Source organism: Patagioenas fasciata, chromosome 3 (assembly GCF_037038585.1).
Source record: "Patagioenas fasciata isolate bPatFas1 chromosome 3, bPatFas1.hap1, whole genome shotgun sequence".
NCBI classification, from domain to species: Eukaryota; Metazoa; Chordata; class Aves; order Columbiformes; family Columbidae; genus Patagioenas; species Patagioenas fasciata.
Genome location: NC_092522.1, coordinates 48,194,537 through 48,482,894, shown reverse-complemented (window position 1 = coordinate 48,482,894; position 288,358 = coordinate 48,194,537). Strand labels below are relative to the sequence as shown.

The 288,358-nt window shown below is 39.7% G+C and overlaps 1 protein-coding gene and 1 long non-coding RNA gene across 7 annotated transcripts; one reads left to right on the top strand and one right to left on the bottom strand.

The window, feature by feature from the left end:
- Nucleotides 1–108,935: 108,935 nt before the first annotated feature.
- On the bottom strand, nt 108,936–249,460 carry SIPA1L2 (signal induced proliferation associated 1 like 2). 6 transcript variants are annotated; one of them, XM_071806301.1, is made up of 24 exons: nt 249,184–249,460; nt 219,678–219,749; nt 191,355–193,061; nt 184,978–185,111; nt 183,417–183,605; nt 177,508–177,682; nt 172,020–172,123; nt 169,171–169,248; nt 165,302–165,459; nt 163,213–163,789; nt 159,481–159,755; nt 144,971–145,228; nt 140,678–140,761; nt 139,281–139,384; nt 138,790–138,893; nt 135,666–136,054; nt 131,926–132,150; nt 129,226–129,379; nt 126,283–126,502; nt 119,303–119,434; nt 113,883–113,936; nt 112,816–112,939; nt 111,040–111,121; nt 108,936–110,175 (listed from the first exon to the last, which is right to left on the bottom strand). In XM_071806301.1, the coding sequence occupies exons 3-24, from the start codon at nt 192,817–192,819 to the stop codon at nt 110,026–110,028; spliced, it is 5,235 nt and encodes a 1,744-aa protein (XP_071662402.1). In that variant the 5' UTR covers nt 192,820–193,061; nt 219,678–219,749; nt 249,184–249,460; the 3' UTR covers nt 108,936–110,025. The 6 variants fall into 6 exon arrangements, with proteins under 6 accessions (XP_071662402.1, XP_071662403.1, XP_071662404.1 ...); XM_071806302.1 differs by lacking the exon at nt 219,678–219,749; XM_071806303.1 differs by lacking the exon at nt 113,883–113,936 and having other exon boundaries at nt 249,184–249,459.
- Nucleotides 249,461–249,671: 211 nt separating this feature from the next.
- On the top strand, nt 249,672–250,684 carry LOC139827720 (uncharacterized). Its single transcript, XR_011738638.1, has 2 exons — nt 249,672–249,758; nt 250,526–250,684. It is a non-coding gene; the product is annotated as an uncharacterized lncRNA (long non-coding RNA).
- Nucleotides 250,685–288,358: the final 37,674 nt, after the last annotated feature.

Below are 288,358 nucleotides of genomic sequence, written 5' to 3'. Positions count from 1 at the left end.
ATGCCCAGTTTCTCTTAATACAAATTCTGACCTACTGATGCAGGTGTTTACAAAATAGGTTTTGGCCTTTCCCTGGCATCAGAAATACATGTTCATTTTTTTCTAAGTTTCTTACAATTCAAGTTCCTAATCAATACACATAATTGTATTTTCCCCCTTACTGATACTGGACTAACACATGACGTCTTTGAATATTCCTTCCAGTTTTCCAAGGAAAGCTCAGCATCTTAGCATTTTTCCTTAGCTGATATTTGGATGAACATACATTTCCTTTGCATTGCTTTTTTGTCTGTCTAATGAAACTTTTTGACCATGCAGAGGTGTTCAAGCAATAGAGGCAGTGAGATTATTCACTGCAAATGAATTATCAGATAAGGTCAGTCTTCTATACTTCAGTACAGAACTCACATCTGAAAAAAAGTTTCATTATTTCCAAATATTCTTTGTAGTTTTGATGTGTTTATTTCAGTTAGCAGTATTTTTGGAATTCATTTGTTAGACCATAAATTACTTATTATTTTCAGAGTATGGTGCTTACCTAGCATTATTTCTTTCCCCTAATTAGATGCATGTATTATTTTGAATCAGGGATTAAAAGAAGGCAGACAGAGATCCATAAAAATTAACATACAACTGTAAAACTTTCTTGATAAAGTTCAGCTTTAGCATGAAAACATTCTTAATAACCACTTTCATATTGAATCATCATTTTTGTTTTCGGTGCAGAATATTTGAAGCATTAGAAGTCTGACGTGTTTCTTTGCACACCAACCTGTTGGCACATGGTCAGGCTGCTTTGTGCAGTTCACCTGTTTTGCATAGCTGATGGGGATGACTGACTGCGGCTGCCAAGGGAGCTGGGGTGACCGACCCAGGTGACTGAAGTGATGGGGATACAGCAGATGCCTCTGCTGACATGGGGGACCATGGGGCAGAACCCACTGGTCAGCAGCATGACAGTGCTAAGCAGTGTGATTGCAGGGCTGAAGGTGACCCAACCGCCTTCCATCTGATGTTACAAAACCTGTTCTGTTTTCTCTCTGCGTGATACTGACATGGAAAGTCACCTGGACACATATGTCCACTCTTAAAATACAGATGTGCCATTGAAAGCTCCTGCTTTCTCTGACTGGTTTATTGGTTGCTGACTGGCGCTTTGCGTTCGGCCAAAGGTAGCTATGGCCCCTCTTTAAAAATGGGCTATTTCCCTTGTATAACCCCCCACCTGTGAGCAAGGTGCCCCCTTTGGCTTTGCTACAGGTAACTGACTTCCTTCAGATACAATAATTTTTATGCTGTTGGGATTTTTCCATATTTTTAATGACATGAGTTTGGACAACAGATTTTTTTAGTGTTAATTAAAGAATAAATCAAAATCATTAAGCAAGCAGGAGGTAAAAAGTGAGGTAAAGTTTCTGGGACATCAAAATTACTTCAGCTAGTCTAAACTCTCTGGAGTTTTGAGTCACCCACCTACTGTGGGCAAAAATAAATGGTTTCAAGTTCAGCAATTGCAATCAATTACATTTATCACCAATCAACATAAAACTCAAATCACTGATTCCAGTATTGAGAAAAAAAAAATGAAACAAATAAACAAACACTTATAGAAAACACTTCAGGTCCTCTCCAATACCTCTCTCCACCTTGATGGCCTTGAATCCCCGTGCTGCATATTGCACAGTCTTCTCGGTTAGATGACTGTAGTGTAGGAGATGGGGTTTCCTACTCAACTGCACACCTGTGGGTAAGACCCAGTTTCATTTGGAGACACCTGCATCTCAGTGGCTACTTGCCTCCAGATATCCTAGATCCTATGGAGTCAGTGGAGTCCTGTGGCAGAGGTTCAGAGAGCTGAACATAGGCATCTGAGTCACTGAAAGGCATTGCAGACCTCCATGTATGGAACATGACCTATAGACTTCTTTCCACAGGTGAGTAAAACTGGAATATCTAAAATGGCACAAGATGCAAAAGTGTGGGCAGCTGAGCCCTGGACCTTACCAGGCAGCGATGCCAGCAGGTGACTCAGCTGATCAGCCACTAAGGATCCAATTCAGCTAATTAAATGTAGGGATCCAGTCCAGTGGCATGTAAGACATTGAGGCACGCAAGTCACAGGACCCATGGGGGACATGCATCCGTCTGGGGTAGCCACTACATGCTACATTGGGTACAACAGAGGATCTCAAATGATGCTAGATGTCTGTGCAGAATCAACTGAATAAATATTTAGATGTCTATTTTAGGATGAACTGAATAATTCCCTATGTCTGCTGCTTGTTTTGACTTGATTTCCAACAGCTATAACAGAAGCTTACAACAATGAACCATATGCAAGTATCTGCTTGTGAATGTGGTTGTGAAATCTCACCCTTATTGCCTGTACATGCCTATGTGCATGTTGAATGGGCAAACTCTGACTACTCACACACCTAGTTAAACTGAAAACTAATTGGATATCAGTGTGACCTGCGGGCAGAAATCAGGAGGAGTGGAGGAGAGAGAATCTGAGAAATGCAGCAGCAAGGAGAAGCAGATATATGTGACTGAGGAATCTTCGTCAAAAGAAATAAGAGATTTGAAGCCTAAATTAATCTAGGAAACAGCACTGGTGGTCAGAACACTGAGGAATCACAAAATCACAGAATGTTAGGGATTGGAAGGAACCTCAAAAGATCATCTAGTCCAATCCTCCCACTGGAGCAGGAACACCTAGATGAAGTTACACAGAAAGGCATCCAGGCAGGTTTTGAATGTGTCCAGAGTAGGAGACTCCACAACCCCCCTGGGCAGCCTGTTTCAGTGTTCTATCACCCTCACTGAGAAGAAGTTTCTTCTCATATTTAAGTGGAACCTCCTGTGTTCCAGTTTGTACCCATTGCCCCTTGCCCTATCATTGATTGTCACCGAGAAGAGCCTGGCTCCACCCTCGTGACACTTGTTATATTTCATTAAATTTTTCCCTGCCCAACTCTCCAGCCTGTCTAGGTCTCGCTGGATGGCAGCACAGCCTTCTGGCGTGTCAGCCACTCCTCCCAGCTTGGTGTCATCAGCAAACTTGCTGACAGTGCACTCTATTCCCTCATCCAAGTCATTGATGAATATATTGAATAGTACTGGTCCCAGTACCAACCCTTGGGGCTCCACTAGATACAGGCCTCCAACTGAACTCCACCCCATTGACCACAACTCTCTGGCCAGTTCAGCCAGTTCCCAGTCCACCTCACTATCCGATTGTCCATACCACACTTCCTCAGTTTAGCAGCAAGGATGCTGGGGGAGACTGTGTCAAATGCTTTACTAAAATTAAGGTGGACCACATCCACTGCTCTGCCATCATCCATCCACCTTGTTATGTCATCATGAAAGGCTATAAGGTTGGTTAAGCATGAGTTCCCCTTGGTGAAGCCATGCTGACTGCCCCTAATAACCCTCTTATCCTTGATATGCCTTGAGATGGCACCAAGGATAAGTTGTTCCATCATCTTTCCAGTGATAGAGGTGAGGCTTACCAATCTATAGTTACGTGGGTCCTCCTTCTTGCCCCTTTTGAAGACTGAAGTGAGACTCCAGAAACTAAGAGAAAGTCTCAAAAGTGTAGGATATGAAGCTAGGTACTGTTAAGATAAGAGAAAGATGTCCCACTTGTCATCCAAATTGTAGCACAGATATTGAAAAGTATGCATTGGTGAGTAACAGCAGAAATGAAGAAAAATGTCATGGAGGAGTACTGTAATAATGCAAGAAATATGACTGAAAGAGATATGAAGAGAAAATATGGGGGAAAAAGAATCTGTTTAAATCAAACTCAATTCAAAGAAAGACAGCTGAAATTATTTTAGCAGAATGGCGCTACAGGTGCTCCGGGGAATTCTTACACTTAGAAATGTACAGAGATTGCAGTATTAGAGAGAAATACTGTCGGATGCTGTGGTGGTATAGTATAGCATAGCATAGCATAGCATAGCATAGCATAGCATAGCATAGCATAGCATAGCATAGCATAGCATAGCATAGAATAGCATAGCATAGTCTAGTCTAGTCTAGTCTAGTCTAACATGATAACTGCATTCTTTCAGTTTGGCCTTAGAATGCATGTAACTCATAATTCTATGTTGTTCCCAGATAATTCTAATATTATTGTTACATTAGCCTGCAATGTTGCTTGTAATTTGATTATATTTAGTCAATCTGTGTAAGCGGATAGGTTAAATAAGGCCTCCAACTACATTTCTAAACACATTACTATTATTATTTCAAAATGGCAAACTTTGATAAATTAAGGGAAGTAAATGGTGAAGTGGATTTGATTTGCATTGGATCAGTGGTGAGCCCAAGGTCCCAAGTGTCAGAGAAGCATAGCATTTCCTCAGTTGAAAGAACAAAATCTCTTTGGACCTTTAGCCACTAGCAATGGAAAGAAACCTGTATGGAAGGGCTTTTTAGGAATAGCTGCTGGGTATGAGGAAAAGGCAAGAAATGACAAATCAGAGACCCTTGAAAAAATCAGAACTAAGAAGCACTTTTTTAAAATGCTTTAATAAAATATTTTTCTTATACTACATTCTTCTCAATTTTTAATTTCTTTGTTACCACTCTGCATGGCTTAAGTTAATTAAAAAAAAAAAAAAGAAAGAAGAATGCAGGGAGGCCATTTCTGAGAAGTGTTCTTTAGACAGCTCTTAAGCTGTACTTTCCTTTTGTCATGCTGCATACTAGGAAGTAAATGTGAATAAATGGCACCAGCAAGCATCTGAGGAGCCCTGCAAAGTGGAAATGACATTTTCCTGATGCACTACATAGCTACCAGTATAAGCCTTTTCGCATCTCTCCCTGGACCCATCATGTGGTATGAAAGGTTCAGGCAGATGGGGACTGGAAGTGAGGAGTATCAACTCCTTGGAACTCATTCCCATAGCAGAAGGGTGACGAGAGCTGATGGTGAAAACAGTTGACTTTTTAAGGTGTTTTCTCTATGGTTCATGAAGATCTTCACAGAAACAGGTTTGCAAGGAGAACCCCAGACACATGAGATGAGCTTGGAGAACACCAAAATGTCCAAGCCCAGAATATATCTGCCCAAGGATCCACTGGCTTGAAGTCACTGTACCCCACTGTGCCAGGCCAGGCATTATAGCCCATGCTGCACAGATTGTCACTGGTCACCAGCTCTGTCTCAATGTTTGCCAGGGTTTTTTAATGAGGGGAAGGGAGGAAAGGTAAAGCCTTCAGAGATGGAAGCTGAAAAATTCTTATTAGCTCTTGCAGCCTTCTCCGTGTTTTGAGCTATCAGATTGTCTAGGAATCCCAGAGGGGCAGATGCTCTCTCCTGCTTTGTATTTGCACAACAATTAGCAGTGAGGATGAGCAGCTCCTATCTGGGACATTTGGGAATAAGACAATACAAATGAGACTATTAACTTTTCCTCAGACAAATGTATCATCCCTTTAGTGGCTATTGGAGTCTGAAGTGTACTTCAAATGAAAAAAATTAAAAACACACCCCAAAAGCAACAAACTGATTTTGCTTTAACAAAGCTCAAGGGTGTTTTGTTTCCTTCGCCTAATGGAAATCTCTCAGTTATATTGTCATTCCTTATCTTATTATGTGCTTTCCTCACTAATTATTACTATTCCTTCTCAGTTTGGACTTTAATTATAAAATATCAATTACAATTTCTGCATGTTTATTGGCTGGAATGGCTACCCGATCCAAAGATTATCTGGAGTACTACACTGAATTCAAACTCAAAGCTCTATCTTTTGAAAAGGAAAAACATAATATGAAAACCTACCAATTCCCCTGACTGACCACAGGAGATAATTCCTTCATATCAGTTTTGATAATAAACTATGAAAATTGACTTCTGAATATCAATTAAGGTGTTTTACAAAGCAATTCTCCTGTTTTGCTAATTTTTTAAATGGTTATTTTTATTGAAAGTACGAGGAACTATTAAAAAAGATAATTGCATAGCTTTCAGCATGGGACAAAGACAAGTTGGAACATTTTTATTACTCAGATTTGAATATGTTCAATTCAGCTGTTTTACTGCTTCATCAAATGCAGCTTCCAGGCCCCAGCTACTGCCGCTGGGCTACACTGTCCAGGAAATGTCCAGATTCATATTCTAGGGAAGAATGGCTAAAAGAGCTCCAGGGCAAGTTTATATTTTAAACAGCACTCTGGCTTCATTATATAAAACCACAGGGGTACAGCACCATTCACTTCAGAAGAAGTTTTTTTGCATTTGCTTTAGCAAAGAATATCATCCTTGCTGGCCAGATTTTGCAGTGCTTGGAAAAAGTGTTTGCACCTCACAACTGCTGATTACAATGGGACTGCTCTTGCAGTAAAACGTGATTCAGCATGAATAAGGGTGGCAGGAGCTACTCCTAAATGGAATGCATGGAGGGTTGGAGTCCTCCATACAAACTTCAGAGCATTGCCTCTCCTCACTGACTCTATCTGTTTTCTACCACGACACTAATAAGTGTGTTCAATTTCAATTAATTTACCAGCGCTGTTTTTGGTACAGTATGACTGATACAATCAGAAATCTCTCAAGAGCAGGAAAAAAATGCAGGCACTGTCAAAACTGTGCTGGCCTGTGGATGGGTGGGGAAGTCTCTCACCCTTAGTGGATTTTCCTGTGGCAATGGCTGGATGTGCCTTCCTCTTCTATCCTCTTAACCTCACACAAAACATATTCATATATGCTTTGCATCCAGGCTTTCTTTCCCAGAGTGCTTGTGCCCTGTGCCTCCAGTGAGAACTTGCCCTTATGTTATTCCTGCAGTTCCTGCCTTCCCACTCTGAAGGGCACCTCCCTGCCCAGCCCATCTTTCCTCTCTTGCTGAGCTTTTGCTGTCTCACCAGTGAAGCTCTAGGTCTGTAACCAGTTGTGCTGGGAAACCTGTGATGAAGTGAGCTAGGCTCTGCATCTGTGACGCTCTACCCTAACGAAGCCTTTGATGTCATGCCATGATCCTTTCCACCCTTCCTCTTCCGTCTCTAAGTACTTACTGTCTCATGACTTCTAACAGATGCCCTGGGGTGCCCTTTCACAGGCTCCCTGTGTACCTCTGCAGGCAGGAACACAGCTGTGGCTCCTGGCCCCTCCTGTTGAGGCTGGCTCCTCCACTGAGATCTTGAAACACCACCTGTGCTCCTGTGTCCTGACTTTGGATATGCCTTTGGAACTTCTTATCAAAGTCCCTAAATTCTGCTGGTCTGTGAGCACAGAGGTGCCAAAGAGAAAAAAGAGGAAATATGGACCTTCTGGATGATAAGGAAGAATAAAGAATCATGTTTACATTTTGGGTAAGGAAATGAGTAATTGGACTGAGAGTTGCAGAACAGGCAGGTTGGGAAGCTTGTAGCATGGTTACAAGTTTGACACCTCAAACTCTTGCTCAACACTTCCAACATACACCAACACTTCCAACATACACCAACACTTCCACTTGTTCTTGGGGTTTTGAATAAGACAAGTTTGTTAGTCGGTTTTTAGCAGCAGAACACAGAGAAACCACTTGGTTGGTTTCTTTTTCAAAATATTTGCAGCTGCTGCTTCAGCCAAGCATCAGTTTTAATAAATGATGTCCCATGAAAACATTAGTATACAAGAAACTCGGTAATTTGGAGCCACACGTGGTTGACAATGTGCAGTGCTGATGCAAGAGAGGTTGGAGGAATATTCTCTTTAACAGTACAAATGCTTGGGTGTTGCAAGGCTGATGGTCGTGTTGTCTAGCAGATTGTAGAGATGACAGACAGGTTGCTCAGCAAATAGCTATGCATGGTGACATTTCATCAAGAAGTGAGGTGACAAGTACAGGAGCCAACTTTTTCATTCTGTGTTTGTACATCTTCTAGTACAGTGAAATCTTGAGGTTTTTTGTGGGTGGCAAAGTGCTGCTGTGCTACAGTTGAAAAACAAAAGCACAGTAGGAGGACCTGATTGTAGGCTTTCCTATTAACTGTATGAGCACATAGAGGTGACAACATACATCACAGACTGTACCACTACTTCTTGGGTGTCTCTAGCACAGGTGCCACTTAATCCTTTTCAGTGCTTGTGTTCATCATTAGGTGCCGTGCTGTGAAGGAGACCACAAGACTCTGTTTGCCCTCAGTCACTCTGACACCATGCCAGTGTGAGCTGTCCAAGGGCTTGGCATACTGCTGCTGCTGTATTAGCTGCACCCAGATGAATGGGAGCACAACAAATACCTCCACTCACAAATACTGAGCTGTATGTAGCACACAGCTGGAATCTGGTACTGTTACTACTGTGCCTGGCTCAAGTGACAGATGTGAGAAATCTCTGTGCCTTGGCAAGTAACCGCCATTCTTATGACTGTTTGCAACATGCTGTTGATGATGAATAAATGAGCGTGGGTGCAAACATGTTTCTGAGTTCGTGACTGGACTGCACCCTTCGCAGACATGTTTCTGCCTGAACTGAGACACAGTCGTGACTGCAGCATCTCCCGGTTGTTCTTGTCCGTCACACTCACTGTCTCAGTGTTTGCAGGTCATGGGAATAGCTGGATGAGTTACTGTGCTTTCTAAATGCAGCATGTTCCAATCTGCATATTGTATTTTGTGATAACTAGTGACCTCACAGCTTTGTCCAGAGACAACTGTGATTTCTAATAGCTTCTACCAGCACTTCTATCCTTGACATTTCTTTCCCTTTTCACCCTTTGTGCTGCTTATCTTTGTTCCAGTCACACCAGATTCAATCTGTTTGCCCTCATCTGCACAGACACCTCAGCAGCCACAGACTTAAGTGTCTGAGTGTGATTATGCTTTGCCTTCTATTCTTGGGAACAGTATGAATGGCATCCAAATCCTCTGCTCCCCTGCAGCCTGACTTGTCTGACATCACCTACCCTTTCAAACCACAGTCACAAAAATAATTCAGTCATACAAGATAGAGCTGGAAGGGTCTCCAGACATCCCTGTACTATTCCTTGCTCCTTGAATAACCCTGTCAAAAAAAAGTTTGCATCTGTTTGCCTGTGCATTATCCCCCAAAATCCTCATTATCTTCAAACATCTTTCTTCCTTTGCACATAACTGTGCCCCCCTGCGATTTAGTTCATGTTCCCCTTGTCTTGCTTCTTCATCACTACAGTTTTGAGACTTGTCACCCTAATTCTGATGATATTTCCTAATCTGTGTTCTGCTGAAATGTGGCAAGTAGTTCAAAAAAGCTGCAGGGTACAATGTGCCTAACCCAGAAAATCTGACATAAGACTTCTTGATACTGCTCCACAAACATGATTGCAAAACTAATTCTGAGGATTCACTTTTGTGGGTAAGAAAGTAATTAAGAGCATAAAGGAAAGTAAGAAATGTTGCACATGGTCAGAGCAACAGATCCTTTTGCCCAGCACGCAGGTTATGACAGGGGCACTGGGCGATGCTAGTTTGGAAGATCATGTCAAACTGACCACTTTCTGTGGTCTGTTCCTCTCATGCTCCACCAGTATTCAGTTTCCATGATCAGAGTGGAAAAAAAGTACTGGCTGTGAGGAGATCCATTTCCTCTAGACAAAACACTGGGATCTGGCATTTATCTGCTTTATAGCAGATGAGAAGTGCTCATCCATGACTACTTCCAAATTAAGGATGAGAGTGGCTTCCAACTAATCATACCTGCTCCACTGGGAATGCAGCATGCACTAGAGACAGACACATCACAGACTCTCTTTCAGAAATAGACCTAACATTACTTTAAAACTACTTAAGATTTTTCATTCCTATAAGGCTGCTCCACTGCTGTAGTTGCCATCAACTACTCTCTTATTTCTTTCCCAAATTTATGACCAGCAGCAGGTGCTGACTTATTCATTTGTCACATGGTCTTACCTTGCTGGTGTTTCCCAGCCCAGCATAGAAAAGTTGTCCCCTTCCAGCTTGCACTTTGCAAACCAAGGCAGGCTCTTGAAGCCTTTGTCTTTTTCTCTGGATAATATGAATTATTCTGCCCTTTCGTCCAGTAAAGACTTTTCTCTGGGGTAAGTCATACTATATTCCTGCCTGGAATGTTTTCCAAATTAGACTGAATTCCATTATGCCAGAGTTTGAGGGCTAGATGAAGATGACAAACTCATTTTACACAGGCTGTATCAAGAAGTCTCCAGACAAATGACTTTCTGTTACTAATGACTTTGTTTAGATGTGAATTATCAAGCTGTTTGTCTCTACTAAACAACAGTAATTAGATTTTTAGGCCACATCAAAATGGGTGATTAAAGAGTGAGGAATTTAGGGTTAAAAAAAATGTACTGAACAGCAGAAAACTCAGTCTCATGAGGATACCCTTACCTTGGGTGGAAGTCTTGTGCAAACCATGGGAGCTTTTCTCATTTGTTTTTCTTACGCTGCAGCTGCATTCAGCTCTATGCAAAAAACAATGTGACCTGCTCCCCAAGGCCCATCCCTTTGCAAGCTTCACCCTCTCCACCACTTCTCAATCCAACAGAGGACCAAAGCCGTGGGGGCGGGTTCAGCTTTACATGGTCATAACCAACCTATGGAACTTTTTTTAAAAAGTTTTCAGTTTCAAGGATCAGATTTTGGCTAACGTTCATTAATATTGTCAACCTAGAAATCTAATCTCACATTTTGGGGTAAGCATGTTCTCAGTGCAAGGGGTTGGCTGAAGAGAACAGAAGAAGAAGTGCATGTCTTGGGGATTTTTTGATCATTTTTCTGTGGAACATCCTAGTGCTGCAGTGTCTGGAGTTTAGCACTGTGGGAACCCCACTTCAGCAAGGCTGTGAGGGGATGACTATGGAGGGAGAAGAAAAAAGCAAAAACCAGGAGTGGTATTTTCTGAGGGAGAAAGAATTTTCTGCACAAATCTCAGAAAGCATTGTCCTCATAAATTAAAGCTCCTTTGTTTCCGACAAGTGGATGTTTACATAAAGGTTCATAGCTACACAAAAGCATACCACAGCTGGCTTTATCTGTGTGTGATAATATAACATGACAGAAAAAAAGAAAGTTGAATTTTCTTTAAACACAAGGTATGTACTCCAGGAAGGTATCTGTCAGCACTTTTCTAAACCTGTATTTCCAAACAAGCAAGAAAGCTCATTGGTCAAAAAAGACTTAACACTGCTCTCAAAGTTGCGATGCCTGAAGTCTGTTTTTTTGTTGTTGGTTTTTTTTGTTGTTGTTGTTTTGTTTCATTTTTGTTTGGTTTTGGGTTGTTTGTTTGGTTTGGGTTAGGTTTTTTGGGGTTTGTTTTGTTTTTTATTTCACATGGACATGTGAGTATGGTGTGGACAACAAGGTTTTTCTAAGAAAATATTTTTGTCAACACTTAGTACACAATCTCTCTTTTCTGCATCCATTCTCCGCTATGATACGCCTCACGCAACAGATCCATGAGATAATCTTTGACTCTTTTCTTGAACAGCGGTTGTTAGTTTCATTTTGTGGGAACGCACTCACTTGAGAGTTTTCCAAGACCAATATAATCAGTTATCTGGGTATAACGTTTCAAAATTAAGGCACACCTGCATTTGTTGATTTCATCTAAAGAAAGCTAACTACCTATTAGCACTCCACCCACCTCCATTTTAGGCATATTTATTCCCATCCTCATTTTCTTGTGCAGTTTATCCAAGCTTTAGGATACTGCATTTGTCTTTGGTCTGTATGTGTAAGAAAACTTGGTCACTTTTCAAGAGTTATGATACAAATTAAGAATCTTTCAAAAGTTATAGGTTAAGAGTGTTTTAATGCCTGACCTGGAGGAATCAGCTGGGAGGCGAAAGTGTGAACTCTGCAAACTGACCATTTACTGTCCATTACCGGGGAGCAGCCAAGAGTGAGCAGGGAACACAACACAAGTTCTCTGAACCTAGGAGCCTAGCAGCTTCCCGGGAAGCCCTGATTTCACATACATGCATGCACACATGCATATGTATACGTATGTGTATGTATGTCTCTGTTAGAAAGAGAGGACGGGATTGGGGGGTGGGAGCAGGGCAGAACTTCATGGGGAAAGGGAACTTTGGGGAGAGGAAGGAAAACTTCGCCCTTCCTAAACAGTCACGCCCTTCAAATGCCTCACAAAACTGGGGGTTTTATCCCCACTTCTGGACAGTTCATGCACTGGGGAGATTAAAAAACCCAACTCTAACACACTGATATTCAATCTCTGTTAAAGGAGGTAATTATCAGATTAATGTCTACATAAGGAATACGTTATTGCTTTTTAATAGTAATGGTGTGGCAATTCTAATTACTTATGTAGATCTTACAGCACTTACTATTTTTGAGCAGAACAATTAGTTTAATTACGTATTTTTTCCAAAGCGGCTGAGCACTCATCTGGGTCTAAATGCACACAAAGGTTAAAGTATCTCAGCTGTTCTCTCTGAACAGAAACACCATACCCCATGGGGGCCAGTGCAGACCCAATGAGCTCATCAGCTGCTCCACCCAAAAACTGGCTGCAAAGCCCAAAAGCAGGGAGCTGCTTCCGAGCTCTCTGTGTAAAACACAGACAGGGAGTGAGGGTGATGGAAAGAAAATGCTGTGTGGGAGCAGATGAGCTCAGTCCAGAGGCACAGCATCTAATCGTGGTGGTGATGATGGATTTGACTGCTCTTGGAAACGCACTAGAAGAGCAATGTGTCATAGAGGTGGCAGGAAAGCCCTTGTGTGCAAGCATGGAAAGAAGTCAAAATGACTCTGGGGCTTTTTATGGCTAACAGATTTGTAATGGAAATGGGCAGGGATTTGCTGTGCTTTTGTAAGGCAGTGGTAGCCCTCCTGAACCTGAGGAATGATAAGAGGTAAGGTAGGGGTAGATGTCGTTCTGAGGTTTCTTTTCCTAAAGGCAGAGATGACCAAAAGGGAGCTCCATGAGGGGAGAAGATAGGCCTTTTGGGCTATGCTTCTGCAGCAAACATAAAGAATGGAATACGGAAATGGAATAATTAAGTCACTCAGAATGACAGTTCCTCATCTGATTCAGTTTAAAAGCCAAGGAGGAAGGATGTGAAGGTCTGAGGTAGTAGAAAGCCCTGGGAGCGAGGTATGGGCTGTGCAGCTGGATGATGGCCTCAGGAGCAAAGCTGGGCTGCCATGTAAGCACAACACAAACTTTCCAACAAGATGTCCCACAAGTTTCAGAGACCAAGGAAGAGTATTTTTTGAGAGTCCATAGTTTATTTTGCCAGTTCTGTGGTGAATGTTGAACATGTGGCAGGGTAATGGAATTGTGTAATTAATTCTGAATACTGCAGTCACTTCATGATGGGGGAGAAAGGAGCTTGTGCACTGACCTTCCATGTCTGCAGTTGCTTAGCCTCATTGATCTCTCTGGAGGCTGCAAGAAACTTGCTGGAAAAATACAACAACTGTAGACACAGGCAAAGAAGCTGGAGAGCAGGTACAAAGACCTGCATATCTTGCATTCATTGTGAATAAGTGTCATTCATAGATGCCTGCAGACTTTCCCACAAGCCTTAAGCTTGCATGAATGTATCTTATCAGAAGATCTGAGAAAGAAACAGGGTGTGTCTATTCATTCATATCAGTGGCAACCACAGTGATGTGCAGTGTGCAACAGTGCCTGTTTGCAGGTGCACTGTCAGATGTGAATATACAGGGTGTGCTGCAGCCACCCAGGACTCTGCTGTGCAAAGCTCTCACTTCACAGCTCATAGTTCCAAGAAAAGCCGTCTGAGGAAATAACCCAGCCTTTCCACACTGGTGTGCTCAGAGGTCCTGAGGGTGGCTTCCCACATGAAGGCCCTGTTGCTGTTTCCATTACCAACACTTTGCTTTGTAACAGCAGCATGAAATGAGTCTTCCTATACCGTGCACATCCCTTCCCCTGTTCTGCGCTGAGGTTACCCACTTCTCTATCTGTACCCCTGCTCTGAGCTAGGACTCCTACTGACTTTCTGCATGCCCTTTCTGAACCAACTTTGTTTGGTTTATTTTTCTACCAAAACAGCTGCTTATTTCTGAATAATAATGAGTGAATGTCAGTGTAAGGAGGGTAGCCTTTCTGGGGTTTTGCTTGGCTGGGGAGTCCCCACATGTGGTCACTTTGCTCAGCCAGGCAGGCATCAGTTGCTTCCAAATCAGCATGGCAAAGGGGTTCCCACAATTCAAGTGGAAAGGCACAAACGAGGAAGAAAACAGGAAGACCTCAACACTTCAAGAGCCTGAGCAGGCTTTTGAAGAGATGAGGACACAGGAGTGAGGGCAGCTCTTCACAGCTTTGGCGTGGATCTGTCATTTCCCAGTCACTGTCAGTGACTTTCAGCATATCTGGTATTCAGCAACCAAGAAGTCATTCTGCAGAGGTGCCATCATCCTGTCATGCTCTGCAACATATCACCAAAACCACCAGCTTTCCACCATGTTGGGACCCTGTCAGACCTCAACATCTCCTCTAGCATGCCTTGGACTCCCAGCTGCAGAAAGGATCTGTGAACACCATCTCCTGCCTCACCCTCTCACTCTCATTGTCTCAGTCCCACCCTCCAGGGCTGAACTGGGTGAGAGGGAGAGTACCTGGATGGTAGTTCCCTGAAAAGGGTAGTCTGCAAGCTTTCAGAGAGGGCACAAATCTTTTGTGCTGGATCACTGTATTCAGAGATGAAAGACGCCTGAACATGACCCCAGAAGAGACCAAAGGGCAAACGATGATCCTGTTACCCATGTTCATGGTAGAGCAAGTCTCGTGGGGCTGGTGGTCTTCTGCTGCCCTTCCTGTACCCTCTGCAATGAAGGAGTCACACTCCAATTCAGAAGTTTCTTCAGCTAAAGTATTTCTCTTAGTTATTAAGCCACTTGCTTGTTTTGTGGGTTGCAGCAGCAGAGCAGTGACAAGATCTCATTCTGGACGCTGAGGAGAGAGGCTGAATGAAGCCAAAGGCTCACAGACCTCCAGGCACTCGTCTGAACGTGGATGGAGCACATGATTCCCTTGCAAGCAATCAGCAACAAAAATTGCTGCTATGCACGAGCTTTGTTGCCTTCCTGGGGCACCACAGCTGAGAACAGAGCTTTGCACTTGCTTTGCAGTCAGTTGCTTCTGTTAGTAAACCTGCTGCAAGAGAAACCCTTCACGAGGCTTTTTGTGGAACAAAACTGCATTCCTACCTTCTGTGTTATTAATATATCAGTAAAGATTACTTATAATATTTTTCATGTCTGTAACATGTTCTGAGGAATCTCAGAACATTTTGCAAACATTAATTAATTAGACTTACAGCACCGCTGTTTACTAGCTAATTGTTTGCCTTGTTTTTAAAGATAAGTTTGCACCTGCTCTAGATGCTCCATCTCCCACATCCAGATGAACCCATGTCAGTACATGTGCAGCAGATGGACATGGTATTAAAATGCCCAGGCTGCCCAAATCACTTGTCTGCACTGTGGCATCAGATTACACACTTCAGAAAAACAATCTTGTCCTAGAACTGGGATGCTTGGATGATCAGAGTACTACATGTGTTGTAACAGCTGGCTTAAGGAACAAGTGAATGAGTTTGTGGCTAAATTCAGATGGGGGTTGTGCTGGATGGAAAGGGGTTTCACTTTTTGGAACTTATAAACCTTTTTTCCATGGACTTGTGTTGCCTAAATTTAAACGATTTTTTTTCTTCCATTGACCTGCTAGTATTGGGAATTTTTAACTCTTTTTCCAAGGAATACTAATTTGACAAGGTTGTATTCATCCCTATCTGTTAACTGTGTTTCTTTATAAGCATGTTGTTTTTTTCAGACGTCTCTGTTCCTCTTGTTTGTGTTTGCAGACCCTCTGTTTATGTACTTCTTATATAGACATTGTGATTTCTCTGACACAATTACAAAGAACAGTCTAGTCTCTTTTATTTTCAGTATGTTCCTTTGTTAGTGTTCACCCTCCAAATTCAACACCAAAATGTTTTTTTCAAGAAAGATGTGAAGACTGTCAGTATTATCATATTTGGTTCTTGACTGCTCAAACCTTATAGTGATACATTAAAGGCAATTCCTCTTGCGGTCCTGGATTTTATTTTCTTCCCAGTTCCTTTTGTGCATTTCTGTGCTGAATCAATATAATGCCAGACAATCTGAAAACAAACAAACAAACAAACAATAAAAACAACCAAACAAAACAACCAAAAAAAAAAAAACCCAAAACAAAACAGAAAACAATCTATGGAATGATAAATAAATCTGCCACATATAATCTGAGACTAGCCTTTGAAAAAAAGCATTACCAGCATCTGATCCAGAGGGAAAAAAGAATATTGCTGCTGTTGCTATTGCTGTTGAAACTATTTCTTGCTGTCTCTACCTACCTAGAGCTTATCTAGGTTTTGCTGATACCCCACTCCGGACAATTTCTCTAAGTGAAAAAAGCCAACTAGTTTTTACATCCCCCACTGTTTCCCAGGAAAATATCAAGTCTCTTCCCCTCTTCCATCCAACTTGAGACCCACTGTTTCTGAACAGCAAGTATTGCTAAAATTGATTTGCTTTAAATGAGAAAGTCCTAGCATAGGAGGAACCGACATGCCACAGGAGGGCCACAAAGTTCAACTGTATTGAAATTCTGATTACTTTACCTTTTTTGCATCCTTAGAAACAGTTGGAGCAGTAGGGAGAGGGTTGGTCCTCTTACCCAAGTTCAGCGATACAATATCCCACAACAGCAGTAGGGTAATAGAAGTGCTGTGATGAATTGATGGGTTCATTAGTCTACAATCAAATAAGACTTCATAAAGAATAGACCTCACAGCAGCCAAATGCCACTGCTTTAATTGCAGCAGGTGCTCAGTGCCAGGGCCTGTATTAAAAGAAAAATTAAATGTTTCACTGGAACAAAAAGTCCCTAGAATCAAGTAGACTACAAGAACAAAGAACAAGTTGCCAAGAGAGAAAAGAAAGAAAAGGGATCGCTTTACCATGCTTATTTTCAGCTTTGCAAACTGGAGCTGTATACCTGAAAGCTGAGTATGTTGTCTGTTCTCTCGTCTCCGTTGCAATAATATCCAAGTATATGCAATCTGAGATGTGCTTGTCCTCACAGCACCTCTGTGAGGCCAGGGAAGCTCCCTTACCAACTTTTCTGGGCAGAGAAATAATGTCTCGGAGGTGCAAGTGTGTTCAGGCTCTTCATCTCTGCTGGGCTGAGCAGGGACCTACCATGCAAGGGATTGGGTGGGAAGGTGTGGGAAGGGACAGGATGGAGCCCAGTCCCACTGGGTCCCTTCTGCACCTTGACACAACACATCACCAATTTGCAGGCACTGTCGTTTTGGGAGCAGAACATGAAAATGAAAATGTGCTGTCATGCTTCCTCCACTTCAGAGATTTCAATTCTCTCTGCTGTTGTTCTCCTTCACCAGCTGTTCAAGGCAGGCTGAGAATTAGGCTGGGGTTTTAGTGAGCTGAACCCTTTTCCTGCCTCTACATCTAGGCCTCTGTCCTCACCTCCAGAAGCCAGTTTACAGCACAGCTCCCTTTGCATCAGGAGCATGCACAGCGAGACCCTCACCTCAGCAAGCTGCGGCTGTAACACAAACTCGAGACAGCTCTAACAGCAAAATATACACCTTTTGCTCACTTGGTGTAGGTGAGGGATGTGTCTCCTGGAGGTGTTCAGCCCCAGATCCCTGCCAGTGTGTTGGAATTATATAAACCAAGTGGGAGAAGAGGGCATCATGTAGGTGGTGCAAGCACCAAGCTACAGGTAAAGGAGAAAATAGTAGTATCAGGTACTTGGGTTTGTGGTCTACAATACATATAAATTATGATTAGAGATTTTTCTAGCATTTGGGACATTCTAGCATTCTGTTCTCAGTTACTCAGTTTTGCCTCTGCTGAGGTTCTAGGGTGCCTGAATGCTGGTGTGGCTGGACTCAAATGGACAAACCTAGCCCTGATTTTAATTAGTCCCCATGCCACTTATTTCAACACAGCTTATGTAGTTTATACAAGAGTTGATTATTTCCTATTACACAGTCAAGTTCCCAAAGAAATATACTGTAAAACCATACTTAGAAAAGTTAAAGGGGACAGGCCAACAACAAGTGTCCTTGGAGATGTCCCTTGCCATCTAAAATGAGGCTGAATACAGTGCCTTAAATATAAATGCATGAGAGGATATTAATATAAATAAGAGCAAACCTGTTTAAAAAGACCATGATAAATATGCATATCTGTTAAGGTAACTACATACATATGGTTTTGTGCTTGCCTTTACATACGTGTGGCAACACTAACATGTTTATATAGAAAGAGATATATAAGTATATATTTAAATATGAACAACATTACAGTGTTTAAGTGTGAGTTTCTTTACATGTATTTGTATATATTCATATATAAACACTCATACACAGTGTGTGAGACTGTGATACTTATGAAGATGCCTGTTCCTTTGGTTGTGATACATAGTGGACCTGCACACTGAGAATATTTTTGTAAGATTTAAGTTTTTCATAATTCAGAGATCAGCATCTGTTCAATTCACCATAAGCTGGCAATTTGTCATAATAAAAGTGGAAATGAGCCGCTTACAACTGACCTCTGTCTCCTCATGCAGTACATCTACGTGTCAAACTCTTGTACCTCTTAGATCTGCCAACTGTCCATGCCATCTACTTATCTGTGGGCACCCATGCTCTCCTCAGGGATCTGCAGTTTGGCTGTCTTAGCAAGGAGGCTTTGCTGGATGCACATCTGCTGTCACAAGTGAAAAAGGCATTCTGGGCATTACAAAGCGTCCCAATGAAACATCGGAAGAGCCTGACTCACCTGGTTTTGTAGCCTTTACTAGTGTTAGTATTATAGATCTATTTTCATCTTTGGCTTCATGTGACTTGAAGAACGGGAGAGCTGGACTATTTTACTGCTGTGCAAAGATAAAAGGAGAACAAAGGTGATGATAATTCAGGAAGAGAGGACTTACTCTTTTCTCTGCTACAGGCTCTCTTTTTCATCTTCGTCTTACACCAGCATTTTTGAAATGTGGCTACTGGTCCCTGGTACTGAATATAGGACAACACATTTCAGTACTCAGGTTTGAACAACGATCTTTGGCAGCCTGGTCTGAAAAGTTTATCCCTAATACTCAGTTCTGCTTCTAATGTTAAGAAGGCTTTATATACACCATAAAAGACAAGGAACAGTTCAATAAGAGATGCTCTTCACACACAGAACAACTGCTATCAGCAACTACCGTATTACTTTCTATGCACTGTGCATACACCAAGTATTATCCACTGCAAATTCCATTTTAGTGAGACTACTGTGGGCAATTGTTCCTTTGTGTAAAGTGTCCTGGGAGAGCCCAGCTATAGCTCACTATTGTCTCTTTCTTCCATTGTCACTGGAGTTCATTTTTGTACTTTCTTGAGCTGCCAGCTCTGTACCACTCTTGGTCCAATACTGATAGGCCAGAGAGGAAAAAAGACTTGGGATGAGCTTGACTTTTTGTAGCAACCTACTGCATTTTATCAGTTCATTGTTAACAACAGCTGAAGGCAAAGCCTAATGATACGCTGTTGTTAGGAAGCACAAGTCTGAATGTGTGAGGGAGAATATAATAAAACAGAAATAAAAATAGGGACAATAATATGAATGTTTTATCTGCTATGAATCTGTTAAAAGATAATGGGCTGTTATTGAGCAGCCTAATGAGAATGAATAAAATATGTATGTCATATAAATAGAGGGAATAACTGCAAGATGTACTAACAGGGGCTGGTGGTCTGGATCAGGAAGTAGCTTCTGTTTGACTTTATAAGAAATACTGTTACATGCTTTGCTTTTTGCATGGCTGACAGGAATTCTTTTCAGGAGCCCTGTGTTAACCACAAAGCCTCTGCCAGCAGCTGGACGTGGGTCAAAGGTAACAAGGATTTGCAGGACTGTAGCTGGGGAGCTCACAGGCTATTTAGCATTCAGCAGTAGAAATGAAGAGAAGGAGAGCCCTGGATACTGACAGCTAGAATGAGAAAGTGGGAAAATCTTGATCTTTATTTTTTTGAGGACAGAAGTGGTGAAATTTTCATTAAAACACTACAAAACAAATTATATTTTACCAGCAGGACAGTGCCTTAGTACTCTCAAGGTAGATGATAATAGGAGAATGAGCCCCTGAGACAAAAGAAAAGCTTGCTACAGGAAATTAAATCCAAGCTTTGCAAATAAGAACAATAGCCTACAAACTAGGTAAAACTACAGACACAAATGAATGAATACAAAATGAAAATGAGGAGAGCCTGAAGCAGTGACACCTCAAAATACGGAAGAGAGTGGCTTCACAGCACCTACTGAAACGAATTTATAACAATACGCATACTAATGAACCTGAAACGCCACTTAGTTTTTGCATCCATTATTCATTGTTTAGCTTTATAGGAAACGCAGCCGTACAATGGAACAATTACAGGGAGCATCACTGGGAGCGGGAAGATAACAGGGAGGAAACAGGACCAGCATCTGTTCCTTCACCCCAGTCCCCTTGCATGAAAATTACCATAGCATTGGAAAAGGGAAAGGTTGCAAGAAGAGAAACCAGATGAGAGGCTCAAGATGTCTTAGAGCTTTTTTTCTTTTCCCCTTGAAATCTATGGGATTGCTGTCCCTGAAGGAGCAGGAGATGCCTGGAGATGAAAAGAAACACCCTACAAAGGCCTATGCTCTCCCTTAGCTCTCTGGGCATGTTTTCAGGGGCTTATATATTCTTCTGAGAGCAGGAATAGTCTGACTGTCTGTTGATGATTAGAGGGCCTTAAATAAGAGAAACAATATAGATAGTGAGCAGAGCTAGTTTGGGCAACCAAATCTGTGCAAGCTCCAGGGCACAGGGACGCTGAAGGCAGGTGTTGAGAGAGAAACAGACGGAAGCAGCAGCAATAGATTGGGTATCGCAAGTTCTTCCGTGGTTCCTGTCCCTTTATGTCCGTGCAGGCAAAGGCTTTTCTGAACCAGATTTCTCAGCCACTTGCTGAACTGAAGGATGGGTTGAATCTGACCTGCTGGAGAATTTACTCCACCAGCCAAGACAGAGAGATAACACATCCTTTCTGATGAACTGTCTCTTTTTTAGCCCTAAGCAAATTTGATGAATGATTACTCAGTTTCCAATGTTTCTGCTAAATTATGTGCCCTTCATATTTTATTTTTTGAATATTCAGGGCCACAATAAAAGCACAGAGGCTGACATAGACCTGCTGGGATAACAGAGGTACCTTTTCTGCACTCCAATGGCTTTACCTGAGACTGCAGAAGGTTTGTTTTATTGCAAGCTGAAGCATCATCAAGAGAACTAAGTCTATTATACTAAGAGCTTCTTTTGCATAGATAAACTGGAAACAGAATGGCTGAGGTTGGAAGTGGCCTTCAGTTATCATCTAGTCCACACTTCCACAAAAGACATGGCACAGCCTTCCTCAGCTGCAAGGACCACAAGGTTTCAGACACTATGTTTGTGTTTCCAAATAAATATACAGAACACTCTGCATTTACATGCATTTACAACTTTTTAATGTAGGCTAAATTACAAAATTTTGCAGGCAATATGTTTTTTACCTATCACATTACTGCATTTGGGGGATAAGGCAAACATTCATTGAAATCATAGGAGCTTTTTCTCTTTTTGCATTTAGTGTATCTTACAACCTGAGAAAGCATACTTTTGAGAGCTACACCTTCTGCAGGCACACTCAGAGGGTTTGTGGAAATTATAGTATCCACTGGTATAGGCATCAGAGTTAATAACCTAGCAGAGCTTTTTAGCTGAAAGTGTTGGGCAATCAGATGTTATATTCACAGGGGTTCAAAGATGTGCTGAAATATCTGGAAAAGTTTTAAATTTTCATGAGATGGAAAAAGGTTTTCACACACCTGGGTTATAGTAGAGTGGCTTGTGTATATTTCTCCAGGAGAACTGCTTCTACATCTGGATTTGATATTGTAAATTCTTACTGAAAATAAATTAAGGTAAGTGGTTTTTACAGTTTTACGTTTTACAAAGCAAATAGATTGGAGAGAGAGATTTTTCAGCTGTGTTGTTTGTTTTTTATTTTTCCCCAAACCCAACAGGCTTTCCAGTTTCTGATTGTTGGAACACCCATAGTATTTTATGTGCACTACAAAAGGATTAAACCCGATTACAACTAAAACTTGATGTGAAAATTATCATGCCCAACAGCTATATGTCACCACTACTTTCTGTGAGAAGGTTTTGAACAGTTGTACTGCTGAATTTTATTCCACTATGCTAAGCCATTTGCAAAACTATGGCTACAGTCATTTTTAATGAGTAAATTCCTGTTTTGTCTGATTTTCTCAGTAACAGGAAAAACCAAAAGAGGTGTATAATTCGCACCAAAAAAAAAAGTGTTTTCTTAACTTGAAGATATAGCCTGTCTGTCTGTCTCTCTGTGTGATAGTATGTTTGATCTCATGATGTCTGTGTATTTATTTTAAATAAAAGATTAGCTGAAAAAAACCCTCCTGACATCCCAAATATAGTACACTAGGAAGAGAGCAGAAGGTTCATCCTCAGGGGCTTTGTCTCTAGTTTGTCAACAGAAACCTCAATGAAACCTGGATTCATAGCATGCAGATGTGTTGTTCATTATCTCTTTATGTATATAATGAATAAATCATAAAGTCCAAATAAAAGTATAAATATTTATATTCATATACACATGCAGATGGGGTTGCAGTAAATCAGTATTATCTGCCCTGCCTTGTACTATCTTCTTATTAGATGTGTAGGAGGTGAGAAACTGTGTATTTTCCTTCACAGCCCATTGCTACGTCATGTTCAGATTTCCTGACACCTGCAAGTTTGCATTTGTGCTGGGGGGAGGAAAAAAAAAAAAGAAAAGAAAACTCAGCTACTTCATTGATGGAATCAAATCAGACCTAGATAGATGGGGTGGTAAAACATTTTTCAGAAATCCCATCAGTCTGAATTATAGTTACACTCAGAAAATGCCTGGGGATGCACCACACCAGTGAGCTCTGTCATCTCCCGGTGGACTGCGGCTGCTCTCCCGGCAGACAAGCAGCCTGACCAGCCTGACACCTGCGTTCAGGCACCGCGACCTGAGCCTCAGCTCTGCTGCAGGCTGACCTGGGGCCACTTCAACTCTTTCACCGCCACTGCAGTGCTGGTATTAGCTTGCATATGTTGAATTTCAAGCATGTTTACATGTTCAGTTCTTAAAACTCGGGGTTTTGGTTTTAACTGGGTCGCCTAGATTCTGTGGTGGTAACAAAGAGTAACACCAACTGGGTGCAAACTTAGCAGCAGGTGTAGTCTTTTGCCAGTCCTGATCAGCAGGGCATATACCACTGCATCAGGTGAGGCAGTCAGAGATGGCTGAGGTTAAGTCTCTGATATCAACTCACTTTTTTCAGAAATCTTGGGGAAATTCGGGTTCTACTGAAGTCAGTGACAAAACTGCCTAAGGATGAGTGGTTTACAGGTCCCTATTTTCATTTGCAGGACTACCAACACTGAATAAAACTGGTTTTGGGTTTGCCATTGAGTTTCATCTGAAAGTCGGGAAGAGAGAGTGCAGCAGTGTGGAGCACTATAGTATCATTTTTCTAGCAGACAATTTTTATCTCTGTCTGTCTTTTGATGTAATTAATGTGATACACAGCAAGTCATTTTATCACCCCAATAGTGTCATCTCAAGACCTGGCCTGACTAGTTTGTAGCCTCTCTGTATATTGTCTTTGTGGGACATTGTCACTTGTCTAGCCATGCATGAAGATGGAAACAAAAACTCTTAAGTGCTGCACCCTCGCATTGCTGTTCATGCTTGTAAATCTTCTTGATTAGGAATAAAAGTGGGATGCTACCAATAACAGATACTTCTTACAGGAGACAGCTGATGATTATTGTGTGTGATGCTTATAAAATGACCGAGATCCCTTTTAGGAGGTAACTCCATCATGCCCAGTGATGTATGGCAAAACATACTGACACTAAAATGAAATTCACATTATGCAGCAGGCCATGGTGTGACTGAGAACAAACATTAAGAAGGTCATTCTGAACTGATTTGTCAAGCTCATGCTGTTATTCTTGCTTTCTTGTCATGCTGTTATTCTGGCTTTCTTGAAGCAGAAATCCAAGTATTCTGATGGATAGTGGCTTAGCAACCTCTTTGAACACTTGTAAGAATATATTCTGGACAAATTGTAGTTTTGGGTTAAAATATCACACACTGTCCATTATTTAATTCCTCCTCCATATTCATGTGCAGAACTTGAAAGATGGTGATGTCTGTTCATCTGCTTCAATAACTACATCTTCATCTCTTGCTTGTTTGTGGCACTGTGAATATGCAGATGAAAAAAATCATGCTGTTTCATTTATAACCAGCAATTCCTTTACTTTCATCCTAAATAACTTGTGGGAAATGTTTTCTCCAGTTTCATGGCTGAGCCTGGAGCAAGAGTAAAGGTGGAGGATGTACTGGTGGAAAATTACAAGCTTTTCTGAGGTTCTGGTGGTCTCCTCTCAGTGCGGTCACACAGGCTGCTGCTTACCTCTAACAGAGACCCCATCTCAGGCAACTCTGCTATAAGATTATGGACTACTGATGTAAAGGAGGTGGTTATTAACATTGTTCCAACATAATTTCCACAGTACGCATAAAAATTTCTTTCCTCTACCTTACCTCCTTTACACATATTTTTGATTGAATTATGCATCTCTAATCACGTCCTCAAAATATTCCACCTTCACATTATCTCTTTTGAATACTGCATCCCACTTCCCTACTACCCTCTTTTCCTATTCAACCTACCACCCTCCTTAAGCTCTCCCAAACGGCTCTCCCGCTGCTGTGACACACCATTTTGCACAGCTGTTTTCCTTCTCCAACCAACAGCCTGTCTCCCTCAGCTGCCTTTCTCCCCAGGCTCCCTTTCTGTCCTTCCTTAACGCCCACTCTTACCTGTTCGATTCCAGTTTATTCCATGCTGCTTACACCACACTAAGGAGCGTAATGCTTCATGGGAGTTCATTAAGCAATACAACCAACATCTGTCATGTGCTTGCTCTCTCATCCTCTCCCCATAGGAAGATGTGTGCACAGTGCAGTGTTCACTTTTGAGATATTTTAATTCTACCTATGTGTATATGTATATACATATATATGTATGTGTGCGCATACTTCAATATGTAAATATGTATACATACATATATAAACATACACACACATTTTGCCTTGTATTTTTATGAAAGAAGGCAACAGCAGAGAAATGTGCCTTGCATGTAAGCACAGCAGGGAATGAGGGCTGGGAATGTCTTTATTTTCCAGGGAAGCTTCTTACGACTTTTTTGTGCTAACCCTTGAGAAAGCTGTGTCTCCCACAAGACTGGCTTTTACCTTGGTTGCCACAAGTTCCACTGGGGGAGAGGAGCATAGTGTAGATTACAGCCTTTGTCCCAGAGCTTTAGGCAGTCTTTCAGAGACTCACATTCTTTCCTGAAGGCTGAAAAATGAACGGCATCTGAGAACTTGGGTCCATATTAGTTGAGGTGCAGAATTACTCGGCATATGGAACAGGACTCACTCTACAATAGCTAGATATACTGTTCTGTGCATTTGCCATTGTGTTTTTGAATAAGCAATATTTCCACCTAGATATTTTCAGAACCATGTATGGGATTAAAAAACACAAGACCACCGATTTTGAAGGCTTTGGAGAGCAGCTGCTTGGCACAAGCAAGTTCAGGTGTTTGTTGTTTTGTTTTGTTTTGTTTTCTATGCTGTCTACCAGTGCCACACTTATTAGAGTGGAATAATTGAAGACATCCCAGCTTTTCCTCTCCTCTCTGCTATTTCTACCATTTTATTACGTGCCATCCAAAGCCATCTTCTCAATTTCTTGCAATATGGATCTGTGCAAGTCTGACACCTCAGATGGTGCCCTGTGTACTCTAGGGCACTGAGAACCACAAAATCAGGCTGTGTGCGTGCATTTGCAGATAGCTGCATGCAGAGAGGAGCGTGTTGCTATGCATTGGTACCCTGCTTTCTCTGATCTACAGATTGGTATTTGTAATCAACCCCCATGCCTCTTTGAAAAGGTCAAAACCTCGGAGCAGGGAGTAAGCCCACCCACTTTCTCTCTAAGGACTCTCTGCCTGCCCTGATCGCAGAGAGAAATTCTGCAGGACCACAGTCTTTGCTTTGCTTCTAATACATGGGGAGGTTGCCTGGGCTCCTTGGCACCCCTGTGCCCCTGACACCTGCTGCCCAGCGTGGTGTTTGTCCACAGAATAGTAAAAGTGGTGGGAGTCTGGGATACGCTGCAGGGTGAAGTTTGGGACAAATTTTCAGTGTATGAATTGAGGAGTTGGGTGAGAGAAAGACTGTTTTACACAGTTACAGCCCTGGGTATAAGCTTCTGTTTCACATTAACTGTGCTTCTGATGGTCCTATACAAAATGCTTCACTGTATAAGGATATTAAACACATTGTTACCATCAAGAATAAAATGAATCTATTTTAGTGAGACTGTATTAAACATATTGACTGTTTTCCCTTCCATACCTTTTACTGCATACTGGATGATGACATGATTATCTCCAAAAAAATACCATAACCTTGGACAGGACATACATAAGAAATTTTCCAAAGGAGAAATAGGATAAGAAGGAAAAAAGGATTATCTCAAAAGTACGTTTTTAAACACAGGTCTGCTGTTAGACGGTATCAAATGAAGCTAATCTTTAATTTCATGGCTTCATTTCTTAGGGTTATATTCCTCTATCAGATATACAGGGTGTGTCTTAGATCTAAGTTAGAGAAATGAAGGATGTTCTCAGGCTACAAAGTTCATCTTCTGCGTGCTCCTAGACTCCAAGTAATACTTTCCTCTGAGTGCTTTGCCACTGCTGCTGTGGGGTAAACGAATCTCAGGGAGGGGCTACAGCTTCATGGAAACAGAGTATTTTTAGTTCAACACCAGCTGAAGTTTTGGCTGTTTAAAGTGCAAAATGCCTGAGGTGAAATAATTGCCGTGCAGCAGTCTCCTCAGATGTGGTGCCAAGAGCCACATCAATGGCTACGCTGGACTGAGCTGCATTGCTGCAGCCTCCTTGAAGTCACAGCCACAGCCGTGCCACCCACCATCGCTGGCCCCTCATGAAGGGCATCCTTCCAGACACGGCAGCCCTGACCCCTGGCAGCTGCTGCCCTGGGCACCCCAGGAACACACTGCCTGGGTCAGCTACATTTTCTCACGCTCCCTCCAGCAACGCCTCCTTGAAGCCACCATCCAATGCTGCTCAATGATATCTGGATGTGAAGGAGGTGTGTTTTGGATCCTGATAACACTAACAAAAGCCCACGTGCTCTCTCTGACCCTTTCCACTTTTCAGACAAACATGGTTTAATCAAATGACCTATTTTAGGAAGGACCTTTTCCCTGTATATTCAGTTCAGTTTAGAGACTCTAAACCAAACCAGCCTAGGCTGCCCTTGAGCCCTGCCTGTCTGGGGTGTAGGCAGAAGCACTCTTCTTCATACAGGTTCAAACTGCAGATTGTGGGCGCTTGAACTGGCAATGGCTGTGGCCAGACATTTCAGGCTCAATGAGATTTTGTTTTGTTTATGGATTTCACAGAGAGCAAAAGCTAGTTTTGAAGAGAGTGGAGTTCAGCATTTTTCAAGCTGCAGTCATCTAAACCAATCATTAGATAGAAACACATCTGAGCATCTCTGTGCCTTTGTAAATAAACTTTAAAAGATACATTTTTAAGACAAGATCTGTAGGTGAACACATTCTTTTCCATTGGTAAAATCCTGAGGCTCCACATCTTGAATAACTTTGAATCAAGACATATGCATGCCTTTTATGATGACTCGGTATAAAAGGCATGCAAAGTTAGTAAAACATGACATACCTTAAGAATTGCTGCTCCAACTGGGAGCATTTACTGTGGAAAATTGCAAGTTTTGCTCCAGAGAAGCAGCAGACTGTGGCTGCCTCCAGGGATGTGGTGGAGATGAGCCCTCCTAATTGCAGGATGTGTGGGCTAGGAACCTTCTTCCCTTCCGAAACTCATGACAGACTGTGCCTTGGCTCCTGACTGGAGGCAGCATGCAGGTGGTGTCCCTACCTTCCCAAGCCCCTTCCCCATGCTTCCAAGTGATAGGGTGAATTTTGACACAGGGGTCACAAACAGCATTACAGACATGAGTTTAGTTAGCAGCAGATAAACATCCCTGTCCTCCCTATACAGCCGTTTGATGGGAGTCCCAGCCTGGCACTGGCAGCATCAGGGCTACAAAGATCAACCACATTCACTTCATCTGCAAGGAGCAGGCTCCCCTTGGAATCAAAGCATGGCGTCTGGCTAAGTAAAAGCTCACCCAGAGCCAGATTACAAGAAAAGAAATGATAGCTAGTGCTGCTTCAGACAGGCCACAGCAGTGCCTCCACACTCCCATCTTAGATCTGGTCTCCCAGACACTCACCCTTGCTGTGCTTGGGTTCATATGGCAACCGAGTATCTGAGTGCAAGGGCTGGGGTCCCTTGGGATGAAACAAAACCAGAAGGTCCATCCCAGTTGCTAAGGGGATATCAGCCTGCTCCAGAGTCACCTGCCACTGCAGAGGGGACACCAACTCTACCTTTCTGGGATCTGTCCCTGCTGCCTCATGCTAGCCAGAGGAACTAGAGCACTGGAGGCTGTGGAGCTGACCTTGTGGTCAGGACTCCTCTTTAAATGAACCCTTCTTTATTCATTTATTCTGAGGAAAATAATGCATAGAGAAATGTGTGCCACAAGTACAGCAGGGCAGAACTGCTCCACCTAGCAAAGGCCAAGATGGAGGAGGGTGGTTACTGGGTAACTTTCTTACAGGGGAAACAAAAGGGAAGAGAAAGTTCAAGAAAAAAAGTAGTAATCTGACCTCTATCATGAATGCTTCAGTCTGTTGTCCTAAAGACAAGTTTTGGACAGATCAGTAAAGGCTTACAAGTATTGGTAGAAGGCTGGTCTTTGTCTCCTTGCTCTTACAAAAGAAGTTTGTGGGAAAAAATCAATACATTTCTTGTTTCCAGAGGTACTACCTTTTGCTATAGCTATGTGGCAGGTTTGCAGATTTCAACAGTGGGACAGCTAGTCTGCAGTTAATTAGCTTTGTTCTTACTTATAGGCATAAAAGTCAAACAAAAGTAACAAAAAGCAAGCCTTTACACAATTTTCAAGAACTATCCGTGGCTCTAAAACTTGAATTTGTTGACAGCAGACCTTTAAGAGTGTGCACATATGTAAGTGTGGTTTCTAGCCATGCAGCAATTATTGCTGCCTCTGTCTCTGTAAGAAGTGCAAGACACAAAAAATATTGTATGAAATATCTATTTTTGAACCATTCACAATAAACACCAGATTTAATGTGCTTCTTTTCTTCACAAGGTCACTACTCTAGCAAATGCCCTCTGCTTCGATTTTTGGGTAGTACAACAATACAGATTAACAATTACAAATAGACTACCTGCTCAGAATGAACAAACAGTACACTGATAACCAGCTTTAGATGATATCTGTGTTTGATGTTGCTCAGAGACAGAGGATATAAGGGACACAGAATATGCACTTCAGCTTCTTCTTGACTACCTCTTCCACCGTGAACATTCGAAGAAGATTCTCCAGTCTGACATTTTTGAGATTCTTGATAGAGGTCCATGGCAAGAAAGGAGCCATTGTAGTGACAGCTGTCTACTCAGCATCATACATCATTGTCTCGAGCTATTCTTAGTGATGCTTGGAAAGCATAAGAGCAATCTGTGAAACTAGCCAGTGATGCTGACAGCATCTTACCGCAATTACGATGATGTAGTCAGTGCTAGCTAATAAGGCTGGTGAAAAAAATGCCGAAACAAAATAACATACTCTGTTTTCCATTTTTTTCAGAGACATCAGCATGAAGGATTTCAGATAAGGGAGGGAAGGAGTTAGGACTGAGGGAGGGCACTGAAAAGGACACCAAAAAAAATCTGAAATAGAAAACCTCTCTTCAAGTTCTCTTCTTGTTCATGATAGATTAATTTGATTGTCAACAATTCTGACTAAAAGAGATGGGAATTACTGAGCTGGATTTATGAAAGTTTAAAATTTGATTTGGTTTCAGAAACAAGAAGAGAGAAACATTTAACCTTGTTATATAGGGGACTGAAGTTCTCAGGGAAGTATCCTTTGCTGATGTACATAAGTGCAAGCTTCATGTTTGGCAATGAAACTATGCTGATTTATGCCAATTGAGGCTTTGGCCTATGTAGAGGAATCTGCTATTGCATTCCTTCCACTGAAAGGTTTTCAGAACTCCACATCTCTTGTGATGCCCATTATAAACAGTAATTGTCAAACAATCATATTAAAACCTAGGCACAGAAAAACAGGTAAGCTACTGGCATGAAAAGAATGCAGGGGAGATATCAGTAAAAATATAACAATGGCGAGATTGATTAAATTGTTGAATGCTTGCTCAGGGAGCTGCAAAAGCAACACTACCTGAATCTTTTGTCTTTGAGGGGCCAAATGTGTATATTACAGGGAGGAATAATCCTGCCTCTGTGTGATGAAGAGGAGGACATCCAATTTTTTGCACTGCTGACTTCTGCTGTGTGTGGAACAAGGCAGCTGGGACCAGGATCAGTCAGCGTAAGTGCTTAATAAGCCTGTTGCCCATGTGCTGTCAGAGGTGGTAACAAGATGAGCAAGGCACAAAACTATTTTCTATCCATGTCAGTAAGATCTGAGTTCTGATTAAAATGTAAGATTTTTCAAGTGGTTTGTAGCTACCTTGGGGGCAAAGGAGCTGCCCAGGAGAAGTCTGCTCTCCTCCAGGAGACCCCATCAGCAGTGCTGCTGAGAGGCTGAGAGCACAATCCTCCCACTAAACCTACCTGTGCATCAGCCTCGCCACAAAAGCCCCCTATCCTACTGCTGCTCCATGGATGTGGTGAGCATATTCTACATCCTGTGTATAGACTACAGTGAGAGGTAAGCATCTCCACAGGAGCTGATCAGATACTAATAGCAAGCATTTCCCCCATTCAGACAGTTGTTGTTTGCTGAAAAACAACAAACAGGAGCTAAACAGAGAGCTTCTATTTGTGGGAATACAGTAGAGTCCTGACTGGAGCCACTGGCTCAGCTCAGGCCCTGCACACAGACTCTGCAGTATCTAACTGGCACAGCGTGCATTGAGTAAGCATTGCTAGAAACTGTGGTGGATGCACTCGACCGCCCCCCCAGGCAAACCAGCATCAGTTTGGTCCAGGCTTCAGAGGAGGTAAGGGCCTGAGCCATAGCCAGACCAAGAACTCCTTCCAGGAGACCCACAGGGAAGCAGAACAGCACACTGAAGGCTGGTGGCTTGTGGGCACAGGGAGTCTAGTGAATGCTTTTCCTACTGTATGTGATTTGACTACAACTCAACCATTTCATTCTATAAATACAACAGTCTGGATGAGCCCACTTTGAGCTCTTCCTGCTAAATAAGTGAGCTGTATGGCAATGGTTTTATTACTCAAAGATCAGTGGATGAGCCCAATTCAAGTTCAATATTAATCATTTAGCCTAAGTAGATGCACACCAAATGTAACGGATTATTTAGAGATTTATGGTTGTATAATTTTTAATATACTCTTTGATTCATGTTACTTGATAGACTAGATTTGCTAAGATTTTAAGCTCGTCTTTACCAAAAGCAACTGCAGACTACACTAAGTGCCTGCAAGATAAAGTCTAGCTTGCATTTTGCTGGGAAAAAATGGAACAAACTGAGAAAACAAAGATCCAAGGCTAACACAGAGACATCACAGACATCTACAAAGCAGGACCTATTTTGCGCTTCACTGAGAAGAACGGAATTATCCAAACAAAATGGCACCTTCTCAATATGGAGCAAAAACTGCGTCTACAACTGAATGAAACAAAGGCCCATGTGGAGTCAGAGAAAAAGGGTCCAATGGGGAACAAAGGACCTGGTGGTGAAATATTGCCATTGGACTAAATCGTGGTGTGAATGGTTTGTAAAGATATAGAAGTTTGTAGTTTTCTATGCTTGGGTAGACCTCTGCGCATGTATCCAGCTTTAGCCAGCCTTCCTGCTCTTCTAATCCATTAAATTTTTATTTTTCCAAGAATTTTGTCTCCTGAAAGTCTGCTTTGCATGCAGTTGCAGGCCTCCCCTGAAAGTTTGCCTTTAGAGCTCTAAATACAGGCTCCAGAGCTAGCGGTCATCAGGGAGAGAAGAATCCTGTCAGTTTGCACCACGATGGGTACGTCCTCACTTGAAAGTTTGTCTCCAGAGCTCTAAGATACAGCTCCCAGAGCGAACGGTTATCAGGAAGGGAAGGCACCTGAAAGTTTGCTTTGTGAACGGGTACAGGCATCTGGAGAGAAGGTTAGCAGAGGCTGGGCATATTTCCCCTATGCAGTAAATAATAGCGCGAACCCGCCACTGAACTCAAAATTTTAAGTTGCACTTCTCTTTAAGAAAACTAAACATTGTTCTGCAGCAAGCAGAACCCTAAATTACTCCTCTGTGACAGAAACCCAGATGCACAGCTTCTTTTCCAGCCATCCTTGGAAGAGGCCATCAGCAAAAGTATACTGATCCAACAGCTCCACTAGAGGCACTGGGAGCAGGACTGATGGACACAAAGAAGAACTTCAGTGATCTAAAAGTGAGATGTTCAATATGATCACATCAGTCAGATTCCCTCCACAGTGCACAGAGAGAGAGAAGCACACCCAAAGGAGGTGTTCATGAGCTGGGGATGCTCTTCAGAGGTGGCTGTCCACTGGCAACTGCAGGGCTTGAATGACTGATTCAGAAGAGATGACTTGTCTTACTTTTATACAGCTAGCATCAGATGAAATTCATTCACTTCTCCTCTCATGTTCCAGTTCCCCAGAAAGGAACGAAAAGTCCATTGAAATCGGGCTAATTCCCATGGTTTCTGAATCAAGCCCAGCACAAGGGGAGACAGCAAATGTTAGAAGAAGATAAACTTCAGCGAATGGCACAAATGCCTCCAAGTGATATTCATCTTCCTACTCATAGATTTCTTCAAGTCTTAGAGGCAACAGCAATGAAAGGCATACAAACATTGGCATTGCAGCAAAGTACAGAGCCATTTGAAATGATGAGTTCATTTATTGTTACTCATACCAAACTCCATAGGTCCACAGCACAGCTAGGACCCCTTCTACTAGACAAGGCCAAGAAACACACTTTTCTTGACTCACCTGGAAATTACATTTAACTTGGTTTTAAAAATTCTAGCTCCCAAGGGACCACAAAATGGGTAAAAAGTTAAAGAGAAAGGATAGCCAAATGCTTCTAATGCTCCTGTTGACAACATTTAAGTTTTGAGCTTAGTGGCCTGGCCGTCACTCATTGAAGTGGTTCACCCATCTTGATTAAGTCTGGTGTGACATACCCACTTCCCTGGGCATGAGTAAGAGAAGCAGAAGAATAGTACAACCTGTCAAATCAGAGTGAGTTCTTCTGCCCTGGGCAAAGGTGGTGCAACTTTCCCAAAGATGTGACAGTTGCACAGGAGTGCCTGGTTGCTTAGCAAATAACACATGTCTCAACACAAAAAATGTGAACATTCATTCCATTTTACTGCAGAGGCAGCTCCAAACCAGCTGTTCTGTTAAAAGGCAAATGGGGATGTGTCTTTGCATTTGCATGATGCCATTATTTAAAAATGTTGCGCCTGGGTCCTATTGTTCCAGCTACTGCACAAACAGAAAAAAAAGGCAGCCCAAACAGGCAAACTGCCAGACAAGAAGCAACAGATACACCAGTTCCATGAGGAAAAGCTGCAACGCTGCAAATCAGCCTGCTGGGTGGGCTGCCAGGCTCGCCTTGAGCCCTGTTGCTCTTATGCCCAAGGAGGGACATGAGGGTAGGTTGGAAAGAGGACAAATGAGGTGACTTCGCAGGAGTTTACAGGGAGCTCCTCTAGTGGGAGGCAAAGCATGGGAGAAAACACCAACCCTTCAGCCGCTCACCAAACAGGACTTGAAGATCCTGTTACCAGTGCCAGTTCATTCCCACAGGCATGCTGTGGTTTTCCAGTGTATGGCACAGTGCCGCCTCAAGGCAGGATGATGTGTGTTAAGCACAGGGTGCTATGCCTTAACATGTAGTTTCGCAGCCTTTGTGGTGGGTTTAGGCCTTTGCTGCTAGCTTTTATGTTGAGTAAGTTGGGTTTTTTTTTAGTCTAATGAGTTTTCAGCATGTCTTTGTACCTTGCCAGCTCCACACACAGACAGACACACACACACGTATATTGCAGCTCATCCTCCTACCAGCAAATCTGTTCGGACATTTCTCAGAAGAGCTGGGAATATAAACAGCAGATAAAGCACTTAAAGCAGAAAGCAGATGGGTCACTACATCCCACTGCTGTGGCAGTGTGGAGAGCTAAGCCTTGAGTGATTAATCCAGCACGTGCTATTGAATTAATCCCCAGTCCTGCTAGGCCACCCTCTCCATGCTCTGCACTCTCCTTCTCTTGGTGGCCACTAGTACAGGTGCAACCAACAAAAAGTCATTCCCAGAAATATGCAGGGTCTGTTGGGACCACTGGGCAACACTGGGAAAAGGAGGGTTTGATTTCTAGACAAATTCTTGCAAATCACTACTGGTAGGGGGCATGAAAGCAAAGGAAGTGTCAGGTACCACTCTATGGAGATAAGCCAGTGATGTCCCTCATTAATGCTCTGTCTTGTTTTGAAGTTCAAGAGATATCGCAGCTTAACTTGTTTCTCTTGACTGCAATTCATCACTGCTAATAGAGCAGAGCCACAGGGTGAGCTGTTAGACATGCACTGGCAAGAGCAAACTGTTACTGCATGAAAATCAGCCCACATTAATGTCCTTAAAGAACCAAAGGCTGGGTGGAGGATGCATTTCCCTGCTCTGCCCAGAGGGATTTCTACTTACTAACTGGCTTGAGGGTCAACAGTTCTGTTTTTCTTGACTTTCCAGTATTAGAGTTTGCCTTTACTGCCTGCCATTCAACTGCAGCCACAGAATAATAATGGAAAGGAGAAATCACAACACTGAAGCTTCCAAAACCCCAAGCAGGGCATTTTGTATGTGTTTGCGTGTGCATCCTTAGCAGGACTGTAATACATTCAGAGGAAGAATTTCTTCCCTTCAAACAACAGAACAGTTGTGAAATGATTTTTGCAAGCTTTACTTTTTTGACACATCTAATTAGATGCAGCGTTATTCCTGCAATCAGACATTTACCAGGTGAGAAGCCTTTCCTGTGATGCAGAGATGAGTCGTAGCTTCAAACTGATGCCTTTTGTTTCCTGTGTACTTGCATTGCTCCACTGCTAAGGTCGCCACCACAGCACACAACAGAATGCCCTTTTTGTCCTTGAAGCTGCTGAAGCCTTTGTACAGAGACGCGCTCTGCTCTCTCATCAAGACTTAACTTCTGTTCTTTCCACTTATTTTCTTTCTTCCAAGTCATAAATCAGTAAATAAGGCTGCTTGCTTGTTTATAGGAACTTTCCCTTCATAAATCACTGTGTCCCACAGAAGTCAGCCATCAGTGCTAGAAGCAGCAAGGCTGAGCATTACAGTGACTTTGGAGCCCAGGAACTGAGTGCTCATCCTTGTTTACGTGCAATAACTTCTCTTCCTTCCCTGCGTGAGGTCCTCTGTGACTTTCAGAGCAAGATCAAGTCTTCTGCCAGGATTCTCTCTCTCCAGGAACCAAAACACTCTCAGAGTATCTGATTATGTCTTATTTTATCCCAATTCCACGTCCTCTTTATACATTAAAAAAATCCATGAAAAATGTGAACACAAACACTAAGCATGCAAGCACTCCTTGAAAACGTACCTCAATTTGTAAACTCATTTCCCACAGTTTGATGTTGCAATAGGGACTTTTTGTATGCAGATACCTTCAAAGTGAAGAAAAGTAAACTGTGAAACATAAGATACATTAATAGAAACCTGATTTACACATTTGTGATAGACTATAAACTGTTTTAATGTCTTGAAAGCATAATAACATGTTCACCTTCAAAAAGCACCTAAACTGTGTATCTAAAACAATTTATATGCCGTGATTGATTATAAGGCTTTTCTTCTTGCAAATACAGCATATTATATGCAAACTTTTTTTTTAAATTTCATTTTAAAGAAATTAAGTAATATTTTATCTTAACATGATTTATTATTTTCAGGCCTAGCTTTTAAACTACAGGCTGAAACTGGAGCGGTCGACCCTGTGGCTGATGATGTGTTTGTCGAGCATACAGCTTAAAGTAAGAAAAAGCAGCACACAACTACAGTAAGAAAAATCGTTAATTCCCCCAGAATCTGCCATAGATGTGACATCACAGGAGATAATTAAGCCAAAGGCTCAAAGGTCTTAATACTTACTTTCTCAAATTGTGAGATATCTGTGGACACATTTTCAACTCTTCCTACTAAGACCAGGAGTTGAAGTACAGTGTTTCAAAGCTATACCACATGAGTTGTCCAGTGCTCGTAGGACTTCGCATGACTGATCAAGAGTTTTCTGAGTTCCCTAGGGAAGGAAAAAAGCACAAATCTGTGACATTTCCGTGAGCCAATGTGTCTCAGTCTCTCAAACATTATTGCAAATAACAGTCCTTCTTTCCATCTGTATTAAATTCAACCTTCAGCTCAGAGGCGGATGAGACTGAAGGAGAAACAAAAGATTCTAAGTAACACAAGAGACAGTTTTTGCCTGGCTGGGTGGAAAACATCAAAAAAAAAAGAGAAAAGACCTGAAGACAGAAAGCAAAAGCAGGGAAGGATTTGCATCACTATGGAATTCAACCTCCAGCCATTCCTTCCTTCCTTCCACCAAGGAAAATGAGATTGTTTTCTTTTTGTCAAGCAAAAATACACAAATCAATCTAAGTAGCTGCAAAACTTGCTCCTATTGGATGCAAAATATTTCCTTTTATAAATTTTAAAAGTAATATTTAGAGAAAGGCTCACAAAGACAGCAGATTGTTTTTCCATCTCATTTAAGTTGTGATCTGCCATTCATTTACAGCTACAAATGATGGCTCTTTTGTGCAATATTTTGGTAAGAAATAATTACTAATATGCTCTGAAAAAAGAAAATATGTTAAAATGCACATTATTTTTCAATACCCGGGAGACTTACAGCATTTTTTTCAATAGAAAGCCTAACTATTTTTTGTCATGATTTATTTGTGTGCTAATCTCTTCCAAGTGCTGCTGCATTTGTAACAACTATTCACCACTGATTTTAAGTGGAGTTTTATTACTTTGTTCAAGCCATTTTACAATCTTCTTATAAAAAGAAACTCTCACTGTTTTGTTGTCCAGGAAGGGATACAACATCTTTTTCCAGCTGGCCATGTGGTAATTGGTGAAACAATCCCCAGGGAGACAACACAGATTTTCTGCAGTGTCACATATACAGAGATTTCTGGAGTGATACAGTGACGATCTAGAGATGCTGTTCATGTTTGCACCAAATTGAGAAAGCAGGGTTGTGACCTAATGCTACTTTTCAGTCACATAAATCATCAACAGGGTTCTCAAATTTCTACTGAAATTAGTAGATTGCATTCAAACTAAGGATGGAAAACTGAGATCAGAGTTTATGCTTGTAATTAGCTTGACAAACAAATGTTAAGGATGCCTAGTGCAAAGCGCCCAGTTCTATCCTCTTCACTGTGCACATATCACCTGTTCAGATGATCCACATGTACTTTGAGATTTACATTCTGTGTCTACATAGTCACATCAGTTACAGTACACACTACTCTTCAGTGAGATTTATTATCTTCTTGTATCACTGACGCTCGGATATAAAGAATTGTAATCTTAAAAGCTATTATGAAATTATTTCCACTACCTGGGGCAAGTTGTTTTCAGGAAGACCAATTACTTCTTGTGGGTTTTCAGTGGCATTCAAACCTTAGCCAGTGGTTGGCCTCATGCTTATGTGGGTACAGATCAGACCTAGAATCAGAGGGAGGTATGCAGGATGGGTGCTCAAATGCAGCGTTAAGATCATTTCACCTGTGCTGGGAACTGTTTTAGAACAGCTATTTCCATCTGAGCCTTTCTCTACACTGTCCGAAGAACAGCAGAATAAAAGGGCTCAACTATTCAAAGAGGTTGTGAAGCTTTCGAGTCTTTAGAGGCAAATTTGCAAGCTTAGTGGTTTGCAGATATCTTTTTGGACAAGTGTGTATTGCATATTGTCAGAATAGAGCTGCTCAGAAAACAGGAAAAAAGAAATGACTAAGCATTTTTGTTGTTGGAAATGCCAGCTGACAAAGTCAAAATGTTCCATAAATGGCTGGTTTTAGGAACAGCTCTTGCAGAGTGCAGGCCTGGTTGAACCCTGTCCTGTTTTCTACCAGCTCCTCTGCCCATGGGGACTCTGCTCCCTGCCAGGACAAATGGCAGCCTTGGGGATTTCACTCCAAATCCAGACAAAACCTGCTTTGGAAATACTGAAATCTCCTGACAATGGGATTAACCTGTCAGCTCAGCTTCCACTGTTTGATCTATGCTAGCAAAGAGTTCTTAGGTAAAAGCTTTAAATTACAATTCACATCCAGTCCCTATTTAGCTCAGTCACTGCGCTTAGGGAAGTGCTTTGTGCTCGCCTTGAGTCAGGTATCCAGGGTGGGCATTGCAGAGGTGCCCAAGGACATCCGTGTGTCTTGTGTCTTTGCTGGATGGCTCCAGGCAGGGCCCTGCCAGGGCACAGAGCTTTTGCATTGTCCTACTGGGACTTCTCATTCTCCCAGCCAGCTACCCTGGGAGCCCTCCAACAGGGATAGGTGCCAACAACTGGGGTATTCCTGTGACTAAGATGGGTGCTCCTAAACAGGCACTCTGCACCTCACCTAGGTCCCAGGACACCTTTGATGAAAGAGGGTAGAGCATCTACATGGGCTTCACTCCCTTCTGTTGCCCATTGTAACAGGGAGTAGTAATGCACTGATAGCTCTTATGACACCTTTTCATACATAATATTAATGTAGGACTTTGGCACCATTGACCCCATTTTACAGTTGAAGGAAAACAATGTTTGAGAACTGAAGTGAGTTTTTCCCCAAGGTCACCCATGAGTCAGTGGCAGAGGCAGAAGAGCTCCTGGTTTGCTGAATCACAAGGTAGTGCTCTGTGCAGGAGAGCACATGTGCCCCCCAGACCTATTTGGTCCAGACATCCAAGCCCTGCTCAATGTGTCTGGGTTGCAAAGGGAAGAAGACAAACAGGGGATCTGCAAATTCCTGCTTTCCATCATATCTCTCTGAGGTGTGACTTCTGCCTGTATCAGCTTTCTTAAAGGGATCATAATCTAATAGAAAAGAGCAAAAAAGCTGATCTTGCTGCTGCTGAAATATGATAATCCAGAAGCAATTAGGTATCTATCCACTCTTCTTTGTTAAAAGCATGAATAGCACATGTGGGGACCATACTCTCAAATGGCTGGAAAAATGAATTGTCTATTTTTACAGATTTTTTTTTTTAATCTTGCAAGTATTAAGAAAGCAATTTTAATAAAAATGCTATGCATAGAAGAATTGCTGCTTTTCATCTGAGAAGTGGCGATGTGAAGAGTTTTCTTTATTTTTACTAATTTTCAATTTGATGCAGATGTGATTCCAATGCTAATTATGCCCCCCACTGTCTCTATGCACTAGTGAAATGTGACTCCCTGATGTTTCTCATTGTCTTTTGTTTACAATTATAAGAAGTTGATGGAAATCATCTGGTTTTTGCTTCTGTACTGCTGTGGGATTTGTACAGCAGGAACCTGTCAAACTCATGACCTCTAGCACTGTGGCCAATTCAGGCTGCAGTCACAGCAGAAATCTTAGTATCAGACTGTTTCTCTCTCATCCCCTGCATATCTGTGATGAAACAGTTCCTGAATCATGGAAGGATGATCTCAGAGTTAGGGGTAAACAGTATGATCTTCACAAGTGAATTTTGCCTCTCAATTTTGCTGAGCGTTGTCTTGCTCAAGGCTCCTTTTTCTTATGCCTCAGTTTTCTCCTGGGGATGGGGACACGGGGGAGGGGGGAAGAGAGAGAGATAATAATGCGGATGTGCTATGAGCATGATTTCATTAATGTTTCCAATGCTTTGGGACAGTCTGGAGACTGGAGTGATCTCTCAGCACCTATACACTATCTCCAGAACCAAGATCCATTAAATTAAAATGCCTGTTATATAATTTGCTGGTAACCTGCTCATGACATTGCCCAGACTGGACTGTCTGTGAATCTATTTGCATTTGCTGGAACCATATGGATATATCAGGCAACTGTGCACCAACCATGGATCTTATGGACAAGCAAAGTTTACATTTTAGGAAGATAAATAGTTGAGTTCCTCTTTAATTATATATAATGTACCTGGGCATCTTGTACATACATGTGCAACTGAAGTCTTTATACTGGCAATGAAAGCATTACCAGGAAAAGCCATCTGGATTTCAGTACTATATAGAAACCATTAGACAAATACAGCTCATTATCTAATGGACTAATGCAACTCGTTCTATTTCTCTGAATGAAATATGTGGTAAAATTAACAACTGTCAGATTGCCTTCTGCACAGAGGAACAAGAGAAAGCTTTTTCCCTGGTTCCTAGAGATTTTTGTGCTAATTTTCCTTCAATCCCACCCCTTTCCTATAGTCCCCAGTTGCTCCACTATTCCCAGTGTTCCCTCTTTCCAGCTGTTGGCTGGGCGATGGCCAGCGCACAGTGGTGGCGATGGTGCTGTTGATGCCATCGCTGCGGGGCCAACCCATGTGCTGCTGGGCCAGGTGATGACAAGCCCCAGTTACAGCTGTGTGATGCCATTGGGCCTTTACTCAACTTGCTCTTGCACTCTCACACTGATTTTCACAATACAGATGGGAATTTAATGTCTCAGATCTTCATCAAATGTAGCTGAAAAAAATCTGAGGGGGTCCAAAGATTTTTGGGATAATAATAGGCAACTGTACAGATAGGTGGATGAATGCTGCAAACTCATTTATCTGTTCTCTTAGGAAACCAAGCTAACATTGAGATAAACCTGTTTGTAAACACTAGTCAAATATGTACATGTCAGTAAATGGGTACTTCTGAGTGGAAGCTTCAAAAACCTTCACTGTGAAGCTGAACTCTGCACAGGCTGGCAGAGACCTGAGATGGATGTGGTGGCAATGAACTTGTGACTTGCTGCAGGAGGCGGAGGGCAGAGGTGCATGGAGATACGGCGTTGTATCTGCACTTGAGATAGCAGGTAATCCATTAATTCTTGTGGTTTTCCCTGATGTAGCTCCCATGGATTCTCCATTAGCATGTCAGCAGTTGCCAGAGATAATTGTCACCGATACATGCCCATGTTACCAGCTCAGCCTGTGAATGCAGACGGGACAGAAGAAAGCCTCTTCCTGCACCCAGAGCACCTGCCACTGTGCCACACAAGGTGTATCTTGACATTTAGTCTGCTAGTTGTACATCTTGTGCTACAAACCTATTAATATGAAGTCCAGCAATGGGAAAAACTGGAGGATCGGGCATTGGGATTCCCCATTTGTCTCAGCTCAGCATCTTTGGCCACCCCAGACTGTTCACATGTATTTTACGCAAAATATGAATATTGTTAACATCTAATAATAACAACAATGATGTTACTAGCTGCATTTCGTAGGTTCAGTTGGGAGCACAGATAGCCAGCTGGGGTATCAAAGTCAGAACAGGATAAAGCTTGCTTGGGCTCCAACTTTAAAAGTATACAGACTTTCACATGACCCTCTGTTTTGGCATGTTCTTCCTTCAGAAGAAAACAGGGACTGAACCAACATGATGAATGAATCACTTCAAGTCACTAGAGGGTAAATCTGAAAAGATTGCAACTTCATGTTGCAACTTGTAATCATCCACAATTTCCACTGCTAACCCCCCTGAGACTGGAGGCACAAATCTTAAATTCACCGTAGTTTCACACCAGTGGTATGGGTTAACTTTAATGTATATTTGAGATTTAAACTCCCGTAAATAAGAGGAGAAAGTCAGACACATGCCATCTTAAATAAACTAATGTGCAAACAGTTTATGTTGATTTTTCCATGAACCATTTCACATGTGACAGGCATTTTTTCATAACCTGAAGTTTGTGGCTGCGCATTTCTGACACCTCTACATTTCCCTGCTGCTCTCCTGCCATTAGGACCCATTAGTAGTAATGACTGGCCAGTTTGCTGCAACCGCTAACCAGGTAGTATCATTCTTGCAAGCACCAAGGATGTCAATGATCCTTATGCCCCGCTTGGTTCTTCTTCTCGCTTTAAAGCTGCCAAAAAATGTCAGTATGTGCAGTTGTCTTTGTACATGTTGCACCACAGTCAGTGGTTTCAACTCTGGAAGCCCTGTCCCACTTGCCTTTGTAGCCTGCTTCACCAGGAACCATGCTCAGTGGAGCTAAATGTTTTGTGCCCCACAAATGAATATTTGAAGTGTTTTCCATCTCAGCTCTACCTTTTGGGAGGTGAAATAAAGAGGCAACTGGAAAAATCGGTTCAGCTAAAACAGGTTCCCTGCTGCTGGTAACAATAGCAAATATCAAATATGTGACATTTAAGGGAAAAGTGAGTTCCAGTAGCTCAAACATTATCAAACCCTCGCTGTTGTATCCACTTGCTGCTGCCCTTCTTCAGGCCTTCTCTCCTGCTAGTGGCTTGGTGCTTTCCCTTGTGGTCCCCAGATCCTGCTGGCAGCCTGATGTGACATTGTCCTGCCCTGTTTGCCTTTCCTCTTAAAAGACATGTTTCTTTTCTGTTGGGAAGCAAGCACTTAGGAGCTGCTCACATCAGTGACATGGCTTCAATTCCTGTTCTGAAGTCCCAACAACATCTTCAACCTCTCCATTTTTTGCAGTCTCTGATGTTGCCTGGCACAAGCATACAGCCAGTCAGGCAAAGCCCTCTGTTGCAGTCTAGGCAAAACTCACAAATTCAATTAAATTACAAGAAGAGGCAAAGCTCAGCCTGATCCCTTTTACAAATGACTGTGAAGCAGTGTGGGAGAGGCACCCTCTTCTGCTGGTGAGTGGGCATGTGAACCCAGGTTGTGCCTCCACATGGGCAGTCAAGCAGGGCTTCTCTGTGTCTCTGTTAGTTCATTTGCAAAGACACAGTGCTCAAACAAGACACGCATAATCCATGTAATATGGAGTGTTTTACAAAGGACATTAAACACCATGGTTCTCACTTGCCAGCGGGCAAAAAGAGGTCCAGACACTTTAAGCAAATTGCCCAAGGTTGAACAGCAGTGCGGTGGCACATCTGGAATGCCAGATCTCTGAAGTCATGTAATAAACCTTTATTCACTAGATAGTATTGCCTCCCTAAAGCAAATAAAATGATATTCACTAATGAGGTTGTTAGGTTTAATTAAAGCTGGTAGAGTATATTATGTAGCAGGAATGAAATTATTTTTTCATTATTATATGTTATAATAATTACAGAATAGCTAGACTTCTTCATTAACCACACAAAAAGACTACCCAAATTCTCTATCCTATCCATTTTTAGACACATCACATAGGAACTGCAAAGGAGAAAAAAACTGATGTTCTCAACGTCATGCTTAAGTACTTGCTTGAAGTCTTCTGACTTATTAATCACTGTATTTTTTAATAATGGTTTAAAATAAGTTTAGTCAAGAAAGAAATACTATTCACTGAAAAGACTGATTCCTTAAATCTCCAATTTGTTACTGAGGGTCTGTTGCACTATGTCTACAGATACATGATAAAATATTTGGGGGTGGGAAGACTTCAAATTACTAAAATATGACATATGGCATTGTTTCATTTTTGAATAAAAGACCCTTCTTTGTTTCCAATTCAAGCTGACTCCTAGCTGGGAAATTTAAACAGAATTTAAAGGAAAGTTGAAGATAAAATAGCTAAAATTGGAATAGAAGTTTTCTAAATTACTCTATTTGTGTCTGTTTAGACCTCCATTATAACCTTACAATTGCATTACTGCAGAGTGACATGTGTTCTTTTACCAGATGGATTTCCCTGAGGACCAGATTTTAATCCTGTATGTGTACCCTCCAAGAAAATAAATGTAATTTGAATATGAAGATCTGCAGTCTTGGCTCATACTAAGAAGCACCTCATTCCACAGAAATCCTCCTTGAGACTTTCTGTGATGCTTTGTGCAGGAAAGGGTTTCATAATCAAATTAATAACTTAGTAACTTAATAATTACTCATATTTTGTCCCTGTAAGTCTAGCCATCAGAGAACAACAGTATGTAATACATATGTTCACATATTTTCTCCCTCTCCAAAACAATCAGGTTTACAAGCATGACCTGGGGAATCAGCAACCATCCCAGGGGTCTTGCTTGGGTGCAACCACAGTGGTGAAACAGGGTAATGAACCATCTTCAAATTCAGCAGAAATGACACAAAAGGAAACAGCCAAACTAGTTTATAGTCAGTAGCCTAAAGAACACATAAATAGCACAATTTTTTGTTGTTGTTTCCTATCCCTTGCATATACTAGAAAACAAGAAACAAGCACAACAGTCATAAGGAGCATGTGGAATAGTATTGCACAAGTCTCCTTTTTCTTAGAGTAGCTAACAGCACAGGCAATTAGAAATTGCAAAGACTCCTGCCCTGTGCAGAATCAATGTTCTCGAACTTCAAACTTCGGCATGATAAGGCAATGTCCTTGAATCCTAAAAATACTTCCCATATTCACTACCCTTTTTGTTCATCTCCTTTCCTCCTATCTATATTGCAAAGGGGGCAAGACTTCCTATTTCAGTATGACTGCTCAGACTGTTCTTAGTTCACAGCTGAGCCCCAGACATTTGTGGTTTGTCCAGGACCCTCTCTTTTTAGTAGATCCCTTTATTCTCCGAACACATTGGATCATTTCAGCCTTACACTGACTATGGCCAAATACCATGCAGACAGAAGCAGTCACAGGCATGTGAATAAAGAAGCTTATATTCCTGGGCACAGAGAATAACTGCCTGCTCATGACAGATAAGGATGTGTGCACATGTGTGTCTAACCGCTGGGTTTGCTCCTCCAGGCACATCATTAGGTGTGCAATTTCCTACCAGCTCTCTTGAAAGGTCAGATTGAAAACCCAAGAACCACAGCAGCAAACTCTCTACTCATTCTCTATAGCTTTGAATCTGGCGTGGAATTTACAAAGGTAACTCTTTCATTAAGCCTTTTCAGAAGCACGTAACTTTTCGGCTTAAGTATATGCTGTAGTCTCCACTTTTTACAGAGAGGTGTAAGTTCAGTGTAGATCAACACGTGAGACAAATACTGCACAAATACTGAACATCTCAAAGCATTTCACATAAATCCAGGTAATGTCCTTCCAGCCCCTGAAAGGAGGTGGAAAGCAAGGCAGGGACTCTGTCTCTAGCAAAAGTATTACGTGCTAGCACAACATTCAGCTGTGCTCTTGCAATGTTTAAACCCAGGTTCCCAAACAGGACTCAGATGTCTCACTGATGTTTCGAGTACTTGCATTCCAAAGCCAGAGTTTCAAATCTTGCCCAATGTCTCAGCTCTGGCTGGTTTTGCAAGCTGATATCCCCTCCCAATTTATTTTTGACACAGACAAGACTAGCAAACACACCCTCAGGAGGCTGAAGTCCTTGTGGAGTGATGACAAATCCCTTTTACATTATCACCTTCTTTGGCCACACGAGATCAGTGCTTTGGACAAGTGAATCCTCACTTCCAGAGCAGTGCATGGCCACAACTCTTCATGGCTCCCTGAGTTGAAGGTGCTGAAGACCCCACTGTAGTACTGCCATTTTCACCTATGCACCTGATCAGGGGATCTACCAGGGACATTGGAGGGTCAGTGTTTGGTCCCATGGGCGTCTGAAAGCCAGGGTAGACTAGTAGAGCTTCAAGGAGAGATGCTGAAAATATTCCACCCTTGTGAGCAGCGAGGTCAGACAAGGATTAGCTGGGAAAACTGAGAACCACAGCGCTGGGGTCTTTGGAAGCACACCTTTGTTCCTGGAGAGAGTGCTTCACAGGGAGACAAACACCACCAATTTCTGCAAGAAGAGGCTGATCTTGCTCAAGGGCTGAGTTCATAAGTTTAATGCCAGATCCATCCCCCTTCTGTAGTGTTTTGTTTCCTACCACCTTTTTTAGGCAGTGCCTGATCAGTGTGCTGGCTTTCACAAATCCCATTTGCAAGTGCTCGCCTCACCCCACAAGCTCAAACCTTTCACCAAGCTTCTTTTCCAGTGCAAGAGGCTGTGCTGTGGGCACAGGGCAGGAGACAGGTCACAGCACAGTGCTGCAGATTGGGCGAGATGTAACCCCAGATAGAGCTGTGAGGGTGGATGAGGCGTGAGCTGCTGAGCGGGGCTCGTGCTCAACGCCCAAACCTTGCCAGCTCTGCGCATCCCAGCAGTGAATTCCAGCAGGGCACCTGAGGTTACCGCACCCAGCGCAACCGACCCGCTCCAGCTAAACCTTTCTTTCTGCCGAGATTGCTATCAGTCAACACTCAGCCCATCTGATGGAGCAGTGTGTCTAATCCTATTACCTGAATGCAAAGAGTTGAGTGGTCTGTCACACTGAGCCAGGAAACTAGGAGCTTTAGCAATTTGTGTTCATGCAGGAAATGTTTTGGTGCCAGTGGCAAAGCCACATCAACCCACAACCAAATACAAGCTTCCAAGAACGAGGAAGATAACATCTTGTCAGCAGCAAACAGAAAGACTTAATTTAATTAATTACGATATAGAAGCTTTTCAAAATGTCTGAGAAACCTTACTGGAAATGAAATACAATACAAAGGATAGGAAAAGCAAATCTGTAGGTAGAAAGCATGGGAAATTTCACGTATCCACTCTTTTCTTATTCTAACTCTGTTCAGGATTCCGTTTACTTGCTCTCCTCTTATTTTCGTCTCCTGAAACTGATTGCATCATTACCGAGATGAAAGGGAGAGAGAGAGGGAAAAATGTTGAAGAAGAGATAGATCACACGTAGCTGTACACTATCAGGGCAAGCTCTGTTTAGCTTTATATTAAGGTTGGTCTTGGTGAAAGTGGTGATCTATGACCTGAGTGAAAGCCTGGAAGGAAAACAGGCTAAAGCAGGCAAAGAACCAGTGAAACAGTTTAATTGAGAGTGTGTGAGGAGTGGATGGATCTCAAATTGCTCAAACACTTATCTCAGTTTTTAATGTTTTATCTAGTCAGGTTATGGATGGAGAGCTGATGTAAACAGATGCTTCTGTGTGTTTTTCAAGGCTTCCTGGCTTCAGTCAGATAGGGGATTTGCAGAAAATAATCTTCTTACAGTATTCCCACATCATTTTCATAGCTGGAGCCACAAGCAAGCAGTCATATGTAAAGACCCATTACATATGTTGCCATTTTCTAAGCTCAGAAATAGCTTGAGCTTCATTCCAGATCGAAGTAAACATCCATACCGTTATTATGCAATCCAATGGGTTCACCCTTCTGCATTTGTTTCTGATTCCATCCTAAGACTGAGAAGAAAACTCTTCTGTCAGATTTACACCTCAAATATTCAATATCTTGTTCTTCAGCATTTGATACCTATAAAAGGAGCAAAATGTTGCAGTGAAGATACACTGTGTGGTAAGGATCCAAGAGGGATTTTAAATTCATGACAGCTGTGATACAAGAAATGTATTTTTCTCTTATAGCTAGATTTCTCTTTCTCCTGAAAGAAAAACAGGCAGAATAAAATGCAGACAAAAATGTTTTGCTAGAACTGGGCCGCCAGTAGTTATTTCTTCCAAGATGAGCCTTCACCTACAGAGACCACTCAACAGAAGCACAGAAAAAACATTTTTTCACGTTGCACGATGTCTCCAATAGACCAATTTCTTGCAAGTGGATAACTTTGCACATAAGACGAAGTTCTTAAGTCCACAGGGCAAATTCTGATTTGAATATTCTGCTCTTGTTTTCTATGCTGTGGAGTTAAATGATGGCAATAATGAAGCAGAACACATCCAAGTGTCCTTGGATGACACTTGTTTTTGCAATGTTAACCACATGCACTGTTTTCAGACCAACTTTGGGTAGATGGCTACATACATATGAAATGTCACCAGACTAATGCTGTCGGTACTAATTGGCCAAATAATGAATGATTGCAGACTCTCAGCATACCTGGAGGGTGATTGTTCTACAGCAGAGTTAAGACACATTGCCAGGGCACCGGTTTCATAGGAAAAAGCCTTCTAGGTTGTGCCGCCTCAGTGTCTAAAAGGGAAGAGTACAAACACCCAGGGCGATTCAGCGCAGCCTCTCTCGGAAGATCTACATTTGTCTAAATAAATTTCTTAGAGGGGTTTCTCGCTGAGTTGTCACCTCTAGGTGTAATTCAGCGATGTTTAGAATCAGATCCAAGTTTCTCCCCATCCTTATTATTTCACATTTTCACACAAGGCTTCGTGATTATTGGTTTGGAACATTAAAATGCAAATGATAGAGGAAGCAATACATATTTAAATGTACAGTGTCAGCTTGGTATAAAAGCTCTTCTGGAACAGAATGACACTATTTTCTTCAGTAACTTCTCAAAGTGGCAAAATAAAAATGAAAAGGGAAAAAACTTCAGGCCTATTTGCATTCATGCTTTATTGGTCATGCTGAAAGAAAAAGCTTAGTAAGCTTGGAGAGGGGGTAGCAGGGGGAGAAAAACAGGCATTAGCACAAATGCAACTTGCAGTTAACTCTGTGACTTCCCAGGCAGCATGGGGAGAGTGCACCAGGAGCCTTAGATTTGAAAAGAGGGTAACCTCCCCCCTACAAAAAAACAAAGAGGAGTTTTGACTTATATGGTCTTTGTCTCATTTGGAATCAATATCCTCTTCATGTAAACACAAAGGAGAAAGGGTGAAGAAAGGAAGAAACAGGGGAGAAAGTAGAAAGCCTCTCTGTCTCCTATCCCATCCTTGTGGGATGCTGTTATTTTCCAAATTTAACTGCTGGCTAAGGAGTGACAGAAGGTCACTTATTCTCATGATGTTTTTTTCAAAGCCTGCATAGTTACCAGGGCAATACAGAATGTTTCCCATTTTACTTTTTTAATACCACTTTCCCACTGTCATATTCAGTGTTTCCTGAAGAGATAAACCAAGATTTTTTAAGTGTGGAACACATTTTTCATAGGCCAAAGCTGTAGCTCACTGCTGTGGGCCTGTGCACTCTCCATTTTCACTCCAGACTTAACATTAGGATCTCAGCATTTAATGTTATATGTTAATGTGTAAAGGAGGCACATGGCTGAGCTGTCACCACAAGCCATTTCTGCCCCCTTTACTCACGCTGCCATAAAATATCCATGGTAGCTCCACTTGCCTCCTCAGACAGAGCTCTGCTTCTCATGGAGGGACTACAAAATTGGGTTCTGTTTTACCAATACCAGATGTGAATATGGATTACAGACAGTCCCAAAATATAGGTCCGTATTTAGCCTCTAAACTCCACAAAGCTGAAGAGCATTTGGATGCAGGCCTGGACCAGCTTGCTGTTACGGAACAGCACATCTAGAACTAAGTCAGCAGAAAATCTAATCCAGGCCCCTCTCCTGTGTGCACCCACACACACAGACATACACACACAGAGGTACAAACAGTCCTTTTCAGGTAGAGCTTAAATCAGTTCCCAGAATTCAGTCTTAACATGTTGTCAAAAATGTTTTTGCTGGAGGAGTTGTGGAGCTTTTGGCAGGACAGTGAGGAGAGATGGGAGGGTAACACCCTTGGTTGAGGGAGCTAATGAGTAGGCAAAACTGTGGTCATGTACACCAGCCACTCCGGTGAGAGCAGAATTAGGAGCCTTGAAACTTGTAGACTTTGTAAGTATTTACATTTCAGTTTTCACGGGATTGAAATCCAGAAAATTACAGTAAACAAAATTGAAAAAAATATAGGAAAAAGCCTCTCTTTTTAGAAAGCCTGAAATTGTTACAGGTTAAGTTAAAATTTTGGCAAATTCCTGAAGGGAACATACACTACTCACACCAGTCAGATCATCTTGAAATGGGACTGCATTACTTTCCTAATTCTTAAGTTGCACTTGTTTCTAAGATGCAGATAATCAATCCACAAAGTGATGTAGCTTGTTAGAGCCCACTGCTTGTAGTCACCTTTATTAGCTCTCAGGCCATCCTGTGCTCACTCCAAGGATGCAGTCACCACACCAGGGCTGCCGCCAGCAGCTGTGGGTGGGTGCCTGGGAGGGGAGCTCTGCTCTTTGCTGTTCTTTCCCTTCATTGCACAGAAATCTTCTGAGCCTTAAATACACTTTATGTCTCTTACCCTTCAAAAAGTCATCTTCCATAATGCCGATTAATTTTTTCAAATAGAAAATCATTCTAGATGGTGTCACCCACCCCTCTGCCCCATCCCCACACTGTCATCACACAAGTGAAAAGCTGCCTGCTCACTGCTGTCTGAGCTCCAGTCTCTTCACCAGGGTTGCCCCTGACTCAAGACAGGCAGAACTTGCTGCTCTGGGATTCCAGCTTCCTGTGCCAGTACATGAATCACACTGGAAATTATTATGAGCATGAATTAAAATAGCCCATGAAAACATATTAAAAGCTCTTCTTCTTTAGCCAAATGTCAGCAGCTGGGTAATGGTCACCAAAGGGAATTAGATGTTACACCCCAAAGGATCCAATCAGTTAGCTAATGCCTTTCTGGAGGAGATGCTGTACCAAAAGCTAGTCAGTTACTTATTTGTGTTCCATTCAGTAAGGGTCAAACTGGATAGACACCATAAGTGTTTCCTTGTAAACTAATAACCCCCATCTAAAGCACGCTTTGGTTTAGCCTGTTCTGGATGTCTTTACAGTTTTCTTATTAATTGCTGGTAATAAATTTCCTTCTGAGACCAAATTACAAACAGCAAAACCTAGACTGAGTATGGACAAAAACAGAGGTGGTTCTTCCTGTTTTCTTCATGCTAAAGCATTCTCACAGACCAAGAGGCATGGTGGTATTACCTTCATTTCTGCTGCTACTCTTTTTCTTCATAAGCTGAGTTCCTTTTATATCTGAATATAAAGTCCAAATGTAAATTCAGCTTTTCCCTGGATATTCCTTACTTTGCAGGGTTTTCATGCATCCGCTCATCTGGGTGTCTTCTGCAGCATCTCACTTCCAGTAACCTAATCCCACTCCTTGGATTCATGTGTCTTGAGCTCTGCAACCACCTTGTTTGACTTGTCCATTATTTCCTCTACATCCTTTGAAGATCTATTTTATTTTCTGTTTCCTACCTGCTGGTGTTTCCTACCTTCTCTTCACTCCGTAACTTGTTTCCAATTCAAAGAGGGATGGAAATGGAAAAAAGAGTCTACCTCATATTTGTCTAAGAAGTCTCCAGAGGTGCAGTTAGCAGCTGCATTAGTAAAATGGAGCAAACTATTGTTAACTCGAATCACTCCGTAATCTGATGTTACCCCACTTTAACAAGCTCGGCAAAGACAATGAGGTTCATCAACAGCCAGAATGTACAACTGGGGAACAGATTCCTACACAAAGGAGCACAGGAAGTTTGGTACCAATTCTGTTATACATCCTTGCTAAGGAAGAGTACCTGTTTTCATTAATATCTCATTGCAGTTTCTCAGAGTGGTAAAACGTGTAAACTATGATAAGTCTTATCCTCAGGGTAGAGATTCGGTAGACATACGATTTAGGTAATAATTAAGGATAGCCAGAAGGCAAACCAGGTGTTTCTCTTTTGCTTTCCAGGATACAAGATGAATAGGACATCTGAAGCTGCTGAACAAAGCATTAGTTTTGCAGTTTCCATAATAAGCTGATAGAGATCTAGTCACACAATATTACTGAGACCTCGATTTTTAGAGTAAATAAAATGAGTCTAGGTGTGTATATAGACAATAAGACCGCTTATGGTTACATTAGATAAGTTTGGAGTTTTTTAAGCAGGGATACACAGCTTCATGTTTCTGTGGCTAAGGCAATGATCAGCACAGGTAGGTTGAAATACTTCTATTGTAAGTAGCTACAGTTCAATCACAGAACACAAGTACTGACTCCATTGTGCTTGAAACCAAGAGTGCAAGTATGATGGTATCCTTTACCATCAAGGATCCTGAGGCTTTGACAGTTTGGGGACTACTTGCCTGTATTAACCTGGTCTTCTCTGCCTGCAACCAGATGTGGCTTCTGCTCCCATGCAGATTATGCTTCCTCTGGGAAATGCTCTTGAGCCTATTTTGCTTTTCATTTGAGGATCCATCTCTGTTTCCTAGACATGTAGGAAACTGGCCCAATGTGTCACAGGGAGACATGTCAGCCTACACATTAGGTGGCCCAATGATCTGGCTCAGCTTCCTCTGCTTCTTCAGTCAGAGGAAATGCCCAGGCTCAGCAACCCCAGGGAGGTTCCTGTGAGCTGGGGGGTAAATCTGGCCCCTCAGCCAGAGCACAAAGGGCTTCACCTCACCCAAATGTACCTGGCCAGAAATGAAGTGTCTCATCAGAACTAGTCTCTGCACTGCCTCTGTAGCCAGCGGCAATGGAGAGAGGCAGCTCTGGCTGATTCACCCCCTTTTAAGCCAGGTACACAGGTAGGTGGGATGAATCACTGTCTGGCACTGCCTCCATTGACCACAGAAAGAGTTAGACAACTAACTTAGGTCAGATACTTCATTTCAAAGTGAGTAAAATTAGGTTAAATTAATCCCTCCCTGTGTTGCACTGTAATGGGGATTGCACATTATTTGAAGAGAGAGACTGTTCTTCACCTCAGTAAAATAAAATCACTTTGTTATTTGTTTTTCAGCTGTGCTATTTGTTCTGATGGGTGGATCACTGCTCTCTAATACAATGGGTAAAATGAGAGAAGATATCTAAATCACTGGTGCAATATTGCCAATTGTTTGTATCTTATTGCTGTTCTCTCACAATGCTCTGTTTCTTGAAGCCTTGGGCATTGAAAACAAAACAGAATACCATCTTTCTTTTTTAATATAAACCAGAAGTTTGTGCTTCTAGTCATCTGGAAAACAAGCATGAAAAAGTGTGATCCGAGCGTGCTAAACAAGAGAAAAAAAAAAAAAAAGCGAAAGCGAAATGCAAGTAAGAAGTACCCAGGATCCCTGGATATACTAAAAAAGAACAACTCTCTGTCATTTAAACCTGGTTTTCAAGTCTGATCCAAGATTTTCCTCCTTTTACTTTCAGCAGTTTTGCTCTATAAAGGGCAGAATGAACCCTAAGATTTCTTGCAAACTTACAGTTAAAAATAACAGTCTCAAGCTGTAATATCCATTACAGTATGGTGAATGAATGGCACTGAAAACATTAGCTTTGCCACCTGTTCCTTCATGAACTGGACTCTCCAGAATTTTCCTTCTATTTTCTTCCATGCACAGGGGCCACATCCAAAGCTCAGAGACCTCTGGCTGTTCCTTGTTAATTGGGCTACTGTGTGAAAATAGAGGAGAGGTCAAAAAGGTTCCTTAGCCTGTTGTGTTTCCCTGTGCTGCAAAAGATGCAACCAAGGTTACATGGGTCCCCAGTCACATGAAAGAGTCATAGAACAGCGAGCCAGACAAAATAGTCCTATTTTGGGTTGTTACATTATTAGTTATCCATTCCTTCAGGTCAAAAGCCTCCTATAATCAACCGCAGGTCAAAGCCTTTCCCCCCGCCAGACCATGAAAATCTTCTATTGTATTTTAGCATGTGACTTAGGGCTCTGTCCAAATCTTGAGGAAGCCAGTACAAGTAAGGCTTTAATAACAAGAATTAATGAAACAATGTACTTTAGATATTGAAAGATGATTCAGGAAAACCCAACCATATCCACAACAAGCAGCTTTCTACACTTGGGGATTTGGCAGAGGGAAAGCACGTAGGAGTGCAATTCTCAGTTTGGAAGCAAAACTTCATAAGCATGGAGATGATGGAGTAGGAGTCAAAAAGGCTTCTTTTACTATTTTGCTGACTTCTGAGTAGGGTTGCTTGTACATGTCATATCGTCAAATGAGATTAGGAGGATACTCAATGCAGAAGGAGTGTACATGTCACCCAGCAGTTGGAGATATAGGACTCCTGCCTTGACAGTTGACTCCTGTCTTACTTGGGCAAGTCGCTGCTCTCTCAGCCTTCATTAAGTACCTACACTTGAAATGGATCTATTACACTCAGTCTTGCACAGATAGTGGATATTTTAAATCATCTTTGAAACACTCTGAAATTCTGCAAGGCAAGGAATTATACGCAGTGCAAAGTATGACTAATGTTTGTGTGAGTCATCAACCATGTTACCAAAGATAGCTCTAGAGAAAAGAATATGCATAGAATAAGGCTGATCCTGCAAACCCAAAGATCTCCTGTTGTGTGTGCGGTGGATGTGAGCACACCAAACGGTGTGCTGGGATTTTCCCAAGCGCCTCTTGACAGCCTGTTTCAGCTTGCTTCTGCTGCCCCGGGAGGGAAAACTCCCATTGCTGGGCCAAGACTGAGTGCTTTGGATGTCCCGCCATGCCGCCTCGTGATCCGTGGCAAAACAAGAAAGCTTGGAAGTAAGAGGAAATAGGCAACCCATCCACAAGCAGAGGAGATTTTGGCACTAGCAACCTAAGATGACTTGTCTGGCCACGCTGCACACAGAAGGACACTGATGGAGAGCTGCCCCGACGAGCCAGCCATGTGGTACACAGAGCATGCTACAGCGGGAAGAAAGGGGTGCTGTTCCCAGCAGCACTGCGGCCAAACAAACAGCAGCAGTGGCAGCCAGGGAAATGGCCTTATTCTTTCAGCAAAACCCTCTCCATGTATACATACGTCTGTTCCCTCACCCACCCCCTGTCTGAATGGGAAATCAGGGCCTTCTTGACATGAGGCAGCACACACCAGATGCTGAGCAGTCAACAAGACAGATGCTGCCAGGGGTACAAAAGAGGTAATCATATAAATACTTAAAAGCTCCTTTTAATCAAAATGCTCATTGTCATTGTAAAAGGAAGGTACTTTTTAATAACTATTTAATTCCTTTTGAAGGCGAGGAAGGGGCGGAGGAAATATTTCTTTACAAGGATGAGGCTTTTTTTTTTCCCCACAAATAGAATCACTTAATTGAAACTTTCCCCGTTTTCTTTTCACAGTGCTTTTCTCCCATGGGAGTTTATAAGGGAAGCAAACTTGGGGCTGCTTCTTTGCTCGTGCATATATTGGTTTTAAGAACAGTATCTGATCCCACACAGCACCCCCAGCCTTTTGCAACACAGAAATCTGCCAATTGTATTAGCCCGACGAAAATGTGTGTGATGGTCTCCACTGTCCACTTTTGCTATTTATTTTCATATTTCTTTCTAATACCTCAGTTCACTCCCAGTCCTGCTTGTAAGGACATATATTAAAAAAAGATAAGCCTTTCCCCCATATAAAGTGAACGCGAAGGGGAGACAGACACCTGCCTGGCCAAGCAGTGTCCACACCATCAGCCGGCAGCACCACCACCACTGCCCCAGTTCCTGTAGCGCAGTGCTAACTGGTGCGGGGCTCCTCGCCCTCCTGCAGCCAGGTACCAATACAGCTGCTGCCTGGGCTACTGGAGAGGACCAAGGCTTTAGCAAATGAGAAGTGGATGCAACACCCAGGCTTGCTGCTCAGTCCCTGGAGCACCTTCTTGCTCTGAGGAAGGCACAGCAGCAGCTGTCTAGAAGTTCACAATGACTTTAAAGTCCAGCTGCCCTCACAGTCTTTGGGAATGGGGAATGGTGGCATTGGCTTTGCCCTTTCCAGCTGTGTGGAGGAAAGGCAAAGAGGAATGGCAGCAGCAGGTCACATCTCAAGTCAGAAGCATTTACATGCTTTTCCCAGGCTCCTGCTTCCCCTCTCCTCTCCTCTCCTCTCCTCTCCTCTCCTCTCCTCTCCTCTCCTCTCCTCTCCTCTCCTCTCCTCTCCTCTCCTCTCCTCTCCTCTCCTCTCCTCTCCTCTCCTCTCCTCTCCTCTCCTCTCCTCTCCTCTCCTCTCCTCTCCTCTCCTCTCCTCTCCTCTCCTCTCCTCTCCTCTCCTCTCCTCTCCTCTCCTCTCCTCTCCTCATGACGATGCTGGCGCCAATAGCAAGTCCGCTGCAGTCCCAAGGGATGACACCATCTGCAGTGAGGCTGATGAATTAGATTCTGCACGCCAACAGCAAGCAACACAGACAGCACCATGCCTACTCAGCTGATGCAGAGGTAATGATGGGGGAAGAAACCTTGTTTTGTCATTGTGTCTCTTCCTGAACACATTCCAGCCAAATGTTTCCCTACCTCTTCTCATTTGTGAAGGCAGCCCCCATGACAACTCCCACAGCAAATTCACCACCAGCATTGCCAGCTTCCATGCAGTGGTTCTTCTATGAATCCTGCAAGGCCTAATTGGGCTCTGCTAAAGTAACTTACTTGGAGTACATAAGTAACGTAAGACCAGAGCCATGCCTTTTTTCTCCTATTCTGTCTCACTTATGAATTAAGAACCTCTTTAGTGTAGCACAAGCAGTTTAAAAAGTTGTAGTTTGGTTAGAAGCCACAGTCATGTCAAATGCAGTTGCTCTTTCTCAGGTTTTACTCTGCCTTTCACTCGGGAAGTGATGCCAGACTTTTATCTGCTGACGGATTTTGTCAAACCTGAGGAAAGCTTCTCAATGTGACCCCAGATGATTATTAATAGCATGTCCCAGATGTGTTGCATCTCCATGACTGATGGCTGCCAGATGGAGGCTTTGGGGAGGGCAGAAACAGGTACTATTTTAACATCTTTTTGTCTAATGTAACCCCTTGATCCTCAGGAGAAGGCAGACACATAGTATGCAAGAGGCAGTGCCTCTGGAGGTGCCAGATTAAATACAGAACCTCAGCAATGTCTCATTTTGACTTGCATCATTGGTACTTGCTAAGCTCTGTCCCAGGATCATGAGGACTAGTCATCTGCATACCCAAAATTAGAAAAGAAGGGGAAAGTGGGAAGCCAGACTGTTCCTATCCTGATGGGAGCTGAGTCTTTGCAGCTTACAAAGCCTGACAAAATGCTTTACGGGAATCAGGGTGAGAACCACTGCTGGGACAGACACAGCCCTCAGGGTCTCAATCACTCCTCAGAGGTCAAGGGATGTTCAGACTGCATGGCAAGGGCACTGCTAGCTTGTGGGCATCCCATCATGTAAGAAGGGCATGACCCAGCAACACGTTCAGGCTGGCCTGAGGGGCTTCAGCCATCGCAGTTCAAGTTTCTTCATAGCATCCCTCTGTGTGTAGGAAATGTCATTCACAGCACATTCACAGAGCAGGAAAATATTAGGAAAGCACCAGCTGATGTGAATAATTAACATATTTAACAATTGCTGCTTGATTTCACACGGCACTCTCTCTTCTGAGGTCTTGCCTCTCCTAAATTGCTTAAAACCCTCATGGAAAAAAACTGCAGAAAATTTGCAAATATATTCTTTAATTTCTATTCAGACCAAGGAATACGTGGTGATACTGTCAGCTAACATTGCCAATAATGAGCAGCAGTTTATCTTTCTGCATAAATCTCACTACCAGCAGCTTGTGTGAAGAGACCAGCTCCTTTCATTAGGGACACCATGAAATAATGAGGGGCAAACCTCCCTGTGGTAGAACCTTCCTGTAGCAGGTAACTTCTCTGCCTGCTAGGTAAGTACAGAAGGAAATCTCTTACCTTCAATGAACAGCCTAGTTTGATATGGATACAAGGAGTTGAATGGTGCCTGTTAACAGCAGAGAATCCTATTGTATGTAAGCAGACTTCCACAAAACCTTTCAGGGTGGTCCTTCTTCCCACCCTAGCCCAGCAGCCCCACTTTTTGCCTTCAGACCCAGGCTGTGGGTTAAGGTCCCTTGGCAGCTTCCTGCAGGGTCAGATTTCATTCCCTCTAGCATGAACGCTCAGGAATAGAGTGCCTTGAATTATTTACTGTTACTAATTTATACAATTAATGCAACTTTTTGTTCCCATTCATTAAACCTCCGCAAAGAGGAAGTGCCTTTTACAAGCATGTTCTTTCTTTACAAGAGTTTGCATTAGTTCATCGCTTGTAATAGAGCTGATAGCTCTGAGCATCAGCAGTCATTTGCTGTAAACCTGTGACCAAAGCTGCGATCCAATTTCTTCTTTGATTGTCCCAATTGCAACCAGGACTTGCATTCTCTCCATTTGCAATTGCTGAGTAAATCTAACATAATTTTTTTTGAGGTTTTTTGAAAATAGACCAAGGAGTGTTATGTGGGCACAACTTTTTGACTGCTGGTATTTATGATGTTTTGGTTTCTACAAGTAATTCTGCAAGTCAGAACTCATTCATTCTTGTAAAAGGCAATAAGAAGGACTAGAGGCACTAGCGATATGAGTCAGCAGCTTTTATTTTTACAGCTATTTTTGAATACTTGTTGTATTAACCAAAGAGTTTCTCTTGCCAACTAAATAAAAGGTAGCAAGTTGTAAGGTAGAGGAAATGTCATCACAGAGGCTGTATGAAAAGCTTGACCAAGCAGATGGTCAAGTTCGCAGCACAGTCAAAATCTTATGTGGTAGCTTTAGATAGCATTGCAAAGTGAGCATCCCTCCGGCCTTTCTGCCCACTCACTACCTGAGGGTCAGCAGGGGGGATCCAAACTTCATTGCTTCACCTCCTCGTGCTCTTAATGATTGGGCATGCACACAAAGGTGAAGGAGACAGTTGCATACTGTATCATCAGTTCACCTGGTAAAGTTGAATTCAGCATGGATGAGCCACATTTCTTACTTCTCCAAACAGCACCAGTGAAATATCACTGACTCTTTTAGTGGCCAGACATGAACATCGCAAACTGTCCATCGAAGTCCTGTTGAATTCAATGGGAGCTGGATGAAATCAGATTTTTCTCCGTTATCGGCAGCCTTTAGGGTTTCCGAAGTGCATCTCTTACAGCTTGTTTTCAGGTCCTGATGTTCAAGAGAGTGCAAAAACAAATACTGCAGAATCTGTGTATCTGCAGTAGCACATAAGATATTCAGCTGTTCCTTGCAGTAGGAGCCAGCTGATTCATGCTTCATTAACCTGCACAAAATTTGTAGTCTCCCTAGTATCCCTAAGCAATAATTAACAGCTGAGTTCTGTAATGACTTCATGTTTTACTAAGACTTCATTTTTTACCAAATATAAAATAGCACATTTACTAGCACATTAAGGAGTATTACCATCAATAATTGAAAAATGAACTACAACTGCCCAAATAAATGAAAAGAGTATGTTTTATAATGCATGATTCTTGCTCTTATATTGCATTTAGTCACTTCCTAATTTGCAACATCTAGTGATTTACTGCAAATTAATGCTATTTGAATGCACATATGTTTTATGAGTGAATCTTTAAACATCTGTTCTTCTCTCTCTGCACAAGGTACCTGTGAGCGCAACTGGGACAGAATGAGATCAGCTAAGAGAAAAGAATGAAGGGTAAAGAGACACACAAGAACCCTACAAAATATGCAGGAAAAGTCCTGCTTAACCTTGTTTTTTAACCATCAGGATTTGCCAGAAGTTATTTTGCTTTGCAGGATTTCTGGGATACTTCAGGAGCACTCGAAAGACCGGCTAAGCTTCATCAACGCTCAGCTAGTAAACCAGAGTGTTGTTGAGTGATCCCTCATAAAGTTCAGGGCAGTGGCGTAAAGCAACATCTGCAAAGGATGTGTGCATTTGCAAGGCTTGTTTGTCATCCAGAGTCCTGACATTGCCACGCACCCCACAAAACACAGTACAAGGCCGTGGGGCTGCACACTCACTCAGATGGACACCGGCTGCAGGGTCTTGGAGCCACAGCTCAGAAATGGAGGGTTAGAGGGAAATGGGGCCTGCCCTGACTTTCATCTTTATGCCCTGCTTCCTGCAGCATGGTGGAGATGCCCCACAGAATGGGTAAAACATTTAAAGGAGCACCCATCCCCTGTTCCAAAGTGAGTTGGGGCTGCCAGATGCTTAGCCTCTTGGAAAATCACAGCAGCTTCCTTAATATAGTGTCTGAATTAGCCCAATTATTTAGAGAGCAACATAGAGTTTAACATATGGACTCAAGAGAGAGAGAATGAGACAGAAAAGAAGATTGATAATCATAATTAAAAGTCTATGAGACACTCATATATGATGCTTTGTTACCAGGGTAGGTTGTATTGTCTCTGTGCCAGTGGAACTTAATAGCAAGTCATTAGCCATCAAATCACTAATACTGATTTTGAAACAAATAATGTCTCTTTGAGATTTATCTGTAAGAGCTTGGGTGTCTGAAAAATAATGTGCTACTTAATCGTTATACCAATTAGGGGCTGCAGGTTAAATATGCTACATAAAGGAGAGCCACTGTTTTCTGCAAGGCACTAGGTCTGGTTCTGATATCATTTACCAAGAGAGCCCCCACTAAGTCAAATATGTGAAGTGAGATCCATGAGATCAGAACTAGGCTAGCCTTTCAGATTTTTATCTTTTTCTCACACAGTGATTAAAGACAAGACCTCATTACATGTAATCAGCTGCTGTGGCATACCATTTTAAATGTAAGTCTTTCAAGGTGTAAGAAAGTGAGAAAAACAAAGTGGATTAAATAAAAACATGTGCCTTTCTCTTCTGCTTTTATATATAGTCATCTTCCTGTTTATTTTGTAAAAATAGTAAAAATAATGAAAACAAGGTAGCACTTTGAAAGGAAGCTTGAGCCTGGAGGAAATTTCACAGCTGAGCTGTAGGCTCCTGGGGAAAAGGAGGCTTTATAATGCCAGTGCTGCTGACACAACCTTCAGCACAGTGGTGCTGGCAGTTCTTATAATGTGTGCAAGGTCTTTTAGTCTGAGAAGTGCTAAAAAAACTGAAGGCAGTTTGTTTTCAAAGGCATCACTTTCCATCTTATCATGTGCAGATTTCAGTTAGGGGGATGTGTATTTTCAATCCATGATCTCTATGACCAAGGCCTCTTTAGCTCTTTTTTTTTTCCAGAGAAAATTTCTTTTGAAGTAAATAAGAAGATCTGAACAGGGTACAGTTCTATATAGTTATACAGCAAAGTCCAAATTAGTGAATATAATGAGGAGGCCCATAAAAGCTGTAGATTCCTGGATTGAGGAGGAGAGAGGAGCCATAGATGAAACAGCTCCTCTGTTTCCAGCATGATACATATTTTCCTATATTCTACATCACTACAGAGGACTCAGCACATTACGGTAATGCAGCCAGATGGTATCTTGTTCATTTGGGCTGTACAGTCCCTATACATCATGTAGTATGACTGGTTATTATAGCAAACACTGGAGGAAGTCCTGGCTCTTCTTTGGTCAGTGGAACAATTCCAACTAAGGATTTCATCCCAAAGGTCAACCCTAGGGAGGAACAGAAGAGTTGGTGAGGATATGGATTTAGACAGTTTCATACTGTGGCCTCAGTATTAGGACAGAATAGTTGAGGTTAGCACAAACAAGGCACCCTTTAGAGCCTTCAAAGGCACTGAAATACCGACAGTTGGCATTTCTCATGCTCTTTTCTTGAGGGCACCTTGAAGTGGTTTAATATCACCTCTCTGATAATCTGGAGCAGTCCCCCAAGGTGCATTGGGCTAAGCACCTTTCTACAGCCCTTGAAGCAGGGAGAGAGGCAGGAAAGAGAGACAGATGCCACCGGACGCAAAAGCAATCTTACATGATTTTGAAGGGAGATCTTAGGAGAGTCCAGTTTGGTCTCAATGACAAAGGGTTACACTGCTATAATGTGTGGCAGAGCATCACTAATGACCATTCCCACACCACTGCTTTGCAGCTCTGCTGACAGCCAGCAACACCAGCTACACAGGGATCCTTATTGCCCACTGGACTTATTGGTTTAGTACTTCAGCATGAATCATCATGATCACTTTCCACCAGTACCAGTTTGCTTGTGGAGCACCCTCATGAAAAGCATAACAAAGAAAACGCATCCGACCCACAGCACTGCATGGCACATGGTATTAAATGTGTTCACTTCAATGCCACAAAAGGGGCTTTCCATACATCAGTCAGAGGCATTGTTGCAGGCCTTATTCTTACGTAGGAAATCTTTGGGTCTGAATAGAGAGCTGAGCTTTCTTAAATTATGACTATTCATTGCCAAACCCACATTATTTTTCATTATGTGGGCTTTGGGCCTCTTATTTTGTGTTTGTAATCTAGAAAGTAGAAAATAAACATCCTCCTTATCATTTAGTCTCCAGTTTCAAAAACTCTAACTTTTGTTTTCTTCTCTGTTAACTGTTTCCTCACTATTTATCCATTACAGTATTTTTTGCTGTGAGGAAACCTTCATCTTTTGCACCAGCATTTCACAGAAATGGAAGTGGAGCCTTGAGGGTATGTCTGGGATGTAGGTGATGTCTGCAGTGTCAGCTGGTTTCGTATCTGTGGAAAGTCACGAAGCAGTGAAAGCCTGAATGGAAGTGCCCTTCCCTATGCCTAGAGGTTATAACCCCGTCTGCTGCGTAAGCTGCTGACCTCCAACTCCACGCCAGGAATCTCCAGCATTGGGGGAGGACAGCCAGGCAGCTCTGCTGGAGCTGCTGCCCTGAGGACTTGACTGCAGATGGTCCTGCATCTTTCCTATCTTGGTTCCATCCCTTCTGGGAGGAATCACAGACCTTGAACTGCAAGAAGAGTCAAGGGCATGGTTCATCCTTACTGTAACTGGGAAATGCTGGAAGGACCCAGCCAGCCATCTGGCTTCTCCATCAGGTTGCTAGGGCTGTTTCACAGAGGAGTCTTTAAAGTCAGGAAGTGATCCTGGATCATTGGTATGGAAAGGAAGGGGCTACTTGACAAATTTCTGATTTCAGCTTCTTGTGACCCCAAGAATACCACAAATCTTTGCTGAGGCTTAAAAATCAGCCCATCCAAAAGATAACTTTTATTCAGAGACCTAGGGTGCTTTAAAGATATGGATTTTGGAAAAGCATGAAACAAAAGTGAAAAATTCATACTGCAGATTCCTGTTCAACATTTTAATCTGTCCACAAGAAGCCCAGGAGTTAGTAAATCTGTCAGAGATGTTGTAACAACTCTCAGCTAAAACCTAATTCACTAATCTGTCAATACAGAAAAGCTTTATTGCTTTGGAAAAGTAGATCCACTCAGTGCAAGCACGTATTTTTCTAAATGTGGGAGGATTATGGATAGTGATAATCCACTTTGCTGCTGGTTTATATTGTTTATTAACTATCCCATATTCTAAAAGCTCAGCTCTTGCCCCTTGCCAGCTTTTAGGTGGAATTTGTAGCCTATGTGTGATTGCAGAGAGAAACCTACAGACACAGAGCTTTGCATATATATATACACCTATATGTACATTTTTCTATTATACATTGCAGAAAGTGCTGCCTAGGTATTTCCATTTGAAAAAAAGAATCATATTAATTGCTGAAAACTTTCTCAGTTATTAAATTTTTTGGCTGAATTGTGGCAGATCTGAGCAAGTTACTTCATCTCTCTGTTTCAGTGCTGTGGCTGAAAAATGTGGAAAACAGACCCACATATGCAGCTCTTCAAGGTGTCTCAGGTCCTAGAAGAATGGAAACCTCCAAGATAAAAATAGAGGACACAACTTGGGGTATGTTCAAGGTTGCATAGGAAGTTCCTGATGACTGATATGGGCATTTCATCAAGCTCTGCATGAGGCATCTGGTTATGCATTTTCTGATAAGGTTAGAAAGAAAACCAGAACAGGTACGCTGTTCAGTGCACAGCTGCTGTGTCCATCTTTTCAAAGGAAGCAACAAAAGTCCTGACAAAACAATTATGTGAGGGTGTAGAGAAAAACTGTGTTGTAATGGGGGGCTACATATACACACACACCCATGGTTACCGGTGTGAAAACTCCAAGGACAACTTTATCACAGTTATTTCCCTGCAGGTGGTTTCACAGCCTTGAAAACCTAAATGTTCTTCTAATATTGGACTTTCGGTATCATGTTTTATGACTTCATTTGTCATATAGCTCTATCTTAGGTACTGCCTTTATTTGTGCTTTAAACCGGAGGATATGTGGAGAAAGGGCAATAACTTCCCTATAATAGGGGGCAGAAAGAGCAATTTCCTTGCCTTTTTTTGCACAAAACAGAGGCAAAATATTCAGTGTAAGAGAGTTTTGATGATACCTTATCTTTCAAGTCTTTCTCATATTTTCCAGTAATGGTGCTATTATGTATCTTTGATTCTTTTTATGATTACAGTCTGTGACATCCTACTGCAGTGCATGAATTTATCTGTTTGCAATGATATGGAAGCTTCCATTTCCACTTCACTGCTTTCCTTATCTACCAGCTGTCCATCATTCTCTGTCTCTTTGGCATCTTCTCTGCTTCCTCACTCCTCCCTCTCCTTCCCCCCAAAAAAGGAAGAAATCAGCTTTCAGTTGAAAAATAATCTTAGTATGATAACTTTCTGACCCTGAGTGGAAATATTTGTTCCAAATGAGACCTGCTTGCCCCATGTCAATGAAGAGGGAGGTACATTAAAGACAGCACCTGTAACGGAGAGTGTATAGATGTCCAACAGATGTACACCAGGACTACTCTGTGCAGGACTGGCAAGGCTGGCGAAAGCGCGTGCCTTTGCTCACTCAGGTGATTTACTCACAGTGGCCAAAAGAATAATGGTTCTCTTTACAGCTTGGCAAGGGCGCAGGTGGCCCGGAAAGACTATTACTTTGGTGATAGGATGCACATGAATAACAATTATTAGTAGATCAGAGAGATCCAATGCACCTTACTTAAACCCAGATTCCTAAACTCCCAAAGACTGCTCTGCATGCAGGAAGGGAGAAGAAGGAAAATGAAGGGAATGAAAAGGAAGGGAAGGGAAAGGAAGGGCAGGCGCTCTTCAGGAAGATGTAGTACATATCATGGATGTGGCCCAGGGACATGGCACAGAGCTGGGAGTTGACCTGCCACAGGGTGATCAAAGTCTCTAGCTGCAGGAAGATAGCAGGAGGGCTCTGAATCTCTTTTGGGAGGAAATCTTCTCACCATTGACCATAGACAGAGTGTAGGCACAAGTCTCTAGCTTTGGCACATAAACTGAAGCATTGTGAGCATTTACTGTATCTCCATCTTACTTCTCTTTCACACACCTGAAATCCTTTTTCAGACAAACAGGTTTATTTTCATAATCTGGCCTTCTTAAATAACATGGATAAAAAAGACTGAGGGAAGAGCTGGGCACTATTGACTTCATCCCATTAAAGCCACTGCGAACTTTAACTCCTGGAGGCCTGCAGGCTTGAACCTTGGTCCTATAATCTGCTGGCCATGAGCTGCAGAGCACTGGTGATGATGGCTGGGTCTGTGGCTAAGGGGCAGATGTTGGAGTTGGGCACCCTGAGCTCAGCCACTGCCCCCCTCTGTCACCTTGGCCAAGTCACTAGAACTCCCCCAGCACCTCTCCTTGCTGCTGTTTTATTGAACCCCATCTGGTCACAGCTGACGGGATGGTGGTGCAAGCCACAGAGGAGAGACAGACTGCTATGTTTTTCTGGTTCCCACCTAGTACAGTGCCAAGGTAAAAGCAACCACAATACCCTGGCAATGGAACTCCTCTGCTTCATCAGCTGTATGATTCAGTTAGCAGCTTGCAGACCACAGACTCTCCTGCTGTAAAAGGCTGCTTCATTGATTTCAGTAAGCACTTCAGTCCTCTCCCCAGATAATTTAGCCACAGGTGTATTTTCTCTCCACATGCTTTCCTGGAGTTACACATGACCTTCCCAGAAGCAAATTTGGTTCACTGGGTTTTATCCTTTGATATATCCCCTTATGCAAAATATAGCTTAGAAAAAGTGCATTTATCACATTCTCAGTAAAAGCAAAGAGAAAAAGCCACAATCTCTTCTGAAAAAAAAAAAAAACAAACCACAACCAAAACAGTTCGGTCTTCAAAATTTTCTGGATGAAAATCAAACAATCAGCTTAAGTTCTATTTCCTCTTCCCTTCCCCAGAATAATATTAGTTTCTGCTTCCACAAAACACATAGATCATCCTCAGCAGGAAGCCAGGTAGAGTACATTAAAGAAGAATGATATAGTGGATTGGGGTTTATGAAGAGAAGAGGCAGTGCCTGGTTGGTCTTACCATGAAACATTGTCTGGCTGAGGTATGTTTAATCTTCTGCTACACAGACACCTTCTAAGCAACTTATCTTCTTATGGGATATTTTTAATAGCCTTTTTGGAAGCAATGAATAATGCCTTTCTCAGTATCATGCAGTAGTCCAGTATGCTGCAAATCCTTCTAGCTATTAGAGGTGCACGGATCTCAGGAATTTCATGTTTAAAATAAATATCTGCTCACCAAAGCTTGATTATAGTTAACCATAAGGCAAGGTACTGCCCCAAAACAGCACTTTATTAATGCAAGTCCCACTTGAACAGATTAAAACAAAGGAAGACAAAATTTGGATTCCCATTCAGATCGAAAGCATACAAAATTTAAGCAACACTTGGTTTGGAGGCCTTTTTAAAAAACACACAGTAGTCATAGGCTATAGTTCAAATATAATTTAAAGTAGTTGGTGGTGAAATAGGAGATATTTATGTCTAACTCAGGCATAGCATAGTGTTTGCCCATGTTTCTGATGAAAGGTATAGTCATCTTCTATTAAGAATTTGGGGATGGGGGAATATAACAACTCTTATAACACAAGCAACCCAAAAAGGTTGGCCCTGGGCTCTGTCTCTGCTTTCCCTCCTCCAGCGTAAATTTGTGGACTTCAGACCAAGAAGAAACCTGTGATACCAGCCCCTTTGATATCACAGCAGAGAAGGTGACACAGGTACTGGGTCACTCTTGTACTTCCGCCTTCAGCTTGTGCTCCCACATGATTCAGGGAGTGATCTTGTGCTGGTGCTGACAATACACGAGTGAGCTGGCAGAGCTAGATGTGATGAGGGTGGATGGACCACGGACACATCCAGGCCAGCATTCCCTGCCTGGCTGGTAGCTACTTTCTCTCACGGAGCAGATCTATTCTATTTAATTACAGACACCAAGAGCCCTTGGTCACTTCATACATAGCTGTCATTACCCTACCAGGCCTGGAAGAGAATCTTTTCTAATTAAAACTGAAAGGGGCATTTATGAGTTCAGCTTTTTCTCCTCTTGCTTCTGTTTTGGGGCATGATCCAAAATCAGCCAAAAAATTGCTGGCATTGGACTTGTCCGAGCTAGTTGCCCTTGGCTTGCTCTATACCCCATGGAGAGAAAGAGCCATGTTAGGTTAGCTAGGCTTTCCCCTGCTTCCACTTATTGACACCTTTGAAACAAACAGTTGGTGACAGGCTACTGCTTTAATTGCCACCTTCAAAATGGAAAAACAGTGTTGCCTGTCTCCACCTCCCAAAGGTTATGCAAGATTGAATTCATCCATTCATCTCCTCACTCCTCTTGTAAATGGCTTTGAGATTCCTGAGGAGGAGGAAATTAGTGGGTATGTGTGAGGTTAGGTTAGCTTACCCACCATTTGTTATGATGCAGCTCTGCCTGATTATCTTTCAGAGGAAATGTTGTGCTCAAACCAGCGCTAAACTCAGCATGAATGAAAAATCCTGCGTCACCTGAAAAATTTATTTCTCTTTTGGCATACTCTAATATGCTCATTCCTCATAGGTGTTCATGTTGTTAGCTCTACTTATCCTTGAGAACTCAGCCATAAGTAAAAACACTGCAAAAAGAAACACAAAATACCTTTCTGAACTAATCTGTCATTTGCATTTTTGATGTTGCAGTCTGTGTGTGTCAAGGCTTAGAGGTTTTCTCTGAAAGTTGATCTGCTCTGGGGAGTATCTTTTTTCCTGCTATGTCTTTATCTGCATCTTTTTGTGCTCTGCCACTGCCAGTCCAGGGACTTTCTGAGTGCTAGAAACACCTAAATGGTGCTTTTGCTCCAACAGCCTCCCAAGGGCCCGGTGCTGTCAGCAGGCTGGTACAGGTAGGACACCTCCAGCACCATCCCAGAGGAAGTGTTAGTGCTGGGAAGCATGTGGAAATGTTTCATTTTTGTCTGCAGCTGGTGGTAAGGACACAGGTGCACTGGCAACTGGTGAAGCTGGGGGAAGCACCCGCTTCAGTCACTCCAGTTGACGCACCTTTCCCTACCTTCCAGTCCAGGTGTTTTTCTTGCCAACACGGGAAATGGGGCTTGAGGTGCCACAGAGGGAGCTGCAGGGTGCAGCTGCTGGCGGGGATGCACTGAACCCAAACCCACACATCTGCTCAGCCCTGAGGTCTCCCAAAAGGGCTGAGGCTTAGGGACAACGTGCACCTTATGTGAGGTGTCAGGGCTGCTCCCCGAGGGCAGGTGAGTGTTGCTTTGCCCTGGCACAGAGCATTCACAGACCTTTGTGCACAGTGGAGCTCGTTCTTCCCCTCCTGGCACATAAAAAGAAGCAAAGTAACAGCGTCATATTTTTAACCAAGGCAGTTCTGCATGAGTGCCAAGTTTTATCACCATCCCTGTTGTTAGCTTCTTATGATAGAGGCACCAAACTGGATCCTTCACTACACGCACACACAGAGTCCCCGTTGGCTTCACTGGGGCCACTGAGTATGTGACCCACCAGAAACACAGCAAGGATGGGTCACAAGTCTTTATTCTTTGGTAATTCTGGGATAAGAAAAGTTTACAGCTGCTATTTGTAAACGCAATGATAGCATTATGCTACTTCTGAGGGTTTCACTAGGCTTCTCTTCCAGCAGGTCCCACACAATCTAGCTAAACCCGCTGCAGTGAGGGAAGGCAGCACACACAGGGTCACATAAAATGCCCAGGATAGGGCTCAGATAGACTGTGTGTCTCTTGGCTTCCCATGTATGTGAGTGACAGTGTCCCTCTGAGAGCATCCTCTTCTCTGTGAGGGGAGGGACATATTGCTTGGGCACAACTCTTGTTTTATTGGGGTGGGCTCTGGTTCTTGGCAGAGCTCCTGGGGTTTGGCTAGCTCCTGCACGGCAAACTCAGGGAGCACTGCTAATGCACTGAGTTTTCTCAGGAAAAAGAATATTTTCAGCTGTAATTACAATTAGGAAACTTCCACTGCCAGGCAATATAGGTTTATATGTATTTGCATTTAAGGTACCACTGAAAGGAAATACACTGACATGAGGAAAATGTCCAAGGAAATTATGATGCACACTAACAATGTTCCAATTAATTAATAGTAAGTGACGTGGGAAGGAAACATTTGATGTGGGACCATCTGCTCGGAGCTGTGGCAGTTCTGTGGCGTGGGGCGAGCCCGAGCACAGGAGCTGTGAGTAAGCGAGGACTCCCTGCTGCACTTTGACGCAGGTGGCTTTGTAGCTGTGAAAGGAGATTTTTGAAGGACATGGGAGTTTACTAATTAAAAAGATAAATCTCCTGAATTGCACTCCTATAATTACATTGTCATTACAGCAAATGCAGCTAAATTAACTTACAGGACCGTGCCTTTTGCCTTGCCCCACTATGTTTACATACAAATCCCTTCATGTAGCTGCCCCTTGACTGCTTTGCTGCCTTGTTTAGTACCATATGTTTCATCTTGTACACTCCAATGGGCAAATTCAGTCATCTTAATAATCCAAATAACTACATCACAAAGTCCAGAATATCGATTTTGGTCATATGGTGCTCTGTCTCCCCAGTGACAGGGGAGTCTGACTCACTGCCTGAGCTCAGATCACCTGTCAGAACTCATTTTTTCTCCTTAAATCATTGCATTTGGTATTCTTCTGCTGCAACAACACACTCGGATCTTACAAAACTCAGCCCTGCCTCGGCACAACTCAGCATTGTGCCTTGGGATTGTTGTGCACAGCTCTTTGTGATTTAAGTGAGGCTGATTTGCACCACAGGAAACAATGCTGGTTTCTACCAAAGCTGGAAAGGGAAGAAAATGTTCAAACTGGGAGCAGAGGAAAGGAACTGTAATACCAAAGCCCCAGGCTTTGCTATGAGAAGCACAAGCACGGTTAGTAACAGCCTGGGTTCTCTTCCTGTGCCATTTGGGTGATGTTGTCTCCACTACTGTCAGCCTGTGAGCTGGCAGGAAGGTGAAGGGGCCGTGCTACAAAGAGAAAGGGAACACCTTGTTAAATGTGTTTAATATCAAATGCCAGGAAAAAAGCCTTTAACTTCCACTGAAAAATATACATGAGACAAATAACAGTACAACGCTGCATTTGTGCTGCCAAGCCTGATGTGTGCCACCTTGTAGCATAGGATGGTTGATGGCACAGCAGCTTGTAAGGGCACACGTGATCCTGGCATATGCCTGTCCCTACTTGCCAGGGCTGCTGGTGGGATCTCACATCAGATGCAACTACTGTGCATGCCCAGTGTGGCCCAACTGCATCCCCTGAACTGGGAGTGAGGAGCTCCCAGTGGTGTTAGAGCCATAGGGAGGGTGTAAATGAGCTCCTTGGAAGTTCAGTCACTGCTGAGAAGAGTTTTGAGAGTGTCAGTAGTCGTGTTGGCTACAGCTGAGCTGGGAGAGAGGCAAGTTCTGCTCCCACAGAGCCAAGCACCACCTCTTCCACAGCCAGGCAGCCCCAAGGGCAGCAGCCCCAGGTGCCTGTCACTGCCCTTGACAGTAAATATGAGGCTTGGGACTCCTTATCTCCCCTGAGCAGCCTTCTGATGGAGCCAAGAGGGGAGCCACTCTTTAAAAGCCTTATTAAACTATCTGGGTTCACAGTGTGTAACAACATGAGAGGTTAAGAGTCACATAAATGTCCAATCCCAAGGCTTGTAAAGGCCTAACACTAGGGGGGAGCCATTCATTTCATGTCGCTTCGCAAAATAAAATGTCAGTGCAACAACAGCTCCAAGCTCTTTGTACATCTTTGCAGTTCTTTCTTTTCTGAAATGAAGCAAAAATAAAGGAAGGTGACTCTTGCTGTTTGGCTGGCTCACCATCCAGCAGCACATCAGAAATATCCATAGGTCAGCCAAGTCGTCCTTGTAGGGAGGGAAACACCCTCACTGGCTGCATGCTTTTATCGGCATGGGATCTTGTTCCCAGGAGGCAAGATTTTTATCCCTTGCACTGTTAATAATCAACAAGGTCAAGTGTTCCACTAGGACAGGGCTGGGGTTAATCATGGCCTTTGGTAGCTAGGTTTCAAGCGGAATGACACCACTCTAGGCTTCTCATGTTGCCCTGCAGGAAATGTGGGTGGACAGAGAAGAGAGAACGAAAGGGAGAAGGACAAGAAAGGCACCAAGGGGTCACAGTTTGGAAAAGATCTGAACCAGCCACATCTTTTTTCAGCATTTGGACATCTCCAAAATAGAACACAGGAAATTTTTATATTGTCATTCATCTCTTTGGTCTGCAGAGGATCTCTCTGCTGAGAGCCACCCTGGGAGCCTCCTTCAGATGGTTTTATTCCTGACTTCAGGACAAGAAACAAAAGCTGAGTGTTCAGCTCCACCACTGATGGATGCAATGGCATTTTGTCACGAGTGACTTTTGTCTGGCTCACTGTCTGCCACAATTTCTCTTTATGTTCAGTGATGGCAACTGCAAACAATTCCTTCTTCCTTCTAGTTTTTTCCTAAGAGACTCAGAGAGCAGGATCATAATAAAGAAGAGTAATGTGATCACCACTCTTTCTTTTAATTGGTGGAAAAGTCTATACATTGCACACTTCATTGCCCTTCAGTGCCCATGATGAGAGTAAGATAAATGAAGCTTTGCAGCACTGGAGGTGCATAGGTACCATAAACTGGCTACTTGTGAACACAAATTTCAGTTCCTCTGTTTTAAGGAACCACACGCAGAAATCAGACAAACAGCAGCTGCACCATCCTCTGCTTCATATTACTTCTCAATAAGTGTATCCAAACAGGTTAACAACACAGCCCAGCACAAGATTTTCAGCACACCTGCAAATAACCTGGAAATACAAAATTGACTTGCTGTACTGGTTCCCCAGTTGGCAGAGCAGAGACCTTCACAGTTCCTCATGCTGCCACCATAATATACTTGTTTTTATTCTCTCATCTCTGGGTTGCCCGTCAGCTCTTCTCATGAATCCCACATCGTTAGCACCATATAGATAAAAAATAAAAGATGATCTGACATACAGATGGAAGTAAAAGAAGCAATCACAGGTGAAAAGCCTGATATATGGATGCAATAGAAACAGGATGCTGGGCTGAAAGCAGTCACCAAAGGCATCATTCTTATTCATTCTTCTTTCCTGCCACAACACATGAGCAATTGTCCTGATTCCTCTTGGGCTGTGGGGCAAATAAGGTGGTATTTAGCATGAGAAAGTGCCCCAGGGCACAGTCTGCTCCCCAGTTGCCTCTGATCCCTGGAGTGCCCACTCTGCAGCTGTCTTTGGCCAGGTGGCAATGGCCTTCCCCTCTGCCCAGCCCTGCTACCAAGCTCAGAATTGCTGACTGCTGTAGGCGGACACATCAGTCAAGACATCCCCACCCTCTCCCCACTGCTCTCCCCAACCCACCTGTGCAGTAGGCTCAGGAGGCAGGAATCAGAAAAGCAGGCACATCCAGTGAAGTCATCTTCTAGGGCTTGTTTTCTCTTCCTGTACGGGAGGGTTAAGGCTTACGCCCTGGTCTCATTGCATAAGAGAGCTGCAGAAGAAATCACAGGGCTTGGTGGTTTGCATGGTGGCCTAAACCAGACCCAACTCTGTTGCAGATTAAGGTGAGACAACTCTTTTATAAGGGAAGTGTCCATGTACCAAGGTGCCTTCATTTTTCTGCAAATACTCAAGCAATGCCTGCACCATCAGCTGCAAAGACTGAAAAAAAAAAAAAGGAGGGGGTGGGACAGGGAAGCCAAGCCTTTTCCAGTGAAGCAAGTCATGCATTTAAACATGGCTTCAGGCCTCGGTATTCTTCGATGAGATTTTTTTTACTTACAGCATTTATTCTTCATTCTTATTCCATGTATTTTCTGCGCAGTAACCTTGGCTATGGAAGGAGTAACGACTTCACGTGCCTGTCAAGCTGTCTTGGGCTGTTTCAGGGGCCTCCTGCAGAGAACACCTTACTGTAAACCTTTACTTTTTAGCATAATATACTTGGGGGGGTGGGGGTATGTTTTGGTGGTTTTTGTTTGTTTGTTTGTTTTCTCTGAAATGTATTTATGGGTTACTCTTGAAGTAAGAGTGTATCCGCGTTACTGTCATCAGCAGACCTCCCTATGGATCGGTTTGGCCAGCACCAAGCTCCGTGCCACTGCAGCTACACAATTCCCACTGATAAAGCCAGTTACATTAGTCCTGGCTCAGGAATTTGCATGTTAAACTGTGGCTCTGTCTGTGTAGATACAGTCAAAGATGCTGCCTGCCCCAGAGAGGTATTTCAGGAGTACACAGCTTGGTGGCATGGGGGACCACCCCCACATCAGACATTTGGACTTCTGACATCAAAGGTGAAAGCAGGGCTGTTTTCAGGAGATGTGGCCATGGCAGCAGGGGAAAAGCATAGTCACCTTCTCCCCGTCTCTGGCAGGAGGAAAGAGCTTGTGCTGCGACTTTGAGGTGAGTGGAGGCGGCACAATATCTCACAGCATTTCCATCCCTCTGGCCTCCAGCACATCCACGAGCTGCCCCTGGTGTGGAGACCCAATAGCACTGCTGGACCTCCCCAGCACATCGTGGTGGTCTTTGCAAAGCCCCAGGAAAGGGTTTCAAGTATGCACACAGCTCTGCTTTAAGTATTGTCTGTAGCTGCTGTTTGCCAAATCACACAAAGAGTCTGGCTCTTCTCAGGTCTATTCAGCTCTAGTTTTCAGCCTGTATAGTCACAGTCATGAGCATCTTGATAAACCATTGTGTCCCCTGTTGTAAAGGTTTTTTAAAGACAAAGTACAAAAGAGTCTGGAATGTGTTGGAGACCTATGCCATAACTGGCATCTTGGGAAGTGACAGGCTTGAGACAGAACTGGTGAATTTTCACTGTCTTGAGTTTGTAAAAGCAAAACCACACAGAGCTGTCATGCTGTTGCTTCACTTAGCAAGCAGCACTGTGCTGGAAAACTTTTTCTCTTTTAATATATTTCCTGCAGGTGTGCAGAGCTCAATAATTAAGAACAATGCCATGTTCAAGATACATCCACCAAACCTTAATTACAATAGATGCTTCTTCTTGATTTAAATTCAGTTGAATGTATATTTAACAGGTTTTTGTGTTACTGCTATTGTCGTACAAAAGTTTTTGGCAGCTGCAGGGACCAGGGAGAGCTGGCTGATTGAAAAGCAAGAAGGTATCTAGCTCTTCTTTCACATTCTCTCCTCCTGACTCTTGCTTCCTTTCCTGCCAGAAGTCCACACACTTGTCTCAGGGGTGAAGTACATTAATACTGTAGAAACACAGGCCTTATAAAATATATTTTAGATGTATTTTAGCTGAACTGGTAGTATCACTTATTGTTGAAACCACCTCATGCTTCACGGTATAAGCCCTTTTTGTCTGCTGTTTATAATTTTGACAACTGCTTTAAGCCCTTAGGTCCTGAAGTTTTCCATGCCTCTGTGTCCTCTCCCACAGTAATGAAGAATTTCAGCCAAAAAGTCTTATCTGTTTTTGGAAAATAAACCCCAAACCTAAAAAAGCATAGCCAAGCAAAAACATTCCACTAAAAATTACCTATTTTTGGTTTCGTTTAAAGAACCCAGAGCAGCATCGTTCAAAGTCAAAGCCCAAAACCTGCAGCGGGAGTTGCCTTTTGTCAGGGACAATTTTCATTTTATCATTCCCATAAAAAGCTGTCTCAATTTGACCATTATGTCAGTTTGACGAAGCTCATTAAAGACTGCTAGCTGCTTGGTTAGCTGTGGGCAGGGTCATGAAGTTCCTGTGGTGGTGGGTCTGTGCTCACAGCAACTTTGGTGGGCAATGACAAGCCCTGTCCTCCCCTCCAACATCTGGTTGCCTTATGTCAGTATTTTTCCCCGTGCTGAGTCACCTGCCCTGCACCCTGTGGCCCCAGAAGGGAAGATGGGTTACAGTTCCTGGACAGCAGGTTTTGGTGCAAATCCTCTGCACCTCTAAGGCTCTGGAAGAGCTTGCAACACCCTGCAGTGCCTTGCAGATCACAGCACATTCTTGGTGCTGTGGAGGGAAAGAGGGGTCTAGGCTGTGGTAGATGACACTCACCCTCTGTAAGTCCCTATTCCACTGCTTACTTTGCTGGTAGCATCCTTCTCTGGGTCACAGTCACTAGAAATGAGAAGTTTGCCTCTGCAGGCCTCTCCAGTTACCTTTATGCTAGTGTATGAAACAAGATCAGGATGTGGGCTCGAATATTGGCCTTTGATCACCTGCACACAAATAATTTGCGTGCTCTTTGGCACAGTGTTGGTCCACGGCCAACAGTACCTGGGCATGTTTCAGTGGCGTATGCCAGGGAGGGCTCTCCACAGGCAAAGCCAGCCCAGGGGCAGGAGAAAGCTTTGGTGGGTAATATGAGCTGTGCTGTATCTCTTAGCCTCAGGAGCAGGAAGATGTCCCTGAGTTGCGTAGCTATTATGAAACTTCAGTGGTGTCACTGCTGGGTGTAGGCTATGTGAGGCTGGGAGGGTGCTGCCCAACTCCAAGGGCAAGGAGAGTTGCTTGGGAGAAGGAGCAGGGCAGACAGGAAAACTAAAAAACGTGCATGCTCTGCCACACATGTTCCCCACATAGAACAGAGCCACAGATTCAGAGTCATGGAATTATTTTGGTTGGAAGAGACCCTCAGGGTCATTGAATCCAAACATAACCTAACTCTGGCACTGAACCATGTCCCTAAGAACCTTATCTATACACCTTTTAAACACCTCCAGAAATGGTGACTCCATCACTTCCCTGGGCAGCCTGTTCCAATGCCTGACAACCCTGTCAGTGAAGAAATATTCCCTAATATCCAATCTAAATCTCCCCTGGTGCAACTTGAGGCCATTTCCTGTTGTCCTATCACTTGCTACTTGGGAGAAGAGACCAACACCCTCCATGCTACAGCCTCCTTTCAGGTAGTTGCAGACAGTGATAAGGTCTCCCCTCAGCCTCCTTTTCTCCAGGCTAAACAGCCCCAGCTCCTTCAACCAGTCCTCACAAGACTTGTGGTCCGGGCCCCTGACTACATATATCCCTCGGTACAGTAGAAAAGGGATTCAGAGCATAAATTCCAGGTACTCAAAATCTAGAAGATGCCCATGTGAACTCAGTTTTTCCTTTTTCTTCACCTGTTAATTGCATACAGTCCTTAGAGGCATTTATCGAGTCCCTGTAGCACTCAGTATATGGACACCTTGTGGATGCATCATGGCTGGGTAGAGAGGGAGTGTCTTTTGGAGAAGAAGCTGTGTAGTGAAGGAGTGAGGGAAGGGAATTCAGGAGGAGAAAGAGCAATTTCATGGGAGTTGACTGATCTGAATATTGTCCAGGAGCACCAGGTATTAGTCCAGCCATTGCCGCAAGATTCCTGCACAAAGCTGTGTGAGTCACTTCACCCAAAGGTCATCACAGTTCCTTGTTTTCTGCATACCTAACTTGAAAATTTGGATTGGTTTGCAGCAGAGATGAGCCCTCAGAGCAACAAAGCTTTCCTTGCTACTTCCCCTTCCTCAGTCTCACAGGGTTGTTCTGGAAAGAATTTAATTGATGTCTGAAGTCCTCTCATGTCACAGTGATGAGTCCCATAGAAAAGCCTGGAGGAAACAAATAGCTCCCACTTGACAACAGCGCTTACACAGCAAGCTGCAAATAAGGCATGGGGCCACATACTGAACAAAATACCAGCCAGTTGCTTCTGAAGCCACTTCTGTCTTTTCTGTGTACTCAAGCAGGCAGGTGTGTGTAAAAACAATTTAAAACCTCTCTTTCTCGCAATGTCTGCAGGAAATTCGACAGTGATAAGCAGGCTGGTGTTCTAGGCTCCTGGCTTGCCTTGTTGACAGGTGCTTTCTTCCTCTGCTCTCTCATGTACTCAGATTCATAATATGTCTCATCTACAACTTTGGGGCAGGGGATTGCATATGTTGATACAGCTTTGAGCACAACAGGAGCCCCAGCTGAAAACAACTTTCAGAGGCTACTTCAATGTGTATCCTAAGTGACTGGGATGACATAAACACATACACAAACCTCACACCAGTCTTCCCACTCTCGTGTATCTTCCTCTTCACCTCTTGTTTTCCCCTCTTTGTTTTAATGAGGCTGCAGTTCTGCGATACTGCAACTAGGATCATCTCAGCCCTCTGGCTTACAGCCAGCTTGGGAAAGAGCTGTAATGGGAGAGCTGGTAGGGCAGGGGCTGCAGCAGGGAGGTGTGGGCACAGGAATGGGGGCAGCTCCTTGTGCTGCTCATGAGCAGCACATGGTAAACCCCTGCTGTGAGTTCTGTGTCTGACAGCTCAAGGAAGATTAAATGTGGGCCTCAGAGCTTATCTTCAAAGCACTTCACAAATGTCAATGATTTCACCCTCATAATACCACTCCAAGCTGGGTGGGGAAGTTGAAGTCTGGGTAGGGGCAGAGCTGAAGGAGATGGGCACTTGTAATCCAGGCTAGAGTTTCTAAAGCATTTAGTTCCCCCCAAAATGCCTCAGCACAAATCAGATTTCAGATGGGCGCTGAATGCAGCTCCAGACCTGCAACCAGACTTTGGCAGTGTCTCTTCCCTCTGCTAGGGGATTACTTCTGGGGCTATTTTTCTCCAGCTCAGATTTGCACAAGGAGGCAGCATTATCACCTCTCACAGGGGCTGCTTGTCCTTTCTCTGGGACAAGACCTAAGGCTTTTTTCCTGTAGTCTTCCCCAGTTCTCAAACTGGGAATCCCTTGCCTGGCCCTCGCCCCGCTGAGAGGCGCTGACCCCATCAGCCAGTCACTGCCCTGTGCTGAGCTTTATTATGCGAGTGCAGTGCTGACACCAAAAAGCATGAAAAATGTGCCCTCTGGCCTCTGGCTCACCCTGCCCTTGTTATCCAAGCATTTCCTCTCCACCACTTGTCAAGCTGTTGCACCAGCAAAGCAGAATCTCATTGTTTCCCCCAGTTTCCTGTAGCCTGTCTGCCTTCATGCACAAAATGGGCTGTCATGCACAGTGGCCAGGTACACAAAAGGGCCTGTGCTGTTCACAGGGGCTGTATTCCCACCTCCCTCCCTTCGTTCAGCTGACAGGACTGTCAGTCAAGGGGAAAATACTGACACCAGAAATATCCATGCCAAGGCAACAAGTGCTTTGCAACCCCTCTCCAGTTTGCTTACACTCCAAGGAGAGGTTTTGAATTTTTCTGTCCTGTGCTGCTTGCTGTTTGCTGAGTTCAACCCCATCTCTTTCAATAACCTATTTTTTTCCCACCATGTCTCCCTGCTGCCCGTGTATGTTTCTACAAGCCCATTTCCCATCCCAGGCTTCAGGGCTTCCCTTCTCCCCACAAGCAAGGTGCCCTCCTGCTCACTCTTCTCGAGTCAGCGAGTACTCCCATAGCCTGCCCCTTGCCAGCTGCAGGTGGCAAAAGGATTAGCTTTCTTTGCTGAAAAAGATGCCGTGTAGCAGAGTCATCCCCTGACACACACTCCCCAGGTTGCTCACTCAGCGTGGGAAGCTGCGCTCTGTTTGCTTTGCACTGAGCAGTTTATGGGAGGGAAAGCCGTGTCTTCTCCTGCCCACACACCCAGCACAGGGCAGTAGATTCAGGATAAGTCTCTCCACTCTCAAGTAGATCACAGGGAAACTTTGCCTTTCCTTCCCAAGAAGAGCAAGATGTGCCTTGCAGTGTCTTTGCACTTCAGACCAGGGAAAAGCCTCTGGCTGAGGGATGTCAGAGGCAACTTATCCCTTTGCAGAAAGCAGCTGGAGACCTGCTGGCCTGGAGGTGCTCTCAGAGGCCCAGGCTTGAGTAACAGTACTCTGATATGAATCAGTGCTTCCAGGATGTAAAAATCTTGCTGGCAGTGCTTAAATAGAGCACCTGTTTTTCTCTCTCGTCCCCAGGCAGACCTGATGGTGATGAAGCAATTTCTCTTCCACTCAGTAGCAAAACTCATACCCCTCTGCAAGCTTGGTGGCTGCTCACCAGTGCCGAGTCCACGATCTTGTCCTTTGGGACTGATAATAATTTCCAAATTATTTTCCATTTGCAGAATCTCCTCACATAACACCTGGGGCCATTATTTCCTCCCATGCTCCCCGGCATTCCAAGAGCTTCCTCCAAACAAAACCCCAGACAAACATCCAGAGAGGCTTTTCAAGAGCTTGTGAGTGCTCTGAAGTGGAAACTACATTTCGTCTGCAGTTCCCAGGGGATCAGGGCATGAGAGCTTTTGCGCTAACGCTGGGGCACACAAGGGTCTGCTGGCCCTTGTCAAAAAAGAACGGAAGGGAAAACGTCAGCAGGAGCTATGCCTCAGTGGGACACAGCAGGTGGGATGTGATTTGAGAATATTGCAGTACAGGCACAAGTACAAAGCAGGAGAGGAGGGAGATAGCCAAGTGTCACAGCTTCGGCAGCAACACATGAATTCAGCAAAAGGGGAGGCTCCCATACTTTTTAGGTGGTGTGTAGTGACCGTGCTGTGGATTTGGGAGGGCTGAGACTGCCAGGCAGAGAGACCTTCCATAGCAAGACCAGGAAAACAGCAGCGTCATGCAGGGTCCCCCCCTCTCCTTGCAGGGATCTCAATGCTGCTTTCAAGCAACCACCTATAGACAGCTGTGATTGCTCTGCTAAGACACCAGCTTAATTGGTGAACTGGTTGTTTATATTTAAAAATACACAACTACCCTTTTTGCCCAGCCTTATATCAAGGAATGCAACAGCTCTGATCTGACACAAAACACTTCTCCCCTCCCAAATTATCAAAAAAAGTCCTCCTCTCACAGTTCCTCACTCTCTGCCTGCCTTGGTGTGGTGCTTCATCCTGGCAAGCCAAAGTCAGCTGTGCAACTCTACAGGGAAACAATTTTGCTGGCCTGCCTCATGATGCTACACCCAGGCATCACCAAGAGCTCTGTCTACGCCTGTCCTGATGGCTCTGCTTTCATTCAGCCTACAACTTAAGGTTGGATTTTCAGAAATATTTAAAGATTGCAATTTACAGATAAGAAGTGCAGGCTTTCTTGAAAATCCCCTAGGCACCTGCTCTAAACCCTTAGGTTTCTGAATGCATTTGAAAATCTTGGCCCAGAGATGTTTAAACAACAGCAGCAAACTCCCCTCCCCTAACTAGCTTCCAGGTGTTTCTCAAAATGACCCTTGGCAGCTCCCCAATGGACTGAAATGTGTTGCCTAGGCTCAGATTTTTTTTTAGGAAACAAAACAGCAGCTGAGAACATTGGTCACAGCAAAGACTGTTTTGGCAACACAGGGAGGGGGTTAGGTCATGTACAAATGGCACAATTACTCCTTTAGTTACAGGCTGAAATTTGTGTATCATCCCATGCAAAAAGGACTTTATTTTTTTTTCCTCAACCAAGTATTTTAAGAGCTTTTCAGTTGAAATGGGAGAAGGGGAGCTGATGTGAAGGGATTATCATAATGCAATGAAGTGGCAGTCCTGTCGTGTGTTACACGTCTCATGTGAGAGGGTGGGGAGAAGAGGAACCATGGCAAAAAAATCTCCAGCCACGTCCCCAAACACAGCCGCGCAAACGTGTGTGTGCACATGTATATATGCTTGTGCATAAAACACTGGCAGGATCCAGCTGTGCTTATCATTCCTTCCAGAGGTACTATTACAGCAATGCTTCTAAGTAGGGAAACGCTATGGCTTTAAGCCAAAGGAGAGACAGGCAGTAATGGAAGTCAGACAGGGGGAATGGCATCCCTTAACATCTGAGAAAGGCGAGGTTTGCTTTCCTCTGTGTTCGCAGAAACATTGGCCTTCCACAATGCAATGCAATGAGGTTTTGCACCTCTTTTTTTTTTTCCTTTCAGTTTTGCTAGGGCAATGGCAGGATCCAGACCACACTATGTTTACAGCAATGTCCATTACACAGCCTTTTGTGCAACCAGGGTATCCAGTGAAACTGCTGATCCATTGCTCCTCTTGTGTGAGGCTGATGCCTATACACTGCAACCAAGATATTCACACATGGTCAGGTCACTGCAAGGAGCCAGACTATGCTGCAAGTTCACTACATCAGCCCACCTCTGCTTCTTGAACGTAGCTACAGTCTCGTCACATTGTGGGACTGCTGATAAAGACACCGGTTTTGCTAGGAAAAAAATATTCACGCCACAGTGTCCTTGAGAGTCCTGCTGCAGCCCCTGTGTCCCGATGTCCCACCGTCGCGCTACCTGATGGGCTTGGCAGTGCCATGTTGCCTGGCTCTTGCCCCACTCTCAGCCTGATAGGTACACGGTAGAGCAGGCTCATGCCCCCACCTTCCTCAAGGTGCTCATTTCTGGGAGGCTGCAGCTGTAGCTAGCCTCACAAGCTGGCCCCTGGCCAACACCACGGCCTCAGTGAGATCACTGCCTCAGTGGGATGAAAATAAAGTGGCCGGCAGAGAAGCATAGAAAATTCTAAGATTTGCTTCCAAGAATAATCTCCCTTTATTCCTTTTTCCCCTCCTCCTTTTTAACAGAAGTATAGTAATGGCAAATATCCATTACATTATTGTAGCAGATATGAGCCAAATATACACCAGAAATCTGCGTCACAAGACTATTCTTAGCAAATGTTACTTCTGTCTTGTCATTCATTAAAGCTATACATCCATGTTCCTGCATTGCCTTGCTGCCACTCACGCAGGGACCCTGTCTTTTGCCCTCAGAGCACCCAAGTGCATAGCATGGTACAAGATCAGGCCCTTGGGATGTGCTGAAAAGCAGGGAGGGAGCAGGAAAACAGGCTGTGTTTCCAAACCTCATGGGAACTGTTGGATGGAAAATGCATCTCTTCCAGCTCTGGCAGGGTAAGAACAAAGGAATTGAATTGTTAGAAGAGCATTAAGAGAAAAAAAATCTGAATAAAATTGGTGCGTGACATAGCACTTCCACAGGAAGAGCTTTCCATTTCACTTCCTACTAATTTATTTTCCACTATCCAGATTTCATGTATGTTTTACACCCACTGTATGGCCCCAGCGGTGCCACTGCCCTTTCTGCTGCAGGGATCTGGCTTCCAGCACCCACAGACCTATAGCCTTGCTCACTCTGGGAACCACCTACCTCTGTGGCCCCACACATGCACATGTCTCCTTGGAAGCACCACTAGCCACCTGGCACCCCATGGGGCCACCAAGTTCCCCACTGGGGGCATGGAACTGAGTTGAGCAGGGACCTAGAACAAGCCCAGGGCCAAGTGTGTAATAGGCCAAATAGTGGCTCAGCAAGTATTTTATGTGCATAACTCAATAAACAGGAGGTAAATCTGCTATTTAGATAATGGAAGCCCCTCCTTGTGGTCTCAGACAAAACACCACTGAAATCTCACAGAATCAAATAGCTATCTAGCTTTTCTAGTGTTCAGCTACAAAAAAGATCAGAAGTTGCCGAAGGCTGGAAGAACACCGTACTGCAGACCCAAAACTCCTTCAACTAAGAGCTGTAAGTGTTTAGCAAGGATTTCTGCCATGTGACTCCTACCAGGAAAACAGGCCCCTGGGGCTGAAAGGTTTCCAAGTATCAAGCTTCTAAACTACAGCTCCCCTGAAACTATATATTCAGTAGTACAGCAAAGGGAGGAGTGATAAGGACACCAAAGAGGAACAAAAGGAGAGATGGGAAAAGCACCAGTCCCCACCATCTCTGCTGTTTTGGTATTTCCCCTGTGCCTTGGAGGTAGCACCTCTCCCCTAGGCCAGGCATGACACTCAGGTCTGAGCACTCAAGGCTAACAATTCACCTCTCTCTTTTTAGGGGTTTAAGGTTTAATTAGCTAATCTACATGGGAACTCTAAGCAATCATAGGAGAATGACAGACATTGGCACCTAGAAGTCAATATGTGCCACCCATTTTGACAGCCTATTTTAGGAAGTCGACCTTGGGTGGGCTGGTGAGAGAACAAGTGTCAGAAAGTAAATCCAAGAAGTTAAAAGGGCCTCTGTAGGTAAAAGAAGATCAAGTACAGGCTGTGTCTCTGAAACCTACACCCAGTTTTTCACTGACCACCAGCACTGTCACAGGGGTATGAGTATAGAGTGACAAAATAAGCTATGTTGGACTCTCTTCTGCACCTCAGAAGGAAGAACAATTAAATGACTGCAAAATCAAATAAATAGCAAGGAAAAGAGAAAAGGTTTCCATTTGTTCTGCTTGCTAGAAATCCTCAGGATACCTACTGGGTTAGTGACAGACAAAAATGCTTCCTATTTGCCTTGGAAAAATGGCATCACACAGCAGACAAACTTGAGAGCAACATGTGCGGGCTTTGCATTGCCATTGCAGTCACACTGGCATGCCCAGGAGAGGAGAGTCATCAGTAAGTTCTACTTAAGAGGAGAAAGGCAAAATCCAGGTCAATTAGCTTCTGAGGTAGCTCAGAAAAGCTGGCAGCTGCACAAAGAAAGTGAAGAAATCAAGAGAAACAGCAGACTGTGAGAGATCAGCTGTGAGAAACACAAGCCAGCATGAAAATCTTTTCAATCCTTCTCTAAATAAGACCTTGGGAACAGAGTTAATCTGTATAATATTGATCTAATGTAATAACATTGCTGCTCCTGAGTCTATAGCCAGAGATGACTGTGCATGGGACCAGAAAAGAGCTGCCATGAGTCCACAGTTATCACAAGGCAGAGCATGGACAAGTCCCTGGTCTGAACACCACCAAGGTGTTCCTGGAAGAGCTGGCTCAGGAACAGGGGATGAAAAAGCAAGACTTTGAGTACACAGATGGAGTAATTTCTTGTCTCCTGAAGGATGACAAGGCAGCAAAAGCTGCTCCTTAATCTTCCTCCCTGACTTTGGACTCCTAATACTCACTTTATAGAACAGTTTGGCTACACCAAGTTTTGCTGTCACTGTACTGCTGCTGAGTGTAGACACCTAAGCAGAACAGGCCACCTGCCTTTTATGGTGGTGACATAATCTCTTCACTGTACTTCTTTCACTGGGAGCCTCCCTCTTGTGCACCCTCCTAAGGGCCAGTGGTGCAGTACACTTGGGCTTTCACTCCAACAGGAGGAGCAGCAGGCCCTGTGTTTCACCACCTTCCATGGGGCTGCACTTTGGGTACCTCCTGTGTCGTAGACACTTCTCCTTCAAACTCCTCCAGAAGTGGCCCAAGCATAACACAGTTATAAGGTGATTTTGCGGGGAACAAATAAGCTTTTGACTAAGACAAGTTGAAACAAGGGAAATCAAGGAAAGGAGAACTGATGGGTGGAAAAAAACAGTGAAATAGAGAAGAGCAGGAAAAGTTCAAGCTGCAGTCAGAGGCCACCTGACTTGTCCACCCTTAATCCCATGCTGCCCAGACAAAGGCCTTGCCCTGGCATAAATCACAGCTACCTGAAGGCCACTATAATTTATTCTGGTCTGGCAACAGCCCCATGAAGCAGCTACAGCAGCTATTACTGCAAAATAAAAGCAAATACTGGGAGACATGTCCTCACTATCAGGCAGAAAGAGCAGGGTGGGAGAGCAGTACCTGCTCTGTGGCATTTTGGGAACCAGTGTAGCATTTCACTATGACTGCAATGCTCACGATGAGCTGTTGTTTGCATCCCAGTCTTAAAAGTACCTGATATCTTCAGCTCCTGGGCTGTTACATCTTTTTGAAGGCTCTCACGCTTTGTGAGATGCTGGGCAGCAGCATCTAGCCAGAGAGACAGGTACTTCACACAACTTACGCAGCATGTCAGCATAAGTGGCATAAGGAGATATGACTCACACTGAAATTGAGGTGTTTACCTTATGGGAAACTGCAAGGAAAAAAAAACAAATCAAACCAAATCAAAACAACAACAACAAACCAAAACCAAAAACGACAAACCAAAACAAAACATATTTAGAAAGCTTTTAACACCATAAATGAAAGGCAAGCTCACCGCAACAGAGCTGAGGGTAAGTGCTGGCTGTGGGAATGTCCCCGGAAGGATGGACAGTGAGGCAAAGTCAGTGTTTGGAAGGGCAGGTAGGGTGTTTCCCCCCAGGCCCCACGGCAGGCAGACAGGGGCAGGCTGCAGCAGTGAGCAGGCAGCCTCTGACTCTCTGTGAGCCTCCCCTGTCCCAGGGAGGAGTGGGGCAAACTGCACCAACAACTGATGATTTCAAAGAAAGTAACTGAGGAAAGCTTTAGTTTTTTTCTGCTGTTCCCAGGACATCAATGTTTACAGAGCCAGAGCCTTAGTTGCCATGATGATGTTGCTTCTGCCCAAGGAGCTGGTCTGTACCTCCAGCTTCAGGTAATAGCACCTCCTTCATATGTTCTGAGGATCTTCTGCAGAGCCCCTGCTAATGCTCACCTGCTCTTCGCCTGGTGCAGTGGTGCAGAGGTTAGATGCAGAAAGCCTGCCCATGTTCCCAAACTCTGCTCAATTAGTGCTTCATGTCTTTCCTTTCCCAAGGACTTTCTTTGCTATCATGAGAAGTGCCGTTTCCTTTCCTTATGAGCACAAAGGACCGTTATGATTTCCAGGAGAGAGTGACAAGCCAGCTCTCGGGGGAAGGGAGTCTTGTTTCACTGCAGAGAGGCAGACGAGAAAGTGAAGGTATGAGTGACAGCCCAGCCATCAGGCCTGAGGAGGAGAGGTCCCTCCGGGCCTTGCTTCAAAGCAATAGCTCAGAAAACCCCAGAAGAGAGAAGGAGCAGTGACCTTGAAGGTGCCTGGCACCTCTGCAGGGGACAATGTCTGTAAGAAGGAGAGGGGACGATGGCTAGGGTAGAGCTTGGGAGGAGCAGATGGTGTGTTTAAATGGCACTTGGTGCCTTTGTAGCTGTACAGATACCGAGAGAGAAGGAAGCACAATTAGACCAAAGAAGGAAAGGCAACAGCAATTTTGAAGAAAACTAATAAAATTTTTAACAGTAGCATCCTCTTTGGAAAGACAGCAGGAACATTTGTTACCCTCTCCTCTCCTCTCCTCTCCTCTCCTCTCCTCTCCTCTCCTCTCCTCTCCTCTCCTCTCCTCTCCTCTCCTCTCCTCTCCTCTCCTCTCCTCTCCTCTCCTCTCCTCTCCTCTCCTCTCCTCTCCTCTCCTCTCCTCTCCTCTCCTCTCCTCTCCTCTCCTCTCCTCTCCTCTCCCGATTTCTATTTTCCTCCATGTGTAGTCTTTTTAACTCCTTAGTATTTCATGTGAAGGTGGGGAAAATGACTGTCAGAATGTACAAATGTATCCCAACATCACACATTTTTCCTTTAAAGTAACATCTCCATTTGTATGTCTGGCAGCACTGCTTGTGCAATTCCCTTCTGGTTTATTAACAACATCGGCAGGAAATATCAGAACTTCCTAAGAAATACAAAAACATGACAGTTGTCTCAGCAGGTACCAGCTTCACATGCAATGCACATACTCTCTGTCGCTAAAGCTGAAAAGAGACTGAATATTAGTTCTTACGAACTTATGTGCATAAATACACACAGAGATCCCACCTAAGAGACTCAAAGAATGACATTGTTGTTAATCAAGTATCCAAGGGCAGTGGAAAACTCCCTCCAGCATGCCTCAGCTCTGGCACCCAGGGGCTGTCTAAAGCACTCAGTTGCATGCCACACAGGGTCCTGCACTTCCACTGGGGTCATTAATCAGTGCTTTGCTATCATGGTGATGTGGAGCAGAGCTGAGGAGCAAGAGTGTGAGAGCAAAGGTGCCAATTAGTGCTAGGTGGAATAGGAGTTCCTGCCCACCGTGACGGGGGCTAGGGCTCCTGCTTGATTTAAAATGTTGGCTTGTGCTACGTGCAATGCATGTCTTGCCAGGTATGCTAGTAGAGCTGATGGTGATCTGAGCTTCCTGCTGTCAGATGTACAGCTGCAGCCTGAGCTAATGGCTCTGATATCGCACCTCTGATTCCTTCTGTCAGCAAAAAGTGACAAGGACAGAATCATGGTGAATCCAGAGGGTTAACAGAGCAAAAAACCACCACTGTGGTCTGATATATTTGTGTATGGCACCTCTTTACTATATACATTTACCACGCCTGCACTTATGAAGTGCAAAGCATACAGGTATTAATCACAAGCATTCTGTTATTTCCACGATCTTCTTCTCAGCAAAGATACACCAGGCTGAAATCAGAAGCTTGGAGGAAATTATTTTCAGTCCACACTGTGCTCTGAATCAGTTTCGAATGAGCAAAGGCTTCTGATCCCAAGGCCTCAACCTGGGCATGCAAGGAGGAATGCAGGAGTACAGGCATGAAAGCCTCCCCACGCCTGGGCTGGTGCATGCTCTGCAGCCAGTGGGGTCAAACACAACCATCTCCTCAGCTGTGTCAGCTTTTCTTGGCTTTGAGGCAGCGCAACGGAATGTCAAAGTAGTTGAATCAGGAGAAGATACGTATGGGGATGTCAAGAAAGTTATGTAGGCATCAGCACACTGCTGCAGCTGCCACAGTTCAGACCTCAGCCAGCTCAAATGCACACGCCAGCCTGCTCACATACTCAGCCTGAGAGCTCCTCTGAGAGATAGGCATGTAATTAATTAATTAGTCAATAAAAATATACACTTGCTTGCTGTTTCTTGGTTACTAGTTACCATACAGAGCTGTATTTACCCAATACCACTAGGAAGACATCACCAGACAGACCTGACCCCACCCTGTTGACTGCTGCCCTCAGCAGAGATGGCATCAGGCGTAGGCACTGCTGCATACCTGTATGGCCAGTTGCTTTGCCTTTTGGGAATCCAGACCTTTGCCTTGGGGAGACAAAATTTGTTTTTCTCAGGCAGACTGGATGCCTTAAAAACCTCCTGGAGAAGTAGTGTCCAACCCTTTCTTTCTCTTGCTGTATTGGCAAAGGGATGCAGGATCTCCATCTCTTTCCACCACCAGGAGTTAAGGAAAGTGGAGACAATCACTCTGTCCAATACGCCCTTTCTCACCTGCACAGGAGGATCAGCTCCATAACTGATGACGCTGGGAGCTTCTTAGAAGACAGAAAAAAATCTTGCTACATCTGTGTCCTAATGCCTCATAACAGAGGTGGCAGTAACTAAACATTTTAATCTTTCCCATTATCTTTACTTTGAAGAATGCTGTAATATTGCTTACTAAGTTTTCGTTTAGATAAGAACAACATGCTTCTGAATGCAATTCTTCTCATGCTTTAATGCACTCATTCAACTGTAATATTCAGGGAACTGAGTAATATGATCAATATATATCCCTAATTCAAACAACTTAGTGGAAGGGTGATCTAAATTGAGTTTCTTCATTAAATGCAACCAGGACCAAAAATAAGTTTTTCACTCACTGCAAAACATCCAGGCCTATGAGTTTTCAGTATCCTTTGTCAAACCCCTGAGTGCACAGAAATTTGTCAGCTCATTCCAGAGGAGAAATGGTTATCATCTGCACTCAGTGTTTTCTGATGAGTTTATTATGCCCACGGTAGCATTGTTAATATATTACTTGATTTTTTCATGACTTTGTTTCTGCCTCATCAAATGAAGTTGATTATATTACTTATGGTTCAAAGCCAGCCAGAGTTTTCAGTGTGTATTACATGGACTTGGTACACACAATTTCCCCAATAATTAAGTAATTGCTGTGGGTAGGGCATGCCTTCAAGCACAATGCTTGGAGAACCTCTTCCTTCTTTATAAGCCTCATCATACATAAACGTGTCTTGTCATACCACACATCAGTAATTGAAGATGTTGGTACAAATTTAGAAAAGAGGTGGCAAGCTGCCATATCATCTCAGGCTGTAAGCACAGCAGAGGTTTAAACTGACCACAAGTCATCAGACTTGAGGCAAGAGAAACTCTTTGGCCCTGTTTGACATCAGTGGTCAAACATGGCAGCTGCCGTTCTCCATTTGAGCTTTATCATTTATGAATCAGCAGTCTTACCCTAAGGAGAGCCAGACCTGGTCAGCCTGCAGAGGGAAAGCCTTTATAGAGCAACATGAGTCACTTGTGGGAAATTACTCTCTCCCACTGGGAATGCAGAACATCTTAGTGGAGACATCCTGATGGAGATGCAGGCAGTGCTATGCTGAGGAAAGCCCTTAGTTCACCGGAAGCTGTTGTCTGGCCTCTGCTAAGGAGAAACACCAGACAGTGCATCTATGGCTACAATGCCTCTATAATCCAGGGTAGGACTGAATCAGAACCCAAGTCTAGTACAGCTGATCTCGATACATATTTATGTTGGGATCACCACTTCCATGCTGAAAATAAAACCAGTTTCCTATAGCCAGGCATGCTTTTTCCTACCTGTCTATTTTGGTGTGTCCATTACACTAGATGGCAAAGGAACAGGGCCAACAGTGCCCTGCAAACAGTCTCTTCTTTTTATTTTGGGGTGTTTCGAGTTCTAAGATGGTGGTTTTAAATTCTGTAAGTCTACATAACTACTAACCCCAGCCTGACCCCTGTTTCAAATATCACCCCAAATTCTACTCTCTATCCTTCTCTCTCTTACAAAAGGAGGATTGAGAAGATTCTGTACAAGCTAAAACATATTGAGTTTCCTGAGGGAGTTGTTCTGGCACGGTGAGAGACCTAGTCCCTGGGACCTGGCCAGACCGAGAAGCAGCACAGTGTACAAGGGTGAATAACTCCTCATAGATGAAGAAAAACACATTCTGAATCAGTGAAAGAACAAAAATAAGGCCTTTAAATTTATTAAGGTATGTGATAAACTTTACCTGTAAGGGATTCACAGTGATTATAGTTATTATCTCACTGGTATCTCTTCAGGTATTGCGTAGGAACCTCCTTGATTAGGAAGAGAGATGATTAGTTTTGGAGATTATTCTTTTTGTTTCATCTACTTTACCATACTGCATGCTGTTAAGCCATGTTGAAGACAATTGTCAGTGTTGTACCACAAAGTAAGTAAAAGTTGAAACAAAACACAAAGCTATTTCTGCGCTTTTACCTAGCCAGCCAGTGCACCATGGAAGGCAAATGTCCTGGCACAAAACCATGTGTGACCAGAGCACAATGTACTTTCATCCCCAACAGGGCAGAAGCAACCCAGTCTGGCCAGTCCTTTTTTTCTGGGAACTCTATTAGCTTAAACATGCAGTTTTCCACATTTTTAAGCAGAGGAGGGTTAAAAAAATTTATTTCATTGGACAGCAGTAAGCCTCACCTCCCATGCCCCCTGTCTGGCCCCATGGGGCTGGGCTCCTGTATTCAGAGTGGTATTCTCTGAACCAAAACATTGACAGCAATGCCCCACTGCAGCAAATGCTGCTACCTTTGGAAGGCAATACAGATGCTCAAACAACAACCCAGCTGCCTGGAAGGTTTGAGAGGTGTGGGCAGGCTTAGGTCTCTCTCCATCCTTCACTGCTCCTTGTACCTGCAGGTGCTGAAACCTGCACCTCACAATGGCAACGTTAGCTTATTATTTTGGGATGCTGCCAAATTTGCAGAAGGTTAATGATGGAAAATAACATCTGTAGCAGTTTATAAGTGAGCTAATTCTAAAGCAGATTTTTGTGGGTGAAGACAAGGTATATCTGTAGATCAATATCTCTCCAGATGCCAAATTCTAACCATCTGCTATTGGCAACAACAGAAAAGTAAATTCTTAAAAAAAATAATCTCTTGTACAGGAAAGCAGGCAACAGCCCAACTGTATAGGTAGATATCAGCAGCCCCCAGGCTGTACTATTTAAGACAAAACTTAGGAAACTGAAGGGGAAAGCACCTCACAAAGCTTCTGTTTTATTTTAGTTTTTGTGTTTCCAGTACCAGGTAGAAGAATTATATGAAAATCTGTCAGTGAAGAGTTACTTGGATATTTATTAAAAAAAAAAAAGTGAGTCAAGCTACTGAGTATGTTGTCTTTGCTAGAATACAGACATTATTCCAGGGCATTGTCATGGGTATGTGAATCTTCTTATTGCAGCTCACTGGCTTTGTTCAATAGCCTTCTTTTCAGTTACCTCCCTAGCTATGCACCAAGAGCCAGGAAGCTATGTCACCCAAACCGCAGATAGGCACGTGTGTGGTGGCAAAACCCTCATGTAGTCTACAGAGCTTTTGCTGTCGCAGAGATGTCTGCAGACAGAATCCAAAGCGCTGAACTAGAAAACTGGAGAGGAGGTGAGAAGGTGACCAAAAAGAAAGAAAAAATAAAATCTTCTTGTGAACTGTACATCACTAAGAATTTAACAGTATTTTTAGTGAGGATTCCTATGACATTTGTGGCAGATGTACCTTTCTGCACATCTCCCCCCAGTACAAACATAAATACACTTTAAGATACTCAACAGAACAGAATGCTGTATTTTTCTGTAGTTGTCAGATCACTTTGAAGATTACAGCAAGTAATGTTACTAATGCATCATTACTGCCATTATTCAAGCCATTCCTTCTTTAGAAGTTATGAAATATGTATCATTAATAGAATCTCAATAAGCACATATTTTCTTTGTTATGTTAATGGACTGGCTGAAGTCCACCAAAACAGGCTTGTGTGTGTAGTTGATTGTTTTGTTTCAAACCTCTGGGTACTTTACATACAGGCTAGAAAAAGGGCACTCAGCACAGATCTGCTCATTTGATGCTGCTTCAGACAGGACAATTGCCCTGTTCAAAACCTGGTTTTTTTAATCAAGACATTCTTACAATAATGAAAATAATTTCATAATTGACACCTGGAGAAAAATTTTCCCAGCTATAGGCAATATGACATACACTTTTGGGCTCCTCCTATAAACTACAATGTTTCTAATGTTTATCAAATCCTAATCCAGTGACAAGAGGTGATTCAGCTAAGTTACAGGATGAGCCAGTTACTCTAATAAGATTCAGTTCCTGTGATGTAAAAACTTGCCCAAAAAATGAAAACACAGTTAAAGCACAAGCTAAAGAGATGGGTGAAGTTTTGAAAGGTTGGCCATTAAATCCTTTCAAGGCATGCCCACCAGCTTGGTTTATGAAAGCTGCTGGAAATAGAATTTTCTCCAAGTTTCATGGCATTTATGTTCTGATTAGAATAACACAGCAGTGAAAATATTCTGGTTCTCAACCTCTCATTCTGGTGCCCTCATGTTTTAGCCCGTCACCTGATCAGCATCTAGGCATGCAATTATGTTTGCTTAGACCTCAAGCTCTTTGCAAACTGGCAAAAGGCCATCAAGAACATTTTTTTTCCCAACAGGAAGCTGGGCAGACCATACAGCTGAGACTCATTAGATGCTCAAACACCTGGAAATAGAGGACACGTAAGGTGATCAAAAGTATACAACCACCCTTCAGTCTCTGAAAATGTCCAGGAGGAAGTGATATAGTTTCCCGAAGTGTTCAAGTGCAAGGCTTTTTTATCTACAAAGTAGTCCTGTGGACCCTGGGCACCTGCCATAGCCCTGGCAATTTTCTTTGCAAGAACTTCCTGTGAGCTGATTGCATCTAGCTGTATTAGTAAGAGAAGCTACCCCAGATAATCTCTCTTGACACATGATATTCACTTCTAACATGCACTTAAAATGAATAGTCATAAACATATGATCAGAGCCTCTGTTTCTCAGTGCTATAGGAATTTAGGCTGGTAAATACACCAGCAGCCTACACTTTTGTATTGTTCTACTGACGTGGGTTTGGAGGTTGTGAGAGCCTCCCCACACCAGCCATGACGCAGGAGTACCGTGCACAGTCACACAGGACACATGGAGTTCCAGTTCACTTGCTCTGTGCCATGATCACATTTCACGACTGAACTGGACGAAGCACATTTGGGTTGAGTCTCCTCTCTTTAACTCAGCCTTTTGCCTCTCTTTCTAGGCTGAGAACAGAAGTGCCCGCTAGCATCAGTTGTGATATTAATACCTTTTAGAGACATTTCTAAGCACCTAATTGGTGTATGACAACATACCGCCTTCACCACATCTAGGCTACCAAAAAAACTGCTGCTTTCTTCACTCTTTACAAGCTCAAGGAGGAGTGCAAGGAGTGGGGCAGGGAGGAGAAGGCAGGACTGCTGTTTTAGACATGTGTGGTGCAACCAAAGCCCTAAGTGCTCCTCTTTCCTTGTCCTTTATTCTTAAGCCAGAAGTAGTTATTGTCTTTCTGAGCACAATAACTAAGTCATCAAAGGTGTTGTGTCTGCCAAATCACTCACAGAAGACAAAGTTCCTTTGAGTGGTGCTCTCTTGGAGCCATTGCCTCCTCAAAGCACAATGCTGACACCACACCAGGTAACCAAACAGGAGAACTAGTTCCCAAGGGTTTTCAGGCTGTGGGATCTGGCATCTGACTCTGCTTTTAAATCCTTGTGTAAATCAAGGGTAATGCCCTCCTGTGAGTGACTTTAGATCCAGGCTCCCAAATGGAGACATTCCACTTCAGCTTCTAAGGTGAGCCCTTGAGCTATAATAGTGCAAACCATTTGATGAATTCTCCCATACAAAATTTTCAAAAGACATAAATACAGACCTGCAATTTCAATCTGGGGCTGGCCGGAACCCAGGTGTTCAAGAGAGGCACCTGGAAGTATAGTAACAAGAGAGGGGAGAATTGCACCCATGTTGGACCTTTCACCCAAAGCAAACACCATCTGCTGTGCCAAGGCTGCTGCTTCACCTGCCACATCCTGCCTGCCTGACCTTTTCTTCTTGCAAAATCCCAGGCTGGAGCTGGCAGAGGCAAGTGAAACTCTCTGTCTGAGCCATACTGTGGGTGAGAAGCTTTCTGCAAGGGAGTTATCCTATTCAGGGAATCCGGCAGTCTGTAAATCACAAGACTAATGTTCATTGTAAATTAAGGCAGAGTCAGCCAGGCAGAAAACTCCAGTAGTTGAACATTTCACACATTATAAATAGAAGTAGTTGCCTTGTACAACATGAAATCACCAAGAAACAACAAGACATCCCTTACATTGTGGCTACAGAGACTCCCTCCATGCACCTGGAGGAAGCATGAACTGTAATAGTCTCATATATTTTATGATCAATGCTTAGGCTTCAAAGACAAATTCAACTTCTTTTTCTTGGTTGCTCTCAGGTGAAATTGAGTTTGTTGTTCACTTCCCGCACTAGAGAGGGAACAAAGTGTTATGTGTTGTTCATCTTTTATCAATGTGGAAAAGGAATAAACAGATTTCAACTCAATGTTTCCCTGTCTCCAATGCTTATCACAATGTCATTGAACCTGCTAACAGATTGAGCCTTAATAACACACTTAGACCAATGGAACCACCCAAATCTGACTCAAGGCTTTTACAAGGTCAGGAGAGAGCCTAAGGACCAGGTTTGGAGTGCACTATCAGCAGAATATGGACATGGCAGAGACTCTGGCTTCCAGGAGGGTCCCCCCATCTGCTGAATTTAACCCAATTCCTTCTCTCAGCTCTGGCTTTCCAGAGCTCTCACACAAACAGAGAAAACATCGAGATAATATTCATTTTAACATCATTGCTCCCACCCTTCCTATCCCAGCTGTCTGCAGCCTGAAGCAGTAGAAATCAGCTGCTCAGGAAAGAGATATACCTCCAGAAACAAGTCAGATGTCTGACATTAATGAGTTATGTGACTGGGTTTTCATTCTTAAAACAGAAATTGGTATGCCTTCATGCACAGTGATGGTGCTTGAGTCACATTTGGCCACGGCAATCTGCCTGTTGGGAACTCCTGGGAGGTGTAACATTTTTCTCCACCTGGAATGAGAAGCCACATGGGACCACCAGCAGATGTAAAAACACATCAGCCCAGAGCCCCAGGAGGAATAACTTAACAGATCCTGTCACTCCCATGCTCTCCATCTCTTCCCTGTTTCTATAGTAGCACTCACGTCCCACAAGCCTTCAATTTCTGCTTTTTAAAAAGCTCTAGATGTTCACAGCCAACTGCCTTTGGAGCTCCCTTAACCTTCCCATGCATGCACAACTCTTGCTGATGTCTGATATGATGAAGTCAGTGGTCTGCAGCATGAGCAGCCAGGTCAGGAGTCTTCACTGCAGCAGCTCCACTTAAGTGGTAGGAAAATGCCATTCCTGCCACCAAAAATATCAATCATCCTCAGTCTTCATGGGAAGATCACAGTCTCACTATGTTTCTAGGAATTCATCATGCTTTTTTCTCCACTTCTTCTTATGTCCCAGATATCCAACCTTAGCTCATTTGTGAACAACACTGATGAAAAGCATGCTCAAGGTAATGAATATTATGCTTTGCTTTCTCTATTTGCTTCAGTCTATAACTTTCTAATTTCCCCTGAACAATGGCAACACCAGAGGGTCTCACACTGGTTGCAGCCATGGGTGATGTAACCCTCATTCCCTGCCAACCACTGGGCTCTTCACAAAATACCATTCAGCATCCTGAATCCCTGACCTAATAACAGAGTTCATTCAAGTCATTAGCAAGCGTGACATCAGCTCAGCAAATAACAGATGAGCACTCTGCAGATAGGCAAAGCAGAGGCAGAGTGTTTGCATTACATCCAGAAGACATGTAACCATGACTCTGTGGTGAGGAATCTGCTATCATTGCCCATCGGTGCCTCTACTGATTTACATCAGTTGTCAGCTTGCCCCTGTATCTCAAGAACTGATGTGATGTATTAAGGATCTCAAAGTCCCAGCAAGCTGGGAGGTGCCCAGTTCCACTACGCTCAGGGGAGGTTAGGCAAGGAGGACCACAGAGTTCAAATGCCCCTGCTGTAACATGTCCTATGTGGCTTGACATGGCTCCTCAGGATCAGCACAGGGCACTTCAGATCTGGTAGATGACAGATGTGGTGAAGTTACTCACCTGGGGACACCCAGGCTGCAAGGCTGCAACTGCAGCATGGGAATTGCATGGGACTCTGCACCCTCCCACAAGACATTAATGGGAGAGGTAGAGATTGCACCTCAGTAAATCTGTCTGGTCATTTACAGATTCAGAGAGCAGGTTGCACTCTCCTTTATCTTCAAGTGTCCTGTTTCCCTCAGTAATGGTGCCACTTACTCCAAGACTATCGATGAGCATTTTTAAGGCTTCAGATGAAGTCACTCTATGAAATCTTGCAGTCTTTAAATCTAAAAGGACTTTTGAAATATGGTTAGGGATTATTATAAATATACATGTTTGGTCTCAAATCTACTGTTGGAATACTGCTGTATTCCTTCCCTACAGCATAAGAACCAGATATAGACTGAAAGTGTGGGACAGTGTGGTTTCCCATTCTGAAAACAGGTCTCCTCTGCCGTGAGACTAGCAGTGTGTATTCATACTTTACAACGAATATTTTTTTCTGTGTTGGGAACCCAAAATATAGCATTCAGGCTTCAGCTGGTTCGGCTTTCTTCAACAGCGGTGCCTGAAACAGCCTCATTTTCTCAGTGATAATCAAAGAAACTCATGACTTCACAGAGACACTGTGACTTTGACTGTCATCTGTGTATAATGAAGCAAGCAATAGAGATAGCACATCTTCTGTTACTTCTGCTTTCAGTGTGTCAACATATTCACCTATATATACCTTACATCATCCTGTGTACATTGGCTCGAACACAATTATTTAGAAAATCTATGGAAAAAGCATCTGACAGAAAAACTGAAATGTTGTATAATTCTAGGAACCCCTCAGTAACGTTACATAGTTCTTATCAGAATCTCTCTACTCATTTGATTTTCCTACTAAATCCCTCATGCTTTCTCAGGCTACTTATGCTTGCAGGCTGGAGGTCAGGTTGCACCCAGAGTGGCAGATTGTTCTCTGATAGCATGTCCAATATGAGAGAGATTCCCTGCCTTCAGCAAGTGTTTTAAATGAGGTTATTGATTTCACTTTGCAAGCAAATCAAACTAGATCACCTGACTGAGAGCACTGGGATTTCATTTGTGGGGTAAGGACAAAAGGTGAAGGTTTTCCTGTGGAGCGATGAGCAGAACAAAGAAAGATAGACTACACTAGTTTTAAAAGTCCCAAATCTACCTTGGACATTATCAGAGAAAACAGAGCGCAACGGAAACCTTCTTTTAGAAGCTCATTAAGTTGTGGTTGCTTAAAATTACGTAAGAGTTTACTTAAGATGCTTGGTCAATACAAGATTACCTTCTCTGCATTGGTTATCAGATCTAGTACTAAAACCTTTAAGGGCAAAAGGGCCTTCATCTCTGAGTTTGTGGAGCATGTGGAAGGAAGGTCAAGCAATCTGAAATATACAATAGCCCCAAAAGGAGATTCTCCTACAAGGCTTGACATGCAAACTGTTGCACTATCACATAGCATCACTGTTCCTAAACCCTGCCCTGGGTAAGGTAAGGAGAAATATACATAAAAAAGGGAATACTTATAGGCTAGGGGAAGTCTGGAAAAAAAGCCACTCATTTTGATGAAACAAATGTGGTCTCTTCACAGAGGTTATCACACACACTGTTCCAAAAGTCTCTGTTGGTTTATGGGTCATTTGTACCCCTGAAGCCAGTGCCTGGAACCAGCACGTTCACCCCTGGCATAAAAGGCTCTGTCAGCAAAAACAAAGATGCTCTGTCCTCTGGTTTCTGAAGGGAGGGACAGAATGCCAGAGTCTACAGAGCTGGGTTGGTTTTCTTGCTAGAGCACCAGTTTAGATCAAAGGCATGATCCTCTCTCCTACCAGCTTGAAGGCAAAGCCTTTTGATGCCTGTTTCTGTTTTTGGAATAGGGGCATGTAGCTTTCTCCAGGCTCTGAAGAAAGGAGACTGAACTCATGAAGTCACAGAATCACAGAATGTCAGGGATTGGAAGGGACCTCAAAAGATCACCTAGTCCAATCCCCCTGCCAGAGCAGGAACACTTAGATGAGGTTACACAGGAATGTGTCCAGGCGGGTTTTGCAGGTTTCCAGAAAAGGAGACTCCACAACCCCCCTGGGCAGCCTGTTCCAGTGTTCTGTTTCCCCCACTGAGAAGTTTCTTCTCATATTTAAGTGGAACCTCTTGTGTTCCAGTTTGAACCCATTACCCCTTGTCCTACCATTGGTTGTCACTGAGAAGAGCCTGGCTCCATCCTCGTGACACTCACCCTTTATATATTTGTAAATGTTAATAAGGTCACCCCTCAGTCTCCTTTTCTCCAAGCTAAAGAGACCCAGCTCCCTCAGCCTTTCCTCATGTGGGAGATGCTCCACTCCCTTCATCGCCTTTGTTGCCCTGTGCTGGACTCTCTCCAGCAGTTCCCTGTCCTTCCTGAACTGAGGGGCCCAGAACTGGACACAATATCCCAGATGTGGTCTCACCAGGGCAGAACGTGTGTCAACGTGGCCTGCCCCAAGCTCTGCCCTGCATTAGTAAGTCAAAAATAATCACATTCCCAGCCAAAGTCTTCCATGGGTATAGATGGGAAAGGGTGGTTCAACTGCAGGAGCCTTCAACCTCTCCACAGATCCGTGTCTAAGGTATTCCAGCCTCCTGGGGTTCAAATCTATGGCACATATCCCAGGCTGCAGCGAGGGAGCCCAGAGCATGAAGAAGGAGAGGCAAGCAGAGCTATTGCTGTTTCAGCCACTCTGGCTCTTGAGATCCTGGCTCTGTTCCCCAGCATAATTTCCATTACCTTGAAGAACGATCCAAACAACTCCCATAGCAGGATCAAAAGAGTATGAAAATGGTTCAGAGGTGATTCAGCATGTTGGTGCCACTAGGGCATAAATGTACTGACGTATGTCAGTCATCACTGTTCTTCCCTGGCTCCCACGCCGGAGGGGCTCTGAGCACCAGCTCCCTTGCAGTAACAGAGAAAGCACAACTCAACACATTTTCTGCAATTGCTATCTTTGGCCATTGGAGAGGGCAAACACAGAAAAGCTTCACTGTTTCACATTGCTGTGTGTTAGAAGTAACAACCTCTGGAACTGTAGGAGTTAATTTCCACACACAGTTGTTGGGTTTTGTATATTTTTGCTCTTTAGAGACTTCCATCTGTGGAGTGTAAGACAACAGCATAGGGAAAAATCCCTGTTATTGCCTACTATTTTGTTTGGTGTTTTTTCTCCTTTGCTGCTGATGTCATTTACAAACTTATCATAGTAATGAACTCATTTATTGGTTACTTGAATCGTGTAGCATATTGAGTTTCATTACAAGTATCCAGAAAATATTTCTATTCAGATAATCATTTATGGCCATAATGTTCGAGGATCAATTTGTCTCACAAGATGAAAGAGAGGTCAGAAATTCAATGTACTGTGACAACGCTTTGTTATTCCACTTACTATTATGGCAACACGCACTGGTACCGCAAGTGTTAGGACTTGCATAAACATTCCAATTTTAAATCTTATTTTTAGATGTTTGTAGCTCAGTCATAGAGATTTGCTGTAGGCAGAACTTGTCATACAAATATTCAGCGTAGAACTTATTTTCTTTAACATGTTTTAACATCTTCCAAAACAAACAAACAAAGACTTCAGCACTTTTAAAAACACGGTTCTCTGTATCTTGATCAAAACCACAGGACTTGATTCAACAATGTGCAGCTCTAGTTTGAAATTAATATAAAGTATAATCATGTTAAGTGAATTAAGTTACTCTAGAAACAAACTAGAATAACACACTGGTAGACCAGGCTCCATGTCTCTTTGTTCATCAGATACTCTGAGCCTCTACTAGATTCTACTTTAACACCAGCTTGAAGCCAGCTGAACTCCAGTCCTCATAATAACCTGTCCGAAAAGGATAGAAATCCTGGGTTATAAAAATCTGTTTCCAGATGATCATATATCATTTACTGAGGCACTCAACAATGCTTCAAACTTGTCTCAGCCAAGATAAGTTAGGTGAGTGCATCTCACATCTCCTGTTCTCATTTATTCAAAATGAAAAATCACCTTTGAGGGATAATACCTTCTGTAGAACACAAACCAAGACCGACTTCAAATAATACAAACACTGATCATGCTTGCTAGCTAAAGCAGTTCACAATGATTTTCATTTTGTTCAAGACGTTAAAAAATAATTTAAATATTAAAGGCAACAAAAGCAATGAACAATTAAAACTCAGGAAAACAGACTGTACTGCAGAACTCTGCACCTGAGCTGCTTTTTTTGGTGCTCCCCTCATGTTGAATAGAAAGAAGCCCTGTCAGTGAGTGACTCACTTCAGAGAAGCCCCGTGATACCATTCAGCTGAACCACCCTCTGCAAACCCTTGTTTTCCTTCTCCAGCTATTAACAAAATATACAGCATGAGTTCAGATGTAGGAGGCTTCATCCAGACAGTTCTTCCTTGGGAATCTGCAGATGACAGACAAGTGAGAGAATTGCTGCCCAGCATCCTTCTTGGATTTGCAGCAAATAGCAACAGCATGTTTGAAAACAGTCTTAAACTAAAGGTTATTTTCTTTTCAGTAACCCCACTCCTCTGGGGAGTGTCAGCTTATGTAGATCTCACAGAAGGTGTACGTATGTGTTTTTTATTTCAGCTTCTGCCCAACACCAACACTTCTGACTGTGTCTATCAGGACCATGTGTGCATCTGCGGACATCTTTACCCTTGTTGCCACCTCCACAGATGACATACACAGCAAAGCATCTCCTGTCCTCAAACCACAGCCAGACAAAATCCCAGATGTAACAAAAAGAAAAAACATTGCTGCATCTCCGAAGAGTGCTGAGGTTGATGGGAAAAAGAAGCAGAAACTACAGTTATGCTGCATGTCCCTGGATGGATGGGGTAATTAACTGTACTGGTAAGGCTTCAACTGGAATACTGGGTTTGGTATTGGACTCCCAGTATGAGATTGATGGTAATAAACTGGAGAGAGAGCAGCAGAGCACTGCTAAGATGGTCAGGGGCCTTAAGCATATGGACTAAAAGGGGCAGTTGACAGAACTAGGGATAAAGAAAAGTTGACAGATAAAGGCTTGTTTAATCTTGTTTAATCTGATAAAGAAAAGAGCAAGGGATGATTTAACAGTAGTTTACAGCTATTTGTAGGGTATTTACACACACAAAACAGCCAAAATCTTGGATAAGAAGGGTAACAACCCCAGATTGTGGCTTGGGTGGACATTCAGAAAAAAAAAACTTTACTGGGGGATAATGCAGTGTACCCAGGGAGGTTGTGGAATCACCATCCTCGGAAGTTTGTAAGACTTGGCTAGACAAAGCCATACCTACCTTGACATAGTGCCAGTGCTAGTTCAGGAGGTTGGACAGGATGACCTCCAGTCATTCCTTCCAGTCAACATTTTTGTCACAAACTATAAGTCCTGTTAATTGACAGTAACTGAAACAGCTTAAAAAGGAAACGTGTTTGCTCACAGGGGAGGAAAAAAATCCATGTATGAAAAATGGACTCTGGACCCTGCAAATCCCTACAGGCCAAATGAAGAAAATGCACTTAAAGATGAATGAGAGCATGTACTTTCCTGGAAATATTGCCTTAGCAAATTTAAGGTCATCAGATAATTCAAAGAGAACAAAAAGCAGTCTCGCTAAAAGTTGGAGCTCTCCATATTTCCTGCTCAGAATTGGAATACAAAGCCCCAAACATACAAGGCTTCATAGAGAAGGGGTTTTTTAGACAATACAATACCTTATACATACTGGGGGTTGAAGATATTTGGAAAGGGATAGATTTTCAACTGTACGGTTGACTGCTTTAAACATCAGAAAAAATACTTTTGCACGTTAAATATAACGTTTACTTCCAAAATAACCTAGGAACCCTTAACCTGTTTGCGACTAGGTAAAGTTCTCCAATGTAGTTTTGAATCGTCTCAGGGCTCCTGTGATATTTGTTAAAAATTAAAATCACATTAAAAATTTTTTTAAAAAATCTTCTTTAGGCAGTGAAGACTATCTAGCCAAGGAATATAGTTTATCCTCAAAATATGTGGAGCTTCTTGTACTGCTTCTCCCTGCAGATGACTTGAATGAGACTAAGCTGTTTACATTTTTTTCAAACCCACTTTATTTCCCGCATTTCAAGGTGCAATCCACCGTTTGTACTCAGTACTGGTACCACCAGATTTTCCAGAGTGATCACTATATGACCACAAGCAAATGTTTCTAAATCACTTAGATAAGTGGGAAGGACAGATAGTATCTCTTCTATTTGTTTGTTCACTGTTTACTGCATATGTGGTGTATGGATATGCATAGTTTAAAAGGCTACAGGAGGACAGCAGAAAGGCAGGCTGCTTTACTCTGGCATGCAAGCAAGCAGCTTGCTGCAGCACATGGGCAGGTGAAAGACACTGATGGAAATGGGGGAAGAGAGAGCAGGGAGCATACAGGCTGCCTGGAGACTCTGAAAGGAACAGAAGACTTGCCAGTATCAAAAAGAGAAATAACCTGCAGGCTGCTGGGGCACACAGCACTTTCCTCAGGTGCCAAACAGGACCATGCAATCCAGGACGCTGCTCTAAGTTCCACAGTACGAGCAAAAGGAAAAAGCCAGCCCTGATCGGCAGGGGCAAAGAAGTGGCTGTGAATACTAGGGGAAAAAAACCAATCTGTCTCCATCAGAAGATCAGAGTTTCTCTGTCAGCAATTAGCTTACTCTCATCTGTATTCTCATCAAATCAAGCAACAGAGACTGGAAGCTCTTTTGATATTTCAGGCATACTCCAAGAAAAAGATGCAGGTATATCTGCCTTGGAGCAACTCAGTTTCTTGCCAGCACAGTTTAGCAATCTCACTCATTCATACCACTGACTAAGGGGTTCATACCATCAACAGTAAGTGAGTATTTCCACAACAATTTTTTTTTAAAAATGCAGCTGGAGTATTTTTGAGAACCTTCCTAGAGATGAAAAATAGTGATTTTTATGGAGGGAATTTGTAACATTTCTTGTAAAACATTGAGGCAGGTCATTATTACCATATTGTTAGTCACTCACTGCAGTGTGGTTTGCTGTCTGCATGGCTGGACAGAGAACCTGTGCTGCATTCAGGAATTATACACTGCCCTGTTAAATAGGCAAGCCTAGTTTTTTCTCTTTTTCTAAGAAGATTATTAAAGCAACATTAAGATGTTATAAAAACACTTGAAAAGGATGCTTATCTGTGCTAGTCAGAAGATTGATTTCACTTTTTCTCCTTAGGTTTCTTTCAGTCTCTTATTTTGTGTTTGGGGTTTATATTAAAAAAATATAATAAATCTGCAGCTGAACAACACTGGGCTGTTCAGCAATAACAAACTAGGACAGACTGGGAAGGAAGGTACCGACAGTCTTAGCAAGAATTCACACTTCAAGAATCCAAGAGGATTTTATGCATGAACCTTAATAAGGCTATTTACAGATGATAAAACTCTCCTGTCAGCATTCCTTTAAAGATTCTCTGTATAAATATCAACAATCTTGCCGGACAATTGGCGAGACGTTAGGAGGCTTACTGCACGCTGTGCTGTGAAGCTATCTAGTTTTAGAGAGCAAATGACTCATTTAATAGACATGGTTCTGTTGAAAGAACATTCTTCAGAGCTTAGTAAGAGGTTTAAACCGCATTAACATTAGAAATCAATGAGCCAAAAAACTGTGGACTACTGAGGTCATGCTTAATAAAAAAGGCTTCAATTTTATTTTCATATCCTGTTTTTTGGTCCAATCATTTGACCTCAATTTTTAAACATAGTCTGGATGTAATTCACTATTTCACACAAAGAGACTGATTCTTTTTCCCAGTTTTATTTTCTTCAGCAATTTCAGTGATACTAAAGGTGATTTACACCAGAGGAACTGAATATATGTGCTGATATTTTCAAAGAAATCAGCCACCCAGCCCACAAAGCACAGTCCAGTTTAATGGTGCCATTTGGAGCTTCTCTGGCTACATGATATATAGTTTCTGTTGGCTGTGCAACATTAAAATACATAGGAATGAGCCCAGTGTTTGCTTTCTCCTTTGAATGGCAGACAACTCATTTCTCATTCTCCGAGCCAACGTGAACTGGAACTGATGGAACAGCATTTCTTTCACTGGACAAACAAGGTTGCCTCTGGTCTGCATGCAGGCTGAAAGTATATTGAATAAAATTCTATATTAATTAATGCTCATGTTAAAGATCCCCTGTATTTCCTACAAAATTAAGACATTCCAAGTCTGAAGCATCTTTTTGTTTTGCGCTTATTTATGCTGAAACTCCTAATGAGAAACCCAGCTCTTAACAAAGGAAGGGAAGACCAAGAATCTGGGAGCTGTGTGGCAGAAGAGAAATAGTCAACCTTGAGCATTAGACTATACTTCCTAGAGCACTGTTCTTACACACAAGAGAAATATTTCTTGTTCAAAAGAAACATTCTGTCTTGGGTTTGTGAAAGGAATGTCCATCATCTCGAATAAAATGTCTATGCAGAGGGAGAAACACAGTATTGATGAGAATGCAGATATCTCAGATTTCCACAAAAAAAACTTCAGAAAATATTATCTATCAAAGTTATGCCTGAGATAAAAGTAAGACTACAGTGTTAGCAGTAACAAGAACCTCAGAGAGCTAGACTAGTTTTTACTACTGGACAACCCTCTGGTCACTTATTTATTCTATTATTAACAGCTTGGGTCACTCAAATAGTCACACACTTTCATTGTTTCCAAATAGGAATAAAAGACAAAATGAGTAACCTCCTAGCACTTTAAATATGAGTTCAGTATAACGAAGTCCCACTGCTTAGACATTGAGTCACAACTCTCTGAATACTGCACACCTTCTCCCAGATTTCTGGTCAGGGCTAACTCATGGCAAACGTTTTTCCCCTGAGGTATTCTCACAATTGCTTTCTGGGTTCCAAAGAGTGGATTTACAAAAGGTAAAACAACTTACACAAAAATTACCTGTTTTATTATTAAAGTTCTAGTCTTTGGACACAGAGTTATCTGCTATCAACAAAAGCACAACTCATATACTGCCCATGATCATGACTGGTGCACTTCACATGTCCCACTTTCTGACATGGCATGTTTTTGTTTCCCTACTTTCCATTATGTGTCCTCAGAATTAAACACCTCCAGCTCATGTCTAGACACAAGGACACCTGAACTGGTATCAACAGCATATTATTTTATTTTTTGGTCAGAAAATGCCCATCTGCTGGTTTTTTCCCACTTTTGAGATTTAATGATTTGCTATTATATAGCAGAAACACATAAAAAACCATGAAATAGATTTATAGCCTTTCTGCAAGACTAACACATTCGTATTTTTCATCTATCAATCAGCCCCAGTTTGTTCCAATAAGGACAAGGTCAATATGACTATCAGTAGATTAATTCTGGGATGTTATGTAGCAACAAAGACTTAAAATATCAATGGTTGGCAGAGGACAAAGTTTTACATGTTTAAAAACTGGAACAAAGGACATAAATCTCTTTCCCTAGAGAAGATAATAAACAGGATTCCAACATGGATATGTTTGAAAGTTTTTAGTGATTTCTAAAATGGAAGGCTATAAGCAATCCAGCCTATTCATTCCATTCTCTGGTCCTGCTATGTCCCTGTAAGTTGGTGCAAAAGCAACCAATGTTAGTGGTCTGTCTGAATGGAGAATCAAAGCAAAACCTAAGAAAACATCCTCTCTGCCCCCCCCCCCCTTTTTTTTTTTTCTTCCCCAGTGAAGGTTTTTGAAATCTGCCATAGATACAGTTAATTTGGAAATACACATTCTTGCCTGGTTGCTTTACCAATGACTGGAAAACTGATTCAGAAAACTGGTACTGTGATAAGACAGTGAGTCATTTCAGTGTCTGTAAATTCTACCTGCCTCAATTTCTGTTTTGCAGCCACTGCGAACAACAAGGTACGAGCACAGACTGCAAAACTATTAGATCCTGCCTCTCTATGGCTTTGTCTAAACCCACACAGACCTGTGCCTGGCTGTCCAGACCAGGGATTTGCTGCAGAAGTTTTCCTCCTGGCTCATGTGCCATTGGGTTCTTCTTGAGAGAAAAGCAAGGGAACATGGTGAGGCAGTGAAATAAAGGAAGTGCAGGGAAGTGAATGAAAAATACGACCTGTGTGCATGAAGAAAAGAGCTGAGATGAAGATTTATATTCCTAGCAAATTCATTTCCAGGATTGCTAAAGTATACCTTTCCCTCTCAGTTTGCATAATCTGCTGCCAAACACACAGAAGCAACCTTTTGTTTGCTTTTGAGTTGAAAGACATTCTTTTTCTTCCAGTGTTTACTGTGGAAGAGAGAAGCTGGGGTGAAGAATAACTTGTTTTGGCAATAATTAATGGTCCTGATAATTTCAAATTGTACAACGTCAACTCCTGAGTTTCACTGACTTTCTTAGAATCAGCACAGAGAGATCAAGAAATGCTACAACAACAACATAATGCACTTAGCAATTCTCCTCTTTTTTTCCAGACTGAAAACTGTTTTCCAAAGCAACAGCCCACAGTAAGCTAGTTCGTATTACAAATATTTTAAACATTTTTCCCACATAACTGGATTTCATGCATGAAAAATTCTAACTACTTCGATCATTTATATTAAGTAATACACAGAGGACGTGGACAGCTTCAGCATAAAGCTATCACATGCCTAAATCACAGTATGACACGCTCTCAGGAACAGGTAATGTACCAAAAATTATCCCTTATGCTTTTAATAGTGGTCTCAGAAAAAAAAGTTATACGTAATAAAATACAGTCCACGTTGTGAGAAACCTCCTAGAAAGGATCCCTTCAACAAAGATCTACATATAAATTAGGGTGCCACTTTCAAGGCAGAGCATTTTGTAATTTTGCCATGATTTATCTTTGTTCCTTTTACATAAGTAAACACCTGTGTTGGCCCACATGGTTGATTTCCGCATCTCAGTACTTCCCAGCACAGAAAGCTGTGCTGGGAAGACTTTGTTGACATTAAAACACTTCCACATTAGTGTTTTAACTCAGCTCACAAATACATCTTTGAAGAGAATTTCCCAATTATCCCCACTGATTCGGCTTTGATTCATATGGATTGGTCTTAAGAGCACAGAGCATTCCAGGTAAAGCTGAGCCAGAGTCCACCTAACATACAGTTTTAGCCACAAAATGGTGTCCAGTCACAGGACTGGACAAGAAAGAGACAGAAAGATCTCCCCTCCACCCCCAAAACCTGGATTGGCAACACACTAAATTTTCCTATGTCTCCACACTAGTTGCTTATGTAGACTTAGCCTTTGCCTCCATGTGACTAAAACGGGCATTTCTGTTAGCAAAATGTCTCTAAAAGGATTATTCTTAAAAACCAGTTAATTAAATTGTCTAATTAAATGTCTTTTATCTATGCCAAAACTTTATTATGTTCTCTGATAAATATTGTATTCACATGTCATTAAAACAGTAACAGCCAGACTAAAAACTTTTTCCGGTAGTGAAAATTACTTCAGGAAGAACCATGTGCCTCCAACACAACTGCTTTTGTCAGCAAAGGGAATAAGAGATTTGTATACAAAGTTTTCTGTCACTTTTGGAAAGAAAATGTTTTCAACTGAATGGGAAAAGATGAATGATAACTACTGAAAATCCCTTTTGTGCAGGTAGTTATAATAATGCTGGTTTTCAATAACTGAGAGATAAAGAGCTAAAATGAATATTGGCTTATAAACTCTCATACGAACCTAATAGCATCCCTCAGAACAAGCTTATTCTTGTGTTCATTTCAGTTAGCATGGCTTTTCAAAGTGAACAAACCAATCCTCACAGCAACACGTTCATAGACAAATTGCCCAAATTGTTTAGCACTGTTACTTGGCAAGGTCTCCACCCAGATGGGTTTGCTAATGACTCCTGTAAGGTGCTTATATCACAGTCTAGTGTAACACGTCTGCCATGTTTATTTACTCTGTTAATACAGCCTAATGGATATTTATTTGTATGTGAGAGTCAGAATTTTTGACGAAAAATATGAAGACAAAATAGTGTTTTTCATTTGAATGTAAGGACACCAAGGCCTTGACTATCTGCCCCTGTATAACCTTTCCTAAGAGCAGTCACTCAGAGCAATTGTTATAGCAGAGGCAGACATTTGTTCAACTTACAAAACATTTCTTAGCCAACGTGCACTAACAATGGACACAATTTTACTTGTATCAGTTGAATATATTTTTTAACTATTCAACAATTTTCTGTAGGTTTGGCTGAATGCATTCCAGCTGCTGAAAGGAAACCAGGATACAACCATGATCAGGAACTATTTTTTTTTTCTCTCTCAAAAGGATAACTCAAATGTGCTCATTAGTTTCATTTCATTTTGCGAAACTGTACTTTTATGGCATAGACTTTAAGCTCAATACTACAGACAAAACATCTCATGTATGCTAAAATTGCAATCAAATCCTCAGTTGCAGGCACAAGGAGATGACAAGCTATTTGCTGCTACAACCAACCTAAAGTCATACACGAAAACTACACCTCTTTTGAAAACTTTTAGGACATATTTTTGGGTAAAGCAGGCCGTTGTTTGTTGTTGTTTTGTTTGGTTTTGGTTTTGTTTTGTGTGTGTGTGGTGGCTTTTTGTGGTTTTGTTTTCCTTCCTTCCCCTCATGGGCTACTAATCAATACCTGTGAACAGCTAAACCAGCTTCTGCTCCTTGATCCCTGAAGCTACCTCCTCAGTTACAGGACAAGACACACCAAAGAAATTAATTCTGATAATGTTGACAATCCCTCCTTGGTAACAAGGGCTCATGAGAGTTCTCGGGGGTTGGACTGGCTCTGGATTGAGAACCTAGAGAGGGGCCAAACAGAAACCTGAGCTATTACTGATGACGGTGGTTACAGATAATACGAGATAAAATAATTCAGGTTTAGATTTTTAACATTTATTAAAAAAGCAGGATGTATGTTCATTTCAAATTAAACAGTTAAAAATGTTAAAGCATACAAACAAATCAATTGTGTACTAGCAGCATCCAATTGTTAGAATTTTCTAGAACTCCTCAGTACAGTCTTGGCAAGCTAAAAATATTACAACTTGCAACCAACTGACCTCACCATAGTGCAGATAAAACAAACTTTATAAAAACAACAATTTAAGGTTAAATAAGCTTAAATAAAGGTGTTAAATACAAGACACTTGATCAAAGCTTCTGTACAAAGATAAACAAATTTGGCATTGTACAATCGATTGGCTGGCTCACACCATACATGATTTCGATAGGTAAGCAGTATAACTGTTTAGCTGAACATCAACTATACAAAAGTAACTGAAGTTGGGAGTGGGCTAACCCCAGTGAGCCATTTACAAGGCATGTGTATTTTTAGAAAACCAGAACACTGTTTATATTCAGGCACCATTTTGTTCCTGCAAATAAATAATCTCTAATGTATCTGCATCCAAACTAGTGTTAAACACATCAGTGCTAACATTTTATAAACACAGCTTTGTGACTATTCACTATACCTCCATTCTTATTGCTATGACAATGTGGACTGTGGAAATAAAACTACTGTACATACAAAAAAATAGAGCACCTTTTAAACATTAAAGTATACGTCTGGTTATTCTTTTTATCTTACAATACTGAAGCCCAAGCTAATGTAAATTGCTTTAACGTCTTCACCAGCACACCTGAAATGCAGGAACTAAAAGCCCAAATATTCCTCTTCAGGCAAGCCCCAGCCAGAGCATCTTCTAAAAATGTCTAAAATGACACTAAGGATTTTTTACATTCATCTGCACACGAACAAATATCTGCTATTCTCTGCTTTCTTCATATGAATTTAAAGACAGTTTACCACAGTTGTCTCTCCTTTTCAAATGAATAAAGCTGGATAGAGAATGTAGCAGAAACACCTAAAATGGATTGTGAACACAGTGAAGTTATTACCCCGCTAACTCAAAAAATACAGCTGTTACGTTGTTCAATAAGTATTCACCAGAGCCCCAGTCATTGGGACTTCTTGTCAATTGTATTGAAAAACCATTCTGTAAATTTCCTCAGTTGAGCAGCTGCTGTTTGAGACTCCTCCTGAAGCCTCATGTTATCTTGTCTCAGATGCTGTACCTCTGCCTGGAGAACTGCCTTGTCCTGTTTTTCCTGGTTAACAAACATATGAATCGAGTTAAGGGAGTAGTCGTGATGACAGCATTCATTTTTGTTGTTAATACTTCTGTGCAAGTCATACAGCTATATTTTCTTGAGCTCCCTAATCCATTCTGACAACCGTTAACTGTCAGCTAATTCCCCAAATACGCTCCAACTACCTTGTTCATTCTGAAAAAATATGGCCAGCTTAAAAGAAAACTAGATGCTACTTCAATAAAGAAATTATAGGACTCCACAAAAAAACATTCCAGCACTAAAAGGATAAGCAGCTTTTAGCTATTACAAATCATATGAGAGCTCAACTGAATTGATTTCAAACATATGTTACGGAAGAAAAGTATAGAATTTCAAAATTTCCCCTTACATTAATATTTTCTTACCAAAAGCAGTCCCATTTCTACCAGTCCTGGCATTGTCTCCAGTTCAGAAATTAGATAGCAGATGAGACACAAAGCAAGTCATTGTCAGATGATCAAGACACCACAGGGCAACAAGGATGACAAATCTGGAGTGTTAACTTCTTAGCAATAGTGCCCATGTCCATATCCCTACCCTTCTTAAATCTAGAGTACCATGAATGGAGATCAAGTGCCTCATCCTTTGTGGGGTGTGACTGTATGTAGGACAGTTATTCTGGAGTAAAGACCCATAAACTAGTTAGTCTTGGGGCAGCTTGTTCACATAACTATTCCCACAGGACTTTCTCCACCTCAGCATCCTGATCCACCACTAGGCTCTACCATTCATTAATTACATTTTTTGAACTGATGTGCTTTTTTCAAGCCCTTGATGAACTCTGCATGGAAATATAACTATTAAAACTGGAGAGTAATAACATCAGTAATGACCCCTTACCTTTCTCAGGTCAGTTTGTAGTTGCCGGAGGATGACTTCCAGCTGGTTTACTTTCCCAGTCAGAGTACTTGGAACATGTTCCCTGTAAAGTAAACCACTACCTTCACTCCCTGTTAGTGAAAAAACATTTCTCTCCCAGCTTTTATAGAGTAACACTTTCAATGACAGCAAAGGAAACAAATCAGTTTAGGCATAGTTAGGAAAACACACACAAAACCAGCATCAGCAAGAGACTATTACAGAAACATAGACCCATAAACTGTAATATTTGAAATATGACACTGTCTGTCATGTAAATCAGTCAGAAATTACGATGATTAAAGAGGAATGTTTTACAATTATTTTAACATACCCTCACAGTGCAAGCTGTACTTGCTGCTAAATGGTGTGCCCAGCACATTGTTAACAAGCTGCTTTCTGATTAGGAATGTACTAATGTGAAGCAAGCTGCATCAGCAATTAATGTAAACCAAAAGAGCTGTTAAGAGTTCTTTTGTGTGGTCTGCAGTTGTGTCATTTCCAGTAAAGGAAAAACCTATGGCTTTATGGAGACAAATATTTTGTTTAAAGGTCAAAACACATGAAATATTGCCACAGGTTAATCAAATGCATGACCGAAGGAAAATACTGAGAACAGTTTCTGTTTCCTGTATGACAATGAGCACTGTGGGAGACAGTTTCTTTTATGTTATAGATGAAATTCACCACGTGACTCATTTTGTCTAGAGAAGAGAAGCTGAAGAGAGAATCTTTATACAAAGCTGAATCAGATGCTTCATGCGAGTGCACAAATCTGACAGAATTGCCAATGCTAAAAGTAGAAAATCTTTAACATTCTTTTGCAATCCTTCCTTACTGAACACTAGGCTGGGGAAAGATACGGAGTTTGTACTTAATACAATCAAAGCACTTTACCATGTAAGTAAGTTAATTTGTGTATAATTGGTTCAAATTAAAATGTGATAGTCTAACAAGCAAGAAGACTTCCCTTCATTTCCTGTTCTTCCCTTTCTGCAGCTGAAAAGCAAAACTAATCAAAGATGTGTTTTTCTTTTAAAGTGTGCTAGTGGACAGCATATAGTGCTGAATATCTGTGTTTTTAACAAGAACACTTCTCACAGCAGGGAAGACGGAGCAGGGCGGGGGGGGGAGGGAAGACAGAATAATCTCTCCCAGAGGACTGGGAAGAATTTGAAAAATTTGGCAGTTTCGCATAAAAGTTTCCTGCAGTCCTCAGTTACAGCTTCTCTTAATTAATTTGGCTATGTATAAATGAAAAATTATGGATTTGTAAGTAGTAAATAGGTGCAAAAGACAGGCAGGAACACCTGCTCCAAGGTGTGACATGTTTGCTTCAGCTAAGGTTACTGCATGCTACAGAGCTGAGCTCCTGTTATCAGTTCTATTCAAATGAAAATAGAAATAAGCATAACACAAATAATTATTATTGTATAGGAGGAATACAGTGAAAATATTGATTAGCTGAAACTCTGCACCTAACCGTACTGAACATTAGAGGCCTACTCTAGTGAGAGTTTTTTATCTGGCTATACCACAAATTTTCTAGATAGAACTGCTCAGAGGTTGACTCCAAGAAACAACATTTTTCAAAATTAAAGACAAGATGTGATTAGTCAAGGCAACAGTTCTGCCATTGAATATGCATACAGGCAATTTGACACGCAACATTGAGAAAATCAGGTTTTTCTTTTTTGTTTTTCCTTTCTTTTTTTTTTCTTTTCTTTTTTTTTAATATATGCTTTAATTCTGACATACCCAGCAGCCTCAAGGAAATCTTTTCCATCTGTGGGACTCTCATCCAAAGGTAACTCTTGTGTTCCTTCCAAGCCCTCAGCTTGCTGCATATCACTCAGGGTGCAAAAAGATGCTACTCTCTGATCTGCAAAAAAGTAACATAAGGATATGTTTAAAGCTGGACATACATACAAAATGAAAGGCTATATTACAGCCACTGTCCTGGTTCAGTTAGAGAAATCAATGTAGGTTTCTACACCAGAGCTTTGAAGATAATCAGCAGATGTAAAGTAAATTCCAACCAGTTGGCCTCCCCACATCTGCATCCAAAGGCAACCTCAAAGCAATGTTTTGTATCTATCAGCAGAGTACGATAGATTTGTTTGGACCAGCTAATGCTGATATGAACAGTAAATTGGTCTTGATGAAATCCGCAGAAAACCAGTTGAGAATTCAGGGTCACCACCAGTGACAATAATAATTTAGCAAAAAGGTTTGCATTTTCCATTGACTTAAAGCCATCAGATTCCTCAGAAATTTGCACTGTTCATTTTTGTACTGTTTTATTGTCTCAAGCATTTGCAGAACCTACTGGTAATCTGCATACTTGAAAACCAATAAATTCACGCTATTTCTACTAACTGAGCTTTTGTTACATGTTACCAAGGCACGCTATTATCCATACACTGGATTCCACTAGAACATAATCTAACAAGCGCAGATGTAATTACCTATGGATATACAGTGTGGTTGCCAAAATACATCACTCACCACATAATAGAAGTATGCCATGCAGATCATCATTGCACAGAACAGGAGTAAAAATGATGCATTCATCATGATTTGTCGTCTTAAATAAAAAAAAATAATCCATATTCTGTGGAGATTGATTTAACTTATTTCTGTCAAACAAAATCCACGTCTGTAGGCTTGTATAAATTCTGGCGACAACATGCCTGCCTTGCCCTCTCTCCCCTCGCTCTGCCGCCCCGCAGGCCCAAAGCTTGCATCATCATGCAAACGTGCAAACATAGGAAATATTAAAGAAAGTTTACAAAAGGCAAAAGTCATCAATCCCAGACCATCACCTAGAAACGGCGTGTGAGGACAGAACGGCCCAAATTCTTCATCTGAGTCAAAACCTGGAATAAGATTTAGAATGTTCCTATAAACAAGAGAGCCCCATCTCCACTGGAGCAGCTGTGGCCCTCAGGTACAGCCCACGCAGTGGAACACTCCCCATCCAACTCACGTGGGCTCTCACTCAGCCTTGCAGCCCCGTTTTTGCACAACACTGACATTACAGCAAAGTATGAGGTGTCGTGCCTCGTGTTTCTGATTGTAACACCTGGTATTGTGACACAGCATGACAACTTGGCACGATACAGAAGAGGACAACCCTCCATACTCTAAGAACTTGAGCAGCGAATACAATTCCAACTAGAAAGGAAATTTTGGTTTAAAAGTTCTACCAAACAAAACTAGGAAATCACTAAAAGGCTCTTTAAAGAGATTTTTTTTTGAATTAATAGTTTTAGGGAATAGCAAAGATGCACAATTCATTTTATCACACAATGAAGAAAAGTTGCATGCCTTTTTTTTTGGTCCAATTTGAAAGACCACAGTTCATTTCCTTTGCTGTTATCCTTATTTCTGACTAGTGATGGATCTCAGCAAAAATGAACCTGACTTGTATTTGTGCCAATAGTAAGGTAAGAATATAATTTTAAACACATAACCACGGCATCATTTACAGATTTTAAACATATTAAGTTGAATAGATTTATTTAGTACAGATAAACTAAAACTAGTTTCCCAACTGAAACACAGTATGCAGGCCAGAAACAAGATTGTGTAAACAGTCTGAGGTACATCTCTAATTACTGATTCCACCTTTATACTATTTACATTTTCATTACCACTTGATAGAAGAAATCAATGCCAGCAACAAATGTTTTGTTGTTGCTATTTTTTCTATGGCAAACAACACATGATATGTGACACTGTGTCTCAGAGGTAATTCTACTGTAATTTAAAAAAAAAAAAAAAAAAATCTGCATTTTTCTCCCTTTGCTGAGTAAGTTTAATTAAAGACAGCGGCCGCTTATTTGGTTTATTTTGCCAGGTGAGGAAACATTTTGTCAGTGCGCTCTCTCCAGCAGCATTTGAAAGCATCTCCTTCTTGATGGATAAAAGCAGGTAGAAAAACAGGTACATACGACTCTTAATGAAATCATGTGATGCCATTTTTAAACACAATATTTTAAAATACTGTTGTATTTCAACACACCAACAAAAATATAAAAATATGAGTTCTTGCAATCAAGCATAATGCGTGGATTAGCTGCTTCTTCCTTCTGTAATCCCTAATGAATTTCAGCTCCACATAACTTTAAAATAATACTAACATAGTAGGAAATTAATCATAAAACATTTTCTATTTTCCTAGTGTAACTGGAACTTATTTTTCCAATATTCACACCTTTATAAAATATGAAATAATATTTTCGCATTCATCAGGTATGGAATAATACCACTGCATGGCTGCTAATAATCAGAAACCTTCGATCACATAACTTACTAGGCAAACTCCCGCGTTCCTCTTCAAAGAGCAGTTCCTTCATTTTCAAAAGCCAACAAATCTCTGTAGTAACTAGTACATTAAGAAGATCCTGGACTAGCAAAATATTTTGGCTTTGAATGCTTTTCAAATACTTTTAAAGACATATTTTTATTTTCAGTAACTGTATCAAATCTCACTGCTCTCCCTGTAAGTATTCATGATTAGCAATATTGACTATTTAAATCAGAACTGTTCTTAAACTTGAGCTGTGCTGAAGGTTGAACTTGTTCTTTAAAGAGCAAAATCTTCCTACTGATTTTTGTTTTATTTGTTCTTAACAGAATTGGCTTGACTCTGTATTTATGAAAATTAAATCAAAGGTACCTTTACCACCAGTTCATCATTGACTATAATGCTGTAGACATAAGCTGTGCTTCTCCAAGATACAGGGACACCTTCTATTCAATTCAAGTGACATGTGCATACAAAACAGAAGGAAAGAGATCTAAATCTCAGAGCTCTTATTTTTACCTGGGGCATCCTTGCTAAACCCCACATAGGACCCATGCATAGAAAAATACTTGCAAAAATGTATTTATGTCTGTATCAAAAGTTTAAGGAACAGTTGGCTTAGCAAGACCAACGATTAGACAAATTCATGTCTCACATTAAAGCAGCAGAACTGTGCAGTTGTAACCCCTAAGAATTTTAATCTGGATTTCTATTGTTCCAGCCCACTAACAGAGACCAGAAAAAACTCCAGGCAATTTTGATATATTGGAGAGCAGAAAACGCTAAAATGAGTATAGTGCATGACGCTGCTCTCTCATTATTAAGGCAAACTCTACCCACAAACATATACTGACATATGCACTGAAGCAAAAAGAGTTACACATGCATGCACTAGAAATGACCAAATGTTAACTAAATATTTTCATTTTTTTTCTTTTTCTAACAGTTTAACATATTACTTTTGTTAAAATAATTCCCTCTCATGCTGAATGCTTCACTTCTTTCTCATTATGTTATTTGTAGCATTAGACGTATTAAGATATAAAGAATATTAAAATAATATTAATTGCAGTAGCACAGATGTTTCTGTAAAGATAAACTGGCATTAAGGAACGCTGCATGCTGATTGGCACTAGTAGATGTTCATAAAAATAACCTGGAAAAAACACAGAAGTTGAAACTACCTATTTTAATGAACTAAATCAGAGACAGAGGGACTTTACTTAGGTTGTTAATTCCCACAGTATGATTTATCAAATACTGAGCAGCTTTTTTAAAGCACTATAAGCCTAGTTTAAAGTAGTACAAACAGGACAAAGAGCTATTAATAATAATAATAATAATCCATATTTATGTTTGTACCAATTATCTTCTGTAATAACAGTAAAAGATACGGACACCTAGAAAGGCTGCCCCTTTTGTTCCCCAAAACATCGAAAAGATACTACTGATGGCTAATTCTGGATAAGACACACATTGAAAGCCAGTCCTTCTTCCCTAACTTGGAGATCTATTGAAAGGATAACGCAAAAACAGAACTAAAAAATACATTCTCTCCTTCTCCTTTATTCTTTCCTGAGATTTCTTTGTTCTCCTTTTTCTAATTTGGCTTTCCAATTTATTCTATAAACCCCCTTGTCTTTATTCAGTCCAACACGTTGCTTGCTTTCTTTTTGCTTCTTGTCCTTTTTCACCTCAGCTGCACTCCCTAAAGCCCTACCTCTTTTGCTGTACAGTCCCATCCAATTCTATTTGTTCTTTATTGTCTGCTTCAGGGATGGATACAAAAATACTACAACAATGTACTTCTAGCATGTCAGTTGCTTCGTGGCTACTCTCTATCTGCAGCTCCCGCCAGAATAAAATTAGAGAACTGGAAGTAGCTTATCCACGTATGACAGAAAAGGAAGAACACCCCTTGCTACTGACTGCATGCATGCTAAAGATGATCTCTGGATTGGTATCAGAGTTAAAAATATGTTCTGCAAAGGAAGGCTGTGGGAAGAACTAAAATAACGTTGCACTGTGCTCCAGCTCATGGACACTGACCCTCACCAGACACAGCTCCAGCAAAACCCCTCACTGATATAGCTTCTGGAGCCTGTGGACTTAACCCCATTGCACTGTGAAGTCCTCTCTCAGGAATAACAGAGGATTTTCAGGCAAAGTTTGAATATTCAGCTTCCTACAAAAGTTCTTGCCAAGCAAAAGCAATGAAAATTAAATCTTCACGAAGTGAAAAGCATTATCATCATACTTTCAATTTAAAAAAAAGAAATAATTACTTACTCCACCCTCATGGACCACAGTTTAAAAATTGCTGTTCTACGTAAGACCAAGGCTTCAGTTGGATAAAAGCAAATACTAATTAACAAATAACTAGTCAACTGTTCATTTGAGGGTGGGAAGGAAGCTAAATATGAGACCACTGTTCTTGTTACATCCATGTGTAAACTCTGAGTACAGATGATGCTAGCAAAAGTCTTGTTACTCTATTTAATTCTTAATCCAACTAATGCCAACATTATAAGCACCCAAAAAGGCTATATTTAACATTAATGGAGATACAACTACATTTTAAGACAGACAGATGAAGGCTTGTGAGGCCTACATTATGGATGCTGAACTGATCAAAATATATAAGGTGTCAACATACAATCTAGAGACATCACCAGGGAAAAACCTTGACCTTGAAACAGATTAGTAATTCTGATAAACTGATATTAAGAAAAGACCTTGTAGTAATTAAAAAATGGAACTAAGCCTTGTATCGAGGTTCTAGAACAGAATACAACATTGAAATATCAGTCTGGTCAAGCCAAACTAGAGAAAAATCTAACATTAATTTCTGAAGTCAGTGTTAAACAAGTCCTATCCATTTTGTGATCTTTTTGATTGAAGGTTTGGGGTGGGGCACATTGTTTTGGGGTTTTTTTTGAGACAGTCCTATTTAAAATATGATCACATTTCCACCTAGTTTGGGGTTTTAACACCACCATTTAAATGAGTAGATAGTTCTGAAGAGGTTTTGATCAAACTGAAATTTAATCACTTCATACTTAGGGAAGGAATCAGATACCAGAAAACTGATTCCCATGGTTGCTTTTAGTTAAAAAAACCCAGAAGAACATCTCGTCATTAACTTCACAACCAGTTCTCCTCATAAAGTTAAGAGCTGTATCTTACATAGTGAAGACAGTGGCAATGATACAGATACTTCTGACTTTCCCCACATTGACTAATGAGAGTAATGCCAGTTAAGAAATGTTGGAAATTTTAGGACAGCATCATGACCTAACCAAAGCAGCCCTCAGAAACAACAAAACAGAAATATTCAACTACATATATTGATACAGACACTCAAACCAACATCCAACTTTCTATGTTAATATATTAAGTGTGGGTTTAGCTATCAGAGAGGCCAATAAGGTCTTATAATTTAATAATGCAAACTTGGTTTATATCGCACACCTCAAGTTCTGCTACTGGAAAATATAGTGTGCATTTTTGCTGTTTTTCAAGGGCTTATTATGAAAACTGAGAGGGACTGCAACATCATTTGGACTACACATACAAGTTTATAAGCACAACACAATGAACCCAGGGAAGTACTACTCCCAGTTTCATTTTAAACATCTAATGTAAATTATTTGAATCTGCCTTTCAAAGTATCTGATTTTTCCAGTTGACTACAGAAAGAAGTTAGGCCCCTAAATGGATGAATTATAGCTAAGACAGATACTGAAAGTATCATGAATATCCCAAATTTTCAGTGACAAAGTTCCACACTGAGAAGTGATACTGCCAAAACAACTAAAGGGCTATGGAAACAAACACTGGATTTTTGTAATGAAAAATACGGTTATACAATAGATATTTAGAAAAAAATGTTTGTGTACTGAACATTGATCTTTATTCAAATTTTCCTGTTACCTTCAAACGCTCGTGCGGCATCTACCAGGTGGGACCAGTCTAGCCCTGTGGCAGTGTCTGGCAGGGGCATCAGGCCAGGATCATTGAATTTGGCTTTATCAGATAAGGACCCATCTGAGAACCAGAATTCATCTAAACAATAAACACAATAATTAGTCTTCCTATAACAATGACGTACAATTAATTTTGAAGCTATTATAACGACCTGTAAAAATATATATAAGCAAAGAGCGCTTATCGTAATTTCTCTTGTTTCTGCCTTTTCCTGTTCAATACTCAATATGGTTGGAACAATTTTTAAAACTTTGGTAGAATAAGATGGGAAAAGTTTCTAAAGATTCTTTTGGTGTCACTTTGCACATGATGTGCCCTTTGCATTTCTATGTGAATGCTGAGTAGACAGCATGCATTCTTTAAGCATACCATATTAAGCCTGAGCACTGAGCAGAAAAGTTGCTAGATACACAAAGTTACATTTTTAAGACTGTGAAACAGCAGATGAGCTATTTACATGCAGAGTTTTATTCTGAAACTTGAATATTTCAGTTCCAGAAGCAATTTTAAAATATATCACTTGCATTTCTTTCAATGCATTTGTATTCTAGCCTACATCCGAAACTCACTTTCACATTGAAAATAATACCCTATGAGTTTAATACTGTAGTTGTATATCCGAGGATGTAAGACTCATGTGCCAATCTCTAAGCTCCAGAGTGAGCTGTAGCACCTTACATGCTGTAGACTGTATGTTAATTGAAATATATACACTACAATGTTAGTTCAAACACAGATTTGAGCTATGCAGTCTTTTAGAAAGGTACCACGAACATACATCTTAGTAGAGGAGATGCTAATTTTCATAATTATCTCAAATAGTTTTACATTTTCCTTATCAATCCATAGCAATCTTCACTCTGATCAATGTGAACACAGTAAAATAAATACTGTTGAACAGGCACACAGGGGTTCATAAAACTGAACATAAACCCAATACATTATTTATAATCCCATTTTGTTTTAACCATAAAGTTAGTGATATAATATTGAACTTGTATTACATAGTATAGTCAGGAAATTTTTTTTGCTTCAGATGTATCTACTTCTATTAAACAAAAAGGTCAAAATAGTAATTTTTCCTCAAATATTTCAGAAGGAAATTTCCATCTAGTTATCTCAGTGATTGAGACTATAACATTTATGAGGCACTTTTATTTCAGGAAAACACCAAATGCAAAAAATCAATGAAGGAAAAAATGCACACATACAAGTGGAAGATACATTCTTGTTTAAGAAAGTGGTGTGTTGTCACTGTCCTGATATCAATGAAAAAGACTAACCAAGTGCATTTTAATGAATTATTTCTGACCTAAAAATCCAAAACCAGTAACCTGTTACAGAGCATTCTACTGCACAGATCAATAATTAGAGCATATAATATTATTTGCAGAAAACTTGGTTTTTGTTTGTTTGGTTTGTTTTTGTTTTTAAAAAGGGAACAGGAGAATGAAGGAAGTCTGCAATCCTGTCAGAAGTTGGGAATTCTGCAAATCAAAAGCAGTGCAGAAGAGGCAGAAATCCTGCTTACTGTGGAATTTATCTTGTTCTACAAGTTACATGAAAGATACAATACTGTTATATCATAATTGGAAGTGGTGTGATAAAAGTCTGTAGAAACATCTCTCAGTACTCACTCTTACTGTGCAAAAGTGGATGTTATATGAAATGGAAAATGTTATATACAAATATATTCTACTCATACATCTAGTACTAAGATTTTCAGTTTCTTATAAACATACATAAAATCTTACCTAAGGTCACCTTGGGGAGAAAATACATTCAAAGCTTAACATCAGAGCAGTGTCTGAACTTTTGTATATGACCTGGGAATTATAAGAACTTTATTTATGCAAGTACAAATGTCTTCTACATCCCTGTTGTGGAAAATAGACAGAATGCCTATCTGAAATGCTGGCAAGCCAGCTTTTGGTTCTAGACCAGCAGGGAGGCCCCAAGGGACAGCCCTTGCTTTTGTGTGATCAGCCTATGTGGGTTCATTGTGAAACCTGTCAGGAAGATGCCTGTTCCCAGTGCAATTCTGCTGGCTTTCCAAATTAAAGTGTAGGAGTGATACATTCACCAGCAGTCATCCTTCATTATGCATTGTCTTTGTGAGAACTTCAGTTCACCTTAGGGTGGATCCTATTTGGTCCTGCATAAGCCCTGACAGACCAACTCGACTGCAGAAAGCCTGCCAGAGCAGAGATTTGAATATTGATAGCTCTGAAAATGCAAGTGCTAATGCTGATGGCTGAAATTATAAGTGGAGTAACTGAAAAAGCATGAGTACGTCACCACAGAATAATTAATTTTCAATATATAAATTATGTGTTCTTGTACAACAGGGCTGGGAGGGAATAAGAAAAATAATTTTTTAAAAAGAGCTCTAAGGATACAGGTCTCTTTGTGCTTTTGAATTTCAGAGAATACTTTTTGTATTTCAGCAATGCTCTGGGTGAGATGTATTATTTCTAGCCTCCCATATTTGCATTTCCTCCCTGCTAATCTTACCACACTGTTACCTCCACTGTTTCTCTGTATGACTGCTGTGTTAGCACCTGCATCCTGCCTGTGATCTTCCTTTTGGATTGTGCAAAGGTGGTAAGTTATGCTTGACCACGCCCGTCTCTGTGTGTCCAGGAGAATGTGCCTAATCTTGCAGGCCACTATGTTCATTGCCCACAACATTGTTTTTGGAGCAGATTTAACCCTTATTTCCTCTGAGGAAACAATGTGTTATCTTTCAGTTTTAAAGGTTATTTTGTTTGCTGTACTCCTTTTGGCACAAAATCACTGATCTTCTGGTTTCTGTTCCTTTCAGTTATGTCACTCCCTTCCTACACCTAGGAATTTTCTTTATTTTTATTATTGATACATACAAGTATAAAGCATTTTGAAGAGTCCTTATTTTCACCAAAATTATATGGTTAGTTCCATTTCCAACAGAGCTCCTCAAATTGACTGTCATCAGTCCCACATACTTCTGTATTCAAAGAGTAACTAGCAATATAGAAAGAAGGATTCACTGATTTAACCTTTTCTACTTCCAAGACAGGTATCCTGCTTCAATTTTAATTACTACTTTTATGTAGAGACTGGAGATCATGCAAAATATCTGGTAAGTACTCCTCACTCACTGTGTTCAAACTAGACATGCCATTTAACAAGCAGATTTTCTCAAAAGATGGTGCAGCTGAAGGAACATACCAACACATAAGCAGACATAAAGCTCAGTATCTGTTTTCTGTTGTTCGTTCCTCCAATCAGCAATTATCTCCCTTAAAAAAAAAGCAGCTTCTGCCTGCCAAACCCTTCCCTTCTTCATTATTACCTAGGGTTGCCCAAAGTCTCCCTTCAAAGATGCCAGCCTGCTAGGAGACTTTCTCATGGACATACACTCACAGTGCTGTTACACTAGTGGACATGTGCTCCCAATAACTTTCGTTATTGAAGGTAGTCTCATGTTCTGGTGTGGTGGATTATTCATTGTATGAGAGTCTGTAACAGACAACATATGTACTCCTTTGTTTGTGTGAATTATTTAATCAACAGTCTTTATTTTATTACTAAAAATGCTATCAAAATTGTGCATATTGTACATCACCAATACACAGTGATGCTCTTCCATTTTAATACTGCTTATGAATGAGGTTAGTTGTGGACTGAAGCTAACATTGGTAATAAACCAGTTTTAAGACAGGCTTTCATCTAATAACATCACTGCAGATACATCAGCTGCACTTCTGACAGCCTTTCCCCTATGGCATACATAATCTGAGAACTTTCAAAATTTGTTAGTTTATCATTGCAAAACATTCCCTTCCTCACAATCCTCTTCACTACAAGTATCCTGCACCTTGCTCCCTTCCTCACAGCACAGTAATGTCATGCCAGTGTATCACTTAGGGCATTTTTCTTTCTCCTTTTTTTGTGTGTTTGGTAACAGGAGTGGACCACGGTGCCTGCAATGTCAGTCAGACCGCCTCCACATGTCATTCTGAGTTTCAGACTTGTGCTGGTACACTAGTTCTGTATCACTGGTTCTCATTGTTTTCATTCTTTCCCTGCAAGACGAGGACAGATTTGTACCTGCAGCCACGTACGGCATGCTAGAATCGCTCAATGTGAACAGTACTGTTTCAGGGAATCTTTAATGTCCATAAGGTAAAATTCCAGATTTCTCAGCTGCAGAAGTTCTGCTTTCTGGTTTAAGTTAAAAATAAGATAAAAGAAAGTAAATCCTTCTACGTTTGTGTACTACGCACAACGAATAGTACTCAACTGTCAGAGTCTGCAATTCAGGCTTCACTGAAAGCAACTCTCATTTCACTTCCCTAACTGATTAAATAATTTAAAAATCCTGTAGCTTTGTTTTCTCATCTCCTTCCCACAGTCAACATTGCATACAGTTGAAGTTTCTGTTTCCATATTCCCACGGTTGTTTTGTCTAATAATTCTGATTTCCCAGTAAACTAAGCCCTTCAGGTTGCCTGCTATGCTTTGGTTTTGTTGCTGGCCTTGCTTATCTATTAATCACACTCTTTTTCTTACTAGAGGGGTCTCACCAGAGTTGGTGCTGCCACAATATTTCATGTACCACACACTGGGTAATAACATGCAGGAACATATCTTTCTAAATATGAATTCCAGCCAAAACCACACTATTATCACTGATTTCTGTAAACATTAAATAACTGTAAAATTAAAATGCTTTAAGATCACAAATGTTTGTATTTTACAGAAGAGACTATTATGACAGATAAGAATCCTGATATCTGAATCTACAACCTCAAGTTAAAATTAAAAATGAAAAAGAAACCTCTCACATCACCACTGTTACAGAATGTAGATAACCTGCTACACACTGATTACAAAAACCTTCCTAGCAAGAACCAAATTTAGTTTCTTATATGGAGATACTGACTAACCTATTTTGAAAACAAAGGTGGGCAAGTCAAGATGTGTGTTTTCAGAGTGTAATTACAGATAACCAATTAAATCTTCCTTGAAACAGCCATCATAAAAGATCCTATATTGCTGGCATTGAAAGGCACTTTCATAATACAAAACCAGAAGCAGAAAATAGAAATTTTATATGAAAACAGTATGAACTACTTTGGAAATCAACAATTAGCTTCATTTTGACTGACACGATACTAGTTTTTTCCCAGGTATCTGTGTACATAACTTTCGTATCTAAAAAGCAGTAAGAATGGAAAATAAGGTGTTTAAGACAGAACTAATATGCAAACCACAAACAGGAGCAGTATACAGCTGGAGTGTACACCATTAATTGACTTGTGTCAATCTCCAGAAAAAAAAGCATACTGAAGGTTTGATTCTATTGCACATCTACAAGAAATGGCTCTAAAAACACAGGCCTAACATCATAAAAGAAAAAAAATCCCATCAGAATGCCTGATTATATACACAGCTCCTTCACAGACTACAAATGAAACAAAATGGGTCTTCATTTTCTATCAGCAAAAGCAAAGGATCTTTTCATGTTAAATCTACGGTAAAGAGTTTCACTCTGCTAGAAGAATATTTTCCAAGTGGCAAAAGGTCCACCAAGCATGTATTCCCAACTGAGGCAGGAATTCAGTGCGTGTTTGTGATACCAGTTTAATCAGTGGTTAGTGACTAAAACCCAATCTTAGAGCTGAGGCCATTATATCTAGAAAAGTGTTTTGTATAATACATAAGTGTGACTTCAGAAAGTTAGCAAGTGATTGCTAGCTCTCAAGGGACACAATGAACAACAGAGCCCTTTTTATTACTATTTATTTTAAATCACCTGTCTGCATTCTCTCTGGACATGTGCCTATAAAGTCCTTAATGCTTTTAGGAAATCCACCCACAGCTTCTTGGCTATGGACTTCAGAGTCCACAGGTGCTCTATTACATTTTCAAATTGTGGTCAGCTGTTATGCAATGTCAAAGTAGCTAAATAGAAGTGCCTTTTTTTTAATTCTGTCCCATATAGGTCACAGCCTAAAATAATTAGGTGAAGAGATTGAGCATTTTTTAGAAAAAAAAAACTCTGATAAATATATAAATATGGAAATGTAGCCTAAATATATATATATATATTGGGTATATTTGTCTGTGAGGATGTGGGCTGTGGTATATAAGCATATATATTTTTCACAATTTCCTTTTTTCTTTTTTTTTTTTTTAATTTTCATAATTTTAATTCCGTTTTTTCCACAAAATTACTACAAACTATAGTTCATCACTCCACGTTGGAATTATTGCAAGGTAAGCATATAATAAAGATCTCGCTTATGAAGATCTTAGAAGTAAAGAGATACCTTCATAAAATAGTTTTAATTTGGCACCACAGACTGCTCTTTTTTCTGCCGTTAAAAATTAAGTGTTATTTGTAAAGGTTTTACTAACATGTTAAAAAAATACCAGTAAATTCAGTATTGAAATTGGAAATGAGGACAACTATTTGCACATTTCCTTTTAAGATGTGACCAAAAGGATCATCTAAATATAAGCTGTCCCTTTTAGCTATTATTTTGAATATACTTGTGAATATTTCAGTAATATGAGTGCACACAAAAAATTAACAAAAATATTAAAATAAGATGGGCCAGCTTGGCTTCGTTAGGTCACCACTGGCAAATAAAATGATAACAAGAAATATCTTCATACAAATATTTGTTGTCTACCACTGGTCTCACGAAAATGTTTTGGGAAGTCGAGTCAGTGCTATCTCCAAACACGATAAATCTGAACTGATCGCTAAGGCAAGCACTGGCATGTACTGCTGACCAAATATGCTTTTACTGGGATATTCGGAACACTGACTTGACATTTCATAATTTTGCCTTAAAAGTTAAATCAAACTGAATATTTGGTGATTTGTTTATTACAAATATCCGAATTCAGCAATAACAGCAACAATCACTTACTTCTCAGGTTTCCCATTCCAGGAGTCAGGGTCATTCTGGGAGGCAACGTGCTATGATACGGGGGAGTAGTGCTGAATAAGATATCATTTGGCAGGGCCTGGTCTAGCATTGAACTTCGGGAGCTGGCATATGAAGATCCTCTTCGATTGCTACATATACTCTCATCAGATAGGGTACGATAAAGTGTCCTCCGTGGAGAAAGGTTTCCATAAAATGAAAACTAAACATCAAAATATGAAGATATAAGAAGGTTAAAACTATTCACGTGATCATAGTACATCATCAGTTCTTGAGAGTGTTTTTCTGGGAAGGTACTCTGGAATTGGTGAGCTAATAGAGATGATCAGAATTCCACCATATCAGATCCATTGGGGCCTCAAAAAAGTTACTAAACTCTGTTTTCATTCTTTCTCTTGATGTTTTGGAATATATCACCATGAATTTATCAGATACTGTACAGTTTTATTAATTCTGAAATGTTATGACAGCAATGTTTTCCAGAAATATATGTAAGGCTACCAACTCTGGCAACATTTATTCAAGACTATATAGAAAACTGTTTGATTTTAATTTGAAATGACTATGTTCTAATGTTAAACATTCTGAACTGATATATCATACAATATAATTCATCAGATGATAAAAGTGACTTGAGACACTGCATCTCCTCAGATATAACGAAACAGGCTTAGGAAAGAGGATAACAGAGTTCAGTGAAAACTGTTTGTGCCTTCCAAAAAGTTCCTTAAACCACAACCTGAATATCTACAGTAAGACAAGACGTTACTGTATTGCAAAACTGGGCCATTCCACTTTGTAAATCATTCTTCAGCACAGCAAATCTAGTTGCTCTTCAGATCTACAAATGTCAGTTATCGCCTTAATTATTTTAACTGGTTTGTCCTGCATAACACAATTTAACGTCCTAACCTGTTTTCAATGTAATTAATTATGAATTTTCCACTCCATATACAGAACATATGCTTAAGAGCAGTAGCTTTTTAAAACAGTGAATATAACATAGAACTAAGGATATCTACATTGTTGTATTTCTGAAAAATTTACCCACTGATGCATACTTCTACAAGGAATACACAAACACTCCATCATGCCACAAGACAGAGTCTTTACAAAACACTTAAAACCACTTCACAGTGGTAGTTCAGGAAAGCATCTGTCTTGATGACAATACAGAACACGCTAAGCTGTTAGAATGCTTAACTGTGTCCCAGAGAAAATCGAGGGAAATACCACATAGATTCTAGAGATTTGCCTGAAATAGATACAGGGCGTGGGAAAAAGTATCATGCAAAACTTTATTTTAAGACAAATGTAAAATGATCACAGCAATAGACATACACAGCATCCTTAAATTAATGGATATATGGTATCCTTTTATAAGCAGAGATTAAAAAATACCAAAAGACTCAGCCTAATAGGGGATGACATTGGGCAAAGGCCTTCACTCTCTGAATTGAAGGGTCTTAGATCCTCTTTCCTGCACTCAAGATTCCCAGCAAGGATCCTGCCGCAATTCTGGGCTGCTACGCATGTCTCCTCAACCTTATACTACATCTTTTACCTACAAAGGTTGTTCACTAGCTATCTGAATACACTGAATATTATTGGAGCTTTACAGAGTTTCTTTTCAGGATGCATCAAAATTTAAACATTACCTGCAAGGCTTATTATTTCCTGATCTATGAAGAAAGTAAAACCAAATGTGATTTGATTCTGTACAATCTTACATATTCAGAAAAAGCCTTTCTGATTTTGCTGTCAAAGACAACTGACTCACCTATACCAAGATTCCTACCCTCTGTGAAGGCATAATCAAAGACTGGACACTGTTGAGTCCTACGGCTGGGGATCCCCTGCAAGTCAGGGGCTACGGTGTCTCTCACTTAGTGAGCTTTGCTTTGGGTATCTTGGGTGGGGAAGGAGACAGCAGTAACTTATCTCAGATGGCCACACCTCCTCACTCCTTGTTTTGTCTCATTTAGATAGCCAGAAACATCGGTAGCTCTTGAAATCATCACAGAGAACTAATTACTGTATCAATCAGAAATCATAAAATCCTCTAGGACACTATTAATGAGAATTCAAATATATATAATACATACTTAACATATTGCATGTTAAAAAATGTGTATGATCTGCATTTTAAATTCAACTCTACACTTCGAGGATTCCCATGTGTTACTTTTGCTCAGACATGATGATTATATTATTTAGTACATTATATCAACACAGTGGGTTAAGAGAGCATGGAGTTAATATAAAAGTGTGACAATTACCTAAAGTAATTTAATTGCTTTGTGCTTTATTCCACATCAAGCACAAAATCCAGAATCATCTATACTTTGGGGAGCAGTAAATTTTAAGTTCTCCATCCACTTTCTGTGAACTTTTTAAAAATTACTATTATCTTCATACTATTAAGATTAGCTGTATGCTCTCTACTAGCACTGACAATTATACGCCTTTTGAGCGGTTGCCACTGATACCTACATGAAACTGATTCAGAATTCAAATACAATCTTTGGTACTAAGTATCACAGGGTAGGAGAAAGCAGGCTGCTTTCATTCACGTGACTTAATATCATATGAGGTGTATAAATTTAGGCATCCAACCTTGAAAATGTTACTTTTCATCTTTGAAATTACAATTAGGTTGCTCAACCTGCACCTGGCTCTGCTCAAGCTAACCAAAAACATACTTAAACAAATATTGTGTCTCATACATAATCAAACTAGAGATAATTTTCATATTGTGGGAAATGATATTTTGGGAATTAAGGTCAGTACTTATAGCATCCCCATGGAATATACTTAGGTTGTACAATATGATATTGCCTTCTCTATAACAATTCTGTGAATACCAGAAATTAATTTCTAAGGTAACTGTGTCTGAGATACACAGAGCCGAAGAAAATAGCTCACCTTTCTTCTCCCCTCCTCCATAGAGAGGCTGTCTGGCAGCATCAACTTCAGAAAATCTTCTTTGGACAAGACTTGTTGACTTTCAACAATGGCAGTCCTCACAGAAGTTTGGAGTGGACTTGATGCAGACACAGCATCAATATCATCATATACTCTGTTGAGACAATTGGTGTTTTTAGCAAGAGAAGCAATAGTGCTCTTGGATTTGAAAGACTGCATGCGTTTTCTGTCACAAAGTAAAAATTGTTAGCATTACCTTCTGACAGAGAGCACTCTTATTTAAAACACTTTTTTGATTGCTTTACATTTATGAAATTCTTAAACCAACAAAAAAAAAAAATCAATTTTAGTAATTCTGAAGAACAATTTAAAAAAACCATAATGCTTGTTTTGCCTAGCTTGCCTCTTTTTATGCTCTACTGTTAAAGCAGTATTTATACCAATATTTCCTATCTTCATCACAAAGTATTTTAACTTTTACTTCCTTAGCAAATAAGAAATACAATATTTTATATTGTGATATTGTATCCAGCTTCACAATCTGGTAAAATGACTACGGTCATCAATGTCAGCATTTGGAGTGTATTGGTAATCAATTGTGCCTGGTGCCAAGTATGTTTTATTATCAGTAATTTCATAAAGCACTTCAGACAAAAAAAAACCCAGCTGTCTTCCTTAATTATCAGCATATAAAAATGTATTTACAATCAACAAAAGACTGTCAAACTGAATTATTATCTTTTAGCTTCCTTCCAGGAGAGAGAGAATTTTAAGAGGTTTACTCTGGAAATGCAATTGAAGGAACTAGAGATTCCCAATCACACAGAACACACATTTGAAGCCATTCTTTACTGCCAAGTGCAGCATAATCAGTGACTGTTTTCAGCAAAGACAAAACAAGCTTCACTACGGCAAAGTGTAATTCTCAGTGAATTATATCCTATAGTGGCACAACATTCAGCAATTGACCTGATTTTCACCATCATTACTAATTAGAGATATAATTAACCTCAGAGAGATATTTCCTCTCTATCATGAACAGAAAGCTTTCCTAGAAAGAAAGACGTGAAACAGTGCTGCGTGCCATGGAAAAATCTGAAAATATTTTCTGATATATGAAGCACTGCTATATTTAATTAATGTTTCTTAAATAGAACTAACTCTTGAAGATACTTTTCTAAATTGCTGTGGTTTCAGTCTAAATACCATGATTCATTATGCAATTTTGTTTTAAGGCTTAGGCTTCCATTCAAAATAAAGATAAATCAGTTCAAAATGCAAAAACTTGGGGGAAATCAATGAAATTACCACTTTAAGTGCAAATACTACAACTGAATGATTTAAGCAATTAAAACTTTGTGGCAGGGGGGAGGGCGGGGGGGATGTGGGATGAAATCTGCAGTACAAAGCCACAAAGAAATACAAATAATCAGGACATGAAAGTAGTAATATCTGCTACTTTTGAAAACTAGGAATTTAAGAGTTTAACTTTAGGATCATATTTCATAGCACATATATTCTAGCTTATATTTTTAAATATTAATCTTGGCATAAATGTGCACATATATGTAGCACGTAATATTAGATGCAAATGATGCATTCCCATAAAACAGAGTAAACTCCATTAAATATTTGAAAAATAAGGTACTGCATGTCATCTTGCCAATTTATCAAGATATACAGGGCTGAGCTGATTTATTGAGAGGGAGAACTGAATAGCTTATGCACAAAAAGAAAGCAAGGAGGTTATCTGAGAAGATGATTTTGAAGACAACATGAATTTAAAGGTCAGTTTTAAAAAGCAGATTCAAACATTACTTATTACTGCTGCAGCAGCATAATCTATGTGTATCTGAGATAGTGCATCTTTCCCTTTGAGTGCAAGCTTTTTTCTCCCACTTAAGATGACAATATTTCTCATTAGCTATTCCTATGTTAAGTTGTACATATAGCTGTTCATTAGAACCGCTCTGAATATTTTTGTCTAAATATCACTTGCTAGAAAAATACATTGTTTGATTGAAGGCTACACATTTTTGTAGAATCTCATGTAGAGAGCATCAGATCTATCCACACTTAATCTTTTCTTTGGGGTCCTAACCACCACTATTTGCCCATTTATTAAAAACAAAGTCAGAAAAATACAGCAAAGAACCAGTAAAATACCCCTAACTGGCAGTAACTTTTAAAAGTTATCTACCATAGATCACTCATATGTTTATAGACATCTCTCTCATCTGTAATGTATTTGCTGAGGCAACAAGGGAGAAATGTTTAATACAGAAATGTCAGTAAAAGCTTTTTTCAACTCAGTTCTTGAAGATTTGTAGAAAAGGTCTTTAAAACCGTAATAAGATTGTACCTTCCTATTTGTTTCCTAGAGATTCAAAATGGAAATTCAGAATGTCTGACATAGCCATACTTTTTGCATACACACATTTTCAGAAATTTCCATCAGCTTGCATTATTTGACACATGGGAAAAAATTGCAGCTGGATAGAACAGAGAAGAAAAGAGTATCCTGTGTAGTTATTCTAGTTATTGTCTTTTTTGGTTGGTTTGTTTGTTTCTTTGGATGTACCTTTGATACACAATGGTAGAGAAAAAAACCCAAGTGTTTAAAAGTGAAATGGAATTTTTCATTTTTCGTTTTTCCGTTACTCTTTCCCACCCCCCAACAAAGTTAAACGGAGTTCTTACTCATGGCATTCAGCAACTTCAGATTCTTCAGGTGTAGGACTTCCTTCTGATTTTTTCCATCCAATGACATATTTGCTCACTGCTCCTTGTCTGTGGTATGGTTTTGAAACTGAACCAGAAATCTGTGGACTAGTATTCTGTGACACTATATAGACTTTGGAGGTATCTAGGGAGCCACTTTTTTTAGAGCAATGTGTTGATGGGCTTCCTGAATGATGTGACCCACTGAAAAAGTAAAGGAAACACACAAAGGCAAAAATGAAATCTGCTATACAAAAACAAATCAGGAATGTTTCATCTGGTACGAAGCTATAATTCTTAATGTTGAGTTTTTCTCATGATTGAAATAAAGGTAGCAATGGTAGTGCAGTAGTTTTCTACATACTAGCAGCATAGACATTAAAGTTATTTGAGAATATGATTGTGTTGAGTTTCTAAATCAAGTAACATACATAATTCAACTTGCTGAAATGTCAATGCAAACTGATATGAAATAAAAGACTAAGTTCAAGACATGTAGAATTTGTGTGTGCAATTTAAGTAAATTTGGACACACATTATTAACAGTATAATTCCATTTACATCAAGAACTACATAGGGAATTACCCCAAATATCTCTCTAATTATTAAACTTCTGTGCCTTTTCACTTCATGTTAATTTTGCCAATTTAAGCCAGTTTAAACTGTGCTTTCCATTCTGTACCACTGAGAATTTCATATTAACAGAAATAAATTTCAGTTCAAATAAACCAGTCCTCTGGATAATTTTAATAGCCTCTTTTATTATGAATAATAGCACTAGTAAGGACTAATAAAACCTTTTACTGATGACTCTCAAAATGATTTAAAATGAACTAAAGCAAACATTTCCTTGAAGAATATTTTTTTTTTCTTTTCATCTTGCAGGTGAAGTAACTGAAGCATTCACAAACCAAACGCCTTGAACCTGAAGTAGCAGCTCCTAACTTTCATTGTGGGTTTACAAATACCAAACACTGTGCTATCTTTTAATCTAATCCCACAAGCAATGGATTAATTCGCAGAGGACCAGAACGTGTTGCTGAAAGTATAACAGACATGTCTACTTTGCTGTCCATGCAGAGTCAAATACAAGCAACGCATGTGCATGGATGTCATGAGATCAAATTAAAATGCCCACTGTGGAAGAAAGTTGGATCACTAAGGCAATGGATTAATAATTTTGATCACAGCACGTGCATTTAATTTTTAAAAAAAATTATTTTCTCTCCTCTCCTCCCTTTTTCTCCCCCAAAAGTAGAAACAAGATTATGAGGTTTTGGGGGAAGAAAATAATGCAGGTCATGCTAAAAGCTTTGGGTTCTGCTTCCCATCCTTCCAAATATGCAAAGAAATTATGTAAAGATCTGGTGAAGAAGAATAACTCAGTTATGAAAAGAAATCAAAAAATGAAGCAAACTTTGAAGCACAATGTAAAACACAGATCAACAGCAAGGACATGATATAGAGGATTTTAGACTTTTGTTTGTAACTAAACTTAACTAAAATTGGGCATCCAACCTCATTCTGTGGTTTTAAATGAGGAAATATTCAGTATGCAATTTCAGGATTCAAAGATGGCCTACGTAAGAAACAAAGCAAAACCAAAGGCAATGAAGCTAAGCTGTTTAAGCTGCGTAACATGAAGGTACTTAACAATTCATGTGCATAATTAACAAACAATAGGAGAGATAAAACCATTAATAACAGAGCTGTGAGACAATGTTATGCATAGCTCATTGGTCTTGTAGTTGGAGATACTGTTTCACACAACAGGTTTAATTCTGTAAATCTTACTTGGACACTATAGTATTAAATTTTTTCAGGGGCTTCTTTATATGACCAAGTTACATAAACAGGCCAGTATTTTTCAACCAACCAACAGCCTTCCTGTGCACTGCACTTTATTCAGTAAATAGAATGCAATTTTAATAAAGACGTGGTGCATTTATAAATCATTGACTTCCCACCAGTCTGTGGGCTTGTCTCTTGAAGTTTTACACTGTTTAGCTGCTGCAGAACAAGTTTGCTATTTAACATTCATAAAATAATTGTGAACGAATGCCTCCAAATTGTGAGAATTTAATTGTTACATATTATGAGGAAATAAACTCTGCGTCTGATGAGCTGGAAAATAGAGGATTCGGCAGTAGATATCACACGCTTATACGTTAACTCAGCTTCCTTTGTCTATTTGAAGATCTGTTGCAGCATCACAGCTATGAGGTATTTTTTAATAACGTATGCCTGTGGGTCCTGTACAGGTGGTGCCAGCTTTTAAACCTAGCTGCAAAATTATTTATCCCTCCAACATAATTTAATGGATATTTAAGCAAAGTTTAAATAAAACAGTCGGGTCACATAACATAACTCTGACATTTTCTATAGTAAAAGGATTTGGCAAACAAACTGGAAGGCGATCATTTGAAAACATCTCTACTGCCAAAGTGGAATTGGGCAATCCTAATGTGAGTCGGTATTTCAGCAATAATTACTACTTTGGAAATGCCTGAGTAAATCACTCAATCTATATGCTTTTTATTTATTTTTTAATTAATCTGCAAAATGTTGATTCTGTAGACGTGAGCAGCATTTTACTTAATGGCTGCCTGGCGCTTTAAATATGACAGCTGTCACAAAAGTGCTGCAAATACACATTTCTAGCCATTAGAAATCTATTTCAGCTCATAATGATGAAGTCCTAGAAGCGCAGAGCTTATTTCTAGAACTTTAGAAGTCTTGATATAAAAAAAATTAAATCTCAACACACACAGAGTAAATCTGGAGCTTTTACATTACCACAGGGGTAGTAAAAGCTTAATGTAAAAGCATTTACTCAGTCCTCACAATTGGCCATACAATAGTCTATACTATCTTCTATAACTTGTGAAAAAAGAGGCAGTATACAAGACTAATTCTTTCATGCCAAGCATATAAAGAAATGAGGATAGAGATTATTATTTGGTTATTTTCCTGTACTGATTGACACTGAAAACAGAAAAGTCAGATGGAAAGACTAACAAATTCCTTCCATCCTTTACAGAGTAAAAATCTTAACACATAGACCAAAGCTTCAACTTCAAAGTCACCATAAAATTGGAACTGGGAGATAAAGGCAACCAGCCGTAAAAGTGTTCTTTCAAAGTTTGCCTTACAACAGATGTACCATGCACACATTCCATTCGTAACAAAAAGAGGAGCTGAAAATCAATCAGAAATTCAGTTCAACTAACAAAACTGTAAAGCATACATCACAAGGATATAATTCAGGGGGGATAGTATGGAATGCAGTTTCACTATATGTAAAAATTGTCCATCACTACGTAAAAATTTTCCATTGCAATTTCTCTGATTTCCCTCAGCATTAACTCTCAAGTAATTTGTTGCACTGTATAAAAACAAAAAAAAAAGTACGTCAAACAAGTTCTAGGTGCAAACTTCACTTTCACTCAGGGATGTTTCCCGACTTTAAAAACCTAAGCAATGTGCACAAGGTCACATAAAAAGTCTCCATCAGATCTGGGAGTTGGGCTGGCTATGCTTTTTAGGCTGGCCCACCAAAAATTGACTGAAAATTGCTCATATAAGCACTTAAATACAACAAAAAAACCAAAACTAGTTAAGCACACTTTCAAAGAAAGGTAAATGGAATAACAACAATGAAAGAGAGTTCTCTTTATGTTAATCTATATTCCATAATCCCTAATTTGTACAAAACATACCTGGAATGAGAAGAGATTTCACTTAGGTCTCCCATGCTGCCTTCAGCTGTATGACTGGCAGAAATAGCAGAGGCATAGCTATGAACAGCGTAGATTTTAGCTGGATCATCATCTGGCCCCGGAGTTTCAGAAGACTCAGTCCACTGCTCCGTACGACAGTGCACGCCGGACCTGCTGCCAGCCAGGTGCAAAGGGGCCAGGAGAGGAGCCGGCATGCAGGGAGCTGTATCGATGCCACTGTCAGTAGAAGCCCCCTTGATGTATGTTAATCCAAGCAGCTCAGGATCCATCAGATCTCCAGAACCAAAGTGTTTCTCATCACTGTTGCTGGATGTGTTACTGGATAGGGTGTTGCTGCTTGAGTGGCTTGAACAGCTTTTGTCTCCAATCTTAACAAGAAAACAAAGACACCCCCCCGCCTTCAAGTTAAATAATAGAATATTTATTTTCAGATCTATTACTGAATTTGTGCCATTCAAAAATAATATATTTTTTACAGTACACTATAATATAACTGCAAAGTATAAAAAGATCTTAACACCAGTGCCTATGAAATGAGTTGCCCAGCTGGCTAGACACATTAAAGGTTGATGTCCCCGCAAATAAAAAGGCTCTAGTTCCAGCTTCTATGGTAAATCTTGAAATCATGCTTGAATTTTCTGATGATAGGACCTGCTTAATATCCATAAAATTGCATTTCTGAACACTTAAAGCAAGCATTTGTAAAGCTAGAAGCACTGGTAATTATTTGTTTAAACAAGTTCTACCGCAAATCTGAAAAACACTGAAGAATGAATTATCCTTGGTTTTTTTCCTCAGTGCGGGTGAAATACGCAGCTTATCGGATCAAATCCAACTGGATGTGTGGCTTGTCAAACTGAAGCCAATGCAGTGCGTGTGTACCAGATGAAAGTAATTTCAGTCACAGGGCCCTAAGCTAAGCAGGGCAATTGAAGTGGAATAATTATGTCGGGCATTTGTGTCAATAAAGTTGGGTTTGATATTTTTTTTTAAAGAGATTTTATAGAGTTGGATTAACTTATCTATGTGACAGAGTAGCCACAATAAGGGTAGATGGAATTCTATGAGGTAGAATTTAAGTGGGAAGGGTGACTAACTTTTTTACAAGATCCCTGTCCTAGCAGATGTATATAAATGTAGCTGTTGCTCACAAATTAAAGCAATTAGACAAGGCAGCCTTTCCATAAACTATATTCCTATTCTGTATGGAAATTAACAGGCCTCAAAATTTGAGAAAATTATTTTATAAAAAAAAGGCAGGGGACACTCACATATTCATTAATTCTAACCTTTACAAGATGACTGTCACCTTAGAAACAGTGGAACAATTGATAAAAATAAAACAAGCAGTTTTTCCAAGGAGAGGGACTTGGCCGAAGGTGTCTGGAGAAAATGTCATGTCACTTCTTATTGTGAATAATGTAAAATTGAATCAAAGTGGAAAGAAACAAGGTCGTGGGGGGGGAGCTCAAAGGCATAAAATTAACCTCAGAAGATGTATTGCACATATGAACCTTCCCCAAAATTTTCTATATGTTGCTGAACATACACATGCACCTTCCTGACTCCACAAGCAGCAGGGAATTTGGACAACAACTACTGATAGAGAGATCTTGAAATGCTCAAAGTTCACTACAGCCACAGTTCAGGATTATATTACAAATTTCCTTGTGGCAGCACCCTAATTGTTACATGTGGTTAAAGACTGAGTCATGGAACAAGATTAAAAAAAAAAGAGCATGACTATGATATTTATTCCAGGAGAACAAAGAGTTTGAAGACAGCCAGAGAAATTCCCCCCTCCTCTCTCCACCAAGTTAAGACTGATAAAAAGACAACATAGTCTCTTTTTTTCTAATATTTAAATATTTTGCAGAATTCTTGTACATCTGCCGTAGCACTCAATGGGAATTCCACTGGCTGGCAGAGTCTCATGTGGCAAACTGAGCTGAACAAAAAGGAGATGCACAAGAGAACATGAAAAGATCCTATACAAGGTAGTGACCACTTTTGTTCGGTTTTACAGCATCCAACAACAAAGTAGCCTCATTTAGTTAGTATTATCTTTATAATAGTGCTGGTTTGTACTTTGTACAATGTTGCACCTGCACCATACATATGCATATGCACACAAACACAAACATAAGCACATTATGAAATTTTCTCTTCAGATCCTCACCATTCTAAAAGCACAAGAACTTCCATTAGCATAAAACTAACTTAAGTAAACTCATCATTAAACCTTGGTATTGGTGCTTTGTTTAATACTGATTGTTACATACTGATTCTAGCTTCCTGTCAACTTCAGCTTAAGGTCAAAGAAAGTTCTTTTTTCTTCATGTGTGTAATTCTATGTTATGATTCTGTTTATGGTAATACTTTGAGAAGTATTGAGCAAGATTCTCGTAAGATACCAATGTACACAAGAGGAGAAACCGGCCTCATTCTTACCCATAAAAGTCTACAAATAGTGTAGATTCCTATTATATATAGCAGGTTTTTCTATGTAACAAACATACAAAAAGATAAATAGAAAAAAAGCTTGCATATCATTAGTGTGTACCTTCCAATGCTAAACGATTGAGGATTTCGCTATTACTGAAGACAGGCCACTGAACTAGGTAGACTAGAAATCTGTTCAGCATTCTCAATGCACAAACTGTATTTTTATAGTGCTCATTTCACACAACATGACAAATGGTATGGTGAATATATTATTTTTTTAAAGGACATTAAATAATTCACAGATTAAGTAAGCCAGTATAAGTGAAGCTATAAATACACACCTGAGTGTAGACTATTCTAGTTTTATCTCCTCAGTGCTCGAGACCCAAGCAGTCCTGGAGTTCTTAGTTTATAAACACAGATTAACCATAATCTACCCTACATCTAGGTGATCATACTCTTTGCCTCCCAAAACACACAGTGGTCTTCCTAAACTACTAAAATGTATTATAACATGTGTTTCCTAAAGTCCAGGGCGATTTGTTTTGTTAGTTGGGTTTTTTTTTGGGGGGGTGTTGTTGTTTGGTTTTTGTTTTGTTCCTTTTTTTTTTTTCTTTTTCTTTTAAGAGTTTGAATTACCTCCAAGCAAAAGACTTACATGTGAAAGTTTGTTTGGCGACTCCTTGCCACTGCCTTCCTTCTGTAAAGCCCGGTCTTTGTAGGAGCTCAGGACTTTGGTCGATGGTGCATGCCACTTGGTTTCTGCCATAAATAATTGTGTTTTAATTTCTGAATGCTAAAAACGTGAGTATACTGTACAAAGAAAAAAGGTACATGGCTTAGCATCAGGTTTCAAACCTGTACACTTTTTGGAAGCAGAGACATGTATCTTTGCGGAATTTCCTATGATCTAGTTTTTCAATGATAATTGAACAAAGTTCCACCTGCTCTTCATCATTAATGAGGTTTTCAGAAGAAATTTATTCCAAGTATTTGGTAAATATCCCACACCAAATTCTATTAGACTGTCTGTAACAGTCCCTGCTTTCACTTCATATTATGTGCTCTTTGTGCATCAAACCTCCGCATCAGAAGGTGGCTGCACTTCAGCAAAGAACATTACTTTTGAGATATAGTGGTTTTTATTACCAGAATGTCTAGTTCCTTCCAAAGTTTCCTCTCGTTCTCTGCCTCCTTCACATTCCAGTGAGCCTGAACCTTGGCGGTGTTCATGGAGCAAAGGGGACTGGCACCTTTTAACATAAGCAGAAAATTAAGCTGTTTAGGTTTTTTTTCCTAGGAAACTAGTTACATGATGAACAACAACACATTTTATTCTTCAGAGCAAATATTTTGTAAGTGATTTGTTTAAACAATCAATCTTTTCCCCACCCAACATGTCCAAGTATAGTAATGTTTCCAAACACTGTGTGGAAATATTTACATGCAATTTCTTCAACAGCACACTGTTATATCTTAAGTGTGAAGAGGTCAAGAAGACACCGAACTTTAAGAAGAAATGCATTCCTGGGGCTATATAGCCAAAGGTTTTTGCAATGGAAAACTATGGTAACAGATGCTTAACTGCTTTATGAACTAAGCCCCACAGAAAGTAACTCTGTAGTTTTGCAGGTTTGCACACTCTGAACATATCAGCTGGTATCAGATTCATTGCCTTGTATTGTATTGAAAAAACTAAATTCTTTCACAAAGCAACACACTGAAAACAAGGTTGTTATTAGAAATAACCATGCTGGAAAAATGACACAAGATGCATTTTTCATGTGTTTACTGTCAAAAAAATTGACAAAGTTTTATCTGAATTATTAGCATTTCTTTAGCTGCCAGAGATTTCATTGAGTATTCTGAAATTCCAAGAGGAGTCTCCATGATATTGCATATATACCTGCTACATGGAATATCTTACCCACAAACAGTCATGCCAAAGCAATATTAAGCTTACAGAGAAGGAGTCAAGCTTATGTTTTCAATATTCACTTTTTTTTCTGAAAAGTCGCTTCCACAAGCCAAGTGGCAAGTCTGGAATGCTTTTATGTCATGCTATGTAGATCCTGCCATAGCTCAACATTTTATAAACAGGAGTGTTCTCAGCAGCTTGTTATTTATAAAACAAAGTGACAAATTTAAAGTAATTTAGAACACTTCTCTCATAATATTCTTATAACATAGACAGTTTATTGGGGTGGTCTTTTATACACAGATAACTAATTTCTGAAGCTTCAGCACCAAGGGATTAACAAGGATGTGAAAGAACCATTGGTGTATTGCAACAGCCCTTCAGGGAGATCTCTGAAAGACTGCTACTTTTTTTGAGCAGAGATGTCAGGGAATGGATGCCACCGGAATAAGCACAGTAGGAAATAAAACCTTTGAAGACCATAAAGATGATTTTGTAATTGAATACTCTTCCACTGAAGCAGATTTTGCAAATACATCTATGATATAGAACATCCACAAAACTTTGCTTCAGAAAGAAGATGCAAGGGAGCTATGGCAAGAGTTACAAAAAAAAAATTCACCAATACCCGTCATATCCCACTTGCTGTCTCCACTGGCTGCTCCCGCTGGGTCCTGGGTCACTGGAGGAAGACTGGTTGCTCGGAGAACTTCTGTAATGTTGACCACAGTCATTAACAGTGCATCAAGTTATTTGTGGGGTTTCAGATTTGAACAAATACATTTGTACAAATACATTCATTTTTACAAGTAACACAGATGCAGTATGAACACTTAATTATATTGTTTGTGAATTTACAGTTTTATCTCAGTTTCATAAAACTTGAACAAATATTTTTAAAGTATGTTATTTATTTCATCATTAATAAAATATTTCCAGCTGAAAACATTAAAAAGCCACAAAAAGAGAAAGACTAAGTGCCAAATCCTATTTTCCTTACACCTAACTTTATTCCTGAACAAGTGGGATTATTCAGGAGCCAGAGGAGCTGGATTAGGCCTCTAAATTTGTGTGGGAAGCTCTCATGCTGGATCAGAAATTATTGTTAGTCACTTTGCATGTATTACAACTTTGAACATAGTAATTTAGAAGGATTAACAGCAATATCTTTTTATTTTATAAATTATTTGATGTAGAAGAACAATAAGTAAACATTTTCATGAACAGTATTCTTTTGTACTCATTATTGAAACTTTTTAGCCTCATCTTAACGATGTCTCTAATTACTCTTCTGATTTCCAGACAGCTGAAATGCAGTGATCGAATTTGGTTTTGATCATTCTACTAGCCTTCACTTCTGTGCATATCAGTCCATAACTACAAACACAATTTCCCTCAGTGACATTTCCTCAAATTTCCCCCCTTTTTTAATTTAGTGGTGTTGTTTTTTGTTTTGGTTTTGTTTAAAAGGCTATGTATAGAAATGAACGTATGTACTCAGGGAAGAGGTGAAAAGAGGTAGTTTTAATAGTTTTAAGCGCAACACTCTCCCAAGGACATGACATTCAATAAGAACTTTAGCGTTCAGCTTGAAAATTAAGGCGTTAGCTATTATATTTTGTCTAACAGCCAAACATGCATACAATAAGTAGATACTGTAGTTCCTAATTTTTCATCATGTATCTCTCTGGTAAGTATTGACAGGACTGAGCCTCTCAAGTACATTAGTCTGTAGGCTACAGTTGAACGCAATTGCATGTTCTTGCTTCTTACCACCCAGAACATTGTATGTCTTGCACAGCTTAAGTGAACTAGCATTAAGAGGTGGGTAATTTATGATCCTAAATGTTTCCGGCCTCCAGACTGGAAACAGACATTGTCCTCAAAACCAGGACATTGGTTTGTACTATCCCAGGCTGAGGAATGTGTAGATCCCAAGCCTCCCATTTGCTGGATAAGTGTTTAGCCATTAGCCTGATAAACAAAGGTGGTTACAAAAGCAGGACCACAGCAATGCAGTCAGTGAATGCCTCACACGGGTCCTGTACAGAAGAGCTCCAGCTGCCTGCTCTCAGGAATGAATTCCAGACTCCAGGTGAAAGGACCCGCTCACTTACAAGCACACAGACTTCTTGGTGCGAAAAACCAAGTGAGTCTGACTGAAGTTTTGGTCCTAGGCACTCGCTATGAGCAGCTGTCACAGAATTAGAAATTTTGCAAAAACAGGAGTAGGGTCAAGTATACCCTTGTATTTCTTAGTGACTAATGAGAAGAAACTCCTTGATCAACACAAAAACATTTGGATTGCCTTCTCAAAGCACTTAACACTCCTCAGGAACTGCACTAGGACCATAGGTGTTCCGCTCCCAGTTTTTAATTTCACTCCAGGGACTTGGCACTTAACTGTTGCATGTCACAGCAGTTGAACTGTGGCTGCTTAAATATTTTGCTACATCTAGCACACATTTTTGTTGCTGCTGCTTCTTTTTATCTTAAAAAACAACCCTTTTAACACTGACTTCAATGCTAGCTCATTTTCAGATCAGTTGCTTTATCTTCCCGGTTTTATCAACCTGCTTTTTCTTGCCTGCACTCTTCAATTTGTCTAAACTGATATTGGGTCTCTGACCCTCTAAAATCTCTTCATCATTTTCCTAGCCTGAGTATACATTTTCACCCTTCCGAGACTACTTATAAGTACTAATCGACCTTGCTTCAAACCCTCTTGTTTTAAGCCCATCCCTCTGTTAAGTCGTCAACTATGCCTCTTCCCATGTGGAAAGACCTTGCCAATTAGGGTACCTTTCTTTTCATGTTTCAAGACCCACATGTCACAGTTCATCATTTTCCTCTCTTTTCATTATTTATAATCTGCACCATGTCTTCCCAAGAATAGCACTTCTACATTGCACTTGTTTTGTTTAAGTCATACAGGAATTTCTTCATGGCAAGAGATAGCCTTTGTCTTAACATCTTTTCACATGCTTCACTGAGTGTTAAGAGAAGCACAACTTACATTTGTGAAGCTTTTGAAAATGAGTAGTATGTCAGAAAGCTTTCATTTTTTCTCTGTATAGACATACAGTATGCTTCATAAAACTCCATAAATCCCCAAGTATTTCTAGACGTTTGATACATTGTCTCCTTATGCTAGATGTTACTGAGAATTTCAGTAACAAGACACTAGGAAAAGTTTAAGCCCGATAATGGCATATACATACACGCTTACAGAAATGCACCTCTCCTTTTTTCAGGGGGTGAGGAGGAAAGTGGGGGAGAAGAAGAATGGAAATGATCAAATGGTCATAACTGGGAGTCAGGCTTCCCCAGACATACTTGCAAATATGTATTACTATTACCTGTATATATTTCAAACAATGTAAAAGTCACTAATTCTTTCCTACTAAATTAGATAGTATAGCAATAGCAGTATTTCATTATTTCATCCAGCATTTTTTAAAGCTTTTTAAGACTAGTACTTTAGATTTTCATATCAATTAGATATATTCAACATGCATTTTCCTTGGAAATCAGAACTACCTCACCCCATGGAAAAAGGATATAAGCAGAAATAAATGCAAACAATAAAGGACAAAGAGTTCAGCTCAAGACGTATGGTTTTCCTAAACAATTCAAAGGTCAAATGTATTTACAAATTTTTAATCACAGAATCATAGAATTTCAGGTTGGAAGGGACCACCAGGATCATATGGTCCAACCAGTCTTGGCAAAAGCATGGTCTAGACAAGACATTCCAGCACCTTGTCCAGTTGAATCTTAGAAGTGTCCAATGTTGGGGAATTCACCACTCCTCTAGGGAGATTATTCCAATGTTTAATTGTTCTCATTGTGAAAAATCTGTGTTCAATCAGTAACTTTACAAATAAATTTTTGTCTTATGAAGAATTATTATTAAATTAGAACAGAGCTAACATTTAAGGATACCATCACACCATCTAAGAGGTATTACATATTCAAATCACAAGCTCTGTTTTGTTTAATTAAAAGCAAAGCAAAGTATAAGGACCAGTAATGAGTCACAGAATCCTTTGAAACTATGCCAATAGCTAAGTAATTAGATTAAACAATTAATTGTTAAAGGAATGACTTCATCTTATTTATGTTCATTATTTGTTTAAATAGGCTCCCAAAAGGTGGGAGACAGGACATTATGTAGATCAAAAAGTGACAAGGCAGTTTCCCACTCAGGCCAGTTGTCCTCAGCCCAGTCCACTTCCATCACAAACAACAGAAATTGTTCCCTCAAGTAGAGGGAACTGGGTTCAGTGATGGCTCTTTAACACCACCTCAGAATTTAAATTACTGTCAAAGCTCAACAAAATAAGGCTCAAAAATGAGGTTTGCTGAAGTTCTAGAAAGCAGAGATATCTAGCGTAAGGCATATTAGGAAAATGGCAGGCATTACCCCTCACTACAAGCAAGACATAGGGGCACTGGAGGTAGTTCAGAGGATAACAAAGCTGGTGAAGGGTCTGGAGTACAAGTCTGATGAGGAGCAGTTCAGGGAACTGGGGCTGTTTAGCCTGGAGTAAAGGAGGCTGAGGGGAGACCTTATAACTGTCTACAACTCCCTGAAAGGAGGCTGTAGCATGGAGGGTGTCAGTATCTTTTCCCAAGTAACAAGTGATAGGACAAGGGAAAATGGCCTCAGGTTGCACCAGGTTTAGATTGGATATTAGGAAATATTTATTCACTGAAAGGGTTGTCAGGCACTGGAACAGGCTGCCCAGGGAAGTGGTTGAGTCACCATCCCTGTAGGTGTTTTAAAGATACGTAGATTAGGTTCTTAGGGACATGGTTCAGTGTCAATATTAGGTTAAGAGTTGGACTCAATGGTCTTATTGGTCTCTTCCAGCCAAAATGACACTATGATTCAATGACGAAGCGGACAGGCTCTCACCTTGCACCATCTGGCAGCTTTCTGTCGAAGGAGGTGCTGCGAGGAATGGCTGGCTGAGCCTGCGGGAGCAGCGGCTGGCAGGGCAGTCTGTCAGGTGTTCCTAGGATTGGAGAGGCACGAGAGAGGGGCTGCCCAGCGGGAGTCGGCACCCGATGCCAAGTGGTATTCCTTCTGAAAGGGGTTTTATACTCACATGGGGTGCCTTCACTGTCTAGTTTGTATTCCACCATGGGGATACGACAAAGTTCTGAACAACCCCTGTGGGACAAATAAAAATGCTGGTCAGTTTCACTGGAGGGAACAGAAAAATAAATCTTGCATTCTGCAGTCAGAAGTGTGTGTATATTTTTCTTCTAGGTGCCTGAAGGTGTTCATATAGCATTGTACAGCTCTCCAAATGCTTCAAAACTATCATGGCAACCAGGTAGGAAACACTTCAAAACAAAGGATTTGCACATACACTGTGATGCAAATGATTATGTGGCATCTAACTGTTTTTCTATATGTTTTCTATCTGTACTTTATAATGTTTCTCTTCCTGGGGCTCTCTATGCCTGGAAGAGAAATGAAGAGGCAGAAGGATGGGGCAAATGAGAACCAGTCTGGTTTACATCTTCTCCTTGAAGTTTACAGCATGGTGAAATACTGACAACATTCCCAGAAAGTGTAAAGTCTGGTAAAAGTAGCGACAGCTTTCCCCAAATGATCAGTTTGTCTGTGGGATATTTTCTATAGACTCAGGCTGGATGTGAATTAAGGGTTACTGTTTCAGATATTAGTTAACAGAAGCTTCACACCCATTTTAAGCCAGCATTGATTATCATTGCAGATATTTTGTATTCTGACATACTGCCTCCATTACCTGTATGATAGGGAGTGCATACTAAATTAACATCTATAATAAAAATGCCCTAAATTATTCTAATGCAATCCACTAAGTAAAAGATACTGAAACTTCACTTATCTGTTTCCACTACAATTCTGCTTTATCCCTTGAGCTGAATCTTGATCAAGTTTTGCTTTGTTGAAAACTCAACATTCACCATTTACGACTAAATTAAAATCACCTGGAAAAAGTGTAATAGAGTGTGTGTAACACACTCTCTTAATCCTGAAAATGTTTTGGCACAAATGACACCACCAATGTGCAGTTCAAATAAATTGTATATATTCTCATACATTAAATAACTGTGCCCCAAAGCTTCTGAACCAATCCCCAAAAGAACATTTTCATTGTCGGTGTTCTGCTAAGCAGATTAAATAAAACAGATACTATAAAAACGTTAACTGTGTTATTCTAGGTTGTTGAAGAGTAGATGCACATGCAACTGTAGCAGTTAAGTTCTAGACACCCAGTCTGATCCAGCCAAGTGCTTCAGGCTGCTGAATTGTGTGGTACTAAATAGGCAAACTGCTTATGTCCCATAGTATTAAATCTCAGTCCCTGCTGGCACTCAAACGTACAAAAACGGTAAAGAACTATAAAATATAGAGCAGGAGCGTCAGACTTATTTACACAGCTACTCCTACATTTATACAGTCCTAAAACTGCATTCTGCTCTGTGAAGGCAACTGCGAGGCTTATGCAGCCCCCAGTGAAAATGAGTCTGACATCCCCAATATAGAGCATAAAGCACTAAGAGTGGAGATTAGTAGCCAAAGAAGAGTAGAAGACACCATGATGAAGACAAGCTGAAGAGGAGCCACTAGAATGCTCCAAAACAGATCTCAGAATTCCTGCTTTTTCAAGGTCATTCTCTCATCAGCAATATCAGTATTAAATGCACCAGTAAAATCTGGCATGTGTAAAATCTGCTGACAAATCATAGCTGGACATGTTGGAAGCAACAGAGAATTTCACAGTAACGATTTTCTGGTTTTAGCCTCCCTATGGAGGAAAGACCACCCCAATAGTCTCCTTCCACGGACAAGAAATGGAGCTACACAGAAACCAATGTTACAAAACTATCAATTCATTTCAGAAGGTCAATTTTATACATGTATAGCTTTCCTCCTGCCCTTAAAATGCCAATGTTACTCAAACCACCACTTCAAACTACATCAGTGCATGTATCTATTTAAAAAAAATTCTTTCACACTTTTGAAAAAATCACAAAACACATGTCGGATTCCTAGAATGATGAACACCACATAAAGGCCAAGTTTAGCAAATGGCATAAAATTGTGCAAACATTTCTATTGCTGAACCATAAAGAGGATACACTTCTCCAGCGCAATATTCAACTACTTATATCCCAAGACCATTCTACTCTTCATAAAGTTCCCTGTCACATTCACTGCCTGCAACAAATAAGAGCAAGGTGCAGGAGACAGTAGCCTCTAGCAACGCAATCTCAATTCATTTCCAGAGCAGGTCCACATTATGCCAACACATAAAGTTCTTAAAGGAAAAAAATAACCTAAGATTGATTATTCAATTAAAGACTTTCATAAAGCTTTATATACAAAACCAACAGAACAAAGAATGCACAGATGACATACCAAGGTTAATATTAGTTCAGTGCACAGCATAATTTTTCATGTGGCCATATATACACACTTAGTCATTTTTTGACTAGGAAGTTGAACAATTACATAGGCTACAATTTCAGTCATCCCTCTGCTAGCTTCTTAGTATTGTTTCACTTCCTCCTTCATTCCTATAGACCTTAAGTGTCAGGAACAAATCACTGCCTTCCCAACTTTCAATATTAAGATACCTACTTCACCGTTTGTCCTGGTAATTGAGAAAGTTATAGCACATAATTGTTATTGCATCCCTTATTAGATATCCCCCCATAAAGTAATTTAATTGCTGTAAAAATAGCCATGGTTTTTGAAGGCAAAAGAGATTGTTACTATGGTTTAGTTTGACTCAGTTGCTAACTGAATAACTAAAGCATGATATCAAATCTGCAAACAACAAGGTTTCCCACAAAAAGAAGAATTTAGAACTTTGTACAATGTTGTGTTTGTTTACATCACAACAAGGTATTTCTCTGACAAATTAAAAAATTATTCAGGACAGTATTCCTGCAAAAAAAGGCTTACAAAACAACCCTATTTCAAGTCACTATAGAAGTCTAACAATGTTAATTTCAAATTCAAAACAGAGACCCAATGTGACTGTTGTAACTGTCGCCCCCAAATTTCCATGCTTAAAATGGAACTACTTTATATGGCTTCCTTTGTCACACAGACTTTTACATTTTAATTTAAAAGTGCCAAACCAATCAGTTCAACGTTTATATGAAAAATTATGCTTCATTGCTTCACAAGCACTGCCTAAAAAACAGCTACTGCGGTATATTGAGATATGTAAAGACATAATTGTAGCTACCTCCTGTATCAGAAACAAAGAGAATCAATTACTTCATGCCTGCAATCCAATAAGGATCCTCACCCCCCACCGTGGATCAAACCCACAAACTGAAATGCAATTTCCTATTAAATAATTAATTTGCCCATTATCTAATTTCAATTTATAATATTGTTACTTATTCCACTGGATAAAGACTATACATTGGCGCTGATATTAACTGATAGCTTTTAATTCACTTTTTTTTTAATACACTTTAAATAATATGTAAAGACATTTCTATATCTCATGGTCTTTAAAAGATATTTAAATTTATGTTAAACAAGTCCAGGATATCAAGCACCTTTTCCAATTATGTTCAGGATAACACTTTGAAAAACAGACTCATTATTTATCACAAAAGTGTGACCAAGTCTTAGCCACACATCAGAAATGATTGCACTTCCTGTCTTTCACTATAGTTTGGTATTAATTAAATCAATCCTTCATCATAAAGCACACACTCCTACTACTATATTTGGTTTCAAGAGTCATATTACCTTATTAAAAATTTGGTTAATAAAAACGATTCTACAATTTCATAGAGCATGACTATGATACAGCCAGTAGGTTATGAGTGCATATTAAAATTTAAGAGTCCACTATAAAAATCTGCAATATTCAAATGTTACTGCAAGGAGCATTATGTTCTGAAACAATTATCAAGCAGTCCATTAATTTTTTCCAAACTACATTAACCAAAACATTCAATATTAGTTTAAGATTTCATATAAAGGTTCTGTAAAAGGCTGTGAAGGTCCTACATTACATTTACCTCATTAAAAAAGGTAAATGTTCATCTCCACAGAAAAGCTAGAAGCTTTCATATATTATGACCAGTAGTTTGCCATCTTGATAACTGCACGAAAGCCTTCTTTTCAGTGGTATTGTACCACTACCAACTACTAAGCATGACTTTGGTATTTGGAGCCCAACTATCTACAGATTTCATGTATCACGAACAATTTACCAGGATAATAACAAAACTAGTATAACTGGTTACAATTTAACTTTAATTCATCCTGTCACAGATCTGAACCACTACGGGGGTAGGGATAGAGAAGTAATCATTGGTGTTCACCAGTTGCATTACACTGATAAATTATCCCTTACTATCACTATTTCAATTCAAAACACTTCATCTTGCTCAGTAAGGAATCTTTACTTATGCCCAGGAGTACAAGTACATTCTTTTTACTCATACATTGTGTTTGAAAGTTATCACTTCTATTATAGTGTACATGTGTTCTTAAACTACCGCAGTTCCTATGAAGTGTCACACCTGAGAACCCATCATGCAACCTATGAAATCCACATAATAAAATCTATATTAGTTTAACATAATTTTAGAGACTTAACTGAAAAGCAGAATTGAGTCACTTAATTTTTCTTAGACTCACACTGTAGTTAAGTAAGACATAAGTACATTTCCCCTTCTCTGACACTCTGAAGTGCCTCCTATATCACCTACAGTGCAAGTTCAAGACACCGGATAAGATTCCAATGGGCTAAGAGAACATTAGTCAGAAAGACAAAAATTCCAAGTTCTGACATCTCCATATTATTGACAGTAGTCACATTGCATCCAAAAAAGAAAGAGATGCCATTTGAAAAACAGTAGATCAGCTTTACTTTAAAATAACTTCATAGCACAACACATGTATGTGATTGTGTACAACAATCTCAGATCAGGCTGCTTTCCACTTTCTCACTCCTGGTTTAAGGTGAGTGACAACTTCCTGGCAGTCCCTTCAAAGAGCTGAAGCTGACTGTCCCTCCTCTATGAACATACACTCATTGTCCTTCTGATCTGTGTTACTATTCAGTTTTAAACAGTCTTTGCACTGATGAGTTGACACACAATTTAGAGGCCTCTTAAGAGCCTTTACACCTGCATTGTTGTATGAAAGGAGCTTGAAAGGAGAAAAACACCCAAAACCAACCAAGTTGTTTGGCTTACTTGTATGAGAAGTAAGGCAGTAACAACCTCTGCAGTCTCTGCTCATGGAAACTAGGACACAAGCAGAGGAAGTCTCATTTCCAAATCCCAGAGAATGGGAAAATAGCTAGATCAAAAGACAACAATTAAGGAGAAAAAAAGCTTGAGAAGCTATTGGCAAGAAGGAATAATCACAGGGAAAAAACAGATAAATAGGAAAGATCTTTGTGACATTAAAGAGAAAAGCCTTTAAAATTCACCATAAGATTGTACAATTGCCAGGATGTAAAGGTTATATTATGCTTCAACTGAAGAAATGGAAGGACAAATGAAGTGGGGATCAGTATCAAATGGAGATCTAAGTCTTTGAGCTCTGAAAGGACTGAGTTCAGAATGAATCCTGATTTTGAAGTAGTCTTTCAGATACTGAAGAGACAAGATTAGGAAAAAGACCACACAGAGAAGATATAGGAATCAGTCATGAAGAAGTGGTAAGTAAATATATTTTACATGACTCAATCCTTTGAATCTAAAATAAATAGAAAGTTTGGTTTCATAGATATGTCATTTAATGACCTACAAATCTATCTTTAACAAATATATAAAAATTGTTTGACTCAACAAAAAAAAGCTAAATACGACAATTGCGTGCACTAACATACCTTTTAAGTCAGAAATAGCACCTTTGGAACTACAACAGGCTTAAAAAAAGGGAAGAAAGAACAGGAAATACAACTGATTGTACTGGAAAGCATGGTCAGAGACTCGTTATTTATCCCTCCAGCAGTCAGATTCACAGGGCAGGTGATTATTTCAGAATTCAGATTTCCAGTTTATCAAGAGTCCTATGAAACATTCTCTTCTTTACTTCAGTGGGAAGAACTACACTATTCTTCAAAGCAACTCCCCATAGCAGCAAAAATGCATTCAATTAGTATTTCCTGCCTTCTTTGAGACAGCATAAAGACATCAAGCCACAGATAACTATGAAGACTTCAACAAATTTCAGCAGTTGCACACAGCACAGTAATCACCTAAACTGGTAACATACTGATCTTAAGATCAACTCAGTCAAAAGCATTTCCAGAGGTGCATTTTAAATTTTGCTATGTGGAACTCTCATCCAGTTTTCTCTTACAAAAGAAAACAGCAGATTTACCATACTTCTGGTAAAGAAAGATAAAAATTCCTTAAGCTTACTCTCAGAGGTTACATCTGTATTTTACTTCAACTAATCGACCAAATGAACAATTTGAAGTCCAGGACCTTCTGAGACCTGACATTTAGTATCCAAATTGCAATAACAAGCACCCTAAAGCCAACTGAACGTGTCTGTACAGCTCCTGTAAGGCATATTCTAAATACAATGGTCCCTTGATCTGAACTCTCCCAACAGGCTCCAAGGTTCACACTGCAGCACCTGTCAGCTACAGAATCTGTGAGGCTGAATCATGAACACAGGTAAATGAGGTGAATGGCACAAAAGTAATCCATCAGTCTTTTCTCTGCAGAGCACTACTTCAGATGCCAAATTAAAGATGGTTTATATGCCCTTCTCCACTTAAGCGGGACATGCACATGCTGCATAGTAAAAACCTACTCAGTGCTGCCCAGAGTTCTTGACAACTGCCAGAATGTTTGCTCCTAGGAGTCAGCAGGGCAACTGTAGTAACACTGTGACAATAAGGCACATCTTCAAATGGAACAGGGAAAAGATTTCAAAAATGCTGCGTAAGTTACCTGTGTACGGAATTTATTTCACTTATCTACGCTATATCTTTACATCAGCTACTGAAGTAAGAATTGAGAAGAGTATCAGTCATCAGATTCTTGATAACAGTAACACTGTATGGACTACAGGAACACTGCAGAGTCCACACAGCAATTAAAAAAAATTAATAAAATAATCAGAAGCTGCTCCAGCTTGGCAAATGATCTGCCAATATATATAAAATTCCCTGCTTGATACAGGTAGACACCATGATATTCTTTCCAAATGATAACAAAATGAGGAAGCTTTAAAACAACTAAAAAGGGGTATAATATAAATGAGTAGTGTGAGACAGTTTTAACTTCAGTTGCTAAGGGGATTTTTAGCAAATTAGCAAGAGGAAAATTCTTGGTTTATCTTACCAAACAGCTAGTAAAGTTGCCCAATACACACTAGCTTACTTTATAGAATACTATCCTAATATTGTATAAAATAGTATACATATAGATACACCCATACAGTGACATGCATTTTCTGTTCCTTCTTGTTAAAATGAGAAAATTAAAAGTATATTAAATATTTTTTCTTAAGAAAACACAAATGCTCCTCAAAGGAAATCAAACAGAATATATTTCCCAGAAAGAGGCTATGAAGTCTCCATCCCTGGAATTTTTGAATCCTCGACTGGATGAGCCCTGAATAATCTGGCTTGAAATCACAGCTGAGTCCATTTTAGGTAAAAGGTTGAACCAGATAATCCCACGCACCCCTTTCCAACCTGAATTATGCTATGATTCCATGAACCCAGAAGGTTTTCAATGAGGTGAAGATTAAACCACTTGTAATTTCTGCAGAGATGTTGTGCATTCCAACGCAGACATAAAAAACATGGATTCTAAAAATATATTTTATATAATCGTAGGCATATATACCCAACTTATTTATAATTAAAAACTTATTTGCTGACCCAGAATTAAGTGGGCAATATATTTAATTTCAAAATGTCGAAAGCATGTGGTTCTATTGAATTTTTTCAATCATGTGGCATTCTATTAATCTTCTCTCTATTGAGAATTAAAAAAAAAAAGGCACCTACTTAAATCTTTCCATGAGTTCATTCATAACTAAATGTAAGAAAAACTCAAAGGCTTTTTACTTGGATAAGAAAATGATAAGCATCAGAGAATTATTCTCAAACTTGTACCGTTTTATTTTATACTTCTTTTGTTAGACTATTTCTGGGCGTAAAAATCAAAACAAAAAGATGCTTGTACAATAAAGTTTCAGCTTCTAAAGGCTTATGGTAATGCTGCATACTAAGCCTTACTCTCTTAAGTACAATTAATTTAAGGAATGGTGTTAAAATGTAAATTGTATATATTACTAAAGAGCAAGTTTACTCATCCTTTTCTTTGAAAACTATATTGGGAAGAATAAAGCTCAAAATAATTTATAAAAACTGTCAGAAAATTTATCTTAAAAATATAATTTAGACATCTCTCTTCCACAGAAGAAAATCACGACATTTTCATTATTTAGAGGGGAGACAAAGCACATGGTGCACAACATACTGAAGATGGGGAAGAGGGCAGTCCATACCTTATGTCCAAGTTCTGTTGTTTGCTGGGGCTGCCACCCTCCCAAAGGCACAGAGTTCACAGTGAGGGGCAGAGCCAAAGGGTCTCACTGTGACATTAACCTTCTATTAGGACTTGCACTTGAAATGTAACAGCCCAGGTTAAAACCTCTGGTGCTAACCAGAATTCTGATGTAATTCAGTTTTGCCAAGAGTCTCCATCAGGCTAAATCACAGTCCATATGTCTCATTCCCTGAATCTAACAACATCATAAGTAGTACAGTAATTCTCACAGTAAAGAAATCTAAGCATTTTCTACTGATTAATTTTTGTTGGGTACAGAGGATTAACTGTCGCAAGTGACGTGGCCTCCAATTAACATAATCATATTTTCTCAGTGCTAGGTCTGTCAGTTACTACTAAAAAACATCATAACCTAGAGCATGGGTGTCCAACTCATTTTCACCACGGGGGCTACGTCCGCCTCACCATTGCCTTCAAAGGGCTGAATGTAATTTTAGGACTGTATAAATGTAGGAGTAGTTACATTCAGCCCTTTGAAGGCAACGGCGAGGTGGATGTGCCCCCACCCCAGTGAAAATGAGTTGGACACCCCTGATCTAGAGTTTTTAGGTATTGACAGCCTTCTTCGGTTAGTAACAGGGCTGGTAACTTAAAGCTTTGGCACATCAAATTCTACTTTTACAACCAAAAGTTCAGTTTCAGGTTTTTCTGCTTTAACCCGCCTCGAGTGTTGTTAGTCTGGCAGTATTCTGACAGAGATTTTGGACCTGACTTCTTTCTAGCTCAGAAGGCTTAATTAAAAAGAAAACAGTAATTAAATAATCTGAAGGCCATATGAACTATCCCACCAGTTATGGCAAACACCCTCGGGAGAAGACTCGAACTTTTCACACAGTAAACCCTTTCCCTTCCTAAAACTTTTCCAACCATTGTATACCCTGCTGGTTATCTGTTACTCTAAAAAAAGTCCTAGAAACGTAATTGTCTAGTAAGATCACAATCATTTAGGAGCAACAAGTGTTAGGACTGGAAAATACAGAAAGTCATTACACTTATTTTATTTGTACGAAAGAGCTCGCAAAGCTCAAGAGAATAAAACAAACTCAAAAGAAATGCAGCACTACTTAATAACAGCCCACAGGCAGCTTCAGTCATAGTTAGTAGAATATTTCAATTTCCAAATTACCTACAACAGCAGGAAAAAAGTCTGTTACCTGTTCAGACCAACAGGTGGAAACTACTGCTGCTACATCTCTCACACTTGTTGTACTTGAGCTTCTGTTTCCTGCCCATCCCTGGAAATTTTGCTTAAAGCTTTGTTTGTTTTCTAAACTTTCCAGAAGCAGTTTCTTAAGCAGTTCTCTTAAGCAGTTTTTTCTTAACATACAAGTCTAGTTGAAATAAGGCAGGCACAGAAGCTTCAATGCAGTAAGATTCTAGCAGAATCTACAGTTTAAAATGGATTTGGAAGTACTGGAATGCCTTGATTGGATTTGACTGATATATATATATATATATATATATATATACACACACATATATAAATAAAATACAGTGTCCTTGCGCATTACTGTGACATCACCAGTGAAAGCAAATTGGAATGAACATTATTCTCCTGTTCAAATGTGTACAATTCTATTTACTGCACTGCAGTACTAGGTAATACTGAAAACAACAGGAGAACAAATCAATAATTCTGAAGGGAAAGATATAGAATAGAAACAAATGACACAAGGATACTTACTCAGATCTGAATAGACTAACCAGCATTTGTGTTCTAAGACTGCTTTGTAATTTACATAATTTATGTATTAAATAGCAATTTCTTCTTTCTATCCAAATATCAGCCTGGTGACATGCAAATAATTATGATTTCTCAATTTGTGCATGATCATTTCACGACTGCTTTTGCATATACTGCTATCAAGACTATAAGAAGGAGAATCTACCTTAAGTAATGGAATGCACTTATTGAGCAGAATTTTCCTCTTTCACTTCCTAATCTCTCTGTAACATTCCTTTGTAAGCACCTTCAACATTCCAAATAAATTATCTCCATGCTGAAATAAATTAATACAAGACAGTTCGCGGCAAAAAATAAATTCATTGTTAATAATTCATTGTTAATATTCTCAGTGTATGCCTACTTTCACTTCATTGGTTTTCTTTTAATATATAAAGGGCTGATGGACTGAGGATTATTTGTGGATAAGCTATCAGAGGGGAAAAAAAAAAAATCCAGTTAAGAGCTTGAATAAAGATCTCTACTTCAGCTGATATTTTTCCAAGGCACTGGGACTGCTTTGCAAGCACCCTTGCACACTTGAAACTCATTTTCTTTTGAAAGGTAGCATTCCCAAGACAATCCACTGCAGTCATGTCCAATCTGTGTAATCTCACTTCAGAACTTGATCCCAGCAAGGAACCAGTGTTAATAAGCAACCTAAAGAGAAAGTCCTCATTGCTTAGTATTCCTAAAATCCAGCAGACAGAGCTAAGCAGAAACTACTCTTTCAAGCAGTAGAAATCAGCTGATTATCTCAGTAACAGAAAGACAGGGATTAATAAAAAGATACATGCAGATTTTTCATAGAACTAGTAATTTTTTTGCTAAAATGATATTTACAGTCTCATAAATGCATGTAAGTTTTTAACACAACTGATTCTTGTAGAAACAAAGACGAAAGTATTTTTATACCTATGCACTGTAAACAAAAACCCAGTGTCTGAACTTGAAACCCCAGATTATGGCATTTAAAGTAATTATGCATGAACAGAAAATTTACTATAAACTACCAGTATCTACCCAGGGAAATAACACTGAAATACAGGAAACAAAACCCCAACTGTCAGAAGATCATATGCTCTGTACGATGAGTCAAACTTTCAAGGTATTTATTTCAGCCTCCAAATCTACTGTTCTACATATGAGACACAGAATGAAGTATCATTTCTTGAAAGAAAAGCTCTAAAATAGCTGGGAATCAAAGCAATAATTATTGGAGCATACACGTGAAGCTTTCTCCTGCTTTTGAACCATCATTCTTCTATATATGCAGGATGTGGACCAAAGACTGATGGAACCCCCAACTTTGAAGGAAATATCTGCACAACTGTTGTGAATGTTATTTGATAATTACTAGAGCTACTTGACAGTAAAGAAGTTCTCTCCTAACGAGCAGGCACACCTGCCTTCATTGTTGCTCATAGATATGTGTTGGATATCACTCTCAGAGACCTGATTCTATCCTATATAGCCATGCATGGTTCCTTCAAGGATAGTGACATTTCTCATCAAAGGTGAAATGCATTGTAGTTCTCCAGATACTCTTATTTTACATGCAAAACTACTGCCTGTAAATTTCTGGGTAAACCTGATACCAGGGTACACAAGCGACAAGAACATACTGGAGTCCAGCAAAGGGCTACAAAGATGATTAATGAATCAGAGCATCTACAAACACCAGAAGAGTTTGGGGGGCTGGGATGGTTCAGCCTGGGAAAGAGACAGCTCAGGCAGGATCTTATCAATGTGGATAAATACCTGATGGTGTGACTGGGAGAAAATATGAGAGACTAGAACCCAGTGAAAGCGCGGGAGGCAAGGTGCACAAATTGAAATACGGGAAACTCCATTTAAGCGTAAGTAAAAACATTTGTTACTGTGAGCATGATCGAACATTGGACCTGAAGTTGTGGAGTCTCCATCCTTGGAGATATTCAAAAGCCAGTGGTCATGTCACTGAGCAATCTGCTCTAGCCAACCTTGCTTTGAGCAATGGGGTTGGACTCAACAACCTCCCAAGGTCCCTTCCAACCTCAACTGTTCTCTGTTTCTATGTTTCTGCAAGATAAGATGGCTAAGACAAGCAATTGAGGAACAGACAAGGAGATGGATTTGCACAAGTTTTAACAAGTAAGAAGCTGTGACAGACTATCTTCTTTTTCCTGGCAAATTATGCCTGTCTGCCTTCTTCGCATTCCCCCTCTCATTGATATATTTTACAAACAATGTCATAGGTCACATTTATTAACTGAAACTCTCAGCCTTGTCACGTTATATCTATATTGCTTTCAATCTGCTCTGTTTAGATAATAAACACCGAGAAAAGGTAAGCTCAAAACTCTCTGGATATTGGATCCTTTTCAAGTCGGGCAATCAAAATCACTAATCATATTTTGGAGATATAAGGGGAAAAATTAGGAGTTTTCTCTTTCAGTGAGAAGCTGATATCTAAGAGAAAGAGGCATTAATGAAGACTTCTTTAGTACTAGAGAGGTGAGGCTTAAAAGAACTTAAAATAAATGCTTTGATGTTTTTAATATTTTAGAATAGAAACATAGTTAAAAAATTAAATTTCCTTAGTAATTAGTCACATTTTTAAAACGAAAAAAATTTAAAACAAGAACAGTTTTGCAGACTGGGTGGCACTCAGTTAAAACTCCTCCTACACACACAGGGAGTGCCATATATCACACTGATTTGGGATTTTAACATATTATTTCTAAAAATGTATCAAAGAAGATATAAACAATTCATATAGTATGTATTTTTTACCAGGGTCTATAAAATACACGTTTTTACCTTCAATATAATAGGATCAGCTCATTAGGCTCATATTCTGTAAACAGCTTGGAAATGTATACCAAACAAGTCAGTGAAAATTCATATCCAGAAGCAGATGGTGAGAATAGCAAAGCTAAGCAAAGAGAGGCTTAATTACAAATTCTATCCAACTAAGCAAAACGGTGGTATTCTACATTCACAGGCATTTTTTTCAGAAAGGAACCCAAGGCTTCAACATGCAGGTTGAGGCAGGAGGGGGGGCACTTCTGTATCATTCATCAGGCCAATGACTACTTGGAGAATTGCCTCCAATTAAACAGTATTCGTGTACAGTTGGCACCAGTTTCACAGTGCTGCATGCTACGTAAAATTTTATGGCTTGTTGTGTTGCCAAAAGCAACACATCTAATGTTTTTTCTGTTAAATTAAAAATCAACAAGAGATTTAAAGTTGGCCTTCTACAAGAAGACAAGTAATTCAATTTACTCTGGTACAGTTCTCATTTATAATGAGGCAAATTAACAGTACCTAGACAAGATATGTGAGAAATGAAGTATAATGTTTTAAATTTTCCCTACTTCTCCTCTACCTCATAACATTCAAAAATGAGAAGAGCAAAAATATTTTTGCCACCACAAAATGAACACCAAGGAAAGAAAATTGCATTTCATCCCTGAAAACAATGTACAGTCACTCTAATAAACCTTTGTCTTTTCCTCAGTCTGCGAGCATTTACTTCATGTTGTAGCAAGATTTCTTTGCTTTAACTGATGCTTTCATTGATGTAATTCACTACTTAATACCACTAAACTAGATATCTGTGGAAAGTGAAAAGGACTCTAAGACTTGATATTGTATATGTCCAGAATCCAGTACTTCACTACTTTTGTTAAAATTTCAACATAAAAAATAAACCAAGACTTTTTAAATTGTCAAGTGTCACAGAAACGTCAAAAGACAGATACAGGGTTTTTCAGATTTCCAATTTTAGTAATAAAATATAAAATCCTCCTGTGGAAAAAGAGAAGTCACATCAGCTTTCATAAGAGCTCAGTCAGGATGCACTAAAGTTTACTTTCTTACAGGATCCCATTTTATAATCTCTTTCAAGCCAACAGGAATTTTGAGGAAAAGATTGCTGTAAGAGCCTCAATGATATTATCACCAAACATGAGAGACAACATCCACTTCCTGAGGGCCTTCAATAAAAGTCATCATTTAAGCAGTAGCAGAGAGAAAAGAGAAAAAAAACAGAACAACAACAATAACAAACCACACACAAAACCACAACAAACAAACATACAAACGTCACACTGAGAATTGTTGCTCATTACCTTCTGGGTGCTCCATCCTCATGTGGTTGAATAATCACCACTTTTACTGTCACTGATGTACGTAACAGGTCAATCATTTGTTCATGAGTCAAAGTTGCCACAGCCACTTTACAGATCTCAACCAGGCGGCTCCCCTGTCGCAGTCCTGCCTTCCATGCAAAACCAAAGGGCTCCACATCTGCCACTATCCCTTCAAAGTTCACGTGGAATCCAAGTTGGCCCAAGCCATTCCTCCGAAGGGTCATTTCTGTGGTTTCACATCCTCTGGTCACTATCTAAAGAAGTATCAAGATTGTTAAGCTACTGTCAGGACACTCACTTTTTGAACACACAAACAGATCTGTTTTCAAACACTGTAAAGCCATGTGTGGCTTTGCACTGCATTTCTTTAATAAACTAACAAATATTTTCACATTTGTGGTTGAATGAAGGCTCCTGCACAGAACAAAATAAACAGAACATTTCACAATGCTAAAAATCTTACATCCCCAGAGAAAGCAGCTGACCCATCTCAAGTTCCTTCCCCTTTGCCTGACATTAGCACAATACCATTTATATCTTATTCATTACGGGCTAATCTTCACTAAATTGGGAAACACTGGAGAAAAATCTCACAAGGATCTGATGCTCTGAGAATCACTGCCTGGCAAATTTAGGCTACTTAAACTGCAGCACTTCAACTTCCTAAACCTTCCAGTTATTTCTGAAGATGCAGAATTCCAAGTTAAAATGTGAAAGTCATTCTTGAGAGGTCCAAAATGTACTCTGAAGGTTTTGTATACAAGATCATGTTCTGGGTCCTCCTATCAAAAAAAGCAGCTATTTCCTCAGCTCTGAGTTTTTGCTACCCTTTCGAAGCTTTCCCTTTTAAACAGAACCTTCTGTTCATAAAACTGTGCATATAGCATTGGAGCTATACAGCATGCAGGAAGCACTAAGCTTTAACTCATTTTTTTCCAGCTCTGAGGTTCACCTCGAGTCGTAACTAATTTTCAACAAGACTTTCATAATTTATGAACTAGAAAAGTGAAAATGAAATTTTCAGCTCTTCATTCATTTCCCTACACTTCTGTCACAAATTTCCAAAATCTATAAAATATTTAGTCATGCAGTGAAAAGAAGAACATGCTAGTAAGAGTCAGGAGGCCAGCTGAGGGATGGAATTTTATCTTTATGAAATTATACAATATTATTGGGGGAGAGGGCAGACACCTCTTTATTATTATGCCACAATTACAAAATACTGCAGAATGAATACACCGAGGTATATGGATTTCCTCAACTGAGAGCACTCAGAATCTATTCTTCACATTAGTTAAATATTCAAAGGCTAAAAGAGATGGAAGATAAACATTCCTGCCAAAGATTCGTTTACTCTACTTCCAGGAGATCAAGTCCTCCATAAGTATATTCCCTAAAAGGTGACACTGCATGATACATAGTAGTGCCACATAAAATACAGTGCTGCTCCACTTAGAACAGGCCATTCTTCTTCCTTGGGTGCCGTTTCATGAACACGTGCCTGCGCATGAACTAAGAGCCAGCTCCTCTGAAAGCACAGAGGAAAAGACAGGGATCCTTTAAGTCCCATGAAGAAGGTGAAGAGTTCTCAGTACAGAGGCCTAAGGAAATTGAGTCTAATCTGATTCTTTTCTACAGATCCATTCTCCGTTTCTGTTTAATCTTATACCACTCTGCTATTCTCTGTTACCCTAAAGCTCAGAACCACAGCTTCTTTTCTGCCTTTAAACACAGCCCACCAAGTTCATCTATAGTTTGCTCTTGGTGCTCTTTTTTTCAGTCCTTAATTGATTCTTTCAGTTCAAACTGAGACTCAGCTTTTCACATCTTTGCTTTATCTGAATATTTGCATAGGTTTCCTATTCACCTGCATGATTTAAACCTGCATGATTTAAACCCAGGCAATAAAATGCAGTTATTTATTTGATAATTTCATTTAGTAACAGCAGCATTTTACACTCTGGTTTTAAAAAATGCTTTTACCAGTGCCTGAAAAGCGTTAATCATCTGGTCCCTGAAGTTTGATATTATGTCATAGTTTGAGCCCTCATCTTTAGCATCTGGTCACACGTGGTTGTTGACCTTATCTGTGTTCTGAGTCACTTAAAAGGTTTTTAAAGGGTGCATATGAAGTGCAGAATCAGTTTTAAATTCCTTTTAGTGGTTGTAATGGTCAATCTGAGCTTCTGTATCAAAATGTATATAAGGACTGTTTAGAAAACATTCAACATCTTAAACCAACTAAGGAATAATATGAATATGCAGCTTTCAAAAGAAAAGAAGCAGCAGGGAAAAGGAGAAAAATGTAAGCTAGGAAATGAGGATGAAAATGTTTTAAAACAGGCAATTCTTTTAAGCAATATGAAAGTTGCATAGGTGGTAGTAAAAGAGAGAAGGCAGCCAGAGTTCTTTGGAACAGACACTTGAAGCTAATATTCCGGTTAACTTGGCAGTAACTGATGCTAAATTTGAGGCTTAAAGCAAATTTGTCACTACTTAACCCAAAATTTGACCATAAAAAAGGAGGAAGTATTCAAGTAAATACAGATAACCATTTAATTTTGCATTTTTAACTACTGAATTCTAAAGTTCTATCCTCAGCAACTGCGATATTTCCATGAAAAACAGTAAAAGAAATTGCTGTCACTGATGACAGCGAAAGTTTTCACTAGAACTTCGAATCTTGTCTTCCATCTGTGTTAAGCAATTTATATTGTTAATTTTGCAATATTTAATAGGAGTGAACAATATGTAAACTGTTTTTCAGAAGGGAAATATCTGTGTAAAGTGAAACTGAAGACTTCAGTGAAGAGGATAACAGTGGCAAGAAGATTTTAAAGACATTCATCTATTGAAAGATTAATTGTACTTTGGAAGAGAAAGGTAATTATTTAGACCATGATACTGAGCAACGCTAAATGTGACTGCAAAACTAGAAAGTTCCTAAAACATCAGCCACAATCCAACTGTTCCAGTGTGAAAATGGTAAGCATAAAGATTTATTTTCAGTACAGGACTTTCTAATATAAAGAAAACTGAGACCATATAGATCACTTAAATTACAATCAAAGGGTGAAGTGTAAGCACATGAAGTAGATATATCAGCACTTTCACCTTGGAGTTCCTGTCAGTTCATTCGTATTGACTGAAATAGTTACATTACAGTTGTGTTAACAGGGACAAGTGTCTGAAAAACTTTAGCTGGTCAGCTGTAAAAACTGGCCTCAATGGGTCTCGTTTTCTTTACTCCCTGCAGTTACTCAGTATAGAGGCACAGATCAGCAGAGCCACTTACACAAATTTTATAACAACCCATGTGAATATTAGCAGAAAAGTCAAAGTAAGTATATTTTACACATTAAGAGTCTGTATATTTTTACATTAAGGTATATTTCTACCTACAAAGGTGTGATTCAAGAACAGGCTATGGCAAGAGAAGACAAAAAAGCCTTTCCATCCTTATTTCACCACCAAAGCCATCCATGGCCTTGGGCAAGTCTACTAGACTATTGATATCAGATTCCTCATCACTGAAAATGGGTTGATAACACTTATCTCATATGCTGTTATGAAGATTATTTGTAATGCTCTCTGAATACTGAAAACACTCCTGAAGTATAAAAATAGGACATTTTTAATTATATCTCAAAGGAGATGTAGACAAGTAACTCTTCATTAAAAAATTAGAATTCCAATTTAGAAACTACTCACTTCAAGTCTTTGAACAATTTCTCTGATGTCTTCAGTACAATTATCTGCTGCAGACAGAAGAATACATTCTCCTCTTTCATAAAATATTTTTATGCTCATTAAGCCAGACGTCCATCCAATAACATCTCTGCAGGAGCAGTTAAACACAACATTTTTTGATTCCTTTTCAATCAACATGATAAACTCATTGGAGATACCAAGGAGACATTCGATGTCAGCAGATTGGCCAAAATCTCGTGCAATCACATTCCACATAATTGCTCCAACACTGAATAGATGTGCATCTTTCCTTGGTTTCACTTTTTCCTTTTTTTTTGCCCCTAAAGTAATAAAGCTAAACTTTGCTGAAGTATCCACTGTAGCTGTGGTAACAAAATTTTCTGCCAGATCTTTCAAGTATTCTTGACGTGTCCTCGTGGCCATGGCTCGAAATTTTTCCGACTTATGTGCTGCATTTTCAGCATTAATAACTTTGGCTAAAAGGAAGTCCCTAAAGACTGCTGATTTTGGGAAAGTTACTCCTTTGGGAATGGGTGGACCGAATGGAGGTACATCTTTTGATCGTGAAACACCAACACTGGAAACAGGAAGAAAAAAATACAGTGGTTAATTCCTGAACAAAAGATCAGATGATAAGCAGAACTGTGATCTGTGCAGTCCATTTACACAGTTGGGTTTAGGCTTGACATGTCAATTGTCAGATATTTTAGAAAAATCAAAGAAAACTGACTGGATTGTCTGGTTTAAAATGGCTTTTTTATTTTAAACATATAAAAGACATTATGGGTGTATCTTACTAACACAAAAAATATCAAGGATGACTTTTTAGGGCTTCCCTGTTTCCTTCAACTGAATAAATATAAAAATGCTTTGTGAGACAACTGAGAACTATTTTAAATTTCTTTTCTATCAGTTTCAGCTGTCACTCAGTTGCATGACTTGAAACTAGAAAAATATATAAATAGAAACAATATATTTTAATCCTCAGACATTTTGTTACAATGAAGTGTGAAGAAAAAGGATCGGTGTCAAATGTGTCTATAACGGGAGCATTCTGCACCTGTTTTAGTTGCCTACTCCATGTTCATAAAGTTTCAAAATACCTTAAATTCTCCATATGGACAGTTTACAGCAAGATGTAAAAGAAATAGGAACGTTCTCATTGATATAATTACTCCTACAATGTATATCTATATATCATATTTCAATTGTTAAAAGATTTCAAAATACTGTGGAAGCTACAAACAACTGCTACTAGCTTGACTGAAATGCAGTCACATTTGGGATGACAGACAGACATCACTGAGTAATGTGAAAAAAATTTAACTTATAAAATGTCAGGTATTATTAAACACAAAAGAGCTACTGAAACAAAATCAAGTTCTAAAAGATAGCTTAAGTTCTACAAGACAGCTGAAAGACAGTAATGTGACCTGATCTCATGATGTAGTTTAATTCTAAACACGGAATAAATAACATTCATACATGCTAAATCTGCACCTTTATGCTTCAAGGCCATATTGGTATTTGCACAATTCCCAGTTCAGTTCAGAACTATGCTTTTGCACTGGTTACCTTGCTAGAATTCATGATGCAGTAACTTAAACGTGAGTATTAAGGTCATCTGGAATTTGAGATGTGTTTACTCTCCCCAAAAGTCTTCATTCCTGTTCTTAAAGGCCATGACTCATTCTGACATATTGTCATACTCAGGGATTTCTACAAGTTAATAGCCTTCTAAAATACTTTCTTTAAAATCACTTGCTTTGAAAATGTTCAATACCAATACCAATTCTAAATTAATTTCTATTGCTGTGTTTGTAAATCTTATTTTCAGTAACCTGTTATATCCCTATTTGGTGCCCATAAATCAGCAACACAGAGCTCTGCATATACCCATTTCATCTACAAATTGTGCTCCATAATTCTAGATGTACAAGGGAGACAGTGGGTTTTCATACTCACAGAAAATTTAACAGAATTTCTAGAACTGTATACATAATATCTCTAGGAAATATAAACCTGGTAGAAAAGGCAGTTCAACTGTAGTCTTAACAATAAACTTAAATAGTTATAAGGCTCTACTCACCTATAGCACACATTTTCAGTGCAAGGATTATGCACTTTGACTATGACAAACACATGTTGAAAGTGGGAACGAATATTTTTTGGAGTAAAAGGAAGTGCTCCTGGCTCTTGGAAGACAATGGTAACTATGTCATTTCCTATATGCCTTTTCCTTAGCAGCTAGACAAGAAACATGCATTGAAAATTTAGTTATTAAAAATAATCACAGTTTCTTCATTTTAGTAAAAAAATAAAAAAAAAAGAATTAAGCTTAATTTTTCAAAAATAACTAAATTAATCGTATCCTGGACACCTACGAATAAAGGATATTGGACTGGACTGCAAAAATATAGGGAAAGGAAAACCAGCTAAGTTCACAAAAATACCTGACAGTTCTCTTGCATACCCACACTAGTTCTGTATAGTTTCTGCTCAGTTATCTTTCATTCTATGAGGAAAAAAATATACTTTTCTTACTTTAGTGCATCACTTCAGTAACACAAAAATCTTATATCACTTGACATTTCTCACTGTCCAGAGAAGTGTACATATGTTCCCTCGTAACAGTGTAACATTTGCCTCTATTTTAAAGATATAATATTGTTTTCTTTCCCAATAAACCTTCCTTTTCCATACTGCATTTTTATTAAACACTGTCCAGAATATTATGGTCTTTCTTTTTTAATATAATATCATGAATACTCATGAAAAATTTAAAGTGTTGTTAACAGAGCTGAGACAGAATACTCATGGAGAAACAATAGCTATTAGGAACACATTAATTAAAAACTTATTATTGTTATTGGTAGCTTTTATCATCAAAATACATTTAAGGAATAATTTAAAAGAACCGATTCATTGTTACAGGCTAAAACTTCATAGAAACTAAAAAACATGTCCAGTAAAAAGGGACCACTTCTCTCAAAAAAAACCCTCACAAAACAACACAGTAACATGATGATCATTTTCCTCACAGAAGTATATAGTACCTTTCAAATTGTTTACATTATTATCTTAAATACCTTTGCTTATGAAACATCCATGGATATCATCACCAGACGGAAAAAAGAAGATTAGCATGTGCTACATTTTAAGTATTCACCTAAGGTCTGCCAAAGACCTTGCATTGTCAACTAATCTCATACTGACACTTAAAGCTTGACCTTAGCTCATGTGTAACTAAAAACAATACAAGAAAAATTTGAAAACTTTCTAAAACAACAAGTCAAATTTTCTCTATTGAGCTAATTTTACAGAACATAATCTTCCTCATAGAAGAGTGTTTGCTTATATTTTCTCAGTTCCAATAAAAGTTAATATTTCAGCTACCAACAAAAAAAGCAAAGCTGCACATGCTAAAGCCTAAGACCTGCAAGTACAATAAGACAAGGGATGGTATTCTAAAGATCGTAAGAAGGGCCAAAGCCACAATTTTAAAGCTCTCACTGTATTTGTATTATTTTAAACGTTAAAAAAACTCCCAAATGCAGATCAAAGAAATAAGACTTCCGATGCAACTTTAAAACAAATATTAGAACAGAACATAATATTTGGTGTAACTCACATGGCTCTGTCAAGTTTTCAGGTTTTTTGGACTAAAATAAAAGTAACTGGCTATTTAAGCAATTTAGGATCCACATCCTGTTGCATACAAATTACACTGGCAGTACACTATGGGGAACTGATCACAGAATTGTGTCAGATACACTTTAATTTGCTGAGCTAGTGAACCATACAATTAGATCTTAGTAGTGAAGCACAAGTTCATGTTTAGAGGTTATTATTATCTCCCAAGTCAGAATTTACACCGCAGTTAAATTTGTAAGAAACCCTCCAATTATGAGGCACAAGGAGAGTCATTTCTGCCTTTGTTATATAACTAACTGCCCGATTACACACACTCGCTATCGTGATTCGTGCCTATGCCTATACATATCCACAGAGTACAATTACAAAAATTCAAAAGTAACATCCTGTTTAAAGCTATATTTCTTTCCCAAGATAGTCACTGTTTTCAATAATATTTTCTCCTTTTGTAGACCTCTTTAGTAGATTCTGCCAGCCATCATAGGTTGCTTAGGCAAGAATAGCAGTGACGTAACAGGGACATTTTAGAAATGTTTGAAATTCACTAGCAAAATTAGTCTTTTCAAAATTACAGCAGTTCCCATAAAAATCTACTAACTTCTGTGGAATTTTAATTGTCTAGTCAAACTACAAAACAAAAAGGAATTCTCTAAGAGCCACAAAAACAGGAAATAGAAAGTCAGGTCATCATTTTTAAGAACCTTACCAAGCTTGCAGAGATCTTAGTGACTTCTTCAACATTTTAAAATAAAATCAGTGTAATACCATCATAAATAACTGTCATGCATAAGTGGTCACTGAACTTCAACACAATGCAAAGGCAAAGCACAGTCGGGGCTGTGCACAGAGTATCACAATGCAAAGAACTTGGAAAGGGGAGAGAAGTAAGGTGGAGCGATCTGGAAGATGGAAAGAAGTGCTCTGGATAGGATAAAGGAACAGGAAAAGAATAAAGTGTTGAACAGACAAGAAGGAGGGATCACATACTTCCCTGGGAAATGTGAGATAAGGATAGCATACTGAAAATGAAAAAGGAAGTGAAGGAAACTGGAACTAAGCAAAAAGATTTATAAGAAACCCTTTCCTAGTTTCCATACTAAAACCTAGATTTTCCTCCCAACTTTTCTGTCCTAGTTTTTTTTCAGGTTCTCAGTTTCCCCTTCCTCTCCCATTTTGAGGTCTGCTCAGGTTTGGGGTCCTGGATGGGTTTTTTTGTTTGGTTGGTTTTTGTTTGGTTGTTTTTAGTTTTTTAATCTGCCTTTCTAACATACTCCGAAGAGTCTCATGCCAATGCAGAACACAAGAACTCTCAACAGGGTGCACAGATTACAGCGGATTACTTAGAGTAAGGAGACAAACACGCTGAGATTGTTCTAGTATCAGTCTAAATTGGCATGGTAGAATTTGAAAATGAACCCAATCAAGTACAATAAGCAGACAAAAGGAAATCAGTTAAGTTTTATGTAATAATACAAGACATGCAAAGGGGAGTCCACTAAGGAAAATATGTTAGAAAAGCAGAATTGATTTGATTAAAATTATTCATACCAAACAAGTTACTATATTAATTTTGATATTTTAACTGCTTAATTCTTTATGTTCAGATATGCATCTCTGAAGAAAAGTACTGGCTTAAAACTTAGCATATTAACAGGTTATGCCCAGCCATAAAAATCTACCCACTTCTGTGGAATTTTAATTGTATAGTCAAACTGCGAAACAACAAGGGATTCTTGTTGAAATAGCAGTGGAATATATTCTTCAATTAAATGATGATATGTTGAGACAAATGAGAAAAATCTTCAAATGTATTTTAGTACATTTCTAAAACAAGCCATTTCAAAAGCTTTATTTTCAATTAGTGTTCTTAACCAGTACAAAAAACAGAAACAGCAAGAGATATTTCATCAGATCATGTTAAAGGGAGTTCGGCATAACCACATCTTGTTATATCAACTATTTTGACAGTAGCTTAAATTCAAGTTTATTTCATTATTGCATATCTGTTTCAAGTTTCCATTAAACCAAGTGAAAGCTGACTATTTGAATTGGTTTGGATTAATCAGGTCTGACCATGTGTACACAAGCAGACTGTAAATGTGCAAACGGGAAACTTGCAAAGGAATGATCTGGAAAGGGGCATCACAAAGGTACAGTTTGAAGGGGAAAGCCTTGAACCATGATTTGAAGGCCAGTAAAGGTAAAGATACTGGCCACACCAGGGCTGGTAGTCTTTTCTGTCCTAGGGAAGGAGCAGCTGACTTGAAAGTTCCCAGCCTATGTTTCAGTCAAAGTGAAAATTACCTTGCTCTTTGGATCTCCTGCTGGCTCTAAAACTAGAGGGATGTCCTGATCAGGGACCGAGCAGGGCGTAGTTATGTCCTGGAAGAAGCAACAAACAATTCTGGTGTGGCCTATTTTTGGCTCACAGGTATTTGGAACACAAGCAACGCTCAGTGCTTGCTCATTGAAGACTGTGGTCCCAGATGATGAAGAGTGACTCAGTACCTTGCCCGGTCATTACCAAACAAGAGACATAGGGATAGGATGCAATAACCACATTGCCAGTACATACACCATATGCTAGCAAAAAAAACTTCTTGAATGGGGGTCTTCATTTCTAACAGAACCTAAAAGGAAAATTACCATGGTCCCTAACTTCCCCTTACTTGGGTACATAGAGTTAAGTGAGCCAAACCCTGAAGAGAGAAGAAACATTCATATTCCACAGCACCTGTAAGTCTCTCTCTGTCTTTAGCACAACTGATGCAACCGCATCTGTGGTCTTCAGCATCTAAAATGTTTCAAGAAAAAAGACCTAATAGAATTTTATCCTAGCTTGTGAGAAATACCACTGTTGATACATTCACACTTCAGTATGTGTGTTTTTGGAACCGAACAGTAATAGAAAATTAAACAAGGGTTATAAATCCCTTTTGCACATTAAGGCTGGCTAAATTCTGGTCATTTGGGTGCACTTGTCACATCTCATTAAGACAGCGTCCATGATTTGCAAATACTGCTAGATCCCAGCACCTAAAAAAAAAATAATGTGGTGGGTCTTCAACTAAGCATACTACTTGAACTTGGAAAACTTCCACATTATTTTGATCCCAAGAAAGCCATGAATAACAACACGGTGCTTCTACTAAATAGTGAACCTGTTAAAGTGACAATGATGACAGCTTACTAAAACACTGTGGGAAAGGAGTGCTTGTTGCTGGGGAAAACCATGGAGTTCAAGTCAGAAGATTTTGCTATACACAGGTATCAACACCTCACTACAAAGAAAGACACATAAGGAAATGATAAGAATGAAAGGAAGGCACAGGAAGAAGTGAAGGACAGTAACATGGGGCAGCTGAGCAACACAGCAGTGAAGCTGACAAACAGCAAACAATTATGAAAATTAGTGGATCATGGCAAGAGGATATCCTGTTCTCACGAACAAGTCATGAAAGACAACAACAAAAGTAACAAATTCCAAGTAAGGCCATATTTACTGTCAGTGCCTGTGACTAGCTATGAAAATATTCATTTTGTCCTTTTAAGGCAAGCTCATTCAGTGTATTATATCTTCTCAATAGTGTACAGTTTTCCCTATTCACATTTGCTTTCCAGTGAAAGTTTGTTATGACTGATTACAGACAGAACAACTCCTAGTGTGTTTACTAAATTAATCCTGTATAGTAATAAGGTGTAAGTGAAAGTTTAGAGAAGTGGAGCAATCTCAAATCAGTGACGATGATCCCACACCTTGATTACTCACTATTGGAACAGTTGAGTGTGCAATATAGCTGAGCATTCTGTCTTCTGAAAGCCACACACTTGAAGATGCAAGTCATCTAAACATTCGTATTATTCATGTAGGGAAGAGTTTCTGTCTTTGGATACCTAATTTAGTTTATTTAAACCACATCTAAATCCTATGTTCAGTGGAGTACAATTTGCAGTTGTTTTAACTGTTCATTTGAAAGAGTTCTTCAAACAGTTCAGAACATTAGGCATCAACTATTTAAAATACATAAATGCATTAAATACTTTCTTCTATTTTAATTTTCATTTATCGTTTCTCAAGAATTTTAATGATTTTCTTTTATCTTTTTCTCTCTGCCTTGACACATCTCCTTTTCTTCCACAAGACCTATTGATACGGTAGATATGAAAGACACAACTCACGGTTCAACAATCAGTAACCATCTTTTGTGTGCTGCTTAAAAAGAGAGATAACATCTTTATTTCATTAAGTCCCTCCAAAATAACTGAAATCTTTATATCTCGCATGGCAATGAGAGAATATTCTTAAACTAACCAAATAAATCCAACACTTATTTCTGCAGACCTAGAGAACTGCAGAGTAGTTGCACAGAACGTTACGAACTAGCGTCAGTCTGACCTATAAGCAATTCTACTGCCTTTTTTGTTTACTGAGTGTGAATGTTGATATATTATACCAAATGTGCTTGTACTTTTAAATTCAGTTGCAAGAAATATCCAAGACAGGCAAGACAGAGCAACCTTACTGGTGCACTGCACACTTTGGATGCTGTGCTGGTTTTTAGCCATCCTTAATGCTTTAAAGATATTCTAAATTATTATATGAGTAAGGAGAATGCTCCAGAAATAAAATACATTGTAGTTTTCTGTCCTCACAAACAGACACCTTGAAAGATACAGTTAAACATTCATTACTAAGCTGACACATTAATAAACATTTCAAGATGTGTAATACAAGCATTAACTGGAATAGTTTTTAAAATCTTACCACATGCATATTTTAACCATAAGACTGTTTTCATGCTTCATTCCATTCAGTGTTTAAGATATACATAAGATGTAAATCCAGTCCAAACTGAAAAATAACTCATCCACCACAGGCAACATTGCCTTTTAATATAATGATATCATGAAATGAGAGAGATGAGTTCCTGAATTACATAATACAAAAATCCTTTGAGATTTCCAATGCCTTACAATATTAAAACAAAACAACTTAAAAAAACAACTTTAAAAAACCCCAAACAAACAAAAAACCCCATAAAATTGAGTCTTCATACAAAACAACTCTGTTTAAAATCAGCATTACTTTTTAAAAAACCCTCCATGTCGAACATTTATAATGTAAAATTACAATGAAAAGTTAAAAACCATACCTGTTGCCTGTTACTGGGCATGTATGGAAGCATTGTTGATACATGAAACATCAACTCATAATCTTTATAGGTAGTATAAAGGGAATGAGTTCCTGTTGAATCAGCTGAAAATGGATTTAATGACAAGAAGGTCAGTAAAATAAAACATTAATACTAATTTTTAGGACGCTACTCTTTTTAGGCTATGACTTAAATCTACTAATGCAATTCAAAACTTTTTTCAATAGAACAAAAACAGTTTGCATCAGCTAAAGATCTACTCCTTAGTTTCATATTATGACATAGAAAGGTGTTGCAAGAAATTGCCCAAAGAGTTTGCTGTCTATGAGGCCTAAATGATTTAATTTCTCATATATTGCCATTTCAAAAAAAAAAAAGAACACGCACTTAGCTCCTTGAATAGTTTTATATGATAGGTTTTCATTATTTGATACGTCAATAAGGACAATTTACTAATCCCGTACTTTACCAAAAATAAACTGATAATGCTACTTCAAATCTGACATTAAAACACATACTGCCGATCAGACATTTAAAAAACATAAAACATGTACATAATACACTGTAATATAATGTCAACATTTTATTGGTATTTTAATTTTTTTTTTTAATTATTAAAATACATTTCATGATATGACAATATTTCCTTCTTTCAGAGAGTCAACATTTCAGAATGTTTACAGCAAATTAGATGACTACTCCATACTAATAAATTACATCTTTTTATTCACCCTCTTTAATATGTGTGGATGACTTAAGTACAAAGAACTTTAAAGCAGGAGGTGGGGAACACCCTGCTGAGTCAAGATAACCATCAAATTTTCTTATCCTTTCCCATGTTCACTCTTTTTTCTATGATTTTATATTATCTACACCAATAAACACTTTCCAGCACTCTCTTCCACACAATATTCAAGGTTTGGCCATTTTGTTTTGTTTTAAATAGTAACATTATTCCAGAAAGAAACTGATTTGCCATGTTAGTTCTCCAGTTAGAAGTACATAAACATATACTTAATTGTAAAATCCAGTGACTATACTGTATCTGCTGCCCTAAATTTGAAAATATTTACGTGTGTGTATCATTCTGAATACATTAACATTACAAATGGCTTCATCAGTTACATTTGTACAGTAATAAAATTATCTTCATTTATTAATATTGATGTAATATAAATTGCAGTTACATAAGAAATTCAGAGCATAATTTCCACTGAAGTTTCTTTCTTAAATGATGCTACAAACCCCAAACATTATTGCACTCCTTTATTTTAAAATATTTGTTGAAAATATAATTACTTTACAACCTTTCCATGGCATTTTATTTTGAAGAGATAGAAGGAGAAAATCAGTCACACTGGGAAATACAAGTATCTGCCTAACCTACACTGATCTCTGCAAACCTACTCCCAAACTCCTTTTGCAAGCAGATATTAAATAAAGTCAAATTATCTTGAACACATACTACACAAAACAGTCCCTTTAACTACTTATTACAGAAAGACTGATCATTTACCCTTAGATCAATGCTTTCCTAATACAACACCTTACCTAGCTGAATACTTCTGATTTAGCAACTTGACTTCAGGAATGAGCTAGCAAGTTCTTCTTCTGAAATTTAGTCCCTTCTATTAAGCAAGCTGAAAACTTCTAACTCAATAGATGCTTTACTGAACACCTAATAAAGGCCATTAATTAAATTTACATAACAATTGTTACTACAAACATTACTCTGCTGACAATTTTAGTTAAAAAATAATATCTGGGTTGACATTTTTTGCACTTTTCTAAACATTAATTCTATTTCACAAAGTTTGAGAAAAATTGGCAAAACTTTCAGTTATGAAAGTTTCTGCTTTTTCGCAGAAAAGCCCTTTTATCAAATGGAAGTAAAACAGCACTATTCCTCTGTAGATAAAATTGCAAAGTTTCCTCAATTTCTGTCACCTTCATTTCTCTCTCTACAGGTATAAGGAAGTTAAATGCAAACATAATACAATTTGTCAATAATCCAAATCCATAACTAAGGTCTGAACACTACAAATGAGAATATTAATGTTCCAATATATTAATTCTTCATTTCTAATCAATAGATATGCTTTAAAACATGTACTAGACAAATTATACAGTGTCAAATTGGTAACGTTTCCTCTATTATTCTTATTTCTTGATCTTGCGAATGTGAACAACATGTGGAATATATTAACTACACCCTCTTTTCTGCCCTGCTTTAGTGTGCTTTAATGTCATGCCATTCTGACTCACAAGATAGCACAGCATGAGTGCTTTCTCTGTTTCTCATGCTTTCTGTCATCCCACCCTGTGAAGTACGATGGGGAGGGACAAGAGCTTGGGAGGGACGCAGGTGAGATCTTGAATTGACCCAAGACATATTCCATACCATGTAATGTCATGCTCTGTGTAAAACTGGAGTGGGGGCAGTTTTTCCATGGTAGCTGTTCCTCAGAGACTGGCTGTGCACCCATCTGCTGATGGGAGCTGGCAAGTGGTTTTCTTTGCAGCACTTGTTATTGTGAGGGCTTTTTGTTGGTTGGTCGTTGTTGTGGTGTGGTTTTTTCTTGGTGTTTAGGGTTTTTTTTGGGGGGTAAAGGTGTTTCCTTTCTTTTACTTATTGAACTGTCTTAATCTGAACTCATGCCCTTCTGATTTTCTCCCCCATTCTGCTGGGGGCATAAGCAAGCAAGTGGGTGGGGGCTTACAACCCACTGCAACATTCTACACATTACCATGAGAAATGGACCCATTAATTTCCTATCAAAATATTAAATAGACCAAATTTTTAACTTAAAGAAAAACACCACAACTAAGCAAACATTTGAGAACAGAAAAATTTAATAAATGTGAGCCCTACAAAAACTAAGAAAGAAATATTACTGGAACATTATTCCTACCAAAAACGTAGCTAGCAGATATGAAATTTTTACACTATATTGAACCTGCTGCCAGTCGGATTAATGTATTATCCAAATATAAATGACATGTAGTAATACTTGTTGTGCCATTACATTAAAAAAACAAGTATAACAAAAAATATTATAATTAAGTCAGTATTTTACATATAAAACTGAAGACTACTAATATTTCTGTGTGAACTCTCCTAATTCCATTGTTTGCTGCAAACTATGAGAACATATGACAGGCTGATATCATTAATGGCATACAGCATTAGCAAAACATTAAAATTGTGTTACTAAATGATATGTATACAATACGAATCAGCCATGTACATTCATACTGAACCACAGCAAATACAGAAACTGAATATGCTGACAGATCTGCACATGTTTTTCATATGAAAAAATTAATAGGTAATATTTGGTAATGCTCTGATTGGGGAAAAAAAAAGCAAAACCAAAACACCCCTTATTCCTTTGACTTTTTCATCCCTATTTAGTCTGACAACCATAGTGTGTTAATGAATATTTCTACACATTAATTTGAAAAATTAGTTATTATTCTGTACTGAAATAGGATTCAATAGCCTCTATCAAGCCTGAATTATTAAACGAGCATGGATTTAGGCAAAGAGGCAATAATACTAATAAAAAAGAATGTGGTGCTTATGCAGGTTGACACGGCTATGGAATTGCAGCTTTCCCATCTTGTAAGTAATAAATTAGAATCTGTCATAGGATTCAGCTCACTTTTTTCACCCTTCCTGACCACTATTGGAGATGGAGAATGTGAAAGACTTGGTGAGTTGCAAAGCCAGTCTCCCTTCACTGCGAAATCATAAGGTTTTATCACCAGCTTTGCATATCTGTTTTTTGCCATTGTAGATGGGCGTATGGGCCGTTTATCTGTACTGGGCACCAACTACAATGCACACACACCAGACATTTCCAAAAATTTCTAATGCTAATCATTAAGTCTCTCTTCTAATGTTGTACAAGTGATGACAGTCCATCAAGGTCACTAGCAGTTTGACAACATAAAAGAAATACTTTTATGACTATGACACTTATCAGTGTTCAAACGTACTACTTTAAAAAAAAAAAAAAATCCAGGTGTATTCCAGTTAAATGAAGACTGATGTTGAAGTAGAAAAACATGCAAAAGATTGCTAAGAACCAGGTTAGATCAGGCGGATAAGTGGCAGGAGGAAGACTTCCTGCCAAATAGGACTTAGCAATTCTTAGATCTCTGTGATTATCTGAAAGACAAAAATATCCCTTGCAAAAAAAAATAAGACATTCTATTAATTTCCTTTAAGTACATCTTTCTAAGCTTCCTTCTTGGTAGCTTATCTGTAACAGTTCAAGGAAGTTATCATTTGATTAGAAGAGTAAGTAGCATATACACAGAAGTAGCAGGATTTAATAGTTTCAAAAAAAATATCCCTCTTCTGTTACACAGAGGCAACATCCAATATGTACATATATATCTATTTTCAGGATGTAATAGGCAAGCTACAGCAAAAATAAGGATACAAATCATATCACAGCTCAGAAAGGTTTGTACTGGAAGGGACCTTCAAAGGCTACCTAGTCCAACCCCCTGCAATGAGCAGGGACACGTTCAACTAGATCAGGTTGCTCAGAGCTCCATCCAGCCTGGCCTTGAATGTCTCCAGGGATGGGGCATCTACCACCTCTCTGGGAAACCTGGGCCAGTCCTTCACCATCCTCATCGTAAAAACATCTCTTATGCCTAGAGTCTTTATATCTATTAAAATAGTATGTTAAAATCAAGCAGATGAACACCTAGATATCCTTAGATCAGCACTCACAGTGATCAGTTGTTCAAAATCTTGTGAAAACTGCATTAAACTAAGAATGAGTTACGTTTAAGTATACCTGTACTGTTTTTCACTGGCCTAGTGTGTTAACATACTGACTTTTTTAACAGCAATACTTCAGCTCCTCTTTTTGCTACCAAACTCATCAAATTTGTATAATTAAATTGTTATACTATTGCACTTACAGAAACTGAAAGACCTAAGGAAACGGCAGTAATAACAAAGTGGTTTGGTAGATTAAAATGTATCAGTTGCCAGATGATAGCATGCTTATTGTCTATGTGTGAGAAACTAGAAAACTTGATTGCTTCTGAAAATATACACAACAACATATATGTTGATAAGAAATAAGCACAAAAGTTCAGTTGAAAATGAAAATGGTCCTCATCATGACTCCATATTTGAAATATATATCTTTTCTTTTGCCTTTTTAAGGATAAGACTACCCAGGTAGCTGGGAAATTCTGAAATATATAAAAAATAACACTCACATAGTATGATTTTAACTAAGTGCAAACAAATGAAATAAGTTGCTTTGATTTTCAGTTATACTAATGCAAATAACCTTTCAGACAAGGTGTGATAGACTCTCTTATCATATGCTTCATCTTCCTCATTTATCATATAATATTACTAATCAAAACCCAAAGTCAAGAGCCTGAAACGACAGAATAGGACTTGCAAAAGATCAACTGGATATTTCTACCATACATCAGAAACATAACTTACTTTTATTATCTAGCTGAGCCCTGTATTTACTAAATCCTTTTAGCCGTACTCTCTGGCCCAGAAGATCAAGGAACTCTTCAAAAGCTGGTCCTGCCATCTCATTGTTATACATTTCTTCCTCTGTGCTTTGGCCTGCTTTGCAGTAAAGGATACCAATCTTGTGTTGAAAACTCAGCTGAAATAAAAAAAAAAAAAAGAAAAAAAAAAAGAAGGAAAAATTACAGGAGAAAAGTCATCACTAGAACAAATATCAACTATTAAAATATTAACATTGTTATAAATCCCTGGCAGAAGTTACCTGAAAGTGAAAAAAATACATGTTCTGATTTGGGAAATTAAGTCACCACAGAAAAACAAACAAAACTGAACCCCACAAAACAACCAACTGGAAAGAAAACTGCATTGTCACTATCCAAACACAGATAGATAAAAGCAGCACATGAAGACATTCAGACTTTTAACTTAGTCAGTTATTTATAAAAGCATGTTACAGCATGACAACTTCAACTGGCAATTTTTGTATAACTGTCTTCTCTCAGATTCAAAACAAGAAGAGCTTATCATCTCTTATTTCTACCCTTTAAAGTTCAGTGCAGTTCAGTTAAAACAGACCCTCAGAACAGTAATTTCTGTTGTATGTAACCTTTTGCCCTCTGCATAAAATCGTCCATTGTTAAAAATTATTCCCCGTTTTCAAAAGTATACTTCAAGCTAGAAATAAGATTGCAGTTGAATAATTTTCTTAAACAAACTAAGATCTCAATTCTAGAACATTAAAAAGAGATAGATTACCTTGTTTAAAAAAGAAGTATAAAAACTATAAAAAGTGAAGTGTAAGAGAGATGGTTACTTCTTGAGAAGAGCATTGTCTTGTTTACTTGCCTTTTATACATACTTAAGATGGCAAACGGGAAACCTCCATGTGAACGGATTAGTCCTATTGTTCTTACCTGACAACTTTTAGAGTTTCACAAACTGACAGAGACCATCAGTCACACCAGATTCCCGTAGGACATTTATCCATATTCACAACTTGAATCAACTCTGCAGCTGTACAGAATTCTCTTAATCAAACTTCAGGATTAGTGTCTAAAATGCATGTTATGCAAGGACTGTATATTCCTGTTAGAGCAAAGGTGACAAGAACAGTCTTGCGTCACCTTAGAAATACATAACAGTCTGCTGTGTTAAGCATATTGTAAAACCCAAATACCTAGACATGTTACTGCACCAATGTTTTACCACAGCAATTTTGATGAAAAGCTACAAGATGAGATTGCTAAAAGGTCAAGAAAACATATACACATGAAAGAAGAAAGTGTCAAAAATATCATTCCAGACTTCAAATAATCCTTAACCTTCCCTCTACAATAAATGCTGTGCTTCTCCATTTTAAGTGGAGAGTTGTATATAAAGCAGTTGCCAACACTCAATTAAAAAACAAAACCACCAACCAAACAACAACAAAAAACACACACACAAAAAGCCCACTATCCAAATCATCATTTCCCCTGAAGAAATAAAAGCTTTCACTGTGCTTTTACTAACCTAGTGCTTTCATGATGCTACTGCTTTTCTAAGCTAGTATTCTTTCTTTGTCTTCCATTAAATTCAAGATTTAACTTGACAGCATTCTTGGTTTAACTATTTACCTTCATACACAACTAACATACAAAAAATCCCCAGCACAGTCAAGTTAATGAAGAATTTTTAAGGCCATAGACAGAATCATTGACACTAAGAATCTCATGACCATAAGACAAATGCATTAAAATGAAGTAACAGGGAAATGCCAGACTATTGAAGTCAATAGCAAAACACTTTAAACATCAATTGGGTCCAAGTTCATTTTTTACTACGAAGTTAAGCCTATCAGTAGGGCAATTTCTTCTCATTTTAACTAGTATAAACAGGCCTAACTCTGTGATTTCAGCAGATCTATATTCAGGGCAATGCACACTACAGAATTTGGTTTCTTGGTGTAGAAAACCTGCAGCTCAGCAGGAATAAGAGTAATGTAAGGTGGCCGCCCTCCCACCCCTCTGGTGAGCCCAGGATGTAAATCCATCTTTTTCCTTTGATAACTTGTTTTATACTGGGGTGAACCCTTGTGGAACAGTCTGGCAGGAAGCCATTGACCAGGCACCAGTCATGAACGAAGAACAGGCTCAGTAAGGACAGGAATGAATGGTGCCACAATAAGGTTTCGCCTGGGCAGCATAGAACACAGAAGAAGTAGGAGCTGTGCCAAAGTTTGGTGTAGGATGGGAGGGGTGGCCACCTGAAATAAAGGAGATTCTGAGTTACGGATGCACTGTAGGAGCGGCCCAAGTCAGACCACAGAACTCCAGAGAAGGGCAGGGTGAAGATACCAGCTTGCTCTTGTCATTTCGTTTTGACTGGCACTAGATGCTGTCATCCATCCAGAGCGCTTCCTTGTTTGATGCCCATTTTGAAGCACTGCCTGGAGAGAGTTGGGTATTTAACCAAAGGCTCCAGATCTCTCACTGGTGACTATTTTATTCAGTGGAAAGCTAGCATGAATGTAATGGAGGAAACTGGAAGAGAACTGTTCATATAAGCATTAGACTACAGGCAGCAGTGCTCTTACTTGACATTTCCCAGCAGAGACTTAAAATGATTGTGACCACAGTGCCACTTCTACCCCAACTCTGTGTCAAATAGCTTAACTTAAACCACATGGAATTTAAGTTAATTTCCTTGACTTCACACTAGAGCTGAGAAGTGGAGAACTCAAATGCTGAGTCACTAACAATAGGTGCAAACAAACAGCAGTAAAGAAGCAGCTGGGCAACATATTCAATCTCAAAATATGCAATTACACTTTGTCATTCTTTCTGAGGAGACCAGTCATTCCTGAATTTGTTCAAGAATATCAATAGAATTCCAAACAGAAGTGACGTATCTTCCAAAACAATGTACCATCTTGTGGTTTAAACATTGTCCTAGGAGTTCAAGGAAGGAATTAATCCAGGGTTTTCACTTCATGGACAAGTACCATAAACTCCAGGCACTTACATACAAATTTGATTCTACCAGTACCATTATTGCTAAACAAGGCAGCAGCTACAAGGTCACTGCAGAAATCTGAATCGCCTACCCCTCTGCTTGGAGCCCTCATGACTGTGAAATTAGAAGAATTAAGCAAAAGAACTCTCATGACAAGATCACAAGCACCGAACAGAAGTAGAAATCGAGATACCTTCGGAATGTCAAACAAGCTTTGGCAGGATCTTCTTAGGAAAAACTATCAGAATATTTGAACCTGATAAAGTCTCCTGGTTTTGAAATGACACTGTCTGCTTATTCAAGTCTTTTTAAGTAAAAAACTGCAGACATGGTTCTGATTTCATAATTTCCAAATTAGAAATTTTATATTTAATTTGATATTGAGAAAAACTTAGTAATGTGACATCATAAATTAATTTCTAAACCCTTTCAGCTACTTGGGTATACGATATGTATTAAAGTTGCAAAGAAGTCCTTCCTGACTCAAAATGACCTTGTTCTAGTCAAAATCACTCATACTGAACCTTGCCATCTTGTCTTGAGCAGTATAGATTCTTTATCATGTAACAACAACTCGTCGACTTTCATCATGTGAGGATTTTGGAGTTTTTCTCGCAAGGAACTTGAAAAGATTAGACACTCAACAGCCACTAAATATTACTGCTACCAAAGGTCCTAATTTTGGGGGGCTTTTTGTAAACTTCAGCCTTTGGCCTACAGAGAAGCGAATATTCCCAGAGGAATGTGACGGGAGCCAAAAAGCATAATAAGCAACCATGAGAAGAAATGGGGAGGAGGAACTACTGCGGAATTAGAGAGGTAAAAAAGGAAAACAACAACAAAAAACCCAAACAAAAAACCCAAACGAAATCCTGTCCAGCTTACAGATAGTTGACTTTTATGTAATTTTATAGCCAAATCTAATGCTGACTATCATATATCAGAATAAACTGGGAAAAACGCAGACTCTTTATTTATATACTCAAATTAGGTCAACCATCCAATTTGCATCAACTTTCTACTGTCATTTTAGAGACAAAGTTTTACCCACATGTTTCCTCCATAATCCATATTACATTTTACTGAATACTATGAAACAGGTAGAAAATGAAATCAAAACACTAGTCTTCAGTCTCCTAAGGAACTATGCAAACATTCAATACACCATTATACAAAATGAATATTTATCCTGGTGACAGTATTAATCCTCTAGATCAAGATTCATATTTTTAAATTCATGACACTTCAGCCAGCCATCACCTTCAGTTCCAAGCATAACTCTTCTTATATTTGCTTGATTAATAAACTGAAAGCACCAAGTATATAAGAGGATTAACAGCATAAATGGATCTCATGCCAGTTCTATGCAGAGCTTTCTGTTTATGTTCAAAGTAATTATCTCATAATAAGCACCACAAAACACACATTAATATTACATTTTGCCTGGTGACAGGCCATTTCACAACAGGACTGAATTTTCAGAATTGATGACCCAAAACAAAAAGAAGTGCTATGTATGCTGTTTCTCAAAATTAGTAGTTGATGATGAAAGAATTATTTTGGTCAGTTAAATGGACAATCTTCATTTCCAATTTCTGCAAAATACAGTGAGTTCGGGAAATATTTAGGTCAAGTCAAATAAAGAAGTACTCTAGACTGCCTTGAACATACTGCCCCTCTAAGCAGTGAAAATTATTTACTAGATTAACCCAGCTCACTCTGGAGCTCAAAGAGGAAAGAGCAACAGTACAGCAGGAATTCCTAGATTCAGAACTTGCTGCTTCTGATTTCCCTTTGTTTTACCAGAAAAACTGACAAACACAGAAGGAAAAAAAAGAGGACATTTTGCAAAATGAATTTTCAATTAAAAGTCCTCCCCAATGACTACAGCGAACAAAAGTAGCAAAATATACATACAAAACTAGCTTAACATCCCACCCAAAAAAGCAATTTTCTTCCCCTATCTACATTTACTCTGTTTTGAACTATTTTTATAGCCACAAGACAGAATTCTGGCAGACACCACCAATGTTAGACACAATCACTACATTCAAAACTGAATGAACATTAAAAATTAATTACACCACCATCATAATCAGCTGAATTCAGTAGCTGATTCAACTTGAACAGAGAGATACAGATTTTTGCCTAGAATCTGCACTTTAAATGAGTATTTTTCAAAACATGGGTTTAAAAATTTATTTAAAAGCCATCACAAGCTTGTCCTTCACGAAATATTCAGAAGCTATAAATTTAATCACTAGCTTTGAATGAAGCAGATTTACTGTATAGAACCCAATACACCTCACCAATTTTCCTCCAAATGTAAGCAATATTAATATTTCATTGCCATGCAGTTAATTCATTAGTCTCAATGACAATTTCAACTCCCAAGTACTCTATTCTAGTAAGACTACTGCAAGTTAATAAAAAATGTTATTGTAAAAAACAACCCAAAATTTTAGATGTTGAAATCTAATGTTATATCCTTTTGCCTCCTTACCTCTGCACAGCATTAATAAAATGTTAGATGTATTTTCATTTGCATTTAGCATTTGTGCGCATTAAAGTGAAAATACAGATTGCGAAAAATCACTTCTTACCGATGTTAAAACTTTAGTTATAATCTTTCTCTCACTCATCTAAAGAGATTCTCCATAGACCAGTGATTTCTTTTTTCTAAGCAGCAATGTACTTTAAAAATAATTTGCTTAGTAAAGCAAACCTTATATTATCTATGAAAATACGCAAGCATCTCCAAATCCAAGAAAGTGAACGGTTTGCATTACAGATCCATGTTTATTAAAATTGCCTCCAAAGTATTTAAGATACTTTTTTAATGACTAGTCTTCTTTAAAGAAAAGTTACGTGCTACATACCCCTTGTTCATCTAGTTTAAGCAGCTGTTCAAGTACTTTGGGTGAGCTGGAAGCCTGCCTCAGGCACGGAATGCTCAGCTCTGGTATCACATACTCCAGCACCTCTTTGAGCGGCAGACCTCTTGCTGTGCCGTGCCGAGCAGTGGACGGTATAGCGTCTTCTAAAATTGCTCCTCTAAGTGTAGTAAGCTGCAGCAAAAGTAAAACGCACAAAACATTTTTAGTTCTAATACTACAACGGCTTTGAAAGATATCAGATTCAGGTTTTAGCAAAAGCAGGGAAGAAAGACTGGGAAGAAAAAGATCCCTATTTTTAATTTTTTTAATCTGTGAAAAGATTACTAAATAACTTTTACAGAGGAGAGAGGCTCTTATTGTCTCAGTGACAAACATATCTTTTGTTGAAAGAAATTCACCGATGATCTTATGAACTTATTCTAATTCCTAAGACTATTACTTTTTTTGGAAAAAATATTTTAAACACCAGTAAAACTAAAAATGGATAATTTTAATGCCATACTACCCTAGTAGACATAGTAGTTGAATGTGAGGTTGAACAGGTGAGGTAAGCCACAGCTAATGGCACCTTCACTTAACCCATCCACCTATTTTTTAAACCATGCTCCTTTATCTTCATTGGCTTTGGCAAAGAGAGTAACTTCTTAGAAGTGAGTAATTTCTTAGAAGTGAGTCAGCTGAATCACCTCTCCACATACACATACAGAGACTGCTTTTTTGGCAATAAAAGAACAACCTAGCCTAAGAAATTATTTATATATACACATATATATATATATTTCTGTATCTGTTTCTAAAAGCACACGAGCCCAGAGATATCAGGTCTAGCTAAAACTTCTCTATGTCCTAATCACAATAAAAAGCAATAGTCCTAAAGATTATGAAAATTTAAAGTTGCTTGCTACAATAATAACATTGCATATTTTCATACAAATCAAAGCTAGCTGCTGTGATAAAGAAGAAATTAGTTTTGCAAGAGATAATAATATGCCTGAAATAAGTTATGAGATGTGTCTTTCCACAACAATCAGAAGCGAGCTATTCTTTCAAATAAGACCATTATATTTATCAACATATTAATATTCCTTCCACAAATCATGTACGTAGAAGTGTTTAAAAATATCTCACAAAAAAGCTTCTAAGAAAATATTTTGAAACAAAACAAAAATAAAGCAACTCATAGTACTAGCTTTCACATTTTTCCCTACATTCCTTAATCTTTTATTTCTGTCATTAGAAACATAACGTCAAGTAGCTTGATCCAAACTTTTATTGAGCTTTGTTCTTATCAGTTCCCTTGCAGTTACTTTCAGCCAACTTACTTTCTTAGAGGTGCCTGTTCAAAATGAGAAAAAACTTACGCAGTACAGAAGTGGAAAACTGTTGCAGGAGCAATTTCATGTACTACCACTACAAGAAACCTCCCTTTCCAATTAACAGATTTACTTTCAAACTTAGCAACATATCCACAGACAAACAACTAGTATCCAAAGCTCTACAGGAACTTCTCCATTCCTTTGCAGAACTACTGAAAGAACTTTACCTCACTTGTCCTGAAAACAATACGATAGTTGAACTGAGATCCTTCTTTCTCCTTAGCATCTTCAACCTTCTCCCTCCGGATGCTGACTGCTACAGGTCCAAGATTCTCATCTATTCCAAAGTAGTTCTGATGCTCTTTTGCACAAGAGTGAATGAAGATAAAAGAGAATAATGAAGTATGAGTTTCCTAGAAAATGTTGAAATCTCATTAAAAATTTCTGCAGCAAGAAAAAAGTATTATTTTTAATTGAGCTATAAAATCTGTAAATACACTGGCTTGTGATCTTCTGAACTGCACAGTAAACACAAATGACAAAATGTTAATTTTGATGAGCAGAATGATCACTCATGGCACATAATTCAACTGACTGCACCTGCTGCTACTATGAAATAATATTTTTTGCATTTTTTGGTACTATGAAATTAATCATTTTGCTTGATTCTGTAAGAAACTACTTTGGAGAAACCATATCTACATAAAGTTTTCAACAAATACCAACAGTCTTCAAACAAGGTGCTACATAGGTTCCTTAATTTCATACCATTTATTCTTATTTAAAGCTTTACATTCAAAGCAGCAACTCACTTTTAACAAATGAAAACTGAGCCTAGTAACTCTTCAGTCCTTGATGAATAGTTAAATTCATCCTTGAGCAACCTGGCTCAGCCTGGGAGAGTAAAGCACTACAAAAGCAAGATCAAGTCAGAGACCATTTGAGCAGACTAGATACATTCAGGTCCATGGGACCAAGCAGAATGCATCTTCAGGCAACCAGCTAGTGCCACTGTAAGGCCACTGTGTATCACCTCTGAAAGGTCATAGCGAGTGGTGACACCCACCTTTAAAAAGGGCAAGAAAGAGGGTCTGGGAAGCTATAGACTAGTCACCATAACCCTTAGTTCCCAGGGAGATTAAGGAAAAAATTCTCATGGAAGACATTACCAGGCACATGAAGGACAAAAAGATGCTTGGAAACAGCCTGCATAGATTTATCAAATGCAAATCATGCATGACCAACTCAATTGCTTTCTACAATGAGATGCCTGGCTTTGTGGACAAGGAAGGAGCCATGAATGTCACCTACTTGCACTTTAGCAATGCTTTTTAAACAGTCTCCCACAGTATCTGCGTAGCTAAAATGAAAAGACACGGTTTGGACATTCAGATTATGAGGTGGACATAAACTCGGCTGGCCAGCTGGCCTCAAAGGACTGTGATCAGTACTATGAATTCCAATTAGTGCCCAGTTAGTAAAAGGTTTATAGAAGGTTGATAGAGCTGTTACTGTTTAATATTTTTTTAATTATTCAAATGATAGAATGGAATGCATCTGCAACAAGTTCATGTACATGACCAAGCTGAAGGACAGCAGTTCACGTACTGGAGGTTAGGGCTGTAGTTGGGTGCAGCAGATGAAGGGGGATAACTGCCATGCTTTTAACAAATATGTGCATAGGGCAGATACTGAAATGCATAAACCCTGCAGTATTTTACGAAAGCAGGCAAAGGAGATTAATCCATCCACACAGGCAGAGTCCTATAGCAGCGGGGTGTCTGTATTCACTGCTCACTCCCCGCTTCCCCTGGAGGCAGCTGCTGCTGGGATGGGGCGGTTGAGCTGCCCGCGAAGCAACTCCTAACACACCGAAGTTTTCAACCTGACATGTCAAATCAAACTCTCCCTTTGACAATCTGAAAACATGGACTGAAAAAACATCTTACGGAGACCAGCATAGTCCTGCATCTGGCACAGACCAAATTCATCCAACAGCACAGGCTGGGGACCAGCTGCCTCAGGAGCAGCTCTGTGGAAAAGGACTGGGGACCCTGGTGAGCACCAGGCTGCAGAGCAGTCAGCAGAATCCCCAGGCAGAACCAAGCAGCCAGCAGAACCATCCCAGCAGGTCAGGAGAAGACATTACGTCTCTCTATTTGGCACTTGTGAGGCCACATAAGGAGTAGTGTCCAGTTTTAAACAGAATGGGACAAAGCCAGCAGACAACTGGCAAGACAAGTAGGGGCTGCAACGTATAGAAGATGAGGAGAGGTTGAAGGAGATAGGGTTGCACAGCCTAGAGAGAAGCAGCTTGAAGGGGGAAATAACTGCAGGACCCCAGGAGCTGGTGGAGGGTTATAGAGAAGGGAGACCTTCTCCGAGGCAACCAACACAAGATGTAGCCTCTCACTGAGGGGAATCAAACACAGGAACAGGTTGCCAGGAGAGTTTATGAAATCTCCATCTTTAGATGGTCAAAAGCTAAAGAGGAACTGGTTCTGAGCAGCCTATCAGGATGTACCTTTGAAGGTAGCTTTAAACAGAGAATTAGACTGGCTAACCTCCAGAAATGTCTTCCAATACAATTTATTCTATAATTCCATATTTCAAATAGCAATGAAGTAATATACTAATTTATCCTTTTAAGATTGTCTGGATTAGAAAACACTTTGCTACCATATTTGATATAGGTTTGTTTTTTTTTTTTTTACAGTGCTTTTATAGAAATTTATAAGGAAAATTTTGCAAAATGTCTTGCACTGAGAAGTCATCCATATTCTTAGAATGGATACAAAAAGTTTGTTATCTCTACATAAATGACAGTCTTCTTTAACAAATCAAGTGCAACTAAAGTGTCCAGTAGCCTTTCAAAAAGCTATCTATATTGGTGGCTATAGTCCATCTCCCAGTGGTGAGACAATAAGCATCAGCACATTACAACTAGTAACCTTTTTCTGGAAGGAACACCTGGGATCCAAGGGGTAAAAACATTAAATTATTCACTCGTGCTCACTACATTCTTTCCCCAGCCTGAGCACTCTACCTGCATGGATGAATTATACCTCACGGACTTCTCAGTGTTAAGTTAAAACTTTGAGTCTTAGGGGGCAAATTTATCAAATGGAACAGGATTTTGCAGACCAGAGAGAGAGAGTCAGGGGCCAAACACTTTCAACAACATAAAAACTCTTCACAGCTGCATATTCAGATTTTGACAAAAGGTAAAAAAAGCGTGGCAGATACCCGCTTATTTCTTGTACTATATGAAAGATACAAACCCAAATACATTATTTATGTCCTTTAAAAAAATAATAGATAAAACAGTTTCAAGAATGGGAATTAAAGAAGTTGAAGTAAATTAAAGAATAGCATGACTATATTCTGGGATTTGGGAAAAACATTTTTGAATTCAAGGCACTTTTTTTTTCAAATCTCATAAAACTCATTAAGCTCATTTAAATGTATTTACGTTGATTTAAAAGTATTGACTGGAGAGAAAAGAAGTGCTATTTTCTAGCTGTTTAAAGAAAGACTGCAAAATATTCCTTTTTTTTTTTTTTACTACTTTTTTTTGAGGAATAATTGTCAACTTTTCTTCTAATACAAAAGTCTTACACAAAACTGGGTTAATACTAAAAGCTTGTAAGCTTGTACATTTCTTCCAGGACATTTTTTTTCAGTTTGATATCAGCAGATACATACAATAACGTATTAAATGGTTGCAAAAATCCCTCAAATAAAAGGCATGTTAGTAAAAGTCAAGTCTCAAGGTATTATGAGGATAATTGCACAAGGGGAAAAGGACAAATCAATTACAATAAAAGCATATTTCTTTTATCCTTTATAAAATCAACACAGTGCTTTTTTTTCCCCCTCTCATCTCTCTTTATCACACAAAAATACAGTTCACTAAAGGACACCATTACTTAATCAAAGCCATAAGACAAAATAAATTATTCTGGCTTTTCCAAACCTTAACTGAAAACCGAGAAGATATTTTCCATAAACATTAACATATTTTACATCAGTCATGTTGGATTTGATTTTAACAATAGTTGCAAAGCTTATAAATATGCAGTATAAAACTACAGCTCATTTCAGAAGACACTGAATTCGAAATCTCTCATTTCTTGAAAGGGAACGGAATAATTAGTGCCACACATGCCAGGGTGTTTCTTCCATGCATCTTAAAACAGAAATAAAATTTGTACGCTGACAAGTGCCAATTATAAAACTGTGAACTAAATAAAATATTCAGAAAGTTATTTCTTTTTCAGAGATCTCTTGCAAAAGGCAAAAAAAAAATCTGTGGTATTACATATGTCTCTATATACAAGTTACTCTTGTTTACTAAATTTTTATTTTATACTTCCACAATTATTTTGCTAAACTCAACTGTGCTAGTAAATCTACAATTCAATGAACAATCAGTTAGGAGAGCTCACTGTCATGGAAGAGCATCAAGTAAGACTCAGTATGCATAGAAATGTCACTTTTTCTTATAAGAGAGATCCACACAGCAGCAAGACATTGTGGTGCCCAAGGCAAAATGCCTGTTTTATTTCCTCTATCCACAATAAATTTTGCTTAGATGAGAACTGTGTTCAGCTGGAAGTAACCTGGAGATTCCTTACATGCTTCGTCCCTTGAGATAATAGGTATTGAAAATTAAGTTTTTAGTTCCATCAACCTGTTTGCCCTGACTTGTTACCTGTCTCATAAGAGCCATCCAATACAGATTTCATTCACATAGCTTCTGTTATAGCTCTATAGAAAGATAATGTGGAACAAGGCACAGCTTATATGTCATTGTGAAGGTGAGAGAGTAACTATTTATTACTGGATATTAAATGTACCACATCATATCTACTTTTGAAGAACTCTACCTACCGAACAATTAGTAAAAAGGACAATAACAATTGAAGTTTCCTAGTAATATACCATGTGGGATAAAACTCAGATACTATTTCTTTGTTTTGAGTACTATATTAAACATACTTCACATTTAGTCAAGAGATCATACATACATAATATCAGCAGTTAATTAAAACTAATTATATTCACATCAGTTTTCCAGAAAGGTCATTAGGTTTGTTTATAGTATATTGAAGTGTTTGAGTACTTTGTATTTTTTTTTTTTTTTTAAATCTCTCTGACAAGAATTTTCTTCACAAGAAAATGTTCAGTCCCTCAGAACCTGTAACTCACCCATGATAAAACCATTTCACAAACATGTCCTCTTTCATTTGGCTTAACCCTTGTCTTTTTGTTTTCCTATCCTGCCACCACCTTTGTCTACTGACAAACTTCCTTTCATTTCCATCTATGTCAATCCTTTCTTCTTTCTGTCCCGCAAAATATATGCCACCCTTTTGTTACAAACTTCCCTTAATTCTCTTCGACTTCAACTCATTCAACACTTTTTAGTCCTTTACAACCTGCCAAGCTTAAAAGCCGTTTTGAACCTCTGAATTTACTGCCCATTCCTTGCTTATATCTCTGAGTTTCTTTTGCCCTCTTCCATGACAGATCTAGATTCTTTTCTTCCTTGCCTTTTAAACAGAATGGTTTTACAGCCAATATGTTCTAGGTGTCCACTGGATTGTGAAAACAACCACTGTACTGGATCCTCTTTTGAGTCCCTTGTGAAGAGTCACAAGAGGAAGGAGCGCAGTACAGAGCTTATTTCCTGCTGTTCAGATATCGTTATAATAGAAAGCAGAGGAAGTGTGATTTCAGGAATACTCGGGCAGTAACAGTCTTTTAAGGACAGAAGGAGACTTTTTTTTATTCTTTTAATAACAGCAGAAAGACTGAGTTGTAATTACTAACACAGAAAGAACAGAGACAGGTATTTTGGGGTTCTCCCCAGAAAAATGGGGATTTCACAAACTGAATACAGCACTGAATACAGACAGCCAAAGAGGATCACAAAGGGGAAACAGTGTATCTGAATAATGCGTCAAGTCAAGATAATTACTCTGCTGCGAAGAGTACCCTGGCACTTTGCAGTGTGAACATATCCTAAAAGAACAGGGTAAAGGGCTCAGAGAAAAGCATAAAACAACCTTCTTTAAGCTGAAAAACTACATATTATCAGAAGCTCTTTGTTTAAGGAGTACGTATGCATGCACACAGTATGAAAGGCCCCAACAAACACCTGAAGACATCAGAATCTAGAAGAAGGAAGTCAGAAGCCTCAATAATAAAACTTTCTCTTTCGGAGGTACTTTTAGGAAATAATGATATCCACTCTGGGTATCAGTATTCACCATGTATTTACTGGATATAAATGTATTTGTTTCCTCCTGCCCACAGAGAAAGTTTGCTTCAGAGCAGTTAGCTTACATACCAATTTAAATGACCCCACACTCAGTGAACTTAGACAAGTATTGCATAACTTTATATATAATCCACTGGTTGTTGAATATCCCCCTGGGAAAGCAAGAATAACAGACTTAATTTTAGTAAAGAGTTTCAGGATGCCCTGTAATACTTAGGTTTCCTTATAGACAAGAAGGAGGAAAACAAGATCATCTTTACTACGCAACTTAAATCTGATGCATGAGTATATCAGAACAATTGCATTAGAAAAATTTACCTTTTCCATAGAAGAACTTGCGGTAATAATACGCTCCGAGATCAATGTGTTCTATGATGTAACGCTTCACTTTCTCTCTGTGAATGGACTGGTTTTCTCTTGGTACTTCCAGTACTGAAACACCAGCATTTGTGCAATGGGAACTCAGAGAGGACTCAAAAGAACAACTTTCACCCGAAGAAAAAGATGCTGAATTTGCCCTAGAAAGTGCAATCCGTCTGTCTCCTTCCCCACCAGTTTCGTTCCTGAAGTAAGGGCAACTCAGTACTAAATCATTGCTTTTCCCATCACCCTCATCAGCATCTAAATTCTCTTTCGAATTGAGGTCCTCTTTGCTTCCCAAAGGAGATTCACAGTTTCCCGTTTGGCCTGCTGGCATCTGAGTCTGTGACGCAGCTGAAGCCCCAGTGGTTATATTTTTTCTTTTTCCTACATTTACTCTGGTAGCCATTGCTTCATTTATGTTAAACAAAACACTCTGAACATCATAATGTGCAAAACATTTCTGATAGTTCCAAGAACGAACATTTCTGTCAAGTCTATCATCCAGATCAGAGGAAAACTTAAAAGTTTCATGCTCACTTTTAACTGTTCGCAATTTTCTAAATAGAGATGTTTCTACTGCTTCTGATTTTAGTCTCCTTTTGAAAGATTTCTCCCTCTCTCGACCAAGAAGTAGGGCACTGTCCATATAATCCAAGCCAGAAATCCTGACAAATTCTCCCCTGGAAATCTGTGCAGCAGCATGGAGACTTGGAGAAACTGCAGGGTCACAGTGGAAAAACTCAGAAAATCCAAATGGAGCAAGGGTTTTATGTTCAAAATTTTCCACTCGGTATCCTCGTAGCATGGCAAAAAAATTTTCTCCAGACAAGCCCTGTCTATCAATGGAAGAGGTACTGCCATATTCTCTATGAAGAGCTGCTCCGGTATTTGGGTTAACAGCATTCTGGTCTAACACGTCTTCAGCATCAATATCACTTATTGTCACATCACTGTTGCTTCTTTGTCTTATGGGATGAAGACCCCTTTGAGGTGAATGAACAAAGAGATCTCCTATTGAATATTTTCCCTCTGTAAATTCCAATTCTAGCTCTTCTTGCTGTCCATCACTTTGGTCATTTTGTCCATTTGGAAGTACTGAGCCAACACTTTCATAACTGGTCGGAGGTCTGTTTTCCCAAGCAGCTTTGCTCAGCTCTTTAGAGCAATCCTTTTTAGGAGGCCATTCAGATACCCTTGCTCGAACACCCATTTTAGGCACAGCTGGTGTACCATTTGTTTGATTATTTTCAGTTTTGCCAGATGCAGTTGAAGAAACAGGAGGACCCATGTTACCATTCAGAGCTTTGAGTTTCCTAGCAAAATAATCATCAGATTGCATGCTCCTTGAAGACTCCCTGAACTTGGAGGAAGTTCTGCTAACTTTGTGCTTATCTTCTTGCAAAGACCTTTGATCACTCATGTCCAGGCAGTGGGAGAGGAAACGCTACTATTGCATAAATTGACTGGTACTTTTGTTATTACATTGCCTTTTATGGGCCAATAAACTGCAATATATAAATACAGTTACGGTCTTCCCAGTAGTGCAAGCAGAAACCTCAGTGTACCATTTTTGTACAACTTCTGTCAGGAGATCAATCTTAAAACATTTCCTTCGGTTCAGATGCATTCAGTTCAGTATTAATCCAGACAAATTTCTTTTATCTGTTCATTAAAAAAAAAAGAAAAAACTGTATCAAAATGTTTATAGTCAATAACAGTAAGCTTCCAATGTTGCTTGTATATATACAACACCCCATGAAACTAGAACTAATGAGACTTAGTTGTACGGTTTTGAGTCCCCTGCCTCCCTAAAACCAACAAATGCAATAATCCCAGTTTCCCATGTGATCCCTAGAGGATCCGCATATCTCCCGTGGGCGAACCTGTACACACACACTGAACCGCAGGCCAGCTCCTGCCAAGCGGAACAGTCACACACTATTCTCTCTCTGTTTCCTTCAATGCTGAAAGCAATTTAGATCCCTGTTCTCTGTCTAATCATAGACAGCATAGCCAGCTCTAAGATAAGTTTTTCAAGTTCACTTAAAACTGGCTAACACACACAGGAGTTATGGTGCAAGACTGGTAGGTAATGCAAGCAAAAGATATGCAACAGGACCTTAGACCAAGAAAAGTGTTTTGTCCCATTTAAAAGAATACTTTAAAGGTAAGTAATCTCTCCACTATTATTAATTCAGTGCATAAATCTATCTAGCTCTTTTTTTCTCTCTCTCCCCAAAGGGAAATTTACTTACATTCCTTTACTTGGAGTGTAAACCATTATTTAGCTGCATAAAACAGTTATAGTTTCTTCTGTTACATTATACTCCTCTGGTTGGAAACCTAGACTGTTAATTCAGTTACTGTGCTGAAGAACATATCCACTGTATTCCACAAATAAAATAGTAGCTCTATTGATAACTGTTAATTCGCTCACAAAATTGGAATTGTTAGGGTATAAAAATATTCTTCAATGGCTTTAATGGTCTTACAAATGACCATGACTCATGCTGTGAAGATTCATTTGCAGGCAGAGCCCATCCTTTAACCCATTGCACAAAACTAAGACTAAAATAAGAGGCAAGTTATGTACTTCCTTTTCAGCTTTTATTCCTTGAACTAAAAGAACATAATGATATTTTAAGATGCTGCAAATAAGCATAATATGCATTAAGAGGTGGAAAAAAAAAAGGTTGGGTCAAATCAGCCTGGAATATGAATCATCTTCTGATTTCAGGGAAGATACAAAGCAGTTAAAGGAGCTCAGAAGATAAGTGGGGTTTTTTTCCACCTATAATTAATGCCATAAAAAAATTCCAAGAGTGTGAAGCAGGTGAGCAAACTTTAGGACCCTTCTACCAAAATCAGTCAATAAAAACACAAGCTAGAGGTACAGTAGCATCACAATCTACATGGTTTCTATATGACTGTTACTAGAAATGGGTAACAATAACAATACAGCTTACTTTCACTACACATGAATTCCTCAGAACTCTTATTTGATGGCTAATAACAAATTTTAAAAAATGGTTTTGGCTCCTTTTTTTAAACAACTGTGTTCAGAGCAACAGTACTTCAAAATTAGCCTGTAGGATTTTTAAATATTGACTTATAAAAATCCAACACAAAAAGGAAAAGATCAGTCACAGAATGACAGAACGGTTTGGGGTTGGAAAGCACATTAAAGATCGTCTAGTTCCAACCTGCCTGCAATGAGCAGGGACATCTTCAACTAGATCAGGTTTCTCAGAGCCCCATCCAGCCTGGTCTTGAATGTCTCCAGAGATGGGGCATCTACCACCTCTCCGGGAAACCTGGGCCAGTGTTTCACAACCCTCATTGTAAAAAATTTCTTCCTCATGTCTGGCCTGAATCTCCCATCCTGCGGTTTAAAACCATTACCCCTTCTCCTGTCACAACCGGCCCTGTTAAAAAGTCTGTCCCTGTCTTTCTTAAAGCCCCCTTTTAAGTACCAAGAGGCTGCATCAAGTTCTCCCTGGAGCCTTCTCTGCAGGCTGAGCAACCCCAACTCTCTCAGCCTGTCCTCACAGCAGAGCTGTTCCATCCCTCTCATCATCTTTGTGGCCTCTTCTGGACCTTCTCCAACGCATCCATGTCTTTCCTGTGCTGAGGGCTCCAGAGTTGGATGCAGGACTCAGGTGGGGTCTCACCAGAGCAGAGCAGAGGGGCAGAATCACCTCTCTTGACCTTCCAGCCACACTGCTTTTGCTGCAGCCCAGGATACAATTGGCCTTCTGGGCTGCAAGTGCACATTGCTGGGTCATGTCCCATCTTTCATCCACCAGTACGCTCAAGTCATTCTCCACAGGGCTGCTCTCATATATATCAACACACTTAATATTTTAGGGGCACAAGTAATATTCCAAAGATTGAATACAAGAAAACTTCCGTGGTGCACACATTAACATAAACAGCTGACAGCACTTTTATTATGTCTTAGAGTGTTCTTTATACAATTGCATAAGTCTGAGAAACATTTGCCAAATAAAAACACTGAAGGAAACATAACTATCCCAGAATCATCTTTTCTGTTTCTGCAAGAATATAAAATAGTGAGAACACAGAAAGGTCAGTTTCATATCAGGAAAGGTATTTAACTTTTTATTGAAGATTAATTAAATTTTCTTTGAAATTATGGTGAATTACACCATTTAGCCTTCTTGCCTTTTCCTACATAAATAACATTCATAGGAGTCATTAGTATATGCATTCTTTTTAATTAAAATGATCTCTTAGAAAATGGAAAAACACATAAGGCCAGAGAAGGCTATCCTCCAAAAATTCTGTTATTTTCTTCCCTTGTGTTAACCCTTTTTCTGCCATAAGCATTTGTGCAGAAGTAGTGAATTGAACCAGGAACAAAATCCAGGTTGAAATTAAGTTACCGATGAGGTGGTGGAAAGCAGAAGGAAAGAGTAACAAATGTACACTATCACCCCATTTCCTTTCAATCCAGATCCACAATGTGATTTACCATTTGGCCTCACAAACAGCTGTATTTGTGGAAGGTGACAGCCTGACGGACACAAGAAAGCAAGATTTTTTTTTTGGTGGTGGTGGTGGTGGCATTAACTTAAATACTTCATGAAGTATGGCCTGAGTATTTTAAAACAAAGATACATTGTAAAGGTAGTATTTAAGGAGATAACTACGTGTCTTTATAGTGTAAAGCTGTTATGATAGAAGACCAAAGAAATGCCTGTTTTGAACTGTAGACCGACATTTTATTTGAAATATTAGTATTCGAAGATGTGAAGATGTATATTTAAGGCACACTAGCAAATATTTCTGTAAAAAATCTGAAGTTGGCCTAATTGACAAAACCTGCCTGTTTTTAATATAAATTTCCATTCCTGTAATTCAGTACAAAAGCATATATTGGTTGACAGCTGACCTATGCCAATGGATAGCACTATATTCTCCTGCAATCATTGTTCTTTAAGGTTTTCCCCCTCTCCATAGTAAGAATTTAGCATCTCAAACACCTCCCTACAGATGCTAATATTATATATTATCAACCAATTTTGTTTGCTGAATTTAACAAACTTACTTTCACAAAGAATGTTGCCAATGTGATCATGAGCACTCTTCAGACCTGTATAGACCTCTTGGCCAAGCTCTTCACTTCTCTCCTTCCATCCCAGCATTTAAGAATGGAATCACTGATAGATTCGGTCAGAAAAGAAAAGCTGGATGTTCACACCCTGCTGTTCTGCTCCTGCCAACCCTTCCCACGAAGGCTGCTGGATGTGATGCAAATAACTGAAGTTCCTTCCACAGGGCTACAAAGCCTTCCTTCTGAGCTCCGCACAGCAGCTGGTTTGTTAGCCACAGTTACAGTTCTTACACGTGGAACGATTCCAAGTTTCCTGGGGACCTGGATACGTGCCCACAAGTGTTCCTGTGCCAGCAGCAGAGCAATGAATAAGAAGTGTACTATTGGACTATCCTGTCAAAAGGAGGCTGTTTGGTAACGTTGCCTCATGACAGCCTTGATAGATGGAAATGAATTATTTACGAAGTCTTTCTGTGATCGCTTTGTTGATCAAGACTTTGGAAATCTGCCCTTATTATTATGTAATGTTATCATCCTAAAAAGAATGCATGATTTGGACAAAAGCATTAATCTCTACTATTTATCAAGATGACAATTCTATAAACCATGACTCTCAAGCTCTACTAATCTTAAAAAATGGGAAGTGCAATTTGATAAAATAGGAGTATAGGCAGGAATAATATGCCAAAAGCTGAAGATCAGACATTTAATTTGCATTCAATTGATTCTGCACAGCATCTTCTGTGTGCTCAGAGTCTGGTTGTTTTCCGCTCTTCAAAGGAACACATAACAGGGTAGTAGTGTTGTGTATTTTGCCAGTACAGCAGAGCAGCAGTTACACAATGGTTGCTTTATGGGAATCCAAAGTTCGCAAGAAAATTCTGCCTTTGGGCCCACACTTTTCAGTGCAATGAAAAAGAATAATGCAAAGGAGAAATGAACATGGTTCATAAGCTGCCTATATTTTCACAAGTTCTGGACCAGATAACCCACTGAACAAATTGGTCACAAGGTATTGTTTCCTAAAACTAAGGCTATCTCTAGAAAAAGGGCAAGTAATTTTTGAAAAAGAAGAAAATAATATAAAAAGGGTGGGTTTTTTTAATTTAAGTTCAAACTCGTTCCAGTTTGCTTATTTTTTAAAAGAAGACTACATTAGTAAATGTTTTTAGATTTACAGATTTTCATTAACAGCATTTGTATCTTAACGATTCCTAAATCAGAACAATCCAATTTTCAGAAGCAAAATGATGGCTATGCCTGGTTTTCAAGCCATGCTACTTATTTGCATGTCCAAGCCAGAAAATGTCTCACTGAACTGTGATATCATATCATATGACAGTTGATTATGATGTCACACAGAAGAACTATTACTGCAGACAAGAGTATCGAAGAGGTAAATGAGTTCTTCATGCACATGTTTTCATGCTAATGTCTTTAGAAAACCATGATATTTAAGCATAATTGTCTTTAAATAGAATATTTCTTTCAAAGTTTTCCATGAGGCACAGTGAATATTAAAGGATAACACTAGCTATAATTGAGCCACTTATTCAGATTGCAGCTGTGGAAAATGGATTGGAAATATTACAATGAACAAACTATGAGCACAGCTCATGAAAAAAAATAGTTCAAATTATTATACATCAAATTTACAATTAAAGCTGTAACTGCTACAGTATAAATGGTTACTCCTCATATGCATATTTCAGATACTTGATTCACATGCAGACAGACAAGAGGCAGAAGGATGAGAAGCTCCTCATTGGACTAATGGAAATACATATGAGCTGCTGTGTAGTGAATATTTGCTGCATGCTCCCTTAGTTGTGCTCTATTTCTTCTTATAGTCTTTGCCTTCATGAGAAATGCAAGAGCAGAAACCGAAAAGAATCCTTTGCTGAAATGAAATTGTTACAGAAATGTATCTACAGAATAATCTACCAGAAATCACACTACAGCTGAGCTGATGTGGGGGTTGATGGAAGGAGCTATAACTAAGAGTGACAACAGCCTACCTGATTGCAATGCTGCTGTAAGACCATCACATTCCTTATCAAAATAGCAGAATTGCACTAGTTTGGGACTGGTGCAAGATTTGGGGTAAAAACAATAACAATTTAAAAAAAAAAATATATATATATATATAATTTTACTCTGTTTGCTCTTCAAATATGGTTTCCTTCTCCAAAAGAAATGGCAGATACATGTAAATATTGAGACAGAAATGCAACATGTCATTTTGGAGCAACAGATCTTTATAACAGATCTGAGTTCCACAGCTGTTCAGTACTCAATGAGAGGTGTTTTATTTTTAAGAAGGAGACATCTCCAATCATAACAGCTCTTCTTCATTCACAGGTTGAGAAAAAGATCATCATCATCATCAAGAATAACTGTATAAGTTTAAACAGTAAAACACAGACCCCTCAAAAACATTCGTCTTGAATTTGTCTTATGGTCAAGATTCCCCCCATCATCTTGGACTTTCCAGGGAAAATTTAATAAATCACACCTAACTTCTAAAATCACTACTATTTTTATTTTTTAATATACTACAGTCATTTATTAAAAAGAACTAAAATAGTAGCTCCAGGATATATACTTTCTCTGGTGTAATTCATTATACCAAAGAATACCTACCACAAAGTTCCAGCAGCTTCATAGAATTGGTTTGGGTTGGAAGGGACCTTAAAGATCAGGTAGTTCCAACTCCCCTGCCCTAGACAGGGCCACCTTCCACTAGACCAGGTTGCTCAAAGCCCCATCCAGCCTGGCCTTGAACACTGCCAGGAATGGGGCATCCATAGCTTCTCTGGGCAGCCTGTTCCAGTGACTCACCACCCCCAGGGTGAAGTATTTCTTCCTTTTATCTGATCTAAATCTGCCCTATTCCAGTTTACAACAGTTACCCCTTATCCTAATCCCTACATGCACACTTGTAAAAAGTCCCTCTCCAGCTTTCTTGTGGTCCCTTTTAGGTTCTGGAAGGTCTCCCCAGAGTCTTGTCCAGGCTGAACAACCCAAGCTCTCTCAGCCTGTCTTCATAGGAGAGGTGCTCCAGCCCTCTGATCATCAATCAACACCCCCATGTCCTTCTCCTCAGGGCTGCTCTCAATCCATCTCCACACAGCCTGTATTTGTGTTTGGGATTGCCCTGACCCATGTGCGAGGACCTTGCGCTTGGCCTTGTTGAACTTTAGGAGGTTCATACAGGGCCACCTCTCAAGTCTCTCAAGGTCCCTCTGGATGGCACCTCCTCTCTCCAGCACATCAACTGCACCACACAGCTTGGTGCTGTTGGCAAACTTGCTGAGAGTGCACTTAATCACACTGTCCATATCACTGACAAAGATGCTAAACAGCACCGGTGCCATATCAGCCCTGAGAAACACCACTCATCACTGGTCTCCACCTGGACATTGAGCCTTGACCGCAACTTCTTGAGTGTGACTATCCAGCCAACTCCTTCTCCACCAGCTTCTCTTTAGCATATCTTCTATTACTTTCCCTGAATATCTGCTCTTACACATTGTATCTTAATGCATGTTGTATCATTAAAAAATATTGTTCAAGTTTTTCTTCAAGCAGTCAAGGATGGAGTCAACTCTTCTTGGTGACAACAAATGATAGGACAAGGGGCAATGGGTACAAACTGGAATACAGGAGGTTCCACTTAAATTTGAGAAGAAACTTCTCCTCAGTGAGGGTGACAGAACACTGGAACAGGCTGCCCAGGGAGGTTGTGGAGTCTCCTTCTCTGGAGACATTCAAAACCCACCTGGACACATTCCTGTGTAACCTCATCTAAGTGTTCCTGCTCTGGCAGAGGGATTGGACTAGATGATCTTTAGAGGTCCCTTCCAATCCCTAACATTCTGTGATTCTGTGAATCTAAGATCTCTCAGTAAAAAAAACAATGTTTTCTATAAAACTATTACTGACTATAGTATTACTGTCACTGATTTTAAAAATTCTGTTAGAAATCACCTTCTGTTACTGAAAAATACGTTTAGATGAGTCTGAGACCTGTTTAGCACAGTATTTTCTCAGAATGTTAATACCAATATTCTATTGTTTCATTTGCACAACTTTTGACAGTGAGACACATTAAGGCTAATTTGATTTCCAGAACAAACTGGATATCCTCCTATTCTTACAGCTCTATCATAAACAGTTCCATTATGCAGGCTATGCAGAGTTTAACTATGAAACTGGAATTGAAGTTAAATCTTGTTCAGGCTGAACTATGTAAAGTAGCAGAGTAAAATCACTATGTTGAAATCAATAGCAAAACCTACCATCTTTCCTTTGCACTATTCCAATTCAGTTCAGCTATTTTTAACTTAAATTCTGGAACCTAACAAAATACATTAAAGCCTACAACATAATGCAATTAATGAGGTAAAGCAAAAGGTCTTAACATGAAATTCTTAGACCAAGGAATTTTTCCAGGGGAGAGCTGAAAGAATATCTGCAAGCACTGACTGCTTACTATCCCATGAAAGAGAACAAAAAAAAAAGCACACCAAACTCCTCATAGATTATTGTTAACCAATACCATTTTCTGTCAGTCTGATTCTTTACTAATTGCAAATAGCAGCTATATATCTGTCAGTCAAGTTCTTTTCTCAGTGAAAGTTTTAAATAAACAGAATCCAAAGTGCCTTTGTTTCCCTTCATTCTCCCCATTCATGAATCTAGGTGTCAAAGGGCAGGACAACAAAAAAAGAACACTATTTATTGAGCATTAAATAATCTGTTTTGGACAGGGAGACTGAAATGATATTCAGACCGTAATTTAGATGCACGTGGATTATCTCTTCAGGACAGAATGAAGTATGGCAGACTGAATGATTTTAAGTTATTTCCCTACCTCGAAGTATTTAGATGTACTTATCTCTCTGCCTACAACATTTCATAGTAATTACAATTTCCCTGTATTTATCCTTAAAATACTGATAATACAAAATTTTCATTCCAGTTTCATCCTTGAGAATTAAGAGTTTTAACACATAATGATATAGGTATGGTATCAATCAGCTATTAGAACCAATTCGGTAAGAGTTCAGATTAGACACAGCATGAATGAATCATCTTTAGTCTTCCAGAATCACTTTCAGTTACAATACTGAAATACTGCATCGAAGCAAGTTCCATACAAAAGTAATTTTCAGTGGTCTTCTCAAGCAACCTGGACAACCTCTGAATCCTCAGTAGAAACAGTACTGTCTTAAGGCTCAGAAACTGTCACACATCCACCGATTATTGAATTTCCCCTTCCTGCTTGAATAAATGTATTCTAATTTTAATTTTATAATCCCCAAGGCAAGGGACTATTTCTTTGTCCTGTCCCAACAGGATCCTCACATGATGACCCCACTGTACAGGATGCTAAATACTATTGATAATCCAGTTGGTAAATAAAAAGTGTACCAACTCACTTTCAGAGGCAAAGCTTAGGAAGCTAAAGATAGGATATGTGCACCACATTTGCATCATTCAAACACAAAGAAAAGGACGACAGGGTATTGACCCTCAGAATCCATCTGCACAATCCAAAAGGAAAGTAACTGCTGTATAACCTGTGGCATGAAAATGAGCTTTTGACAGCCAATTGTATGCATTGGGATAACACCCAAAAGGGAAACTCAACATCTCGAAACTGAACAGCAGAAGATTATACAGAAAGTGGAATATTCATACTATATAACGACAAAGGAACATACTGCACGTGTTTTGTTTCCAGACCTTTTACCTTCAAGTTCTAAAACCACATTAGCAAATACTAAGAATGCTAAAAGTTTTTAATACAGTTCTTGTAAAATTCTGTCAGAAACAAAGAGCCACTCCGCAATTTAGAAGAAATAATGGAAGTACGTTCCATTATTTTAAAACAATGAAAAGAACATATTCTACCTTCTCCCAGAATCAGTCACATCAGAAATTATCTTTTTTTGTTATAAACCTGGTGCACAAAATGGTTACCAAAATTCCAATAGAAAAGCACTCTAGCCAAGAGCAGCCACAGAGAAAAACAGAAAAAACACACACATAAAACAAAAACCTCACACACCAAAACTCCCCATAATATTAAGTAATGTCCTGCTGTCTGGTTTCATACAACAAAAAAGTAACAGTAAAAAATTTTGCCTTTTCAACATAAAACAACCCGCTACAGATGGAATGACAAAATAGAGAAGTTAGAAGTAGTTAAATATCATTATCTATACATATAAAAATCAGCCTACAGAAATTTAAAACTTCAGGAACAAAAGGTGATTTCTAAGGGAAAAGTATGTTTACATAAATTTCTGACTGTGTTAGCCCTATAGACAAAATATCTCAAACCTTTGTTGGGGATATATCAAGGGCGTTTTAACTTACCACATACAATTGCTTCCAATTATTCTGAAAAAAACCTAAGAATATTGGAGTTGGAGCCTCCTGGGGCATCTGAAGAAATGGGTTTTAATGAAAGGTTGATGAGAAAGGAGAAATGTGCTAACATTTTGACTGTTATTTCACATTCACAGGTAGAAATTTGGTAGCAGGTTCCAAGGCTGCACTGAAGCTGAATAAAGAATCAAGTAATAGAGGAGGATAAACTGTTCAGTAAGCAGAGAAGATTGCAAGCTTTGACTTTTCAGAGTCAGTATGCTATGAAAAATCCTAAGAGGCAACTCTGTTTTTTATAGGTCTACTACAGTAAGGCCCAAAAGAAAGCTTTTTCATCCACTCCCTAAAAAGATAATAAATCTATTAAACAGCTGAGGCTGCCTATTCCATCAAGCAGGTTTCAGATTCTGACACAGGACTCAAAAGAGTTTTGAAATGTAGAAAGCCATTTTTAGCTGGAACAAGAAAGTTCTTTTGTATGTTTCTATTACAACTGTGCTTCATAGTAAAATGCTGCTCTGGGCAGCAGCAGATGTCAAGCCTACCACACTCACTTTGGAGAGGTCAGATCATTTGCATTGTCCTAAGCATGGACTTGGATTCCATGGCATAAACTCACAAACCCAGACATCGGACATCATCTCCAGAGATCACCAAATTCCTCCAAACAGCAAAACACTCATCACTGGAACAATATTAATGCTACTTCCACCAGATATACTGCATGTAACTTTTAAGGGGATCTAACTTTTTGAAGTAGAAAGAGCCTACTTAAAGCAAGAGAGACACCCAGTTCATCCATTGGAGAAAGAGATAACAAAAGAGGGTCCACGGATTTTAATCATGGGTCCACAACAGCTGGAGTGTGAGTTCTATTCCAAAAACCTTATTTTTTGACAAATTACCATCAATAAGACCGCTAGTGCCAAAAGAAACAAACATTCCAGAGAGGTTTCAATGGTATAAATGGCAAGGGCTGTAAGGTATAACTGAGAAAAGGTTGGACTCTTGTTCTAGTTAAGTTCATGAGAAATGGATAAGGCATACTACAGGTCATCAGATACATACTTGGAACACAGCTTGCTAGCTCAATATAATTAGATTCTTGCATTTAAGGTACACATACAAGAACATATTTTACAGATAATCTTTCAAAGGTCCATCAACTGTATAAAACTTTGCACAGCACAGAACATTCGCACGACACTAACGCTTTGTGTCTTCAGAGTTACACTATTTTATTACATGTACTATTTTATCCCATTCTCCGCTGTATATAGGTGAGAAGAAACTGCAATGATTAAAATTAGACTTGAGAAAATGCGTGCTAAATGTGTCCTGTCTTGGTGCTATCCTGACCAGCCACCTTCCTCCTGGATGGGTGAAAAAAATATCTGTAATTACTAAATGCAATCATAGACATTGACTTACACACTCTTAGAAACTGAGCTGCTGCTGCTGCAGCTGCTACCACTTTTTCAAACACTTTGCAACCTCTGGGCAGAGCGGGAATCACAAAGTAGATAAATGCAGTTGCAGAACTTCAAGTTAGTTCAGTTCTAGGGGACAGAAGAGCTTAAGTCCACTTCAGTGTTAAAGAGAATCTGGATAATCTCACCCATCATAAAACTTCATAATATTGAAAAAACCTAAAAGGATATGGTGTCTCACTAATTAATAAAGAAACACTGAACACTAACTATTACAACAGATAGAGTGTTCAAAAACTCAAAACATTCTAGTGTGGAAGATAACTGTTCAGCAGCAGAAGAGTTCAGAGGTACATTTCATGGAAAAAACAAAAAAAAAAAATCTAGCTTTGCTTCTGTTCCTAATGTTTTCATTGAAGTAAAACAGAAAATAAGCTTCATGCCATGTCTTTTGACAGAAGAATGGCTCTGATGTCATAGTTTCAAATTATTTTTAGTAGTAATGAAGGAAGTGGCTGATTAAAGTAAACCAAGTTTTTTTTAAAAAAGGAAACATTAGCCTTTATCTTCATTGTTTTTTATGGAAACTGTTTTAGTTTGACCTTGGTTCTTTATTAAGTGGCATGAACGGTGAAGTAGCACAAACTGATAATATTACTGGCCAGTTTTCTGAATCTTTCAAGCTGACTGGTGTTCTCCAGTTTCAGATGTCACTAAGTAGTTCCTCACATATTTTTGCATCACATTAAAGCTTTAAAGCATTATTTCACATCCCTGCACAAGAAGATCTTTTAAAATTATGTTTTGAGAACAGATACTTCACTTTTTTCTATCCTTTCTCCCTGAATCAAAAGAGTAGAAGTTCCATATGAAAGAAAATCTGTTGAAATCTAGGGTGACCACAATACATTTAATTAATACAGTCTTACTACATAAAACCAATTTTGTTCTTAATTTTACAATGTACATTTGGAAAAAGTGTTCATAATATTAACAAAACACATTAAATACCTTTGTAGTTATCAAATAATTTGGTAGCTGATGTTCACAGAGCATTTCCAAGCACATGGAATTGAGCCTGGACCACCTGGCATCAAATCATAGAGCTTGGGCAAACAAGCACCCCTGAAACAGCCAACCTATGGGACAGTTGCTCTACAGTTTTATAGAGTCACCGTTCTTTTTTGATGAATCAAACATTTTCCCAAATTTCTAGACAAACAGAAGAACAGTAGCGGGAACGAGAGAGTTGCTCACAGAATACTGTTCTTCATTTTTCAGTAGTCCACTCAAATTCAGTACAACCTGATAGCAATAAAAAGTCATCGCCATCTGTTCAGTGATCATTTTATATCTTATCTAGAATCAAATTGCTGTCATGCTAAAAAAACCCACCTTGTTATCAATGAGACTTAAGAGGATCATAATGGAAAAAAAATTTTGGTTAAAGTTTCAAGTAAACTCCATGGAACAAATCCTTTTGAATGATCTCTCCACCCCACCCTCCCCCCAATCCCCCCCCAAAAAACCAAAACAAACAAAACACCAAAACAAACCAAAAAACCCACCCTCAATAACAGCTTAAACATCGCTCTACAGTTTTGCCTTTAATTCAGTTAAAGCACATATCAGAGAACTTTATGGAATTGTCCTGCTGGAAAAATATGCTATATATTTTCATTTTAAACAGGAAGCAAATAAGCGTCTTCAAAATTACAGTGTGGAAACACTTCTTTCAAAAATTCCAAGCCAGATCAGCAAGCTTCATTTTCCTAAACTGAAAAGATGACTTCTGGTTGTACACATGCATCTTCCAGACAAAGCTGTCATCATGACTGGGGTTAGAGAATGCAGATTCTATTCCTTTCTGAGACATTAAATGCCGATAAGCCTCAACAATGGAGTAAACTGGCCTTTAAAAATCTACAATCCTAAAAATAATTTTTAGTAATTCAGAAATCTTATGTCTTTGCACGCCCATCACTCATGCTACTCTCATTATTATCTCTTTCTTTGGATTGTGAAAAAAACATTGTATGGAGTGACACGTGAAATGATAGCTACAAGCTATCATATGCATGCTCTCATCTTCCTGACTGCTTTATGATAAGGGGCCAAAAGGTACAGATTTTGCAAAAAGAAGTCTTGCTTTAAGATGACTTACTGAAATACTCAGTAGTTTAATAATCAGCAATTTACCTTTTAATAGCTCTCTGAATACACTAATAAGAAATAACACAGTCAGGAAGTACAAAAAAATATAACTGTAGTCCATTGTTGGTAAGCATAGGGAACATTAATTATAAATTCACATTTTTCTGGAATGGTTTGCTTTTATAGGGCCAGCTTTGTTCTAACTTTTGCTTTTAAAATTCTGATTACATAACACCCCATCCAATAATTCAGACACTGAATTTTAGATTAAATCTATCAAGTTCTGCTCCTTATGTAAATGAAAACATTCAAAAAGGAGGGTGTAATCAACCGATCCAAAGCGTTCACACACAGGCATAGCAATGCAGTGTAGGCACTGTTAAAAATCTGCTTCTGAATTTCATTATTGGTCTTGATTTAGCACAAAGTTTCTGGTCAGCCAACAAACTGTATATCATTCATACAGACAGCAAATTTCTGGAACTGTGTTTTTACTTGGTGTCAGTGTGTATCTCCCTCTTGTTTTTTCAGCATATTTGCATTATAGAAACTACACATTTATTTCAAAATCCAAATTTTTAAAGGAACAATCACATTTGTTAAGTTTCTGATCCTGAGAACGCTCAGATAATAAGAGAAACTATACATTTGATATATACCCCAAGTAAATGGCATACCTTCTCCTTCCTAATACATACTCACCTACTTTATCAATAAAATTTATAGATTATTTTTCCCCAAATTCAGGACATCATCAATTAAATCTTATTTTCTTTATAACCTAGAGAAATGTTTCCCCCTAAACTGAACTCTGATTGCACTTTTGTCAACAAATTATAAATGGTTTACAAAAGGTCTCAGCTATTTATGTCAACATTATGTATGACCCTTTAAGAAAAGTGTGCTTATCTAGGACAATTCATAACGCAAGTGATTTTAAAGAACTTTCTACAGAATCTGCTCAGCTAGCTTTTCTGCATTTTTAAACAAATTAATGTACAAGAGAATAAAAAAACCCAAACAAGGCAGTTAAAGATGCACTAAAATAAACATACAATAAGTTCACATGAATTTTTATTGGCTTGATTAAAGTACGATCAGTAGTCTCTTGTAATGCAAAAGGCAATAAAAGCAAAATAGTCCAGGACTTAATAACCATCAGTTGTGGTAAATTATTTTTCACTTTAAAAAAATCTAGAATTTTAATAAATACTTATGTTTCTATGCAAGTGTACAATTCATGTGTTTCAATTTCTTCCAGACAAACTGTATAAAAACAAATTTTTCTGCATGTCCAAGGCTGCATTCCTCAATATGGACATTCACACTACAGTGTGTGTATAAAGCAAAAATATTTTTGCATATAATTGCATCCACAATTCCATTAGTTTGATTCCACATTAAAAATGATTTTTTTAAAATAAGTGTATGTAGATTTTAGTACTACCTTCAAAGTTAAATGTAAGTACAAATTCCCTCTCACCTTGTTCTTTAACTACTCTAAAGACTGTTTAATAGACTTAAATTTAACTTAGAGATTTTATAGACTCCAGAATATTTTTAAGTCTATGGTGTCTAGGAAGATAACCGCCTCTTCTTCCTAGAGGATAAGTAGCTTTCTGAAAATGTAGACTTAATTTCTGGTCAACAGTTTTGATTTTACATGAAGGAAGACTTTCCCCCACCCCCACCTCTTAGCTAGAAAACCATGTTAAAATCCAAAGCTCGGGCAGCAATCTGGGCCAAAACAGAGGGGTCAATATTGCTATGTAATCATCTAAAACAATATTTAGAAAAATCAAAAGGCTACTTGCATTTGAGAAGGCTTGATAACATGAGGCCTGCATTGGCAGTGACAAATTTAAACTAGTAAATTGTAGAAGACTGTCCTGAGAATGGGAGCATGGGGGACACTCACTAAAACTACATTTTAAGGAATCGTGTCATTCTGCTTAAAAGAAGGTTGTACAGTTTCAGTCTTGTTTTTTATATTAGTCTTATTCAGGAATCCACTCACATTTTCTACCCAAAATGTCAGGTCTTGAGGGAAAAAACAGTGCCAGTCTCATGAACTGCTGTTTCAGCACACAGCAGCCTTTCATCACATCACTAACTAGGTTGTCCACATTTCACTAGGAAGATTTCATTATGCACATGTATATCTACAAAACAAAAAGCATATATATGGTTTTCCTTCCATTTCAAGGATTTGTTAACTTTCCATAAAAGTGATGGTGCACATCTGCATACCATGTTTTCTGCATACACTGGAAATCCTTCACCTGTCACGATGTAGCTCCCATCTCTATATATTCCAGTGTTTTCCTTCTAATGCAGGAGTCTTGCAGTCTCTGATTTTTACCTGACAGGTTGAAGACTCTGTGCTTCCTCACTTCCCCTTTTCTCAATTTCCACACATTAGGAACCAAGTATTCACCAAATCATGTTTATGCAACATTTACTTTCTCAATCCATACTTATATCATTCTCCTTTCAAGGAGTACAAGCCAGATCGTTCATGTGTGTCAGGATCATGACAGCCCTTGGGTCTGGAATGAGACTGGTCACAGCTAACAGTTATTCAGGAATAGCTATCCAGACTGTAAACAGGCCAATAAGGTAAATTAAGATGCCACTTAAAGTTAGTATGGTGATGGTTGTCATCACCCATTTACTTAATTAGCAGGCAATTACAGAGATAGCAAAGCTAGCAGCTTTTTGCTAATCACCAGCCAAAAGCTCCCACATGTCCACACTACCTTGTTTGTTTTCCACCCAAAATCAATTGGTTTCTGCTCACTGATGCCTAAAACCATCCTGGAACACTCAGACTTACTCTGACCCCTTGTTAAAAATCACCTGTTATCAAGAAGTGATCTATCTGGTCCTGGTAAGCTCAGCCTCCTGTAACACCTTTAAATTAAAAGAAGCATCCTATGTCATTGTCTTCCCTCAAGCTCATTTCTTCCTCTTCTATTTATAAAAAAAAACCAAACAAAAAAACACAAACAAAAAAAACCAACAACAAAAAACAACAACAACAACAACAACAAAAAACACAAAAAAAACCACCACACTTTTCCCTGTCCTTTCCAAGGCCTGCTATCCTGGCAAGAGTCCAGCTTTACAACAGTGTTTAAATTCAATTGACTTTAAAAGAATGTCTCTTTGTTTTAGCCTTCTTATCTAGAAATATTCACTCCAATTTTTTAATTAATTTCCTCACTGAATGCTTTGTCCTCTATGATGTCTCTACTGTTCCTCTACTGCCACTTCCATTATCTCAATGTTTTTCCATTCTTATTAATACCTTCCTAAAGAGTCATTCATCACTCCTTTCTATTCTACCTAGAGACATCTTTGCAGTATCCAAGACAGCCATATGACACACTGTACAGCACTACTAACATCAGTTACCTTTATCCTTCCTTCCAGGAGAACAAGAACGTATGGGACTTTTCAAAGCCATACATTACGCTGTATGATTATATAGATGATGTTTGTTTTCCATTGTATAAGAAGGGTCAGTACCTATGCTCAACAGTTAGTTCTATTCATTACACTTCGGTGCTAATCCATCCATCCACCTCCTGTCAAAACTAAGGCAAAACAAATACATACTTCAATATGCCCTTAAGGTCAGCAAATAACCTACTTCAAATAATAGCCTAGAGAGAATTCCAAGGAACAAAGCCCATCAGAGAACACTTGGTCAGCAACCCTCTTTCAGTTACAAAAACTGACAAGCCTAGTGAGAAAGTGAGTAAACACAAACAAGATCTTAAAGATCAAATTACACATTTTTTAGTACAGATAAACCGAGACATTAATATGGAAAGCAATATATAGTAGCCTTGTGGTACTGTAACACACATTTTAAGTATAATTATTTTTTTCAAATCTATTTCACTTTCCAGCTATTTTTTCTAGAGGAAATATAATAGAAATGTTTACCAATTGCTTTTAATAATAACACTTCACAAATTTATTAGAGTTACTTTAAAGTGTCCAATTAATCTTTGAGTTTAAACACTGAGATCACTGTGTAAAACCCTCAAAGATTCCTACCAAAGACACCAAATAGTTCTAATAGATGGATAACATATGAAGAAAAAAGTTATAACACCTGTATCAAGAGAATAACTAAAATAACTGTTCTTGATCAAAGTACTTTGTGAATGCAAGAACTCAAAGATGAAATGATAATGCTATTTTGTTTTGCTACATCTTCCTGGAAAAGAGTGTTTTGTAAGAGGAATAATGCATTAACTGGAATCAGTTTCTTCTTGCTAAGACACTTCAAAATTACCTTTTAACAATAAAGACTAGACTTAGTGTTCCAGTCAAAACAACTCTTCCCCTGATTAAATATAAGTGGAGCTCTCTACACTTATCAATAAAACTCTTAATGAAAGAAATAAAGGCCTATCAACTCATGAACCAATCATTTCTTCCATTCTAACAATCACTGTGGAAGTCCTAAAATATTTGAAATTAAGCCAAATATTATTCCTTGTCAATAAATGCCAGTTAGATAGAACTAACAGAATTAGTCATAGCAAGAAGTAGCAGACCGATTTGTTAGTCTTTGCAGAATATTAAGATCAAATCAATAGTCACATTTTCTACGTAAAACATTGACCCTTTCTCATTTGCCTTGTTTCACTCCATCCCCCCACCCTCCCAAATTTCAGATGAAAGTGTCTCTAATCTGAATGAACTCCATTTAGTACTGACTGGACATAAGAGGTAATCTTGTTGTGTGTAGGAACCACTCAAAGGAGAATATTAGGAAGGAGTATTCTTTACCACTGTGTTTTCTCCAGGAACATAAATTTCCTCACAAATCTGTACAAGCAGCTGACACCACGCCAGCTGTAAAGGCCATGTGCTGTCAGGCACACCTGTCTACTCATCTGGACATAAAGTGATTTGTCCATCTAATGCCCTCCCAACTACTTAAGTTAGTTATCTTTTTAACGACATATCAGTAGATTAATGCTGCCTTAAAGAGTTATTAGAACTGACTTTCTAGTTAGGCAAAGGCAATTAAAAGCTGCGAAAGAAAATAAACCGGTCATCTTAATGCAACAGTTCATACTTGGTGCTCAAACAAGGTATAACTTTAATGAGTATTTGCTGAATATCTTAATTTTTAATATATTTTAAACAAACCTGATTTTTAAAGCAGGCATCAGCAACAGCATTTAAAACTAAGTTAGAAAGAAAATATACATTATTCAAACAAAAAAAACCTGACTGCCATTTACTGATATACAATCCATTGTTCCTACACACACAAATGACTCCACATTAAAATGAGACAGAATTCAATACACCATGCAAATAGCTTTGCAGATAAAAAAAGTTGGATAAAACTACTATAGTAGTGTATTGTGCTTAAGCTAAACAAGAGAGGCATTATTTCCATTGAACTCCATTGAACCCCAGTAACACTGTGAAGTGACTGGGGAAAGAGTACACATTAACATAAAAATTCTGAGTCTACTGGAGAAAAGCAGCTTTGTGAAAAATTGCAGAACTGAAGTACAAATACAGAAAAGAATTATCCAGAGCGGCCATACAGTACAACACAGGAAACTTCTTCCTACCCTGAAATACTCTGAGAAGGAACTGAATTGGAGTTTGTTTTTTGGTGGTAGTGTTTCTTGACCACCCACCTTGTCTGTTTGGATTTTGGTTTGTTTGGGGTTGTTTGGTGGTTTGTGGGTTTTTTGGGGTTTGGTTTTTTCATTGTGGGGGAAGCAGTAGAGGCGTTTGTTTTTATAAAAAAAATTTTTATTAAATAAAATAATAAATACAGTCTCTCCAATATACAGCTTGTTTTCTAAACAACACGTATTAATATAACTATGTATTCCTGCTGTGTTGCAATGTCAGATTCCAGTAAGAAATAAATTCTCACTTCTCTGTTTGATACAGGGAAGTAAATCAGATCTTATTGCAATAAGTCCACAAAACAACCTCAGCAATCAACACTCCAGTGAAATACCTAAACTACCAAACAACCGGCTACTCTGAAGTGGAGGCATCTAGAAGGAAGTCTGCAGTTCTCCACTTCTTCCTCAACAAATACAGAAACACTCAGAAACCAGAATATTCATGTAACAACAACAACAAAAAAATAGCTTCCCAATTCTTGCTGTCATCAAAATCTAATTAACTGTAGACAAGACAATGAAAGTAGATTCTGAATCTGGACAATGGGCACATAAGCAGCACATTCCTGGAAATGTTTGCTTCCAAAGAATGAATGAACACCATTTGACAGACCACATATGTGGTCAACTGAAAGATTTGGGTTTTTTTTAAACATGAATCAGCATCAAAACCAGATGTCCTTTGATTCAATTCATAAGTAGGTTCCATAACAACTGAATAAAGAAGGTAGCATGTACCTTATGGAATAAATTAAGTGTAAATGATACGCTGCAAAGTTTCATCCATAGAATACATACAGACACTTCTATCCTGCCTTTGTAAGGGAGCACAAGACTTAAAAGTGCTCAAACAAAACCAACCACCCATCCCAAATCCATCATACAGATAGGCTTCATAGGAGGTATGGGATATCAGGAAGGCCTCCTTCCCTCCTACGGAACAAGGTCATTTTACAACATTCTATAATTTAAACATAAATTGAGAAACATCTCTTTATACCACGCTTAGCTCTACTTCTGCTAACTACAGAAGAAAACACAAGAAGAAATTATTTTAGCAAAATCTTCACTGAGCAGTTTGCCCAACACAGCTGGGCAGTTGCCAGGCCAAATACTTAAGGGAAATGTACCATGTAAAAACAATAGAGCATCAAGGTGGTAAAGCTTGAAACAAAATAACGGCAGCTGCTGCCTGCATGCAAATCAGAATGGGTATCAGGGGTTGAAAGGAGACAGTAAGGTATTCTAGCCAAAGCTGACACTTAAAAGTCAGTCAGAGCAATAAAAAAAAAAAATCCGTCAGTTAGAAAACTTAAGTTTTATGTTACCAGTCCAGGCAGGGAGTTTGGAGAAGGACAGGAAAGGACAAAGAAGTAAGTAAATTAAGTATAAAGAGAGCTGCTAGAGAAAATAATTTAGTAGGACTAGACAGCTAAATTAAGCACTACCAATTGATTCTAACTAAACTTATGTTTCTCTATACAACATCCAAAACAAATCAGTTTTGCAGTCCTTCTATTCATGGCCTGAGAAAGACTGGATTGCTTGATCACTCAGGTTAGGAAGCACATGAACACATATGCCTAAAATACATAGCAGATATAAATGTACGCACCAGTAGGGCCAGGAGCTTTGCCTGTGACAACTGAGCTGAGTTCTCTTTAGTAACCATGTGGATAATGTGTGCATAACCTTGTGACTTAGCTGAAGCAAAAGGAAAAGAAGCTGTTCAACAATTCTTTCAGGGAAGGCATAAAAGACAGGGGAGAGTATTGCATTAGTTGGTGAAACAAAGAGAATGAAAGAGTACCAGAAAGCTCTAGAAAAGGGAGCATGTGGGCAATGAAGGCTATTAAGTAGAATGCATGTCCCAATATAATGCAGCCCATCATGACCCACCCATTGAGCTTATGGCCCATACTGGAAGGGGTAGCATGAGGGACCAATTTTTCTGGCAAAAGCACTTAAAAAAAAAAAAAAAAAATCAGTTTAGTTAAGATTTATTCATATTTCATTTAGCACCAAATTAACAGTTTAAAATTAGTGTATTTTGTGGTGGGTTTTTTTAAATCAAACAGAGGAGTGAAGCACTGATACTACATAATCCACTTTAGCTGGATATTCACAAAAAAAAGAGAAACAAGACATTATGGAGGTTTTACTGGGATGGAACTCTCATTTTATCCTAATACTTCAAGATACCCTTATTTCTGATAGTATACTACAGAAAGGTCTACACCTCACATGACCCTGAACAAAACACCTTATGTCTATCCAGAGTATTTGTTTATGTTTCTACAGGATCCTTCTAAAATACTTACATATACTCATTCTCATTTAAAAGCTAACTTTTAAGTTTTAATCTCCCTGAACTATAAGGAAGATTTAAATTTTTTTGGATGATGACTTTAGAAACTAACAAACTGTATCTCTGCAATAACTTATTAACTATATCTTGCATCACAGCAGCACCAAAATGCTCTTACATTTCCAATTTTTGCTTCAGAAATAATCACCACAGGTATAACTTCACTAGGTCATATACCTTCTGTAGATTTGCAGTTGTTACACTGGTAACTGTCACGTTCATGACAGAGGAAAATATTTCGCTTCAAATTATGCTTTAGTTCACTTTTGTCAAACCAGGAAATTTGAGGCTTCCAACAATGAAATAACTATTTCAGCATATAGTTCCAGAAGCCACGCACACAACACCTCATAGTAAGCCACACACACTTAACGAATAATTCTATTTTACTATCATGTGTGAGCTTAATAACAAGTACAAGGGCAATAGGAACATAAACATGGAGGTTCAAGACAAAAAAATCACCTTATTTCATAAAATATACTCATCAACTCCAACATAATTTTAGTATGCAGTCTGTCAATTTCTATATTTTCAGTTACTGCTTTAGAGTCACTCTGCTAGCCCTCCTCAAATAAAGAAAAAGTTTAAATTTAAAAATAGCCTTCATTTTCATTTATTAGCTACATCACTTAATTACCTTGATACAAAATGTCAATCCCAACAACTCATTATAGTGGTAACAATCCTATGACAGAACAAGTTTCCTTCTACCTCATCCAGTAACACCACACTCCAGTAACTTCAAATGTGTCATGGCTGCATACACTAACCTCATCAAGAAAAAAAAAAAAAAAGTATTTCAAACACTTATTTCTATTGTGCAGTTTAAGAACACTGTTTAAAAGGCAAACTATATCAAATACAAAGTAAGAGAGACCCAAGATTACCCTGCTAAATCTAAAAGTACCATAAATGCCATTGAGACAGTTAGCTGAAATGAATACAGCTGTCATCCACATTCTTCCTCCTCCTCAGACAGAGCTACCAACTGCCAAATAAATGTAACCTAATAATTAGCATATGTAAAGGAAAACGGCTAGACTACGACATCAGTCTAACTGCTCCTTAGAAAATAGTTTGGAATTGAGCATACAGCCTATGTTGACCTTCTAGAGTCAAAAAAAAAAAAAAAACCAAACTTGCCACAGAGAATAAACCAAGAAATTTACAGGTGTATTCTCAGCTTTAAAATCAGGAGGAAAATACTTCTAAAAGTTCTCTTAAAACACAATCCTACTTTAGAGAAAGATGAAAACAATTAAGAGTCAAAAATCAAAGTAATATTATTTGTATCCTGCTTCTAAACATGATACAAGAGGAACATTGATCACTAAGTAAGAGAAATAAAGTAAATATCTGTGAGCTGTGCTTTGGAGCCAAACGAAAAATAAAGAAAGCGAAGTAGAAACAGGCAGTCTATCTAATCTGTCAGTCACCCAAACATAATTAGCTGTTATTATCATTAACAACAAAGAAGATCACTTTTCTGTAATCTCCAAGAGACGAATGACAAAAGGAAGGATGTCACACACAGAAACAGCTGAACTCCTCCTTTCTGTTAGGAAGACAGCCAGTATATATTCGTAACAATGTACATGAAATGAAACCATGTGTTCCTACTTCTCTTAGAAATAACTTCTACCAAAAAATGTTTACAAATTTAGTTTATATTTTTGAGAAGACTTTATTGCTGTGGCCTTTGATCCTCAGCATTTGCTGGCATGGAGCCCTGCCCTTCCTGAAACTGCCCAGAGCAGCTAATTTCACTGGTCTGAAAGATGACAGAAATCTCAAGAAATGTCAAGAAGAAAATGTTCCTTTTTTTTTTTTTAAATAACATTACTTTCCACCCGTATCACTGTCTGTTTCATCTTATTGCAAACGGGAGGAAAAAAAACATATACAAGCAGACAACAGATGAAGTGGAGGATCTGGGAGAATTTTGTATCCGTCCTTCCCCACCCCAGCCAGGCTGCCATGCGTGACAGAGTCCACCCTCCATTCATATGGAGGAATTTGATGAGGCAGCAAATCGGGTTACTGGGCTAAATGACAGGAGTGAGTTGGAAAGACAAAGTAAACACTTCAAAAAGTCTAACAGGTAAGAACTACAAAGTATCCTTCAGAGCAAATGAATGACTTCTTAGAGGACTAACAAAGATAAACAGAGTACTTGTGAGATTTCTATTTTTGCAACTAGATTCTTCCTCGTTCCTTGCCTCCTCTTCTCCCCTCACCATCTTTCTAAATAGACAGGGCTCAGAGAGTGCTGGGTTAATAACCAGATCAGGTCAGCCTGCAAGAGATTATTTTTAAGCTGTCTACATTTTTTAGATAGGAGTGGATGTGACAGGCTAAATAAAAGACGACCAAATATAAGAGGTCAGCTGTATCATATTATCAATATTTTAAGACTGAAATTTACTGAAAACAAAACCTCAGACATTCCATAGACAAGGTAAAAATATGAAAGTATAGTCAGTTTCACAAAATTCATAGCACTGATGGCTCTTTCATATAATTCATTTTGACCCTGAAAAATACTTCCAAAAATCTCATTAAATCTTTCCCCCCCAATGAACTCAGCCTGAAAAAAATTCTGATGTCCATTACCCTGCTACCTAAGCTCATTAACAAAGGAATAAATGGCCCGAGCATTTTCCCTACAACTTAAGGAAGAGCTGCAAGAGACCTTAATCTTCTTAATTCATTGAATTTATCAATATGTTCTAGGGTTTTTTCTCCTTTGAAAATACACATCAATTTCTCCTCTTTTCCTACAAATGTATCAGCACATGCAAGATTAGACATCCATAATCGTCATTCTTTTTAAAGCATTATTATAGCATCATAGAACGACAGAATGGTCTGAATTGCATGGGATCTTAAAGATCACGCAGTTCCAACTCCCCTGCCATGGGCAGGGCCACCTTCCTCTAGACCAGGTTGCTCAAAGCCCCATCCAGCCTGGCCTTGAACACTGCCAGGGATGGGGCATCCACAGCTTCTCTGGGAACAGAAGTTCCAGTGCCTCCCCACCCTCGTAATGAAGAAATTGTATTACAACTACTATTAATTCAAACCATAGAAAAAGAGCAAAAAATAATTACAAGTTATACTTTTTTCAGCTTCTTCTAGATTTTTTTTAAACAGCTACTGTGTCTTAGCTAACTATACAGCCAAAAGATAAAGCAAATTCAATACTAGAAGTGGTTATCACAGAATACTAGACCAGATTTAGCAGTGTTCTCTTTCACTACATAATTACCATTATTCAAATGCAGGTATTCTTGGCAACATATAATACAAAATACGTTACAATATCGTCCTCTCAGTCTGCCACACTGTGCATATGAAAAGTAGAGGGTAATATTTTCAGAGGTGTGTTCTACACTGCCATTAATATAGCAGAGCTTCATCATGCTCAGTAACAGAGGAGGCCAGTGATCTTATTTCATATTACAGAACAGACCATTTATTGAAAAACAACCTTAGATGAGAAGGGGAAAGAAACTATTAAGTTGATGTGAGCAAACGAAGTCACTTAAAACCTAATAAATGATAACATGTAGCTATTGAGCATCTACCTAGTTTAACTGCTGTAGCACAGAGGGGCTCAGGTGGCTGGACAGACAGTTCAATTTTGTTTCTTGCATCAAAGCATAAGCCAACCATGCCAAGCCACTGGCAAGGAAGGTCAATCATTCAGATTCTCCTAAATCTGTGATTCTTTGAATAGATTGACAAACCTGCACGGAATCCAAAAGCAACTATCTTACTTCACACAAATCTCTGAATGCGTAATAAATTTGAAATAAAATTTAAAAACCAATCAATTCTTCTTTCAGGTTTTTGGGTTGTTTTTTGTTTTTGTTTTTTTTTCTCCTGGAGACAATATGTAATTGGAAAGGAAAGTTGAAAGTTTTATGGGTGTCATCAATAAGATACTGACAGAAAACTACTGCAGTGGAAAAAACGAACAAACTGCAATTGCATGTAGAGTACTATGATGTATAAAGCAAAAATTATCTTCAAGCCTGAATTTGGAACATCTAGAATACCCTGGAAAGATAGTTGTCATAGAATCATAAAATTGTTCTGGTTGGAAAATAATTTTGAGATCATTAAGTCCAACCATTAACCTAACACTGCCAAGTCTACCAGTAAACCATGTGCCTAAGTGTCACATCTACACATCTTTTGAATTCCTCCAGGGATGGTGTCCTTTGTCTTCAGTAGGCACAGGTACTTCACAAGCAGCTTCCATTAGAAATTCTGTCCTCTGTCTGCTCTGTCTCCTGTGCCTGGCTGGCTTTTCCTCTCAGATATCTCATCTATGCTGTAGATCTCTGCCATGGGACCTGCATGACTATACCTGGCTCAGTGAGAACAAGAGAGGGTTTTATTCAGAAGTAAACCTGCATGGACACATGGACAGGAAGGTGTTCATTCTCTAATAAATTATTCATTTCTTCACTGTGCTGCAGCGAGCGTGTCTTCATTAGATGACAGATTGTGTTCAGCTAACACGAAGTATTTCTGAACCTGAGCCATATGCTAGAACCATAAAGCAGTTGAGTTGGATTAGATCAAGGGTTTTGCATAGAAGAATGACTGCACCTCTAACTCCTTTTGCAAAAAAAACATCAAGAGATCATGATTTTTGGCGAGTGTAGGCTCAGGATTTTCTACAGGCAGCCTAATTAGCCTTCACAAAGGACATATTATGCTAGTGTCATTTATGGTCCTATTAGCTCTTTTCCAGAGGAAGACCAAGCTAAGAATATCCAGACCACCAAAATTATTTTATTTTTGGCTTATCCGATGCATTAAGAAATGTAATCATCCCTCTGTATAATAACGGCTGTATAATAACCATTGCCTCAAAGTGATTGTACCATATGCTTTAATATCAATGAGAGGCAACCTGTCAAGTTACAGATTTAAAAAAAAAAAAAAAAGACTGAACTTCACTTGTATGCTGGGCCATATAAATGATTCTCTTATGGGTTTGTTAAGATGCTTTAAACATCCCAAAGAAATTCAGTTTGTGAGATGTCAAGCACGAAGAAAGGTGGCAGCACAACTGCCATTTCATTTAGAAGGTAGGGTAATGCTACATAAATACTAAAAATACATTTGTGACTGGTTAGAAATTATTCTTACCTTTGGCTAGAAGGATTCCCAAAGGATACCAACTTGTCACTTTTTTCCTCAATATCAGTAAAATAGAGATACCTGCAAGTCAAAGGAGAAAGGGTTGAGCTTTTTTTGGTTTTAGGTGAACATGTCCGCTTATGATACTGAGGCATAAGTAAAACCAACCAGTCTTCAACGAACGCTTGTGTAAAATGAGAATCTACTGATTTATACATGAAAATAAAATATCAAGAACAATTCAATGGCTTTAAAATTCAGCGTAGTGTAACACAGACCATGTGTACATGTTGCATTACTATCTGTGTGTCCTGGTTTTGGCTGGGGTAGAGTTAAATTTTCTTCCTAGTAGTGGTATAGTGCTGTGTTTCAGATTTAGTGTGAGAAGAATTTTGATAATACACTGATGTTTTGGTTGTTTGCTAAGCAATGCCTGACTTGGTATAACACACCAAGGCAAGCACCATGTGCTTACAATGGTGAAAGCAGCCATGGGATGGCTGGAAACATATGCTGTGTCCTGTGTCACCACCCAGAACACTATTCTGGGCCTTGAAAAACAAGTCTTGTGGCAACATGGCACCTCAGAAAGAACTGAGTCAGACAATGAGATTCATTTCCAAAACAACCTAATAGACACCCAGGCCAAAGAGTATATAGACTAGGCTAAAATTAGCTAGGGTACCACTGCTCAGAAACTGTCTGGGTATCAGTTGACAGGTGGTGAGCAATTGCATTGTGCATCACTTTTTTTTACAAATTCGATTATTACTTTCCCTTTCTGTCCTATTAAGCTGTCTTTATCTTAACTCACAAAGTTTATATTTTTTTCCAGTTCTCTCCTCCATCTCACTGGGCAGAGTGGGGTGAGTGAATGGCTGTGTGTGGTGTTTAGCTATCTGCCAGGTTAAACCACAACACTGTGTAAGGTCCTGGCAATAACTGGAAAAAAGCTTTGCTAGGGGAAGAAGTCATGAACCAGTAGCTGCTCAACCATCATACTGTTTGATTATGGCTCTGTTTCAAAGGTCATGATAAAGGCTTCACAGAACCATAATATAAAAAGCAAGTAGCTTAATAATATTTTCAACTACAAGTATGAGAAAAATTCATGAAGTTCCATAAAACGTTTTGAGGGAAGATAATAGTTCATCCAGAATTTCAGAAACATTCTATGAGAATCTGTGGGATGACTTACAGCAAATGAAGTAACACTGGAAACTTTAAATTTGATAGACAAAAAAGAAATTAAAATTGTTGAAACATTAACAAAGGCAACTGAACTACAGAAAACTCACCTTCAAACAGGGAAATACTAGTACTTATGAATGAAGCAAAATAAAAGTATATGTGAAATAAAAATATTTCAGGTCTGTTGGATCAACATATAGAGATATAGAACATAAAACTATCATGTACCAATAAGGCAATTTGGCTTTCTATTTTATATCTGTGCTAACACAGTTTCAAAGAGAGTTCAGCTTAGCATGACCTCAGATAGTGAAGTCTAGCTTCAAAATACACAATGTTACATTCATATTGAAAGAAAGGAAAAAGAAAGCACACACAGGAGGAACAGATGTTATTTCCTGTAGTAGATCACCACCATAGGGATAAAATAATTCTACAATTTTACAGAATACTGCATACAATGGAAAACAACACAAAGCCTCAAAATCCTAAATCAGCTGCAAATCTATTATAGACACCAGCAACATAAACAAAAAAGCCCATAGAGACTGAATGCAGGACAGTTTACTGTTATCCTCATTTTAGGCCTAATCAAAACTAGGCAGCCACTTAAGTCTACTTTTACCAGTATGCTCACGTTAGCAAAAGCTTCCCTGTGTAGTTATAACCTAGAGCTTGAGCATAAGAGAATCATTTATATGGCTCAGCAAACAAGTGAAGTTCAGTCTTTTTTTTTTTTTGAAATCTGTAACTTGGCAGGTTGCCTGAATAAGAGGAAATATCAGCCATTACTCAGCACAAATAGGGAAATAAGAAAAGTAAATCTATGAAAAGCAAGCATTTGCAAAAATTGTTGTTTTTTTTTTTTTTTTAGAATAGCTATGGAATCTGGTTGATTTTCCAAAAGAAACATGTTTCCATTCTCTATAAGTAATTTCATAAGAATATTATCATTATTAACGTTGTCTTTCTCACCAAAAAAAAAAAGTCTTTATATATTGCAAATCACTAGAAGAGCAAGCTGTCTCAAAGACCATTTCCAGACTGCCTATTTATGGCAGTGGAGAGCAGAATCAACTGATCCACCAAGTAAAGTAGGATTTAAAAGATTATGTAATTCTTTTGTGAGGCAGCCAAATGGGAAAACACCAGGCTTTGTCCACATATTTTTTAATCCAATTTCTTATGCAGAACACTGCATCAGGGGGAAAAATAATTTAAAAGAAAAAGAATAATGTATTTTAAAAACAATTCATCAGTTGACCAGCATTCTAAGAATTTTCTTCATAACATCTTGCCCTTGCACTCATGAAGATCTACAAACGGAAAAAAAAAAAAAACCACACACACACTCAAAACTTAATGTATCACCCTTTAAACTCACATAAATTAACAAATTCTAAATTGGAAATCAGGAGAATTATGTCTATTTTCTTAAGTGTACTTTAAAACTTATTTGTAGTATTAGACACCATAACACTCCTGTACCTAAGGCCATTATCATACACCTGTTTTTCCCGGACATTCCATCTTTTACTGTTCTTAGAGTCCCATCTGGGTTGCTTTATTCTCCAGGAAGCAATACATGCATTTTGTGTGCTGGTCTGTTAATATTTTTTTTCCCCTAATTGTCCACTGGAACTTAAAACTAGAGTCTTGCTTCTACAGGGAATGTCACTGAGGAAGCCAACTTGGCCAGTGACAAGGCAAAGAAAGAAGAGTTCACACAAGAAAATATCTGAAACGCAGGTAGAAGTAATTCCTAAGTAGATTAGGAAGGCAAATCCTTATTACTACTCCTGTGTGGCAAAAGGTCAGACATTCACAACTGTTGCCTGCCATACACTGCACCTCATTTTGAACTACAAAAACATGATTTTTCTCCCTGATCTTTGGTATTACTTATGTCCAATATTTTAATATTTTCTATTCCTATTTTTTATCATAGGAAAAGCAGAAATAAAATAATATCAGCACCAGATATCTGATTTTCTCCAGGCAAGTTTTCTTTCTCTACCTAAAAAGTTCTGCAGAAGAAACTGATTCCAGAAGGAACATGCAGCATCCCAGTCAGGAGAGGCCAGTTCCCAGCAGGCTTCCCAGTGCTGACACACTGTACAGATGATCACTGCACAGATAAGCTCCACAGCAAGTTCCAAACGTCCAGAGTATCAACCTGACGCAATCAATCTATACAGTAAGTCTGATGTACCCTGGACATGCTCAACTCCTAGTATAGGAGCCGTATTTCTGCTGGGATATCTGAGGGGAAACAGAACTGGGAAGGAAGAAACAGCACTGAATTTCTGAAAGATAAGCTCAGCAAATCTATGAGGAAAGTTTGATTCAAACTCCCCCACACACAAGAGGAAGCACGATTTATTACATTTGCAAGACATAAGGAAATAATTTATTACAAGTGAAATCTAAACCTACTAGTTACCTCATTAAGAATACTCTGGGCAAGAATGTAATTACACCTGAGATCACATTCACTTTAAAAAAAATATTCTGTTCAAAATTATAAGTAGTCCAGCAAAATAAATTCCACATAGCACCACAAAGACCAGCCAATGCCCTGCTGAGCCATTTGGCCTAGGTTGTAGGGTACTATTGGCATTTGTTTTTTCAAGACTCCAAACTTCTAAGAAGAAATCTTATGTTTTCTTCCACACCTAGACAAAATCTCATTCACGACTGCAGTAGCTCTTTTGGTAACACTCTACCTAGAATGAAGAAAGAATTAAAAACTACAGAGAAAAAGTTAAAAAGCAGACAGACACTTCTGGCCCAGCAGAATACAAAAACACAAGCAAAGGAACCATTCTATTTCTTCTCTAAGGACAAAGACAGGGCACATGCTCCATTCAGCAAGAAATTTCTTAATATCAATCACTCTCAGTTGCCATTGACACATACACACTCCTGTGTTATTAGTCAAGTTAGACTGAAATATTCTGTGCGAGGAATTGGATCCATCATGCAGGAAAAAAAATTAGTTCTGTAACAGGGAACACTGCTGTTAAGGCTTTTTGTATTTAAGTACCTATTTTGAAACTCAAAGTGGAGTTCAATATATTTCAAGCAACGAAGAACTTTTACTTTCTTCATTTCCACGCTTACAATTAATACTTGAATACCAAGAAAGAGTAACTACTTCTAATATATGGAGCAAAGAAATGATAAAAACTGCTACAATAAATTTCCATTTTCAAGCATGACTAAAGAACTGCAGATAAAATAGATACAGCTAGTGGCAAGTGATATTGTATGCATATTTTTCTCTCTTTTTCTAAGTTTTAATAGCAAAGCTGTCATCTGTTCTGTCAGATATATATATCCAAGGTTTCAAGAAAGCCAGATTATTGTAAAATGCTTAAGTAGAATTTAAATACCTTATCCACAATTTTTGCTGGTGCTAAAGGTTCTTGCCGGTGCTACAAAAGATAAATGAAAATCAAATAGTATCCAGACAAATTAGTTTTATAACACAGGCAAGAATAAGATATCCTGATTCACAACAGAGTTATAGTTAATACATTTCACAGGTGAAGCAGAACTTTGATAATATGTACGCTCTACATGTACATTTGAAACCGTTACTTTCATGAAAAAATCAAATTATGAAATTTTGCCAGCAAAGACAACTGTATTTCAAAGACAGTCAGCTGGAAGACAAGTATGCAAAAGTAATTTGAACCAGTAATTAAAAGTACCAAAAGTCCTTGTTTTTAAATAAAAGCCACACATCATAAACTCTTGTCTTTTACTTTGAAGTGTAGTCTATATCTGCTCAAGTTTTTACAAAGATCAAAAGTTACAAATACTTGATGTCCTAACTCCTGCTTTGATTTCAGCAACTAATGGGGGCATCTAGGACTTCTCAGGGTCAAGACTGAAGTGATTACATGTATTTTGCTGTTTATTTCCCTCCAAACACTAAACTCAGTTTAACTCCAATAATTTTCAATATTGTCAACACAATAGGCTGATCTCTGGAAAGGCACTTTTCCTTCCTTTCATACAGAAAATATCCTGTAAACACCCTATTTCCCACTCTCTAAGTGACTCCTTTTGTTTACAGGAAGGAAAGGCAACAGAAATCTTGCCATAAAACAGTGAGAGCTAAAAAGTTCTGTTTCACTTCCTACTGTGCAGGTGTTTCACACATGAAATCTATTGTAATTCTTCATTTCAGAGAGAAAACACACTGCTTCTTCTGGAAATACAGACTGAGAAATGGAAAACAATGTGGTTCAGGAAGCAGGAGCATGCTTTACTGTGAAACAAAGCAAAGATATACAAAAAATAAGCCATAAACAAGATTGACAATGTATTTTTGCCCCTCTTAGCTGTGTATAACGAGACAGAAAAACAAAAGGCACCAAGACTTAGAAAGTGAAATATAACAAAAGCATGGACTCAAGAAAATAACAGATATCCCTGATCGGGCATTCACTTGTTTTCTATTGTGTTTCAGTTCTCCCCAAACTCAACCCTCTGTCTTTCTGTGTAACTACTGCTATAACAACACAAGTGTTTTTTCAAGACCCTACATGTAAGCTATACAAGGCTGTATCTTTGCTTTAGAAATTGTAAACTCCCTGGCTTGGGACACCATAATTCTTTTATACTTTGACTTGTGAACTGGGTTTTCCTTCTAAATCCATTTCAAGTTCTTTCTCAATTTTATGCTGCCCAAGTAAACATATACAAATCAACATTCCGGCCACCTCTGACTACAAAAAACCCACAAAACTTCCCTTATTTGACAAGCTTTTTTTAATGAACATGCTGATTGCAATGTTACAATGTCTATTTAAAACACAAACTGGAATTCCTTGTTTACAGATTTTTTCTTGGACTGCTGTACCAAAGGCATAAGCACAATGAAAAATAACCTCTGTTGGTTCAGTACGGCTGACACCTCAGTTTGTACCCTTATTTGTGAGTTTCAAAAATAACAGCATCCATTATAATAAGAATTACATTCATCACTCTAAGATCTATAATTCTCTATTGCCCAGTAGTGTGTGGAAAATTCAAATTCTAAAAGAAGTCAAGCAGGTGAGTGCACTAATCATATAACAGGCTACACATACCACTCAGTTTACATGGAAAACAGGAATTTTATCACTACCACAGCACATCTATCACAAATAGTCACAATACAAAATTATATTAAATATAAAAATACTGTCACAAAGTTAAATTTGCCTCTCTATGGAAGGGGCACTTTATTTGATCCAGGCTGGCCTAACATCACCAGCTACAGGTCAGTTTGGAGATATTTCACCATCACAGTAAACACTGTTCCCAGTTCTACACGCCAGTCCCTGTGCCTGCAGCGAAGGACAGGTGCCTCCCCAGTGGAGGCATTTCCAAGCTCTCAGCATCAAGACAAGTGTAGCACAGGGAACTGCATTCAATCACCAGAAAGCCCCCAGCCCAAACACCCATCTCCTACCTTGAAGCAACAGCAAGCTGGAAGGACTAGGTGGGCCCAAGACAATTTGAGAGTCTTCAGACAGACCACCACTGTTTCAATCAAAACACTTTCAATCAAACATGTAATTACTTGAAGTTTGTTAAAAGCAGCTTGTTAAAAGCAAGCTGAATTCTCCTGTTATGTGATCAGTTACCTGGGAAAACAAATTACATCACCACAGTCTGAATACTTCAAGAAAGATTTGCTAATTAAGGGCAATTAATTACACAGCAGTACTAATTTGAAAAGCAATATCCATTCTGCTTTTGTCTGCTTAAGTCTCAGATTGACTGCTGAGAAAAAATGTTTATGGAACCTGCTGAGCAAACTGTAACTCTAGATGATCCTTTCTCTGACACAGATAATGAAGAGCACTTGCCCCATCCACCTTCTATGTTTCTTTGCAATATACACTATGGTTCAACTCTCTAATATAAGTCGCAGTGCAAATAGGTCTATCCTTAAGCTATCGTATTTTCTTAAATACACTCAAACGTAACTATACCTTTATCCTGAATATGAAAAATCAACCAGTCCTGCTCTAACATGGAAGACTTTTCTTAACGTTTTGATTATCACCTTAAGTAAAGAATATTCTTCATTACGAAACCAGAAAATGTAAGCTAGAGACAGCTCTACCTTTTGAACTTTTTCAACTGGGAAAGGGTTCGTGCATTATACCCAAATTATTTAGTCAGAAATGAACAGAACATACCACATTGCCCCATCATTTCACTAGATGTCTTTTTACCTACAATATATTGGCAATTAATAGGGAACGTAATGATTCTTTTAATAAAAGGCAATAAACAAAATATTTGTTCTCAACATGCCACTTCACACACAGCCATTCATATACCTAATGTGAAAACCATCTTCATTCCCATCTTTTTTTATTCTTCTTCTATGAAACAATGTTCAGCTCCAGGGATATTTTTTTTCTGCCTTTGCAACATCTCATTTTGACTACATAGCAAAAGTATGTAAACATCAAGACCACAAAGAGGGCATGAAACAGTACCAATTCTGGCATCACAAAATATCACGCTTGGGCCACAAATTATAGAAAATACAGTAGATAATATAGAATAGATAGTAGAGTCACTTTCAGATATAGTCTGTCTTTGTCACTTATTCCTTCTCTGCCAGGAATAGTTCTACATTTATTCCTCACATTCTTTTTTTTCTTTAGTTTGTACTATGCCAAGCTTCATAACAGAAATGAAGACGTATACAGCTTAAATGTGAGTGGCCTGGTATAACCACAGCAAAATTGAGTAGCACACCCCACAACAAAAGACACAGGGGCTCTTAACTTGCTTGTATTTTCAGAGTACGGCAAGACAACATTTGTAGTGCTTTTCATACACCCTAAACACAAAAAAATGTAACCTTGTGTAAATGTAAATGCTGAAAACAGTAATGATAAAGGTGAGTTACCAGCCTGGAACTAAAGTTAGTAACCAAGACAGAAATCATTGATGGTATCCACAGAAAAGCAGATTAAAAAAAAAGTCAGTTAGAGGATGAGTTTAAGTTTTGGAGTGGTTAAGAAAGACTTCTGGAAGTCACACAGTCCAACCTTCTGCTCAGAGCAGACAACTGGTAAGTTGAAGTTCTCCACATGAACAAGGGCTAGCGATCATGAGACTTCTCCCAGTTTCTCTGGTTGGGTTGTCTGCAGCACAATCCCATCAGGATACTCGCCTTGTTGGCCTTCCCCCTGAATCTCACTCATAAACACTCAACCCTATTATCACTCTCATCAAGCTCTAGACAATCAAAACATTCCCTCACATACCTGGCTACCCCACCTCCTCTTCTTCCTCGCCTGTCCCTTCTGGATAGAGTTGATAGCCATCCATTGCAGCACTCTCATTGTGCAAGTCATGACACCGTGTTTCTGTGATGGCACCTTCATTTAACATAAATCAAGATCTTTAACATACCATCCAGCTCTCCAACTGAAATATCCAGTAACTTAAAGAAACTTGTTTGCCAATTCAGAAATCAATTTGATAATTTCTCAATTCAACACAATTGTAACCTCATAGTGCTTTTCATACACAAACTTATGCATTTGAATGAAAATCCTATGCAAAATTCTGTACAGTCCTCTCTCAGCCTTAACTCTGATACAGGTCTGAAAATGTCTAGAATTGCATTTGAATGGCTCCCATTTCCCTTTGAATATCAAAGGCAAAACCCAGTATAATTGGTCATCAAATTAATTCCAAGAATGAGTCTCAATTTACTACCATTTCTTTTTACGGTCCACACTCAATTACATGATGGAATAGTAGAGTGGAATAAGCCAGATCAAACACACACAACATGCAAAAACAGATGCGTATAAAAGGTAAATATACAATAGTAAATAAAGAAATTATGATGATACTTTTGAGGAGTATCTGAGTTGATAAGTACACAACAACAAGACCGTTATCCCTCTTTCAGGTCCAGAGGTACTAAACTGGAATCAGCTCAACACTTTCAGTACCCCAAATACCATTAATCCATATCTACAGAGTAACATTATTTGGTGACAGATTTTGGGTAAATGTCAATTCTAGTTTCACTGAAGTCAAAGAAGGTTTGTCATGAACAGAAATCACTACTCATCACTCTTTCACTCATCCAGTGTTTCTGTGAACCATTACTAAATAATTGATATCCCCTGTTGGTAGGCAGGGGAAGTTCTTGGTTTTGTGTTTTGTTTGGTTTTGGTTTTTTGTTCCTTTTTGGTTGTTGTTCCTTTTTGCCCCATATCTCCCCCATCTCCCTGATACAGCTGCAGAGACAGCTCATTCACAACCATTTTTCATATGGGCACTTACAATTACCACTCTACTGTTTCTTCCCAGGCCTTTGTTCTTTACCCAATGGCAAAACACAAGAGTCAGTGAAGAAATGTAAAGCTTGGTTTCTGGTGAGGACTGCCTCATTCTGATTACTTTTCCATTTATGTTCAACAGCTGTCTTTTTTTCTCTTCTATTAAAAAAACCCACAGAATTTTAATTGTACAAAATCTCCAGGTAAAAATCTTAAACCCATTATTGTTGCAGATGAAGCTTACGTAACTTACTTGAAATATGGCATAGTTTGTGCAGTTACGAATGAAAAACACAATCTCTATTTCAGACATACTTAAATACGCCAGCCTGCCAATCAAACTAGAAGCATCCCAAAGGCACTATTGCACAAGAAGAGAAATGAGGAAAGGTACAGATAATAACCTCCCTCCTGTGAAGCAAAAAATTACTAAGAGCAAGGTTTGTTTGCTGTACCAGAAATATGTGAAAGCAGTATTTGTCAGACTTTTATAGACTTCACTGTCTGGGGAAAAGAAAAAAAATACAACAGATCAAAATTACTGAATAATTAGCAGGGATAACAGTTTCACTTTATCATGTGCCATATACAATAATTTTCCTTGCATCTTCAGTAAGATAGTCCCTGGGCTTGTTCATTTAAAAAGGCCATCTGCTGCTGAACTTAAACAAGTGCCCTTAACTGTGGAGCAGTTACAGCTCTTCAGTATTTGTGAAACAGGAGTAACAGCCACCTATCACATGGAAAAAAAATATGGTCCAAGAGATAAATACACTGCCCATGTTTCTGCACATAGTTTGGAAATCAGCACATATCACAGAAATAAAGACAGTGTTAAACAGTCATTTACAATATCAATTTAGAACTTCACCAGTTGAGAATTAATAGATTTCAACATGATTCAGATATGACCTAGCCTACTTCTAAATAAAACAACAGTAAGAAGGTTTTGGACATACTTATTTAAGAGCTTCAAAATAAATGTAAATACAAAATTAGGAAATTATATTCCGATAACATAGCTCAACATATTCAAATAAGTTTTCCATGAAACAAAATGCAAATATGTGTTTTATAACTCACGGGTTGTACTTTTTTTCCCCAAACATTAGTTATAGCAGCTCTAACATAAGGTTCATGCTCCTAGTCCATTAATAGGAGAGAACGCAAATTAAAGTAATGAGGTTTGTGTACCTCAATTGGGACTTAAAAGGACAAAGTTTCTCACCATCTTTCATACCCAAACATTTTACAGACAATCTTATTTGAGAAAGACAGCAAGGCTCTGTACCTTCATGCTTTCTGCTGGCTAATGCAGGTTGAGCAGAGCTGAATAGCTTTGGCACCATCCCACATCACATCTTCTGCCTTAGAAGTCTCCCTCACTCATTCAAAACCTTGATCTTCAGTGCTGTTGTTAAGTAACTAAGAGGAATTTAGCCTGAGCTGAAACAAACTTTCAGTGTTACCAAAGTTCTAAAGACACATCCTTTATCTCAACCATTGAATCAAAACTAAACCAAGCAAACTCTTCTATAATAAAGCTTTAACTGCTACTAGGAAGAAGGTTGGAGTAAAAGATCAACTGATTTATTAGGTATTTTGAAACTGTGTGTCCCACCATACATTTATACAAGTGCATTACTGAGGTAAAAAGATTTATACCCATTAAGAATGACACCTACAGGATATACCATTCTAATAACTACAATAGCATGAGAGTGATGAAAACCAGCAGTCGAGGAGTGTAGCATTTCCACCAGAAATAGATATCCAACAATCAAAAAAAAAAAAAAAAAATATCTAAATCATACCACTACAGATCAAGGATAACCTGTCTCCTGCTGACTTACAAAAACAAGATCACCAAAAGAACAAAAAAGAAACAGTGCTCTATTTCAGATCAGAGAGTGTTTTGCTTCTTTAGCACATGTGGAACAGGCAATGCAAGAGTCACTCACAGATACATTTTACTTCTCTTTCTCCGTTTCAGATGTGTGCACAGGCATGCAGATATATACACCCCATTCACTCACTGCTCTCCTGTCTGGCAAAGAGTTCCCCACTCCTCCACCCAGGAGCTTTACTCTCGTTTTATTTCTTCTTAGTAGAAGACTCTACCCAAGAAATTCTTACCACTTATCTACAATGCTGAGACTGTCTTGACAAGACAACAGCACATCAAGACTGAGCAGTAGTGGAAAAAAAAAAAGGCTTGAGACCACTGTAGAACTGCAGTACACTTTGCAGCTATCACAAATACCCTAAACACCACTCAGACCTTCTTCTCCCTTCCCACAAAGGGATTAGTATTTCTTGTTGCAGTCGTGATTAACAGCTACGGGATTTTTAAGCAGCTCATACTTCCAAGAGTAAAATAGGTACACAGCTGCTTTTTGCTGAAACCAAAAGTATTTTCAAGTTAACATACTTCTGAGATGTATGGACAAAAAGAAAAGATCATCTAATATATTCTGGAGTATGAAAAGAGCAGCATATTTGTGTTTGACAATTATTTTATGCCTCACAACTAGACAAAACCAGTATCTAGTGTTGATTATTAAAACAAAGATACTTTAAAAACTGGCGATGAACTTACAAAACACAGAAAAGTCAGAATTCTAGACCTTGGCAATCTGATGGGACAAGTGGTCAATAACCTTGCAGGCATCAGACTTGACTTTAGATGAAAATCAGACTAGGAAAGCAGGAGTAAGTCCAGGCACAGGCTTTGTCTCTTTTGTACTGAAAGCGACAGCTGGAAAGAGTCTCTATCAGCTGAGCAGCTCAATGACAGTTTTGTACAAAAAGAGGCTCACTTAGCAAGTTTTTCATTTTTCTCATATATCACTCAACCACAAAAGATAGCACTAAGTTCCAGACACATCTTTATTGTTCTGTTAGGGGCACAAGGCTAAGGCATTCAGACTGGTTACTCACTTGTGAACTCCTATACAAATGGTCATCATTTTGTCATAAATTGCTCCCAATATAATAATGGAAATGTAGCCTTGAAAAGAAAATATGGAAAGAAATACAAAGGAACCTTGGGGTTTGCTTAATATAGACTACAAATTTTCAAACATTCTACTCAAAATATCAATGATCACAAAATACAGATCTGCACTCCCATCTATACTAGTCAAAGAGCAGCCAGGAAAGAGCTGAAGGGGATTCTTCTGATATAAGAAAAAAAATACACTAATTTCATCTTGTACAGAGCATAATATCTAAACACAAAACTTGAAGTGTTTTGTTTTTTTTTTTAGATGAACAATTCTTCTAATATAACAAAAAATTGAGAGCATTTTGTACATATGAAGGGTATTCTTAAGTATTTTCTTATTCCACATGTGTGCTCATTCACTTGGTCTTCTCACTCTCCATTTAAGAGCATCATGAAGGTAACAAATATCCACTTTTTATACACTGTACATAAATATGGACAGCTAAACAAAAGAGGATGTATTCTACAGCACATCAGTTTGTGGAGAGAAACTGCTTTTAGTATATTAACTTCCCATAAAACATAACCTTACACCTTGTTACCTCTTAAATGTGAACATTATTGATCCTTCTTTTAAGATAATGGCATATTTATTAACTTACTTTATCCATGTGCTAGTAGTTTGTAAGTTTTAAAAATGTCTCATCTTTGGTTATAAAAATATTGTTAAAATATACCAGTGGCTATGGTAGTCACATAGAAGAGAGGAAAAAAAGTGAAGGAACAAAAAATCTCTGTCAAGGATATCTGGGTTATGATTAAATTTATGAATAACCTCCCGAGTTTACATACCACCTGTATGTGTCAGGCAAGATGTTAAAAGAAGAAAACAAGAAACCCCCCACCCCTGATTCTACAGAAGACAAAATTATTTGAAATATTGATGACATACAGAGCTCAAGAGGCTTTCATCACCATCATACCTGTCAGATTACTTATTTAGTTTAATATTTCATCCATGTGATAAAGTGTGCTAATCCTGTGGGTATCAAACAGAAAAGTGCCAAGTTTTGTATCGTGAAAACTGTTCAGGCATTTAAAAATCCATTGAACAAACAAAAAGATCCCATTATCTTTGTGAACCATATACGGGCTTCCTCATCTTTGGAACCTCTTGCAATTATTTACTCTAAGTGATGAGACAGAAAATCATTGAAAGTCTAACTGGCTTCAAAGGGCAAAATATTCTCCATGGATTTTTTAAAAAAACAACATACTACCATATATTCTTTTATTGAAAGGACATGCTATCACAGGAAAGAATTTAAAAACAAAAGAGAAAAAAACAAACACACACCAACACTCTGAGATCTCCTACATTACATCCTCTACAAGTTACATCAAACTCATAGCTTCAAAAATAATTTAATCTGCCAGTGGTCGAGGTGCAACCTGTGTCACTGGCCTGCTCAGGGGCTGCAAACATGTCCTCCTGGCTCCAGCAAACGTGACACCTCCCAGGCAGGAGCCACATCTGAGCACACGCTTCCTGGCAGAAGGTACTGGGGAGCTGACAGCCAGCTGTTCATCACCAGGAGGTACATGCTGCCTCCAGCCTCTGGAGAGACAAACAACACCAAAACACCCAGGGCTTAAGTGAGTTATGCTGTTGTATCGCAGGCCCACGCTTTTGAAACAACAAGAAGCGATTTTTTTGTTCCACAAGTGGGTAATGGCAAGTCAGCAGAGGGGTGTGGGAGACAGAGCAGAACACCAGTGAAAGGCATGGAAAGTTCTACTGTAAAATGAAAGACTGTATGTGGGAGGAGGAATGTATTAGAGTAGAAATTATGTCATTACAGTTCAAGAAAAAAAATGCATTCTAAACAATTTTTTTCATTTATTGCCAACAAGGTTGAAGGCCATGAACGTTTTATTGGAAGATCAGGTTTTAGGTTTCATAACATCTCATAACTGCAAGGTTTTACTGTGGTCAGCTCAGCTATGAGCGTTTTTCTATTATTGCTATATATCAGCTGGGCTAGTGGCAATTAGGTGCAATTTTGTTATAGCATATCCACAACTCCCTACGATCTTCTCTTCAAAAGGCTCAGAACAGTAGTTTCTATCAGCTTAGTCCCAAGTAACCCCATTAGGATTTGAATTGACTTTATCAGTTTTCAGGGTGAGAGTAGAAACAAACCAAAAACCAGAGCATTATGGTTAAATGAAATAATTTGAAAGCAAGATAAAGCATGTGGGTGCCAATATTCCCACTTCAAAGAAGAGGTGAAGAAAACAGCTTCCTGGGGAATGAACAGAAAGCAGAGCTCTGACTGACAGCTGCTTCCTTAAAAGTCATCTATGGCTGACCAGAGGGACACACTTCAACCCCACACCTTGTACTCAAGTGTTCTCCACCTTTCCTCATTCTTCACCTACTGTTTCAGCCTCTCTCTACCTCCTCCAGCAATCTATGAGCCAAGGAAAAAATAAATCACTTCTATTTGAAGGCTGCTTTTAATTATTTCCATAACAATTAAGATCAGGAGCAGTTTAGTGAGGATAGTCTCCCACTTCTACACCCTTCTGCTGTGAATTTTAAAATACCTGAAGAAATTGTCTTGCCATTTGTGCTCTTCTCTTATTCAGTAGCATGAGGAAGAAAATTACGATTTAAAGAAAAGCGAGTTCAACTGAAATGATTCTTCCAGTCCTTAAAAAAATGCTTATCCATTTTACTTCACGCTATGGGAGCTTCAAACTATTGTGGAAACAGTACTTTGAAAACAGAATTTTATTCTAGTGTAAAAACTGGTTTACGATTACTTTCTCTTCTCATTGTTCACACACACAACACAAAAAAACCCCACAAACCGAGCCTAAACATAAAACTTTTCACTAAAATATCCCACCTTCTCTATCAGCATTTATTTTTTCAGAGATACTTTCTCCAAAACGCTTAATGTACCCTGACCTCCTTCACAGGAGCAACAATTCAGATGTACAGGCAGAAAAAGCCAGCAGCACAAAAAAACACTATTGGAAGTAATAGCAATTAAAGGCTAAAGCAAAACATGCTTTATGTGAGAAAACACAATTACAAACATGCTAATGGTTTCCAAGATTGCTAGTACTGCACCAGGGATTTTGAGTACACTTTTTTCCTATATTCAGCACATCTTACTGCTCAGTTCCATTTAAAACAGAACATGTAAGATGTTCTGGTTTATTTGTTTCAGTTGTTACAGGCTTTTTATGTTAAGAAAATTGAAATCAAATGAAACAATTTTATTTAACACTGAAATGGTATCTTCTACATACATGTTTTTCCTGCTGCATTACAAATATGGGACTTGCTATACCAGACCATTAGTCTACAACATTCATCAGTTTGTCCCAGGAGCGCATCACAGCCAAGGAGTCTGGGTATCACAACCCACACCCTTAGCGCAGCACTGAATGATGTTGAGCTGTATTAAGGACTGGGACAGGAGTTCCTTTCTCATCCCAGCAGAAGTTCCAGAGAACAAACTAAAAATGAGATCTTAATCAAGTTATTATCCATGGTTACCTGTGTTGTCGAGCACGAAAATACACCACTCTCAGTCAACCTTGAGTATTTGATTTTGATCCTTCAGGAGCAAACTTAGATAACAGACCACCACCAATAAAGACTTCTGCTACCACTTTGGCCATTAGTCCTTGGGCAATGCGGTGCCACATCCTACTCCATTTCCAAACACACAACATTAATTGCTTTGAGATATTCAACAATTGGCATGAAAACCTCTCTCTTGGCACAAACTATTTTCAAAGGGCTCAACTCTTCGGCTTCTCAGTTTGAATCTACCATTTAATTTTTCCTGCATGTTTAAATAAACACAGATAGGAATAGTTTGCCACTATAAAGCTTATTCAGATGTTAACAGCAAACATTAACAGATCTTTGTCTCATTTTCTCATATTGCCGTCTGCATAGTAGCTCAGAAATCACAGAGCCTGAAACTACAGCTCCTGACAGCCTCTGCGTGAGTTTGGCTTTATGCTACTGGTGAAGCCCCTGTATAAAGCATTTTTATAATACTTAACGGAATTTTTCCCTTAAGGCTCTGTCCTTTTCCATAGTAGCAAACACAGAGACCTCAAAGCTATCAGTTTATGGACATACTACAAAGGATTATTTATATTGTCACTTCCACTATTCTTCAAGTCAGTTTAAAGAGATGCTCACAAAGTTGTTAGAGTGCAAAAACTTAAAACTATGTAACTTTAAAAAAGGAAAGAAAAACCCAAACATATAATTCTGATTTGAACCTATATATTTTTCTAACTGCACTTAAAATAGTTATCTTTGAAATTTCAAATAATGACCTAGCTTTTTTATGTAAATAATATTTAATTAAAATTTTGTTCCACATCATTCAAGTCAATTTCCTATGTTCTATTAATTTCTGAACATGAGAATAACATGAAATACAGTTTAAATAAACAAAAAAAAACCCCTGAAAACAGTAAAAAGATAGAAAAAAAAACACAAAGCAAATATACAATGTTGTGTGTTTATTGTGGTGTATGTAACCAAAACACTGGTATGTGATCAGATCTGTGACTCAAACTACTACAGCAAGCAAAAAGTATAAAAAAAAAGTGAAAAAAGTAACCATTACAAGACAGTAATCTGTGTTCTTTCCATTAATAACTTAAATGACACACATACTGCCTTCAGGAGGGAAAAAGGGAAGACAGATGAGGGAACAGCTCAAGGGATACGTATTTTTTCCACCTCAAGATGAACCTTAAAAAAAAAAAAAAAAAAAGCAAGCACAACACAAAAAAAAAACCACTAAAGAACAAACTAGGTGCTGCTGATGTAATACTTTTAAACCTCCAGTACAACAGTTCTCAATCACATTTCCTTAGTAGTGTGGGAGGTTTAATGTGGATTGTTTTGTTTAAGTACCCTTACTATTGAGTAACCACATCTCAGTTTACTCAATTTTAGTGAGCTGGTCAAAATGAAGACAATACTTTTAATAATTCTATTTAATAATTCTATTCAAGAAAGAACAAAACAAAAATTTCCTGAATAGTTAGAAATGTTTCCTCCAAAAACTTTGTTTCCTTTTGTTATTTGCTTTCTTGTCACATATTCATTTCAAAACTTTTGTAAAGCACGTCACCTTCAGCCATGTTGGTTTTAACTTCTATTTCTCAATTACTCAGTCACACAGTATTCAGAATTACAAATACAGTTTATGCTGAGGTCAACATTTTATTTGGGTTAGTTTCATTGCAAAGGAACATAATTGACATTCTCTGAAACTGGTCCATTGGGTAAACAAAATATTGGTAAGTGGAAGAACAGGAGATTAATTTTAAAAGCTTAGTCCTGCTCTGAAAATGAAATGTCAATGAACAGACTTTTCAAACCTACTAATGAATGGAAATCATGAGGAACTGACTTAAGAATCAGAGTCAAAAGATTTAGAAAAAACTAAAACTCCTTGCTCCCTGTAATATAATCTTTCAGCATAATTTACCATTTTCTGGATGTCCACAGAGTTTTATTGACTTGTTTGGAATGGTTTTATTCTGAAAGTTTTATAAGACACACTTATAAAAAGCACCAACGCTACCTCATTTGTGTGCTGGCCAGCTCCAGAACTTGGTTTGACATAAGTTCCAAGAAAGTCTGCTTTGTCCCATATATTCCATTTGCAATTGTGCCAGCCTTGATAAAATCCAGAGGTTTGTTGGACTGAATGAAAAAGCACAGTTCAGAGGAAGGATGCTCACATTTCACGGCTATTAAAATTCTAGGCAAACCATTCAAATTTTCAGGCGAAACACATGCTAGGTTTCTTAGATGAAGCCTAAGATCAACCTTGTAATCAGTCTTGCCTCATATTTTCAATAATTACCTTGACACAAAGTGGAAGTTTCTTATGAAATCTGAATACCACACGAAGTTGAGAAGCACTGGCACTGCAGAGAAAGCTAAAAATATAACCAAGAAAAAACAAATTAAGCTTTGAGGAACAATTTCATTCTGTTGTTATTTTATGTTTGGAGTCACTCCCTCAAGAACTACAGTGTAAAATTGCGATCGGTCTGGTAGCTCATCAGCAGAAAACACCAGAAAGAGAAGAACCATGACATTGTACTCAACACAAAGACACAACTAGACAATATTTCCAATAAGGACAAAGTGTTAATGCCATTTTATTTGCCACAGACAAACCTGTGTAGAATGCTGCTTAAATTCTTACTAGCCATAGCAAAAACACACAAACAGAACAAGTGTAGAAAAGAGTCCTCTGTTCCCTAGCCACCGTACTGTGCAAAAGGAAGCTAATGTTTGTCTTGTTTAAAGACTGGCTAAAAGTTGGCCAGATGAACCTCAGAAAAAAGGAGGTCTGACAGAGCAAGTTGTCTGTAAGTATCAGGAAGAAAAAGGTTGAACATCATACTGGTAAAAATCAAACAAATGGGCTGCAACCTCAGCATGTGCTTCAGATCAAAGGCAGCAGAAAGTTCTAGTCCTCAGTAAAGTGAGTCCCTGGACCAGCCTTCCAGTACGAGACGGGAGAAAACAAAATAAAAACAAATTAACAGCAGCCCATCAGTAAACCAAAACTGAGTGCAACTAATTTATGAAAGATGTAGTTGTTTTCTATAGCAACTGGATTGGAAAGGATACCAGTAGTTCAGTTCAGGGTAAAGGAGGTTTCAGGCTATAGCTGCCAATCCGCCTGTACCCATCATCAGCCTTAATTCAACAATTTTGATTTTATTAAACTGACGCATCTCCAAAGTTTTAACTCATTTTGTTGAAAATATGACTCAAAAGAATGTCAGACTGAGTTTCTCCATGTCCTCTCACCTTTAACCAAAAAAAAAAATCTTCAGAAGCTGTCATAACCTTCTCTGCCAACTGACAAGCACTATCTATCGGGGTTATTTAAACTTTAAGGAATTTTACCCTAAAGGAAATTCTTTCCATTCCCTTTCCTGTTTGTTATGCTTAACTCAGCATGCATTTATAACCTCTTTCATGCTGAAGCTGAATGTCATACAAAGCCCTGAATTTTTAAACACTTCATAAAATGGATTATAAAAACAAAAACAAGGATCTGAAGGTCTGGTTCATGCTTTCATAAACATAGAAATACTTAAAAGTATAATTACTGTGAAGTTGGATGAGCAAGAACAGGAATCATCTCAGTCTTCTGAGGTTCTGCTGCCTCTTGTTTACAGTTAATGAAGCTAAAAGGTTCAGACTGAACATAAAAAGGTGGAAACAGCAGCTGTTTTCAGAGCTGAATCACTTTAATTTGGATTTCTAAATAATTGGTTTTTCTTTTTTTTTTTCCCCAGCCACATGGATAACTCTAGTGTAGATCATAGAACCATAGAATAGTTTGGGTTGGAAGGGACCTTCAAAGGCCACCTAGTCCAACCCCCCTGCAATGAGCAGGGACATCTTCAACCAGATCAGGTTGCTCAGAGCCCCATCCAGCCTGGCCTTGGATGTCTCCAGGGATGGGGCATCCACCACCTCTCTGGGCCAGTGTTTCACCACCCCCCTTGTAAAAAAAATTTCTTCCTCATGTCTAACATGAATCTCCGCTATTTTAGTTTGAAACCATCACCCTTGTCCTGTCACAACAGGTCCTGTTAAAAAGTTCATCCCCATCTTTCTGATTAACTCCTTTTAATAAAAAGTTTCACAGTACTAAAATTAGTAGTCAGAGCAAAAGAACTAAATACAAATATAGGTTTGACTGGTTGAGAGCCATCTTCAAACTCAAATGCCCCGATCTTTAACAGTAAAACAGTCTTTTGGAAGAGGTCCAACTGAATCACTCAATACAAGTTCACACATTCAAATTCTAGTATTGCTAATCATGCTTTAGAACTCAGTGACAAGGTGAGCATAATACATCTGAAGTCAAACCTGAAAGGACGCTATTTTCTTAAAGTGCTTGTTTTTCTATTAAGTACTGTACTTATAAAACATTTAAATGCCAATAATTTATTTGGGAATACTTGTTAACTGGTTTAAACAAATAAGGCATAAGTACATAATACTCTATTTCTCAGTTTTGTAAAAAAACTCTCAACCAATGTTTTGAGCCTGATGATCCAGCCAGTTCTCCCATTCAAACCAGAATATTTCAACTTGGTTATACAGATGCTGTGAAAACCATGCTAAAAGCCTGGATAAACTCAAGGTAGGTAATGGGCAAACTGTCATAAGCAATATTAAATCTAATCTGATGGCATTTACAGTTTCAGCAGTATACAGAAAGGTCCCAGGACTGTCAATGAGCATACAAAAGATACTCAAGAACTTCACGCAAGATCATACTAATTAATGCTTATGCAAATTAAAAAAAAAAAAAAAAAAAAAAAACCACACACTAGATTTCTTCATACTGGGGAAGAAAACATAAGACTAAAGAAAAATATGTTTATGCATAAACCAAAAAGGTTTTAAGTTTCAGAATCTGTAACTATATTCCATGAAAATAAACACTAGTATCACCACCCAGGCCGGGAAGCCCAAAATCATTATCCCCCTTATACATGAACAATGAAAGGGAAAAGACATCACGCTATCACAAACAAAGCAATACAAAGAGTTACACAAATGAAAGTTAAACTTATTTATCACTTCAATTGACTAGTATTTCACATACAGCTGCAACAGCTATATTGACCTCTGCTTAAGGGATTCAATGTTTATCAGATTTTCACCCAGTGACCCACAGGTGACTGGGAGTCTGGACAGCACTTGCTGAGAGTCCCTGAAGAATGATTTGTCTGATTTGTTTTTTCAACCTTATAACCTGTTGTTAAGTCACAGAGAGGACTATCCAACATATTTGAGATGTCTCTTATTATTACTTTTCCCCACAGTGATTTCTGTAGCTGCCACAAAGAATTCATATAATTGTACTGAGAGATGTGGCTGAGACAGCTGGTGTGGAAAAAAGTGGTTCATGAGAATCTCTAACTTACAACTTTAAAAACTTCTGACCTACAGGCATACTGGATGTTGTAAAATGAGTGAACAGGAACATTGACACTGTGGGGTACAGTCTACATAAGAAAGAGAAAAACATTATCATTAAGTATCTATTTTCACAGCAGAAATTACTATTACTACACATGTAAATATTCTGTTTTAACACTCGGCCACAGTATTTTCATAGGCACAGAGCAAGGCAGATGTTCAATTAACTATTTGTGAATACAAAGACAGTTTGTATGCACATTACCAGGCACAAAGGTACACTCAATACATTTATGGTATTAATATAGTCTTCTATATTTAACAGTACTTAAAAAATGCAGCAGTAAAATTCAAAGTAAAACCAAAACACTTTACCAAATGCAGTATCCACTTGCTGTAGATCAGTATGATGGAAAGAAAGGTCAGCTATTTTTAAGAGTTATTTTCTAAGGAAACAAGCCTTATGCAATCACACAGCGTAACATTTCCTTCTGCCTCGAGATTTTTTGAGCCTGTTGTTTATCTGAAAATTTGCTGAGTCAAAAGATAAAGTTTCAAGGGTAATTATGCTCATAGAAACTTTAATTATGCTCACAGAAACTTCATTTTAAAAGTTACACAACCACAGGAAAAAAAAAAAAAAAGCACAAAGCATCCCAAGTGTGAGAGAAATACTGACATGAGCAAAATTATCAAATCCGAGAATCTCACGGCCTAATGAAGTACTACTTGCCTTTCACTCAGAAATCACCACCAAAAATAATGATTTTCAGCGGTCCAGGATAAGAGACCAACAGAAGCTCAAAATCCTGGAAAACCTTTTGCTCTAACACTGGAAACCTCATCTCATGTAGAAAACATCGCTGGAGTTCAATTTCTATTTGATAGCCTGGGGTTTTTTCAGTGTAGCAGTGTAAGCAACACCCTGTACAGCTCTTGACAAACTCAGATCATCTCATCTATCCTGTTTCCTTCCTGTAGCAAACTGGTCAAATTCTACATGGGAAGAGAAGTGGAAACAAGCAAACTTCTCACATCATTATGGATTAGAATGATCCCTGTATTCACCCCACCTTGTCTCACCAGCTTTAAAAATAATCATTTGAAATGGTTTCCTATGCAAACAAGGCTGTTCAATTCAAAGCAATGTACAAATACACTATGAACGTTGGTCAATGAGAGGGCAACAAGTAGCAGAGAATCTGAGGGGGCAAGACAACCACCTCCCACCTCTGAGTACTTGCCCAATCTCAAAAAACTGGCAGCCAGGTAAAAGAAGACATTTGGAGCATTGACAGGTTTATCCCAATAGCTCCTAGTTCTGTCTGCCAATTTTCACAACTGAATGCAGATGTCTATGTATCTCTGCCACATTATGAATGAAGTGTTGTTTCAGCTGTCTAGAAAGAGAATTTGAAATAGGTTACTGTTTTGATAAAGGATTTTAACTATCTGGACATCACTTATTGACTACTAGAGCTCAACCCAGGTCAAAGAATTTGAAAATCAAACTAAAGGATATCTTTATGTTAGCAATATAAAGTACATTATGGAAGTGTCAAAACAAGTCCCATGCATTAGGATATATTATAATTTTTTTAAAAATCCTCAAAGTTATTTGAAAGTTTTCTTCATATAACTCTCCCTGATAAATGTCCCAACAAGTTTCCCACCCCTGAACATGCCAACCACGTAAAAGCTATGTCAGCTGAAATTATTCAGTCTTTTGCATATAATGATCACAGGCAGAAAAGCTCCTTTTCAGTCATTTATCTTGCCATATGTAACAACGGTCATTCTTTTTCTCATTTACCATGGAACAAGAATAGGAGGTTTTCAAAATGTCAACACTAAAACATTATTGCACGGCTTATCACTGAACATCAACTTCATGCAATGTTTTTGTTGAAGACACAAACTGAACCTAACAGAAATCCCCAGTGGTTTCACTTGCTAGCTCCAGTGTCAGACTGGAACACACTGACACAATATAGCCTTCAACTAATTCCCATCTTGTCTCAACTCATACCATAGGTTCCATACTGTCAAGCACAAAATATTGTTCTGTGAGCCTCAGACTGAAGAGAACAGAGGAGTAATGACAATACTGCTGAGAAAATAGGCCATGGGTTTGCAAATACTATGGGTTGTTTTGCATTAGTCCAATGAACAAAATTATTCTCACACTGGGTTTGCATTCATCATCAATTAGAATTTTTACATGACAAACCCAGAGCATCCTGCTGAACCCAAATCACAGCTGGCAATCCTGCAGCCCAAAGTGGCACGGCAGCTGCTCTCTTTGAAACTGCTCCCTCCATAGCTATAGAGAAAAACCACCAGGAACAATAATAATAAGCTGTTGTCCTGACAACCCTACAAAGCAAAACCAAGGCTCAATTTACTACAGCAGAACAGCAAGGATAACCTGACCACCATAAACTGCTCCTGATTCTTCAAGAGCAGCTGGCCACTGCAATAAGCAAGACCAGCACAGCAAAATACATACACTTGCCTACACACCATATATGATATGCACATTATGCATGAGAATGTATGCATATACACAGCCACACTTCCCACACACACACTCTTTGTGTCACAGTAATATAGGAATGAGATCTCATGCTAAAACATGTCAGGTATTCTTCTTCAGCGCTGAGAGGCTAAAAAATACTTGAGTGTTCTTTTCCTTGAATGTGCTTTAGGTACCTAGAAGTAGGAAATATTTAGTTTTGAACAGAAAGCCACAAGTGAAAACAACCAGAGAAGAAGAGTGAGATTAATTAACTTGTAACCCTCAGGTGAAAAAAAAAAACACAAAAAAAAAAACCTTAAATTTCATATCTTTCACAAATGTCTTCACCGTAAAATATAGGAGACAGAAATGCTTTTGCAGTGACAGTTTTGCTAACTATGCATTAATTGTAAGATTGCTTTTTACTGCCCCATGTGAAAGGGGGAAAAAAAAAACCCAGCAAAAGTATTTTAACAGCATGTGCATTTATAACACCTATAGAAAGCTTTATTCAGTCCTTACTCACCTTAACTGCTATTTCATTCTCGCATAACTTCACAATTCATGAAATTTGACTGAAGTGAATGTAAAAATCCCACATGAAATACAATGTGACCCAGAATCTCCTTTTCCTCTCATATATTTATGGAACAAACAAGTGTCAGGAAAAAAAAAATCAGAAGAAAATTATGAAGGTGTTCAAGAGCATATACATTATTAAAAACAAAAAACAAAAAGAAATGCACAGTACTTCTAGTGTTCTCAGAGTACCTTTCCTTATAAATATTAAGTACTATAAGGTTTTGTTTATGTAATCTGTAAAATAGTCCTCTAATACCAACACAGATTGTATCAGGTTTAAAACAAAGGTTGGTGAACCAAAAGGGAAATGGAAGGGCAAACTGCTGAGTTGTATAAGAGCTTGGAATCTCTATTATGTGTCCTCTAACATAAATCCCATTAAATCATTTTCATATAACTTAAGTCTTAGAGGTCATATGGTGAAATACCTACAATTCAAAAGCCTACCTAAAAAAGAAGTTAGCAGGCAGGCATTGTCACAATCCCCAGCCACTGTGCCAGAGAGAATTTGAGCAGTGAAGGGAGAGGGGAAGGAAGGAATGGCAAATAACAGAGGAGGAGTATGCAAATATCTGCGGAGCTGGATGCCACTTTGCAAGATCCAGGACAACAAATGAAGACACTATATAAGAAAAGATTCAAAGTCAATGGCAAAACTCCAAGGCCTGTGCTCAGAATTTCATTTGAGCTGCTGAGGGGGAAGGGAAACGTGACAACTTCAGCTACTGTCAGAGCCCAGCTACTACAGGACTATCTATTTACTACTCTTCCTCCTTCTAGATTCCCTTACTACCCAAACAGCTGTGGTATCTTTCTAGAAGACATCTTTCAGCTTTAAAAAAAAAAAAAATACAGGTTATTTCCTAAGGAACAAAGAATCCCCTGTTAACAGCAACTAAAACAAATGCCTTCTCCATTTCAAACATTCACTTTTCTTTAAATGTTTTACAAGCATCAGATCAAATAAAGCTGTTGCTTGCAGATCCAAAAAGATGTGACAGCAGCTGCTTACATTTATTACATGTTCCAATTATTATCTCCATAAGGATTCAAGACATTTTTTTAAACAAAACCTTTAATTATGTATGAACTGATCACTATTTAAGAAATTCCAGAAAACCAGAAGAATCCACTTATAAATCATGAGGAGCTAACTGCTGATGTAATTACACTTTCATGATCCAAACAAGAGCCTACATATCTTCTAGTAAGAACTATGGTGCAAAATAATCACAATGACATTCCTGCCTACTGCTGCGCTGTCTCTAGCTAAAAACAAGAAGAGTATCACCAATTATAAAAACCCTTCTCAATCTTCAGTTCATTCAATTATGCCTGAAAACGGCTTTAAATCTGGGGTCAGTGCTTTACTACAAAGGAAGCCTAGGTCTCTTTCATTTACTTCTGTCAGGATAAATCAGATGTTTAACATTAGGTTTGTCCTTTCACAATAGACTAAAAAAAATAAGACAGCTATTCATGTGAAGCCCTGGTATTTCTTAAAAATCTAACCAGTCATATAGCACCATCATGGAACGTCATAAGGAATTAACATTATTCTTAATGCAACCTATGCCCAAAAAAATAGTATTTTTAAAATTAGAAAAGAGTTTTCAAACTACCAAATACAAATTCTGTAGTCAGATATGCATCATAATAGTCCTCATGACTACTTACTGGATTTGTGGGTTTGGTAGGCAGTCCTCACAGTGTTTCCTCAAAATAATTCAAGTAGAAAAAACAGGGTAGAAAAAGACTGCGAGGAGCAGCCATACCCTAAACTTCCTGAACTCTTCAGCTGTATAAGAGGAAGGAAGTTTCCTTAAAAATAGATAAACTGAATTTTGTCTTAACTTTGCAAGATGTAATGTTTCAAAGAATTGGATATAAATTATGTTACCTAACATAGCAAAAAAAAAAAAAAAAAATCTACTATGAGTACAATATTGCAATGCATAAAATAAAAGCCATCTCCTTTGATTTCACTTATTCACAAGCCAGCTTGCCCAAATGTTTTAGAATTGCAAAGCAAAAATTGCATGGAAAGAGAAAAGAGCATTCGTCAAACCATTATTTCATTTCAAGCTGTCAATACAGCTACTGTTGGTAATCTTGGATGACTAACGTGAGAAACTAGATAACCCAATGCCCCACCCTCTTCCCACAATCTGTAATTTATCTTATATTTTCATAATAATCTAGCATTTCACGCTAAATATTACCAAACCAGATCAGTCATCAGTAAAAGGTACAAACCTATTGAAAATATTTTAACATCCAACCACCTAAATAAAATCTTAATCCAAGGTAAGGGGAAAATATTTACTTTCTCCTGCAGTTTGAACAGCTGATCTGCACATAAAAAGCTTAGGTACAATGCCCAACTACTATGTTCAATATGAAGCTGAAAGTGAAAAAACGAACTGCCTTGGTTCACTTGTAAAGGTCAAACAGCAAAAGAAAGGGATGGTTTTGCCTGTTTGACCACTGCTTTGCTTAGTTCCTCATTTAACTCCCTTCCTTTGCAAGTATTTCACAACACACTTGAGTAAGTCAGTAAATGTCTAGAAAAAAAACCCCATATTATCTTTCTTTCAGGAACACAGAACAGAAACCTTTAAAAATACTCTGATTTGTACATTAAGCAAATACCAGCTACAAAGAATTGAGGGTTTGTTTCAAGTTCTAGGTTGCACATTATGCCCTTGGCATATGTGAATGACATGATCTTTAATTGATGCAATATGACTGGTGGAACAGTCTAGCATCCTTACAAGTAAGTATTCCTCCTTGTTACATATAAGTGCTGCACAATCTGGTAAGGTAACCCACTGGGCATGCAAAACCAAGACAATACATTCAGAAACCTCCTTGAAAACTACTTTTATATGAAGGGTACATAAATTATAAATCAACTGTTGTGGAGCCTAAGTGATGTCTAAATATCCACAATGTATTATAGCTCTTAAAGATTTAAACATTTTTGCATTATTAATAAAAAGATACTTCAAAGATCAAATTTAAGATTGAAGTATTTTAAAGCTACTGCCAAAGAAGCAAATGGGTGGCAAATAACACATTCCACTGACAACAGGCACCATTTCAAAAAAACCACAAGAAATAGATTTAATAAGGCATCAGGCCTAGGTATTCCTATATCCAGCAGGCTGTGATGCACTACATTTCTGAACTCCAAAATGTTCCAGTCTAAGACAGTTAGGGTACAGAATCCGTGGAAGAAAAAAAAAAAAAAAAAACAAAACAGCTGAACAAACAATATTAATGCACTACAGTCCTTTTTAAAATAGGCCAAGCAAACTAAGTAGTAACTGAGAGATTGAATTATTGTGGATTTTTTCCCATTTTCAAACATCCTACCTTATGTAGCTGCCTTCCTTTAAAGCAACCTAAATATTTTACAAAGCTATCTTCCAACTAAACAAACTTCTACAGATATTGGTAGTACACATATACAATAATGCCTATGAGTATTGAGATGAGCTGATCAAAACAATTAATTATGTCAGCTAGTAAGCAAACTTCAAATTCTGCTCTGGTCTAATCAGTGCAGAACTGATCGAGAAGGCAGTTTACTATTCATGCGAAGCGAAAAAACCCCAGACAAATACAGAAATAGTAGGCTGCAAAGACAGATTACATGCTTTCCTTCTCTGTTGGATATCTGATATAAGAAAGCCATCTAGTGTTAACTTCTAGAAGTGAAAACTGCGTACAAAAGAGATCGGGAAAATTTACATGTGCAATTCTCTTTAACTTTGCATGTCCTCTGCATCATAAAAACTAAAACTCGTTTCCTCTGAAAAAGACCGGCTGAAAGCAAATATTCAGACTACTAACTTGTTAAAATAACCCAGCAGCAAGTCCTAAGCTAGTTTACTGACCTACTTGGTGAACGTTAATAGCCACCTCTGAAATTTGTCAACTTCAGAGTCGTCTTTGTCAAGACTGCGTAATGCTACTTCCACATTCACACGGACATACACCCCCTCGGCAAAACGCTGCGGAGCACCACAGAAGAGGTACAGACCCAGAAGAATAAAACCTAAAGCAAAGTTGATCTCAACTGACCGTCATTTAACGAATCAGATCCTAAGTTTGGAGAACGGACCATTGAACACTGCTATACGGCAGAGCGTTACAAGAAAACAAAGAGTGCAAACGGATAAATCTGGCGCCTCGTCTACAAGAAGTAAATAGCATTAAAGTCACTTAAAGAAACTACACGGGCTAAAGAATCTTCCCCTCTGCTACCTCAAAAGCCTGGCGGCCCCCACCGCACCATCTCCGCTCTGAAATCCAGCTCTATCCCAGAGACGACCCATCCAAGCAAACTTACTCGCAATTACCAGCATTCTTCAAGCGGGCTTCGGACACGGAAACAGCGTGATCGGGCGCAGAGCTCTTGCAGCCGGTGGCAAAACCGCCCCAAATGTTACTGGCCACCCCACCTAGACCCCCCCCTCACCCCGCGGCCCACGAACACTCAATTTACACCTCCCCCGCCCCACGGACACTCCATTTAAACCTCTCGGCCCCGCGGACCACAACGCTATTGACACAGGCGACGCGCAGCAGCGAGCCACCCCTCTCCGGCGCGGCGGGGACGGTGCGGCGGCGGGGACGAGGACAGGGTGCCGGCGGAGAAGGGGGGCCCGCGGCTCCTCGTCATCTCCCCGCCGCAGCCCGCAGCCCTCCCGCGGAGCCCGGAGAAGCCGAGGCTTTCACCACTATGGGACCAAGGGAACTCCCAATGGCATCAGAGGAGGAGAGAGAAGAACGGTCTCTCCCCACCACCCCACTCCCCAAACTGCTCCCGAGCTCTTCCCGGGAAGGAAAGTGCTCGTACGCCCGCGTTCCCCCGGGCACCCCGCCCGCCACCCCGGGGCACGGACACGGCAAGCGCCGCTCCTTACCTGGTACTGCCGCTGCTGCTGCCCGCGCTCCGGCTGCTCCCGCCGCGGGACCCCCATGGCCCCTGCACGCACACAGGCTAGGCTAGGCTCGGCTAGGCTAGGCTCCGCTCCGCTCCGTTCCGTTCCCCCGTCGCTCCCCGACAGCGGCGCCCGCTTCTCCCGCGGGGAGCCGGAGCCCCCTCCGCTCCTCTCGTCCCGCTGCAGCCCTCTCTGCCGGGCGCTGGGTCTCGAGTGCGGCTCCACCACCGGACAGGGCGGAGAGGCGGAGGGAGGGGCGGGAGCAGCGCTGCCACACACCCCCTCTCCTCTGCCCTCCCACCCCTTCTGCCGGCCCCGCCCCACCTGCCGGCCCCGCCTCCCATTGGCTTCGCCGGCTCGGCCCCGGGGGAACGCCAACCCCGCATTGGCCACTCTCGCTGCCGCGCAACCAAAAACCAGGCCCCGCCCCTCGGCGTGCCCACCGCCTCTTTTTCCCCCTCCCTCCCCCCGCCTTACCCATTGCAGCGACGTCCCGAGAGGGGATCCCAGGGCTTAGCGGGGCGCCTGGGGCCAGGCTGCGAGTTTGTGAACGGAAGGTAGCAACAGGTGGGGTGGATGGACGAGGGGAGGGCAGGGCACAGGGCCCCGGCAACGAGCTGGTGGGACGCTTGCCCGGATCGGGCCCCCCAGCCGCTGCCGTGCCCAGCCGAGCCCCAGCGCAGCGCCGGGGCCGAGGGGTGCCCGTGCAGCGTGGCGCCACGGCCCCTGCCTCGCACGGCCCCTCGCTCCCGCTTTCAAGACCCTGGACAAAGCCGCCCGGCCGCGCCAGGCCTCTCAGCCCCGGGCCCCCCGCCCCTGCCCCGCCGCCGTTACCGCAGACCGCCGGTGCCGCCCACCCTAGGGCTCTTGCGCCCCCCCGGCTCCTTCCGACGGGAGTCTCGGGGGTGGCGAGCAGCGGGGTGGCCGAGCCTCTATGCCGTCCTGCCGGGCTCTGCATTGTCTGAGTGAACGCCCTTCTGAGACCCTCCCCGGCCTGCAGCAGGGAGCGACACTTGGGCGGTGTTCCCATCCCACCGCGCCTGTTGTTCTTACCTACAGCTTCAAAGCAGAGACACCTATAGCGAAGGAACAGATGGCAGTGCAGTCCTCGGAAAAGCCTGCCTTCTGCATACCGCTCCTAAATTGTAAGCAGTGAGGAGCAGCGGTGCTTTCCCTCCGTGTTGTACAGCCCTGAACGTGTTTAGTTTGCCTGCCAAATAAGCCATGGCTAGGTATCGGCATTTCCTCCACCTCCTCCACACGTTCTGGTAAGCAAACCAAAGTCTGGTTTTGGAATTTGAATTTCCCTATTTCTACTCTGCAGGCCAGTTCTACAAGGGACCATATCTGCAATCATAGGACCCACTTCTACACTGAGGTTGCAAAATAGAAGATGTTATCATGACTGATGTGGCTGCTCCCATCTGCTATGCCAAATTATGAGGCCTGCAACATAATTGGAATAAAGTCTACTCCTACAGAACCCTACAGAAACAACACAGGATTTTTTTTTTTCCCCTATTCCTCTCTCACTTGCTTTCCCCTCCACCTGCGCCCACCTGTCATGGGTATGTAACTTTCTGGTTGTACCTGTTTGCTCAGGTCTGGGGAGCAGACTGCCATGTTGACATTTACAAGTATTTCGCTGCCTTGTAAACTTCTCCTCACTGTCTGCCCTTTGCTGGAAACAGAGCAGAAGGCTTTAGTGGAAAGGAACTGCCACATGTATGCCACAGATCCTAAACACACAAGAGAGGCCAAATTTTAGGTTATTGTGCTTAACTGCTTTTTTACTATACATTTTAAATCCAGAAATACAGTCCACAATCCTAAATGTAAGCATAGATTCATGCAGCCCTATTAAAACAAAGTTTAAGGTGTCAACATTTATTCTAAAAGCACTGGCAAACCTTATATTCATTAGTTAATATTTGGATGCATTCCCAAGTGTTATTGTTTTGGTTAGAATTTCATTTTTTAATGTTATATTTTCTACACAAAATCACTAGTCCAGTTAGGCAGGAGACTGTCTTTGTGCTGAAGTAAGACCACAGGAATAATATTATTATTGTCTTGACAAGGAGCTTCAGAAAAAAACACTGCAAGTGAAAGGAACAGCGTATTTTTCCACTTCAACTGTGTTCTAGACCATGTCCTTACTGGAAGGTTCATTCCCTTAAAAACTAGCCCAGAAAATGTCAACGGAAAGACAGAGAATCAGGAGAGGTGTAAGTGCACACAGGATATGGTAGGCAGTACTCATCTCTGATCTCTGTGCCAGCCAAGTTCTCATTACTGGAGTGCTCTGGCCGCTGATTTCAATGAGTCCTTTTCCCTTTGAGGACATGCTGCCTCCCTGGAGTTCAGACTCCTTGCAGCGATTGCTCAATTTTCTCTCCTTACTATCATGCATGTTGTACCCTGCATCTCTTGCTCTGAAAGAAAACTAGAGGACCAGAATAGTTGCTCTCTGGACTCTCTCAGGGCCTTCTTTAGCAAGAGTCCTCCCCAGTCCTTCCTGATTTCTCTTCTCTTTTTTGATCTTCCGGGCAAACTCTCACCCCCCCCTACGTCATGCTATGTATTTTTGTCCTGCTCAGGTGTGAAAGCGCCTTTTTGCACCCTGTCACTAACAGCCCTCACCTGACAGAAGTGCGTTAATACTGAACAACGCAAACTGCTCTGCATCGAGCGCTGGTTTCGGCAGTGCCCGTTCGGGGCCAGGCGGCCCAAGCAGAGCCTGACAAGCCGCCTGTTCTCGGCAAGCCCTGCCCGGCCACGCTGCTGCGCAGGGCAGCTTCGCTGGGTACCCCACGGCCCGGCCCGGCCCGGCCCGGCCCGGCTTCCCCCTCGGGCAGCAGGGGAAGGCGAGGGGCGGCACCAGCACCCGGGACCGCGCTCCTGCCGCTGCCGCCGCCAGGTGTCCCCGGGCCGCCGGGGCCGGTGTTGCTGCTGGTGTCGGTGTTGCTGCCGGTGTCCGGCTCGCACTCCGGCTTGCTGACCTTGCCCGTGTTAATCACTAACCTGCCTCTGCTGCGGCTCATTTTCTGCTGCTTGCATCGTCAGAGCAGCGAAATGGTTCTGTAATAAGCTTGGTTACATTTCATGTGCAACCTTCGGAAGCTGGTAGGGTACTATATAACAGGTAACAGAGCTGTCATATTTTGTATGCTAAGAACAATATTTGCATTTAGTTACTGGGTTTTCCTTCAAAGGCTCATTTTATAAAGCACTTTGGATGCAAATCAGCTTTCGCCAAGAATATTTCGGTGTTTCACCTACTATTTTAAAGAACACTATGCCTAAAAAAACCTGCCTGAAGTTATCTGTACATCATGGCATTTCCTTATCCTCGTGAAAAACGCCAGTCAATCCCTAGAGACTGCAGTGGTGAGATTAACTCCTTCTTGCACATAGGGTGAATTGACCTTACTGCAAACTGCACCCCTAGCCTGTGTAAGAGAGCTTGGTTTGGATACAAGAAAAACTTAGACATTCTGCTGTGTGGTGCTTCCGAGGCTGACGTCCACCATTAAAGAACAGACTAACTATGACACTGCCCGTGAATAAAAAAATATTTATCAGCTGACAGAATGTACTTCATGACAGAACTGTGATATCTTACTTAACAGGTCTAAACATTTACAGCCAACAAGCTAAATGTTGTTTAGGTTGCATTCCCAAAATTATACATTACCTGCATCTTGACAAGATCCAGCACACTGATATGTATTAGGGTTTTGCTGTTAGGAAAGTCTGGAGGCTTGCTGTGATCACTGGTTTTCTTCTTTCTCTTTTTGTTGGTTTTTGTTGGTTTTTTTTTTTTTTTTTTCCTCCCTCTCACTCCTCCAGTATCATTCCTTTTGGCTTCCAGGCTACCATCTGTGTACCCTCAGGGAGCCAGCATGAGAAGAACAAGGTCCAGAAACCAGAACGCAGGTGAAAAGAGGTAAACAAGAGCTTTTTGCAATAATAAAGGGCTGTTGAAGTCTCAAAAGCACAAGAGCAAATGGGGTAAGAGGAATTCCTGATAAAATACTGATAAACACAAAAATGTTATTGAAAAGGGTAGGGAGAAAAGAAGAAATTGATTCTCCCTTCAGCTTCCAGGATGCATGTATTTCACTTGAATTGACCAGTGCAGGAAACTCAACTTGCCGCAGATTTGGGATAAGTCACAGTAGGACAGTCCAGCCTTTGACAATATGGACCCAGAAGGTATCATAACTGTTCAGCTATGGGCCAGATACTATACAAGCAGAAGACAGGCAGAAGACATCCCACAGGCCACAGCTTGGATAGCTCTGATTAAGAGGCATTCCAAATTTTTCCTGCAGCATCTTTTCTTTGCTTCTCCCCTTCGTATTTAATTTCAAAGTACCCAGCTCAGCCACATTTGAAGCCAGTCTTCAGACACTGTAACACAGGAAGTTTGTTTCAACATCTCCTACAGACTGTTTGTTTCCAGTGATGTAAAGACAACTCCAACAACAAAGGTGGACTTTTCCATTCATTGTTGGGGAAGCGAGTTATAGTGGGATCCTTGGAAGTGGTGCAGGAGGTGAAGAAAACATCCGGTAGCCACATGATGAGGCACATTTTGCTGACACAAGGCACTCATGAATAGGCAAGCTGAAGAAAGTTTAGGTTTGTTTCCTCACCCTTGGGCACAAGCCTAGAATCCAGGTGAAGTAAGCACTGAGCACGAGATCTCACCACTGCATGAAGATGTCATCTCACTTGCAAATCCTTTTGCTGATGTAGCTTGGTATTTCCTGATGCAGTTAATGAGGTGCGGTGCTCTATAAGGGAATTCTGGCCAGGTCTTTGGAGCAACCTCAGCTCCCTCTGCTCATAGCTGAGGAAAGCTCTGAGTAGTAGCAGGGAGGCAGCTGCTGGCTTTGCACACTCCCTGTACATCACCATATCATCTGCAGGCTGGTTTGAAGGTCAGCACTGCAGGCAATTCCCCAGACTTCATGTTTCCATAGATCCAGCAGCCCTGGAGCCACACACACATAGCCTGGGGACACAAGAGCTCTTATTCCAGTAACCACAACTGTTTGGCAGTTCCTTGTATCTCAGAGTAGGCTGAGGGTGGATTTTGCTCTTCTAACCCCAAGCTACCCTTTCATTTGGACATTATGTGGGTGAAACCATGTATTCACAATCTGGAAAATGCCTATTTCATGTGTTGCTCTTAAAGCACAAGCACAGTTTACTGCAATACTAATATTTCATCCCATGGCTTCCCTAAACTATGAGCGATTCGCTGAAACAAAACATCCTCTGTGTCCTCTGAAACCGGGTTTGAAAGCCCAGATGGAGGAAAATACTATTGGTTTTAATTAGCAATATCCTTCACATGAATCCCCTATTAACCAGAGGAGCACACTATATTTCATCTCACTTCCTCTAGTTTACTTACTACTGCCTCTCTTCTCTGTGGTTTACCAGCAGGAAACCACTGGAGGGGACATATCCAGATAAGATTAAACAACATAATATTATCATCTTTACTATAACCAGGCTGACAGTTTTCCTGCTAGATGCCAAAACGAGATTCACAGACGTTTTGGCTTTCATTCACTGTGGAAAGAAGCCATTCTTCTAATTACATAGTATTTCACTAATTCCCCAACTATTTAACTTGTGACAGGCCTTCCCCCCTCCTCCCCCACTGAATTGCACTTCAGACAATAAGCAAGATTCACCCTAATTAAACGTAACATGAAGCAGAATCTGGGTGTCCTGGCAGTGGACATATCTCCAATAGTAAGACAAGGCAACTGTAGTCTGTCCTTTGCTGAGGAGCTCTTGGAAAGCCACCAAACAGCTTCCTCCCAGTGGTGGTGAGACAGGAGTATGCCTGGCTTGATACATTTCTACCACAGGTTTCCCCTGAGAGTCTGTCAACAGACACAAAGCCTTAAGAGTACATATATAGAAGAAGAGAGGCAGACAGAAGCAGGAAAAGGGTGAATTTCTCTTGCACAGTGCTGATCAAACTGTACTGTGGATATTCCCAGACTGAAGTCTCAATGTGTTGTCATGCTGGGTAACATACAACTACTCTGCAGCAGTGTGGGTTGACTTGCACAAACCCGGTGAAATTTGCACAAACCCTGTGAAATTTGCACCCATCATATACACCACTTTTTACTGGGACTGGGGCAATGACAGCAAATATCTAACATGGATGTTCAATTTCTACTTGCAAAAAAATGTCCCATTGTCTTCTGTGGCATCTGTACTCTGCTGCACTTCTGGCAGAGTGCTGCTGCACTCTTCATCAGAAACCTTCCATGACTTGAAAATGCATTTCTAATCCCTGAGCTCAGGGGTGTCAAACTCATCTTCACCAGGGGCAACATCAGCCTCACGGTTGCCTTCAAAGGGCCGAATGTAATTTTAGGACCATATAAATGTAAGGCTAGAGTCCTAAAATTACATTCGGCCCTTTGAAAGAAATGGCGAGGCTGATGTGGCCCCTGGTGAAAATGAGTTTGACACCCCTGCCTTAGCTGCTTCACAGGTACTGAGGCTGCATTAATTCCCCAGGAATTTCTCCTGCCAGGTAACAGAAAGTTCACCCAGTAAGGGAACCTCCTCACTGTAAATAGGTTGCAACATCTGATTCTGCTGGGGAGGGAAAAGGACTGGACTAACTTGGCGTGATGAGGCATGTAAATGAAGTCAGCCTGGGAGAAAAGACAGGCTGGCTGCTTCAGCACATCTCCTGGGCAACTTCTGCTGGCAGGTCTCCTAATGTCTGCATCTTCAGTTAGGAAAACTGGTAATATGCACCAAAATTCCATTATAATTATCTCTGAGTTCAGTTTTTAATACATCCACAGGTTTGGGGTTTTTTTGTTTGTTTGGTTGGTTTTATTTTGCTATTAGTTCCACAAGCATGTTTTCTGGGACTGACATTTTCCAGACTTGGTTTCAGCACATGACAAGTTGGGGGTATTTGAAAGATGAAAGAAAATCAGCAGAGCTACGAAAGCATGTAAAGATTGTTTTCCGCATGGTCCAACCAGAACTTTTGCACTTGACTAACTCAGAAAAATCTAAAATTAGAAACCATAAACATAATTATATTGTAAACATACTTAACTATTGACAGAAAACTGTTCAAAACTAATTTTTAAAGAAGTTTTAAAGTTCTTGCATTTCTTAGTTGGCAGCTTTACTATATTCATTAAGACTTTCATTTTAAGATGCTGCTTGAATGAGATATAATTGGATGGGTTGTTTCTCAAGTGAAATAAAAGATTGTGTATATTCAGACTAAATGGTTCTTTCAATAACCAAGGCAGGCTGAAAAAGAGAAAACACTATGAAATCACTATTGATCTCACTACACTAATTTATTTGGGAAAGACTTAAGACGGTGATGGAAAGTATGGAAAATCCATTGATAGATAGAGAGATTGATCTTTGTTAAGGACATTCTACTGGAAGAAAATTTGTTAGTATCTTTTCAATCTCTTACAAATTCCTAGACTTCAAAGCTCTGAAGACCCATTTGTGATAATCTAGTCTGACCTGCATATGACATGCCATTGAACTTCCATGAATTAATTTTTGTTTCAACTAGGTGTCTTCTAGAAAAACTTCCAATCATTCTATATGCATTCTCATTGATGAAAACTTCACTGAAGTCCTTGGTAAATTGTTTCAGTTCCTTTCACTGTTAAAAATGTGTGCCTTATTCCTAGTTTGAACTGGCTGCCTTTCAGTTAATGCATCTTGTGATACTTTTGTCCACTACACTGAAAAGTTTATTCATGCTGCATGCTCAGTGCTGGTACATTCAGACTGTAACTGCGTTATTCCTCAATCAGTTCTGTTATAAAGGAAATTGGTAGCATGCTCAGAGTTTTTCACTACGATCTGGTTTTCATTTCCTATAATAATTCTCATTCATTTTCTCTGAATTGTTTTCTCTCTGAGCTCATTTTAAACTCCTTCCTGAAATATGGGAAAATGTAGATGCAATGCTGTCAAGAACCCCAGGGAGATGTCTTCCTCAATCATGGATCTTTGTTGAGTTGCTACTGAATGGTTTAGTTACTTTTCAAATTGTGCAAATAGAATCTAAGCTCCCATTCTACCTTGCATCTCCCAGTTCTTGTTTTTAAGGTATTCAGTTTGAAACAACAGAATGACAAGAAACAATCATGGCTTATTCTGTAGGCCTATTATATAGCATTGGTCTGCTGACCAACATTAGGAGTTAAAATACAGAACATTTTAATTCACAGGAGGATTCACAAATCTTAAAAAAGTAAATTGTTTTAGTTCAGCAAACTATATCTAGTGTAATCAAAATGCAAATTCACTTACTTTTGATGGTTCATACATGGCCCAAAGCTGTATTTAACTCTTAATCTTTGGAGTTCTGTGGTAGGTGGTGAAGCCTTACTTGGATCACATATAAATGAAATGAATTTCACTGGTGAATCTGGCTCACATGAGAGAAGCAAAGGTGAGTAATCTTGAAGCTGGGCCTCATTGTAACCTCTGAACTTCTGCTCTTGTTCCATGCTGTGACATCCCACTGATGGCACTGTTTTTTACACTTTCCCAGCAAAAAAAACTTTTCCTCCCTGGAATTCACGAAGGAGACAAACTGAGGATCACTGGAGCCTAAATGTTTGCCTTTCATTTGGTGCCAGATGCAACATATAGCTGATGTATCTGCTAGTGGTCTTCAGAGAAGGCACCTGCTTCTGCTCACTGAAAACTATTGGAAAGAATGGTAACTCAGATTTTAATTGCTCAAATGCTTGAGGAACCTGGACACACCCTTTGCCCACATAGAGTGTCTCTTGGTATTTTGAAACTGCTGTATCTTGTCTTTCATCTACCCCACAAGCTGTGGGCATTTTTCACAAATTATCTCTTGTCATCCACAGCTCCATTTCTCGTTTTGCAGCCTGCTAAATTGGTAACAGTGTAGCAGAAAACAAAGAGATTCTGACTCATCTATCATGAGACATCTAACAGTTCGGTGGAGTTTGTTTTTCTGCTATGACTCTTCACTCAGCACTTTACCTTTATGTTTCTTCTGACGCTGCATTAAAACTTGTGAATTCACTTAGTTACTCTGCTTCAGAATTGAGCAGGCCACAGAAGAAACACTGCAAATATCCTCAGGCTTCTATGTGCTTAAGTTATAAGTGCCCTTGTCGCCAAGAAGGCCAATGGCATCCTGGGGTGTATTAGAAGCGGAGTGGTTAGTAGGTCGAGAGAGGTTCTCCTCCCACTCTACTCTGCCCTGGTGAGACCCCATCTGGAATATTGTGTCCAGTTCTGGGCCCCTCAGTTCAAGAAGGACAGGGAACTGCTGGAGAGGGTCCAGCGTAGGGCAACAAAGATGATGAAGGGAGTGGAGCATCTCCCTTATGAGGAAAGGCTGAGGGAGCTGGGTCTCTTTAGCTTGGAGGAGACTGAGGGGTGACCTCATTAATGTTTACAAATACATAAAGGGTGAGTGTCACGAGGATGGAGCCAGGCTCTTCTCAGTGACAACCAATGGTAGGACGAGGGGCAATGGGTTCAAACTGGAACACAAGAGATTCCACTTAAATATGAGGAGAAACTTCTTCACAGTGAGGGTGACAGAACACTGGAACAGGCTGCCCACGGGGGTTGTGGAGTCTCTTTCTCTGGAGACATGCAAAACTCGCCTGGACACATTCCTGTGTAACCTCATCTGGGTGTTCCTGCTCCGGCAGGGGGATTGGACTGGATGATCTTTCGATGTCCCTTCCAATCCCTAACATTCTGTGATTCTGTGATTCAGACCAAATTCTGGAGTTCTTTGACCTGATTTTGCTCCGCACTGACTTGTTATTTGCATGACTTGGGCAGCGCAGCTTGGCACCGCAGGAGAGCTGAGGCAAGGGCAGCTTTACCCCCTGCACAGGGCCAGCAACAGGCCTGAGCAGTAAAAGTTTGGGGTAATCAACCCAAGAGGGAACATGAAAGCGGAGAGGCCTTGCTGCTCAGCCAGCCAGTGTCAATTGGAGCAGCTCTGCTACCCACAGCCACTTAGGTGGCCAGTTTGCAAAATGATCCCTGCCAGGCTTGGAAAAGAGGGACATTTCAGGTTCTCTGGGCTGGCTGATCACACTGGTGGGGCACCACAGTAGGGCTGCGACAGACACACATGGCACTGGCTGAGCCCTGCTATTTTCAGTTGCAGCTATTTCATCTTGTGTGAACTGAAAATCTTAAGAACACACCATCTTCTTTTTTGTTTGTTGTTGTTGGTTTTGTTCATTTGTTTTTTCCTCTCAGTTTTATCATTTCCATTTGTTGCTGTTGCTTTTTCCATTTTATGCTAGAAGGTTATTCTATGTGAATTACTGGATTTGACAGCCTGCCACTGCAGACATAAGAGAACTGGAGGAGCCAGGCAACCACATAACTTTGCTCTTTTGGCCTGACTGAATGCTAATTGATGTTGTAGGAATCTTTTAATTTTCTTCAGTGGGTTTTCTATTGGAGCCTTACAGCAACAATCTGGAACACAGGAAAGGAGAGGTAAGGTATACAGCTTTCAAATGCCAGACAACATTGGTCTTTTCCCTCTCTTCTCCACCCTGCATGAGGAATGTCACGCTGGTTCAGAGCTTGGGTATATTTACAAATCATCACAGAGTTGGCCTAAACTTGGAAAGGGTGCCCCAGAGCCAGCACAGGAGTTGTGCCAGCCAGGCAGTGCAGTGAGGGGTATGTCACCCCCTATCCTGAGAGGTAGGTTTGCGGAGTCTGGGAGTGTAACAGCCACAGGGCTGTCCTGCTTTCAGGACACATAGGTCCACACTATGCTAAATTTAGTCACGTGCATTTATCAAAGTGGGTCTTTGTGTGGTGCCTCACAGAACAATGCAAACATCCCCATCTCCTTTTTTCATGGTTTTATTGCTTTTATTCTATTTTGCCTTCTCTCCTTTACAACTCAGATGCAGATGAAATGAAAAGATCATTCATCCATTAAATAGATCAGTGAAACAGTAGCATTCACCACAGGTTTTTGCCTGTTTTACTGGTTGGTTGATAATGCAATTACTCTTTGCATAATAGCCAAAAATGAGCAGGCATGTGGATCAAGTTTCCAGAGTGTTATCCACAGATTCAGTAAAAGAGGTAGTGACACTCGGGTAATCTCTTAATTCTTGTTGCTTTTGAAAGGCTGGTATTCCTGTAGATATTATCTTCTAAGTTTTGTTGAGCAAGCAGGACTGTACTAAGAGAGAATTGTTTCTTCCTCTGGCCTACTTTCCTTTTCACACACATTACAAAGTGAGATTCCGGCTACTCAGAAATATCTCTCAGTGCAGTGAGCTATACTGCCTCTCATCTGTCAAAACAATGTCACTCCATGGTGAGTTACAGAAAAGCTGTAAATTGGCTTTTGGTTTTGGACTGTGCCTTTCAGCTTTCCCCAAACAGAAACTCCCACCCCATTTTGCATATGGTCTTATTGTGGATGGAGCCAAGCTCAGATACTCACTGCAGAAGTGATCACCAGTTCTTTGCTTCAGATTACTACAAATTTGACAAGGGTTGGGGAAAGAGTTCTGAAGGACCATGTAACTCCATTCAGTAAAGACAACTCGAAATAAAAGAAAATGCATTTAGACTGGCTATTTGTTTTGGCACTTGAAAGCTAATTTTAATTATGTCTAATGCTTCATGAAGGGCTGTCTTACAGCCAGTTGAAACAGGCCACTATTGAAATAATGAAGACATAGTAAAATGAGATAATGCTGCTTGTATACTCCTAAATCTGTCTTAAGCAGTAAGGAAGATTCATCTTTGCTCATCCAAAGTGCAGCTCACTCGGCTTAAGTACTAAATACAGCAATGCAGCTTTAGCTCTGTGGTCTCTGTCTAGCTTCTTGAGCACTGTTGCTTTCAATTTGTGCAATGTGGCAACCCAGGTGCTGACCCGCTTTGCACCATAGTGAAGAAAACGTGGGAGCCAGCACCCTTTTCTGCATGGGCCACTCCTGAGGAAGTCAAACCCAGCTGCCAGCCTTGCTCACAAGCATGGCATGAGGCGTCCCACATGGGGCGGGGCACTGCAAGGACCTTGTCAGCAGAGTGTCTTCCCAAGACTGGCATACGGGGATCCTGTCCTGTGTGTACCGGGAGGCTTCTTAGAAACAGTCTAATACAGGGTTCATGAGCAACCAGGCAAGCGCCATGTTTGAGGCAGGGAGCACCTTCCCACCTGTTCCTCAGCAAGGTGCCTCAGCTCCGCCACTGCCTCTTGGACACAGCAGCATTGCAGCAGGGTTGCAGGGCTATATATACTGAAAGCAGTGCTGCTGCAAGCAGGATGAGTGCTGAAGAAAAGTGGAGTGATGATGATGGGGAAATACATCAAGGACTCCAGCACAGACAGTGGCCCTAAGGCAGGTTTACAGGGGGCTCACAGTGATCTTTTGGGAAGAAGTGTAGAGGAAGACAAAAGCACCCTTAGGGGAATGAAGCCATCTTGCAGAATGGCTTAGTGAACCCCAACACGGGAGACATTAATTTCTGCAGTGTGCCCTCGGCTGTGTGGGCAGAGTTTTGTGCTTCCAGACAGAAAGGTACAAAACACACTTGCCTTCCCCAGTGCTCTGGAAGTGATTACCTAGCTGGCATTTCTTCTCTTTAAATATCACTGCTAGCTTACTCACCTCAGCCCAGCTCCCTGGAGAATTAGCAGCAAAGCTCCCATCTCCTCCAGTTGGAACAGGATCAAACCCAGGACAGATACGACTTTTTGAAACTCCAGTGGCACCAAAACACAACTTTTTATTTACATAGCATGGTCTTCTTTGAAACGGCTACACACACATTTTGCCTGAAGTCAAACCGCAAGAGATCTGTGACCAACAGACGTTATCCATGAGCTGCCTGTGCTTCACTGTTGGGTTCCAATGCACTGGCAGGGGAGGAGACCTCTCTTTATGAAACTATTTAATTAGGAAACCAGGAGCATCTCCAGAAAAGTAAAGAATACTATAAAAAGAAACTGCAATAAGCTTCGTCCTCTGTAGAAACAGGAACTTCTGTTCTACCCTGTTCATAAATTTTATTACCAGCATTATTACTTTTATAATAGTATTTGCATATTTTCTTGGATTTACCTTCACAATTATTCTATGAGGAGTTGAAACATGTTCTCCCTATTTTACAGATGGAAATAGTAAGACAAGATAAGTAAGGGAAATATTCAAGGTGACAGGAAATCCTTGACACAGCCAAGAACTTCAGGCAGGTCTCCAGTGCCTGGTCCTGCATCCCCTTCCCCCTCTCAGGTTGCAGGGTCAGTCCCCATAGGGGCTGTGCAGAGGGCAGAGCTGGGCAGCAGAGGCTGCAGCAGCACAGGGAGCCACGGTGCTCTGCCCAGCTACGTTTTCTATGGGTCTCAGCAGCAGATCAGCTATGTGCTGCCTTTATTTTTCAAGTGATGTTGTTTTCAGTACCTAAACCAGTTTCCTGGGTATTGCTATCATAGTACATCTGCATGAGCCAACCTCCTGCAGCTCTCTGCTAGCCTCACATCTGGAGGCTCCAGACACTGGAAGATCAGCCAGCACTAAGGAACCTGAAGGTGACGTAAAACCAACATTCATTGCTTCTGTAACAGTGCCGAGATGTTACACCTGACCAACAACAGGTTTAATTATTATAAGATCCCACCAGGAAGTTACAGTGTTCCAGAGGACAAGATCTGCTGTTGAAACAACATACAAGACTGTAAGAAAATCGAAGGGGAAAGAGAGAAATCAGAATGGGGAAAGAAGAGAATAAAGTGTATTGGGTGAGCCTGAAACAAGTTTACGTCAGGCTTGATGGTGACAGTCTTATTCATACTTAATGATAATGTTAGCACATGTAGGATAAATTATTACTGACTTGAGGGCATCAAAATCACATCCATCAGGCTCTAGAAGAAAGAAAGCCACTGTCTGGAAACATCCTCTAAAATTAGCAAGTTGATGAAACTGTCTTAGCATGGGGAAACAGGTCAATCTACTTTGAGTTTGTTAAGCAGATGATGCTGTGAAATGGCCACGGCTGATGCCTTTACGAATGATTCACAGATACGCTTTAGAAGCAATGCTTGAAACGAGAAAGAAAAGGGACTGCACATTAAAGGTATTCCAAAATAGAGAGCACAACCAAATTTAGCTTCAGCTTTTCTTTTTCAGTGATCTGGCAGCAATGGGAAGCTATGGTGGGTACAATCATCTCATGTAGCTTAAGCTGTACAAAAAAAGAAAAAGTCGAGAAAAAAGATAGGGACTGTATTTTGTCTCTAAAATATTCTGAGGCACAGCAGCAGAGGACATTCATATCTGGACATCTGCTGTGTTGCATCTGACGGTTCTCTGTAAAAAATTTTGTTCAATGAACTCTCAAAAAAGTTGACTCAAGCCCTTTAGCAACTCCAGTTGTGCACCTTTGAATTTTCTAAGATGAACACTGACTCTTTTGCCGGAAGGTTGCAACAAGTGAAGAAGAAGGTGTATACGTTACATTTTGTTAAATAAACCACACAAATGACACTGTGGAAAGAAGAAGACATCCTGAAAAAATTGTGGATGCAAGCTTATAAAAACCTGTAATTTCAGCAGCTCTCAGCATGAAGGAATGTATTTTCCTGCAAAAGAGAGTCATACTAGGACTACTAATTTATCCTCTTTTTATGCTACATTATGTAGGTTCATAAACTGCAGTCTACCCAGGACCTTTTAAAAAAAAATAGTAATAGCAATGAATAAGCATAAACGAGTTTGTGTTTGTATGTGTGTGTATTGTCAACTCTTTCATTTGAAAATTTCAAGAGGAGAGATCAACTGATTAACACTGAAACCATTTCCACACTAGTGAAATTGGAGTGCAAAAGGGCAACTCAGATGAGAGGACATTAAGAGACTCACTGGAGTGCCAGTCAGTGCAGAGGAGTGAGCACAAGGCCTCCTCTTCCTGATTGCCATTCAGGCACCATCTATCTATTTTCCCTGATTATGCATGGGGGAGGATGACAACCCACCTCACAGCTCTGGCAGCCCTCTGCTCCTCAAAGCAAGCCACAAGAGCCATGTTGAGACCAACGGTTAGCACCAAGAGAAAATCAAACAACCCCAGTCTGCCAGACAAGATAACAACACATGGGAAAGATGTGGAAAGCATTGCTAAAATGGGTGGGAATGCTCAAAGTGAAGAAACTGGATAATTATCGACATACGACCTGATTGTCTTGTCACGCTGGTTTTATGATGGCATAACTCTGCTGACTGTGAAAGAGTTGCTTCTGATTCAGACTGAACTAAGCACTTCGTGAGCATCGTGATGAGCATCATGAGAAGCTCTGAGCTTGCTTTCGAACCTGGTACACCTCTGTGTATCTGAGTCATGAACCAGCCTGAGAGTCAGGACCTGAGAACCCTTGACTCTTCCTCATCCACTTCTGACTAGACAAACCAAGCCTGTACTGGAGTTGCTCTCTTCAGGGGGACCAGTTAAGCTCTTTCTGAGAAGACTTGTGACTGAAGCACACTTTCTTTATTCTCTGGGACACAGAACCAAGGCCATGGCCAGTGAGTTCCTTATCTGGCTCCTTGCTCTTGGTGCCTCCCTTGTACCAACACCAGTGTTGGGCAAGCACATGCAAGTGACCCAGCAGATCATACTTGCCGGTACTTTTCAGCTGCATCTGTTCTCCCATCTGATTCATCATGAATCATATCAGCATTCGTGTCACCACAAAAGAGGCGGCAGCAGGCACAGGTGGTTAGTAAGTATTAGGAGAGGGAACATGACCCAGTGGCAGCACAAATGGCAGCATAAGTTTATCTCAAATTAAAGTAACATGCTTAGTAAAATGTAAACTTTTTTTTTCCTTTCATCAGCTTTTGAGAGAACTTCTGTTGTTGTAGTTTTACCAGTATCCTAGAGACACTGACAAATTCTGCCCTGTTTGGAAGTCTCACAGTAAGGGCATTTCTTCGGCTTGCCTCCAGGACAGCTGCTTGTACTGAGCAGCAATGATATCTACTCTTAGGTACAGCCAATGCCATTTCAGTGTTGAAAACACCAATGAATGTCATGACAATCTTTCAGCTTCCCCCTCCTGGTTCTGGCTGATGGACCATGAATTCAAAGAGCTTGTCAGCCAGAAAGTGCCATTGACAAATCCTATACCTACCGCAACGTTCTGAACTGACTCATATTCTAAAGAGGAATTTCCTCCAGGAGTTTAATATGAGCGCTTCTAGTCCTCTGTGTCTCTCTACTAACACCATCACATTAAATAACACCTACAACAAATGCAGCTTCAACTGAAAATTAGCACACATTGAATGTGTCACATATGAAGACAACTAAGATTTTCATTTCAGCTTTAAAAAGCCAGAAATTCTATGGTTTGTTTATTTTTGCATTGCAGACACATCCTGAGGCAAATAACTCAACCAAAGGATTTCCAAGAGCCGATTGTTATCTAGAGGACATGAAATGCAAGTGTTAATAGCACCAATATATAGGTGTCAGTGTCACTGCAATAATTGCACTACAAGTCAGAGGCTGACACCCTCATAAAAGAAAGTGTCAAAACAGTAGAAATCAAGGCTATGCAATTTTCTTCACTTACGAAAACAGGCCTCAAACAGGTATTCAAATGTTCAACTGAAATTTGTTACTATATTTAAGATGACAGCTAAAACTGACCTCTTTTCACTAAAAAAAAAATGCATGGAACTGTCATGTCAGCATCATCAGGATAGAAATAAAGGGAGTAAGTACAGCAGGTTTATCTACCCTGGTGACAGGCACTCCTGGTCTGTGAGCCCCCTGTTCCCATGGAGGTAAGGCTCTTTCTTACAATGGAGCAAAGACATTTCCAAGGTTTCAGGTGAACTCACCTGGAGAACAACAATTAAAAAAAAAAAAATCAGTGGTTTCGAAAGCAGAACATACACAAATCTATGTAAAATGCAATCTTATCAAAATCAGATTTGTAACTCAAGATGGGCTGTGGGTTTTCTTGTTTGTTTGCTTGGTGTGTTTTAGGGTTTTGTTTGGTTTGTTGTTTTTTTTTTTTCCTTTTAATTTGTGTTCTTATTTCCTCAGTCAGGAATTGACCAGAAGGCTTTGGACTTCAGGAATACTCACTTGAAAATCTGAAAATAAGTGATTGCAAATGAAAGAAAAAGAAAAATGAAAATTTCTTTGAAATGTTTTGATTTTGATAAAAGAGCAAAACAATTAACATACTTCTGTCTGCCTTCAATAAGTCTTTTAGTGAGAAATTATAGGTTTTTTTGACTGAGACAGCAAAGAAATTAATTACTCTCAACCTAGAATAAGTCAGTAGAAATTAGGATTTCAGCCCAATCTTAAATCAAAGGACTATTGTTAGGAATATGACCAAGTGTGTATGATTTTTGGATCTTTCCAAGACAAAATGGACATGATAGGCTGAGCCAGACTTTTTATCTGATCATTTCCCTTGACCTTTGAAGTAAATGTTGATTTCTGCACGGAAGTCCTTTGCATTCAGCTCTTTGGTCTCTGCAAATCAGAATTCACAAACAATGGTAATTTCCTCCAATGTCAGAAAATAAATCACGGGGCAGATTGGATGATCAGACACTATCAAGAGATAAATGCAGAAAAAACCCGGACAAGTTTTTACTCCCTGCAAATACAGCTGCTGAGAAAAGAGAAGGGAGCATCTTCTAGTTCCCTGCTTAATTCTGCTCACTGGGGTGACAAGCTGCAATGGCATCACAGCTGTCAAGGGCGTGGTGTACACACCCACGGAGCACTTTGTAAAACCAAGTTTTGTGTCTGTGCTCTGGTAACTGTGTTATTCCCACAGAGTCGCCAGGAGACACCATCCTGAGGTAAGTGGCCTTTTTAGTGGTTGATGATACAGGCAGAGGAAGGAAGAAGGGGAGGAGAGCAACTTGTGAGAATAAGTAAAAAGAGGGAGGGAAAAAGAGAGAAATAAGGGGGGAAGGTGGGAGAGAAGGGTTGAATGGAGACCCATTTGCTCCTCAGCACGGTAGAGCATAATGAAATCAGGGAGTTCTGGGCATCACTTCCAACATCCACATGGACGTGCCCCAGGCCTGTCTTTGCTTCCCCTCTGCTGGCTGCCCAGTGAATGAGGGACCCTTTCTTCACTGCCTTTTATTTCACTCTTGGTTCTTTGAGTTACAAAGGCTAAAGACAGGTAGCAGTTCCAAACCCAAGTCCTTACTTAGTGCAGAAGCACTGACTTGAGTTATGCCAACATGACACTGTTCTTGCCTTCAGAATGCTTTTCAAAAGCTCTTTGCAGCCCGGCACCCACCTGCAGTATCTGTTCATACAACAAAACCTCCAGCGTATTTGCAGAGCCCCCAAGTTAAGTCACTGATGCAAGTCATCGGTGGGCCACTCTATGTATGTCACCTCCCAACACCAGCAAAAGTACAAACTAAGTGTGGGAAGGGGGCTGCTTTTCTGGTCAGTCAGGCAGATGACTTTTTTCATGTATGTCTCTGGGTGGATACTCAGAAAAACACAGACACCCCTGATCACACCACTATGCTTTGTACTTGAAGAGTGCTCCTGGAAAAATGGCTCTTTCATTTAAGAGTGTAAAGGACACCTGAACTCTTTCAAAAATAGAGGCAATCCTGTCGCAGGCTAATTCAGTCAGATTGGAACCTGTGAGACATCAGTTTTCATTCAAGTCCCACCAGTGCAATTAAAGAAATTGGTGCCAAGAACTTTGATTAGTGCAGAAATTGGGGGGCAGTAGAAGCAAGGAACATTTTGCAGGTAGCAAAGGCCATTCTGGCCTCTGCAGTGTGGAACAGATTGATGCTTTGTGTGAAGGTGACACCTTCAAGAGAAGCAAATGGAGAACTGCAAGTGTAACTCCTCACTCCCCAGACCCAGCTCTATTACTGCACTGGTGAAGCAGGATTTACTTTTGGATGTATTTCTAAAATGAGAAGTTGCTCTTACATTTGGATGTATATTAGAAAAGAAAGCTGTGAATGGAAAAACTTCCTGATGTGCCCCCATACTGCAAATGGCCATTGCATTAGCTTCCAAGGATGCAATTAAGTTTCAGCTTGGTCTGTCTTATAGCCAAAAATTCAGTCCTGAGGTTTATTTGAATTTAACTTTTTCTCCAGCTCTGAATATTGCACTGTGTAATTCTGCAGATTAAAAAAAAAAAAATGCTGTAAGCACTAGGTTCAGTTTTGAAAAAAGAAAAACTGGCAGGGATTTTCATAGAATTGCAAGTGGATATTCTGTTAGTTGCTGTATTTATATTTGGGATTTTCTATGGCTTTCACATATCTCAGCAACTCACAAGGATTATTCAATTTATCTTTATAAAACCAAGTGATGTAGCCTGGTTACTTTGGACCTGCATGTTCAGCCTACCCCTTATAATAACTTCTGCCTTCCCTCTCATATGTTGCCTTCTGCTCCACAGCCATCACACAATTTTAGCAGGATCTATTCACTGCGAACAAGTTAACTCTCTGTCAACACTTCTGTGAGACAGGGCAGAGCTCTTACTCCCAATAGTCACAGAGACACTGAACAGCTTCTCCAAGATCAGAAGGACCATCTGTGGCAGAGGCAAGAGTTATCTTGTCTCTCCTGGACCTCAGTCCAATGTTTTAAGCACAGAACTTTGTTACCCTGGTAAATAATCAGTGAAGCAGCAAAGTATAGAGTGAGGACATTGTAAGTCAGCCTCTGAGTTGCTGACTGTAGCAGTACCTCTCTGTCAAAGCAGAACAGTGTGGCTTACCAAGTGGGCTACAGGGGTTTTTTATCTGATGTCACAGCTCCTGAACAATAAATTCAATATATTTTTACTGCCGCTTGCCTATATGAAGTTCTGCCCTAAATAAACTGGTAGTGTCAATCCAATACAAAGTAGATAAGTGATCAAGATGCAGAAGTTACCATCACAGCTGGTGCTCATTGCCAAATGATAGCTAAAGAGGCCAGGGGTGTGTGGACAATGCAGTGGCAACCACAAAAAATGTGCCAGGAGAGAGCATGGAAGCCTGCACCTGTGTGCTCAGTGTCACTGCTTTCTGTGAGTAAGTAAAATATTACAGTATCATGAACTGGGAAGCACGAGCACAAAGTTTACCCCAGCAGGAAAAAGGAAAACTGAAGAATTAAAAGAAACACACCAAACAAGGCAAATCAAAGCCAATGAGTGACAAAGCTAGTGAGTTTCCCAAGAGAACTGCATGCAATGATAGTTGGGCACTAGCAATGCAAAAAACCATTCTTTTCTTGAAAATCACTTGAAAGCAAACAAATGTTATTTGACCCACAGAGTGCTGCTCCAAGATGTCTTTACACAAAACGCCCAATTGATTTGCACAAAGGTGAACAGTTCCTCTAATTAGACTGTCCCAAGCCTAAACCCAAATCTTGAGTCCTTTAGCTTCAACACCTTTTCCCTCTGAGATGCATGCTTTGGCTTCTCATGTTCATGTTATTTTACAGTCTCTGTTCTCGCTTCCTTTTAAGTTTTGGTCTTTTTCAAATCATGTAGAAGAGGCATAATCTATAGTAGAAAAATCTTTAGCTGTCTCATTCATTCCAAACCATGACTATCCAAATGGAAAGCAACAGTTAAATCAGTATGAGATCCATTGACCTCAAAAAGTTATGACTCTTATACCAGCTGAAACATAGTCCTATGTTTTGAGACAGTATCAAATACAATTTCCAAATCAACATGGCATTTAACATTTCCTACTTTGGTTCACATATTTGACCTACTCTGCCATGGCTTATAGGGTAGCAGAAGTTCAACATTTATTGTGATTTTAATGTAGCAATGCCCAAAGGCTTCCACTAGAATCAGGATCCTGTTCTCTTTAGTGCTTCTAAATGTACAAGAAAAGGAAATGGGTCGGGAAAAGCTTACAATCAAATGAGCAGGCAACACCATCAGGCTTGTTCTAATGAGGGAACTGGGAAGCATACCAACAGTTCATCTTAAGTTTGAAACACCATTCCAGTTGGTAAAATGGAAAGGAGTAGGAAAATCTGCCAGCTCTTCTAAGCAATCGTATGCGCTTACCCTGAAAGCAGAACTTTACACTCCAACTCAACTTGTAGAGTAGAAAACTCCAGTTTAAAAATACATATAAATTAAAATCTTCCATCTCTCCAGAACTGACCATTCAGTTTCTTATGAAGAATGCTGTAGCAAAATAATAGTAGCTGCAAATAAAAAGTCTTATGGGTGTAAAATACAAGGACCTTTGAAAAGGCAGGTATTTTGATGGGAAAGAGGCACAGCCAAGGTACCCACTGATCTGCAGGCCAACACAACTGCAACAAGACAACACTCTCCCCCTCTTCAAAGACACAGGCTAGAGAGCACAGACAGGATCAGGAAAATTTTGCACAAAAAGGCAACTCTTTTTCAGGTACTTTTCCCTGGATGCTAGTAGCATCAAATACCACTGAAGCCCATTCTCATCAGGCAATAAAGCAAGCAGTTGATTTTCCTATACTTAATTTTGCATGTCAGCATAGCTTGATTTATACACAGGGAAAACAGGAAGACCACTAAGGATGAAAATAGTCGAACACGAGGGCAACGAGGAAGAATGATGCAAACTCACCTCACAGAGTGATAGTGACTTTTCTCTCCTTACAATCCTTACCTTTTGCATGAGATTTATGAGCTTGAGGAAATTGTAAAACTAAATGTGCAAAGAGACAAGCTATTGGAAAGAAGAGGAAGAAGACATAGATCTTTATTTTCGCCTTTGCACCCAAAGTGCACAGAAAAAATTATCCTATGTGTTTATTTTTCATCCTCAGAACCACCCTCAGAGCAAAAAGTACTGTTGTGATGTGGTTACAAGAAAGGCCTTGGACAATTGGTTTCACCGGTTTCTCTGTAACAGTAGATAAAACTATTGGCTTCCTACCGTCTGTAGTAATTTAAAATCACTCCATGATGCAATATTTTATACACTGAGTGTTTGATAGGTTTGGGGTCTAAGTGCTTTGCCCCACTGCCTGCTGAAAGGTGGATAAGTTATGTCTCAATCAATGAGATATCAGTTCATCGGGTAATTTAAGTTTATGCCTAGCTTCAAGTTCATTCACACTGGGGCCTCTTGAAAGCATTTTTCCATGTCATCTGGAAGCTGGAGAAAATTCAGCAGAAAGATTAGGAAAACTGTAGGAAAGTATTTCATAGCAGATGAACTTGACTAAGTTGCAGGCAGAGTGTGGGGTCTTGGGACGGAAGGTGCAGGGGTCACATTCACCTCCTTTAACTGTAGATGATTGCCAGCTAGATAGGTACATCTCAACCAGCCTTCAGGGTCTCCGTATCAGTGAGAAACAGGCTTTAGTACATGCAGCTGTAATCAGTTGCATCCTAAAACAGATGGTGGGACAGGGAAAATCAATCATGACCTTTAGGCAGTTCTTTCTCTTCACTTATTATGAAGGGAGTTATCCCAAAGACAGGTAGCTACCCTGCCGATGAGGTGAGATCAGATCCCCTTCTTCTGCCCAGGAAGAAACTCTTATGCAAAGGCCTGTGCAAATGCACAGTTAAATTTTCCTTGAAATAGTTTCAAATCCAGTTTTTGCCTCTAGTCATCCATCCTACATAGGGTGTATCCTTCTGATCCTATGTCACTGAAGATCCCCAAATGTGAGCCTGACATGGGCAATGTGTACTTGACCACTGTTTATTCTGTGACAGTGGCGCTACTGACTGCAGCAGTTGGAGACCAGATGAGTCCCCAGTGTTCAGCCACGAATGCTGCCGCTGCAAGAAAACTGTAAACTATTTAGAAGCAAAATGACTGTCAAAGCCAATGAGTGCAGCACCACTTGTATGGATGTATACCCTTGAGTACCAAAAATACGATTCTGTCACTTTGGTTCCCATGTGTTACTTATTCCTGCCTAAAGTCGGAGCATTTATAGAAGTATCTGTTGTATCTTGAGTACTTTTTATCCTGGGAATTCAAATTGCTCAATTCAGTCAAACAGCACACCTTTCTTCTGAGATATGATTCATTTCTCAGGTGAAGAAACAGTCTAGAGCTGAATGGAAAGCAGAACCCAGCCTTTGGGGGGTTTAGTGCTATATGTGAAAGACCCGTTTCCCAACCTGGAAGCTAAAACGCTGTCTGTTCAAAGACTTCTACATGTTCTTAACTGTATGCTGGGCAGCTGTTTCCAGATTGTGCACAGCACCTGGTGTTAATTGTGGGTATGAATCTTGTCAGATCGGGTCCTAGATAATCAGTCCCACAAGGTTCTGGGCATTCTGGCCTCAATCTATCAATCAGAAGAATTATTCATGTAATCTATTTTTTTCACTGAAGTAATAAAGAACTGATAAGTACCACAAAATGTGATTCATGGTATCATATGATCTTCTGTATAGTCAGAGAGTAGCTTAGAGTCCATCCTTCGTATAGTAAGATTTTCCATCTGCAGAATTAAAACTGAACTGTATGAAACCCAGGTGAATGAGATGAGTTGATAGCAAAATGGACCATATACAACAATGTTTATTTCCCAAAAGAAAGTACTCAGCAAGGGAATTGCATCAAGAGTGTGTATTTCAAAAGCACACTCTGGTATACCTTCTGTATTCACCAAAATGACTATTTGATTCAGTACTCTGATGAATGTCTCATGCCATAGCTAAACCAAGTTTGTTAAAGCAAAGGCACGTACTTTACAGGCAACTTAATTTTTCTCCTGCCTTGGCAGGTATATCAACTTGCATTTTCCCAATTCTACCATAACTCAGTAGCTTCATCATGTGCAACGTACACGATGATCCACAGGTGCACAACTATATGGATGCTGATTGTGTTTTAAAAAACAGGAAGGTCAAACACGGTCATGGGAATTTCCTTTAAACCTATATAAGGCATCAGCCATATGCACTCTTCTGCGAAAATTTTACACTATATCAGATTTTTTCCCATGTCTAAAAAAACGCACAGAGAACAGGAAACATCATGTTCTCTTTGTGCTGAGTGTGATGTTACTAGCAATTCACTGAATTAAGGCTGATTTGTCAGTTGTGTCTAATTTGAAGAGCTACTCCCTTGTTCTAAATCTGTTGTTGGCAGTTCCTGCAAACTGTTAAGTATCCTCAGCTCCCCCCTGCACCCTTAGAGCTATCAAGAGTGGGATTCACCAGACCTTAAGGCATCTGTCAACACACATTTACAACTGAGCTAAGCTAAGCTAGGTCCTCTTCATATGTTTTGGAGAGGAATCAATAGTTTTAGGGAATGAGTCATCTAATCAGTTTTGGATACACGAAAGGAAAACACTTCTTTGACTTTAAAGAGAAATTAAAGTTACTAACTCAGATATATCTATTCAGAGTAGCTCTTTCCTAGCACCATTTATGAACTACCTCTATCATTTTCTCATCTCCCAGCACAAGTAGAGACTGATTTCCTAGAAGATGGAGTTTACTTTCCCATGGACACATGTAGAGTGATGTAGATTCAAAGATGATGAGGATCCAGTTTCTACAATCAATGGCCAGCAAGGCCATATTCAGCCAATGTAAATAAAAACAGCCTAAAAGAGGTCAGAAAAGTCCTTCTTTTTCCTGCCTTCTATTTCTCCTCCTCCTATTTTCAAGATTCCTCAACAGGATGTCCAGGCCCTGCTTCTTCATCTCTGAGAAAGATGAAGATTGCATTAGGTTCAAATGTGCGTTTGCCAAACAATCCTCCACCCCAGCAAGAAACAGCAGTCAGAAAATTGCACTGAGCTTGCAGAGCATAGGAATGTTCAGGTGACACCAGAGATCAAAGGGAGCACTGGGAAGTGGTGGTGTCTCTGTCTCTGTTGCTAAGAGCAAGGGAAAATTATCTGCTTGTGTGTGTAGCTACCCCATATTTAACAACTATGCTCCTGAGTGAAAGTGAGTTTCCAAACTGAGTGTTCTTCCAGGCTTTTGTCAGTAGTTATTTCACTTTTTAATTTCTTCTTTTTAACAAGAAGAATCTCAGAAATTTTATGCATAAGAACACTCTGGAAAAAACACACAAAGGCAAGAAAAGGTTTACACCAGGATCCCAGCACTGATTGTAGAACTAATGAAACAAACATTGATTCTTTATACAAATATCCAATATACAAATATCCCGCTAGGTCAAGTACCCTTCAGAATCAAAGCCAAAGGCAGTCAGGCCAAATACATTGCAAACTCATTTCACAGAAAGAAAAAGAAGAGGTAAGTCGTGGAAATAGCTAACCAAACAGCCCAGCCGCTGCATGGTAGAGACTGATCTCAGAAGATACTTGTGTCTCAAGCCAAGAGAAGTAATGAGAAAAACAAGGACTATTAGGCAATAAAAGAGTTACTGTGCATTTCATATTTAATTTAAAATATCTTCCAGCAACGACCTCTTTCCCCTTTCAAGGAAGAAATCCATGGATACAACACTAGAAGGCTGGCCCTAAAGAGCCAGCCACTGTACAAAAAAAATTCCATTTCCTCTACCCAAAGATATGGACACATTTCCCACTTGCATTTGAATTAATTTCCCTGGGTATTCACAGATGAAACACCAGGCACAGCAACCATTTTTGCAGTTTTTGTTTCCTAAGGTCATTCTTTTAAAGCTATCTTTCTGTTCCTCCACACTTAGCATTGTTTGCCTGCAGGGAATCTGAGAGCAAGGCATGTACATCTGTACACGCTGCAAGTGTGGCCAGCCCGTTCACTGTAGCGAGTGAGCAATAAGAAAAAGGAAATAAATAAATAAAAATAACCTGAAAAACATCCAACTTATCAAGCCAGCAAGGACTTTCAGACAGGGATAAACACACTTCTTGTTTGCACAAATCTGTACCTGAAGGAGTGCTGCCAGTCTATTGTGGCTTTTTTCCAGGCTTACATCACCATAAAATGAGGTTGAATTGTGGTGCCCAAAAAAAGTTGAACAAAAGTGAAGCAAGCCTGAGGCTCATGTAATGCGCTGAACTGATAGACTACTGCACTTCAGAGGCATTGTACCAAAGTGTACGAATAATAATCAGCCATCAGCAGGGAATATTCATCAACTTAAAGCTTTTAAGGCCTTGAACTTGATGGCTCACTGCTGCACATTGCCACAGTTCCATTTAGTTCAGTGAAATTGCACTGACTTGCAGGTCTAGCCTCTTCTCTTTTTTTCCAGTATTGCTGATTCTTAAATCAAGGTAGTGAAATTGGCCAAATTACTAAGGGCAAGCAGGCTCCGTATTCATCACAGGTTGCTGAATACTGTTCTCCATAGCCTTTTCAAACCTTCTAGCAGTTTAACTGGCAAGAATCAGTGTGTCATACTCCTCAGAGCAAGCTTGCTCTAGACATTGTGGTAATTTCCATTACGTATTAGCACAAAGTTGTGGATGTAAAGACGTGACCCTTTATCATACCCTAGAGGAGGCAAACAGGCACGGGTGCCAGCATTCAGTCTCCAAACACCTGTTTGCTGAGGTCTTTGGACACAGATCACGTACTGTCACCCACAGCTCAGATATTACAGCACATTAAGCTACACTGAATCCTGGTGTTACAGGACAAAGTGCATCCTCCCATACACCACAATGACTTAAAAGAATACAATGAGACGGGTTGGCACCCCTCTGCACCCCTCGCACTCTCAGGTTATCTCAGTTCACAGCCTTCACAAGTACAAAAGGTACCTGAAAATTAACAACAGCCAGAGGCTTGCTCATTGAAAGTCAGGAGAAAGTAAAGAGCTAAAGATATTCCTCAGTATATGTTAAAGCAGGCATTCCTGCTACAGGATTACTTAAGGAACAAAATCTCTCACCCCACCTCAAATTCTTCCCAAAAAGCAGCTCTACTAGAAGCCACAGAGCTTTTGAATGAGCCCCAGAAATAAGTTTTTGAGTTGCCCCTGTCACTGAGAGAATCAAATGACTGATGATGGGTCCGCAAGTACCTCCTTCAGCGTTGTGTCAGGACCCAGTAGAGGCCCCAGGGAATGGCAAGGGCTATCTGGGGGTGAGAACACCGAGCTGCTGCCAGGGACATCCAGTTACTGGGACTGTCATATTCAGGACAACGCTTGCTTATATGACCAAATATAAAAGTATGGCTTTCAAGATTGATTTTGTAGCATGGCGCTCAGGCTGCCATTTCACCCATGAGGTGGCTCTGCATGAACACAGCTTTGGAAGCCCCTACCCTGAAATTATTTCCACTAGAATAATGTATTAGACTAGTTATTCAGAGTCTGTTGGAGTTACACAGGTCCTGCTTTGACATCAGCAGCCTGGTATTTTCATCATAAGTGAAAATGTCAGGCAAGCTAAGGTAGCGTAGTGACAGTCACATCATCGCTAACTCAAGAGCAACCTTGGGTTTCCAGTTTCTGAGTCAGTCGTGACTGGGCACATTGCACTGGTAATGGGCTTCTTATCTGAGGATGAGCTGCCAGCCTATTGCAGCAGCCTGGTGACTCATCCCGAGAGTATCTGCACTACTATTTATCTAGCAGGGAATGTTGATAGTTAGTGGGGGGAAAATGGCCTTGTTCCAAAGGAGTGAAGTAATGGGATGATAGTAATAATAATTTACTTCTGTAAAGTACCTCTTATTGTGAAAAATCACTCAACAGATTATATGTGTGTGTATGTAGGGATCAATCTGTCCCCTCTGCAGGGGACATGGCAACCATTCTGCATCAGCAATGCTGCACAAAAGCATTTTAGAGGAGAAGTGAAGAACAGCTTCTCCAAATGAGCACACAGAAACAAGATATTGTGCAGGGAAAAACACTCAAGACATATTGGCAAATATTTGTATCTCCAAACAGAAGGCTCTCTTCTGCTTTCCTAATGCCAGGGTAGTGCCAGCGCAGGGCTCTAAAGAAATGCCTAGGCCAAGAGAAAAATCCAAGGCACACAGGAAAACAATAAGTACACACAGATTAGAGAAGTGGAAGCTCAGCAGCCTGACTGCACTGTTACCGTCATTTTCACCCCCATGAGCCCCCTGTTCTCTGCACCCACAGAGCCCACCACAAAGCCTTGTCTTGGCAAGGCACGTGAAGGCATCGCATTTCCTCCCTGCTCAGAGGACCCAGTCAGATGGGCTCAGCAAACAAAGGGGGAACGCCATATATGAAAATGTGCCCTCCTCTCATGCCAAAGTGGCCACCACCCTGTCTCGCATACTTTCCCCTGATGCTCAGCACTGCTGAGTTTCACACAGCCCTAAAGAGGCATATCTACAGCTCACCAAGATAGGGCAACTCCTCTGAACTTAGTGATTCTGTCCCAGGTCAGGTCAGTGCAAGATACCATCTCTCAGCTCTCACCCATCACCAAGGAATGAGCCCAGGTGGGCAAGAGCCTCCTCACCCCAAGCAGCTGCTGCACAGCCTCTGCCCTGCCCAGCAAGCAGAGCTCTTTAACTGCTTCCACTGGGGACCAGGGTCCTCCTGCACCCTCCCAGAAGCCACCCAGGCTCCTACACTTTTGCTGAACCACACTTCAGCTTAGGGCTGCTGTGAAAAGAGGTGAGCTCACCTTCCTTCCCAGCTCGCCCAATGCCCCACTCCCACCATTAGTGAAAATCTGGCTGTGGTGTGATCAAAGGAACAGGCAGATCCAGCTCAGCATAAGTAAAAAATAAAACAAAATAAAATTAAAAAAATAAATAAAAAATAAAATAAAATAAAATAAAATAAAATAAAATAAAATAAAATAAAATAAAAAAAATAAAATAAAATAAAATATGCTATCAACGCTTTCCTTCCCTGACTCAGCTCATTGGGCAGGAGTACTTGTGCTGACATGGAAAAGCCTCTGGCACCTGCCTTTGTCCACATCCTCTGTTTTGCAGCAGATCCACAGCCCTTGATTCAATTCCTACTCCCATCTGAGGGACCTATGCGGATACCATAAGTGAAAGTGGCCACTAGATAGTAATAGAGTGCCTCAAAGGAGGCCTATGTCATCTTTTCATGGCAAACTGCTATTATCTTTGTTCTTTTCACAATGATCTTACAAGAAAACACAGTAAGGTTCCAATAGCTGTGCTTACTAACCCTGTGACATGACCATTTTGCAGTGCTAGCAGTCTTCTGAACCACCATAGGGCCAGGAAACAAGTTGCATACAATTTAAAAGACAGTTGGCCTATTCCCATACATTACAAGTAGATTTTAATATAGGAATTACTGCAGTTAATGTATGTAAGCAACCCAGAACAAAGGAAAAAAGCCAGTAGGATTTTCAAGAAAATACCAGCCAAATGAACAATAGACATACCCAGTGTGGGAATTCAAAGACAACCAACAGTGACCTAATTGTTCTCCCATCAAAGTCTATGGGGGTTTTGCTATTGATTTCCAATATAGCTACTGTTTTCATAGGCTGGAATTTAACAGCCATGAAAAGACCTCTCCTCCACCTTCAGTTTTATACACCGCCTCTCCCTGTTCATAACTGCGGAGTCCTGTTTTCCATGTCAGCTCCAGAACCTTTTACATAGAAAAACCGTAAATATTCAGCCCTATTGGATTTTCTCTTGGTGCAGTTTGGAAGCTGGAAGCAAGGGAGGAAAACCAGTATCACAGAATTAGAAAAAAAATCAGCAAACATTGCAGAGTCTCTCTGCATCAAACCACAACTAATGTCTGAGGCATGTTTTTTTCAGTGTTGCAATAAATTTTTATCTGGGAAGATGGGAGATGGATTCAAGAAGTATCTGACTCACTGGGCAGAAAGAGTAGGTAAAAGCCTAGACTGTGATGCTATTGTAGTCCAGGAATCACTGAGATCAAAAATGCTATCAGGTTACTGATGTAATTTAATTAAGCGCTCAGACATACACACACTCACATTTATGTATATGGGGCATCACACCCCCAAACCTCCCATGAAAGCATTTTAGATATTCATATTGTAGTAATGGCTAAACACTGTTGGCAGTGGTATCTTCTATTTGTTCACTGCTGTTAGGAATGCCATGCTAGATGGTGCATGAAACACCCCCCTCTACAATTTAGGGCAAGGACAAGACACCTTAGAAGGACAAGATGAGAAAACGAGCAACAGATGAGTATTGTATTTTGCCACCCCTGTTCGCAAAGTACGGCTCACCACCCGCTCAGCAGATATTTTTCATATGCTATTTCTTTAGAATATGTCAACAAATGCATGTTTATGCATAAATGTTAATTATGCCAATGCAAAGGAATCCAAGATGGTATTAATGATCCTCTCTGTGCTCCTCTTTGATTTTGTTTCCATTCGATGCACTGAGTTGGCCTCAGTGTGAGTTGCAGGGTAGCTGAGGTTTAAAAGCGCACATGATAGATCTCTCGGGCTGAACTACCCAGCAGCCTCTGTAGCGAAGGTCACGTCTTAAACCATTCCCTTGCTCGTAATCATGTCAGAGTCAATAAACATTTATATCTCAATACCAAATGCAGCAGTGCTGGTGGTTTAGATTAAGAAGGAAGGAACACGGGTCAGGCAAAGAGACTGCTCTACGGGTTTTCTCTGTCACAATATCTTTGATCAATGCAATGAGCATCTCTCACCACCTACCCCACCACTTGAGAATATCTTACCTACCTCTGGAGAACAGCCTGCCCGAAGTCTCTTATAAAAAATATGATTTAACTCTTGGTATTTTTACAGAACCTTGAAATGTGATCTGTTCTGGTCTTTCTTCAAAGTAAGACCTGATCTTGTCAGCAATGAATTTGCAAAGCTAACAAAACAATTCAGACATGTTCATGAGGGTGTTTCCAATGTCACCAGGACAGATCATAAATTTTGCCGCTTCTGCCAAAAACAGGAGATAAGCTCTAGGCTAAATTGCAAGCTCAGCTTAGTCAGCTCAAGGCTGAGCCCGAATGCTTTTGACACCCCCACACATATGTTGAAGTACTTGCAGTTAGCCTCTGGCTCTCAAAATTGGCATTTAAGTAGATGGAGTTCATGCTCCTCTGGGTCTCAAACGTATTTTACTGAGTGGAAAATAAAGTATGTAAATTATTAGTCCCAAGATTTGGGTAATTAGAGGGTTAGTCACTTTATATCAGCAATTGCAACAACAAACAGAATGCTACAGTATGCCTTCTGCATCTCACTGGACTGACTGGCACTTAATGACAGTGAAATTCAAGGTATGCTGCTGACAAGCTGGCCCTCCCAAGTGACAACCAGGCTCGTGGAACACCTTCTATGATTTTTTCTGCTGTGTGCAGGTTGCTTGAAATCTCACCTGTGTGGGAAAGCAGGGAAAACGAGGGACTCATGACTGACTGAGCATTCACAGACTAAATTTTGTCTGAAGCAATCATTACTTTTAAGTGGTTTCAAATCATCCATTCAGAGCAGTCACTGGAGGGATAGGTTCACTATGGCAAAACAGTAACAGTTTAGGAAACGTTTTCAGTACACTTCAGTAAATTTGGAATAACCTTCTGCATGCCTTTCCTGTGAGCAACTGGTGATCCAGGCAGTTTTAGAAGACAAACGTAGACAAAAAAGAATAAGCTGAGTTTAAAATTGTGATGCGAGGCAGAGTCTGTGTGTGAGCTGGGAGCACCAGGCCTAAAGCAAACTCTGTGGTGGAACAGCTGAATTCTTCATTGTTGTGGACCATTAATGCCAAGGTACAGTTGTAAAAATTACTCTCCCACTTAGTAACAATACAGAGGATACTTTCTGTACCAGTAAAAATGCCAGCATAAAATGTGGAACAGTAGCAATACAAGCTGGTAGCAGTAATGGACGCTCACCTGAATGCCAAACATACCTCACCTTGATCACACACATTTTTGCTATTAATTGCTATTTACTCACATGAGAGTCCATTGACCTTAACACTCAGGAAACCCTGTGAGCATGGATCAAAGTTCAGTCTCCCACACTGGCAAAGACACCAATGACAGCTGCAGGTAAGTCTTCAGCTGACTTGAAACTTCATACCTCCTGAGGATTTGCACCCATTCCTTCCTGCTGCTGATGGGGTTATTTTATTTGTTATGCTCTTCACAAAGTTTTACCTATCAGCACCATGAAGTTTGGTTAGGCAATTCTTCCCCCACAAAGCAGATAATTTGAATGCCGTGGAAGTTCAACATTTTCTGACATGTTAATCGGTAAACAGTTGCATTTAGGGGAAAAAAGTGAAAGAAAGAGAGGGAAAGAGAGAAGTTAGAACTCCCTAATTGATTCATGAACCAATGGGATCAAGAACACTTTGGTTTATTTATTCACAGTTAGCAATTTATCCAGCCCTAATTACAGCCGCTAGAACATTTTCTTAGCTGCAATATTAATTATACTTCTTTCATGGCTGCTATTTATATGAGCAGAAGATGAAATATGCAATTAGCTGATCAGATGCTACAGCGGTATCACTGATAATTTTTTTTACAATAGATATCATTATCCTCTTAAAACAGCGCTAAAGGTTGGGTGTAATTGCTGCCCGTCATTTACCACACAGTACAGAGTTCCCGGAGAGCCCTTACAGAACCAGAGAGCGAGTGCAAAGCACCCCCAGCCCCACAGGCAAGCCCAGAATACCCAAAACAAAGGCACATGTGTGCAGAAAGTTTTCTTTTTTTGGAAAGGCTTGAGTATCAATTACAAACAGAAAAAGAAATAGAGAAGCTAAGGGAGAAGGCTGCCAAGAAACACCAGATCAGTCAGGACAACACGAGGCACACAGTCCTGAAAAGAGCAAAACCAAAGAGACTTCTGCACCTACGTGCTAAGTGGAAAGGGGCTCAACGCTGCAGGCAAGGACATCAACCAGCTGGATGCAAACCCCATGCCATCAGAAAAACAAGACTCTTGCTCAGCCAAGAAGAAACCCAAAGAAACCCTTGATTCCATCACCATTTTCTTCCAGCTATGGAAACAATCTATCATGGCACTTTATATTTAGCTGAATACTTGCGTCAAGGAGGATAAAAACAGGAAGAGCACTAATAACTTGGTCTTTTATACTGTTCCTTGTATACTGCTTTTCACAGGAGGCAACACGTTATTTCCATTTTGCAGGTAGTAAAGCTGAAGCACAAGAGAGACTAAAAATATGCTAAAGCATTACTGTACAGCGCAACAGAAAAAAATAATATTTCCATTACAGAAGCTCCTATAAAATTTATTAAAGCAGTAAGTTCTTAAAATTACTTTTTATGGTATGCTTAAAAAAAAAGAAAATAAAAAGGACAGATACAACATATTTAATTTCATAGACTCTTGGAGTACGTTATCGATATGAAAAGATCCATATTAAAATCTGACAGAACACATACTGGCTTTATCTCTGCTTATTTTACATCTCATATGCTTCGTTCCCATAAAATTCTCCCCTGAAAAAGAGGAGAGGAGATGTATCCTAGGGCTTCAGTTTTCTCACTTGCAAGTTTGAGGAGAAGGCGTTTGCAAACTATTTTTCTCCCCATTCTTTCAGCAAAAGTCTATTTTAGTCAGCTTTGTGAGCTTGGCTTCTAAGGTTAGTTGACTGTCCTTTCTGTGTGTAAAATGAGAGCACCACCACAGATTCAAGGATTTCCTTTCAGAAAGAGAAGTTTATGTATGAGAGGATTATCACATTTACTATTTAAAGTTCCAGCAACCTGCAGGATTTATTTTTATGAGTCCTGTTAATTGTCACAGTTATAGGAAAGACTAAACTTTAGCTAACAGAAAGGAAGCTGCTTTGCTTGTGTTTTGCTCTAACACAGAGAACAAAGCCAAACATGACGTTTAGTTATTGCGAGTGTGCACAGTTTTGGAGGCCTGAAAAGACAACATATGTTTGCAGAAAGTAAAACAATTTGGTCTGAGATTTACTGCTCTGGAGAGGCAGCCATGAGGCTGAATCTCGAACTGGTGAGAGGGTGCCTAATAGTTGCCCATTTGTGAGAAACGCTGTTTCATGGAGCAATTTGGAACAGCCGTACTGCTGATAGGAACATCCCGAGCTTACCATGCTCTGGCGGAATGCAATTATTACCCTAGTATTGTCAAAAAATATTTGGTGGCCAAAAGTTTCTTTAAAGCTTCTCCAGAAGTGAAACTTTTACAGGGAACACATTGATCTGAGCCAAGTTACAAATAAGTGAAAGCTTAAATAAATAACTTCCACAGCTTTTCATTTACATCAGCTGTTCCGTCCTGTTAATGCCAAATTGTTTTTGTGAGGCAGAACTGTATATATTTAACTTTATTATTTTGCCTTTCTATTTAAAGTAATAAGGCATTGTGTTTAATAATTGATATTAAACTCGCAATGTGACCAGATGAGACAATTAAATAATTTCTGAGGAATTTTAAGTAGGAATTTCCTTTTCAGTACTTTTAAAACTTTGATTCCTATTCAGAATATCAGTTTTCAAATACTTGAATTTCTATTTTCTAACCAGTTTTTGCTGGTCAAAGTGCCCCACGTTTTTATAGTTTGACCTAATTTTCACTGTTTCTTTGTCCATTTAATAAATAATATATCTCTTTCTACAGCTCATTCAGAGCTCGCTGCTGGAAATATATTTCTGTAGGGAGTTCCTTTTGTCATGACACATTTCCTTCCAAACTTCAACTTACTCAATTCCTCTGGTTTCCTTAGATGACCTGAGCTTGCCAGAGAGAAATATGTAGCTTAATATATTTGAGGCAATAAGAGCCCTCATGCAGCTGATGAAGCAGCAGCACTGGCCGAGGTTAATGGGGAGAAACAATCCCCTTAGAACATGCTCAGTGTGGTACCATGGAAATCGGAACAATTTCGCTGAGCGAAGAAGACATTTTTCTTTGAGCATTGCCTCCTTCAAAGCAAACCGAACTCCAGTCCCACTCCTCAGAACTGTGCACTATTCTCTGTGGCTGAGAAACATGATGGATGGCCCACATTGTTTAAAGACAAAGCTGTTTATAAATATCTCGGCCTATGACAAAGGGCCTGATCTCACTTATACCAATTTTAGCCCAGCTTTACATTAACTTATGTGAAAGAAGACCCGTAATATAGAAGCTCCAGAGAGTAAAGTTTCTTCCAGAAACACGATCCACTTCCTGTGTTTAAAAGATATTTATGTTCCCTCCGTAGCAGGCTGCAGTCTGCAGGGATATTTTTTTATTTCCTGAGGAAAGATTGATTTATGATGCTCTGTTCATGTTGCTATGTAGTCAGTCCCCTGTGCATTTAGAAGGTCTTTACCTTTTTACCTTCACCAGCAGGACTTATCAGCAAATGCATACAGCAAAAAGGGATCACCAGGAGGAGGGTGTCACCTGACGGCATCTGGGCAAACATGATGTCGTGCAAATTTCTGTATCTCATAACACAGACTGTGAACAATATCGCTTAAAAGACCAGGTATGTAGATAAAACACCCCCTCCCCCATTTTAATGAACATAAGTGATTAAGATATCTTTCCAGCTCCTCCTACACCCTTGCAACCCATTGGTTGCTTGCCCTCCTTTCCAGGCTTGCTGAGAAATGTCCATAGTTTCTCAAACATGTACCACTCAAGCTGACAGACTCATATGTCTGAAAACCAGTGATGAAGGCTGAAAGAACAGAAAAATGCTGCAGTAGGTCATCCAGAAGAATCAGCTCTGGAGGGGAAAGCAGAGCCCATTAATAACAGACTTGTTTCTTTCCACTTCAGAGCTCTCAAGGTGCAAAACTTCAGATGTGCAAGACTTGACAGGCCTGTAGCACTTACAATTAGGGTGCGTAGACAGGAGCATTTGGCACCAATGAGATGGTTTGTGGAGAAAATGTATCATTTCAGTCATCTGAAAATGGGAGTGTTAGCACTTGTCACAGGCAGAAATCGGTGGGAAATGGCAGCTGAAGAGGGGCCAGGACACATGTAGCCAGGACAGTAAGAAGCCCAGAGCTCAGGCAGTGGGAGAGGAGTGCCTTGGAAATCAAACACCCCAAGAAGAAATGCAACTGTAAAAAACATTGCATGGGAGTGACAGTGCAGTTGGAATAGGGGTCAATATCGCTGAGCCGAAATACAAGACTACTCAGGACCCAGAAGAAAGAGTCAGTGAAGACAAAGCCAAAAACCAGCAATCTCCACCACACCCAGATTGACAAAAGTGGGGAAATCTGGTGAGTTTCAAGCCGAAGCAAGGGCTCAGCTCCTCCACAGGTGAGTCTCTGAGCAGCTATCTATGGGATGTGAAGTGTCCATGCCCAGCTCAGCTGCTGCACCTGTGCAGCTCTGGGGCCCCACAAGAGGCGAGTGAGCAGGGGTGGTGCCTGGTCAGCCTAGGACTGGTGCTTCTGGTGTCTCCAGTCTGAAACGCACTCTTAGTAAGTTAGTGTTTAACATGTGCTGATGCAAGAAGATTTAAAAAAAAAAGGGAAAACGGCTAATAGTTTATACCTCAGACACAAGCAATATAACATTAGCCAGCTTCTCATCTGAAATACATTGTAGGACTCGTGATGCTTAGGAAAAACTCATCAATACAATCTCCATAATTAAAAAGACATGAGACCACTCATTCAAAACTAAGTCTTTGGAAATGAAATTGCTTTCTTATTACAATTACGAATTCTTTTCCCCTTCAGTTCATGTTCTTTTAGATTCCTTATTTCAGTATGACAAGAACTTGATTTTTTTTTTTTTTTTTTTTTTACCTTTATAATCTCTCCAGGGCTGGATTTTGGTATCACCTTCCACACTAAGTACCTGTTGGCTTTCTTGGTCTCCAAGAAGTAGTAAAGTTTACTTTACAATGGAAATGTAGCTTGATTCTGATCTTTCCTTCATTAGTATTATCAAAGATGGCTTCATCTAAGTCATCTGTCTAAAACTACTGAAGCAGAGCAGTGTGGGGAATAAAATCTCCGTATTACCACCACGGTTTGTTCTATTAGCCCTAGAGAGACTTAATAGCTATTTTCTTGATCAGTCCTACTTCAGCAAAAAGTTCCTAGCTACCCTCCTAAAGCCTAGTACTATGTCTGCTTTTTTTTATAACTACACCATAGCAAGGATTAAAACCTACCTCTTGAATTGGTTTGGAGCATCAACTCGATGTGTTATATCTGCTCAAGAATGCTTACTTTAACACATCTTGAACATGCTGTTAGAAACACATCTTTGTGTCAGGGAAAACAAACCGCAAGAAACTAGCTGTTGATTTTATCCATGCAATGAGTTAATCTAATATGCATGGTAACTGTATATACAAAAAGACTTCCTGTAGAAATGTGGATTTATTTTAATAGAGGAAGAAAATAAGTAAGCATATTAGAGCAATGTGAGAAACACAGATTAACAGTGTGCTTGGCACTAAAGTCACAATGGTATAAAGCTGATTCACTTCTGATTTACATTAGTGCAAACTCAAACTGGCTGTGACTTTTTGGTTAATGTGACAGTAAATCTCACTTAGTCACTGATCTGAAATGTTTCCCTCAGGGCAACTGTGACAGAGTGATGACTTCAAGAAGGCTGTTATCATTACGGCTGTGTCACTTACCGTCCATAGAATAGAATAAGCTTCAGAAACCTGAAGTATTCATTAATCCAGTTCAGTACAGAACTGGAAAAAAATAACATTATGTGAAGAAAATAAAAAATAATAAAAGGCCTTGCATCTTTATACAACTCTTGTTCTGCAAATGATACGGGCCTAAAACAGTATAAAAATCAGACCTCTGTGTAAACAACCGTTTTCTAAATCGCCTTTATACTTGTTTCTCACTGGTGAATCACTTCCTGTGTTCTTGCTACATACTCTTCAACAACAATGTTGTAAACTACTGCTGAAAATCACAGAAGAAACAAATATTTCCTTTCTTTAAACCAAGAAGTTGAAGCCCTCACAGAAAATGAAGAGCTCTGAGTATTCGGCACCTGCAGCTATGGCAACCTGCAAGCATGATCATCTAATAAAGTACAGAATACAGGTAAACCTCTATTTCAGTCTTCCCAAATCAAACAGATTTTCAGCACAGAACAACACATATCTAAAACTCTGCAAAATGAGGTGAGGTTGCAGTAACGAGCAAAATCAGAGCAATATGTCACAAGCAATCGCACATACTGGCCAGTCTTCCAGAAGACAAGCAGACATTTTATCTCTCAAGAGGGCAAAAGTAATGAAGGGCTTAATCCATTCATCTGTTCTCAAAAGCAGGGTCCAATTCTAGCATAATATAGCAAGAAGCATCTGCCTCATGTTGGCAATCAGTCATTTGTCGGCATTTAAGCCACCATAAATTCATCATCCTGGAACCCATCTGAGGGAAATCCTAGGACTGGAAGAGCAGGAATGTTGCTGGTCCAGATGAAAACACTGTGACAGCTCTAGGTAGGGAAAGTCCCGAGCCCCAGTGTAAGGCCCCTCCTTTTAAACATGTGCTACAAGACCTTATCCAAACTACACAGGCACTGAAGCCACACACACACATACCATGCAAAAAACTAAGACCCCTTTCCTGACCCCTATATCCAAGGAGCAAATGATGCATATATCCAAGGAGCAAGCACCCATCCAGTCTGAGTGACTCTATGACCACATGGTGTCAGGTTTTTTTGTCAGATCCCAGTGCTACCTATTGCAGTGGGTGAAGCCAACCTGAGAACAAGGTGCAGCCCATCGCCAAGGCTCTTCTGGCAGGGCTAGCATCTGGCAGTGCCCACCGAGCCCCCAAGGTCTCCAACCAGAGCAGCTGGCACTGCCCTCAGTGCCAGGGTGTGGGAGGTTGGCAGAACCTCTGCCTTTACTTCTGCTGATATAAAGAAGATATGTGCATGCTGGAGATGAAAAGTAACAAATACACTGGTGCTGCAGCACGTTCTGTCTTTAACAAGCACTTGGGAAGGCAGGATGCTGCTGCCTCTGCAGACAACTAGGTTTAATGTCAGATATCTAAAGTGGCCTAAATATTACTTTACTGGGGCTAACATCAGATTCTGCCATCTGAGACCGCTGGCCTTAACTCGCAGCAATCATGCTGATCTCTTCTATCCCAGCAATGTACCACCACACCTGCTCCAATCTATGTCCTATGATACCTCCTTTTACAGTGATGGTTCCCATGAACGC

Coding starts and splice junctions, on each gene's coding strand:
- SIPA1L2 (XM_071806301.1), bottom strand. CDS start 192,819: ATGAGTGATCAAAGGTCTTTGCAAGAAGATAAGCACAAAGTTAGCAGA. Junction 165,460..169,170: donor CAGGAGATCCAAAGAGCAAG/GTAATTTTCACT, acceptor TTTCTTGTCTAG/CTGCTAAGGAAAAGGCATAT. Junction 163,790..165,301: donor ACTGAAAATGTGTGCTATAG/GTGAGTAGAGCC, acceptor TCCTGTTTCCAG/TGTTGGTGTTTCACGATCAA.